The sequence below is a fragment of the Camelus dromedarius genome, chromosome 7 (assembly GCF_036321535.1).
Source record: "Camelus dromedarius isolate mCamDro1 chromosome 7, mCamDro1.pat, whole genome shotgun sequence".
Taxonomy (NCBI): domain Eukaryota; kingdom Metazoa; phylum Chordata; class Mammalia; order Artiodactyla; family Camelidae; genus Camelus; species Camelus dromedarius.
The window spans coordinates 42,909,216-43,197,573 of NC_087442.1; the positions used below are offsets into that span (position 1 = coordinate 42,909,216).

At 39.0% G+C, this 288,358-nt stretch overlaps 1 protein-coding gene, 1 long non-coding RNA gene and 1 other non-coding gene across 3 annotated transcripts; 2 read left to right on the top strand and 1 right to left on the bottom strand.

Moving 5' to 3' along the window:
- Positions 1–621: 621 nt before the first annotated feature.
- On the bottom strand, positions 622–24,409 carry LOC116154028 (uncharacterized). Its single transcript, XR_010381649.1, has 4 exons — positions 24,020–24,409; positions 22,257–22,349; positions 8,099–8,641; positions 622–856 (listed from the first exon to the last, which is right to left on the bottom strand). It is a non-coding gene; the product is annotated as an uncharacterized LOC116154028 (long non-coding RNA).
- Positions 24,410–24,765: 356 nt separating this feature from the next.
- Positions 24,766–120,680, top strand: HIBADH (3-hydroxyisobutyrate dehydrogenase). Its single transcript, XM_031455101.1, has 8 exons — positions 24,766–24,951; positions 32,737–32,897; positions 40,451–40,560; positions 43,003–43,124; positions 106,364–106,497; positions 108,180–108,256; positions 115,091–115,247; positions 119,733–120,680. Exons 1-8 carry the CDS (start codon positions 24,861–24,863, stop codon positions 119,889–119,891), a joined length of 1,011 nt encoding a protein of 336 aa, XP_031310961.1. The 5' UTR covers positions 24,766–24,860; the 3' UTR covers positions 119,892–120,680.
- LOC116154151 (U6 spliceosomal RNA) lies at positions 73,951–74,057 on the top strand. The gene has a single exon (XR_004138036.1). It is a non-coding gene; the product is annotated as a U6 spliceosomal RNA (small nuclear RNA).
- Positions 120,681–288,358: the final 167,678 nt, after the last annotated feature.

A 288,358-nucleotide genomic window follows, 5' to 3' on the forward strand; every position in this document is an offset into this window, starting at 1 on the left:
AATTCAGGGCTTTGAGTAGACAAAGTCTCAGTGGATTCTAGGTGACCTCAGTGTCCTTTTTAGTACAAGATAGTTAAAAGAAGATCCTGTCTTTTCTCAAGTGCATGTGCATGTGCATGTGCTTGGCTGCACTTAAATCTTCATTTAATCTGAGTGGGCGAAGAGTTATTCTATAAACCAATGGTTCTTTTATCATTTTAAAATACATTAAGTGAATAATTTTTTTCTTTTTTGGCGACAAGTTCACCATTGCAATTGTCTATTGATAATGAAGTCACACCTTCTTAATATTGCTTACTTATGGCTTTATCATCATCAACAATTATTCATTGTGCACTGACATGCTTTGCAGTCTCTGCTGATGGGACTAAAAAATGTTTCTCTCACCAAAGGGAACATGTAATTACCCTTTAGGGATTATTTTCTTTAAAAAAAATTTGTGGAGTTTTTATTCCCCAAACTCTTTCTAAAGAAAAATCTTTACAGGATGTAAATGCAAAATACAGATGAAACAGTCATAACGTTGAAAATACTGTGAAGACAAGAAAAAAATAAGAGAAACTATTACTGAGTCCAAGCTCATACTGCTAGCCATACAACAGGCCAGTAAACTGAGGGCCAAGTTGCTGGGGCAAGGAATAGCAACTTCATTCAGAAAGCCCGCAGACTGAGAAGATGGTGGACTAGTGTCTCAAAGAACCATCTTGACTGAGTCAGAATTCATGCTTCTTTTATACTAAAAGGGGAGGGATTAAAGTCAAACATTTCCTGGTTTCGGGTCCGCCTCTGAAGGAAATGTGTGAATTCCATCCTGCCGTCATTCACTGGTGGTCCTGGTCAGGATGTTTCCTGTGATCTAAACAAAGGTATTTTATCTTAATGCCCATTATCTGGGAGGCAGTGTTCCCAGAGATGGGCCGTTATGTATAATTTAAGCTTATAAGCAATGTCCCTTTAGTGATTAACTTGTAGCAAAAGCAATAGAATACAAAGGTTAAAGTAAAAGAAACAGATCCAATATGGAATCAGATTTGTTCTTCCCTATTACAAAACCCCTCAAAATCTATAGCTATAATAATTTTCTGAAAGCTAGATTTTTTTTTTTACCCAAAGATATAGTTGGGCTAATTTGTTATTTTAAGGGCTGTGCTCAAAATGCAGATACAAAATAAAAATTAAACAAAGAAAAATGCAATTAAAATAAACCCTCTGCTCCAAATGCATATCAAGAAATTACTGTTTCTCTCCAAAGCAAGATTATGCCAGGCTAAATGCGGTGATTAAAGAGAGCCTTGTCCTCAAGGACTGGCCTGGCCGGAGGCAAGCTTGTGCAATAGGAAGTTTGTCCCTGGCACGCTCGCTTTCCAAACAGCTCCCTTTGCCCTTAGTGGCCACCTCTTGCTCTCAGGGTCTCTTTGTCCTTGGCTAAATTTTGCTCTCAGTTGGCAGCTAACTAATAGGTAAGAGGGTTTGTGGAGAAAACTGTGTTGCTAAGTATTTGCAACATCTTTATATGTTTCAACATTTTTCAGTTATTAAAAACAGGAAGGAAAATCCTGGTAGTAGAAAAATCAGTTTGGTCTGGGTCAGTAAACTTGTCTGGCAATTTAATAGAATCAAACCTTAGTAATTTTTTTTTTAGTATATATATACATGTACAGTCAGTTTACAATGCTGTGTCAATTTCTGGTATACAGCATAATGCTTCAGTCATACATGAACATACATATATTCATTTTCATATTCTTTTTCACCATAAGCTACTACAAGATATTGAATATAGTTCCTGTGTTATACAGTAGAAATTTGTTGTTTATCTATTTTATATATATTAGTTAGTATCTGCAAATCTTGAACTCCCAATTTATCTCTTCCTACCCTTTCCCCTCTGGTAACCATACGTTTGTTTTCTATGTCTGTGAGGCTGTTTCTGTTTTGTAAATAAGCTTGTTTGTCTTTTTTTTTTTTTTCAGATTCCACATATAAGTGATACCGTGTGGCATTTTTCTTTCTCTTTCTGGCTTATTTCACTTACAATGACAATCTCCAGGTCCATCTATGTTGCTGCAAATGGCATTGTTTTATTATTTTTTATGACTGAGTAGTATTCCATTGTATAAATATACCACAACTTCTTTATCCAGTTGTCTGTTGATGGACATTTAGGTTGTTTCCATGTCATGGCTATTGTAAATAGTGCTGCTATGAACAATGGGGTGTATGTATCTTTTTAAATTAAGGTTCCCTCTAGATATATGCCCAGGAGTGGGATTACTGGATCATACGGTAATTCTATTTTTAGTCTTGAGGAATTTCCATACTATTTTCCATAAGGGCTGTACCAAACTACATTCCAACAGCCACGTGGGAGGGTTCCCTTTTCTCCATAGCCTCTCCAGCATTTATTTTTTGTGGACTTTTTAATGATGGCCATTCTGACTGGTATGAGGTGATACCTCATTGTAGTTTTGATTTGCATTTCTCTGATCATTAGTGATACTGAGCATTTTTTCATGTGCCTATTGGCCATTTGTATGTCTTCACTGGAGAATTGCTTATCAAACCTTAGTAATTAACTTTGCATCATATTGTGTTAAAAGACCCTGAAGATATCTAAGCAGCAAAGGTGGAAGACAGAAGGTAAAAGTCAGTTGTGCTTTTGCAATTTTGTTTGCATAGGGTTGAAACAGTCATGAGATTCACCAGAATCTGGAAAAAAATGGCTTTAGTGGAGGGGGAAAACCACCACCAGGAAGACTGTAATCAGAAAGTTTTGGTCTTGTGGGGCTTCAGATATAAACTTCATAGGCTTAAACAGGGGGAAAATGGAGTTTAAGCACCAGCTACTGCCCACCTAGAGCATAAACAAACAAGCTGAAATATGGTGGGATGGAAAGCTTTAGTGTGTCCTCAGGCCAAATTCTATATTTAGAATTTGGAGAACCCTACATTTGATTAGACTCAAGAGTGAAAACATTAAGTCAGCAAAAGAAAAATGTTAGTTAAGTACGAATTTTTACTAAGATGTTATGTTCTTTTATATCCTTCTTTGAAATTGGATATTTTTCATAGTTAATTATAGCTGCAAGTTATAAATAGAGTTGTGTTTTCCTAATGAAGAGTTTAAATTGCTTGAGGTGGTTTTCTGGCTCTTTAGATGGGGATCTTCAAAATTCTTTGCATATGTAACCCTGAAAGAATTTTGAAAAACATATGGTTCCTTGAACATTTTACATTGACATCTAAAAATGTTTTATCTGAAGGTTGAATCTTTGCAAAGAATGTCCTTCCTGGTGTATTGTAATTTGAATATATACTTTAACTTTGTTTTTATCAAATCCTTGGAGCTATAGGTTTAGATCATTTAGTTTATAGAATAAGTTTCTTGAATGAATAGAAACCTTTTGAAGCCAGTCTTTATTGTCAAACCAATCAGCTAAATCAGACTTCCTGTCTATCATTTTAAAATTAAGCGATTAAGATAACATCCTTCTGAATCCTAATTCAATACAAGAGAGATAGATGAGAGGTAGAGAAGGCATGAAGACTTCCCAAGAGTTTGTTGCCTAGATAGAATAAGGCTTTAGTATTTTTTTACTGAGGCTTTCTTTGCTTTATTTTTGGGTGGGGAAGGGCGGATGGCCCCTCAGGGGCAGTACAAGTTTAATTATCTTCTTTTGAGTTGCCTCTGAGATTTTTATAGCCTGGAGCAATGCACCAAGATGAGATTCAGAGAGGGAGAGCAATGTATCTGTCTTCTGAGAGCTGGGAGAAGGGCGAATGTGAAAAGGGAGGGATTGGCAGGCCTGTGGAGGGGTCTCTCAGGAAAGGGGCCTGTGAAAGTTGAGAACTGGGAATTGATTGCATTAAAAACATCCAATCAACATGTGTTTGGGTAAAGTCTTCAAGTACCCCAGGAGTATGAAGACCCAGTTTGAAGCTGTCTGCTCTAAACCTTTTTGGGAATGGAAGTATATGTGGTCCAAAGATTCAAGATACAAGACGGCCTTCTTGGTGAGATGCTCAGACAGCATCGGGCATTCCAGAAACTCAGTAGAACAAAGGGAACTATTTTGTTAATGCTTCCTGTTATCAGAATAGTTTACATTCCAAGGCCTATTTCTCATACTTTGATATGGAGTTTTTAGAGATGAGAAAACCCCTAAGACACAAAATCATAAAGCTAGAATAGTGGTGAGTAAAAAGCAGTGAGATTGTTTACCCTTTTTTTTGCCTCTGCCTAAGTAGCATAAGGCAGCTTCTGATTTAATATTTCCACTGAAGGTTCAAAATTACATCATATTAAATGAAAATTTAAAGTAATACCACATGTCAGAGGGTCTGAAAGCATGCAAAAATTCCACCCCTCTTTGAGAACACCAATTGTCCAAAAATCTAAGCTTCATAATAGATGAGCTGCTATTTCAAAGGCATGCTTCAAAGGATATCCTTCAGCATTACTTCACGTTAAATATGTTTTCATTTTACAATTTGTTCCCACAGAGCCTGACTTTCCCTATTTTTCTCTAGGAATTGAAAAACATCCAAAAAAGGAAATCTAGCCAGGAGGAAGGGTCAAATCGCTACCAGAAGCGGATGTTTGTTGCTTTTGTTCTTTGGGCATCTGTGTCATTCATCTTCAGGTACAGTTTCCCTGTACAGTTCAGGTCCAGTTTCCTTTGGAGTACTCTTTCCCCCATCATAGAAACCAGCATGGGATATAGGTCTGGTCGGTCATCCATTCTCCTGACTGTACACTGGCCCAGTGGTAGGTACATGACCCAAGCTGGGCCAATTAGAGCCCTTCCCTGGGATATTTATATGAAATTGGGAGTACTACAATGAAGTTGCCCAAACACAAAAATGATGAGTTTTGTTTAATTTCTTATGGAAGATGATAAAGAATGGAGTTTTTCCACTGAGGTCTAATGTGGGTCAAATCTAGCAGGCCACACAGATACAGTGAACAAAGAATGACAGAAAGACACCAAAAAGTAAGGATAGAAAAATTGTAAAAAGGGCTTGAGCTTCTCCAGGCCCTGGACTAGTAGTCAAAGATTTACCTGCATCACAGGTACATCTGAAACGGGGTGGCTCCCAGTAACACATGAATGACAGGGTCTAAAAACCAGAGGTCAACAAGTAGAATTTGCTGGGACAGATGGCAACAAGAAGGTCCTATTATATAACTTTTAGGCACTGATGGAATGTCCTTCATTGAAAGGAACTGTGTATGGAAGGGAAGAGAGATACTAGGCTTTCAGAGGAGATGTAGGCAGGAAAGCTTTGCATAACTGGGACCAAACTGGGGTGGGGGTCATGTGTGGAGGGGTACTGAGGCAGTTGCAACACCTGTGCTTCAATAGTGCCACCATGTGGCTGTGACACCAGCAACAGCCAGGCTCCAGTCTAATATGCCACCAGCTGAATTTCTAATTTTCTCTCCTGTAAAGGACTAAGTAAGGTAACTGCCCAGTCCCTACGCTGTACAGCTTGTGTATGATGGGAGATGGGGAATGGTTAAGGAGAGGAGATTACAGAGAAGAAAGATTTTTCCCATGATATCAGAGAAGCATTGTTTGGACAACAAAAATAAGTGGGTCCTCATTTTGATCACTAGAAGTGGGGTTTATAGGTGTATTGGAGTTTGCTTGTGCCCATTTGCAAGAGCTGATTGTTACATTTTCAGGAATTTGGTTCCTGAGCTGGCTGTTAAGCAAAGCTGTCATGAAAAATTGACTGCATATGTCAAATTTAATGAGAGCAGATTTATTAGGAAAAGAGTTAGCAGATCAGGATGCAACTCCATTTGTCAAATCATAGTTCAATTGAGACCGCATGCTGGCTACAGATACAAAAGTTTGGCAAAAGCATTCTGTAAGAATCCATTGGCTATGTGGAAGTTACAATAAAAGTATTATATATTTTATTATTGTTTATAAATTGTGTGCTACACATCCTTTATGTTATAAAAATTTATAATAAATATATGTACACTTTTCTCCCTGAAGAATTGACAATTAAATATTTACTAGCACACCACTGCTTATAGGTTATGTATTTATAATAAATTGCTAATAATAACAAAATATGAATAATGCATCATTTCATTCCCCTAACACCCACTTAGTTCCAGAACAATACGACTCCATCCTGAGTCATACTCCATCAATGCTACAAAAAGTTCAGGCTGTTACCAACGCTTAATAAGAATACCCATTCAGTTGTTTCCTTAAATACTTCGGTGGTAAAGAGATAAGTGAATTCCTACCACATCTATGGTGATACTTTAAAACCTTCCTAAAGTGCTAAGTGACTAATATTTCTGGAAGGTGACATTTTATTTCCACCTACATAGGTCAAACTTACATAATTATATAAGAGGTTAGATCTCATCAATGGAAAAAGTAGACAGGTGAATTCCTGAAACTCTGAAAATAAGGACTAGGGAGAGGCTTCCTACTCGAATGGCAAACTGTACACATGTGTTTGGTCTGGATGCAATCAAAATGATAGAAAGGAACGAAAATCAAAAAAAGGAAATAAAAATCACATGAATGGAGAGAATAGAAAAAGAATCACCAACAGATGAAAGAGTTTAAAAATTTTATGGAAGTCAGAAAAGAGATGGAACCATGTGATGGATAAAACAAAGGGAAAGAAACCACAACCCAGATATAATCAAAAGGGGCTGCAGTGGGAGCAGGAATGAACGTATCCAGGAGAACTTCAGAGATTTTCTGGGGTTGAAAACTTGGAGTCAAACTGTCAAGTAAGCAATTGAACAAGATAAAGTCATCCCTTGGTTTTCAGGGAATTCATTGCAAGCCCGCCCCGCCTACCTCCACTCCCAGGGGATACCAAAATCCCTGGATGCTCAAGTCCCTTACAGTTGGCCCTCCATAATGGTGGATGCCAAAACCATGGAGAGGGAGGGGCCACTGCTAAGATATTTAAGGATGCAGAAACTCCCTTTCTTAGGAAGTTACCTGATGTATTTGAGAAAAAATGAGAAAGTGAGAAATTAGAAAGAAAATGACCTGGAGTACAGAAAACATGGACCTAACCCAGGGTTTAATGACCAGACATCCCAAATGACTGCTAGCACTTCAGGCCTAGGAATGTCTTTCCAAATTGGAACAAGAAGTCAGTGGGGAACAAAAAGAATGTTTGTAATTAGAAAGGAATAAATTCCATACTATAGATAGAATAATAAGGTGTTGGGAGATATCTGGATATTGTAAAGAAGGCGTGCATTCTTTTTCTCAAGAGAAAAAAAAAAAGGCAATTAGAAAATTCAGAAAAACAACAACAAAAAAACTGAAATAAAGTTGTGGTCCAAAGAGTAAGCAATCTGAAATGCAGTATAATTTTGATCAATTGGTAGAGTATAAGGAAAAACAATCTATTTGGCTATTATGTCAAAAAGTCTATGCATTTTATATTTTAACAGCTATTGCCAAAATCTCTTCTAAAAAGGTTCTATTGATTTTGGCAATAATTGTTAATATATAAAATGTATACAATTTTTGACCCAGCTAGCCTACTCTAGGAATTTATCCTCAGATTTATGCTCATATCTTTGTTCAAATATTTAAATTTAAGGATGTTCATTTCATCATTATTTATAGTGGCAAAAAGTTAGAATTGGTTAAATGAATGTGGTACATCTATAAAATAGAATACCATACAACCTTTACAAAAGATGAGATAGGAGGTGGGTATAGCTCAGTGGTAGAGCACATGCTTATCATATACAAGGTCCTGGGGATTGAACAACGGAAAAAAAAAAGTATGAGATAAATCTATATGTATGACTTGAAATAATCTCCAAGATATAGAAAGTACAAAAAGCAAGATGTTAGAACAATGCGTATGTTGTACTTCTATTTGAGTAGAAACAAGGATACATACATGTACATATGTGAAACTTATCCTGTGGTTGACTCTGGAGAGGTGGATGATGTCTGAAATGAGATGGTCATTTTCTTTGACTGTCCTTCTCTGCTGCTTGAATTTTATCACATACTTGCTTGTAAAAAAATTTTTTTTAACTTTAAAATATTTTGAAAGTGAAATAAGATTAAAATTAACTCACCTTTTTGGTAAGATATGTTTGTCCAAAAGTAATAGATGATCAAACTTCACTTAGTTTTTACTGGCTCATGTAACTGGGAATTCATTGGTCCACACAATGGAAGCCTCGAGAGGGGCAGGCTTTGGGTTCAGCCTAGTGTGGCCTGTCAGGAGTGTTCTTCCTCTGTTTGTTGGATCCATCCTTGCACTGGCTTTTCTCATGGCAAAATGCTGCCTTCACATCTGCCATCCTCAATGCCCAGAGAAAGAGAATTTCTTCCTGTGATTCTCTTGTAAGAACAAGGCAAACTCTTTCTCAGGAGTTTTTTCATGTCTCTTCTCAATTCTTATCAGCTCAAACAGGTTTAATAGGTTCTTCCTGAACAATCCCTGGGGCAAAAGGAATGTCATGTGCAGATCAGCTTAGGTCTGAGTTTCAGCACCAGTAATGTATCAAGGGACATGGTATTATTCCTAATTCAAAACAGCCTTTCTCTGGAGCTGGGTGTGACGGTTTCCCTTGACGTACATGAAAAGAGTCATATTGGTACCTGAATTTAGGATGCTGTTAGGAAGGGGAGAGAGAGAAATGGAAATGAGTGCCTGGCAGGAAAACAACAATGACCAATTACTCCCACACTAATCTTCCTCAGTGCTGTTACAGAAGCCTTTCTACTATTGCCTTCACAAAATTATCCTCATTCATAAAATTATTGTCAAAGAAAATTAATTAATTTGCCTTCTGCAGCAATAAAACCTGGCAATAATGATCATGATAGGTCCTTTGAAAAGATATAATTTATAGGAAGCTGTCCCATTTGATATAGAACAGGTCATTTATTATATTATCCTATTGGAGGAATAGAATGGTATCTTTCAAGAATTTCAAACTTGGAGAGAATATAGAATAATGATGGTCATGATGTATGTACAATAATTATAAACTGCAAAGTGAAATTCATTAGGTTTAACTTTCCCTTACAAATGACTGGCTGAAAATAAACAATGTAAAGGTTACAGAAAGAAACCCACAAAACGCCTGACAAATAAAAGAATATTTCCTTGCTAATAACAGGATCAAGTTAAAATTACTGTGGACATCCTGTCTCTTCCAGATCCAAACCAATTTAGAGTAAATATTGGTATTCTCAAGGGAAGGAACAGACACTTTAAACATTCTGGCTAATCTGTTTTTCATAGTATACCTAGCAAAAGATGAGAGTCCTGAAGGACTGCAAAGTGCAGGTAAAGCTGAAAATTTAATGTGTGCCACCTACGAAACAGTTATTGTTTGGCCATACTTCAGGCTTCAGAGTCCAATCGTGTGGGTCTCAAAAAGCCTGAAGTTTCACCTGAACTGCATGGAAGTTTTCTAGGTAGGTTGCTGGAGTGGTGATTGAAGTTGTTGGAATGGAGAATTACTTGGACTGAAACCCGTAATTGTAGTGGGTATTTTAAATACTGGTTGAGTGGAGTCAGAAAAATTTCATAATGTGAAGGTTGCTCTATTAAGGGGAACTGCTCTATTAACAAGATGGCCTAAATCTGAAATATCTAGTATTTGGTTTGTGGATTCTTGGCCATGAGTTGAGAAGTGATGAGAAGTAGACTTGGACCTGGATGTGAAATGCCTATGGAAGGGTTAGGAGTGTGGTCCCCTGACAGCTGTGTAAGGAAGGAACATACTTGGTGGTCTGTGCTGTTCCACCACTTTGTGCAGGTGCATGATTGTGGGGGCATCTTGCAGGTGCATGGTTGTGTCCAGTGTTACATGAGCAGGCAGAGGTGATATATAAATTATCTTCACCAGTAGCCCTGCCACCCTGAGATGGGCAAAGAGAAAAAGGAAGGTTTATGATTAAATTGCATGACTAGCAGGCTTAGGAGGCGGGAAAAGGAATAATAGCTCCTTGGGGATCACTGACTTATCTTTTGGCCAAGAGTATCCTTTGAGTTTGTCTGGCTAATGAAAGAAGTTATGTTGCATGTGGGACTATTAGAGTCCCTAATGAGTCAAATTAGTCCTCCTGAAAGGGCCCCAGCGGCCCTCTCAGTTTGCATCCTGGCACAGCAGTAAGGCCTGGACCCAAGCTAATGTCTGCTGGGACATGTAACTGGCTACAGTTGCACAGGAGGCCTTCCTTATCCCTAGTTCACTGAGTTCTGCTGAGCATCGACAGATGTAAGAATCTTCTTTTGGTGGCACCCGATGGGGTTTGCCAATCCATTTGAGGTCACAGGACTGCAGAGGTCTTTGAACAGATGATCTGGGATGGGGGAGCTTTCTGACTTCTTGGTTTTAAAGCACATTAAAACCTAAAATTTACCATTGGAAGAGTTAAGCCATGGCCTTAATTTCTTTTCAGTAGGGTGAGGTAGTGAGGTTTATTTATTTATTCTTACAGGAAGTACTGGGGATTGAACCCAGAACCTCACGCATGCTAAGCATGCGCTCTACCACTTGAGTTATACCCTCCCCATTAGCCTTAGCCTTAATTTCTAAGGACCTATAACTGTTCAGTGATTCATTCTGAACTTACCAAGAGTGCTAGGTCTTTTTGACGTATGTCTTTAGGGGTTAAAGGTGGACTGCATGGTGAGGAACTGCTTTTCTGCCCTAGTAATTAAGCTCATCTGGCATTAATCTTTTTGAAACTACTGAGTGTACATCAGGGCACTTGCTCTGCCATTTTCTTGGGACAATGACATTGGAGACATCTGTCTCTACTGCCAACGAATGCCAAGGGGTAGCTGTCCAATATGGTAGCCATGGTAGCTACTGGCCATGTGTGGCTACTGAGCACCTTTCTTCTCTGAGATATCCTTGCCATGCTGTGGGGGCAGCTGGAGAGCATTTGCCAGTCTTGGCTCTATTACTTTAAGCATTTGATCCAGCTGTGCACCAGGAGGGGTACCCAGGATCAATCACCTCTGATCAAAGGCCTCAATGGGCTTTACTTCAGCCAGGTTCCTGGTTGGTTTCCCATTTCTGGTTTCCTTTCTCACTCATTGTCCAGTACAGACCTTTGGACTTGATAATTATATCTGGAAGCTCCAGCCTCAGACTCTTTACTCTCCCTCAGGGACTTTGCCATAAACCTGTTCTACCAGATCTCCTTCATTTGTGTGCCCTCAGTTATTTAAAAAAGTCAATATAGCAGACTGAGTGCTATCCTTTCAAAGGCCCCCTTACAAGCTTGGTCTGTGACTGGTGTCTGGAACTTGAATTTGGGAAAGCTTCCCATCACTCTAACTAATAAGAATGGCTCATTATATCTAAACTGTTCATATCAACAATGTGGTTTATGCTGAACACATGCTTGTGTTAGGCAGGGAACGCCTTTGTGACTGGTCCCCAGCTCCCAATAAAACCTTTGGGCACAGAGACTCGAATGAGCCTCCCTGGCAGATAACATTTCACATGTGTAAAATGCTGGGAAATTAAGCATGTCCTGTGTGACTCCACCAGCTGAGGATTCTAAGGAGCTTGTGCTTGGTTTTCTCTGGACTTGGCCCCATGTGCCTTCTACCTTTGCAGATTGTGCTTTGTATCTTTCTGCTGAAATGAATCACAGCTTGAGTATGGCCGTATGCTGAGTCCTGTCCTTCTAGTCAATCCCTAAACCTAGAGGTGGTCTTGGAGACCCCTGACACATGAGGTAACACAGGACCCACTAGAGGGATACTTCAATGTAAGTGAGTTTTGGTTTGATTTTCTTTCTTAAGGAGTTATGGGTTTCTTTCTTAAGCCCCTCGATACACCTAACATTACAGAATGTGACTGGGCGATCCAAAGCACTAAAGCTGAGACTGACTAATAGTATGTAGAAAATTGGCAGATGACGGAGACCTCTCGAAAGACACCCTCTAGGAAGGGTACACTCAAGAGTGGCCAGTGGAGGAAGGCCAAGGAGGTTTTAGAGGATTCAGCATGGCAGAAAGACACACAAACCAGAGATAAGACCCTCCTTGAACAGAATCCAAGGCCATGTCCCAGAAACGGGAATAGAGAGACAAGGGCTAGTCTTTTCTCAGTCACAATGACAGAGCAGGTTAAAACAAGAAAGAAAACAAAACAAAAGAAAAAAACTAGTATCAGCCCAAGGAAAAACTTCTTTCTAAAGAAATACTGTTCTTGATAAAGCTGCAGTCAGAAGTTACTTTAGGGACAAAATGTTCACAAATAGAAGAGTAAGAAAGGACAGAGGGAGTTACTGAGAAGAATTGTCATTTTTCTGTTCTAGAAAATGCAAGTTGTTTATGTATTTCTATGTTAAAGGTGAATTAGGTTTAGCACTGAATATTTTTAAAGTATCAAAGATTTAAAAATATACTAAACAAAGCCCTACTAGGCCTCCTCTGTTTTACTGTCTTACAGGAAACAGGGTTTAAAGTCCCAGTGAGAAGGCAGCCCCTGATTTTTTGAGAGACGTAATATGAAAATACACTTTGTGATCAGATGCCTGTTCTTAGTTCTGGGTCTAGTCGCTAGCTATATGATCTTGGACGGAAGAATAAACTCTTACTGCCCTAATCATCTCATCTTAAAATGCAAATAATAATGGTAAATACTTCATAGGGTTGCTGTAAGAACTACCTGAATTAATCCACATAAAAAAACTTACAGTGCCTGGCATATAGTACGTGCCCAGGAAATGGTAGATGTTATTATTATTGTCATAAGACATGCTTCTAGTGCTCTTCGAGAGTGAGTTTACAGGATGTTCTAAATACTGGAAGACTATAAAGATATGCTCTGATAACTTGTAAATGAGATAAAATAAAACCTCTAAGAATTTAGCCATAAAAATGAATTAAAAATGAATCACCCAAAGGATAGCTTGAAGGCTCAGTAAATTTCAGTATAACCAGTTTGAGGTCACTACCATATCTTAAGAATGTGTCAATCAAAAAGACAAAACAAAAAACAGTCATTCATCTGTGAGAGGATAGAACAGTAGTCCCAGGCCTTTAGCTTTTATGACTCAGTTAAAAAAAAAACAGGAGGACCTGATAAAGTGCTGCCAACTTTTCAATTTACCAAAGCCTGGCATGAAAAAGACCCACCAGTCTACTGCCACCATCATGACATAAAAGGAAAGATGTTTTACTACCAAAAACTAATAGCATATTCTCAGAACAAAGGGAATTGCTCCCTGAAAGTCCACTAATTCAGGGAGAATTTTTTTTCTTCCAAAACAGGTGAAAATCTCATTAAAAACCAGGAACACTCTTTTGGACCAGCCCTTGGGATAAGAAAAGAGGAAACACAGAGACAAACATTGATAGTGCCTATTCCCAGGGGAAAAGGAAACCTTACTGTCAGTCTTTGATTGATTCCTGGTCCCAGTGGCAACATCACTTCTAATGTGAAATAAACATAGGAGATTTGGCCATTTGATTTTGAGTACTTCCTGTCACTATAGTCACAAAAGTGAAAGGACATTCACTAGACATTTGATTCATCAGTTTCTCCTTGTTTTGACTTCATGCTCACGAAGCAACCCTCTCAGTTCCATGTAGGTCTGCCTCGGGGAGAGGATGAGTTGACTCCATGAACTTAAAAAATTTCTGAAGTCACTGAAATGGTTTCTGATGATTTAGCTTTCTACATAGCTTCATAGCTGGGGAGAGAATGAGTTAATTATACTTACAGGGGTGTTGCTTTTTTTATTTCTCCTAGGAAATTAATACATTTGCACTTAGGTGTCTACTTTGGTCTCTTGTGCATTTGAGACTTGTCCCAGTCTCAGGGCCCAGTCACTCCTGGACACTGAGATAATGAAATTTCTAGGCAATGGAAGCAGCTGGTTTTCATGCAGATAATACTATACTGTTCTATTTTCAGAGTCATGTCTGTCTACTCTACTGATGTTTACAAGGAACAAATAAAGAATGACAATGGCTTTATAAGTCAAGGTACAAACTGAGCTGCTGCAATAAAGAGATTCCAGAATATAATCAGACTCCTGAATATAGTCACTCCAACAGTCTAGGGTAAGCAGTCCAGGGCTGGCCTTGTGGTCCTGCTCCACAAGAGGTCCAGGTTCCATTGAGACCTGAGCATTTTCCATTTTATCATTTCACCATCTCCTTGGCTGTTGTCTTTATGCACAGAGTTGCGACTGGGCCCCTCCATGTCCGGGCAATAGGAGAGAAAATGTCCAGGGCATGGGAATCCAACTCTAAGGAAAGACCTGGATGTGCACCTATCACTTCTGCTTGTATCCTGTTGGCCCAAATAGAGTCATACAGCCATAGCTAGCTGCAAAGGACACTGAAAATGTTCTGCTCAGTTTTATGCCCCATGACCAAAAATATACAAAACACTAACTTCTTTGAATATAATTTGTCAGAACCAGGAGATGATGCTTTGAAATGTGCCCTAACGATTAATTTGTAAAAAAATTTACATCGTCAGGACACACTATGGGCCTGTGGCTTAGTTTAAAAAAATTAGCCCCAAGTTGTTCCTTTTAAAACCTCTTTTAAATTGCAAAATGAGACATATAAAAAAGTATATGATATATTTACAAATATCACAATAATCTTATTACTATTTAAAGAATAATAATGAAATGAACACCAGTATCTATCACAAAGTTTAAGAAACAGAACTTTGCTAATGGTTTTTCAGGTTTCCGTGTGCCTCTTCCCCATCAACCTTGCCTCCCTTTCCTCCCAATCAGAGGTAACCTCTACACTGAAATCTGTGTTAATCATTCACTTGCTTTAGTATAGTTTTACTACATGTGTATGTATTCATAAAAAGAAATACTTTTTGCATTTTTGACTGTTTTGAGCTCTATATAAAATTATTTATTCTTTTGTGATTTGCTCTACTTTGCTTTTAGGGTCATGCATGTTGACAAGAGCAGCTATATTCCATTCATTCTCACTGCTGTAATGATGTTCCCTTTTATACCCAGACCACAATGTATTCACATGTTCCGTTGAATATCTGGGTTGTTTCTAGCTTTTTGCTGCACAGGGCTCCTAATGGACATATAGATGTTTTCCTTAAGCTAAGTATTTAAGAATGGAATGACCAAGTTTGCGCAAATTTCCTAGGTAATGTTGAATAATTTTCCAATGTTGTTGACCCAATTTATACTCCTAGCTGTGTAAGAAAGTTTCTATTGCTTCATCTCTTCATTGTGATTGTAATATGCATTCTGTGATCATTAATGAAGTACTTGTTCATATCTTTTACCTATTTTTTCTATCGGTTGTTTCATATTCATTTGTGGGATTTCTAAAAATAGATTTTGTATATTGTTCCTTTGATGATTTTATGTGTTGCAGATATCTCTTTCCAGTGGCTTGTTTTTTCACTTTCTCTTTGGTATCTTTTGATGAGTAGAAGACCTTAATTATAGTACTGTTGAATATATTAATACTTCTCTTTGTCATTTGTGCACTTGTGACTTGTTGAAAAATCCTTTTTTATCCCAGAGTCATAAAGGTATTCTTCCATATTTTCTTCTAATAACTTTAAAGTTTTGCCTTCCATGTATAGGTCTTTGGTTTGTCTGGAATTGATTTTCATGTATGATGAGGTAGGGAAGGTGAAGAAAAGCAGAGAGAAGAAAAAATATCTATAATCCTATGTTTTTCCCTATGTGTATATATATACACAATACAAAATTATAAAATATTGCAATAACAGTTTTGTGTCCTGATTTTTTTCACTTAACATTATATCATGAGAATTTTCTTATAGTATATTACTAAAAATTCTTAGAAGACAATATTTTAAATGTTTTAATAAACATTCATAGATGTATTCTAATTAGACTTACTAGTTAGAATTAGGTTTGCCTGTGAGTGACCCAGATCCCAAAATAAGTGACTTGAAAAAGACAGAAGTTGCAGCAACATGGATGGACCCAGAGAATATTATGCTTAGTAAAATAAGTCAGACAGAGAAAGACAAATCCTGTATGTTATCACTAACACGTGGAATCTAAAAAATACAACAAACTACTGAATATAACAAAAAAGAAGCAGACTCAGATATAGAGAACAAACTAGTGGTTACCAGTGGGGAGACGGAAGAGGAGAGGGGCAATATAGGGGTAGGGAGAGAAGAGGGACAAACTACTAGATATAAAATAAGATGCAAGGATATACTGTACAACATAGGGAACATAGCCAATATTTTATAATAACTACATGTGGAGTATAACCCTTAAAAATTGTGAATCACTATGCTGTATACCTGAAACATATAATATTGTACAACAACTATACTTCAATAAAAGAAAAAAAAAACATTGGAAACAAACAAATAAAAAACGCCCTTGAATTTACTTCCTGCTAATTTCTCCTTTCCTTCACAGGCCAAGTTTCCTGGAAAAAAAAAAACCAACCATATTCATTGTCTCCATTTGCCCATTTTGCCATATGTCCTCCATCTATCGTGATCTGGCCCCACCATTTCATTGCTACTCTCCTTTATTAAAGGCAACAATAATTCTTAGTTGCAAAAGCCTAGAAATATTTCTCTTTGCTTCTCATGCTTCTCCCTTGATAAGAACTGGAGCTTATGAAATATTCCTTCCTTGAACTGTTCTCCTGCTTTGACTTCTCCGACGTCACTCTGTCCTCATTTCCCTCCTTCTCTGGACTCTCTCTCTTGGTCTTTATATATGCTCTAATTCTTCCACCCACCCCCTGGAGTGTTCTCTGGAGTTTTATCCACTGTAGAAATGTTCTGAGGGATCCCATCTACACCTAAGACTTTCATTATCGTCTGTTAGCCCATGGCTTCCAAATGTATATGTCTAACTTAAACTCTCCATATGGCAAACTGGCCTTGGACATGTCCGCTTTATTTATTTATAGATTTATGTATGTATGTGTTTATTGGGGGGGGGAAATCAAAATTTACTTATTATTATTATTTATTATTTTTACTTAATGGAGGTATTGGGGATGGAACCCAGGACTTCATACATGCTAAGCAAGCCCTTTACCACTGAGCCATACCCTCCCTGCTGAACACGTCCACTTCAAATTCAACACAACCCATTTTTCTATCGTGGGAAATGGCATTTTCATCTACCCAGTCATCCAAGCCAAAAACCTAAGGGTCTACCTGATTATTTCTTCTCTTTCAAGTGTCCTTCAACTTCTGGAAGTAACCGGTACTATCAATTTTGCCTCCCAGGTATCTCTCATACCTTCTTTCACTCTATGTCCACAGTCACATGACTAGTTTCTGAGCATTTCTTATGTCTTAGTTTTACCTTATATGGTACTCGCTCTCAATATTCATTCTGCAGCCAAATTATTTGAGAAAATAAAAAAATACATTCAAATGCTCAATGACTCACCCCAGGAATTACTTTTGAATGAGGCCTGGGCTTTGGTATTTTGGAAAAGTTCTATCATTCATTTGGGATTGTAAACCATGTCTTTACGATTTCACAGATGAATTGGACCATATAGAAATAATCTGACTAGGAAATATCATTGTGACCAAAGGCCACCAAAATTATGTTATGGGCCTCTGGTAATTACATCCTTAAGCAAAACTAAATAAACAAAAGCAAAACCAAAAACCTGTTATTTTTGTTTTAATTGATATATCCCAAGCTGTATCAATTTTAACAAAAATGACAGGGGTTTTGGACAAAGGTGATGCACTGCATCCTCAATAACAAAAGGGCTAATACTAGTTATATAAGCATGACATGAATATAGGGGAATGTGTGACTTGTTCAAAGACAGGCTGATGCCAATTTTTAGAAGCAGTGTTTACATTTTGGGGCCCAGATTTTACTTGGCGTTCCAGTTTAACAGCCTGTCTAGAGTTGTGTTCATGTGCTAATTTGCTCAGTCACTGAGGCTGACAGCCATTGTTATTCTGTAGCCTTTCAGCCCTCTTTGGGTTAAAAAACAGTACCTACCTTTTCCTCATCCACTACTCTCAAGTCATTTGGTTTGAGTGAGAATGAACTGAGCTTCAACTCCAGAAATGGGCCGTAATTCCATTACCTTGGCCATAGTAGTCAGTCCAAAGATAAGCTAGAATCTGATCAGAGGAGGAGTTCTGTGAAGAAGAAAGTTTCCTCTCTCTTCCAGGAGGAAGAAGGTCTTATACAGCCCAGGGATGGTGCCAGATGAGAGGATAAGCAGCTACAGCTATCAGTAACCGTTATGGGAGTAACTGCAGCAAACAGGGTATGATGCTTGAAGGTGCAGCAGCTCTGCAGCGGGCAGAGAGGAGACACAGAGAACAGGTCTGTCTTAAAGCCAGGCCCAACAGGCTCTTTTCCGTAATGGGAACCAATACATTTCTTTGATTTATTTAAGCAAATGAAAATTTTAAATCACTTGTAACCTGAAGTTTGAATTGATAGGCTGTCTTTATTTGAATTAAAATAGTCAATATTGGTACACCTTCCTGTCTAATATTCTTTTTTTGTTGTTGCTGTTGTTCTGTGGGGGGAGGCAATTAGGTTTATTTATTGAATTATTTTTTTAATGGAGGTACTGGGATTGAACCCAGGACCTCATGCATGCTGAGCATGTACTCTACCATTTGACCTGTACCCTCCCCTGCCGTCCAATATTCTTAATTCTTCCTATTACTTTAAATAGCTCCCAAAAATGTAACCATGATTCTGAATTTTTTTTTCCAGAGGTGATGGAAATCCAGGTCCCTGACTGAGAAACAGAATTATTAGGATGAAGTATAATGAGGATTTTGTGGATTTATAGCACCTTTCCACCCCAGACACTATTGAAAGAGATAAGATTCAGTCTAGTTACTATTATGTCATATTAAAAAGTGTGTAGTATGTGCTCCATAGTATTTATGAGCAGTAATATGTTTATATGTTTTATAAAACAGATCAAAGGAATATAATTAATTAATCTGATGAAATGTTTATATTGAATTTACATGTTAAGGACCATAAAGTAAGTAAAATAATTATGAGTATAAATTAGATTGTATAATCATAATTATTGGCAGACTCAACGAATATTTATTTCATGGTAATTAAATTTATTCAATAACATTGTGTAATCCATATTTACAAGGTTTGATAATTGTTGCCCACCACAGTCAAAGGTAGACATGTCACTGGAAAATACAAAACACTAGGTATGTTCATTGCTACTGGAATATCATTGCTTCCAAGCCTTCTCAGATACCAGAGCAAGGAGCCATACGTACGTATACTAACCTGCGCATATATGTACCTGTTGATAAATATTTCTATACATGACAAGCTCTAATCCATTTCAATAAATGTATAGTATGTCCTTAGGAATGCTCGCAATTTGGGACACAATTCAATCATTTTATCAATGTTTTATCAGTGTATCCAAATCCATTGTTCTTCCACACCCACCTATCCCCAGGTTAAAAGACTACATTTCTAATCTTTCTTTGCAGCTAAGAATGGCTAAATGACTAAATTCTGGCCAGCGGGGGAAGGGAAATTGTGTAGTAGGACTTACAGGAAGAATTCTGAAAATGAGGACAATCCACTGATACACCCTTTTCCTTTCCTTTTTCCCTTTCTTTTCTGTTTTCTGGAACCACCAGCAGCCACTCTGGATCATGAAATAATCATGAGGCTACATACCAGCGCCACATAGTAAAACAAAAAGAGGAGCCTGGATCTTTGATAACTCAGAGCTTCCATAATGACCCTGGTTTGCCTACATCTAGACTTCTCTTCTATGAGGATAAACCAGACTGCTATCACTGGCCTTTTTGTTTCATTTCGCCAAACCTGATGCTAACTGGTATAATTATTTTTCTTTTTTGGGGGGGGGGGCAGGTAAATAGGTTTGTTTGTTTATTTAATGGAGGTACTGGGGATCAAACTTCATGCATGCTAAGCACACACTCTACCACTTGAGCTATACCCTCCCTCTAACTGGTGCAATTTTTGAAAGTATCTTTGGATATAGTTTCTTAATCAAACGTGATCATTTTCTTGACTGCTTGCTTATTGTCTGCCTCTCTCCTCCTCCCCCAAAAAAACTTCTTGAGGAAGGTCATTTGTTTATTTTTTTTCCCTTCCAGTTTTATTGAGATATAATTGACACAGCACCATGTAAATTTATGGTATATAGCATAAGGATTTGAATTATATATATCATGAAATGATTACCACAATAAGTTTTGTGAAGATCCATCACTAATACAGATGCAAAATAAAAGAAAAATGAAGAAAATTTTTTTTCTTGTAATGAGAACTCTTAGGATTTACTCTCTTAACTTTCATATATATCATATGGCGTGTAAACTGTATTTATCAAGACATACATTACATCCCTAGTACTTATTTATCTTATATTTGACTACCTTCATCCAGTTCTCCTGTCCCCCACCCCCTGCCTCTCTTAATCACAAATCTGATCTCTTTTTCTATGACTTTGTTTTTGAAGTATAATTGACCTACAATACTGTGTTAGTTCCGGGTGCACAGTATAGTGCTTTTATTGTTCTATACATTTCAAAATGAACACCATGATAAGTCTAGTTACCACCTGTCACCATACAAAGATATTACATAGGTTTTGACTATATTCCCCACAGTGTACATTTCATACTTGTGACTCATTTGTTTTGTAACGGGGAGTTTATAAGAGGAAGGTCATTTAGAATTGAGTCCTAAAGAGTGTGGTAGAGAAGGGATACCAGAACTTGTTGTGGAAAAGAAATTGAGAGACGGAGGGAGAGAGAGAGAGAACCTGGGAGCTCAGTGATCTGACAAGAGACAGTACCATTTTATCATGGAGGTGAGAGATTAACAGTAATAGCTTGGGGACAGATGTAACAATAATTAGATCGCACTGGCTTTGTTGGGAAAGTCTTTTTTCCTCTTTCCTAAATTCTGAGGATATGAATATTAGATCAGTTATGATATGGATCGCTGAAGCCATGTTTTTTTTTTTTTCCAGTCTATTTTCCTCTCTGTTGTTGAGATTGGGTAATTTCTATTGTTCTAGCTTCCTGTTCACTGATTTTTAGCTCCATTCTGCTGTAGAGCTCATTCGTTGAGATTTGTTGTTGTTTTTTAATTTCAGTTATTACATTCTTCAATTCTAAAATTTCCATTTATTTCATTATATCTTCTATTTCTTTGCTGAGACTATTTTTTTCCATTTGTTTTAAGTGTGTTCTAATCATTCACTGAAACATTTTTCTGATGGCTGCTTCAACATGTTTGTCAGATAATTTTAACTTCTCTGTCAGTTTTGTATTGACTTTTTTTCCCCACTAGTTTGCAGTCTTCTTGGTTCTTGGTATGATGAGTGATTTCCAATTGAAACACGGATTTTGGGGTATTATAACACTCTGGATCTTATTTTAATCTCCTATTTTAGCTGGCTTTTTCTGACACTGCTCTGGCAAGGGGATGGAGGAGAGGCACCACTTCTGTTAATGCCAGGTGGGGACAGAAGTCAGGTTCCCCATTTTGCCTCTGTTGACACCAATGCGGTGGGTGGGGGTGGGAATTTCAACTCCCCAATCGGCTCCCACTGGTACTCCCCTAGCTGAGAGGGGTAGGAATGCTCCCCATGTAGCCTCCATGATACTATGGCAGGGAGGGGTGGCCTTCTTACCCCTGGGTAGTGGTGGAAGTCCAACCTCTCCATTAGGCCCCTCTGACTCCACCCTGGCCAAGAAAGAGAGGGGTGCCTCATTACTGTCAGGTAGGGCTGGAAGTCCAGGCTCCCTACGTGGTGTCCAATGACACCTTGGGGATAGGGGTGGGGAGCGTGTGTGTATGTGTGGATGGGTACTCATTACCATCCAGCAGTGGGAAAAGTCTTGTCTCTCTACTTGGCCTTCTCTGACACCACATAATGGGGTGGAGGTGTAGAGGGACTAGGGTGTTCAGACGTTGGGGTGTCTCATTATGGCCTTGAAGTGTGGAAGCCTTGATCCCTCACAAGGCCTTTGCAGGCTAGGGTGGAGGTGGGGCCACAGGTTTGTATTATGCAGTGTTTGTCTACAGTAGTGTGGTTATTTTCTAAAGGTTATCTGTCTTGCTAAGCTGCCTCTTTTTTGGTCTTTTGGCTAAAGAGAGCAGCCTTTTACTGGGACATTATTGTTTGTGCCTCTTGGCAATTTTAGATTTCTGGTTTTTGGTTCTTCAGTACCCGGTATGTGATATAAAAGGCTAAACAAAAACCCAAGAATTTACCTTTGTCTTCCTCTTTGGATCCTAAGGTCCTAGCTGGTATGCCTTCTTTTCTCCACCTTTCAGTCTTACTGTTACGGAGCAAGGGTCATGTGCCTGCAGAGTGGAAAGCCAAACTCTGACAGTGGGTGTTTGCAGCAAAGTAAGGGTTTATTTGCACCATCCCAAGCAAGGAGAACAGGCAGTTCATGCTCAAAAGACCTGGGCTCCCCGATGGCTTTCAGGCAAATATATCTACTGCATCCTCCCAGAAGCAGAAGTCAAGAGCCTATGTTGCACTGAAACACAATTTCAAGAAAAACTATGTGGCAGAGACTTGGGGAGAAGTTGCAGTGCCTTTCCAACAAAGACATCAGTAAGGCAATCAAATAAAGCCAGCTGTGGCAGTAACTGCCTCTGCAATACAATAAGATCTGTGAGCACCTTCAAAGAGTAATAGTTACTTAAAAAAAATCATACTGCTTATGAGAAAACTTTTATGAAAATCTCAGAGCCTTAATTTATGAATCAGTACAGGAATTCTGGGAGGAGACATTAAATTACATGATGTAAGGATATGGAGAAATTGAGACTTATACCCTGGTCCTACTTAAGCAAAAAGAATCAAACTTTCAATGCTGCTCACTCTTTTTTCAAAGCCATCACATCAGTTAAAAAAAAAAGCCAATAAAAAGACCTCATGTGCAGCTGTAGCTCTGCTTGCTCTCTTTTCTGAACTTCTCCTCTCCCCTTCCAGCCCTAGGGAAACACCGTTTGTAGAGGCAGACTTTCGTAAAGCAATACTAATTTTCAAGAAGAGAGCCCCATAAACAACCTAGAGAAACAAAAACAGTAGCTCCCAATAAAAATGACAAAAACCATCTGATTGGATATAAAAACCTCAAGAGGACTGGGATATGCACTTTAGGAGCTGTGAGATCAAATTGATATGTTGGCCTGTGTTGTAAATAGCTCTGCTATGTAGGGTGACAGCTGAAAGGCAGACTGGCATTTCAGTCATTAATTACACAAACCTGCAGGCTACATTTATTGGCTGCAGGACGTCTATTCCAGCTAAATCTTAAATAAACCAGGAAGAGAGGATCAGATAGGAAATGCTCCAGAAACCAGTAAATAGATTTGGGCAGGGACCCAGATCTAGGAGACTGTCCCAATAGCTGAAATAATTTTTTCTTCCCATTCTTCCTCCCTTCCTCCTTTTTGGTTGATGTGGAGTAGAGAGTTGGGGTGGAGAGACAGCCAAAGAAGGGAATTGTTTTTCTACCAGTTACCAATGGGAATCTTGCCCTCTGTACCAGTTTCTGGAAACATTGCTAGCATGCCCAGAACCCTGGGGGAGCCTGCTTGGAAATTATCCAATTCCTTTAGGTACTTTGAAATCCATGAGTGACTGGGCAGAGGTAAAAATGGTCAAAGTTAAATTTGTTGACTCTCCTACTTAGATTAAAAGGTTGGGTAAGAACCACCTAGGCAAATGAATAAATAAAATGAACTTATGGGGGTGGTGTACACCCAGGGGTTCCTATTGCCCTAGTCACTCCTCACTCTTTCCTCCAGTACTACCTTTCTGAAAAGGCCACAAGTCTTTCTTTCGTGTGCTCATGACACCCAATACAAAAGAGGTTAGTGGGGGAGGGGAAGCCCTGCAATTATGGCCAAAGGGCTGAGAGATTCAAATATGTACATCAAGCACAGGCAGAAGAATGAGCAAATCTCCTTCTCTCTGACAGATAAACGTATACACTATTTTCTGCATGTTCACTTACCTTCATTTTTGCTTGTGAAACGGATGCAGAATTTTCAAACATTAGAAAAATATATATTGGGATAAACAGTGCAAGTTCCTAGTAATTCTATCCTTCAAAGAGAACAGTGTTGTTTTTCTACTGTTTTTCAGATCTGTGGAGAAACTGCTGGGGTAAATAAAATCAAATGGATTTGAAACAGTTACTACTGGTATTCATGGTAGATTTCTGTGACTGTTTCTCAATGAACAGACACTAAAAATACAAATGCTAACATTAGGAGACCCACATCATTGAGGTTAAAAATGGATCCCTGTACTGGGAGACCGCGAATTTCTGCTGTTGCCTAAATACTGCTGCAGCTGCCACGAGTCAAAGTTATGTCCTTGCCTGCAACACGCGCAGTTACGACACTCCGAGGGGGCGGCTCTGGGGGGTCAGGTGCTCCAAGGAGGCGGTAGAGACAGCCACCGCCTCCCACACACCCTCTGCCTTTCCGTAAACAAGGAGACTCCAGCCCGCGGTCTGTAAGTGAGGGAGGGGCTTGAGGTGGGGCCAGGGTTCACGACGTGAGCGTCAGAAAAGGCCTCCTATTGGTGGTTCGCGAAGGGCGGTGGAGAGAGGAATTCTGATTGGTCTTCTTCCCTGTCCGTAAGGGGATTGACCGCCCAGGTCCCGCCGGGCCGCGCCTCTCCGCTCCGCGCTCCTCCCCTTGCGGGTAGGTGCCCGCCCCGAGCGGCAGGGCGCGTGCGCGTGCGGCCCCACGCCGCAGTCGGGCCCGCCCGCCGCACCACGCACCCTAGCAGTCAGTGGGTGAGCCAAGTACCGCGGAGGTCACCGTGGGGAGGCGGGGCGGGGCAGCATGGCAGCCTCCTTACGGCTCCGTGGAGCCGCCTCCGGCCTCCGATACTGGAGCCGCCGGCAGCAGCCGGCAGCGGCCAACCTTGCAGCGGGTAAGGACCTCGCACTTTTTCTCCCCATCCCTCCTCCGGCCGCCGGCTTCCCGCGCCCAGACTGCCAGAGAGGTCCTCTCACCAGAGGCACTGCGGTTGGATCGGGGCTTTAACCCAGCATTTTGGCTGGTTCCAAGGCCTGGCCTCTTCTGCTGCTGCGGCTCGCGCTGCTAGTCTTCCCCTCACTCTCCCCACCCCAGATCCAGATGAATGGGGTTCAGCGTCGTTTCGGGACTTAGGAAGCGGTGGGAAGAGCTTGGGGTAAAGGGAGGAGTATTTAGGTTCGAGCCGTGTTTCTTTGGAGTTAGGGTGTTGAGGACAACTGGAGGGCCCAGCCCCGGGGGCGACCCCTGGGCTTGCAGCGCTGGCTGACCTTTCAACGCCCCCAGGGCGCACCCACAGTGAGCGCGCCCTCCAGCCGCTGGGCCTGATTTCTGTTTAACTACCTTAATTGTTTCCGATGTTTTTACACACGTGGCATCCGTATACAACCCGGGTGATCAGTCTTTCCCGCAAAGTTTTAAGTCACCCTTGACCGGCAGGGCGGGCTTCCCCAGCTTCTTCTCTGTAATTGTGCTACCTGATGATGGCACTTCTGTCAAATTATTAACCAGAATGCTTTCAACGTCCTGAAAATTGTGACCTGAACATATTTTGCCCCTCTCCCCGAATCCCCAAACCACTGTAAGTTATGGAGGTTAACCATTGATTTAGGAAAAGGCAATTTTTAGACCCACAGAGATCTAATAGTCTTTCATTTTTCAGATGAAGACCAGAAGCCCCTTGGATGAGTGAGTTAGGATATCACAACAGGATCTAGAAAGTAGTTCTTTATTCTTCCTGATTCTTGCACTTTCGACCACAGCAGGATTCCTCTCTCATTGAAAAATTGGTTGATTTGTGGGTTCACTGCCATTGTTTCCCTGTAAAAAAAATTTAGAGTTTTTACAATGCTGTGTTTTGCACGCTCATGTACTTGGGATTTTTGAAAAAGCCCTGGCATTATTTTTTTTCTGATCTTTACTTGAAAAAAAAAGTAGCGGGCTGGGAGTTGAATTCTTAACAGCCTCCCTTCCTCCCCCTCAGTAAAACCTAAGCAGAAGAGTGAATTTCCTTTCTGGCTTGAAAAGGGAAAGCTCCGTGTGATGCAAGAGAACAGATGTCTGATACAGAATCACAGTAATAAGATACAAACTCAGAGAATTTGCTCAACTTGAGTGTAACCACTGTTTGAGCTACATGTGTCGAACTACAAAAAAATGCCTCTCACATTGGAGATACTTTAAAAAAAAAAAGTCACTTTTCTGCGGTAGTAAATGTAGCACCAGTTTTCACATCAATGCACAGTTCTTTCAGTTTTGATTAGTCAAGGAAGACATATGTGCTATTTAGTGGTTTTACAAGGTGTTCTAATGATATTTTAATGAACCCTTGAAGTACCTTTCAGAGTTATGGAAGTTCTTACAATTCATGGTAGAAGAGTCTGAGGCCTATGACTATAATAATTTCTTCTGTAGACTGGAAAGGCCTCCCTTGAAATGCTGGTAGATTTGTGACAAATTTTGGGTAGCTTTTTGTTTCTGATTTTGGTGATGATTGTTTAAAATACTTCAGTAATTGTTTTTACTCAGTGGAATTGTTTTAAATGTTTTTGTTAATTTTAATTTACAAGAGTGTTAACTTTTTTGATGTTGGAGTCTTAAAAAATTACATGCCAGTTTAGAGTCTACGGACATTAAGAAAAAGAACCATGTTCAAATAGTAACATTATTTAGTGTTCTGATTTCTGTGGAATGTTTCCCTCCATGGTACCTTTAAGATGTTTATATCACGTGGAAGGTAATATTGTAAAGACCCATACAGTTATTTACAGTTTGAAAAAAATGAGATCTAAAAGTTATTGGTTAATAGCATATCTTAATTTTAAAATACTTAAAGCATCAAAAAGGAAATAGAAAAATGAGAAATATTAAACTAGACATATATTACTATTTCATCACCATTTAATAAAAGTAAGTTTTGTGTTTTATCTTAATGTAATTAAATTTAGCTTAAAACTTTTTTGTACGGGCAAAAAAATTACAGATGTTGACCCTCTACAGTCATTGTGATTCACTAACATATGTAAGGAAAAAGAATGTGTATCAGATCATCTTAAAGTGATCACCTGACCAAAAGTGGAGTGGGAAAATTAACCAGCATTATACACAGAAATGGGGATACATTTTTTTTTATTGTTGGCTCTTTTTATGTATATGAAATCTACTTTCAAAATAGCACAACTCATTGCATAAATAAAATGTATAAAAAAATAGCTTTTTTTTTTTTTTTTCACTTTACATTAGCTCTTAGGGTTGCATATGAAGCTCTGAAAAGTTGCACATGGCCCTGGGACCAAAAGTTGACTTTTAACTTGTGAAATTAATTACATAAGGAGAATACAGTTGACCCTTGAACAACATGGGTTTGAACTGCACGGGTTCGCTTATACGTGGGTTTTTTTTTTCGATGAATATGTACTACAGTTGGTTTAATCTGCAGATTTGGAACCATGGATATGGAGGGCCGACTATAAATTATACATGGATTTTGTGTGGAGCATCAGTGCCCCAAACCGACTCATTGTTCAAGGGTCAATTGTATTTACAAAATAACCTGACCCAAATAACAAAGGCCTTTATAGAGTAAGTTACTACCCTTAGTTTAGTAACTCTTAGTCTTGATGCAAAAAGAATGCTTATGACATAGTATGTGATAAAGTTGGATAAAAAGTTGTATATATAGTATAGTCTAATAATACAATGAAAAAATGCATTCAGAAGACTAGAAGGGCTGTACAAAATGCTAATTGATTATTTTTGGGTAATGAGATTAACTTTTCCCTTGTGACTTCATACTTTTTTGTGTTTTCCAGTTTTCTACCATGAATTACTTTGATGAGAGAAAAAAATGTTTGGAAATGTAAGATAACCTATTACCAATTTTTGCATTTTGAAACTTAGGGTAGCCTGATTTTTGGTAGCGCTTCATGCTATCAAGATATGGATAATTTTGCCCATGTCTCATTGGAGAAAGAGGTCATAATCTATAAATATGTATAAATTTAGAAATTAACTGTGCCAAATTTTCTGGCTAGTTTCTTTACCAGTCAGCCATTGTCACCTTTGTGTTGTGTTGACTGATTTTCTTCCAGCTTCGTTTTATCTGTGATCTGACTCTTATTTCCACACACAAATGTGTGTGACTCTTTTATGGGAAGATGTAGTATTTAAGTTTGAAAGTTTGTGGGGTAATAATAATGCCATTATACTCTTGAATTTCTGCCCATTTGGGAACAAATTCTTCTGTATTGTCCAAGCACTCCTGATGTGTCACCTTAACTAAAAACTGTATCCTCAGGTACAGGGCATCCCTCAAAGTATTCTCTATACTTTTTCCAACTCTCTGGCTCTTTTAACCTTGTAGGCAAAAAGGGGCATTTGGCATAGCTTGTATCCCAGTGGTTATTGTTAGTAAAAATAGGAAATCGTACTTACTCTCAATTGCCAGGCTCTGTTTAATACTTCACATGTGTTGTCTCAAGTAGTACTTCCAATAACCTTCTGAACTAGTTACTCTTGTTGATAAAACTTAATGTCTGCAGAAGTTAAGTAACTTGTTAGTTCAAGGGCATACATCTGAGAAGTGACCTCACCTGGGTAGGAACTTAGGCCTTCTAAACTCAGAGAACTTCTTAAATGTTATCACCATCAGTAAATAACCTCTTCTCCTTTGACATCACATCATCTAATTATACTACCCTTTCTCTAACTTTACCACAAGCAAAGATGAAATGAAGAGAACAGCTGAGCCCATCTTAAACGCTTCATTTTCATTTTGACCCATTTGGAATTGGGCCTCATTATTCTTGACCTCAACTTTAACAACTAACAGCAGCACTCTACTTCAGCTCTTCTAGGATCTCATCACTGGGAATTGCTGTACTGCCAGTATTTCAAAAACTGAACTGGCCTTCTGGTTGATATAACCCTCCTCTGATCCTTGTTCTGCTAACCAAATGGCTGTTTACCATCATTGCACCTTTGCATTTGAGCCCTGTCTTCACTCCACCCCCTACCCCCCATTTTATTAAGTTCCTCTCTAGGTTTGTCTGTATCCAGCTTCACAGTTACTTATGATCAGGAATTTTGATGATGCCTTTTTTTTTCCCCCTCAATCTCCTGCTCTTATTCTGGGTAACCTCCATTGTCTATGGTCTGTCTTCTTCCTCCTGGCTGCCACTTACATAGTGACTCACAGGAGTTTGCTCATTAGATATAATCTTTTCTTTAATCTCTAGCTCATTCCCTATTATATATTCAGATTTTTCAGAGCATTTCCAAATCTTTTACTTGGGGCTGCCGGTCCGAGAACTGTCATTTGCAGGGAGATGGCATTACTATAATTGGTTTAGAAAGAATTTGGAACTTGATCCTGGATCTGGGAGGAAAGGATATTGAACAGTCAACCTGCAGTGTTTGTTTAATGGTTGCTGCAATACAAATTACCTTTGATAGATCCGCTTTATCACTATCTTTGGTCTTGCTTCAGTACTGACTTTTATCCCCCAAATGCCCATTTGATGAAACCTCTCTTGTCATTTATTCATATAACATTATTAAATGCTCACTGTGTGCCAATTTATTTATTTCATTTCATTATAACAGTAGTTATAAAAGTTACATGCTCATGGTAAAAACATGGTAAAAAAAGGTTATAAAATAAAAAATAAGAGTCTTTTTTCTAACTCTAATAAATCAGTCCAACTTTCTAGCTGTATATACTGTTTCTTATGTACCTTACAGAAATTTGGAAAAACTTAATGCATATATATTCTTTTTTCTCCTCATACACTGTATGTTATTTTATATAATGCCCTGCATCTTGCTTTTTTTCACTTAATAAAATATCCTGGAGATTTTTTCCTTGTGCTTTTAGATAGATAGGTCACATTCTTCTGCACTTTGTGTAGTATTTCACTGTATTGATTTTCTATGAATTATCAAGTGTCCTGTTAGTGTATATTTAGTTATTATGAATTAAGAGCCCTGTTAAGGTGTTTAGTTATTTACAATTTTTCTGTTGTTACAAACAGTGCTATAATAAAGTATATTTTGTGTTGTTCAGAGTTTATATATAGTAGCTGTTGGCAAACTGTGGCCCAGTAACTGGGCCCCTATTTTTGTAAGCAAAATTGTATTGGAACATAAGCATAGCCATTTGTTTTTATATTGTCTGTGGCTGCTTTAGAACTAGAATAGATGAGTTGAATAGTTGTGCCTGAGGCCTCATGGCCCAAAGCTGAAATTATTTACTACCTCACCCTTTAAGAAGTGTGCTGACCCCTCACCTGTAGTATAAATTCCTAGAAATGAAATTACTGGGTCAAAGGGTATGCATATTTTAAATTTAAACTTTATAGTAAAATTCAAATGTGTATCTTTTTTCAAATTGCCACCCAAACAGTTGACATAGTTATAATTCTACAGTGTATGAGAGTATATGTTTTTATCAGTCCTTCCTTGCCAGTTGTGAGTTTTATCAAAGAAACCCGTTTGTCCAGCTGATAGGTTAAAATGGTATTATGTTGCTTTGTTGTTGTAGAAAGAGTGGAGGGCAGTTAAAAGTGAAGAACCTAGAGTCACATTGGCTGGATTTGAATCTTAGCTTTACAGCTTCGCAGTCTTGGGCATTTTATTTAAACTAACTTAAGTGTCAGGGATCTGAGCCTGAAGTTGGGCTTAACTATGGGATGTGGTGACACTGCTATTCATAAAGTGCTTCGTATAGTGTCCGGCATGTAGTAAAATTGCCACAAGTGTTAACTTTTATTATTCATGTTTTCTTGGTTTCCCTGTTTTTGCATATGCTCATGTGCATGCGCATTCCACTTTTATATGCAGTTCCCTTTGTTCCTACCCATCCTAGAATACTCAGGTCAAATGCTACCTTTATCAGGTTCCCAAACCAGATGAGTTCTCCCTTTGTAGCAGCATTGTTTTTCATGCTTTATCATTTACTTTCTTGTTTTAGTTTTCCTCTTGGATTTTAAGCTGCTTGAGAGGAAGGACTGTGTGTCATTTGTGTCTTCGGTGGCGTCTGCCATGATAGTTGTTCCATGTTTGTTGAATTTGTGAATGAATTATGGCTCTACCTTGCCATACTTACTGTTTGACTTAGAGCAAATTGCCTGTTAAAATTAACTGCATTTAAATAACAATCTTCCTAGTTTCTGATGTTTTTGGTTAAATCATTCCTCTCCAAGCTTAACAGAGTGGTCTGGCACACTAATTATTAGTATTAATTAGAGTTCTTCTACAGAGTATACTTCTCATTCTGTTTAATATCAGAATAAAAAATTAAGTTAGGTCTCATTTCTCCATCATTCAACTCCTTGTGGACCAGAAAGTTAGGGACAGGACTCCTGTCACAGCCAGTGTGTTAAACTCAGCACTGCACAGGAACGACCCCCATCTTTAATGGCCAGGTTAGAGGCAGTCATGGAGTTCATAAGAATTAAACATGCTTCTAACCCAAGAAGCCTTCTATTTCTTAAGCATTAAGGCTTCAAAAAATTTGCTTTTAGGAAATCTCATTACATTCAGGTTAAGTCAAAGGAAGAGCAGGGATCCATCAGTTGAGAGGATCTGAAACTTAAAAGGGTGACTATGACAGTTGGTGAATTGCACAGTTTTAAAACTGCAGTCCTTGAAAGAAAAAGGAAAAATACAGCTGGGAAATGATAGAGGAAAGAGCAAGTGGAGTTATTTCTCTGTCTTCTCTCACTAGACTGTGAGATTTTGAGGACAAGGACCAGATCCTGCATGTGTCTGTCTCTGAGCTCTGTCATGGTACTTCACGCAGTAAATATTTGTTGAGTGGAGTTCTAAATCTGGAAATGGAGAAGTAGTGTCTAATGTTATTTTCATGGTAATGCAAAGCCTGTCTACTCTCTTGCAAAAAGCATTACCTTGAATTGTATTCCCCAGTGTGAGTTAAAAAAGCCTTTTGTGAAAAGGAAGAAAATCAAATAAAACAAAACCTGCATAAAAAGTTTTAAGAAGTTTTCCTTTTCTGTAAATGGAGATTCCTCTTCTCAGAAAGTGCATGGAGTTGTTAGCCCAAGTTCCTGTTACCCTTGCCATGCAAAGCCCATGGATATGTCCCCCTTCTTTCTCCTAGGACCCCATTTATAAACTGTGACTTTAGGCCAAAATGCTTTCTTGCGGGTTTAACATTTTATTAAGATTGTTGTTATATCATTGGAGGGGATGGTTTCTGTAAGTGTAGAGGTGGGAAGGCAAAAAGTTTTCCCATTCTTGGACCTTGTCCAAGATACAGGTTTTATTGAATACTTTCAAAAAAACTTTTTAATACACATTATTAAAGAAGATAATTTAGATAAGAGGAATCTAGGACACGTCACCTAACAGGTAAAGTACATAATAGGCATTTAATAAATGATAACATTATTAACTTTACTGTTAAAAATGGTAAAGGGATGTTACAGAGGTAGAAAATAGAAGAGAGATGGCTTCAAATTTTATGATTGTTTCCTGGAGAACTAAATAATTAGAAGTTAGTCTGCCGGTATGATGTTGATATCTTCAAATGATCGTTAGTTTAAAAGTAACCTTTAAAAATCTTTTTTAATAGAAAAATCCAAATGACAATTATTAATATTGAGTGAATATGTACAATAAAGCATGTTATCTGCTCCTGTTGAAAATAATGTATTGAAATCAGTGTGTTCTAGGTCAATGGCTTCTAAGACTCCTGTTGGATTCATTGGAGTAGGCAACATGGGGAATCCAATGGCAAGAAATCTCATGAAACATGGCTATCCGCTCATTATTTATGATGTGTTCCCTGATGCATGCAAAGAGTTTGTAGATGCAGGTGAACAGGTAAGACCTTTCCTTAAGGTTTTTTTTTAGATTTTGATATTTAAAAATGACTATACATTCAAATAAGTGATAGCTTCTTAGATGTATACATAATTGATTTGTAAAGCTAATTCATTGTTAGTTTTATTTCTGTATGTAATATTATATATGTATATATTCTATATATTATATAAGATGTAAGATAAGTGTACTCACACATACATACACACGCACAGGAGACAGTGTACTAGTCACTGAATTTAGAGTTTTCTTTTTCCAAAAATGAAGGAAATTCTTCTTGTACAAGTTGTAGAGTGGTAACTGAGGACTGAATGTAATCCCAGAACTGGGAGAATACTACAAAATTCCTGAGAAATAAAGAAAAAGTTTAGAGAACAAATAGACAGTCAACTTCTGGATAACAGACTTGAAATAAAGACTGAGAAATACGACGCCTACGTAAAGAGCATCCCGTTTGCAGAGCCGAGTGTCCTCCGCCTCCCTCCCTTTGCTGGTTTGTTTGCCGTATGGGGATGGCAGCAGTGTTGTTTGGGGATGAGTGAGTATCTTCTTGGAACTTTTCCAAGGGTGGTGCTGTGGCTGCTTATGCTCATACAGTCTCTGAATATTAACACTGACACCAGTCCAGCAGGCTTACTCATGACCTTAAATAGCTTAGGGACTTAGTAGACTTGTTGGAGAGATTTGATTCACCCCAGACTGAATAACGTTCCAGAAATTTGTGTGTGTGTGTGTTTATGAAAATTCACATGCGTTTCTCTTTCCCTTCCTACCCCCTTCAAATAATAGGTGGATATTGAATGGAAACTGATATACCCTAGACTGGCAAAGCAGTCTTAACAAAACAGGTGATAGGGCCTTCACTAATGTACTAATTTAATGTTTCTTTAGTACTTTCTATGTGCTAGGCACTGGGAATATAGCCTAGAACAAAATAGTCACAGTTTACCTTTGAGGACCAATAGGAGGTGTTAGATTATCAAATCACACAAATACGTGATTTCAAACTGTGAAAGTTGAAAGAAAAAGACTCTCATCGGTTTTCAGTAAAATATGCATTACGCTGGGTGAGAGGGCAGTTAGGGAAGTTCTCTCTGAGACTAGACATTTAGGCAACACAAGAATAAGGGGCTTTTATCCAAATGAAGAATGAGGACAAAGGAGCAATTTTATTTAAAAATGGAAGCCTCAGTCACCAGGTTTCTAGAGATTTCTACTTGAGGTCAACTGATATAGAATGAGTACCTCCCATATGTCCAGTAGTCCACCTAATCCTGTGGAGAGTAAACCAGGTTGAATTGGATGTGGCAATGTATTAGATGTGTCTCAGGTGGCAAGACTAAATAACATTTTAAGAGAGTTTCTACTAAAATTATATTCTGACTATAATAAAGTGCTGAAGCAGTTTTTGAGGGGAAAAATAATAAGTAACTATTAAGAGTTATTTCATTTCTGATAGAGAACTACATAAATATTGAGTATAATCTTTGCATATCTACAAACAGAACTGCTGTAGTCTTAAATGAAAGTCATGGAGACAAGATCTCTCAGATTGCTGAGTAGAAATCAGAAGGTTCTAGGACACAGACTCTGTTATTAGATTTTTCTTCTTTTCTTCCTTGAGATGTGTAAGTGGGTGTGAGGAAGGAAAGAAGATGGATTCTGGGTAGCTGCCTCTCCCTATCAGTGAAGAGTGAAGACTTGTCTTAGCTTCATGCCTGCAGCTCCCACCCCTGCCCCCAGCACTCGGTGGGAAAAGTTCTGTGGGTGGTTCACACTGAGGCGGCAAGCCTGGAAGGCAGAATGCTCTTTTCCCACGTCCCATCTCTCACATCTCTGGTTCCCTTAAGAGTCTTGACTCTAAGAGGTCCTCTGAGTATTGATTATAACAGCAATGGAGGTCAGGGGAATGTGAAACTTAGATAAATGAAGGGGGAAGGGTAGAGGGTAAAAAAGCTTTGGTCGCAGAGGGAAATACCCTGTCATAATAAAATGAAACATTTGTTGATAAATGATTTATGCTGGCCGCTTAAAAACCATTTTGAACAGTGGCAACGTCATTTGAATAAGTGTGATTTCCTAAAAGCCCTACTTTAAAAGGTAATGTTAATTTGGATGAATGACTTCTGATATATTAAAATGTCAGCATTATTATTTCATAGCTATATTGAGTTTAAATATGTTTGCTAAAAGAAAAGGTGAGTTTCATTCGACTACTAAGAAAAGATAAGATGGGATAAGATGAAAAAATGTCAGTGAAAACCTTGAAACTTCTTGCCGTTGTGTATGGTAGTGCAATGAATGGATTAAGAGTTCAGAAATTCAGAGTATGTTTGAGTTGACTTTTAGATTTTAAGGACAAGTGTCCCTTTCTTCTCCTAATGTGACTATTTCAAGTGAAGCTGATGAAATGGTAGCCAGAGGAAACGAAATCTTTTCCCCCAAAGTTTGCAGGAAAATCTGGTTAGTTGATTTCTTATGTCAGCTGTGCTTTCAGTGGGAAATTTGCAGGGAGAGAAAGTACCAAACTAGACATATCTGGATAGAAAAGCAGTCAACTGGTTCCAAATATCTTTGGACATCTCCTTGAGGAAGTACTCTTTCTTTCCTTCTTTCTTTTTTAAATAAGCAGGAACTAGGGATTTGTTGTTTTGTGTACCTGAAGAGTTGGGGAATGGTCTGAACCCAGGCACAGCTGAATTTTGGGCATAGATGTAATCAGATTCCTTTCTGTCTTGGATTCTTGGCTCTGCTTCCTCAGGCAGGCAGGCTCTTCTCTCCTGCGAGATGGCCACCTGCAGTTTTAGGTGAAGAAGTGTTTAGGATGTTACCAGCCTGGAGGTTTTTCTTCAAGCTGTACCTAATAGTAAAAAATACTACGTGGGTTATGAAGCAAATAAAAACTTTGACATGTGTCACGTGTCTCGTATTTAACAAACTTATTCATGCCCTTACATGTTAACCAGTTCTATTAGGGTATTTATAATTGGTTAAATATGTTATTTGTTGTCATTTCCATAAAAAATTTGAGCCTTCCTCTTTCAGTGTCCCTTAATCAATCTTTATTTCTACTAAAAACTCAGTCTTAAACTACAATGCATCATTTTGACTTCTAGCATCTTGTCTAAGAATGTAACTCATGATAATTATCAAGCCCTTTGGTATTAGAAATCATGAGTCAATAAATTGTGAATGTATTGGTTAGTAAGCATAAACCCTGGAACCGGACTGTGGGGGCTCAAGTCACAGCTCTGTCATGTCCTGGCTGTGTGACTTTAGACAGATTATTTAACCTAAAATTTCTCATCTTATAAAACGAAAATAGTAATAGTACCTTCTTCTTAGTTGTAGAGAAGCTGGCGCATACAAAATACTATCACTGTTGCTACTACTATTACTACTGTTAATGATTGTTGCTTTAGCATCTATACCATATTTCTCCCAAATCTTCATTCCCCAACACCACACATAGAAACACACGACTGTCTTGGCTGAGTCACTGAGTCCAGAGTTATTTGGAAGAGAATTGTAGACATTTTTAAATGAAAGAATGACGATAAAAATTAAAACTAAATTAGGTGACAAGGGGATTTGACTGCATCTCTCCTTAATATATTCTGCACAGTCCCTTGTGTTCACTTTTATTTTACGGAAGATACCAATTTCTCTTTTTAAGCCTTAGTGTCAAGGGCATGTGACTTGTGCTTCATTTCCATTTTCATTTTCTAGGAATTTCCAGGAGGTGCCTCTGATCTGTGCCAAATGTCTTGGGACTTATGTACCATTTCTGTGTGAGTTTTCTGGTTGAACTAGGCTTAATTAGATTCTCTTTTGTTTTCTCTTTAAAAACTTGGACACCATTTTGTTGTTCCTGGGTTGTAACACTGAACATGTTTGGTTTAGTAATTCTCTTGGGATCTAATCTGGCAACCACTTGGGTCTTGTTAAATGAGAACTTTAAAAGCCTCTTGCTGAGTGGGCTTCATCATTGTTGACCAAATGTTTCAAGATGTAGGCACAAACTTTTTTGGTCAGTTTTTCAAATGTAGTGCAATTTTGAAATAACAGTATGCTTTTCTGCTTGGAAAGATTGAAATACACTGAGTAGCAGGTTTAACCAAGGTCATGTTCATCTTGTTACTTTGCAAGTTTCTCTCACCCATTTGGTTTACTTGGAAGTGGTACTGAGCTCGACCTGTGTGCCTATTTTTGTCTAGAAGAGATAGCGAGATTTTCCTCTTTAGGTAATATCACTAAGTTAACTGTTGCCTCCTCATGGATATGTAAACAGGAGGTGCAGTTCCTTCTGATTCTTCTGGGCCCTGATGGGCACCGTAATGCCTCCCTTCCCTGACCCAGCAAAGCAGATTTTGTCTTTAATCTGTCAAGTCTTCTACTCTTTGTCTTGTACACTTGCCGTTAATGCTTGCCAGTGTACAGATGAATCTAAATCCAGAGAAATTGGTTGCAAAAATTCTTAAAAGACTGTAGATACCATGAAGGGAACCAATCTCCTATAGTCAAAATTGAGACAATGGAAAGGTAGAGTCATCTTAATTCATAATGGTGTAAGAATGGGAGGCAGTTGGAATTAGCAAGACATCTTTCTGGGATGGCCTTGACAGTCAGAGCAGAGCCACGGTCCAAAGTCAGCCGGTCAGTGACTGCCTGAGATGTGGAGGTGTGGGTGTCCTGCTAATGCTATACATTTATGCAGAGTCATTCATTGCACATGCTTCCTATCCCATCAGCCCTTTTTCACAGAGGCAGTATCTTCCTAGAACTGAAGGCTGCTAAATATGAAAAATTTCTTTGTGTAAGTTTCCTTTTACTTTGGAGATAGAAACCCTTAAAGATAATCCAAATCACTATTCTTATTTTGTAAATTCATACACGAAAGCCAGAGAGGTTAAGTGATTTGCACAAAAGCACACATGACTTAGTGGCTGAGCTGTAACTAAACCTGAGTCTCTGGCTTTCCAAATAAGAGTTCCTTTCACTGATCCATGATGTCTTTGCTTATCCATTCAATTAGCAAATGTAATTGAACAGACTCTAATTAGTTTGGCTCCTATAGGCTTTTGTGGTTAGTGTCAGACTGGCAACAAGGTTTGTTTTTTTCCTGCTAGCTTTTGAGTCGTGGCCAAATTTTGTTAGTCAATTATTTCAAAGTCTTGAAGTCATTACATGGAAGGCAAGATGATTTGAATAACTGGACACACATGTCTGTCTATCTGTCTAATAAACATGCCTTCTGTAGTGCAAATTAGAGGATGTTATTATAATGCACCAAATGTATATAGTCATTAGATATGGAGCAGTTGTAGCCAGTACGGTGGTGACATTGCAGCTATCACTATCATTGTGTGTTTTTTCCGGACCTGTGAGTTTTGACATTGCTTTCCTATATAATTGAGGGGTTAGCAGTACTCTGGCAACCCAAGCATCCCAAGAAGCAGATGCTAGGGATGCAGGGGGCTGATTGGCCACCCCATGCACTTGGCAGTTGCATGAATTGGCACTGCCAGTTCATGGGCACGAGAAGCTTGGAGGTGTGAAGTATTCCTAGATCTGTAAGCTAATTGTCGGTGCCCCTGAGGGCACCTCTCAAGGAGTTATCTAGATGGAATTGAATTTCCTTCAGTGGAAGAGACTCAGTTCCTAAGAGAAAGTCTGAAGTTGACTCTTCAACCTCATGGCTTACTTGCTGCAGCCCCTGAAAGATCAGGGAGGATGAAGCTGCAATAGGAGGAAAGGCCAGTGAAAGGTATGCCACCGTTTTGCATGTATTTAACACTTCATTTAAGTGGGATGAACAGATAGGGCTCTCTGTGTTACCCATGTTCTTGACACAGTCCAGGAGTAGAGAATTATGACTCCTACAAGTTTTCTTTTCTTATCTCCTCATCTTACTGAGCTGCCCCCCCCCCCTTGAGTAAACTTGAATTGTTTGCCAGGAAATAGTTGCCTCTTTTTGAATCTCAGTATTTATTTGGGTAGGAAAGGTTTTCCTCTCACTTAAGTATTTCTTTGTAATTTGGTGGAAAAAAAATTTTTTCCAGAATTACTTGTGGTAAATCCCTGTTATATACCAAAATATACATGTTGAATGTGCCACGTTGTAGACTCTTAAAATGCTGTATTGCCTTTAGAATGAAACATTGAAAGAATCTGAGATATTTTATATTATCATTTAATGTTAATACACAAAGTGATAGGATACTTGATTGTCTGAAATTTTAAAGTACACGTTATGAAATTACTTTGTGTTAAAGCTGCATTTATCCAGACTTGATTTAGAAGCTGCTAGTCTCATATGGAAAATTGAAATGTAATTACTTGTAGCTTGTAATATTTAGATTACATACTATGTTTGGCTTCTCATTCTTTCACTTTCATCAACTGCACATCAAAGACAAAAAGAAAGTGTTCTGTATACTTCCAGCACGTGAATAGTAGAGGCATTCCCATTCCTAAGATGCTTACTGCCACTTCATGTTTCCTAGTAGAAGATGTGTCAATTTCTAATACATATGTAAATCATCCTACGGAGAAATCTTCGGTTATCCTCATGATAGTCTTTTGTCTTTTTTTTTCAAAGAAAGAAAGGGCTTTGGAAAGGAGCTTTTGTGACAATTGGGGTCATGGATTCTTCCTGTTAAAGGAGAGTTTGAGTCAAGAAGTGAGCTCCTGGTCTCTTCTGGCCTCTCTGGTTGCTAGCCGGCTGGCCAGGTGTATCATGCTATATATATGTGAGAGAGCGGGGTTGGGGAGAATGTGGGTGAGGGTATGTATACCCACCCATGTACACATATGTACAGAGGATGGACAGAGCAGCTTTCCTCTACAGTATATTCGTGATCATCATGAAAGCAGATATCAGGGTTGCAGGGAGAGTGTACCTTGATGCCTCTTGGTGTGTCTTTCTTGCGTATGTGGTTTCCATACGAGTCCTGGCAGCTCTCAGGCTTCATGGTGGTATTTGCAGTCAGTGCAGTAAAGGCTTATGTCCTTGTCCTGAATTTTTCTTGTCTGAATCAGGCTTAATTTTTTTTTTCCCCTTGAAAATAGACACTGGAGGATAGTGGTAATGGGGGCTTGAGAATTTACTAGGGGATTTTGAAATAACTGGTGAATCCTGTAGATTGGCTACCAGGTCTGTTGTGCCAGAATGCTTTTCTTAGTGCATCTACCCAAAAAAAGTATGCTGTTTAAGAATCCATGTTGGAGGAATCCCTGAGAAGTGTGTCTGTTCCCAGGACTGTGAAGTTTTGCCCTTTTCCCCCTCAACTCATTTCACACTTTTTAAAAGTAAACAGTGGATGTGATTGATTCCATAGAAACTCCATCTGTATGTGTGTGAAGAATGGACTCTATTTTAGGCAGTAGGTTTGTTTGTTTGTTTGTTTGTTTGTTTTTTGTCATTTGAAAATGGATTAGTTTTTATTCACTGTCACTATTACAGGGGTGCATAAAAAGTGGATCCTACTTGTGCTCTAGAAGCTGCTTACATTTTAATTGAAATAATGTGCCTTTGCAATTTTTTTTTGAAGGTAGTGTCTTCCCCAGCAGATGTAGCTGAAAAAGCTGACAGAATTATTACAATGTTGCCCACCAGTATCAATGCAATAGAAGCTTATTCTGGAGCAAATGGAATTCTAAAGTATGTATTTCTCAACTGTAGATATTTTTCTGTTAATGATAGTTTATGAATTTCACATTTGTTAGAACTGTTATGAAACTGCAGTTATGTTTGTTAAATCTTCTTGTACTGTTTTCTTATGTCTTAAAAGTCAATGGTGTGGTTTCTCTCTCATTGTAAAGGGTTTATTTTTCCCTGAAGTCAAGTATGTGACTTTTGGGATTGATTTTTTTTTTGTTCTTTTTTTTTGCTTCTGTTTCTTTCCTTTCACTCTTGCATTAAACTTACACTTTCATTGGTAACATGTTTAAGAGACTTTTAAGGTTGCATTTTAAACTGTACAAATGTTACAAGCATAATTTTCTTATGGTTTATGGAAACTCAGGAAAAGGTTTCTATGAAAAATAAAACCAAGCATTGGAAAGAACACCATTATTTAAAATTCATTATATAATAAAAGTTATTGTATGTCCTCTGGGTTAGTACATCTGTAGTAAGAACTTTGAGAAGTTGAAATTAAAGATTAGCAGTAGCTCTTTAAATAATATGTGATTTAGGTTAGAGTTTCCTACCCAGTGCCTGGCTTCCCTGGCTTTGTGAACCTTTTGGTTAATTGCTACCTATTGCCAACCCTTGTGGTTATGTTGGGATGACAGCGGTTGAATTCCCAATTTAGTTTTCTGGTCTTACTAATTCCTGTCCCTAACTTGTTTTGTTGTTGAATTTCAGCAAAAAGCTAGAACAAACTGGTAGGCATTGTAGACACATGAAGGGCTAAAAGAAGAGTTTAACTTCCTGAGTCTGTAATATATGAAATTTGAGGTTTTTGGGAAATTGAATTGCTTTGGAAAATTAACAGACTTAGAAGCAAAAAACACTTGAATACTAGGCAGAAAGCTGATAAGATAAATGTTTAGATTTCAGGGAAAGTTGAAAGACACTTATTTTGGATGGAGCCCTCAGGCTCACAATGTGTGTGGTCCTGAGGTGACCTAGCTGTCTCATTACCTACTCTGTTCCAATTATGACCCTGCTTTACTGCTCAAGGAAAAGTTAACTAAAAATTTTGTAGCGACAAAATCCTACGTTTATTAATATCCTTATTTAAGAAATATGGTGGCCAGCCACCAGGGCAGTTTTGTCTAGGGAGTGCTTTGAAAGAGTAAGGCTGTACATTGAACTGTAATTTGCTTCTCGTGGGTGGTTCTTTATTTTCTTTTGGGTCAGGATCATTTCTCCACACCCAGTGCATGTATAATTTTTGAGACGATCACCCATTTGCTTAAAGATTTAAGATCTTAAAAATATGAATATCACAGAAGACTGGTAAACTTAATTCTTATCTTTTAGGTTATATAAAGTGAAACTCCACACACTGAGGTGATCTATAACAGAGTATGCTATTTCTTTTCTGTGGAATATACCCAATCATTGCATTTTGATCAGAATAATTCATATGTCTAAAATTGTTCTTTAAAGCTTTTGTGTGCTATTTTTTTTCTAAGAAAAACATTTTCTTTTTTTGTAGTTTTTAAGCAATGATTTTCTGTTTTCCCTTCAATATTTATATTTATTCAGTTCTAATTTTTCAGTCATAATTATGATTAAATGTCTTCCAGGTTAGTTTATCTGTAGTGAGAACTTTGAGAAGTTTGATTTAAAGGTTAGCCATACCCCTTTAAGTATAATTTAAGTCAGAGTTTCCAAGCCAGTGAATCCATAGATAATAGACTGTAGGGAACTATATAGGTATATAGTCTGCATTTATAGTATAAACAAAGCTGTTTTACTTTAAGAATATCATTTAAATATTGATATAAAATATGATATATGAAAAGACTCCTCCCCTCTTTCATCAATGTATGTATATGAATTTACCATATAGAATAAAAAGACTGAGATTTCTAGGTCCATTTCTATATTTTTCTTTCTGCCTGTTTGATGTTTTATTTTGTCTTTAAAAAGTTACAGTTATTAAAGAATATGCCATCCTAAAGCTAATGGCTAAATTTTGATTGCTTTTGTTCATTCTACCTAGTGGAAATGAAATGGAGATGTGAAATTTGCAATATGACTTGTTAAAGACAAGTAAATTACTTTTTAAAGAGACCCAGTTACTTTACAAACAAAAATTTAAATCCTACCAAATAACCCTTTTAAAGTTAATAGGTGTTTTAAATTGCTTACATCTTAGCCTGAAAGCAGAATTTATGCTGTGTAGTTTATTAGATTATTTTTGTTTGAAAGAGTTTGAGTTTACTTTGAACTATAATTGATCTGAAAATAAATTTGAGATTTTTGAACCGGTTCTAATAATGTTTTTAATATTAAACCAAAGACCTCCTTGATATCTGGCAGCTTTTACATTCTGAATGTTTATTCAGAGTTGTAAACTATATTTTTCAAACTATGAAACTATGGTGTTTTTAAAAAACTATATTTTTGTTTATTTTGTTTACTTAGGAAAGTGAAGAAAGGCTCATTATTAATAGATTCCAGTACTATCGATCCTATGGTTTCGAAAGAATTGGCCAAAGAAGTTGAGAAAATGGGAGCAGTTTTCATGGATGCCCCTGTTTCTGGTGGTAAGTGGTAGCTAAAATACATGCATCCCTATTCTGTTTGTCAAAGTAACAATTACAATTTTGTGGTCCCCAAGATATATCGAGTTATTTTTAGAGCTGTTACAGATTCTCAATTCCTCATTAAAAATAAAAACAAAGCAAAACTGACTTATATTCCAGTTTTTAAAATTCACATTCTTCTACATTGTGGAAGTATGAAAGTATGTCTTTTAAGTCTCTGGTTTCACAGCACAATGCCTGGAACATAGTTATCTTCAATAAATATTTAAAAACTTGGGTTCAGTTCAGTTGGAAAAACGACCATATGAGATAGACAGAACAAGTAGTGAGGTTCCCACTTTACCAAGGATGGAAGTAGCACCCAGAGGTGTTAGGTAACTATCTCAAGACTATGTTAGTCAGTGGCAGAGTTGCAGATACATCCTCAACTATTAGCTGAAGGCTAGTTTCTAGTTGAAGCCGAGAAAGATGAGGCTGAAGAAACTAGTTATTTGCTCAAGACTAAAGCTAATTTGTTTCATATTCTACTGCATTAGGAAATACTATTTTCTTATAAACTAAGTTCTAGTTTATTCTAAGAGAGAATTAAAGATTGCTAAATGGAAGGCTGTTCTTTAAACTGTAAAATCTTTCTCATTATTTGGCTAAAAGCAGCTAACAGCTAATGTGGTGAACTATTACAGTAATGGCCCTTTATAGATTACAGCTCTCATTCTACACTGTGTATCTACTCCATCCAACTCCGGGCTTAGCCATCCGACTTGCTTTGGCTAGTGGTGTATTAGCAAATGTTACACAAGGATGGACTTCAAAAGCACTTTGTATATTGAGGCTTGCTCTGTCTTGCTGCTGGGAACTCTTCCACTGCTGCATAGAGAAGCCTGGACTAGCTTGCTGGAGAGATGCACTAACTCTCCAGTGTGTAAGTGAGGTCTTGTTGACTGTCTAGCCCGAGTCCAGTTCCCAGATGACTGAGCTGCATTACTGACCTCAGGCCTGACCAATAAATGAACTGCCCAACTAGCATGGTCTAAATTGCTCACCCCCAGAATTATGAGCAAATAAGGCCACTAGGTTTTGGCATGAGTGGTATGTAGCAATAGATAACTGATGGAGCCAATGTAGTTGCTATTTCTGTACTTAGGTAGAAGTGTTTGTTATTTATTGTATCGACTAGTGTGCTACCTGTGCTGACAAAACTCTTTCTGAAGGAGAATTATTATAATGCAGTTAGTATAAAAGCCAATTTCAATGCCAAAGCTTAGTTGCTAAAGTGAAGTTTTATTATTAAGCTATTCCAGAAAAGAGTTAGGTTTGCTATTAACAGGTCCCTGACTTATGCCTCTGTATTTCTGATTAAAAGGAGATTGTTTGACTAAATGTTGCCTAAGTAACTACCTTGTTGAGATATGAGATACACATGTTTAGTAACATCTGGGAAAGTAAGTTGGTAAAACTCAGTGTCATTAGGATGTTCCCGTGGACTGCTAGAGTTAAAGTATGTCTAGCTTTTAAGTGTTTTTTGTACTCTTAGAATTGAGCTTTATTATTAGAAGGGACCTTAGCAACACTTTAATATGACTGTTATTTTGTAGATGGCAAACTGAGATTTAAAAAGGGTAAGTGATTTCCCCATGGTTCTCCAGCTTGATAGCAGATCTAGAACTAGCATCTTACTCTCCCAGCTCACTAAGGTTTCCCCCACACTGCCAGACCCTATTCCTTTCAGTGGCCTTCTCTCTTTTTCTTATCAGTTGCCTACTGTTAACCCCATTTCTAAGAATTTTATCTCCCTCACTGGCTGGTCCTCTGTCTTCTGTCTAGCTGACAGGCACTGCCTGCAGTGAAACCCTTGGGGAGTGAGGGGAAAGAACTGCCTTCTTTTCTAACCCTCAGAGGCTGCCTTCTAATCTGGAAGAGGCCTGACACTTCTGTTCCAGAGTCACTTCAGAAGAAATGGTTGAGAAGCCATTATTCTGGAATCTGAAGAACTCCAGAGAGATTTGGCCAGTCCTATTGTGTTGCCCCCATCCTGGAATGTTATTAACTGCCTATCAAGGAGGCTTTTGTTCTGGAGATGGGTTGGGATAGAACCAAAGTTTTTTGCGTTCTTCCTCTTTGGGATCCATCTGGTTACTGTGCTTAATCAAACCTCCAGAAAAAGAGACATTAAAGCAGTATCTTGGTATGTATCTCTAACATGTTTGAGCTTGACTGGGACAGGATCTGTTCCTAGGTATAAGGACTTGGATTTGAACAGCATTATACCTGAAAGCAGAGGGGAGAGGGGATTGTTTTATATGTAATAGGCTATTTTCCATGCCCTTCTTCTGTGTTCCCATAGTACAGGATCTGTGCTGTTGCGAGGGCCATTGTGTTAAGCTTATGTTTATGCCCGTTTATTCCACTGCTAGACTCTGAGGAGGGCAGATACCATCTTTTTTTAAACTTTCTATCACCAGTGTGTTTCCAGGTGGGCATTTAATAAAGTATGGTTGATAAAATCAAAAATCTTCTTTTTTTTTTGATTCAAGATTAATGTCAAGTACTTTGAGCCTTTCTGCAGTTATTTCTCACTCCCAAGCTGTTCTCTAGGTTATTATCTCCAGATTATTGACCTCTCCCTGAGGTTAAACTATGTAACTGCCTCTATATTCTAACATCAGTCAGATAGTAAGTATTTGACTGTGTTCAAAATCTTGATTATAATAGTAGGTGCCACTGGGAAGTGTGATTGTGATCAAAGTGGTGGAGTTAGGCTAAAAGAAGTAGAATAATATTCAGAACAACTTAAAGAGTAAGTTCTTAGATTAGACATTTAGAATTTACGAAAATATATTAATAAAACAATTTGCAAATAGTTACAAAATGCAAAATAATACAGTACAGCAGTATTCCCAATACTTAGCAACCAGAAAGGGAACTCTTTATTAACAGTCTGATCACAGCGACATGCTAGGCAGTGTAGAAAAACGATGTCTTTGCCCTATCCGAGGTGGTTGTTAATACTTAATTTGACTCGGTTTATATTCACCTCTATGGCTATTTAAAGAGAGAGCGTAGCACCAGATTTGATTTATGTTGCTGATTCCAGGGCAGGAGAAGGATTTTTCATTGTGGAAATGGAAAATTTATGTTAAAGATCAACGAGAAACCTAGTAGATGATTCCCAGTTACATCAGAGGGGAACCAGTGGAATTTACAAGTAGATTTGACAGTTCTTTAGTAAATATTCTTTAAGCAAGGAAGAAAGGAAACTGTTTAGCTCATATAATCCTCTTACCATCTTTAGTTTCATTTTTCATTGTATTTCTGTTAACAAATTAAAAGAAGTTTACTTGGATATTAGGGAGAGCCAGGAACTTAAAAGTAACTCTAAAAATGAAGGTCTTCATTTTTTCTTTAATGAAATGTCTTAAATTATTATATTTACATAACTCTTAGAAGATTATATACTGTTTTCTGATTATACACTCTAATCTTCTCTATTACGCTGACAGCACCTTGATAGCAAGGGACATGCTTCATTCCTCATTTCATGCAGTAAACATTTTTGGGTACTTCCTATGTACAGGTATATTCTAGGTACTAGAGTTAGAACTTTAAAGATATTCAGTGTCTTTTGCATCATGGAGCTTATGATGTAGTAGCAATAGAGAGAATAAACAAATGAACAAGAATAACTTCCATGATAAGTACTATGAAAGAAAAAAGGCAGAGTAAACAGTTAAGGAGACAGAGACTGAGGGGAGGGCCTTTTGACTAGAATGGACAGGATGCCTTTTCTGGGGAAGTGACATTTAAGCAGAGATCTGAATGCACAGGTCCAGGGGAAGAGTGTTTTTGGTGGAGGGAGGTGCTCTGTAAACACACTAGGGCATGAATATGCTTGGTATGTTTGTGGAACCTTTATCTTTGTATCACCAAGACTTAGGAGGTAGTTTCCCTCAGAGTCAGTTAAACTGAATCACCTATACCTTGACTCCTCATATGTCTAATGCCATGCCTTTGTTTAACAGTTTGTGGTTATGAAAGTAAAGCTAACTGGGCCTTATGTCAGTTAGCCCATGGTAAGTATGATGTAAGTATGATGCCCTAATCTGTTTATCTGTCTTGTGTAAATCACATCTTTATAAAAGGCGTAATCCTTCTTTAATGTGAAGTGTTTAGTCACACCATTTTGGGCACATGTTTTTTTTTTTAGTGTGGAGTAGATCTGCTACTACAGAGTTAGTTCCAGTTTGATCACCTCTCTTGTATAATGAATGCTAGACATAAAGCAAATTAAAAACTATTGTTTGTGACTAATGACCAAATACTGTTCAGTCTGCTCCAAGGGCATAATTACAGCATTTAACTGTGCTTGAATAATTGAAGAATAAGCTCACTGATTGCCTAATACATCTGTTGGTTTGCACAGAAACCTTGACTATGTGACTATGAAGTGGCACTTGTAGTTAGTTAGCCCAAGGCTTTCTGTGCTGGCAAGCCTCATTGATTTGCTAAATTGTATTGCTCTGGTTAGGGATTAAAGTCAGAATTAAATAATTGAACTTGCGTGTATATGTTTGTGTAACAGTTCCCTACCAGGAAATCAAATTTTATACTCTCCTTGGCTGGGTTAAGTTTTAGTAATTTGTCTGAGGTATTCTTAGTATATGAATAGCAAGCACAAAACCTATTAAGGAGTTTCTCTTACAGTGCTAGACTTGCTTGCTAAATTCTTCGATGAAAGTCTCATATAGACTCCATTATTGTTTCTAAAATCAAGTGTTCAGTCTTGGCCTTTACTGCTCACTGGACTGGATACCTACTGTTTTTCCACTTGATCTGTATCTAATTTATGGTAAAGGGAGCACAAAAACAAAAACTTCATATTTTGGCACATAACACCACTATAGTTAAGGGTCTGTTGGCATTTCCATTAAAACATTTTCTTAGAGAGGTTTATAACTTGGCAATCTTACTTGGCTTTGGGCTGAAACATTGCTATTTCTGTCCAAAATCAAATTCTTTTTACCAAATTTCATATAACTGAATTTGCTGTGATTTATAATGTGTGGAGGGGGAAGGGCTATGGCAAGCTGTTTGATTACACAGTAGTATTCTGTGCATTGTGTATTCTTACATTTTAGTCTTACCTCAGTAAGATTTTATTTTTTGAGATGTTTTGAAATAAGTTGTTTTAACATGATTAAGATAATTCCTCTTCATGGGTTCTTCCTTTTAAAGAATTGTACTACTATTGTTTAAATGATGAACTTCTATTATTTATTATAAATTTTAAAGGGCTTTGTGGCATTGACTTTTGTGTGAGAGACTTGAATTATTCTGCGTTGAAAACTATCAAAGTAAGCCTCTCCTTGGTCTGATTTGGTGCTATTCAAAGCTTTAGTAGTTGAAATAATTAAAATTTTCTTTAACTTGATTTGATGGACAAATCTATTTCCTTAGAAATAGAATAAGATCATCAGTACCAGTACACCAGAAATGGGTTAATTATGTTAACCATTTACATTTACTCATAATTTTGCTTATTACCCTGTATCCATTCAGTATCTTTTTTGTCTCTGGAGGATACCTTTTGCCTGGGATCTTCTCCAGTTTGCACAAAGTCGTTCAGAAATGTTTGGTAAATAAATTCCAAGGATTTCTTTGAAATTATTCCCAAAGAGGTGCCCATAAAAACCTCTTTTTTCATTCTTTGGCACGCCTGAGACTCCCTTACAACAGTTGTCATGGACAGGAGTCCCTACATAAGGTGTTAATGAGTTCTTAACACATTTAGAGAAGACTGCTGACTCACTGCCCATGGTAACAGTTGAGACAGCTTTAATAACTTGTCTACTAAGAAAATAGTAAAAGAATGGTTAGAGAAGGCAAGGTGATCACTTCCTCCGTGTTTGTATTATTACTATCAGTTATTGTTAGTAATAATCATTACTGTTAACAACAACCTAGTTTATTTCTTAGAACTTACTCTCTTGCAGTTTGCAGTTCCCTCATCTCCAAATCTGTAGGGCAGATTTTAACTGCACTGCAATTTCCAGTCAAGTAACTGTTACCAGGGTTGCTCTTACCAGGCTCTGTCCTGTGGTGGAGGAACACTGTGTTCTCCTCACATGGTTTTGTCGGAAAGTGCATGGATAAGGCAGGGGTCCTGTCTGAAGTAATCCCAGGGTATTTTTAATGTCCTTTAATTGCCAGTCAGGATGTAAGTCAGACCAGACACAATTGGGTCTGGTCACATAGTTCAGGACTGCCTAGCAGTGTTTATATAAAGGTGAAGTAGATTCAGTAAATGAGTCTCCTGAAGCTATTAATTGTGTATAATTTATTTTCCATTAACATCTATTAATTCCTAAGCAGTGTGCAGTTAGTTCCAGTATACTTTATGTATTACATGTCTTTATTTTGTTTTTCTTGTAATCCCTGGATAGCTATTGGGGTGAAGTGGGAGGAGGCAATGGAATTAAGAATTTGATATGGGCCTTGTCATCACAATCAAACTGTTACCAGATTTATTTGCAGTTTTCTAGGTGTCTGATTTTCTTAAAGTTTGATGTTAGCAGATGGAAAGTTTCTTAAGCTGAGTTTAAGTTTTTCTCTATATATATTTGCCATACAATTCTATTTTATTTTACACTGAGGTGTTTATTTTGAAAAATTTAAATTTACATGCGCATTTCATAGTAGCCATCCTCCCAACATGGCCAATGAAGATATATGATAACCAACTAACATCTCTCTTCTGCCTTAAATAAATTCGACCCGAAGGTAGAGGGGTTTTGTTGTTGTTTTGTATTTAGCTCAAGTTACGTCCAGCAATGTGAGAGAGATGGACTCTTTTAGAAGAGTATTTAGAATTTTAAGGTTTGTACCTGACGTCTTTTTTAACTGAGTTATTGACTGTTAGTTGTCATCAGAATGTTTATCCATTGCAGTCTAAGACAGCATTGTTCTTACGGAGTCTTTAAAAAGTGAAACAATATGAGGCCAGGCATACAAATAATTTTATCATTAATTATATATCATTTCCACTAATTCTTATGTATGAGGGTAATACTTGTACTCAAGTGGCCAACATTTTTAATGTGCTATGTACATACATTAAAAGAGTAAAAAAATAGTCTTGGCAGACATTGCAATAGTTAATTGGCTTTTCCAGCCAAGATGGGTTTATAAAACTTTCTAAAAATTAAGAAGTGAGAGAGAAAGAATTTTTCTTTGCATTAATGCCACATTAACCCTTTACCTTAGGCTATAAAAATTTTCTTGCAGCATTTTTCATTGATAAGCAGCTAGAGGAAGGAGTTGATTTATTGTAATTGTCAAATATCTGCAAACACTCAGATAGTTGAAAGAATTATTTTGACATAAAATTCTGAGTAAAGATGAGATTTTTCTCAAAAAGTGATAAATTTTGAGAAAGGAATAAGAGAAAGTATAATTCTGAGTTTGAGATCTGTAATCTTTAGTAGCAAACTTTAAGAAAAAGCATTTAGAAATATTTGATGGTTTGTCATGGGCTTTAATTGGGCTGTACTTTTATATTCTTACTAGTTGTATAAAATCAACAGCTTTTCATGATCGAGCATTTACATCTTAAATCTTGCACACTGCTCTGTTAGGAGATAGACCCAGCAACACTGGGTGTTTTGAAGTTAATAGAAGTAGTCTACATTTGATACAGAAAAGTTGCTTTATATGGTGTTCAAGGGCTAGTGGACAAGGGTAAGAGTTGAGGGGAGGGAGGCAGGGTGGGTGCATGTCAGGGAGTAAGAGGGCGATTACACTATCCTTCTCCATTTTAGCTGGTAGTTTGGATTAAAACTGCAAAATTAAATTTTTCAGAATTGTTAGTACCCCAAGTAGGGATATAAACTATATTGAACAGAATTTATTTAGCCTATTAAAAAGTCAGCCTAAAACTATAGTTAATTAGTTTACATTATTACATCACTTCTCGTAGAGACTCAAACTGGTACTGAGTAAGAGGAGCACTATCAGGTGAGCTGACTGCTACCCAAATGGGGCTTTAAGATAATGATGAGTTTAAATTTCCTCTTAGAGCTAAGTGAGAATAAAACTGGAGGCAATAAATACTCTGGGCCAAAGCCATTAAATGAAAAAGCTGGGAATTCTCCAGCTCTTGACTTAAATTGTTTGTTTATCAGCTGGCGCCTAGTCTGGAGTCAAGAGCTGGAGATTTCTATCTGTGACAGAACTTTGAAACTCTTGCAGGACACTTTCATTTCAACTTAAGGTAACTTGAGTTTATAGCTTTGGCTTTAAAGATTACTAATGATTTACTCATTTCCTTACCATTTAACCAGAGTGGACTTTTTCCCAGGAAGGGATCTGTGTTTATTTAGGGCCTTTGTCTGCGGAGGGATTAAAAGGCAGCCCACCAGCATTGTGAACTTGATGGTAATAAAAGGTCACCAAAACACACCATAAAAACATTCTTACCATGGAATTAATTATACAGTGTAATTTTACAAAGCAGTTCGGTTACTCCATCCCTACATCCCCAATTCTTAAGCATTTCTTTTAAATTAAAGCTTTGGTACAATTCAGGTTTTTGAAAAAAATATTTTGCTTCCGTTTTGATTGTCACATAAGGAAATTGTCACATGCAGTTAATTGCTTAACATTTTAAAGTTTTAAAATAAGAATGATCAGTTATTGTTATACTACGGGATGAATAACTTGTTTAGGAAGAAGGCAGAGTAGTCAAAAGGGGTGGTTGTTGTTTCAGGCAACAGCTCAATTTCTAAAAACGTAAGCCTCCATTAGGAGTTTTTCTGTGCCACCAGGTGGCATTACATCCAAACCTGCTTGTGAAAAAGGGAGGATTTTAAAATAACATTCTTTTTTGTTCAAGAGAGGTCATAATACTTCTGAATTTTTGCTTTTGAAGTTGACTTAAAAATACATCTAATATTTAGGTTGATGAAATGTCTCCAAAGAACTAAAAAGATTTCTGAACTCTGCAAGTGTTTGCTTTTTGGTGGTTAATACTGAAATGAAAGTAAATTAAAATGTTGAAACATTTGCTGAGGATTGCTCCCCCCACCAACTTTTTTTTCAAGTAAAATGAGCATTTAACAGTTGGTTATATATATGTATATAAATATAAATATATATGTCTGTGTATATATATATATTTGGTTTTGGTTTTCTTGTCTAAACACTCCAGAGAGGATTCTGCCTATAAAAACCCTCACAAATATTGCAGAAGCCCCCCAGGGCAGCAAATCTCTGTCCTCCCCCTCTCTACACCAGCCCCAGCCCTTATAAAAAAAAGTGTCAGCAGCTTTCACTATATGGGAATTTTTAAAAAGAGGAAAGACCTCTGAAAGTTGCAGGTTGGTCCTTTTCACAGGCCTGACTAGGTTAGGTTCCTTAGGCAGTCTATGTTCATGTCTTAAAGCTGTTTTGGGGAAAGTCAGTTCTTGTAGTTTCCTGTACTGGTTTTGAAGGAGTCCTGTTACAGTCATTTGAATCAGCTCATTTCAAGAAAGTGGTAAGGTAAAAGCAGAAAAAAAGGCTCATTATAAATTTTATTAAAAAGATTTTTTTCATTAAAATACATAGTAATGTTCTATTTCTATGAACCCATATATAAGTTAATAAACTACAGAAAAATTGTTTAATACAACTATTCAGGTGCTACATGTCAGAATAAATAAGGTTCAGTGTACATCGTATCGATTTTTATCCTTTTAAAAAAATGTGTTCATCATACAGAGAGGTGCTTGATACTTAGCTTTGATTTTTTATCGAAAAGCTTTATGAAATATTACTCGTTTTATATTCTCACCTCTTCCTTTGAGGCTTCTCAGTGTGTACAGCCTGATTAAGAAATGTATATGTTTTCAAAGTAAATGTTTGACCTCCCACCTTGATGTTTCTGCTTTTAAACACAGAGACACCCACACAAAACACAACCCTCCCCTTCCCTATACTTTGAATAACTTGATTGTAATTTGTGTTGTACTAAAGCTAAATACAAAGAACCTTTAGTATTACAAAGAAAACTTTGTTTTAAAAATTATGAAAATTTCACGTTTCAAAGTCTAGACAAAGGGACTCATGACATTTGACACTGAATATTTTACTTTTAAACTTGATACAACAGCCTGCTTCTTAGCTTTGTTGTATGCTGATATTTCTACTTATTTAACATCAAAAAGCTGTAGTGGTTTTTCTTTATAGATTGTGCCTGTGTTCTGGAATTGCCTCCTGCTGTCCATGAATTGCTCCTTGGCTTGTTTTGTAAGAATTTCTCACCAGGGTTTTTGTAAGCTATGTAGCCAACATTAAGGGGGAAAAAAAGAATTTGATACAGTAGGACAGATTAGTAAAAATTATACTTACTATTTATAATTATAATTGAGTCAGCCTACTGGCTCAGCATGTCAGTTTTATGTAATAAACACATACAAATCTCATGTAATAATATGCAGAGGTATTTATAATTGTCTACAATGACTATTTTTCTAGTTCTTTCTAAAATATTAAATGACTTTTTTTGCTCAAGTTCTATAAATCTACTTTTTCATTTAAAAATAATAGAAAAAAATCCTTACTTGTTAGGATGTGTGTAATTTAGTAATGAAGCATTAAGATTTTGGCTTCTCTCATTTCAGTTGGAAATAGTATTGGTGTAAGTGAGTGTTGCCATGGGAACCTCCACATAGATATAAAAGGCAAGACTGTCTAAGTAGAGGAGGAGGGGCAATGTACTCAAATACCACTGGGCTAAATGATTTTTTTTATGTCTGTGTTGGGGTACGTGTAGGAGGGAGCTAGGATGAGAAGGGAAGAGAAAGCAGTGCAGAAAGTGAATATTAAAAGTTAAAACTGCGTACCCAAATTTCTGGAGTCTCATGGGTGGAAGTGTTTTAAAATTTAAATGAATAAAATGTGATTCTTAATTATTTATATCATTTGCATATATTGGGGAGTCTTTGCATTACTTCTTTTTAAACTATGTTGATAGAACGTGTTTAACTTACTTGATTTTTAGATAAAATATGTAATTGAATGAAATTTGTTGGTTGGAAAGTTAGGATTTCAATCTCTGAAGTGGCTTTAATTATAAATTTTATTAAGTAGTTTAACATACTTAAACTATAAACTTTGCTGACTAGGAGACAGTTAAATGTGGTTTTCAAAGAAAAGCTGGCTTTTAGACTTCATAGTATTTTTAATATTAGGTTTTAAAAAATTAAATGATTTTGTACTTTTCCATAAATATTGGTCAAGGAAACAGTGACTTACTGTATCTGCATGTATAATACTGTATGGTTTTCTAAAAAATATAAAGAACGAAAACAGCAAAAGCAAGCATCAAGTCCTTTTCTATCCTTCAGGAGCACATGTGTAGCTGCTGATAACGATGATCCGAGAACAATCAGTTTAACTGTATGTAAAATATTTTTGTTTTTTGTATATTTATATTACCAAAATACAATGAAATTGTGCCAAACGTGAGTTAATATGGTAAAATGCAACATCATCATTGCAGTTTTTACACTATGATTTCTGGTTGTCTGATACATGTGTAAAAATAAAAGACAAGGCATTAACCTGACAAAAACTGTTTAAACTTACGTTTTTAGTCAGTCCAGAGAAAAAGTAAAGCTGCCAAGGTAATAAAACATCTGGAAGTTTTTAAATTAAAAAGAGTAATTTAAATTAAAAAAAGGGAGAGGGGAGAGAGAGGAGAAAGAGGGGAAAAAGACTGCATGCTGCTCCCTAGGCCTGTCCGTATCTGATGTAAATTAACCAGCAGTGGGAGTGTATTGTTTCCAACTCTGCACAAACAATGCTGGCATCTTCTGGGGGCTGGGTGGGTGTTGGGGTAGAGAAGGGTGTTGAGAAGTGAACTGGAATGCAAAGAGTTTAGTCATCAGTGGATTCTGTGGCATAAAAAACAACAGGATTGAGAGTAAAGAAGGCGAAAGTATGTTTGCATATCAGATTAATCAAGTGAATCCTTCAAGTGGTGTGAAATAATTCATAACTGTGAGAGAATGCTTAGTTGTCAGTAATCTTCAGTCTTTTTTTTTTTTTTTTTTTTGAGACTGAATGAGGCCCTTACACCGTAAAATGTTCAGCAACCAAGATACACCATACCTACTTTCAGTGTGTGCTTTTGGCATATGATATCTGCTTAGTTTTAGACTTGACTTCTTAACAAAGAGATGAAGAAAAATTTTATTTCTTGGAAAAATAGACAAGAGGGGTAAAAGTTCAAGTTTATAAAAAAAAATACTGAAGAGAATGAAAGTAAGGGCAACAGCATCCGTGTTGTTTTTCTGTTTCAGTTTTTGTCTGCTGCTCTCCCTACCCCGCTTCCTTGGAAAAAACCTGATAAGCTTAATGGAGTGGAAAGCATTAAAATGCACACAGCTTTATCAATAAGTGGATTCAAAATATTTTTAATCACCTTAAATTTCATAATGCAGAATTTTTTAGAAGAAGGCAACTAATATTTAAGTATTAAATATTTAAGTAATATTAAGTACTTTGGTGTGTCAGGCAATCATGCTAGGTGGTTTGTGTATTTTAAACCATTTAATTCTTGTGGAACTTCATGAAATGCAGATTGTCTTCATTTTTTTAGTGAGGAAGTTGAGGCTCATTTAGGAAGGGACAATATGACAACATGGAATTATAAAGACTTTATAAAGATTTTAGGTTAGAGGATTTTAAAATATTATGAAAGGAACAGTACCTTCAAGTTTGGAAATTCTTTTGGTTGCTACAATAACGAAAAGGCTTTGGTTTGTCACGGAAATACTTTTTCATGCAGTGACACTCTCCCCCTAACCCCTACCCCATCAAAATATAGGATGAATTATTAGTTGACTTTAAAAGGCCACGTAAGGAATTTAAAGCAGTTTTGCTTTTGGTCTTGAATCTAGTTGACTACAAGAATAAAAGGGACAAGAAAATGTGGAACCAGAAGTAAAAACCAGAAGTTTTAAACCTTCAAAAATAACTTCCTTGAAAGATTAAAAACAGCCAAAGTGTATCTTTTTAGCTATATGGTTGACGTATGAGTATATAGGACAGTTTTACATATGTTTACTCTTTTAACTCATTTTAAAATTTTTATTTTCAAAAATAAATTATTTGGTTAAATGTGCTTTTGCAACTTTTTAAATACCAAAAATCGGCCTTTACAGTAATACTGAGTTTCAGTGTGCACGTATACTTTTTTAAAGAATGTTTATAGTATTCAACGTTAAGATTTACGACTAACAGTGTATCAAAGTTTATTGCCCAATAATAATAAAGTACAGCATTTAGTCTAATTTGACATTACAGCTATCATTCATTGTATGTTTTACTGAAAGAATTATAGTGTATTGGGAATTGATGGTTTTTATCCTGTCATATTTTTAACCCCTCTCAATAAACACAATTCTTCAGTCATATTAAGAGAACTCTGTCCCAGCAGCTTTTATAGAAGGCCTTTAAGAGCAGTGTGGGTTACGTGAGTGTGCATCTGTGTCTTTTAATAGTTTCATTCTAAAGATAATTCTGTGAAAGATACTTTCTATACCTAATTCAGATTATGTTAAAAAAAGAAATAAATGAACAAACAAACTCATACTCCTCATAGTTTAAGTATAAAACACAGGTTTCATTGAAAGCCATAAGAAAATCTGATGTTTGTGACATTTTGCTTTATCAAATTTTCTCTGAATTTTGTAAAGATCAGGTATGCTGAAATGCAAAATGCTAGTATATATTTGGAAAAAAAAAGCGAACGTCACCTAACCTTGGTTTTGCACATGCTAAGAGTGAGAATTTCAAGTGTTCAGTGTTAAGTGTCTGGTTTCATACTCATAGATTTCTAGCTCCAAACATGATTGGCAGCCGTTTGGAAAGGAGAGTGAAGGGTAAGTAGGCTCTTCTTCCCCTTCTATTGGTGGGTTCTGCAGGAAAACAACAAACCAGCATTCTGTTACTACAGCTCAGAACACTGAGGAACAGCCTTGTACCAGTTCCCAGGTTATTTTGGAAGTTGTATGTGAAGCTTCTTTCATTTCAGTTTGTTCTTATTCTAAAGATTCCCAGCTTGTTGTCTACCAAACCGTTTCCAGAAATGCTTACTAGATGGATTGCTGTGAAATGAAAGGATAGAAAAGGCAGAGTAGAGAATACTGGCCAGAAATTTAAGGAAGAAAAAAAAATTTTTAAGGAGATTTTGACCCTGATTTTTATTGGGGTAGAGTTCCAAGGGAACAGTGATTATTGCTGGTCAGAAAATTGTCCAACTAGGTAGTGATGAAAATTGCAATTTAGCCAAATCTTATTTTTGTGTGGTTTTGCTCTCTTTTCCTATTGTTGGTTGTATTAGAAGGGACCTTTAGTGGGTCATCTGATTATGGCAAGGTCAAGGTTAGCTTTGCCTGACTTGAGTGATGTTATCTTTTCTAACCGCAGTGGCCTATGATAATGAGATTCTTCATCAGGAAAAAATGAGCAATTCTGGATCTTTATCTGTGCATCAGTTTTAAGTGGTGATGTGTGTTTTGAAGATTGAGGTTGTGACTTTAAAAGGGTGAACTGGTACTTCAGGAAATATGCTAATGTGAACATATGACAGTGCTTTCATGAGGGGGAGGTGGTACAGGAAAACTAGTAATGAGGGCGAAGAATAATAAGGGACTTAAAAGAACAATACCTATTTCTGTTTTGTTGTTGAAGGGCGAGAACTCGGGAGTTTGTATGTATTGTCAATTATATGTAGATGTAAAGTTAACAGTAGTAGAAAAACAGCTCTATAATGATACTTTTGATGTCCGTGCTGAGAACCCCTTGTTAAGTGTATTTGCAGTACAGTTGAACACCGGAATAGACTTCAAATAAATTCCAAAATAAGGGGTTGTTGACTTCTATTTTAATTTGTAGTATGTGTCATGTGGATATGAGGTTGACAACTGGGGAGTGAATTTTGGAAAAAAGTACTGTGAAAATGAGCTGTTTGTGATTTCATGCCCTAACCATTTACTATTTCCCATTTATTTTCCACTGAGAATCATAAACGTGCATCTGTGTGGATGTGCGTCTTTGGCTCTCCTCCCCTACGCTGCCAAAACAAAATCTCAGCATCTAAGAAACAAGAGGTTATTTTTCTCTGTTATATCCTCTACATCTTACAGTTACTTAAACTCTGAATTTTTTTCCATTGGCAATAAAAATAAAGGTGATATACCTACCTATGTCTGAATTTTAAATGTTGAGTTTTTTACATGACAATACCACAGTGTACATAGTTACAAAGAAAGGAACAGCAAGCATCTACTTATGATTTTTTTCTGCAAACCTTTTCTGAGGAAAAACTTTTCTCAAACCTCCCCCTAAAAAAAAACCCCCTGATCTTATGAGTAATTGCTATTTAATTTTATTTGCATTATTATCCTTCCTCCAGCTTAATTTTAATTATAATTTAAAAAACTAATACAAATTATAAATGTAAAGAATTCAAAATAATGAAAAATTTATCTAATTGCATCTGATTTTTTTTCTGTCTTTATTGAAATTCCTTTAAGTTCCTTCCTTTTAACTGTACTTTGAACTGAATCCAAGGATGACATTTAATTAACTTTTTTTCCTCTGAACCCCAAACCACAGCTTTGACTATCACTGTTATTTATAAACTCATATAAGAACACAGATCTTTGATATTGTGTTTGTGTTCTGAAGGTCTACTTAATGATTCCCTCCCAGTAATGATCTAAAATGGGTGGGATCAATCTCATATTCTCTTAAGGTGTTCTGCACGTAACCTTTGTTTGACAGGGGTGATGATGTTCTTGTATGTCCAGTTTGAGTTGTACCTACTTTGTCTTGGTATTGCTTGTAAGTGGGCATACTTTTTGCTTTGCTTTTCAATGTTCACTCTATGTAATTTTTGAAATGAAATGGTGATAAAGCTTGTGTGGGAAAGAAGTTCTTGTTTCCTGTCTTTGTTGGTACTTGTGGGTTCCTAATCTCCTAAGAGCCTTGGGATGTAGATCTGTACATCACAACTAGGGCTGGGTAGTTTTTATGGTGAGGAAGAGGGAAAAAGATAGTATTGAAGCAATTCCTGTCTAGGTCTGCAAAGTGCAGATTGCATTTCTCTTTCAGTGGTGTTAGGTTTATGGCCCTTTTTTTGGAAAGTGCTGTTAAGTGTTTGGAGGCCTTTATCTCTCTCTGTTTTGTTGTAGCAGATGGAGTTGTCCTCTTGTGGTTTTGCTAGGTATGATAAATGTTGTGCTAAAACTGCTTGGTGGAAGTTTGATCTGGAAAGATTACTATTTCTTTCAGTTTCCTGAAGAAAATGGAATCAGAGTATTCAAACTATTGAGCAAACAAGCCCATCAGCAGATCATCCAATAATAATGTGTATTTCTCACTGATGCTTGTAAATTTTCCCCTTCCTTTTAAAAAGGTTTAGGAATAAAAGCTAGAAATGATGGTCCGTTTTGTCTGAAATAATATAAATGGTGAAAATAGTCAAACCTTTCTTCTCCTAGCCTACAGGGAGAGATGGCTGCATAACGAGGATTGTCCCTATTTTATAAAAGAAGAATGAATGCAAAGCAGTTACGCAGTTCTGTGTTCACAGAAAGATTCACGGGACAGTGTTGAAGTCTTATAGCATAGCTATTCTTAGTTTATTGCTAAAAAGACTTCCTTGTGTATATTTCTAATATTCTAAGAGACATTTCCCTCTTTGGCTACAACTTTTTTAGTTTACTTCTGATAAATTTTTTTTGACTAGTAGTATTTTTAGGTAATTGTGTACTTCTAATAACGTTTATGCAAATCTGTGGTTTGTCTACTGGCGTTGAAAGATACTGGCCACCACCTCGCTACTACATTGAGATAAATTTTTGATTGATTGAATCCTCCTTACAAATAAACTTGTTACTAAAAACAGGTAGGAAATTCTAATCAAATTACCTGGCATTTGAAGACAGTTTCTTTCTTTCTTGGGTAATTCTCACTCTAGATTAGCTGTAACACAACTAGGAGTAAAGTTGGAGCCTGAACTGAATCTGTGGGGCAATTCGCAAATTTTTATTATCCTCACATTTCAGTTATTTGCATTAATATTTCCTTCCTTACATTAATATAGAAAGTTGAAAATAGACTGTAGTTTTTGATCTGAAACTCCCTCTTTCAGCCCCTCTGTCTTTAATGTTTTACCTCTTATGTATTCCTAGCTTTAATAGTTAGGAGCAACATAGCGAAGCATAGTAACCGTGTCCACAGTCTTAAGCCTGTCTTTTTACTGGTGTTGGGGGAAAGAATCAGAATGCTAGGCGGTCTCAGTGGTACCTGGAGTGCACACAGGTCTTTGTGGTTACAGCACCCGTGGTATGGGATGAAAAAGAATCCAGTTTGGGGGATTCTGGCCGTACCTCCCATCGTGATGTACCTGTTGGAAGATTATTGACTCGCAGCATCATGTTTTTCATGTTACTGAGGTTGCTGGGAGACTCAGAGCTAAGGTACCCAGTAGTAATCATCTTCCCCCAGCATTCCCTTTTTCCATGTGGTTTCCATTCTCATTTGCAGCTTTAGCTTACCACATATTTATTTAGTCCATACTACTATCTGCTAGGAACTGGGGATACAGTGGTGAACATGAGAGACTTGCTTTTCCTACTCCTAGTGCTTATAGTCCATGTGTTTGTGTTATCAGCTATCTAAAAATCTTTTTTGGAAGTAAGGATATGAATCATAAATACAGACTCATAGGGCCATACAGTTTTTCTTAACATTCGTCTCTCTCTTTTTAAAATCTTCCTCTTCTTCCATGTATTTTTATTCCTGCCTTTCCTTTCTATTTTTTGCTTATTTTTCCTTCAGTTTTTTAAAATAAAATGAAGACTATTTCCCTTTTCTTCTGAAAGCTTCTGTATATTGTAATTGAAGACTGCATCTTAATATTTTTAAAATATTTTACTGCATATATATGCATATGCACACTTGTTAAAAATAAAGGAAATCTCTTTTGCAACTTTAAAAAAATGTAATGTAGTTTAGTATCTTCTAATATGTAATAGATTTACTTAACACTTTTTAATTACTACAAACTGTTCTATTATGTGGACAAACTTCTGCTATTACAAAAAAGCCACTCTGAGTATTCTTGAACATAGGACTTTTCATGTATCTGCAAATGTATCAGAGAAGTTCTAAGAAAGGGAGTTGTCGGGTCAAACAGTACACCCAGCTTTTTCACCAAAGTTTATACTTCCACCAACACTGTAGGAAAGTAATTATTCACACTCTTGCCTAAACTATCTTTACTTTTCTTTTTTAATCTGATAGTTAAAAAAGGTTGTAGTGTGGTTTTGATTTTTTTTTTTTAACTATGAGTTCGTTTGAACGTTTTAAGAATGTTTATTGACCGTTTATTTGTTTTTCTTTTTTCCAGTGATTGCTTCTTCCTGTCCTTTAGGCATGTTTTTATTGGATTCATTCATTCAGCAGCCGTTTGTTGAGTACTTAGAGTGTGCTGGGCACTCTGCTCAGTACTGATCTTTTCTCTTGATATGTATGAGTGTCAAATGCTCATTCATTTATTCAACAAATATTTATTTACTGTCTACCATGTACTAAGTACTAGGCTAGGCCTAGGAAGACGGAACTGAGAAAACACACACACACACACACACACACACACACACACACTCTCACACACTTCTGCTCTTAAGGCGGTTTTGTTTTTAATGAAGGTGAATGTGTAGGGAGAAAAATATTTTGCAAATATTTTCTGCTTGTTTGTTGTTTCATTATTCATTTTGTTTATAGTACTTTTTTCTTTTAACTTTTTTTTGGGGGGCTAGGTAATTAGGTTTGCTTATTTATTTATTTTTAGAGGAAGTACTGGGGATTGAACCCAGGACCTTGTGTATGCTAAGCATGAGCTCTACCACTTGAGCTATACCTTCCCCTCTATAGTACTTTTTGAAATATGAGAGTTTTGAATTTTTTATGTTGTTGAATTTATCAGTCTTACCTTTTATGGCTTCTGAGTTTTGGTCCTATTTTAAAAGGCCTTACCCTCTCCAAATTATAAATTTTTTTTTTAATTTGCACATTTTTCTTTTGGTTATTTTATGATTTAATTTTTAAAAATTTAAATCATTGATTCATTTGGAATTTATAATGATGGAGGGAATGAAGGTAGAGATCCAAATTACTTTTTGTTTTAATTCACTTAGTGAAAAGTCCATCTTTCCCCATTAGTTTCAGTTACCCTTTTAATTTCACACGCTTAATTCCACTATGTATTTGAGTCTCTTCTGAGCTCTCTGTACTCTTCTGTTGATATCTCATTGTTGATTCTTTCCTAAGTAGTACATTTTAACTTTCTATTGCTTTATTTTCCTTTCTAGGAGGATAGTCTTCTTTCATTGGTCTTTTTTCCCTCTTGGAATTCTCCAGACGACTTTTGTTTATTTACTGTTCCTAATAGACATGAGAGGCATTTTATCATGTTCCTCCCAAAACATTCTGTTAATATTTTGATTGGGATTGCACTGAGTTTATGGACCATTGATACAGTTACAAAACTAAGAGTAAGATTTACACATTGTGGATTTCTTCTTTTATGTCTCTTAGGATTTTAAAGTTTTCTTTTTGTACACTGAACATTTCTTGTACAGTTTATTCCAAAGTCTTTTTATCTTTGTTATTGTTGTTGGTGAACATTGGAGCCCATTCTTTTTGTATATTTCTAACTTGTTGTTTACACATATAAGAAGTATCGATTTCTATATATTAATTTGAATTCTACTTCCTTTTTGAACTCTTTTACTGTTTCTTATAGTTTTTTAGTTCATTCTTTTGGGTTTTCCAGGTCTAAAATAATAATTTTGCTTCTTCTTTTCTAAATTTAAGATCTCTTATTTTTTTCTTACCTAATTACACTGGTTAATACTTCCAGAACAGTTTTGAATAACGGTAGTGGTAACAGGTGCCCTTGTCGTGTTTGACATTAATATGAATGTTTTTATGGATTTGATCTCAAATATAATGGTAGCTTTTGGTTTGAGGGTGATTAAAAAATATGTTAGGGAAGTATCCCATTATGTTGATTTTAATGGGCTTTCATTATTCATTTCCTCAGCAAATATTTATTATGTTTCTAGTATGGGTCAGGCACTATGTTGGCACTGAAAGTGAGCAATCAGAATTGGCAGTCCTTACCCTCACGGAATTTGTAATCTAGTTGAGGGTGCGAATCAGATGATCACAAAGAGTTGTACGGTATTTTTCCTACTGAGATGCAGTGGGGATACATTGGTCTACAGGACTATATAAATAAGGAGATTTTCTTGGAGGTCAGGAAAGTCTTGTCAGAGAAAGTAGCCACTGATTTGTGACCTTTGATATGGGAGTTTAACTAGGCACAGGGGAAGAACATTCCGAGCAGAGAGTGGCGCATTTGAAGGGAAGCATGATAACGCTAAAGAGTTAGGCTGGACTCAAGACCCTGTTAGTCATGCTGCTCATTTCTTCTCTATGCTAAGAGCAGTGGGAAGCCATTGAAAGTTTTAAGCAGAGAGGCAGCATGGTCAGATTTGGATTTCTAAAAGATCACAGTGGCTACAGCATGGAAAACATTTTAGAGGCAGGGTGAGGGTAAAAGCTGGGAGACTAATAGGGAGGCTGTTGCAATAGGCCAGGCACATGGGGCTGGTAGTTTGAGCTAGAGTTGTGGTTGCAGAGTTAGAGAAAATGGAAACCTAATTGTTTATTCAGTTGTTTTCCTAAAAGTACTTAGGTTTAGGCACTACAAGAAGTCAGCTTATAAAATGCACCAAGAATAACTCATAGGATGGGGGGAACCAGTGGTAGGTGCAGCTTTTATATAAATAATCCATGCTAGTCCCAGTGGTTTGTTTTAATTGTTTTTTATCCCTGTCCTCTATTTTTCTCATCTTTCCTCTTTTTGTTTGCTGACCTGAAAATCCAGTCTCTTTCTATGAGACTTCTCATCTTTATTCTTCAGCATCCTTTCATTCAGTAAACATTTATTGAGCACCTCCTGTGTGTAGTGTTTCCTGTTGGGTGCTGGGAAAAGAGATGAGTGGACTCTTAAGATCATCATAACATATTAGATGAGGCAGATGATATTCATAAAACAACACATTGTGCTAAATGCAGCATGCAAAACATGCAGAATGAAGTTATTGATCCTTTTGGGGGTGTCTTATGGTTGGCTTTTTGGAATAGGTAAGGTCTAAATTAGATTTTAAAAGATAAATAGAAATTTGCCAAGGGAAGAACAGGCAAAGGGAATGTAGCATGTGCAAGGACACAGAAATGTGAAATAGCACAAGGTGTTTGCTGAAATATGGCTGTTTGATATTTCTGGTTGTAAATGGAAGGGGAAGTAGCAAGAAATAAGATAGGCTGGACTGGCAAGACCCTCACCATGAAGTTTCTTCCAGAATCATTGCATTCAGAAAAGCATTTGTGTTGACTGGGGAGTAGAAGAGGCTAGCATGAGAAATTAACAGAACAATATATTTTGTTTTTGGAAGCCCATGACTATATTTACCTCAGCTAATGAGTTAGTTGTTAGATTAAGTTTCAAGAAGCTAGATTTAGTTGTATTTTGTAGAAAATACCATTTTTGTAAATGCCTTACACTGTATCATCTATAAACACTTGCAGATAATACAAATTAATTAAAGTGCCTGTGTCATTCATGGGAGGCAATCAGAACTTGCAGTGGGCTTGGTGGTATCTGAGTGAGCTGAGAGGGCTCAGGTCCTCACCAAACTTCTAATTTACTTTCAGGGAGAGACTTGAGGTTTGTGATGAATCTTTTAAATGATAAGTTTGATTGTACTCAATCGAATTTATATGTCTCCATTCAGAAAAGATGAAAGCTAAGCTTATAATAAAAAACTTAACCTTAGATGAGACCATTTGATACCAAAATATGATAGTGTTATCATTTAAATCACTTATGAAAAGGAAAACTAAGGTGGTTCTGTTGCAGTATTAGCATTTTTCCTGAACTGTTTTCTCCTCCTGTTAACCATTTCTCTGTTCCTTGAGAGAGGTATTCAAGCACTGATACTAGCAGTGTGCCTCACTCAAAGGCTGGAAATATAATCTTACTTAAGTGTTCCTGGTAGTATATTCTAAATATGATAAGAAAGTACTTTTCCAATTCCAGGTGCTAGTATTATACCCAGACTTTGAAGAAAGTGGTATTACTAGTCTGCAGAATTAAGTGAGATCCTTATCTAGGACTATGAAGGAATTAACAGGTACTTTCAGAATGCTCTGCAGCCGAGGTGTAGATAGAGGTAAAGCTCTAAAGGGATCAGATGGGTGGTAGTTAAGTAATAGCAGATGTTCCTTTTAAAATCTGCAAACCAGAAGTCTGTTGAGAATGGTGCTTTTTTTTTTTTTTTTTGCTGACTTGGTTCTATGAGAAACCTTTACATTTGTGCTTTATGCTTCTGAAAGAATCAAGAAACTATTCAGATGATTGGAGACCAGTATTTTTCCTTTGTAAAATAGACAGATTTGCATAGAAAGGAAATTCTTATTTACTAGTAGGGCAGCAAAATACTTAATTACAGTATGAAAGTGAATTGAGTGTAGTGAAAAGAACACTCACGTTAGGAATCAGATGACAGGCTTGAGTTCTGTTGTTTTCACTACCTGTGGTGTGGCTTTCGGCAAATTACTTGACTTCTCTGAGCCTTGACTTTTCTGGGTGTACATAAAAGTGGTGAAAGTATTAGTACTGAGTATATATATGTTATTTATTTGGGGCTTTAGTGAAATAATGTGTAAGATGAAAACTCTTACTGGTTTGTAAAAATATAACCATTGAATTTCCAGAGTGACCAGATTCCTTCTCTAATGCCATTTTTTCAGGCCTCTGCTTTTTTTGTGAAAATCAAATATATGAGATTTTTGTCTTTCCTTTTTTTTCTCACCAAAACTCCAACTTCAGGGTCAGCTTTACCAGAATGTACTAATATAATCAGAGTGGAAGGATACATATTGCTATTTATTTGGGAATGTTGTATCCCAAATCAGAACTCTGATTCTGACTCACAAAATGAGACTTCTGGAGCTTTGAGGAGCAGCAGCATGGTGTGATGGAAATTTCATGGGATTTGGATTCAGGATTTGAGTTCAGGTTGCTTACTATTTGTGTAGACTTGGGTAAGTTTCCAGAAGTGAACCACAGAATCTCTGCCATAGAGAAAGCTGCTCAGAGAATATAACTCTTTTCAGTTTAATTTATATGCAGAGAAGTATTTCCCCAGATTATATTTTTAGTGATTGTCTTACAAGTGGTAGATTTCTATTTTTCTCTTAGTTTCTACAATAAGCTGGAGGCAATGAAGTTTAGAGTCAGTTTTTCTGCTGCATACTAGCCATGTGACCTTGAAGTCATTTAACATCCCTGTACCTCAGTTTCTTCATCTGTAAAATGGATGTTTTGAATAATATCTACCTCAAAGGGTTGCTTGTGGAGAACACTGTTGTCCCTGATCCATAGTACATTCTCAATAGTGTTACTCTTATTATCATTAAAATCACATTGGAATTATAGCAACTTTCTCAACTAACATCTCTAAGGATCCCGCTAAACCCACTGTAAATTGAAAATATCGTATGTTGAAATGCATTTAATACACCTAACCTACCCAACGTGACTTAGCCTTGCCTACCTTAAATGTCCCCAGAACACTTACATTAGCCTACTGTTGGGCAAAATCATCTAACGCAAAGCTTATTTTATAATAAAGTGTTGAATATGTCATGTAATTTATTGAATACTGAAGGTGAAAAACAGTCATCGTTTGGTACATGAGGGTTGTAAGCGTACCTTGTGATTGAGCGGCTGTCTGGGAGCTGCGGCTCACTGCCCCGCCCAGCATCATGACCAAGTGTCTTACTGCATATTGCTAGCCTGGAGAACGTCAAGATTCAGAATTTGAAGTACGGTTTCTGCTGAATGCATGTTGCTTTCACACAATTGTAAAGTTGAAAAATCTTAAGTCAACCATCGTAAGCCAGGGACTGTCTGTATTAAAGAGAAAAGGGTGAAATTCTCATTTAGTCAAGAATTTGAGCAGAGTAGTTTGAGTGAATACAAGTTACTGACTTTTCTACTTTGTAGATAAAGATTTGGGGGAAATAGTTTTACAGGGGAGGAAAAAATGTCTTTTTTCATCTACCCTCCTAGGTTCTCTGCCTGAGGCCCTGTAAATGAGACTGACAGAAGACAGATTAACGAGAGAAAAGCAGCATAAACATTTCTTTAATATCAGTTTTATGAAACAGGGAACCTTTATAAGAAAATGAAGGCCTGAAGAAATGGTTAAACCTGATTGTTTTTCTACCAAGTTTGACAGAGTGGAAAGTCATAAGAGAAACCTGATAGGACAAAAGGGTGTGGGTTAAGAGTAGTAAACTGGGGTAAACGTAGCAAAGCCTGTTCCTCCCGGTTCATCTGAGTCTCTCTGTCTTTGGAGATAAGGATGCTCCTTTCTCCTGGGTATAGGGAGGGCACCTCTCATATGAGGGTCTTACAACCTCCTTCAGGGGAGACGAGAAGATCAGAGTCCTTCCTACGCCTGCTGTTTTCAAACTCCTCCAGCTTAAAATATAAAATATGTGTCACGGTGCCATATTTTGGGATAGTGTGTTCTGAACCCCATTACCACCATAAAAGTTAAAACAACTAAAGTAAACCTTAGGTTTCTCCTGATCAAATTATAAGCATTTTAATGATTTCTAAATGTAACAAATTACATTACTTGCCGTTTTTAAACTAATTTGAATGTATAAATAGAAATATAGCTGATAAAAACATTTCATTAGATAAAAATAAACATTTCTGATACTACCTTTATTTCCTTATGTTGTCATTACAATGTTTTTTTAAGAATGTCATTACTGTGAGATAGCTACTTGTTCATACAGACGCAAATAGTTTCTAATTTGTATACATAATGTATTTATAGTTTTACATACTTGAGTGAAATAGTTTGTTTTCTATTTCAGTTTTAACTTGTGTAAATTTTTTTTGCAATTTCGATCTCTCAAAAGTTAAAAGATACTTGATTTTTAAAATCATTAAAAATGAAGCATTTGAGAAGCACCTCTTAAGCAATATGACCATAGAGGTTTAAAGCCAAGCATGTAGGCTTAAACTATTCATTTTCCCATTTGATCAAGAACAGAGTAAAGCAGTAAAAATAATCAGAGAATATTTTAAAGTACTGTATATTTTATTGTATTTAAAATACTATATAGGCTGATATAAAAATACTATATAAGTGATATTAAAATACTCTATATATAGTTACCAAAATATCTTGCCTTGTATTTACCTTGGACTATCTTTCCTTATTTCCAGGTTCAGTTAGGCAATGAAGCAAAAAAAAAAAAAGGCCAAAATCCCCACCCCACCCCCAAACCCCAGTAACCCTCCCTCCGTCTACTTGTAGGCTTTAAACCTGAAATGCATTTTAAATTTGGCTTGTGCCTGGCCAGCAGTCTTTTTATTCTTTCTGTTTTGCAATTAAAAATGAATTATTTTCAGAGTAAAGATTCTAAGCATTCCTGTACTAGAAACATTCCTTGGGGACTGAGGTCCAAATATCATTCTGTTTCCTGTTTTAGCTAAATTTTTGTTGGGATTTGTATCATTGCATAATTCATAAACATTTACTTAGACTCTCTCCCTCCTAAATTGGTATATGCAGACCACAAAAACTGCTAGTTTGGAAGTAAAACTGTTTGATACTGACCTATTTCTCTTACCTCCTCGTTTAAAATGCCTAACTTATTAATGACATTACTCGAGTGAGACTCTTGGAAATGCTGCTTTAGCCTGGTGAAATCTTTTCTCAGTTGTTTCTTTGAAGGAGTTAGAAATAGTTAAATGCCTTTGAATACTCACATCCCAAATAATCTTCAAATTATTGTTTAGTTAAAATGAGTTATTAAAAGAGAAAGAAACCTAATTGAAGGGGGAGGTGAAGAGGGTGCATGCAGAGGAGGGAGGGTGAGCATGTTGGAGGATGCCTGGGCTGGGAGGGTGGGGGAGGGGGGAATATAGACAAGGGCAGTGAGCCATCAACATGAACTTCAGCTGTTGAAATTTCTTGTCACTTCTTTCCTTTTTATTTAGAAGTGGATATTAGTAAAAGTACTACTACAGCATTTTTCTCCTAATTCTTTTTTTTTGGGGGGGGTGGCAGTATAACTTGTTATACTAGATTGTCCTTTCAGCCATTAAGATTTAAATTTCATATTTCTGGTAGTAAAATCATCTCTGTCAAATGTAGTAAGGCTGTAGCTTTAACACCACTTCATGTCTGATTAGAAGGTTTTCTTTTGTAATTAATTTCCCTCTGAGCTCTTAGTGGAGAACAGTAGCCCACCACAGAGAGGTTAGAATTCTGTGGACTTTGGCTGTTCAGCTTTAATGATACAAGGGAACAGCAGAGCAAGAATAAATGAGGTACTTTTTGGTGAGCAAAAAATGTGAACTGACTGTCAGTGTGAGCTTGGTTCTAGGAGCAGTTAGGCAGCAGTAATAGGGCACACTTGAGTAATTTAATTTGCATAACAAGGCTTGCCGAGGAGCTCTGACAGGCGCAGAGATTTGTCTAGCTAGCAAGCTCCAGATGGACGTGGCCACACAGCAGCTGGGCGGCACGTTGCTCAGAGTGGACAGCACCGCCCAGACTGGCAGCTGGACCCTGGTGACCGCAGGGCTGTGGCAGGCCAGCTGGTGGCTTCTGACAGCCAGTGGCCCTGTTAGAGAGCCTTTCATAATGGCCTGTCAAGGTACGGGACCTGCAGGGACCGGCAGAAGTATGTCACAAGTCACCAGTGAGGGTTGTTAAGCTGAAAAAATCTGTCCCAGGGAAGTAGAGGTGGTCACCGTTGCAGCCACAAAGCTAACACCTCCCAGAGCGATTCCTCTCCTTTTTGAAGAGGACAGGCTTTTTTTTTTTTTTTTTCTTAAAAACATTTGCTCTAGACTGCAGTCATTCTGGATTATGTTGTATTCTTAAAGCCTTGAAACCAAGTTGGCCACTTTCCTGAGAGCACATGTTGACTGTCAGCTGGGATGGAAGAGAATATTGTTTTTTTAATGTTTTCCCTCTGTCTTTGCATATTGGCAACAAGGGCATATTTATTTGGGGGAGGAAATCAGTGATGATTTAATGATTTATCTTGGATTTATTGCTCACAGGAAAAACAGTATGTTTGAAGAATAAACTGCAGACAAGTGCGTGAACTGGTGTGCAGTTTGTTCAGGCCACTCCCCTCCTATGTCCAGGTGGACTGTGTTTATGTGGAAGAATTCTATAACCACCCATCTTCTCAGATTAGAACAGACATGGAAGAAGGCCAGCTTTGTGCTCGCTATTAATAAAGTTTGTATCTGTGTTCTTAAATGGAGAATTTTGCCATTTTATAACACTTTCACTCTAGAAAATCATGTAACTAGACAATACAACTTTTTTTAAAGGCAGGAAAACTCAGAAGCATTTTTCAGTAAAATGAGAAACTTGCTGTTACAAGCCCCAAGCTCATTTACTTTTACTACAACCAAATTCTAGTGAAACAAAACAATTCATACTGGAGTAATGTGGACTTTATGGCAGTAAAAACGGTCCAGAAGGTTACCATTTTTAATCTTTAAATTGGCAAAGATACAAAAGTCTGTTCTTAGCCAAGGCAAGGAGAATATGTAGCCTCAAAGACTGCTGTTGGGGATGTAAATTATTTCAAGCAATTTAGTGAACAGTTTGGATGCATCAGAAGCTTAACAAATAGGCAAAATAATTTGTCTAGTAATTCTGCTTCTAAGAATGTATCCCCCCAAAGTCAGAATGTACTTTTAGCGTTGTTAAAAACCGATTTGCAGTGTGCCATCCATGGACCCCCAGGGGGCCCATGAGGTCAAAATTATTTTCATAGTGATACTAATATTACTCACACTGAAAAAGGAATGCCTGATAAAAATACTGGCCCTCAGTGTAAATCAGGAGAGTGGCATGTTCTTCACTGCCACATGCGTGCAGTTTCACTTAAGAATGGCTTGATGAGGCGATACAAATGATTACTTCTATTGAATTTTGATCTTTGAACATGTGTTTTTTTATATTCTATGTGATAGAATGGAAAGCGTACAGAAAACACTTCTACTACTATAGATATTGTGGTTGCTGTAAGGAAAAGTACTTTTGTGACTGAGTTGCCAGCTGAACTATCTGCTTTTCCATGTAATATCATTTTTATTTAAAAGAGTGCCTGATAAGACATTTTATAGAAAAAGAACAAAGTGAACGTGTTACTTCAAGTGTTTGTTGCCAATGATAAAATTGGATCTTTCAAGCAAAAATTAGAATTTTAGAAAACTTATATCTGGTTCTATGAGCCTGACAGCTTTTTAATACTAAAGACTTTTGTGATGAGATTTATGGTGCTATTAAAGAATGTGATTTCCTTATATAACATATTGGGAATTTGGAAGATCTGCATAACTCACTGAACCTCTATTTTCCAAAAGACTATTGTATAATGCTACAGAACTATGCCTGGGGTAAAAGAGGCATTCAAAGTATAACATAGACATGTAGATTTTAATATAACAAACTGAAGAAAGTTCATTGGTATGCCACACTGCAACTGGCTTTTAATTTTTTTTTTTTTAACTGAAGTATAGTCAGTTTACAATGTTGTGTTAGTTTCTGGTGTATAGCATACTGATTCAGTTATACATATATATATTCCTTTTCATATTCTTTTCCATTATAGGTTATTACAAGATATTGAATCTAGTTCCCTGTGCTATACAGTAGGACCTTGTTGTTTATCTGTTTTGTATATAGTAGTTTGTATCTGCAAATCCCAAACTCCCAATTTATCCCTCCCCACTCCTTTTCCCCCTGGTAGCCTTAAGCTTTCTATGTCTGAGTCTGTTTTTGTTTTGTAAATAAGTTCATTTGTGTCATTTTATAAGATTCCACTTATAAGTATTAACATAATGGTATTTTTCTTTCTCTTTCTGGCTTTCTTCATTTAGTATGATAATCTCTAGGTCCATCCGTGTTGCTGCAAGTAGCATTATGTTATTCTTTTTTATGGCTGAGTAGTATTCCTGTGGTGTGTGTGTGTGTGTGTGTGTGTGTGTGTGTGTACACACCCAACTTCTTTGTCCAATCATCTGTCAATGGACATTTAATTTGCTTCAATACAACTGGCCTTTAATAAACTACCATTTGTCAGACTGTTGGTTAATGTCACAATTATCTGAAAAGCTTCTTAAAATACTCCTCCCTTTTTCAACTACATATCCATATGAAGCCAGCTTTTCTTTATATACTTACACCAAAACAATATGTATCTACTTCTACATTCAACTTGATGTGAAAATCCAGCTGCTTTCTACTAAGCCAGATTTAAAGAGGTTTGCAAAATTGTGAAACAGTGCAACTCTTCTCACTAAAGTTTTTTTTCTTTAGAAAGTCTTGTTATTTTTTCATAAAAATAGGTTAACATGTAATGGGTTTATCATTGTTATTTTTAGGTGAATTAAGAAATAAATATTTTAAAATTTTTCTCAGTTTTATTTTCTAATATAGTAAATACTGGTAGACATAATCCACATAAGCAAAAACTTTGGGGTCCTCAATAGTATTTAAGAAAGGTTAAAAACCACTGATTTAAAGTAATGATTACTTGGAAATAACCCAGATGTCCAGTTGGAGGGAGCTAATTAAATTATATAATATGAGTCAAAATGTTAAATTTTTGACATGAAAAATATCTACAGTGCTTTTTAGGTAAGAAAAGCAGGTTATAAAACAGTATATACAGTAAGATTCTATTTTTTTAAATTATTATATAATATGTTTATTTCAAATTTATACTCTGACACTAAGGTATTAAGCAGTTTTCTCTGGGAAAAGAGGTAGAAGAAGTTCTAAAAAAGTTGTAGGAATGTTAGGCTGCATCATGAGATAACTGTTTCCCCCTTATTTTAAAAATCAGGACAATAACTACCTCTCGGGCTGACTGAAAGAATGAAGTGAGGAGGTAATACCTGGCATATGATAGTTGTTCCATATATTTACTTCCCTCTATCATTTCTCTGAGCTCTAAAATTCTGTACACTAGCAGTGTATTTGTGACATTCAGTGACTAGTAAATCTTCCCTTGAGGTCAAAAGAAGGATCCTTTGAAAACAAGAAGAGGATTATCAGGTGACTATCATCTTATTTCTGTGAAAGAAAAATTTGTGGACTAATAGCTGTAAAACAGAAAGTAGACAGCATCATGCACATGCCTTTTGGTAAAGATAGGTAAGGGAAACAAGTATTTAATGAGCTGCCATTACATAGTAAGTCCTCAGTCAGAGCTGGGTGCTTTACAGACACTGTCACATCTGATGCTCCCAACCACCCCGTGAGGTAAGGACTGTTGTCACCTCCATTTCACTGATGTAGAAATGGTTGAACAAAGAAGTTATGGAACATGTTCTTAGTCATTTTGGAGGTGGAATAAATTCGACACTAGTCTGGCTGACTGTAAGGTTTCTGCTTTTAACCTTATAATATGTTACCTCTAAGAGAAATGAAAACCTCCAGATGAACGCAAGGAACAGCTAGCCTAGCTCCTTACTCTGCGGGGGAAGAGCCTGGATTGATGTTGATAAACTTCTAGATCTGTGGGTCTTAAAGACTCATTCCCCAGTGTTCAATTAAATTAAAATGACATAGACAAAGTGCTCACTTCTGCAGCACATATACTAAAATTGGAATGAGACAGAGAAGATTAGCATGGCCCCTGCACAAGGATGACATGCAAATTCCTGAAGCGTTCCATATTTTTTGACTATATTTCAATAAAAGTATATATGCAATAAATAAATAAATGAGAGAAAAAATAGGTAAAACACAGTTACTGGTACATCATACTCATTGAGTAAATGGAAATGATTTATTATAATTCTGTGTCCAAGTCAGAAGTTTGGGTTCCTGGTCATAAAACTGGAAAAGAAAAAAAAAATCATTGTGAGTTCATAATCTCTTACTTGAAACTTTCGGAGCCATGTGAGTTTTTTTCTTTTAATAAAAGATAATACTATACACACACACACACACACACACACACACACACACACACACACACACACCCCATATATTATGTAACATCCCTAACAGAGTCGAGGGCCACCCTCTATAATCAAACATATTAATTATTTCTGCAGTGAAATATGTGAATATTCACACCAAGCATAATAAATGAATACTGTAAATATGTAAGTAACCTCACATCAGTTTTGCTGTCAAATGAGTGAAGAAAAACCTTTTGCTCTTAGAGGTTTTTGTAGAACAGAATGGTAGGGAAGGAACTGTGGACTGGTGAAGCATACAGTGATGTTTCAAGGAGAGTAAAAAAGCATAGATTTCCTTACCAACTGAGGAGCAGATAGATAGTCAAGTGACAGTTTGTTCATAAGAGACTCTGCATCCTGGGTCAAAGCAGTAATCTCAAATACTAATGATATCCAATGAGGAAAAATAAAACAAGCACACATCTTTTATTGTCTCCCATGTAAATATGCTTCACTTTAAAGCTGAGGACAAAATCAAGTACAATATTTGTTCTAGAGAATCTGCCTTTGTCAAAGAAACCACACGAAACCAAATCTATTTGGATTGGTCTCTTCTTTCCAGGTTTCTTATAATAGAATCTTTTCTTTTTGGTAAGAATGGAAAAATGATATTCTGTGTCTTGGTCTTTAAATACTGAAAGACCTGCAAGTACTAAATTCTTCTGAACTGTGAAAGAGACTGAGATTATGGGCTGTACTTGGTCATTCCTGAACAGTAGTATTCAAGGAATTTACCTTTTTGTAAAAGAAAAAGAATTGAGTAATTTTTAAAGAAGGGAATTTCAAATGTTGGGAAGATAAGCAGTACAGTTACCAGCCATGCCTGATGGAGGTAGGACGGAAGCAGAATAGTAACACAGCCTGTTCTTTATCCCCGTCCTCCTCCAGTCCTCACTTCTTTTTCTCCTCAGTGTATGTTCCATGGTACATGATTACACGCAATCAGCTGCCTTGCTCCTCTTTTCCCTCTGTTGATACTGACCCAACCCTGGTCAAATCCAACTGTTTTGCCTTTCACTTGCCCTTGAGATGAACATGGTTGGAGTAAATGGATGACATGTTGGCTAGTTATGGTCTTCATCTAATTGATTGCCTTCTTTTGTTAAAATCAGAGGGAGAGTGTTTATTTTTTTCTGTTTCATGAAGAGTCATAGGAAAAACAGCCACATACATTTTACTTTGGTTCTATATCTCTTTTCTCTAAATCCTAATTTATAGAAATGAGGCTATTCAGACTCCTGTGTATTTTGAAAACGTATATGTGTAATGTACATGCATGTGATTTAGCATAGAAGTAAACATTATGGATTTTAATGGGCTGTAACTCAATAGCATGGCAATACGTTACAGAAGTAGTCCCTCAGCCCTGCTTTCTTCCTGATGTGAGTCAAACAGTATTAGGATAAAGATTCTAACCTCTTCTTTTGGTGGTTGAAGTTTTATTTGTAAAACAACCCTAAAATGGATCTCAGCTAAGTAATTTCTATATGCTATGCCCTGGCAGAGAACCTAGAACAAACACCATTAGTGTGGTTAGTCATTTACTTGGGAAGCCAGGGCAGACTCAGAGATATTAGGGACAGAGAGCACATATGGAAACCTGATTGTGGAATTGGAGGTACAGAGTAACTCAGCAATATAATAATGTAAATTAATGAAGAATTACTCCAGTTATAGAAATTTGACTCAGATGCTTTAGCAAAGTATCTTTTGTAAACCAGGATGCAAGTATTTACCTTAATTGGTCTTTAGGTCAGAATTTTCCCTCCTTCACCTCCTGCCTCTTTAAAAATAAAAAATAGAATCCATGAAACATTTCTAAATAATAAGTACATACAGATTCCATTTGTATGTTGATCAATACTCTGCTATTTAACTTTTTTATTTTTAATTTCAATTTGTAGGTTCTGTCCTCCTCCCCCTCATACTTTGTTCTTTTTGGCTGAAGCATTCACTCCCATCTAAAAACTGCTAGCATAAATCTTCTGAGAGCAGGGACATTCTCCTGTATAACTCCAAGACTGCTGTCACACCCAAGAAGTTTGACATTGATTCAGTGTCATCTAATGTATAGCCCATATTCAGAGTTTCTCAGTTACACCCAAATAACTAGATTTTTCCTTTTCTGTGATCCACTGTCTAATAAAGTTTCCTGCATTACGTTGGTTGCCATGTTTCATCAGTCTTTTTAGTCTAGAGCAGTTCTTACAGTCTTCCTTTAAAAAACCCTTTCCATCAGTCATCACACGGAATTTTTCTCATTCTGGATTTGTCTGATTGTTTCCTTATTGGTTTGAGGTTGAGCCTTTCTGGTTACCATACAAAGCCTGATTTATTTATAGAGAATCTTGACTTTTTCTGCCTGTTCTCAGTTGCTTTTTTTAGAGTCTCAGACTCTCAGCTAGGTACAAAAAGGAATAGCAATTGAATTCTATTTTTGTAGATACTAAAAACCTGGTATATTAAAATGAAGAAAGTGTTTTTTTTCTTTTTTTAAAGCAAAAATTAGCTGTCCAATTTGTGATCTAATGAGCCTTTCTGAAACCTGATGGTAGGGTGTGTGCTTTTCTATTACTTCATAGAAAGTTTAAAACAGCAGCATTAAATAAAGTCTTCTGAAATGCAAGGCTTTCAGGTTTACACCCCATCAAAAAATGTTCATTGTGTAAAACACAGGCTGAATTGCAAGTGGATATACTACAATTATACCAAAGAAATGAATATTTCATTTCAACACTCTTATACCTTATGCTCATGGAAGGAAATAGGACAAATCTGTATCCAAATCTGTATTCAAAAATCTGTATTTTTAGGTTTTTCTGAGCCTTTTTCTGGTTAATTTTGAAACTTGTGTATGAGAAGTAAGAGTTTAAAAGTGAACTTCATAACCAGAATGACATCTTACCCCAATCCTGGTTTGTAATGCTGTCTGTTTGAGTAAATAAAGCAATTATTTAAAATAATATATTGAACTTATAAAATCAGGTGTCTCCAAAAAATGTTTCCCATAGTTGTTACAAATGTTTATATTTAAATGTTGTTTTCTGCTGTACCTTTCCAGAACCCTACCACCTTTCACAAAGCAAAATTTGCATACCAAATTTTCTAAAAATATTGTTTTTATTTAAAGATTTGTTTTTTGTATTTTCATACCAAAGAACAGTAAATGTTAATAACAGCGAGGAGTGAGTTTTTTCCGGTTTTTTTTTTTTTTTTTTTTGAGGTCAGCAGTGTTTAGATTAATCAGGTTGACATTTCTTGCTGGTGGGTCATGAACTGTTGATAATAGCATTAAATGGTGATTCAGTTGTTGCAGAAGGTACAACTCATTATCCAGCTACTGTATTAAATCATCATGGAAAACAACCGGTGCCCCACACCCGTGTGTTCTGCAGAAATATTACATGAGGAAGGATATATTTCTTTTGTTTACATCTTAAAGTATTGGAGGCTTAATCACAATCTCTAAGGAAGCTACAGCATTGCCACTACTTGAGAGAACCAGGATCAGTACTTTGATTTGGGGGATGAAGGGATGTAGATTAAAAAAAAATTTTTTTTATTGAAGTGTAGTTGATTTACAGTCTTAGTTTCGGGTGTTCCGCAAAGTGATTCAGTTATACATATATATTTTTTCTTTTCAGATTATTTTCCATCATATGTTATAACAAGAAATTGAATATAATTCCCTGTGCTATACAGTAGGTCCTTGTTGTTTCTCTATTTTTATATATAGTTATATGTGTCTGTTAATAGAATTCTTTTAATAACGTACCCAAAGTCTTCTCCTCATATTGTGAACCTTTCTGAAACCTTGTTTTAATAATGAATGTACTTGGGTAGCAAGTAATAAAAGCTTTAGAGATTTGCAAGTTGGGATATTTTTAAAAGATACATTCATTTTAAGGGAGAGATGATGCTTGGAAAGTTCACTTATGTGCTGTAGAAGTAGGTTTCTTGAGGAGCATCTTTGTTACAAAAACCTCTTCTTTAAGAAAAATTTATGAGCTAGATTTTTCTTTATAGTTGCTAATCAATTGCCTTTTAAGATAAACCTCAGTAGTTCAGCATGCAGTGAATCTGAAGTCACTACTCTCCTTGAATTTTAAATTAAAATGTGTTTTCAGCATCTCAAATGTGTGTATAGGCATTGAAGAGTTAGTAGCATGACTACTGTATTAATGTTGACTTCGTTTCTGGTTGCATAGTATAAAATGAGTAGAGTCAGTTTCCAGGTATTAATGAAATAACCCAAACACCCAGCTCAAGGTATTACAGATATTTTCTCAGTAACGATTTGTTAATGAATTTGTGACACTTGGACCAAAGCAGGAGAGCTTTTTTTTTTTTTTTAGCACTTTGTATTTGTCACACACAATGTATTTTAAGGAGAGAAGATAAAATAAATATTTCTCTTTTAGGGAAAAGGAATATTAACATCTTCAAAGTAACAACCTTATTTAGGACGAATAGGTTCTTGGAATCTATGCTGACTCTTATGAGAAACATTGAGAATTAGAAAATTATGGGCCACTAGAGGTCACTGTTTAGTAATCAACTTTTAATGAACCAGAACATTCAGGAAAGTCAATAAATTGTAGTGTGGATTTTTCTAATTATGAATTCATATTTAATCATTCAATGACAAGTTAACTGTGGCAGTGGTTCTATGTATTTTGCATATGTGGTTATGCTAATATACTGTTATATTTCTCAGATGCTGGTCCTCCATCATTAGAGTTGTATTGCTAACGGCTTTGTTATCTAGCATTAATTACTAATTATGGGGTGTAATTAACTTTGTTACCACTGTCACCCCTTTCATGGGCCAAAAGTTCTTTTGAAAATAAAGTTTCACTGTAAATAGACATTCCATTTATGTGCTCACAGGTGTAATGGTTCTGACCCATTCCACTGTCTTCCCCTTGACTGCGATCTGCCTGCTTCTTTCTTGGTTTCCCTTGATCCCATCCCTGCTCTCTGCCTTGTCTCACCTGGTTTCTTTCTTCCCTCCTTTGGATTCCTTTTCTACTTTAATGTGAATCAACTGCTTTATTTACTAAGTGACTTTTCTTCTCAACCTTCCAGCCTTGATTCGATGAGTAGTAGAGCGTGACTCTTGTTGCATATGTTAAGGAACCCGGGGCGGGTACGTTGGGCCTAGTAGGCCGGCAGAGGGAAGGGTGTCTGCATGTGAGCAAGTGTGCTTTGCTGTTGCTGCTGCTTCCTCTGCTGCCACTGCTGCAAGCAGATGTCTCTCCTCAGCCTGTCCAGCCCAGAATCCATTCAGGAAAAGGCCGATTCCCTTGCTTATGTGATAAAAATTTGTTTTCTTCCTTAAAGACTAGGCTGGTTGCCCAAGAGGAGGCCTCTTAATCATAGGAAAAAACTGAACATGTGCTCATGCATTTCCTTTTCTTGAAAACAGTCCTGTGCATTCTGCTCAGAAAGCAGGTACATCAGCACTTTGCTGCTCAGACTTCTGCTTCATGTTGCCTTTACTTCCCCTGCTGCCTGGCCACTGCTGGGTGCTTACACAGTCATCCCCCAGTATCTGTGGGGGAGTGGTTCCAGGACGCTCCCATGGATACCAAAATCCGCCTGTGTTTTAGTCTCTTATGTAAAAGGCATAGTACAGCCAGCCCACCATATCCGCAGTTCCACATTCACAGATAGGAGGTGCCAGCCCTATCCACTCAGCATTCTCAGGTTTGCTTCTGTCTGCACAAGGCACATACCTGATACGTTGTTTACCCAAGTCAGCCCTGTCTTCTCAGCCTGCCATTCAAGGCCCTCCAGAGTCTGGGTCGAACTAACTTTTCTACTAAGCCCAACAAAGATGCCACCTCCTGTGATACTGTCCTTAGGTAGAACCCACCCTTCTGTGAACCACCATGACATGTAGGGCACTTACCATCCCACCTTGCATTGTAATGGCTTGTGTACCTGTGTTCTCATCTCAGCTACCCTGCAAATCCAGTGAAAGGATTCTTGACAAATAAATTTAAAGTATTAAAATGCAAACAGTTCTTTATTAAATACGAGTATTTATTTAATCTCATAAGGGAGAGGAAAATGTATTTTATACTTGGAAATGGTACTGCTCATATTTGCATAGCTCTGTATTTAAAGAGATTGAGAGTTTAGTTAAAAACTTTTTGCTTATAATAGGTACAAATGTCTTATATTTTTATAAAAATTTTTAAAAGTTGAAGGATATGCTCATTTTGAACTTGAACTGTATTCTCCAGCTCTTTTCAATTGTTATTTACAGTGGCTGCATACATATGTAAATTTCATATTATTACAGGAAGAAGTGTGCATAGCCAATTCTTTTTTCGCTCCTATAGGAGCAGTAACTAAAGAGTTTCACATGCCTACACGTCTGTATGCACTTTATTATGATAGAAACTAACTTGTAGAGTGTGTTTATAAAAAGGCAAAGAGTTGCCTGTTTGAATTTAGAATGTACTTTTCCTTAGAAACATTTTCTAATATATTTAGGTCCCTATTTTCTACCTCAAATGTAGTCAACCCAGAATACTCCTCAATTATGATTAGTATCATGTTTCTGTGAGAAATGATTTCAGAGATCCAGTTTGGGATGCCAGCCTTTCCTACCCTTTGAGAAAATTTACCTACTGGAAGCTGTTGGCTCTAAATTTTCCTGAGAGGATTCACTGCTCTTCCAAAATTTCAAGTATCTCATTTCTGAAGAATTTTCTTAATTCTATTTTTCCATCGCATTTTTTTACTTTCTAGATCTACATTTTTATCTTTTGGGCTCATTAAGTTAAACTTATTTTCTAAGTCAAGCTTATCTTTTCTGTAAAACCAGTCCTTCCTCTTGATTATTTATACTGCACTACAATTTTAAATTTTCAGTAGAAATACAATGGAAGCCATATAGGTAATTTAAAATGTTCTGATAGCCACATTAAAAAAAAAAAGTAATAAGAAACACAAAGGAACATAATTTTAATAATATTTTACTTAACCCAATGTATCTAAAATATCATCATTTTAACATGTAATCAATATAGAAATTATTGAAGTATTTTACATCCTTTTTTCCCCCATACTCAGCCTTCAAAATCTGGTGTTTATTTTATACCTAAAGTACATTAAGAAAACAATCCTGCTTACATTTGCTTTAAAAAGAATAAAATACCTCAGAATAAATTTAATCAAGGAAGTGAGAGACCTGTACATTGAAAACTAAAAGACAATAATGAAAAAAGTTGAAGAAGATACAAATAAATGGAAAGATACTCCATGCACATGGGTTGGGAGAATTAATACTGTTAAAATGTCCACACTACTGAAACCAATCTGTAGATTCAGTTGAGTTCCTATCAAAATTCCAATGGCATTTTCCACAGAAATAGAACAAACAATCCTAAAATTTGTATGGGACCACAAAAGAGCCCCAAATAGCCACAGCAATTTTGAGAAAGAAGAAAAAAGCTGGAGGCACCACACTCTCTGATTTCAAATGATATTACAAAGCCGTAATAGTCAAAACAGTATGGTGTTGGCATAAAAACAGACACATAGATCAGTGAAATAGAATAGAGAGCCCAGATATAAGCCCATGCATATATAGTCAATTTATGACAAGAAGCAAGAATATAGTATGGGGAAAAGGCAATCTCTTCAATAAATGGTGTTAGGAAAACTGGACAGCCACATGCATAAGAATGAAACTAGACTATTTTACACTATACACATAAATTAACTCAGAATGGATTAAAGATGAATGTAAGACCTGAAACCATAGAACTCCTAGAAGAAAACAGGCAGTAAGCTCCGTGACATTGGTCTTGGTAATTTTTTGGATCTGACTCCAAAAGCAAAGGCAATAAAAGTAAAAATAAATAAGTGGGACTACATCAAACTGAAAAGTTTCTTCAGAGCAAAGGAAATCATCAGTAAAATGAGAAGGCAACCTACTGAATGGGAAAAAATATTTAGAAATCATCTGTCTGATAGGCTAAAATTCAAAATATAGAAAGAACTCACATACCTCAGTAGCAAAAAGCCAAACAATCCTATTAAAAAATGGGCAGAGGATCCATTTGAATAGATGTTTTTCCAAATAAGACATGGATGGCCAACAGGCAAATGAAAAGATGCTCAATATCAGTAATCATTAGGGAAATGCGAATCAAAACCACAATAAGCACATCATCTCATGCTTGTTAGTATGGCTGTGATAGAAAGGACAAGAGGGGACAAGTACTGGGGAGGACATGGAGAAAAGGGAACCCTTGTGCACTGTTGGTGGGAATGTGAATTGGTTCAGCCCCTATGGAAAAAAGTATGAAGGTTCTTCAAAAAATTAGAACTACCTTATGATTTAGCACTTCCACTCCTGGGTATTTATTTGGGGAAAATGAAAACTAATTCAAAAAGATATTTGTACCCCTGTGTTCATTTCAACAGTATTTAGAGTAGCCAAGATATGAAAACAACATAAATGTCCATTGATGAATGGATGGCTCAAAGTAGATGTGGATCGATCAGTCAATCTATCATACACACATACATACATAATACATACAGTAGAATACTATTCAGCCAAAGAAAAGAAATAAATCTTGCCATTTGCAACAACATGGATAGACCTTGAGGGCAGTATAAGTGAAATGTCAGACAGGAGGATAAATACTGTGTGATCTCATTTATATGTGGAATCTAAAACACAAACAAAAACCAAGCTCAAAGATATAGAGGACAGATAGGAGGAGGGATGAAATGGGTGAAGAGGGGGTCAAAAGAGACAAACTTACACCCAAAAAATAAATCATCAGGATGTAATGTACAGTATGGTGGCTATAGTTAATAATACCGTATTGCATATTTGAAAGTTGCTGAGAGTCGATCTTAAAAGCCTTTATCATAGAGAACATTTTTAATTTAAAATTTTAAAAAATTCAAATAAAAATTACTGAGGTATTTTACGTCTTTATTTTCATACTAAGTCTTTGAAAAATCTGGTATGTATTTTACACCTGAACAGCATTTCACTTTGAGCTAACTATATTTCAAGTGCTCAACAGTTACATGTGGCTAGTGGCTGCTGTACTGGACAGTGCATAGCCTTAAGAGTCTCCCACTACATTTCTCCCTCCTCAGCCAGTGACATATTGTGATTTTTCCATTGTCTGCCAGAGTTCCTTCAGCACTTGCAAGGAAACTTACAGGTTCTTCCTCCTTCCCTTTCTCCTATCCTTCTCCAATTCCTGTTTTTAGAATTACATAAACACACACACATACACACACACACTCCCCACATGTCAGTTACTATGGTAGAATAACTCATAGACCTTGTTCTCAAGAGCTCACACTCTACCAAGTGTGAAAAAGAAACTATATTACAGTGCAGATTGATAGTTCCCATAACAGAGATATAAAAAAGTTCCATGATAAGTTGAGGATGTAGTTTGGATTATGTGCATTTATCAGATCTGACTTCTAGGCCAGTTGCTTTCCTGAAGAACTGGTAAGTGTTACCATGTATTGTAGAGTTCGGTGAGGACATTTCAAGAAAAAGACAGTTTTGAGATTTGGAATTGGAAAAGGGCATGGCATATAAAGAAAATTAGGGAAGAGTCAATATATCTGGAGTTTTGTTTCAAATTCATCTGCTTACTATCTTCTGAACAGATTCCACACTTTTTTTTTTAGTGGAGGTACTGAGGATTGAACCCAGGACCTTTGTGCATGCTAAGCACTGAGCTATACCCTCCCTCAGATTCCATACTTTTAAGCCTTTGTGTATTTGTTTTCACAGTTCACTTCTAGACCTTCTCTCTCTGCCCCAAATCTTTCCCTGCCAGCATATCATAATCTCAGTCATCTTTTATGGCCTATATTGAACTGATCTTTTTAGTGAAGATTTTCCTACTCCATTTTCCTAGTTTTATTCCAAAAATGAGTGAGATGTTTCCCTCCTTTGAACTGTGAACATTTTAACTTTTTAATGGCAATTGTCTTTGTATTAAGGTTAATTTGATAGTGTAGTTAACTCTTACCTGGATCACAAAACTTAATTTGAGCAAGAATTGAGTCTTAATTACTTTTGTGTACCATGGAGAGCCAAAAGTGGGTTCCTTGTATGTAGAAGATACTCAATAAATACTTGATTTATGTGTGGTAAATATTTTTTATGAGAGGTAAAACAAACAAACAAAAAGCACAAAATAATTAAAGTGATCTAGAGATTCCAAGTACCTACTGTTTTCTTTTAGATTATTTTTCACGAAAAGTACTCATAAACTTGATTGACTGCTATATCTAGTTGGATGAAATTTCTTGATTTCACTTGTAAAAGTAGATGCCATAAAAGCAACATTCTGTTGTAAATTTTTAGTGTAATATAGGTGCTAATGGTTAAGATGAAACCTGTTTTATTATCAAAAAAGAGTTAAAGTTATCTTGGCATAAGAATAAGATGGAAATCAATCTTCCCTTTGACATTTAAGGACCCATTTTGTTTTTTCACATAGCCATCTACTGCTTCTGGCGGTGTAGTGGATTAGGTATGTTAAAATACCCTGCTGCCATAAAACACCCAGGTGCTGGATAAATTACAACAAACATACTTTTAGATGCATTTCAGATTCTTCAAAAAATAAAACATAAAAGAAATCCTCAGTGAACAAATAGTTGAATAGCACAGGCAAAACTCAGAGATATTATGGGTTCGATTCCAGGCCACTGCAATAAAGCAAGTCACATGAATTTTTTGGTTTCCCAGTGCATGTAAAAGTAATGTTTATACTATATTGTAGTCTATTAAGTATGCAATAGCATTATGTCTTTAAAAAAAGTACATACCTTAATTAAAAAATACTTTACTTCTAGAAAATGCTAACCATCATCTGACAATATAAGATTACCATAAACCTTCAATTTGTAAAAAAAAAAAAAAAAAAAAAAAAAAAAGCAGTATCTGAGAAGCACAATAAAGTAAAGTGCAATAAAATAGGGTATGCCTATAACTTGAAATCAGAGTGATAAACCCAGAAGCTATGGCTGCTCCAGGGGCAAATGTTGATTTCAGGAATCAGGGGCTTTAGGGATTAACAGTCATGGGTGAAGAATCAAAGGGTAATGGGAAACTAGGCCTTACATGCTCACACAAAGTGAGAAAGCCAACCCCGTCTCTCATTGCCCTTCCCCCTAAATGCTAAAATACCCAGAGAACATACTCTCAGGATAAAGGGTGGCCTGAGGATAACCCACCTGCTGGTAAAGGGAATTAATTAGGAAATCTGTCTATCTATGCTGGTTATAGTTTGCAAAATAAAATACATTAGTCCTCCCTGAATCTAACAGTAGGTCTGATGTCATGGGTATAAAGTTCAGTTTTAAGCAACTCACCCAATTGGGGAGATACTCAATAAATAAATGTAAGGCCTTCTGAGTTGATAGGGCTGGTAAGGCCTGCCACCCACGGAAAGAATGAAAATTCTCTCTGGAAAAAAATCATCCTCATTCCAGGACTCTTAGAATTCACAAATATTCAGCTTAGTAAATATTAGCTCACACACACACAAAAAAAGTGTATTTCCAGACATATAAGGAGACAAGTCACTAGCCCAAGAGTCAACAGGAACAAACAAATTTAATCCCTAAGAACTACAGATACTGAAATTCCCCAAACAGAACATACAATGACTATATATAAAACATTTAAAGAAATAAAAAATGGAATTGAAAATAAATGAACAAGGAACAAGAGAATATCAGAAAGGACCATTCATATTTGGGGAAAAAATATTGAAATTTAGAAGTCAATAGATGAGTTAAATGGTATATGGGAGTTGAAGAAAGAATTAGTAAATAGGAAGAGATCTCTAAAGAAATAACACAAATGGAATACAGAAAGACTTGGAGATGGAAAATATGAACAAAAAGTTCATGGATAATATGGATATATGACATGGATATATGACTAGAAAGAGAAAGTCAAACATGCATCTGATTGGAGTCCCAGATATAATGGAGGGAAATGGTCAAAGTAATAATGCCTGAGAATTTCCAGAATTTATGTAAGTCTACCTAAACCCCCCATTCCGCTACCCCCTTGGTATCTCCCAGCCTGGATTCAAAGGCAGCATGAATTCTAGAACTGTGCATCGGTACAAACAAAAAGATTTCCAAGAGAAGGGGACTTTCTAGTTCAAGGAGCCAAAAGAAGGGCCCATGAAGCAGAGAGAGTGGAGGAAATGATCTTTTCCTCCCAGTTCTGCTAGAAGGTAAATCTTACTCCTGAAACTGAGATTCTCTGGTGGCAAGAGCCACCATGTAGACCCTTAAAAATCTGAGGGAAGAGAACCCTTCTCTCTGATCAGAGAAACTATGGTTTTAAGAGTGTGGAGGAATCCCTCTTGCCGTATACTTTTCTTTCTCCTGCTCCTTGGCCCCAGAGACAGACCTAGTTGCAGGAATGGCAGGACTTTGTAGCAGGGACGAGAAGGGGAGGATTGGAAGTTGGGGTACCAGAGTGTCAGTGAGTGGGGCTGGGGGCAGTTCACAGATAGTAAGGAACTCAAGAAAGGGATCCCATGTTGTATGAACTGTTCAGTCCACCCCAGAGCCCTGCAGCATGGATCTCACGCTAAACAGCCTAGAAAAGCTTTAAGAATTTAACTGTGGGGTAGACAGCCCCCCAAGTATCAGAATGGCCCCTGGCTGATGCATATGTAGTACAATTCAAATATCACTGCAGGGACTTTGAAAACTGAACTGACGTTGAAACCACAGCCCCAAAAGACAGATAGCAGTTTGCAGCTTGACCCTAACCTGGTCAATTGTCTGGTAAAACAAACAGGCAGACAAAAACCAAAACACAATATTCTTCATAGAATTTGAACAAGGCCCAGAGTCTTATATAATATTCCACATGTCTCTCATACAATGAAAAATTACTTGACTTAGAAAGAACAAGAAAATCTGATAAATTCTTAAGTGAAAAGACAATCAAGATGCTAACTCTGAGATTACCTAGATGTTTCATATCAGACAATGACTTTAAAATAGCTATTATAACCATGTTCCAAGAAGTAAAGAAATAGAAGCTATAAAAAAGAACCAAATTGAAATTTTATAACTGAAAAATACAATAACCAGAAATTTGAAAAAATTCACTGAAGGTATTCAGAAGCACAGTGGATATGACAAAGGAGAGTCAGTGAATTTGAAAATAAAAGTGACATGAATAGAAATTATTCCTTCTGACCAACAGAGAGAAAAAAAGAGTTTTAAAAAAATGAACGGAGCCTCAAGATCCTGTGAGATAATATCAAAAGGTCTAACATTTGTGCCACTGGAGTTCCAAAAGGAGATGAGAAAGAGTGTAATGCAGGAAAAAATATTTGAAGAAAAATGACTGAAAAAATGACTGAAAGCACCCCAAATTTGACAAAAGACAAACTTATACATCCAGTAAACTCAGTGAGGCTGAAACAGGATAAACTCAAAGAAATTCATGCCCAGATATATCATAAACAAATAGCTGAAAACCAGAGAAAAAGAAAAATATCTTGAAAGCAGCCAGAGAAAAATGGTGCATTACAGGGGAACGATGATTTGAGTGACTTCAGAGAAACCATGAAGCCCAGAAGGCAGTGGAACATTTTTAGAATGCAGAAACGAGAATTCTGTTTATGGCAAAATATCCTTCAAGAATGAAGGTGAAATAGAGACATTTTCAGCTAAAGGAAAACTAAGAGAATTTATCTCCAGCAAACCTGTTCTAAAAATATTATGTACTGCACCTAATAAAGTAACCTCAGAAATTTATAAAGCAAAAAAGTATAGAACCACAGGGAAAAATTGATTAATGTCCACTATAATAGTGGGACATTTAAACTAGTACGCTGTCTTAAGCAATCGATGATCAATTTTTAAAAAACAGGTAAGGAGATAGATTTGAGTAACACAATTAACAAGCTTGACCTGGAGGACATATATAGAACCTCATATCCAGCAATTGAAGAAGAAATGTATTTCTCAAGACATATGGGAAAAAACTGACCACACAGTGGTCCATAAAGCAAGCCTTTCAACTCCGAAAAATCTATATCTTGTAGATTGCATTGTCTAATGACAGTGCAGTTTAGTTAGATATCAATAACAAAAATACAACTAAAACCTTTGTACATTTGAAATTTAAAATCCCTTTTCTAAAGAGTTCATATTCTTTACTCAAAGATGTCATATAAGAAAAAAACACAGTAATGAAAAAAATACATATCAAACTGGGATGCAGCCAAAGCAGGCCTTTTAAAAGGAGAAAGCAAATGCAAATTTTGAATAGGTATTGAAGTATATTATAAGGAAGCAAGCTGAATATAAGAAAGAGCTCCAAAATTGTTTTATTTCAAAATAGAAAGTTTGAAAAAATAAAATGAAATCAATAACAGTAACAGAAAACAACCCAATTTAAAAATGGGCAAAGGACTTGAGAACACATTTCTCCAAAGAAGCTATACAAATGACTAATAAGCACATGAAAAGATGCTCAACATCACTAATCATTAGGGAAATGCAAATTAAAATCACAATGAGATACCACTTCACACTCATTAGAATGGTTACTATGGAAAAAACCAAAATGAGGGCAAGTGTTAGGATGTGGAAAAATTGGAACCCTTGTGCATTGCTGGTGGCAATGTAACGTACATCTTCTGTGAAAAACAGTATGGTGGTTTTTCAGAAAATTAAACATAGAATTAGCATTTGATCTAGCAATTTTACTTTTGGATGTATAACCAAAAGAAATAAACTCAGGGACTAGAGAAGATATTTGTACACCACTGTTAATAGCAGCAATATTCACAGCCAAAAAATGGAGACAACTCAAATCTTCATCAATGGATGAATAGATAAAATGTGATGTATACATACAATTTAATGATATTCAGCCTTAAAGTGGAATGAAATTCTAATACATGCTACAATAGGGATGAACCTTGAAGACATTATATGGTGTGAAGTAAGCCAGGCACAAAAGGACAGATATTGTTATGATCCACTTATATGTGATATCTAGAATAGTGAAATTCTATTTTTATGTAAAAAATTATAAATTTACTTAATGTTACTGAACTGTACAATTTAAAATGGTAAATTTTATGTTACATACATTTTACTACAATTTTTAAAAAAGAATCACTAGATAAATAGTAAGTAAAATGGACATTACTAAAACCTGTATTGGTATTCTAGAAGTTCAGCTTATGACAATATTCCAGAATATATAGAGAGTGAAAATTGAGTTAAAAAGATAGCTTTGTCAATTCAGTAAAAGGAAAGAAAAGGAAAAAGTAGAACAAAAAGAAAATTAAAATCCAAGAATGAAACTTAAATTATAATAAAGGTGAATGACTTGAATTTTACTATGAGACAAAGATTCTTGGAATTAAAGGACAAAATTCAACTCTTTGCTATAATACCTATAATAAAATTATATTAAGAGGCTAACACTAAAGGGAAGAACAAAGAAATTTAGAAATGCAACTTTAAAGAAAATATAGATGGCAGCATCATATTACATAAAGCAAAGTTTAAGGCAAAATTTGGCATGAACAAGGGAAACACTATCATACTTTTATGTGTACAGCAGTATTACATCAATGAATCATAAAGCAAAACCTTTAGAAATTTGAGTTTGATTTAAAACCACAGTTATATTGGAAAATCGTAGTATTTCTCTCAAGGCTTGGTAGATTAAAACAACAAAGCATGTAAAAAGTATTTGATTAACACAGTTAACAAGCTTAGTTGAATAGTCATTTATAGAACCCTGCAAATAGAGAACATACTTTCTTCTCACATTTCCATGGAAAAGGACTTGGCCACAAATAAAATCTTTAAAGATTTAGAGATAGAAAGTGTGCCCTGTTCTCTAGTCACAGAATCATAAACAAATAGATTTAAGCTACTGTTATAGGTTGAATTATGTCTCTCTAAAACTTGTATGTTACCTAAACCCCGTACCTCAGAATGTAACCTTATTTGGAGATTGGGTCTTCACAGAAGTAGTTAAGTTAAAGTGAGCCATTAGAGTGGGCCCTAATTTAATATGGCTGCTATCCTTATAAAAAGGGGAAATTTGAACAGACACCTACAGAAGGAGGATGACGTGAAGACACAGGGATAAGACAGCAGCCGTTACAAGCCAAAAAGACCTGAACAGATTTCCCCCTCAAAGCCCCCTGAAGGGACTAACCCTGCCAGTACTGAATCTTGGACTTGTCGCCTCCAGAACTGTGAGACAATAAATTTTGGTTGTTCAAGCCTCCCAATTTGTGGTACTTTGTTGTGACAGCCCTAGCAAACCAATATAGCTACCATTTGGGAATTGAAAACATTCCTCTAAATAGTTTTGAGATCAAAGAAATTTAAAGCTAAAGTTAATGAAAATGAGAAATTTTTATCAAAATATAAATTAAATAAAGCTAAAACTGGGGAAGAGATTTTATAGAGATTGTATGAGAGATTTTAAATAATTTTTAAAATTAAGACTGAAAATAAACTGAGCTTTTTTTTTCTTTTTTATTGAAGTATAGTTAATTTCCAGTATTGTGTCAGTTCCTGGTGTACAGCATGTTTTAGCCATTACATATATGTACATACATTCTTTTTTATTATAGATTACTACAGGATACTGAATATAGTTCCCTGTGCTGTACAGTATAAACTTGTTGTTTATCTATTTTATATATAGTTGTTAGAATCTTCTAATTTCAAGCTCCCTATTTATCACTCCCACTCCTTTTTCCCCCTGGTAACTATTAGTTTGTTTTCTATGTCTGTGAGTCTGTAAACTGAACTTCTGAATTTCAAGAAACTAAAAGAAAACAAGTACAAATGGATATAAAGACAAAATAATAAATGTAGAAATTAACTAATTGAATTAATTAGGAAATTAATTTTAACAGCAAGAAAAATAGAGTTGTTAAATAAAACCAAGAATTGGTCTTTCATAAAAACAAATATTTAAGAAGTCTGACCAAGAAAAATGGAGAAAACATGATGAAGATCAAGAATGAGATAGATTGAACATAGATATGAATAAAATTAAGAGAATTAATTATAAGCTTTAGGGCAGTGAGATAAAAAGTCCAGATGAAATGGGTGGTTTTCTAGGAAAACATAAATGATCAAAATTGAGTCAAGAGGAAGCAAAAATAGACTCCTAATGAATAAACATACCAGAACAGAGCCATTATAAGAGGGTGCCAAACAAAGATGGCTTTAAAAGTCAAAAATTTCATGTATTCATCAATTAATATATAATTCTTAGATATATGCAACTTTATAATATAGCTTAAACAATATTATTCCAGATTCTTAGCTCTAGACTAATGAATTTAGCAACAAATGTTCAAGACCTGTATGAAGAAGATGATAAAACTTTATATAAAGAGGGAATAGGATCTGAAAAATGGAGAAATACCATGTATCTGCTTTGGAAAACATGTAAAGATTTTAGTCCATTCTCTTGAGAGAATATATAACTTTTAATGCAAAGCTACATTCTGTTTCTTTCTTTCTTTCTTTCTTTTTTTAAACTTAAGCTCCTCTGGAAGAGTTAATAAAAATAGCCAAAGATGTTTTATTTTTAAGTAAGATAAGTAGGACTCTGCTAAATATCAGAACATAGTATAAAGCTACAGTGATTAAAGCAGCAAGGTATTTGCTTAAGAATAGACAGTAAACTAGGGAACAGAATCAAGTTTCCAAACAGACCCATGTCCCTGTGGAGATTTAGTAAATAAGTAAGGCATTCAGATCAGTGGGAAAATGGTGAATTATTTAATAAACTGTATTGAGGCAGTTGACTATCCAATAGGTGATTCTTACTTCATAACACACATGAAAATAAATAGTAGTGGATTAAAGAATTGCATGTTTAGAAACAAAAGACCTCCTCCACCTCTCTTTGCTGGAAATTTCTAACTATCAGTTTATTAAACAGCCATTATGTAAAGAGCTCAGAGTCTAGGGGAAGCAAACAGGTAAACAACTAAGAAAGAGAGTGATGTGACTGAGAACAGGAGGATGAATAAAGTGCTTGAGGAGAGTGCACAGACAGGCTTACTGAGTACTTACGGGATGGGGATTGGATAGACCCTTGGGCTGAGCTTTGCAGAGTTAAGTGGAGTTTCGCTAGCTAAGCAGACCCTGCGATGGGTGCTAGAGTAGGGAGCGCATGTGGATGCAGCATACCAGGAAGAGGACACCAGATGAGCGTGGAGGCAAGAAAGATAGATTCATTTTTTGCATGTGGGGAATAGACAAAGTCACTTGGTTCCACTAGCGTGTCAGGCTTGGGTGTCAGGGGCTGAGAAAGTAATCTACAAAGGTGAGCTGACCAGACTTCAAAGGACCTTGTGTACAATGGTGAGAAACCTTGAGGTTAAGTTGAAGAGATTGAAAGACTTCAAGGAGACAAGTAAGATGAATGGTTCTTGTGGCATTGATGAGAGCTGGGTTCAAGCGATTATTTGCAGGCAGAGGAAGACCAGCTAAGTTATTATAGAGTTAAGATATCCTACATGAGAGATGAATAGAGCTACAACCAGACTGGTAGTTGGGAATGGAAAGAAAAGAGAAATTGGAGAAAAGTAAAAGTGTATTTTGTTAAGATGATAGAATAAATTCATGTTTTGATGTACCTAAGTGCATGAAAATAATAGAATAATCAAATATATGAGAAAATCAGTGAGAAATAGTTGTGCTCCAAGATAGGATAGAGGTCTCCATGGACCAAAAATAGAGTGAAAGGATAGTACATTGAGTTAACATTAAAGCCATCAGCTGGCTAAGCTCTGGGTACAAAAGCAAGTTTTGAATCTAGGACATGGGAAGACACAGTTACAATGGTAAAACCAGGCACTGAACCAAGCCACCTGCTGACTGCGTGACTGGATCTGGAATGTACCTAACATCCCCACAGAGCAGGGGCTCCAACCTGACCAGTGTAAGAACTGGTCTTAAAACGGGGGGCTGGGCGGCCAAAAGAGTTAACTATAAAATTATACATAGGGAGGAGTGAACACAGATGGCTGGGCGAGAGGGTGGGGAGTGGGGATTAAACAAAACACTCTCATTCCAGTAAGCCTGCAAACTGGAATTCTATACATGTAAAAAAGAAAAAAGAAAAGAAAAAAAAAAAAACCAACCAAGGTAATCTTACCTAAGAAATTATTAAAAGATATTCTACAGTAAAAAGAAAAAAATTGAATCTTAAGAGGAAAGGCGTAAGATATAAGAAATAACCACGAACCCAGAATGATTTAAAAAATCAAATCACAGACCTTAAGTATCAACTGTTTTAGAAAACTGTTTTTGTGTGTTTAAAAACAGGACAGCAGTAAGATTTGAGGTGTGTGTGTGTGTTTGGTGGGGGAGTAGAGCGGTATCCTCTGGCTTAAAGAAGGCTAAGGTTCACAGTTAACGTTTGAGAGGAGAATAGAAACTGAACAACTTTAGACATTATTAGAAATTTCATAGTTAATGTAATATCTTAAAAATTTTTAAGGACTATCATTAGAAGAACAGAAAAGTGATTCATAGCTTCTAAAGCCCAGGGGGTGGGGGGATCTTAAACTTATCAATCCAAGGAGGAAAAAATATTAAGGAAAAATGAAAATAAATACAGAAAATATGTTAGAAGTAAGTAATCGGAATAAATACAAACAAAGTAAATTCACTTTTCATGAAATTGCAATTTAAAAATCCAGCTGTCTACTCCCTGTGAGAGACATACCTGAACATCTTTAAAAAAAAAAAAAAAAGCAAGCAAGCAAGAAAAGCTACACAAAAAGATTAAACATAAAGGGAGAGAAAACACACAGAAAATATTAACCAAAATAGAAAAGTATGATGGCATGTATAAATGTGGCATATATAACACTGGATTTTTTTCCCCTGCTACCATGTTTGTGGTTAAATTTAAGTACCAGACCACATGGATTTAAAGTCATTTGTTTATTTCTTTAGCCTATGCTTTTAGTTTAACCAATTCTTGATCCTAGGGCTTGTGTTTTGATTAGTCTCTTGCATTTTTCAGCTTAACTCGTAGATGACTTCTCATCAGAATTTGTGCATTTTTCTTTGGGGAAGCAACTTGACCTAGTGGAATGAGCATAATTTAAAAAATTAGAGGATCCTAGCTATACCATTTGGCTCAACTGTACATTTACTTATTGTCTACTAACTTATGTATTTTTTAATGGAGGTTGTAAGACTAGCATGGCTTTCCTTGGTTTTCTCTAGGTAACTACGTTAATGATTTTTAAAATTCATTATATTAAACATTATCATTATATTAAAGTCAACAGCATCTCATTGAAATACTCTGATCCTTTGCTGTGTTTGAGAATCAGAATACCACCAATAAAATATTAATTTTCTTTGGTATTCTGTTTTAAGTAATTAATTTTAATTGTAAAATACATATAAAATGTACTATCTTAACCATGTTTAAATGTACAGTTCAGTAGTATTTGCAACCATCACCATCATCGATCTCCAGAACTCTTCATTCTGCAAAACTGAAACTCTGTATTCATTAAACAGCAACTCCCTCCCTATTCCCTGCCCCCACCCAAAGCCCGTTCCACTTTATGTTTCTGTGAATTTGACTACTGAGTACCTCATATAAGTGGAATCATACAGTATCTGTCTTTTTGTGATCAGCTTATTTCACTTAGCACAGTGTCCTCAACTTTCATCCATGAGTTAGAATATGTTAGAATTTCTTTCCTTCTTAAAGCTGAATAATACTCCATTGTATGTTTGTACCATTTTACACTCCCACCAATAGTGCACAAGGGTTCTAATTTCTCATATTCTCACCATTACTTGTTATATTTGTGTTTTGATTTAGAGTAGCCATCCTAATGGGTATGAGGTTTTCTTCTGAATTCTTACAGAAGAAATTCTGATTCAAGTTTAATGAGCCAGAGTCTAGACTTGAAACTGACAAACTGACTTTGTATGCAGCTTACTGGACAAACTGTAGCTACTGGCTGTGCATGAAGTCAGGAGGTAGGTTGTATTAAGGGACAGGGAGGGAGAAAGCTTTTATCTATGATAGGATGATGTATCTGGCTTATTCTGTACTTTGGGGGAAAAAAGTAAGGTGAGAAATATTCCTTTTTGTTGTGATTCAGTCTCATGAAACCAAATGAAGAGTTCTTGTACTGCTTACATCATCAACATTCAGTAGTTGCCTTTTGCACATATTTGGTCTCACAGCATTCAGTAAGTTTTGTTCTGCAGGTTTAATACTTGAAGTTGACCACAAATATAATAATTACTTCAATAGGACTGTTTTTCTACTCAACAAGGAAAGAGTCAGTGGGATCTAAACCTTGGGTAAACAGCAATGTGTCCTTGATCCTTGTGCAGATCTGGTGATTACCCTTCCTTAATATTATCTTATGAAGTATAGAAATGGTGGCAAAGGGATACTTAATAACTGAGGGGCTGGAAAGAATGTCAGAGTGGACTAGGTCTGGCTTATATTTGGATATGCCGCCTCTTCAACTGTGCCCGCCCAATAATTCCAGAGTCCAGATTCTAAAGGGACTCCCCAGTAGGTTCTGGAGATGATAATTCCCAGTTAGCTGAGTGTATCTTATTAGCAATGCTTTCTGTTAGTCTTAAGTTTCTTGCTACCCTGAGTTTATTCTGATTTGCTACCAGGTTATCACCTGGCATTTTAGTCTTCCTTCATCTCTACCCTCCCTTTTCTGTCAGCCATCACTTCTTTTTACCAACTCCCAAAGTTAAAACAGAACTCATGTGAACAACCACTTCTGTATAAAATAGAAGGCAAGTGATCATTATGTTTGTATTTCTTCTCAAGCAAACTGGAGGCGGGAACCCCAGAGGTTTGTGGAATATAGCAGTGATTGTAGTGTTCAGAATTTGGTTATTAACCTTGTTATACTTTGTGGTTGTTAGTGCTGAATGCAAGGAATGTATTAAAAAATGTGTAGGGAAATACCTGACTCCTATCACAGAAAAATGTTTCAAATCATGCAACTCCAAAAGAAAGAAAAATAGAACATTAAGGCTACAAGCTATTTAATACCAGATTTCTTAATTGGGTTTTTTTAATGATTTTTTTTTAAGCTGAAAGATACATTAACTGCAAGATGGAGTTTTAAAATCACATTCTCCGAAGACATCAAGTTAACTTTCTCCTTAGGCTCCAGATATGTTGCTTCTAGGAGCCTAGTTTCGCAGCAATCCAGCGTTATGCACCATCTTGATCTGGGGTGAACGTCAGAGAATTGATTTTTAAAGTGACTTTCAAAATGAAAGCAAACCATTTCATTCTCTGACTTACCCCACCCTTTAAAAACCCCACTTTGTCTGACGGCTTTTTGCTGCACTGGTCCTTCTCACACCAGCCCAACTCCTTGCGGAACATTCTGTTGCTCTTTCAGCATAAGTAGGTCTATTGTGATATTTATCTGAATTCAAACAAGGCTAATTAAAAGAGCTGCTGACAGTTGTTGTGATCTGACTTTGACTGCAGCTTGATGGTCATTATGGGTAAATAATGAACCAGGTCTGCAAATGTAGCAGCTGCCAACTTGGGCTAGAAGAACAGCTATTGCTTCCAATTTAAGGATCTATCGACCGCTTCTCTTCTCCCTGCAGATCTTCTGCAGAAAACTAATGTTTTCTTCTGCTGTGTATTGTGGTTTCAGCTGTTTCAGATAGAGCCTATAATTTCCTTCTTTAATATTTAACTTAGGGCATTATTAGCTTTCAGAGTTAACAACTTTTCTATTTTGAAGAAGTTCAGCTTTGTCCTTGTGTGTGCTATAACTAGCTAACCAGCTGTGGTTTATTTATGTGCATTTAATTTGTATTATGTGGGAAACAGCTAGTCTGGAAGAGCAAGGTATAGCTTTATGAAGATGTTTCAAAATCCTAGGTAGTTGGGTGCTTTTCTTTTTAAGAGATAGATGCGTGCCCCTTGCTTTTGTGTTCTTTCAGATGGACTCCTCCAGCCAAACCTCAGTTTAATACCAAATCTGGTATTAAATAGCTTTTGTTCACCTCATCAATGACTTATGAAATATTTTGATACAAAGCTCTATTTATCAGTTCAGTGGAACTGCAGTGACTTTCATTAAAATGCAATACTGACTGCACTGTCACTGCATCATGAGCTTTCCCTTGTCCTATTAGCAAGTGGAAACAGGTGCATTAAAGGTAAGAGAAAACACATTGCATTCATAGATTAATATATTTCCTTGCAGATTTCCCACACATAAAATAGAGCTTCTGGATTTAAAAGTCACATTCTAGAATTTAACACCAGCTAGTACTTAACAACACATCCCTAGCATTTGTTCACCTGCCATAGAAAAGGCTATTTGCATTATGTAAAGGCTGAGGACACAGTGGTGCTTTGTGCATAATGCAGCCGAGCTTCAAGATCTTGCTGGGAGGAAATGATCCCAAACATGCCCCTGAAAGACAAGTCTTATTTTGAAAAATAATGATGAAAAATTGCTTATTTCTCCATGTATTTGTGTTTGTGTTCATTTCAGGAAAAACTAACTAAACTTTGTTTATCTGACTCCAGAATAGTGCTGTGAATATTTTTGCGTTTCTGTTTCCAGCTTGGATGATGCCAGAAATAGTGTTAACAAGGGGTTATGTTATGCTGGCTTATGTTAAACCAGATCACCCCCTAACATGTGCAGAGCCATTCATCTGTGTCACCAAAACCCAAGAGAACATCTGACATGGACTCTGCAACAGAAACAGTGATCACTTACAAATCAAACATGGCACGCTCTAAACTGATTGTGCATGGCAATCTTTTCTAGAAAGGACAACTAATTGAACATGATAAAGTGTAAAGTTAATTAACACCCTTAAATTTGTTGATTACTTTCACGGGATTATATTGTTCGTTGAGTAGCAGCTTTCTGTCCCAGCTGTCGCCTTTTTCAGCGAATGTCGCTGGTAAACAATAGAGACACCATAACAAGTCGTAAATGGTCCCTGTGACAGCAGCCCCTTGTGAGGCTGCATCTGTAGAAAATGATTAGAACAATTGCATTTTAAAGACGGCTCACATCGCAGCCCAAGTCCCATTGGCCCTCTTCTTGATCTCTTTTGATGGTAGACTGGTTAAAACATTTAAGTTCTTTTGAGTAAATTAAGTGATTTACTATGTTTTGCTATATATCAATGAGAGTGCTTTGGTGGCAGGCTTTTTACTGTATTAAAGACAGATCTGAGTTGATTGTACTTTTTAGATTTCCTTCTCCTCTCTCTCTGGATTTGAAGACCTCTTTCCAATAGTCAGAGGATTGAAAATGATCTCCTTATTTGTGACTTATAAATGGTTATCCTAATTATCAGCCTTGCATAATTTTTTTTAAAATTAAAATTCTTGTTTCAGCTTATCAGTAAGGCTAAATTCCAAATTTCAGTTCTTTGCTACTGTTAGGCCAAAGACTTTGACATGTTCAAGCTGAGTAGATCACTTTTTGTTATATTTAAATTTTTTAAGTAAAATTTGAGTAATAACTGTGCAAAACATCTTTCCAATGTACTCTTTCATTTGAGCATCAAAGTAAGTATGGCAAGTGTTTTTATATCACGATTTTCCGGTGGAGCAACTGAGATTGAGAGGTGTTATAACTGGTCCAAGTGGTGTGCCCTTTACCTCAGGTCGCTTAACTCAGATCCCATGTTCTTCATTTTTAAGTCTTTGTAATAATGTCTCCAAACATGTGCATTTATGCTCATGTGTGTTTATGCAGAAATAAGTGACCACTACCCTATGTGGAGAATCATGCTACTCCAAAGTTGAGCTTTTTTGATAACATTCTCTTAGTATTCCTGGTCATTTTTATTAATCATGATTTCTTCTCTATCTACTTCCTAAAAAGACAGTGAATATTTATCAGACATGCTGTATGCTGAATGCTGAGATTCAAATAGCTCATGCCCATAAGGGTCTTATCAAGACACACCAGAAAAATCACTGATTAGAGTTAGTGCTTTATTAGAGATATCACTAGGAATGTTATAAGAATAGAAAAAGGGGTCATGGTCATGAACTGCTTCTCAGAGTTGACCCGAGTTGAGTCTTGAAAGATAAGCAGGAGTTAGCCAGGCGAAGAAGGAAGGGAGGGGAATTTCATACCAGGAAACAGCCCAGGAAAGGCATGGATGCATGAAAAGTCATTGCACGTGACAGCCACTGTAAAGTGTTTCCAGTATGTGTAGCATAGTGGTTTCTGTTGCAAGGAGTAGATGAGGAGACCAAGAGAGTTGGTTAAAGCTCACTGAGAAGAAAAATTAAAATTCAAAAATCAGAAACCATTTAAGGAGAAAGAAGAGGAAGTTATTGTATCCGACAACTCAAGAAAAGGGGGAAGATACAGTGAGTTATGTAGTTCTCTTCTTGCCTAAACATAAACATATAAGTACTTCAGAAAAAATAACTTACTTGAGGGAAAAAATCAGAGCTGTGAGACTCTATATAGAAATGGGGAGGGATAGTGAATAACGTCTTCAGCTGCTGGTTGTGTTATTTTGATGCATAATTTGAGACTTAAGCCTGTTTTGGTACTGCCAAAGTTAGCCTAAACATAAATATTAGAATGAGGTGATTAATATTAATACTGACCTATATTACAGGTACAAGGCTAAAATTAGCCAGAAAAGGATATAAAGGAGGAACTGAGTTTTAGCTTAGTTTACCTTGAAAAAGTTATCACTGCTTTTGATGTAAAAATGTGAAGAACATTATCCATTACTTAATTTACTGTCTCCTGCATAAAGTTCCAAATGATAGTTTTTTAAGCATATAACTCAGTTCAAGGAAAAGTTATGTTTTCCTTAAGGCTGCTTTATTCCTCTCCCAAATAGTGTTTGCCAAGATACTGAGCTCCAAATTTGAAATTCATTGTGAAATCTTATGATTTCATTTTGGTATTTGTTCTTAATTCTGATTTTCAGTTTTCTGATTGTTTTGTTCTAGTAAGCAAACTCAATCTGTTGTGAAGAGAGGGTAGAGTATTACATACATTTAGATAACAGGCAGAACTCAATGTGTATATAAAACATACAAAATTATTTACTCAGTACATGTTGTTTGAAACCACTCTGAACACAATTTATGAATAGATTCAGAATACCTATACTCTTACCAAAGTTTTCACAAGCCTACCCACAGTTGACAGCAAGACCATTACTCTCTGAGAACAGTTTCTTGTTTCCCTTTTCACCCTCTCTCTTTCTGACAATCATTATTCTTTTGATGATGGAGGTTGAAAAATGGAAGGAAAAGGGAAGTCAAGGTTTGGTGGTGATTGTCCTCATCCATCTGACACTTGGTATGTGGTGCTACCTTTTGGCACTTACTTCTGAGTTTATGTCTTTCCCCTAATTATATGTTAGACATTTTGAAGGCAAAGACTATTTTATACCTACCATGACCTTACATTTTGGACTTGCTGAAATAGTTGTATTTCAAATATTCTCCTAATACCAGAAAATGGGTATTGATTTTTGATTCAGAAACTATGCTTACTCCTTGAACCTTTCTCCTGGCGCAAAGATCTAGCTAGTTGTTAAAGGCACTGAATAGGTACTGGCTGACATTTTCTTCTTTGAAGCTCCTTAAAACTATATGCATACCTCTCCTGTAGCATGCGTCTAAGTCTTTTATTACTTACATTTGTGTGTTTGCCTTGTCTCTTCTCCCATCTCCATCCACACACAACCATATACACACATACTACCACCACCACAAACACTAGTTTTCAAACTCCTTGAGGGTAAGGACTGTTTCTTCCTCATTCTCAGGGTTGAGAACAACTGAGGAATGGATTTCGAATGGTCATATTCTTGATGTCAACTAGAAGTAGGAGTGGAAGGGAAGAAGGAAGATAGTTTAGATAATGGAGTTTCCTTACAATATCTTTTTTATAAATGAGGGGGAGGTGACTTAGAGACTTGGATTAGATGTAAAGTGCTTCTCCACTACAGTTGATTAAAATCAAACTTTAAAAGCAGGGTAGTCAGCCACCCACTTTGAATGGTTTGGGCATTTGCCTTTTCATTTGTACAAATGAGCTCAATTTTTCTGGTTCTCGGTTCATGGGAGAGAAATAATGGAGAAATCATCACTGGAAGGAGTTAGACAAAGCATTAAAGGCAACCACAAGTATTTAGGCTTGACAGATTTAATTAACTTAGTTCCATGAGAAAAACTATTTTCTAACTCTTCTCTTATTTGGAACTATTTCTATACTATTTGTATAAAATAAAACATGCTTTAGTTTTGATAAATGTGGGATGAATGTGGGAAAGTGGATGTAAGTGAAATTCCGAATCCCAAATTATAGAATTTCAAAAGCTTAAAAGTAACCCAGTGATCATCTTGTCTAATCATCCCACTTCATAGATGAAAAAACTTGCTAGAACGACAAATGCTCTGTCTGAGAGCCTTGGCATCTTGCACGTATCTCTGTGAGAGAAGTCAGTGCACACTACTGCCATCACTCATCTCCTGGCTCTTCCCATCATCACTGCCTCCTTTTTTCTCTTTCGTGGAGCAAATACTGTATTACTGAGCATCTCTTATGTACCAGACACTGGGAACATGGGGTGAATGGGCCAAAGGGTTGCTGCTCTCATGGAGCTAATTTTCATGTGAGGAATATAGACCAAAACCAAATAACTAGAGGTGTTAACATAAACAGGTGGTAATAAATGCTGTGAATAAAATCAGAGCAGGAAAAGGGGATAGAGAGTGGTGGGGTGCCATCTTAGATTGCTCAGTTGAGGGGTCAGGGAAGGCCTATCTAAAGAGGTAAATACTGAGAAGAAACCTGGATGAAGTAAAGGAAGCAAATCATGAATATCTTGGGCAAGAACATTCTAGGCAAAAGGAATAGCAAGTGCGGGGCTTTGAGATGGGAACTCAACTGGACCTGTTTCAGGGACAGCAAGGAGGCCCGGGTAGCTGGGAAGCAGTGAGCGATGAAGAGAATGGTATGCCAACGGCCGCATCACGCGGGGCTTCGTAGGACTTTGGATTTTATACTGAGAGTGATGGGACACTTTGGAGGCTTGAGAGTAGGGAAGAAACACGAACTAGGTTTATACAGTAGACCCTTGAACAACAGTGGTTTGAACTGTGTGGACCCACTTATCCACAGATTTTTTTCTCATTAGTAAATATTACAGAACTACGTGATCCTCGTCTGGTTGAATCTGCAGATGCAGAGGGCTGACCATAAGTTACACTCAGATTTTCAACTTCTCAGAGGATCAGTGCCTCTAACCCCTGCGTTATTCAAGGGTCAACTATATTCTGAAAGGATCCCTCTAGCTGCCATATGGAGAATAGACTTTGGAGGCAAAAGCTGAAGGGAGGTCACGTAGGATGCTATTGTAGTGTCCAAGCGAGAGATGGTAGTGGCTCAGCCAGGTGGTAGTGACGCGAAAGGAGAGAAGTGGCTGGATCACAATTGTGTCACTTCCTAGGAGTGGGGACATATGTTATTCATCTAGAACCCCAGGGCTTAACTCAGGGCTTGATTCTTAGTAGGTTAATTTTGTTGAGTGAATAAAACCAAACAAATGCAGCATTCTTGTCACTTTGGAATACACTATGCTGCTTTTAAACGGTTTTACAAGAGGTCTTTACTGTAATCTTAATATCACTGGCTGTGGACCACTTGAGTACTTCTTAACCTGGGCCAGCCTGCTTCCATTATTTATAGGATTGGCTCAAGCTGGCTAATATTTAGCCAGAGAGGCTAAAATTATCCTAGAGAAGAAAATGGCTTAGATAACCAAATAGGAAAGGACTTCAAGGTACTATATAGGTGAAGATAAAACTCCCACTTTGCAAATTCAGGTTATAAAGTAGTAAGGCCTCACATTTAAATAGCATTTTATATTTTATAGCACATGTTGATATATTCACAGCCACTTTATGAAGAAGTTATTAATGCTTGTCCTGTTTTATACATTGAAACTTGGAGAAGTTAGGTAATCTGTTTCTAATGACACAGCCAGGAAGTGGCACATCCCCAAACCAGATATTTCATCTCTAGGTCCTTTGCTGTCTGTATCATGTTCATAAATTAATTTACTGAACAACTGTCTATTGAACGTATCATGCACCATGGTAGATAATGGAATGCTGACATAAACACAACCCCAGCGCTCACCTTGTCAAGTGCTTTATGGTGTCATGGAGGAATTGGGTAAGAAAGCCAAAGATTTTAATAAGGTGTGTAAATGCTGTAAGCATAAGATGTATTTTGGTTTTGTATATACAATTACTAAAATATAAGGTAAAATAATGATTTCTCCCAATATTCTAGCAGCTGCCTAAGTATATATTCCATACTTTCCTAATTTGGGGAGTGGGCCAGAATTAAAATGGCATGGCAATGTAATAAATGTATTGTTTATTATTCATAGACATCAAAATATATACAGTGTCTTCTGAAATCCATGAGCTGTCTTTCACAGCTTTAGAATTCTAGCTTTCTATATGTTATTTCAAAACTAAAAATGGGTGCACTTGTTTTAGGATAATTTAGGTCTTAATTTTGCCTCTACAATGGGACTAGGCTCGATAGTATCACATGGTTAGGGGAATATGTATGGAAAGGTAGAATTTGGTCCCAAGGAATGCCAAAACTTTAGAATTACCCAGTTCAGTCAGACCCTTACATTAGAAGGCAGATTATGATAAAGTTGGAAATAATTACACCACCACAATTAAAGGAGGAAAGGGTGGAAATACCACCAACCTCTGAATTAAAAGATGAATTATTCCTTCGTTTGTGGTCTTCTCTCACTTAAGTAACTTATTTCTTCGTTTTGAAATATGTGTTTGAACAAGTGAGAAAGTACACCTGTCAAAAGATTAACCAGCTGAGAACTGTTGTCAGCATTAATTCTCCTTTAATAAATGACTCTCTGAAGCTGTTTAGCAGCCTGTAATCTAGATACAAAGCTATTGACCTATGATGGATAGTGCTGGATTTGTTTGTAAGCTTTGACTTAAATCGTCTACTTAATTTCTATAGGTCAGATCAACAGGATTTGAAGTAAGGGTGGTTTATGCGGTTTGAATAAAAATGGCTATAGAAATTGAGCAAAATAATTGTAAAACATTAATGATCCACCGTCTTGTTGAAGTAAATTAGAAACTAACCAAATGACAGTCACTTAAACTTCAACATTATCAGAATGTTCAAATGACACAGATCGGTTAATTAAAAGCATTTGTTATAATTGGGTTTTTGTACATAATCAGCCCCACAGTGTGTCTGAAAATATTGTGAAATAATGTAATTTAACCATATGTGAGCATCTCAGACTTTCATAGCATGTGGGCACTCCCTCTTCCAAGACTGTTTGGCTTACATAATGCTGACTTCTTTTGCTTTTAATAATTAGTTAAAAATAGCATAAACTAAAATAGAAAGGCCACTCGGTTTGGCAGTAGCAGAATATTCACAGTTTCAATGAAATAGGAATCTCTTCATTTGGGCTTTTTATGTATAAAAATTGTGTATTTCATTGAATAAATTAAATTCAAAAGTAGGCCATTACTTGCAGCTGTCTATTCTAATGGCCAGGTTTGATACATAGTGCAGACGATTACAGTTTCTTTATTCCTAGCTGTACTGTAAGTTGTAAAGGCAAAAATTTTACCAATATTGCTCTTACACATACTTTCCTGGTTTCGAACAACAAAACCTAACTTGAAAGTTATGAATGAAGATTTCTCTAATGCTAAAAGCAGCAGTAATAATCTTGGTTTTATTTTATAGTTAATAAAAATTGAGATAAGTGAAGCTCCCCCCCACCCTTCCTTTTTAGGACAAGTCTAGGCCATATTTTCTGTGTTAAAGGAGAAGTTGCTTCTCCAATCATTTCAATTAACGAACATGCATCAGACCTTTGTTTGAGATGCTAAGGAGTGGCCAAACCAGTGTTAAAGTCTATTTCTTCTTCCTGCCGAATAACTAGGAATGGATTGCCCCAAAGGTGTACAGGCATACTTTATTTTCTTGCTCTTCACAGATACTGGGTTTTTTTTTCAATTTGAAGGTTTGTGGCAACCTTGAGGTGTCACATGATGCTTAGCATTCTTTAGCAGTAAGGACTTTTTAAATTGAGGCGTGTACTTTTTTTTTTTTTTAGACATAATGCTACAGTATAGTGTAAACATAACTTTTATATGTACTGGGAAACCTAAAAATTCATGTGACTTTCACCTTACTGCAGTATTCACCTTAATGGGATGGTCTGGACCTGAACCTACAAAATCTTCAAGGTATGCACGCCTTTATGGCACAAGAGAAAAGAAAAATAGTATTACAGAATGTACATCAGAATGATCAGTCTAACTAAGCAACTGTTTTCTTTACCTTAACAAAGAATCCATTTGAAATGCAAACTTGTTTATGGGAGGAAAAAAGAGACAGGTCCCTCTTTGTAGGTCTCATCTGTAGATAGTGTGAGGAGAGCAAGTGAGTGAGCCAGAGACCCCAAGTCCAAACTTGGACAGCAGACCCCTCTAGCTGCTCCTGTGTCAGTCAGGGCACAGGTCACCTTTTCCATTTACTTTTTATTATGAATAGGTTTCTTAAGAGAATAAGAGATGCATGAGAATAATGGAATTCACATTTCAAATCCCCATGGCACTCCATGATCATGCCAAAATATTTGAGATAAATTGAGTTTGACTGAATCTGTATGTCCCTTTGGCTTATGAGTAACCTCCATGGTACTTGACTATTGACATATTCCAGGAGAGATTTACGGTATCTTATACAAGCTTGACATAAATACAACTTAGAGGCAAGATGTTCTCATTTGGTTTGAGGATTTTCTCTAATTTTGCTGTCTACTTAAACACTTTAAGAAATGTATCCTTCTGCTTTTACCTCTTTACCCTCAAATCCTTCAGGTGTGGGAGCTGCTCGGTCTGGGAACCTAACGTTTATGGTGGGAGGAGTCGAAGATGAATTTGCTGCTGCCCAGGAGTTGCTGGGGTGCATGGGCTCCAATGTGGTGTACTGTGGAGCCGTTGGGACTGGGCAGGTAACATTTTCACATTAATGACACTGACTTTATGTAAAATGATGTAAAAAAATGGCTAATCTTCATTTTTCTTTCCTGACCACAATCTGATTCCTCCTTACTCTGTTCAATCTATGAATTTTTTGTTTGCTCAGATTTTCTTAAATTAATTTGGTATAAATTAGTTTTCAATCATTTCTAATGGAAGTAAACAGACATCTGCCAATTAACCTAATTTTAAAAGATATCCAAAAGTTCCATCATTTCAGATTTTGACATATTTATCCCAGTGACCATTGAAATTATCCTTAAAACTGCTTCTGTATGAAGTGCTTATGTCTGACTTGCTGTTATCCTCTCTCTAATTTCGTAATTACTTACCACAGCTCTGTTTGTGGTACTGTCAGGTGGAAGTAACCTATGCACTTTAATCTTTTTCTTAAAAACCAAATAATTTTCATTGAGAAATGTGTTATATCAATCCTCTAATCAGGTAGAGATGAATGACAGCACTAAACTCTGAAATCACACTAGTTGTCCCCCTCCTACCCAGCACACACACTGTCACTCCCTCCTCCTCATGCTTTGTCTTAGCACTGGCTCCCTCTTTATCTTATTCAAGACTTTGGTATGATTTTAAATATATCTATTGTCTCCATTCCCTTGTCTAGTCAGTCCTCCACATTTTATTGATTTTTGCTTCAGTGGCTCTCATTGTTGGCTGTCTTGTTCATTCCACACATTACCTGGTCCAGTTTTCCATTATCTCACTTCTTGTTTACTGCTCACAGGGCCTTAGTGGATCTCTGGATGCCAGATTTGCCACTCTGCCAGCAACATAACCAAAACCAACTCCATCAGGATGCTTGTATCATCATAGACTTCCCAATTCTGACACTTTGAATAGATCCCTATTTCCTGCCATATCAAGTTTTAATACACTAACTTTTGTAGCTCTTGACCCAGCCTTAACGATCAAATTTCTCACCATTCCTTAAACCCTCTGCACAGGAGTCCATTTTCTTATTGTACTCAGGATCATCCCATGCTCTTACATAGTTACCCTTTTCCCTGCTCTCCTCCTTTCCCTCTCTTGCCTATGTAATTCCTACCTGCCTTCTGAGAGATGGTTTCAGGTTCCACTTCCTCTCTGCTCCTGCCCTCAGTGATCTGCTTTCTCTGGACTCATATTGTCTCTGTCTTATACCCACTATCATACAATTTACCACTTAATTTTGTGTGCTTGTTTGTTCATTGCCTTTTCATTCAGTGTGTTACTCCCATTTCTTCAATTAGAATGTCAGCCCCATTCCTGAAAGAGCAGTCGTGGGATACATTGATCCATATTCCCCACTGTGCTGCACCCATAGGAGTAGCTCAGTCACCGCACTGCAGGGTCCTTCCCTAGTGGACGAGATGCCCAGTCTGCTCTGTGATTGCATGTCAGGCTCAGAAGGAGGCATGCAGCACCCAGTTCCTTTCCCCATTGGAAAGAATCAGCAGTGGAATGCTCTGACTTTTACAAGCATGTGGAATTGGGTGGAGAAAAGCATCCTGTGAGTTACAGCTTGAAAATAAAGATATTTAATATATACTCAATTTACTTTCAGGCTGCGAAGATCTGCAACAACTTGCTGTTAGCTATTAGTATGAGTTACAGCTTGAAAATAAAGATATTTAATATATACTCAATTTACTTTCAGGCTGCGAAGATCTGCAACAACTTGCTGTTAGCTATTAGTATGATTGGAACTGCTGAAGCTATGAATCTGGGAATCAGGTTTGTTGAATAGTACATTTTCATATGTTAACAGTTTTTATGAGCTTTCCGTTTTGATTTTCTGATGTTGAAAACAAATGTTCATGAGAGATAAATGAGATGATCCAGGAATATTTTGAAAGTACTTCATTATTGAACTTTAATAGACTTTGCTTATTGGACAACCAATAGGACCCTGGAGAGCATGAATACTCTCTGCTGTAAACCATAAAATGTATCGTGCTGTATATTTGAAGTTACATTATCCTTTTTAAATGGGAGCTCCATTTCGTCTATTATGTTGAAATGCAAGAAACACCTTTACTATAAAATTTAAACAGTCTTTGGCCATGTAGGACAAATTTCTATAAAAAACAGTTTTAATGTATAGTGAATTCATGTTATGCTACCATGTGACTGGTTTTATGTATCTATTTTAAATATAGTCCCCAAAATCTACACTAAAAGGGCTCTTGGTTGTTTATTCTCAGATACACTGGATGGCATTTAAAAAGCTGCCACTTACACGTAACTTTTCATTTTAACTTGCCTGGGGTTTTGTCACTTTACATTAAGGGTATATCTTTTCATGGAAATAAGATGGCATTCATACTTCCTTAAAGTGATTCAGGAATTCTGTTTTTCCTGTAATGATGATCATCCTTTAGAATGCTTAAGGTTAATGTCTTAATTTTAGCCTTTAATCTTTTGGGTTAGGAATGCTACCTATGATTAATCACCTAATTAATTTTTTGGATGTTTTATATTTCATGAATATAATAATTACACATTTCTTGCTGACAATGCTTAATGAGAAAGATGCTCTTATTCATGTATTTTCTTCACACTTCCCAAATTGCTTACCAAATGTATCACAAATCAGAGTAGTGTTTCATATCATAGCTTTTGATAAAAGCAATGAAAAGAGCCAAAGTGCTTGAGATATTTTTTAAAACACAGTAATGGATTCACATTTCCTCTTAATTACCATATCAAGATGCTGTTGTTTTATTGAATTGCCCTTGTCTCAGATGTTAAACTATCTTGACCTATTAAGTTGTCATGTTGTAATTGAGATAAAAGAGGAATTTGCTTTGCATCAGCGCTAATTGGTTTATCAATATCCTGTACCATTTACATTTTAAAATTGAATGTCTGTAAGATGGTAAGTCATATCTGTACAAAGCTTTAATAAAACTGAGAGTATATAGGAAACTTTTCCAAGTGTTATGTCTGTTTTGTAGCCAGTTTTAGGCTATGGGTCACTTATCGTAATTAAAAAACTGGTTACTAGTAACTTGTTTTCATGTCCATTCTCTAGACTAATTTTATGGAAGAGGAAAATGTAAATTTCTGGAACCAAAATTGCATACAAAATTAATTGGTGTTGACAATAGGACTAGAGCGTTAGTATGCATATGCATCTTTAGAACTGTATCTTCGTGTTTCTGGATATAAATGAATATATAATATAGTAAAAGCCTATATTATACTATACTGAAATTTCCCTATATCTTTACCAGTTTATTTTATATTCTGCTTTGTACTCTGAGTATCACTGGATCAGGATGTTCCTTAGGTATCCCGTAGCATTCCTCAGTTAATTTCTCTAGCAAAACTCTTACTAGATGATCATTTCCCGTTCTAAATGAAGTATTTGTACAATAAGTACTTGTGGAAGTCTAACGCCAAAGACCAGCTAATGAAGAATAGTATGAAAATCAGTGGAATCAAATGAGTCGAATAAAATATATACAATGAAATGTATATATACATTGTCTACTAGAGTAGGTTTGTTATCAAAGGGAAAAGAAAAGTGATAAAATTCCAAATAGAAATACTAAAAACAGAAGCAATAAATAGATTTCCCCTCATTGTTGGCCTTGATCCACTATGACGAAAATACTGTTTAGAAATATGCAACTTTCAATGTTTAATTTTTCCAAAACTCTCTATATATTACTTTTACTGACATATATATGTGTAAACAAAATATATACATTTAAATATATATATTATATATATATATATATATATATATATATAATATATATATATAGTATCTGAACACAAAGCAGGAGCTCATTAATTTTACTTAACTGTTAAAATAATTTATAAGTTTGTGGTGCTTCACATTGTACTAATGAATTGCTTATTTTCATAACATTAGGATTTTATCAGTTTATCTTACAGAGACTCCCAGTGCTTTGAAAGTCCTAAAAATGATTGTTTCTGCTATTGTCTTTTCTCCATGGTTTACAGACATGGTTTAAAATGACAGGATTGTTCTCTAATAGAGTATAGAGAGCGGCCACGATTTATTGAGCTTTGCAAGGTGAAAGAGAAAATTGGCATCAGCAAGCATAAATTCCCAAGTAGTAAATTCCCACAAAGTGTAGCATCAAAGTGGTTCAGCCATTTATACTCAGTTCACTCTGAAGGGAAAATTTTTTTAGAGCATTAATGTCAACATTTACAAATTGAGTCACATATTCCTATGAAGTGATCATTTCTGATTAATTTCATTCTCATAAGTCAGTGTTTTTTTCTGAAACACTGACATTTCCCTTTTTTAATAGAAGAATAAAACCTTACAATTTTAAACTCCTATTGACGCTATGATGTTTTACAATGAGTCCTTATGGATGTTAGTGAAATGTTTAAATGCTATAGAAAAGTAAAGCATAAACAGTATTGGCATACAATGTATTTTGAGATTCTTTTTTACTAGACCTTCCTACCTTCTAATTAGGTTCTAATTAGGACTCAGAACATAGTTTTTTGGTACTAAAGCTGCCCTACTTGCATTAGAGAGGTTTTGTTCCTGTGCAGCACTTAAGAATAATGTTGACAATGTGAGCTTTGTTGTTTTGTTTTTATTTTTGTTTCACCGGGAATGGTTTGTTTTCGTTTTTTTCAATATTGGTGATATAACAAGTTACTTGCATTACCAACCAGGGCCTAGCCCCCTCTGGCAACAATCATATTGTCTTCTTCCACCAAAAGAAGCTTAAAATAGTTGAATTTCTGGAAGGCTGTTCAAAATGAGAAGTTTCCCACAAGCATCATTTTAGCTTCTTGGCTAGTGCCCAAAGGTGTTGCCTTTTCATTTGGGTGATGACTGAAGCCTCTTAGTTGTATACCCTAATAGATATAACAGATGGCAAAAGGTTTGTAATAAAAGTTTGACCAGATTTCTTTAAAAAAACTGATAAGAGGCCATCATGATGGTTGATTGTTAAGCTGGCTACCCATATGACCCAGGCAGACTCAGGACGGTGAGAGTCTGGGTGTCTGTTGATGCCCACATCCCAGCTCTGCCACAGACTTAAGCTTTTCTCATCTATAAAATGACAAAAATAGTGGTATTTATCCACAAGGTTGTTGGGGAGATTAAATGAATTAATCCATGTAAAGTTTTTCAAACAGTTCCTAACACATAGTAGGTACTCAGTACATGGTAGTTATTGATGTGATGGTGGTGGTGCTTAGGATTTGAATTGAAAAGTACTTTAATGTTTTTTTTTCTTCATAACACTTCTCACTAGCTAGCATTATGTATTTGTTTGTTTATTGCCTATCTTCCCAACTAGAATGCAAGCAAGCTCTATGAGCTTGGTCTGCTCATTGCTGTACCTTAAGAACATACCTGGCACACTGTAGGCACTCGGTGAGGATCTGTCAGATGAATGAGGTGGAGAGAAGAGGGAGGAGGCTTTTCCCTTGCCTCAGGTAAAAGTTACCGGGTGTGTGTCTTAACTGGCCCACTCCTGGAGGACAGGCACAGCCTATTCTTAGCTTCTGTATTACGATCTCCTTGGCCCCAAGCACAGCACCTGCAAAAGGCAGATCTGCGTAAACATCGGCGAATGACTGAATGATTGCTTTAAATTGACATAGTCTTAGATGTTTCATTTCCAGATCGGTTCCTGTGACACAAACATCTCAGTTTAGGGACATCATTTGCTTTGTTCTTACATAAAACCAGACAGTATAGGTACTTATAGAGACTATAAAGTGAGCAGGCACTTTTGACCCTTAAAAGCCTTGGTTACAGTGAAGGCAAACACTTGGCTTCTCTAATTTTGTTTTTTACAGTTTAGGTATCATTTTTAACTTCTCCCAAAAGTTCATTTAAGATTCTTGTGTTTTAAAGGTGAATAGATTTGACACAGTGACGTTTATTTGAATTGCATTACATATGCGGTCAGAGCAGTGAATTCATTCTCTTTTTATATCAGAGAACATTCCAGCAATTGTAAAGCCACATGTATGCACGCGCGTACTCTCGAACCACATCCAGTGGCAAGTTATTATGGGGACTGACAGACTGTCATCCGTTTGATGGCTTGAGCTGTATATCTCCTGAACAGCAATGGGGCTCTTATGCAGAAAGTATCATATGTTCCCAGCCAATTTACAGGGAAACAGCAATAACATTTTATCATGGTTGAGAGCCCAGTAGCTGCTTCCTATTAAACTTGCCCTTTCAGATACCTGTCTTGGATTAATTTGTTGATTTCAAATGGAAACTCAGTCTTCTCCAGTGAAGCATGACGTTCTAGGATAGACTCTCTGAATGACAATTACTGTGTATTCTAGCTGGTTTCAAACCATTACAAGCTTTGGGCACAGTGGAAGACAGAGGACTTCAGTAACTGATTTTAATATCATGTCTAATTTTAACTGTCAGTTATATATATGCCAGTGAAAGAATCCTCAGAAAGATGAAATGCAAAACACTTCCAACTTGCTCTTTTTAATGATACACTCTGCTGTTGGAGGGGTTGGGGAGGAGCGGAGAGGGAGTAGCCATCTCCTGAAGGGAATCAGAGGGGAAGCATTGGATTTGAAAAGTGAGCACGTAACAACTGCCACCTCGTTTTTTTGAGTGCCCCTCAGGATGCTTCTAAATAGTAGTATGTTCACCAAAAAGGGTTCCATAAATCAGTGCCAGTATGTTCCCTTGAACATTCAAGAAAAATGAAATGTAGGTTTTACAGAGAAAAATAAGCTTTGCTCCCATTTTGGTGAGTATTACAGACAGAGTACGAATTTCTTTAGCAGTAAAGGCTGTTGTGAGGCACTGTTGAGTCTAACCTGATAGGTGATAAGGAGGGGAGGATATCTGCTGCCTTAAATATGATAAGCCATTTTAAAAGAAAATCTTAATTAGGAAGCCTAAATTATATTTCAGATGGAAAGAGAAAGCAATGTCTTGGGGTCTTTAAAAATATCCCTTGTTCATGGAACACATTAGACATATACATTCTTGAATATTTGTGCTTAGATAATATATATATTTGTGGTTACAGCAAATTAACTAATTGTTCATTTGTGATTTTACTTTTCACAATTACTCCCTAAGCACATTGACTTTATCTTTCTCTAAGTCATCTGCTACTACAGCATGCTTAGAGCCTAAGTTTACTTAAAAGGGGGAAAAAAGCAGCAGTAGCAAATTACACATGTTACAAATTTGGATTTTTATAGAAGAATGAATGAAACTGTCAGGTTACTTTCTGGCAGTGTACAATTGAACAGAATGTATGATAGCCGATTTAGGTGGAATCTTTATCTGTTATAATCTTTAGTAAAAACCCCTTATTGTAACATGGGTCACCGTTTGACTTTATATACATGGCATGCTGAATAGTATTCCTTGAACCACAGCTGCTCCTTGAAGGTCTGATTACATAACAGTTATATTATGTGATAAGTCCATACGCATCCTGGCTATTAGCTCTAGACCCCACTGGAGCATTGGAAAAAAGGTCTTACTGGTCATTATCTTCCGATCTGGAAATAAACGGACATATATTTCTAACACACAAGTAATAAGAACTTAAGCATACCAGAATGCACAATTTGTTTAACATTTTTATGTGTCTCTTCTTAGTCTTTTTTTTTTTTTTAATTCTGGAAGGAATTGGTTTTAACAAAAAGGAGAAAGTTTTATTTAAAACTTGATTAAAAGATACTCAGCAAAACTATGCTTCCTAGACTGCACTAAGATACTTGGAATCAAAGTAATAGAGCATTTTAATTCTTTCTTTTTTTTTTTTCCTGGGTCCACATTGAACAGCCGTTTATGCCATCAGCTCAGTGATAGAACAAATGATGTTTCCGCTTGGGCAAGCTTTGTTTTATCAGGATCAGTAACCTTATCAGCAGTTGACCCAGAACTATAATGCATGTCTCTGAATAGATAGCATATGTCACAACTCTGTGCAGACTTGCTTCATAAGCAAGATTGTCTAATGAAGATTCAATAAATAAGGAAAAGTTTAGAGCAAGAAATATCTCCTTTTATAATGATAACTTCTCTTAAGCTCATTTTACTGCTCATGGCTCATCTCTTGCATTTATTCTCATAAAAGCTAAAAGAATAAACATACATATAAATGCATCCACACAGACTCCCATGATACATAGTTTATCTGTCAATGTTTCTTTCTGAAATATATCATTTGTGAGTAAAGACTGTAGAATTTAGATCATCATATTGGCTTAAGGTTCTTATGCGACACATAAATGTAGTAATGTCCAAAAGACTAGAAAGCCCATGTGTGTGATAAACCAGCGACACTTTTAGGCAATTATATGTTATTTCTTAAAAGTAGGAGAATGCAGAAGGTTTTCTCTCAGTGCAGAATATCCTGGCTCAGAAATGTTTAATCACTAGCTTTTAATACCCTGTAATTTAAGATTGGATTCTTCTCTCTCATCAGTCTGCTTTGATTTTTGAAAACATCATAAATGGAGAGAGAAGATGGAGCATCCTCATACTTAAATAAGTGACGCATGACTTGAACATTTTGACATATAACACTTCTTTTCTTTGACCTTTGACAGGTTAGGGCTTGACCCAAAACTATTGGCTAAAATCCTAAATATGAGCTCAGGACGGTGCTGGTCAAGTGACACTTATAATCCTGTACCTGGGGTGATGGATGGAGTTCCCTCAGCTAATAACTATCAGGGAGGATTCGGAACAACACTTATGGCTAAGGTATGGTACATACAGAGTCTACCAGGCTGTGGGGGGAGCATTTTAATGGTCTAATTCTTCTCCTTCCCTCCCTTCTCTTTCTCTCTTTCCCCTCACCCCAACGTACCCCCGCCCATAACAAAACATATGTCTATCCTAGAAGGCAGGGTCACTAAAATAGTGATTCATTTACTCACTGGAAATTAGTTAAAACTTAGCTGGGATAAAAACCATTATCTTGTTCATTTTTAATTCTGGCCTCTCAGATGAGAAGAGTAGGCTGAAATTTTCTTTTGTGTTTGGGTTTGTTTGTAATGTGAGCTGGTAAAATTTTGTTCTTCATCATAAATTGACATCAATTTACCAAGCCCTTAGAATGGAAGCAGTAAGCATTTTCTGATGGTTGATAATACAATGACATTGCAAGTACATATCACAAAAGAAGAGAGGCTCTTTTGCAGGATACTGGATTTCCAAATACATGTTCCTTCTTTAAGAATATATATTTATTTATGTGTAAAGTCATTTGAAAAGCACATTGTTGACCTCCTCTCATTTGTGATCTCAATGTTAGGAAATAATTTTTGGACGAACAGAATTAGATTTTTGCGTAGGGACTACCCTCCTCACCCCACCACACCCCCGCCATTTAATATTTTACAAAAGTAATAATCCATATACTTGATACATTCTCAGCTTACTCTCCTTCATTCCCTGTGATGTTTTGTCCATTCTACTTCTTGAATATGCCTTAAATTCATTCACTGTCCTTCTCTGCCACTGCTGGTCCCTTGGCTGAGCCTCATTTAGATTTTCCCACATCAGCCCTTAACTGGACTCCTTGCCTCTCCTCGTCTTCTCCAGTTCATTTTCTGTGGTAAAGGGCAAGCTTCCTAAAATGTAAAAGCCTGATTATGTCGTTTCTCCTATTGTCTGTCTCATGGTTTCCAGTTGCTTGCAGGTTGAAGCCCCTCTCCACACGTTGTCTTGCAGGCACTTGGTGGTCTGGCCTTTGCTCGCCGCACCAGCCCGTTCTTGCCTCCCCTTCTCTGCTCCATCCTCGCCCAGCTTATCTCTGCCTCTTGCTCTCGCTCTCCCCGGCCCTCCCTGCGCACGTGCTCTTCCCTCTGCGGCCTCATCCCTCCTTGTTCCTCCAGCCCGGCCTGGGGCACAGCACCTGGCACATTGTCGGCTCACTTTGAATATTTATTGGATGAAACCATATTGGAGACTATGTTTCTTATTTTGTAGTTTTATTTCTCCTCGTGTTTCATTTAAGAAAATATTTATTTTTATGCCAGTCTGTACCTTGTGTTTTGGTTTGCATATCCTCCACACAGGCTTTTATAATTGTGCGGTGTTGCTCTTGCTGGAAACAGAAAGTAGATCCTTAAGTGTGTTGTTTTCATCAGAGCTTCAGGGTCATTTATTGGAGCACACAGAAAAGTGAGAGAGTAGCATTTATGCCCAGTTTGCATTATGTATCTGTATGAAGTGGGTTGTGACCTGTTAGCTTATCTGGTTCCTAAAATACTGCTAATAGCTCCACCCAGGGAGACTGCTAACAAGCAGAGTGTGCGCGGTGCTGGCTTTATTTTGGGAATCTCCACTGTAGCTGTCCTCTCCTCCATGTAACACCTTGACTTCCATTGTTTTCTCCAGTGTCCCTACCCAGGAGGAATCTGCTCCTGTTAAGGTCCTTCCTTTAAAATTATTTTCTTGATAATAAAAGATAGTTTTTTTTCAACTAATAGCATAAGACAGTACAATAAAAAATATGGACATTAGTGTTCTCTTTTGCTCTAGTTTTCTCTACAAAATGCAGTTGTCATTTCCCTTATAAAGAATAAGACTTCTGAATTTTGCTTAGAATGAGAGAATTTAGAAAGGAACTTAAAATCAGTCTATCATCATCTCAGAGAGCTGTTAGCAAAAATATACCATAGCTAATTAGATTTGTGTAGAGAAACTAATAGAGATTAAAGAAATCCCCATAATGCTACACTGATTAAAGCAATTGTACCTGCTTGGCCAGATCAAGCCTTTACTTACAGATGTTTTTTGCTCAACTGCTATTGAATCTCATTGTGTTGGGGGAGATGATATTAGTGTGTCATTGAAGTAGAAGCTGTAGGTTTATTTCTAGGTCTTAACACCTTAAAATTCTAATATATTGTGTGTATGTAATCAGAACATAATCAGTACAAAAACTAGATCATTCTTCTGAACTCTCCAACCTAGAAGTCTGTTTCTGATGGCCACGAAGGAACAACTTAAGGAAAATCATGACCACCTTGGTGCTCACCCAGGATACCTGTGTCCTTGTGAAATGTAACAACCTGGTCCTCCATTAATTTGTCAAAACCTTTTACAATTGTATATTTTTTCCTTGAACCACCCACTGAGCTCATGAATTCATAAATATTTTTATTTGATTGGTGAAGGGGAGTATTTGTCTTAAATTATATGTTACAGGCTTCAAAGGATGCCTTTTCTAACATTTCAGGATTGATAAGCCACTTATGCTTTTATAGACTAAATCACCCTTCTCTTTTTAGAATGTCCCTCCTTTAAGGTAGTAACCACCAAAGCTATTTTATGTTTTCCCCTCTTTTCTGGTTTTTATTAGCTTTTATTTGGGGTATTCACTTGTTCCTTTGAAAACCTCTGATAGACTTTTCTTCTCAGTAGTGTTGTCTTCTCCTCAAGGTGTTGTATTTACTCTCGGTTCTTATATTCTAGTTATATTACTAGGTTAAAAATTAAGTGCAGTCTTTCTATGTAGCTTTCCTCCCTGTCCTTTTTAAATAAATGCATCTTGCAGATGTACAGCAGAGTGATGTTGACAAAAGAAGCTTGTCTGGGTATAAGCAATAACGTAGCTGTCCACATTTGTTAAGTGTGTGGGTTATTACTTGCTTAATTAAACTTGCTTTTTAGTGGCAGTTATAGGAGAATTTAAGATTAAGTAGATTTTCCAAATGTATGTGTTTAACATGTAAAAATGACACAAATAGGCACAAAATGCTAACACATACAGCATGATGCATTTTCAGGAGGCTAGAGATTTAGTTCATTCTTTAAACTTTGCTTACTTTCTCTTTGAATCATTTTCTCCTTTGAGTGGATAGTATTCAGTAACTGTTCATTTATCAAGGATGTTCCTCAAAGAATACAAATAGTCCTCATCTTGCTTCTTTTCTTCTTATTCCATTGCTTGGTGGCTTTTCTGTTGATAGGGGAAATGAAGATAGTAATGGTAAGAAGAAAATCTAGTTGGTTTTACCACTTGTTTGCAGCTCTTATATAATAATCACAAATAGAATGAAATCTGGGGAATATTGTTTCAGTTATCCGTGTCTTCATTGCCTTCCATCCACCCCACATACTTCACGGTTGGACAGAGGTAGAGGATATCCTTTCACTGCAGTTTAATAATAAAAGATTTATAACATTAACTTTTGTCTATGTTTAAACAGCCATAAGTTTTATGAAACTCAGAATGAGGCATTAGCTCTCTGAGATCTTAAAGAGTTGTTCTGAAGATGAATGTCCATTACACTTAAAATAAAGTCCAGGCTCCTTACCAAACATAATAAAGCCTCCGTGGTCTACCTCTGCCCATCCCCAGGCTCATTTCCCGCCCCAGCCTCCTTGCTCTGATTCTGCCTCATTGGCTTTCTTACCACTTCTTGAACATCGGAGCCGTGCCCCACTGCGGGGCCGGGCCGTTACCTTGCTGTTCCATCTGCCTGCCTCTTCTCCTAGTTCTCCAAAGAACGCACTGCTCCCTAACACTCAGATCTTAGGATGAGTATCTTCACCTCAGGGATGTTGTCCTGAAACATCCCTTCTCTCAGAACTATCAGAACTCTTTTTCCCACCCCACCCCATGCCATGTATGACTTTCTAACCCCTTACCCTGCTTTATTTTTCTTCATAGCACTTGTCATTGTCTGGAAGTTTAAGATTTGTTTTCTTGTCTCTCTTCCTCACTGGACAGTAAGTTCTGGAGAACAGTGACTTGGTTTTATCATGATTGTATCACCAGCACTGAGAACAGTGCCCAGCACATGGCAGTTGTTAAATATTTGTTGAATAAGAGATTGAGTGGATATTTTGATCATTCATAATTTCATCATTCATAATTTCATAATGGGGTTTGTCTTAGGCTTACAGGCTTCTTCAGATTTGAAAAAGCATTTTCCTGTGTGATCTCACCTGGATAGTAACACCCGACCAAAGTCAAAGCAAAACGAATAGGTTGGGTAGAGGGTGGAAGAGTGGAAAGGATGCTCAGAAATCAAGGTTTCTGTCTGGAGCAGTTTTGCAGCTATATGAAAGCACTTGTAGAAGTATATATAACTTAACATCGTGCCTCTAAGTCTCTTATTTTTTCAGACTTCATTTTCCCTTCTTTGAAACCCAAGCATTGGGAGCCCCAGTTCCAAAGTAAGCCGTAACTACCAGCCTCAATGTATTCCCTCCTGCCCTTGTTTGATTCAGGATCTGGGATTAGCACAAGACTCTGCTACCAGCACGAAGAGCCCAATCCTGCTGGGCAGTCAAGCCCATCAGATCTACAGGATGATGTGTGCGAAGGGCTACTCAAACAAAGACTTCTCATCCGTGTTCCAGTTCCTACGAGAGGAGGAGACGTTCTGAGTCTGCCCTTCGGCTGTGGACACTGTTGGAAACCAAACTCTATCTTGGAGCCACTTATAGCTCACTCCACAAGTACATGGGTTTAATCCAAGGTCACCTGTCTGCTTTTGATTGTCTAGGTCACAGTAAACCCTGGGATTTTTCACCCATTTTTAACTGCTTATTCTTTTTATCTATTTAGTGAACACTTACTACCTGGTTCTTTTCTGCAAGCCACTGATGGTCTCTGCTCACTAGCTGACTGACCTTTCTCAGAAGTTTGATCCCTGAGCATCTGCAGCTAAATCCTCACATACTTCAATCAGGATGTATTTACCCCACCTTACAAATAAAATCAATTTTTTTTCAAGAGGATAAAACCTATCTTTGAGGAAAGAAAAGAATTCAGTGTGAGGAAAGGAGTTAGAGGAAGGGGCAGACTAGTAAATTACTACCTGTGTCCCTTAGAAAGTTTGTCCTGTTAACCAAGTGGAGGTATTCTCGCATTACTGAGGTTACTGGTTTATTTTCCAGACATTGGTAAAGCAAGAGAACTCCTTGCTGCATGTTATATCATTTGGACTCTGTTACATTGTCTTGGCGTGCCCCTCTTGTAATGACTCCCAATACTCAGCAGACTTGTCTTTTATATTTTTGCTTCCTTCTACATTCTTACTACATACATATTTTTTGACTTCAAAAGAATGATATCTTTAGAGCCAATGATGATATGTGCTTTAGATAATTATTACACTATTCTAGATATAACCATATTATTTTGAATTCAAATAAATTTCTATGCTGATAATACTTTCTTGGACTCTTTGTGTCTTCCCAACCATTTGGTGAACAATCAAATGATCTGACAAACTGGTGCTGCAGACTAATGGGGAAAGGATAGGAAGAAAGAGAAGGGAGGGGAGGTCCAAAGGAACTGAGTCTGAACTGGCCAGTGGCAAGCCCTCATCCTACTGCTCTACCTGAATCCTTCAATGAGCGTCTGTTTGAATGTCTTCTAGGTTGTGGCTATTCTCAGCATTCGGCCTGCATTAATGTAAGATGTCCCAGGACACAGTTGCCGCTCTCCCCACCACAGCCCCTAGAAAACATTCCAGTGAACAAGCTCTTTTCAAGCCTCTGCTTGCTTTATGGCTGTACTGTCCCACTGGCCAAAGTAAGCCACCCAGCCCAGCCCAGAGTCAGCGAGGGAGGGGACTACGTAAGAGTGGGCGCACAGAGGGGGGCAGTAGGTGGGCCATTCTGCAAACACCGTAGCACAGCAAGCCCATGGAAGATTTTGTTCAGAGGACTGATGTGCTCTGACCTACTTTTTAGAGGGATCACTTTGGCTGCGGTGTGGAGAATAGACTGTTGGAGTAAGAATGGAAGCAAGGAGACCAGTTATGAGGCAGCTGTAATAATCCAGGTGACAAATGATGGTGGCTGGGACCAGATTCTGGCTCCGATTCTGAACATAAAAGATAGGCCACTAACTGATGGAGAGGGTGAGAGAAGAGGAGGAGGAGAGGACAACTCCAAGGTTGGTGGAGGATAGCAGTGACCATTTACTATGTGAGGAAGACTGTGGAAGAAGATTTTAGGAAGGTTTGGAGGGGTTTAGAAAAAAAAATCAGGAGTTTATTTGAGATGCCTTATAGATCTCTAAGTAGGGAAAAACAGAGGTCCAAGGACCAAGCCCTGTTTCACTCTAGCTTTTGGTGGTTGGGAACATGTGGCAGAACCAGCAGATGAGACTGAGGGGCGGTGACCAGTAAGGGAGGGGAAAAATGAGAGCAACGTCCTAGAAGCCAAATGAAGATGTGCTTTAAGGAAGGAATGACTCTTTGTATCAAAAGCTGCAGATAAGTTGAGTAATATTAGGGCTGAGAATTAGTCATTTGGATTTAACAAAGTAGAAGTCATTGGTGACTCTGCCTGGTGTTTTGGTGGAGTGTCAGAAAGGAGATTAGGAGTGGGAGGAGAAATTGGGAGAAATGAATAGAGAAAACTTTCAAGTTTTGTTGCAAGAGAAAACAGACAAATGGGATAGACACTGGCAGGGAAGATGGGACCAAGGGAAGCTGTACTATATTTCTAGGATGGGAGATACCATGGGGTTATGCTGATGGAAGTGGACTGGTCAGATAAAGATGGGGAAAGTAACGACGCACGGAAGAGAGGACACTTGCTACGTGATATCTTTTGAATAGTTGAGAGGGGAAGGGTAGAAGCTCAGATGGAGCTTTGAAAACTGAAAACCAGTGCAAACAGCGTGTGTCAGACTGCCAGCATCTTATGTGAAGGACAGAATAGTGTTGAAATTGTACAGGTTTTCAACATAGAGTAGTTATAAATATTAGTACTGGAAAGGACTTTACTGACCTCTAAGCATTACCTTTATAAGCCACCCTCTGACCGTTAGTTTTCTTATCTATAAAATTACCATAAACAGTGTAGTCTAATATTAAATGCTCTCTTGGAAACCTGAAACAAAACACGAGTCAAGGACAATCCCAGATGCTGGCGAGCAGATGGAGAAAGTGGAACCCTCACACCTGGCTACCAGCAATGGAAAATGGTGCACTCACTTTACAAAATAGGTTGGCAGTTTCTCGAAAGATGAAAACATGGAGTTACCACATGATGCAGCAATTCTGTTCCTAGCTATGTGCTCATGAAAAATGAAAACATAGATCTGCACAAAAACTTGTACCTGAAGGGATTTATAGCAACACTGTTCACAATAGCCAAAAAGTGGAAACAATCCAAATGTCCCTCAGCTGATGATTGCATAAACAGTGATGCATCCATACCGTGGAAGATTGGCCATAAAAAGGAATGAAGTACTCTTAAATGCCACCACATGGAACTGTGGAAACATGCCAAGTGAAAGAAGCCAGTCATGAAAGGCCACATACTATATGATTCTGGATGAAATGTCAGGAAAAGGCAAACCTACAGACACACAGTAGATGAGTGGTTTCCAAGGACTTGGGGAGAGAGGAAAATGGGGAGTGACTGCTACTCGGTATGAAGTTCCTAAGGTGAGGAAAATGTTCTGGAATTAGACAGTAGTGATGGTTGCACAACTTTGTGAATGTATGGAAAACTACCACTTTTAAATGATGAATTTAATGGTGTGTGAAATATCTCCATGAAAAAGGAAAACTGAGGAAAAATCATGAGTTAAGATCTTTCTCTGTCAATAAGCGGTTCTCAGCTGGGGCAGTTTTGCCCCCAGGGGACATAAGGCAATGTCGAGACATTACAGGTTGTCCTTATTGGGGGAGGAGGATTCTACTGGCATCTAGTGGGTAGAGGCCAGGGATGCAGCTAAGCATTCTACAAGGCACAGGACAGGGTCCCTCCAATGAGAATTATCCTGCCCCAAATGTCAGTAATGGGAATTTGAGAAACCTTGTTCAGGTGTATATTCCACAGGCACCTCAAACTCAGGGTATCAAAGCCTGAGCTCCCCATCCTCTCCCTCAGACCTGCTTCTCCTCCTGGTCCCTGTCCCATCCAGGTTCTGGGAACCATCCCTGACTCCATTCTCTCCTTCACCCACTTTCCACAGCAAATTCTAAATCTCCAGTGCCTACTTCATACCCTCATCGATTCCCGCCCAGAATACTTCCATCTCTGCAATTGCTTCTCTTTTTTCCTAAGAGCTTCATGTAGGTATAATTTACATACAATAAAATTTGCTTATTTTAAATGTACGATTCAGTGACTTTTAGTACACCTGCAGATTTGTACACTCATCACCACAATCCAACTTTAGAATGTTTCCATCACCGCCACTCCCTCCCAGAAAAGTCTCTCATGCTCATTTAGTCACTCACCATTCCATCCCCCCTCCCATCCCAAAGCTCTAGGCAACCACTGATCTTTCCGTCTGTAGATTGGCCGCTGCTTCTTGGCCACCAGTCTGGTCCTTCCCCAGTTCATTCTTTACACCACTGCGGAAGAGGTCGAAGACTGAAATTCCCCTGCATAAAATCCTTTAGCCTTGAATGCAGCCTAAACTCCTCAGCGTGATGTTCAGGCTTTTCATGCTCTGACTCCCATTTCACTTCACTGACACAGTCGCCCTTTGCTTCCTTCATGGGTGCCACTGGTTGTGAATCACAGCACTTGCCATTTCCCAAGCATGCCGTGCTTCTCACACCTCAGTGCCTTTGCACGTGCCACTTCCATTGCCTGAAATGCCCTTCTCCCCTACTCCTGGCCAATGGGCTCAGGTACCATATCACCTAAAATGCCTTCCTCAGCTGAGTCATTTCCCCTCTGTTTCCATAGCTCTTGGTGATACAGCTCGTATTATAGGACTTCTCCTGTTACATTATGTTCGCCGGTTTGCTCCTCTGCCTTCCACAGAGCTGTGGAGCTCTTTGGGGGCACAGAATGTCTCTTATTCAGCTTTGAGGCCCCATGTTGAGGTCAGCACCTGGTATCGAATAAGAGCTCAATAAATGCCCGAGTGAGTGGAAGCAGAGGCATTGCACTTGTGTTAGGTCACTACAAACTACAGGAACCTTTTCCTGACAGATTCTTCCTTCGCAGATCCAGGTTTTTTTGGGTTATAAATGATGCAGTTTATTACACACAGCTGCCCAAGTCTTGTAGCGTGTGGATCTTTTTACAAAGTTTTCTTGTCAAAAGGTTAGCTTATGCTCTTTGACTGAAGAAACTTATGGCATCAAAATATGCATTTTTGGTAACAAGCTTTAGTCTCACATTTTCGATACTTTAAACATCACCTTGCATGTGGATGAAGCACACACATTCCCCCTTATGGAACACGGTGGTTCCATATGTCATCTTTTATACCGTGCTGCCCAGACCTTGAGGCATAAGGTGAATCTCATAATAACACAGGTTTGATTGATGCAAGGGATTCTGTGAGTAGTTAGGTGTTTGAGAGACGCTTTGGCTATGCTCTTGATCTGACACCATGGCGATGGAGCATATGCTGAGCCACAGCTGTGTCTGTATTTAAGTGAACCCCAAATGGTCTGGGTCTACTCTTTGGCCATTCTTCTTATTGCCTGCATTTTGATCTTGACCTGTTTTCTAAGCAATCAGAAATGTGTGTGATCTGGCCGCTTCCTTTGTGGGTGGAGGTAGAGGGTGGAAGAGAAAGGCAAACCAGAGCAGAGAATGGGGCGGCATAAATTCTACCCAGGCTGCTGTCAGAGCCTGCTGCTGCTCAGGGAAACCGCACAGGTAACTGCCCCCTTGAGCATGCACAAGCGGCCAGCCAATGGGGAGTCGTCTGCCCGTGTCGGGTGTTTAGCCATCTTTCAGTTCAATTGAAGAGGGAGCTTAAGGACGTCGTAGGGATTTGTAACATTCCGTGCATGGTGTCAGGCCCATAAACCAGCATGTCCATCGCGCTGGTGCGCACAGGGAATCGTCTCTCATTGGTGGCAGAGAGATTGAAGATGACCTTTTACTATTTAATTGTATTCATCATTTAATATTTCAAGAATGCCTAAAAGGGATGAAGACTTCTTCATTTAGACTAGAATCCCACTCTTTCAGAATGTTAATGGGAAAATACAGTAAAGCAGAAGCTTGGTGGGGTGGTGGGAGATAATTAGGTTTTATTATTTAAAAAAATTTTTTTAATGGAGGTACTAGGGATTGAACCTAGGACCTTGTACATGCTAAGCACACTCTCCCACCCACCTTATAAGCATCTTATAAGCAGCCTGCAGGGTGCTTTTAAAGGTCTCGGTTCCCAGAGCAGCCCACAGCTGGGACACTCCCCCTCAGGTCAGCAATAACCTGTGTGATATTGTGGATCAGTTTCCTTCTCTTTAAAACAGGGGCATTGCACCGAGTTCCAAGGTTTGCTTTAGCTCTAAGATTCTGATTCCTCTTAGTTAAGGGTTTAAGAAAATGTGAGGCATGTGCTTCTGACAGGTTTTGGACTCTCTCTGGTTAGGGATTATTTATTGCTCATATAGCCATCTCATTTATTAGGGTTTTTTTTTTTTTATAGCTGGGAATAGATTCAGAGATCAATACATTTTTATTAATGATAGTCCGTCATGCCTGGTAAAGAGATGGCAGGAGAGCTCATCTAGAATGAGCCACTTGAATAAACCTGACACACAAGCTTAGCTCCGAGCTGCATTTTGGCAGGCCTCTCTGTAAAATAATGACATTGGCAGAGGGAGAGACTATGGAAACCTTCCTCACAGCCAGACTCATAAAATCAAAGGGCAGGTTTGGGGTGTGTTTCTCCACCTTGGCTGTATATGCAAATCCCATGACTTTTTGAGTGTAGCATTTTATCTTCAAAAGGACAAAATCTGGCATTTGCTGTAGTCATTAAAAATGATAAATGCCTAAAATGCTTTAGAGTTGGGATTACTGTAGGTGAGAACAAATAATTGTTTCAGGATCAAAAGGATCCTACAGTAGAAAACTTCTCACTGACACTGTCAAAGCAGAAAATAAAAAATCCTTCATTATTTTCCCTTGAAAGCATATGAAACTGAGCATAATCGTTGCCAGTTCTTCTTACAAAAATGACTGGTATGGGCCTTTTGGAGGTAGATTACTCCTCCTGACTCCATGAAGAGAGAGCCTTCTGCCCTGAAAGGGTTAACTCATCTCCAGATGCAGTTTTTCAGCCCCTCAGAGCAGAGCTCAGATGATACCAAGTTCACTCTTCTTTTACATTTGTTTTGTGCCTGTTGAACTGAATTTTCATTCCATTTATGGATGGAACTTGAAATATTCTATGGTAATTTTAGACACCTTGAGGCCTTCTCCAGAAATTTCACATTAGAGTTCCCATCTCAGAGACCCTAAGAGCAAATGTAGCTTTAATTCCTCTCTCCTCCTTTTAATGACCTTAACCCTGACCCCAAGCCTGCTCTCTATAAGTGCCAAACATGATTCATTCTCTTTGCTTGATTTAGTTTTGTCCCTTTAATGAGCTAAGATGACCAGGGAGACCTGATAGCTTATTTGTGCTAATGTAAGTATGCTCTACTAGTTAACTCCTGACTCATTTATTTGGCTTTTACTTTTACCTAGAAGTGACCCTTTGTCTTAGAGATGAAAAGTCCATATTTTAGACAAAGGAGATGCAAACAGCGTTAACAAGCCGGTCAGGAGACAGACACGACACAGGAATGAAAGATAAAGCAAACTGCTAGCGAAGGAGAGAGCCTTTGTGCTCTGTGTCTCTGCACACAAATATGTGTACCATGTTATAGATGACAGCACAGTCCTCCATTAGGAGCTTACTTTACTATGTGGTTACACCCTGATGTGCTGTTTCTCAAAACCACTTTCCTCTTCTGAGTTGTAGGAGTCATAATGTCTCCAACTTAAAAATGTTTGTGCTGGTGACTTTGTGGTCTGCGTGTCTTACATATACAGCCTCTGTAACATCATTTTGGATCCTGTATGGGTGTGCAGGAATGCTTTTTTGACATGGTGTTTAATACATATTACTTGATTTTTCCCCCCCAATCCTGCAGAGGCAGACCTGGGCCATCAAGGACGCTTAGAAAGTGATAAGCGGGAAGAGACTTTTAAAGAGATTTACGATAGGTTTAGTTTCCCTGTTGTCTGGCTTGTCACTTTCAGCCCGACTCATTTTGGGTTGGCAGGGGTCTGACCATGGGGTTCTGACAAATGTGTTTTTATCCTGGTGAATTTATGCTCACTTCAGTATCCAGAAAAAAAAACACACTATTAAAAACTGATATGACTTTGAACAGTGGCTTGATCCCTGATGATGGCCTTTCCCGACCATCCCATTTAATTTCTGGCTGGTCCAACTAGCGGCATTAAACACTGCCCCTTCCGAGTCTGGGAGTTCCCTGAGTTGCACTGTGCTCATAGCAGTTTAGTCTGGCCCCTTTTATAGGTCAGTGACACCCTCAAGCTTGTATACCTGTGTCACCACAAATCTTAAAAGATGCAATTTTCTCGGCAGCTTCATCCTCCTTAGATGAATTGGAAGGTGGGAGTGAAGGACAGGGTTCTAATCTCTGTGTTAGGATCAGGGAGGGCAGGCGCCTCTGTCCTCCCTCACGTGGGTCCTGGAGACTGCTGTCTGGATGGACTCTCCAAATGAAGGGTTCCGTTTGTGATGTTAGTCACATGCTGGCATTTTTGTTTTCTGAAACAGTCTGCTTGTTCGCTTCTAAAAATACCTGGTTGTGCTTCTTCTAAACAGTACTGATGGCATCCCTCATCCAAGGTACAGCTTGACAGATTTGCTCTTTTCAGAAGAAATAAAATGAAAACTTCAAAGAAAATTCTCCTCAAGGCCGTCAAAGAGTTATCTAATCTCCAGCTCTTTAGAGTTGCGGAACCTTTTCTTATGTTAGCCCTGTTATGCCAAATGGTTTCTTCTTGAAAAAAAAAAAAAAGAAATCATAAATGAATTCTGCATGGTCAGGTATTGTCATCTTTGCAGAGAATTTTCTTTGCCTAATGTCCTATCTGATGGGCCATTCTCCGTATTATATGCCACATAATCTCCACAAATGTATACCGTGTTCCATAAAACTGCCATACTGGTTTCAGAAACCAGTAATTCACAAAGTAAACCTGAGACAGTGCTGTTAATAAACACAAATTGCAAACAAGAAGGTAGTAAGTGGAAATAATGCACTCATTTAAGAGTAATAAAGCCTTTGATCTTACTTTGAAGGAAAGAATCTATGTTTAAACTCCCCACTCAGGGACAGCCAGATGCCTGTAAAGAGCAGTGCTTTGCTTTGATAGAAAATCACTGAGGCCCGTCTAGCAGGTCTGGTTTGTAAACAGATTAGTTAAGGGCTCATCAGGACTGATTTGCATAGGATTCAGCGAGCCTCAGTCACTTTTTCAACCTTAATGAGCAATGCCGTTTCCAGGTTGGAAATTACACCATTTTTTTTTTCTAGCCAGAAATCTTAATTACTTTGTGGGAAAGGGAAAGAATATTCATATAAAGTGAGCCCTTGCTGTCTTCAGTAATGGGCAAATGAGGACCTGAGACTTATTTTGCTTGCTCTAAATTGTGAAGGATATAATGAAGGATGTGGGTTATGAGTTTAAAAGGAAGTTACAAAGAGGTTTTCCCCCCTTTCTATGTTATTTGAGAGATAAAGGAGGATTCATCTGAATTATCACAGAAAAGGTAACATGGGACTGCAGACTCAGACCACAAATATTTATTTACCTACAAATGTTTCTGGAAGACCTCCTTGGAGCCAGGCTGTGTTCTAGGGGCCAGGCCTCCCTCCCTCAGTGCTCAAGGCAGACAGAACCCCTGCCCACAGCACGGAGCCTACCTTCCAGCGCCTACCGCTACAGAGACATGGGAACAGCAGAGGAAAGGAACTGGGTCAGTTGAAGCACATGTTCTAAAATTTCTACGACTTAGCAGCCATTTGCTTGAGAGCTAGCAAGACCAGTATCTCCAGAGAGAAAAGACCCTCTGATCAGTTTAATTTCACTTTTATTTTTTGATTTTCAGAATAATTAGTAAGTGCCTTGCTGTCAGGAATCAAGACTATCTCCTCTCCTTAAATTTGGGAGTGAAGAAAATATCGAAAGAAAACCTTTGCTTCCTCTGATCCCTGAACAGATAACAGTGGGCAGCTCAGTAAAGACAAAGGTATCTGTGAAAGTAAACAGTTTCTAAAGAAAATGAAATGGTATCGGAAGTTTTCAACTCTGACCTCCCAAAAGTGCACTGAATGGCTGGTGGCAGCGGTTTGTTTCTCTGGCCTGCAGCAGCACCCTTCTGCTTATGAGAGATGCTTTTAAGTGTTGTAAACATTGGTGGCACTGACTTGCTCAGTTGGGAACTTGGGTTTAAATAACCACCTTCAGCCTTCGTGTTCGGCCTTGTCAAGGCCATGGACCTTAGCCTTACCCTGCTGCCTCGAAGCAAGATCAAATCAGCACACTCCTATAAATGTCACCTTGGAGACATTCCACTCTGAAAAAAAATGGTCCAGCTCTGGTCAGTGTTAGAAGAGAGGCTGGGGACAGTTTCATACTGAGTTGGCCAGGACTCCAGGTCCTGTCCAGGTAATTCAGATGGATAGGGGGTGTAAAGGGAGGCCATGCCCTCTGTTTCTCCAGATGGGTTTGATTAGACTGAGGAGGAAGAGGGGGGTCTGGGTGGGTTGCCTGCTGGGGAGGGGGTTCCAGTGAAATCCATTTGAGACCAAGTAAGACACCTGTACTCCTTAGGAAAGCTGGGCCAGGTGAATTCTGTCTCTCTGAAGGGAACATGTATGAGGTCTTGGGGGGCCTTGGGGGGCCCTTTCCTGGCAGCCCCCTAACCACCTGTCCCTGCCACAGACACACACACACACTATTCCCTAACAGGGAGACTACCTCCAGCTCGCCCTTTCCACAGCTCCCTCAGCTCCCACGTGGGAACATACCTGACAGCCTCTTCCAGGCAGGCGCACTTGGTAGGAAGGAGCCCTCTAGCTGGGTACTGACAAGAAGGCTCCAACCTTCCTCCCAGCAATCCTCAACACATGGCAACACCTGCCTCCTAGACACACAGCAGTGGGAATCCAGGCTGTTCCACCGCCTCCCCTCTTTCTTTATCTCTCTCTGTTCGCTCCTTCCCAGCTCAGGCTAGCATGAGGCAGATCAGCAAGACCAGTGCCCGAGCACACGTCCAGATGGATCTCCATGTGGGCGAGGGCCATTGTGGTCACCAACGTATCCTAGGCCCCCGGTGCGGTGCCTGGCACGTCATATAGATTCACTGAATACTGCATTTGTTGGGAGAACCAAGGAATCGATGTGATGACAGTTTTCTGTTGTAAGCATCCTGATTTTTGCTAGTGATACTCTGACCCTCTCCTGCTCTGGCTTCCCAGGAACAGAGTCAAAGCCCAAGCTCCCATGGGCTCTGCTGCCATGGGCTCCGGAGTAGGAGGGACGGGGGAGTTGGTGGCCTCGGCAGGAAGGAGACTGGCTGTGGTGAGGCGGGTCTGCCGGTTCTCAGGAAGCCTGAGGTTCGGCTGCATGTATGCTGCCCAGCCCCAAGATTTGGAAGCTCTCCCTAGTCAGAAACAACACTTAGCCCCAATAAGGGCCCCAAGGCTTATTCCAAGACATCAGGAAAAGTCCCTCTAGACAGCCAGTTACACATGTAAAGAAAGCCACGAGCCCAGGTGCTGAGCGAGAGTAGACACTCAGTAAATGTCCCTGTCCCAGTGTGGCCATATCTGTGTGAATGCTGGCAGATAAAACCTTTGACTCAAGTCACAAGCCCATTATACTGAAATGCTGCCGGTGCTAATAACCAGGCTTAAGGGACACGGAAAGCCAGAAGCAGAAAGCCAGAAGCTTTGTTCAGTCTCATTTCCCTGGGTTAATATATATGAGTGAGATAGGTTTAAAAACCTATCTTTGTTTTACAAACTTGTAATCAAACTTTTGAAAATAATGATCCTTCATTCCCCGACTCACCTCCTGCCTCTTTTAACAGACAACATTGAGGCAGAATAGTTGGGTTGTAAAGAGGTCAGGCCTGAGTTGGAATCCTGGCGTTACCATTTCCTACTGTGTGACCTTGGGCAGGTGACAGCCTCTCTCAGCCTCAGTTTCCTCATCTTAATGTAGGGGTGATAACAGTACCTCCCTCCTGGAGAGTACATGTGCAGCGCACGGCACAGTGTCTGCCACAGAGTGAGACCTCTGGCCCAGTCGTTTCACTCCTAGGAATGTGTCTTAAAGAAGTAATAAAACATTTGTAATTCGACACAGAGAGGTATATTTACAAGTGTCCTCCTTCATCTTAGCTTCTTTTATTGGATTGACAAGTGGTTCGGAGCCTTTTCTGTGCTTTGGTCTCCTTCTCAGGATCTTTCCAGCCAAGCTTTGTCAGACCCAGAGACCGCTGGTGAAGAGGTTTGGCTTTAGAGGGGAGAAAAAAGTGTGAAGAGCTACCACAGAACTACAGGAACCCAGAATGTTCCCGCCATCTGCCAAACTGTCAATGGAGGCATGGCATGGCCAGTGAAAATTATCCATCCATCCTTGCTTTGAGCTACCTAGGGCCCTCCTAGTTAGTTATTGGAGGGGAGGTACAAATGATTGTATATAGGCAGACAGATATGATCCAAGAATAAGTAATGGAGCCATATAAACTAAAATAGAGCTACTGTGGGCAGCCAGGAGGAGCCGGGGTCAGGACTGGGAGAGGAGAGGGAAGTGAAGAGAGAGCTACCATCATTTTGGCTTCAATCTAGAGACGCAGGGAAAGAAGTGTGGTAGACTCATGTTTCAATACCAGCGTTGCCAATAATTAGCACACTAACATTTCTAAAATTTAGTTTTCTTATCTTTGAAATGGAAAAGCAGTTCATAGAGCTACTGTGGGAAATAAAGAATGAAAGTAATATAAATTGTCTGACCGATGGAAGACAATAAAACTCAGTCCCATTTGCAAAGATTCTGTCCTACTGTCTCCTCAAGAAACCTATGTCCTCTACAAGGTGTGTTGATTTTGAATTCAGAGGGCATGATCAATGTAATGTCTTTAAAATTATTTTATGTCCCAGAGGGGAGTGGTTTGGTTTATCTAGTTTGTATACTTTTCATTATCTGAGTGAGGTTTTAAACATTTACCCTGGTCCTAACCTTTTCAATTAAAGACCATGTTGTTGATTGATTCAAGAAGAAGTTGGTTGAATGGTAAAGAAGTAGATTAGTAAGGCCAAGAGAAGCATTTTAAAAATCTGATCACATGAAATGGGGCAATACCTGCCTGTGTTTATCATCATGGTGAGTTGTGTTCACATCTATTGCACGACTGACAGAAGGCTTTGAAGTTTACTCAGAATCCAACTAAAAAGGCTGCTCAGATTAGGGGTGGGGGATGGTATAAAGCCTGCTTTTACCCAAATGTCCCATGCAGATAAGCCCCAGGGTAGAGGCAGAAGAAGAAACAGTCTTCTAAGCTTGCATCTCCTGTTTTACTTCCTTCTGTCCAGAGTCATTGCTAAAGTAATTTACAGTTTGGAAAGCTGTGATCACTCTACCTGAAGCACTAAAAGTTCACGGGGAGGCTCCCAGCTTATCACAGGCAGTAAATGCTCACAAACTGTAATGGACTAAAAGAGCCATTGCCTGAGATTTTCACCCAGATGATAATGCCACTGAGGCAAAGCCCCTTTTTACCCCTTACGATGAGTAAGTGTATAGTCTACTGGATATTTTTAGAGCTCACATTTTTATATTATGCTTTTGGATTTCGTTAAACCAGCTGCAAGGTTGGCTTTTTTATTTGCAGTAACATACTGCTTGTCTGCCCTTTATTTCCCATCTCACTATTACCTCTATCCCAGTGGGGCTTTTCTGGTGTTTGAAGAAGCTGTGCAGTTTGACACATTTTGCAGTTATAACAGGAAAATACGTGCACCGCCTGGAGTTGGTTACAGACTCCGTAAGTGGGGATGATTCGGTTTGTGGGGCACCTCTCTGCTGCTCGGGCCCCTCTTCCTTCCCACTCTCTTCCTCCTGGCTCAGCCTGGACTGTGGCAGCAGCAAGACTGACCCTGCTTCCTGTGCTCTGTCCCCTCGGGCTGGTCCCACCCAGGGCTGCCGCTGCGGCCTTCCTGGATGGGGCACAGTCCCGACTCGGACCTGACTTGCGAAGCCTTCAGAGGTTGCCAGGCAGCAGCAGATGTTCCCACTGCCCCAGGGCCAGCTGTGGTCCCATCACCCCTCACCTCTCTGCAGGGTTCCAGCCCCCACACCTCCTGTCCTCCCTGCTTAGAATCTCCTCTGATCTCCCTCTCCCCAAATGACACCCCTATTCCGGACAGGTCCCTTCAAGCCTTCTTCCCCTCAGCAACGGCGACCCTCACACGCCACTTACCTTTCGGTTTTTGCGAGGTTTTTAAAATTTTAACTCAAAGGTGTCATTGCCATTCCTTTCCTGTTGGGTCAGAAGTCCCTTGAGACTGGGGACCTTAAACCTCACACGGGAGAGAGGAGGGGAAAGCCATGGGAAGACAGGCAGAGGTTGGGGTGAGCAGCGCGAGTCAAGGACAGCCGACAGCCGACAGCCACCAGAAACCGGAGGAGGCAAGGAACGGAATCTCTCCTAGACCCTGCGAAGGGAGCAGAGCCCTGCCAACACCTCGATTTCAGACTTCTGGCCACTAGGCCTGTGACAGAATAAATTTCTATTGTTTTCAGGGCTCCCCACCCAAAAGAAAAACCTCACAAGGATCGGGGCATGGTAGGAAACCCGCGGCGTTGAGTAAGGCGTGTAGCATCTGGACCCCGATTCCCGTCAGAATCCACACTCTGGTGGACTTACCAGCCGTGGTCTGCGTGGTGTTGAGCAAGTCGCTGGCCTCTCCCTGCCTCAGCTTCCAGACCTGTAAATAAAGACAAGAATTGTACGCACCTCACCGGCCTGTCAGGGGCTCGCCCCGCTCGGCGCCTCCTGAAGCCCCCAGCGGACTCCCGGGCGCCCCCCGCACCGCCGGCTGCGGCTCTGGTGAGCACAGTAGGTGCTCAGTAAATGCTGGGCCCCCGCGCAGCTGCCGGGCCGGGGTGCCCGAGGCTCCCGTTCTAAGCCAACTGAATCCACCTGCTCGCTTTTTATAAGAGCTGCTAACAGGCAGGAGAACTGCTGGGTTTGAGTTTCACCTCCTCCGCAACCCACGCACCCTCTGGAAGAGGTGCTAATGAGCAGTGAAATGACCACGAGGTAGGCTGTCCGCGAGGCGGGGGAGGAGGCCGCCGAGGAGCTTGGACAGCCCTCCGCCAGATAATCAGCTCTGGAATCGGCTAGGCCTAACAGGTGTCCTGGAGCGCAGCCGCTGGGCACCGAGAGAAGAACTGTGCAGGGTCCAGAGCAGCGGTTCTGTAAAGAAGCCCGCCCCGGGCTTCTCTCTGGCCACGTGAGTAAGCGCCCAGCCCCCCGCCCCCACCGCGGGCATCCCGGTATTTGGATAGCTGCTCTTTCTCTCAAGCAGGTACTATTTTTATTGACCACCTTCTTGACAGAAATATTAAGCCACAGAATGTTCCTGGCAAGTGGCAGCCTCAGAGTGCCATTTGCGGGGCAGGGACTCGAGTCTTCTGTTCCAGGGCCATGGCCAGAGCAGGCAGGCCTGGACTGGCAGCTTCCCAGATACCCAGGAAGCCAGCGCCCTGGCTCTGTGTGTGGGGAAGAGCGGAACAGGCCCGGCTCCCAGCGCCTTTCCCTGCCCTCTGTAGGCTGGGGGTGCCTGGGCCCTTGAAGGAACAGGCTGACTGGCCCCAGTGGTCACTAGCCATGTTTGCCAAAAGCCCTCCCCAGGGGCAGAGTTCAGTGGCTCTCCATGAGGCTATACATGAGAACCACCTGGGGAGGTCTTTTAACAGTACAGAGACCCAGACTCCACCCCTAGGGTTTCTTATTGAATTGATCTGGGGTGGGGCCTGCACAGCCATTTAAAAAGAAAAAATTCCCCCAGGTGATCTTAGTTCAGCCTAACTAGAAACCCACTAGCAGAAATGAACAGCAAGGGCAGGGCATGATATAGAGAGCACAGGCCTCAGGGTCCAGCAGACAGGGTGGGGTCCCCGTGTGCCACTGAGTAGCTGCAAGTCCTCCGGCAGTGGCCCAACCTGCGAGCCCTTGATTTCTTCACTCAGCAAAGGGGAGGTGAAGATGCTGCTGTGGCCCTTAGTAAAGTATTCCTGTTCTCTGTATTTGTAGCCCTACACCTTACAAATAACAGTGCATTACCTTAACATAAGTAATAAAAATTGAACACAATTTGAAGTGACACTCTACAGTACTTGGTCTACACTCTTTACCCTCTTGTGGTTCCACTGACATTAAATCAGAGATTGTCAGTGCGGGGAGGAAGGAAACATGTTCCCGCATGAAGGCACATCAGAAAGAGGGTAAGGAAGGAGACATAGTATGCTTTGGAAAAATCATGAAACAAGCTTGATGCCAGGAGAGACCGAGATGGCCTCTACCTCTCAAGCTACCCATGTGGCAGGCTTTTACAATGGATTAAATGGGTCTTGAGGTTATTATATTAAAGACTAGTGTTTCTTTGGAAAATGCAGTGTCTTAGTCATATCCTATCCATATCCTTAGCCCCAAGAATTCAACAAAGGTGATTTGAATTGAATTCAGTTTCTAAAGTTTGCTCCCCAACAGCCCTTACTTTAGACCCTCTGTGTTTGGATAGGAAGAGCTACTAAGAACTTGACTGAGGGAGACGGGGTAGGAGTGTTGTTAAAGTCTTGCATGAGCCATGGGGGAGCTGGTGTTCACGTGAGCACTTAGAGTCTGGCAGCTCTTCCTCTCATAGAAAGATGGAGGGGACTCCAGGGATCTAGGACTAGAGTGGATCCCTTCCTGCTAGGCTTAGAAACCCCCAGTTCTCCAAAAGCTCTAAGGCACTCATCAGTCAATCAGGTGTCCAAAGGGCACTAACTCACCTAGGCTTTACAAGGCACAGAAAACACGTTGTTTCTGATGCTACCCTACAAAGCCAGAGCCCAGGAGGCTCCATGCCCTGAAGTCCTTGACCCACTCATCTCCTCCCTGGACCCACTTCTGTTCATCAGGAGCCCCGGAGAGGGAAGCACTGTTATAGAATGCCACCTCATGCTCTCTCCTTCCAAAGGCTAGTTAAAATTAGCTCAAACCGGAAATTAATAACTCTGATAGACTTGACCTTTGAAAAAGAAACATTAGATCCTCTTTCTGGTAGCTGGAAAATTCAGCACCAGGAACAAAATTGTGTGAGTCACCGATGGAAAAGGGGCTAGCAGCTGCAGCCTCCACCAATACAGCTGAGGGAGGCAAAAGGCAAATTAGAATAGTATCTTGTGGATGTGTCAGCTTGGTTTCCCACGTATTTAGAGTGTGGAGTTACAGACTGTGTTCTCCTCCTTCTCCACAGCCCCATGCATTAGAACTGGGACGGTAGACCTGACTCACTATAGGCTTTCATCCCGTGGCCAGAAGTAGACCTCGTGGAGAAAGAGACAATGTGGCCTATGCTCAGGGAGACATCAGGATTCAATCTCACCTTGAGCCTTGGTTTGCCAGGCAATATCATGGTTCCAGTAGAGTGGGGGAAAGTAGATGAATCACAAAGAACCTTGGAATGGCTCTCTACCCCTAAAGGTGTCCCAGGTAGAAGTGATTTTCTGCAGTTTTCATTGGTAGTTCTTTTGATATTCAAAGGAACAAAGAACAAGCAATTCAATAATGAGGATAAGAAACAGACAGTAGTCAACTGTCCAATAACAAAGGTAAAATATAGTTATAGGAGCCCTTTAAAAACTGAATTTCAAAATGGGTGACAGCCTTCTGCTTTCAGTTGTGGCAGACAAGAAAATGTGGATCAACTTACTGGTTAAGGACAATTAGAAAAGCTTGGTGAAATCATTTAAAAAAAAATCTGCTTGAAGGCATTAGAGAGAGAATAAGGCAGGAAAGAATTACTAGGCTAAGATTTGGGAGGAGATGGATGCCCAGAGCAATGGAAACCCAATGGCCTGTAGGGTCACATCTGCCAATTATAGCAGAGGTGGTTGGGAGGTTGAGAAGCTAAGTAGGGCTCTGGTAGCCTTGCAGGACATGGGAAGACATGAATTGGAGTCTAAGGCTTCCCAAGGTGAGGGAGCCTAGTCAGCATTCCATAATTTGGGTGATACCCCTAAATATATATTTTCTGGAAGTAAAGGTGAACAAAAGTAAACTAACTCTCAAAGGGTCTGAACCCCAGCTTCAAATCCTCTCATCCCTGAATTTGGATTGAGGGTCCCAGATTGCTCATGTCCCTAGTTATCATCCAGAAGCAAAGATAAATCCTTTCTGAAGGAATAACATCACTCTAAACTTCAGATTTTTTTCTACTGTTTTTCTTATCCAATTTCAGACATGCAATAAAAAATAACCAGGCACACAAGGAAAAAAATACATAAATAAAAATCAAGAGAAACAACAGACCCACAGAGAATCCAGACAATGGAGGTATTAACAAAGACTTAAGATAACCGTGCTTGATATGTTCAAAGATATAAAAGATAAAATTGAGATTTTTGGCAGAGAAAAGTAAATTAGAAACTGTAGTACTGAAAATTTCAGTAACTAAAATGAAGAACTCATTGGATGGGCTTAACAGAAGATTAGACATAGCTGAATGGAAAATTAATGAACTGAAAGGTCACTAAAAAATATTTGGAATGATATTTTGAACTATGAGGACAAAAAACAGAAGCGAGAACAAGAGACATGGAGATTCTGTGAGAAGGTCTAACATAATGTGTAATTAGAATCCCAAAAGTGGAGGAGAGAAATTGAGCAGAAGCAATTGAAGAGAGAGTACCTGGGAATTTGAAAAAAATTGGTGAAAGACATCAAGCCATAGATTCAATAGTTACTACAAATTCCAAGCAAGACTAATACAAGAAAAGCCAGACCTAGCATATCATAGTAAAATTGTTCAGCCTATCTTCAAAGAATTAACAGAAAATCACTGCCAACTTAGAATCCTATATGCATGAAAATATCCTTCAAGAATGAAGGTGAAATAAAAACTTTTTCAGCCAAAAATGGATGACTTGTCACCAGCAGAGGTGTACTAAAGGAATACTAAAGAGTGTCCTTCACAGAAGGAAAATGATCACATATGGAAATAAGAGGTGTAGAAAGGAATAAAGGGGAGTGGTAAGTGTAAATATGTAGGGAACAGAAATAAATATTGATTATGATGATGCTATGTGGAATTTACTATATATATATATATATATATATATATATATATATATATATATATATATAAAAAATTAAAATGCATGGCAACAATATCACATGAGTTCAGAAGAGGAAGAGGGGTAAAGTAGTGTCCTAAGTTTCTTGTATTATCAGGAGAGGGTAAAAACATAAAAAAACATTAGACTTTTATAAATCAAAGGTGTATATTGTAGTCTCTAGGGTAATGAGTATGAGAATAGTGAAAGAGTGTACACACGTGACACGTGCAATCACCCCCATGCACACATGCGCGCACACACAGAAAAAAGATAGAAAGGGTCTATCAAAATGTTAGTTGTGGCTATGTATGGGTGGAAGCCATCTGGTTAATTTTTTCTTTCCTTTCCTTATCCGTATTTAAAACTTTTTTCATCTAACATGTGGGGAAGAGAGTATCATGAGAGCTCTGTCTTGTAATTTTATGACTTGTCTATTTCCTTTTTTAGCTCTTCTGAGCTAAAGCTAGATGATTAAAAGTAAAATTTGCCATTAATTTAAAGCCTGTTATTTTTCTACTTAATATAACCTGAATAACTTTCTCTGTCATTAAATATTATTATGTAATATTTTTAATTGCTGTAGAATAATCCGTTGTATAGAGCTGCTCTATAATTTATTTAGCCAATTCCTATTGTTGGACACTTGGATTATTTCCAGTTTTAGAAGTAATAAATATTTCTGGTGAGCATTCCTTCATACATGATTTTCTCTGAAGATATATTCCTGGAGGTATAATTGGTGGGTCAAAGTGCTGATGAAATATTAAGTTTTTTTTAAAATTCATATTACCAAGTTGCCTTCCATTAAGGCTGTATCTAGTTGCTTTTTAATTGACCAGAATAAGAGTACTGGGGATATATAAGTAATAGTTTTTTAACAGTGTCTGTGTCTGTGAGAGTTTGAAGCTTGCTTTCCATGCTGATGTGGTCACACCTGGAGAATTATGCCCAACAGTGCAGGATTATGTGGAATTCACAGAAAAGGAGTAGTCTGATAAGTTTGTGTTAGTCTGGGGAAGCTTCATGGAGGAGGTAAGGCTTGAAGGAGGCCTTGAAAGCAGGTAATTGACTGGTCCAGAGGCCAAGAAAACAGCTGATTTGAAGCAGAGGCCTGCTTGTCCCCAGCAGGGAGGTGTCTCAGAGTGGCTGGAGAGAAGAAGGAGCTTTGTGCTCCAAGAGGAGCAGGACCAGGCTGGCTTTAATGGCTGGAGATGGGGCAGCCAGCCCGTGCCCAACTGGACAAAATGAGTACCAGGATCGGGGCTCTGTAGTGAGGCAAAGGCTTAATGCAAGGGACATGTCTGTATCCTCTTTTGACCCCTACACTTGATGATTCCTCAGAAATGGAAAGAAATTGGAGCTTTTCTCTTTTTCATTATATTAGGGGGAAAAAAATCAACCCTTGCCAATTTGCTAGATATTCTTGGAAGGATAATAAAAATAAAACTTTCTTCCTTTTTCAGCAGAATGGAATTAGACTCACCTTGTTACAGATTGTGGTGCTACCAATTAAAAAGAGAGGAAAGAAACTCTGCTGAAACATCCTCCACTTTGCAGCTGCTTTTATTTAATATCCATGTCATTTAAAATTCCCTGAGGACCTTCAACTAAATCGACCACCAAATATTGAAAAAGAAAAACAAACTGTTAATTAGAGGGATTGCAAAGAATGCCTTTCGTTTGGTTTAGAAAAGCGGGGGAAGTAGAGAGGGTGTTGGATGAGAACCCCTTTAAAGGTGAGGAAGAAAGACGTCTAGGGCACCTTTCTTTCTCTCCAGGGATTTCAGAGCAAAGATTTGGAAAGACTCCAGGAATAGCCGGGACAGCATGGCTCTTGTTAAAGCAGGTAGGGACCTCATTAGAGAGAGATGAAAACAGGCGGTCTCCCCACTGGGAGAAGGTGCACCGAAGCCTGAGGGGATATCGGCTCAGGACCCGCTCCGGAGAAGACACGCTGCCCCCGAGCTCTGGTACCAGGATAGGGAGGAGCGGGCCATCTGAGCCCCAGGGGACGCCAGGTGAAGGCTGCCAGGGCAGACCCCACCTCCAGGAGCGGGCCATGTCAGCTCCCCTGGTTACCTAAACACAGCCCAGGTCTGCCCGGAAGAAGTCAGTTCTCACTGGGGCATATCCCCTGGGAACCCATATGGTCTGGTAGAGGAAGAGATGCCACCCCTGGGACAGTCGTGGGCCGCGGTGCCCTCTCCCTGCCTACGCCGGGGGACTGCGCATGGCTGGTGGATTTTGACCCCGATTTCCACCCTGTGCAGCGTGGACTTCAGGGCCAGCTCCCTGAATTCAAAAACAGAACTTTGAGGGGGTGTAGGGGTTAAGAAATGGAATCTTGGCTTTTTAACTTTTGAGTTTTTGTTGTTGTTTGTTAAACTATTACAAGAATATGAGGTATAGGAGTGATAGTCACCCTGCCCAGGTGGCTTTAGGTGACTTGCTTTTCCTCTTTGAACCTGTCTCCTCTCTGTAAAATGAGGCTAAAAATAAAACACACCTCAGAAGACATTGTGAGGGTAGGTGAGGTGATGCTCTTGACCACCTCACACTCGTGAGTCCAGAGGAAGTGCTACCTGGGTTGGAACCTCCACTGCAATACAGGGGTCAAGTAAAAATTTTACAAGCTTCTCATTAAAAGGAAAAAATAATAATTCTTAAAATTTTTTTTTTTTAGTTCCTTCCAGGCAACTATGCTATATCTGAGGCCAAGTATGAAGTGGGATTCAGAGGTGAGACAGGCATGCAGTCGTCTGTAGGCCTCCCATGTCAGACAAGTATCCACCAGAGGAAACCAGGCCCTAGAGGGGTTAGAGGAGCTGGATTTTATAGCTACTTAGTTCTCTGCTCCTCAGGTTCAGGCCTTCCTTTTCCTGATTTTCTTTGCATCAAATATATGTACTTCTGTGGTAATTCTGGCCTATTTGGGAATCCTGTGAACAGTTATATAGGCACCGAAATGGAATATATTTATTTGTTCACAGGATTTCAGTTGAGGGAACTCTCCAGACTTCGTCAAGCTCTGCACACCAGGATTTAGAGGCCTTTTCCTTAACTTTGCCTGACTCAAGTTCTAATCACTGTCCTCTCGGTGACCAGCCTCCAGTGTGGGTGCTGCCCCTGTGTCACAAGGGTGCTGACTCTGTCCTTCAGAGCAGTGGAAGTGGAAGGGGGTCCAGGGCCGTGACTTCTTCAAGGGAGTCACCAAGAGACCTGGTCATTTGCAGATGGGCCATCACTAAAGATGCAGTGTGGTCTTGGAGGCCACCAAGCCTCATGGGAAGGCTGGCCACCTTAGGCTGACCTCTAGGGACAGGCTAAGCCTAAATTGCTCTGGGCAGCACACCAACAATAGAGCTCACAGACTGCCCTGTGGTGCAGGCGTGGCTTCTGTGTATGCAGCCTTTCCCTACAGAAACAGGAGGAGTTTAATGTGGGGGGAGTGCAAATCATGCTTTTGAGGGTCACTCAGAGACCTCTACTGCTCTCCAGGCAAGACCTTCACTTCTCAAGCATTTGCCAGGTGTCCTTACTCTGTCTGCACCCTTAATTAGTCCTATTTTGCTGCAAGTATATTAGCAACAGACATCTAAAATAAGAATGAATGGGGCAAGTCATAGTTTGATGCTTTACTTCTCTAAATTCACATCCAGTTTGCCAGGTGGCAGGAGTGAGAATGATCTTTGATGTGGACGTTTGGCAAAGCCACTCAGTGAGAGACCCTTCTTCATCGTCAGAGACCTCACCAAGGAGCCATGTCTCCCAGCCAAGGGACCCGAGGTAACGTCCCCTCTTCATGTGGTTTCTCCCTTCCTATTTCCTCCACATCCCCAGAAATCTTAGCTATATGATCATTAGAAATGTGATACCTAAATATTAAATTTGTAACAATGGGCTTGTATTATTCCTTCAGCCCCCAAACACGTCACTGAATTGTATAGAGCAGTATCCTTTGCCATGTATTTATTGTACTGGGTTTTTTATTTAATTAATTTTACTAAGTAATACATGCATATAGTTAGAAACTAAAAATGTCCCCAAGAATGTAGTAGAATAAGCGCCCTTCCTCTGGCCCTGCCCCTCAGCCCTGAACCTTTGTTTCTCCTGCACAAGGAGCAACCATAGTTTCTGTTTTCCCGTGTCTTCCCAGAGCAAGCCTGCATATATACCAGTGTGTGTGAGTGTGTGCGTGTGAATGTGTGTACACCTTATCCTTCTTTTTGAACCACAAGAGGTGGTACACTGAAAACATTGTTTTTGCATCTTGATTTTTTCACTCAATCATGTATCTTGGAGTTTGTTTCCCATCAGAATGATCTGCCTTATTCTGTGCCATGATCTAACTAGTCCCCTGCTAATGAACAATTGTGTTGCTCCTAATCTTTTGAAATATCAACAAACTATAGAGAGTATTCTTGTGCATAGTTCTTTGGGTACAACAGACAGATCTGTGATTATATCTGTGGGTTGAAATCCTAGTATTAAATTGCTGGCTCAAAAGGCATATGTATTCTAAATTGTGACTGGTAATGTTTTTTTTGTTTGTTTGTTTGTTTTTTGTCTATCTGACAGTGTATGGGAGAAAGGGTTAAAGTATGACTAAAAGGCATGTTATTAAAATAGCATTAAAAAAGGATATTTTAAGCAACTTTACACTGCATTGGAGAAGTATCGAGCTTTCCACATGTAAACTACCCTCAGGAAGCTGCTGTTGCAGGAAAGCAATAGCATTTATCAAATCCTTAAACTACATCTCAGGCATTGTGCTTTATACACATGATTTCATTTTATCCTTAGACTACCCTATGCAGTGGAATCCTCATCCCCCCTTTCAGGAGGATGGGACTGAAGCACAGAGAAGTTAAGTAACTCACCTAACACACCAATATGTGGCAGAGCAAGTATCTGAACCCAGACTGTGTGATTCCAGAGCGTGGATCTCATCGCACTTGCTGCCCTGCCTCATAATTAACGTGGGAGGACAGTCATTCCTGCGTGTGTTCACATTACGGTATTTTTCAGAAGCTCCTGCAGCATTAGCATACACAGACAGAATTCAGCCTCAGTGACACAAAATGGGGACACACTTACCCCAGTTTTGCTCATCCCGGGTGGCAGAGCCGTGGATGTAATGGTTAGGTTGGGAGTGCAGATTGGACCTGCTGGTCCAAGTATCTGCAGAGTCTGGGTTGCAGACTCTGAACATGTTCTTTCATTTAGGGCTTGGGCTCCAGACGCACCTCCATCCTTCACGCCGCTCTGTGCCTCGAGAAGCTGACCTCCAGGGGCTCCTGGTCCAGGCTTCCGGCCCTCTGGCTTCTGGTCTGGTTTGGCCAATGGGAGACACTGGCAGGAGATCAAAGGGCAGGAGTTGAGAAAGGTCAGGGTATTTATTCCACTGGCTCCTTCTTTCCAGGCTGCAGTCTAAGACGTCTTAAATCTTGACATCTGCTTCTTGCCTCAGGTCACTAAATCTCAGATATTGCTTCTGCAATTCCAAGAACAGTCTTTTCAAATCGAGCCTTTGATTTCTTTGGAAGACTCTATTTCCCTCTAAAAGGCTCTGTAAAATTCTGGCTCTGCCAGCAGAAGGCCTCTGTCTCTCTAAACTGAGCGTGCCTGTTTCCGTCCTCTCTGGAAGAACCAGCATTGTTCTGCACACTATGGTGAGAGAAGTGTTGTTTTCGGAAAATTCCTTTTGGTGCAGGCACTTCTCTCTTGTAACAGGGGCAGCTCGCCCTTCCCTTCACTCTGCACGGAGAAAACTATCCAGGCAAAGCAATTACCTGGACTCCCGTGAAACTTTCTCTGGGTGTTACTCTCTAATCACATCGTGGCAGATTGTATTTTAAAAAAATGGATGCGGGAACATCTCCCATCCCCATGCTCTTTTGCAATGTGACCTTGACATTCTTTCCATCAAGAGGTGGGATTTTTGTCCTTCTCTCTCTTGTTTGGATCTGGGTAAGCTTGTGATTGCTTCCACCAATGGAGTGTGGCAGAAAGCGTTCACTGTGACTTCTGAAACAGGGTCAGAAAAGGTCAGACGGCTTTGACCTGGTCTTCTGGAATGCTCACTTTCCAAAGGCTTCCTCTTGGGACCCTCCCTCTCTGAACCCAGCTCTGGGAAAAGCCCAACCCATGGAGGATGGTCCAGTCCACAGTCCCAGCTAAGCCAGCCTTCCACCTCTCCCTGCTCAGGCAGCAGATAAGGGAGTGAGCGGCGCATCTGGGAAGTGGATCCTCCAATTTCAGCTATTCTAGCCCCTTGTAGTCCAGATCTTCCCACTGGAGGCCCCACACGTTCTAGAGCAGAGAAGAACCATCCCCATGGTGGCCTTTCCAATACTTGATCCCTGGGATCCATGTGCAAACTACATGGTTTTACACCACAAAGTTTGGGGTGGTTTGTTATGCAGTCATGGTAACTGGGCCATGAACATACTTCATGTCCACCTCTGTGTGGTTATCTTGGGACTGGGGCAGCTGATTTGTTCAGAAATGCACAACCCTTAAGAACCAAACTTTAAACAACAGCCCCTCTCCACTTCTGTTTTAGAAGGAAGGGAGATAAGGAAAGTTGGGATTTTTTGCCAAACACCAATTCAATGATTTGAGAACAAGTATGGCTATTTAAAATCAAAGGATGCTATAAACATTAAATATCCTGCTTAAATTCCAATGCTACTTGTATAATGTGGGGTTGCAAGTTTCCCTGCCTTTGCTGCAATTGCCTCTAATCTTGTAGCCATCTGTCCCTGCTCTGATTAAAATAGAACCCCCCATGCCTTCTCTGCCTGGTCCCTGCTCAGATTACATGCTTATATTAGGTTGAACTGTATGAAATTGCCATTTTGTAGGCCATAAATGGTTAAATCTCAGTAATTTCATGTGATTCAACCTAATGCTAACCTCCGACTCCTCGAATACATATACCATTGAATTGTATTCTGAGGTCTCCACCTAGATGGGACTTGCTCCCTGCTTTCTGTCCCTGCCCGACTCCACCTAAATTGTATTATTCTGTATCACAGCATCTTGTCCTTTCCTCCAGACCACTTATCACAATTTGTACTTATATATGTGTTTATTATTTAATGTCTAAACCCCAACTAGACTTGTATAAACACCATGAGGGCTGCATATCCCTGTACCCCAGCCCCTGGCAGGGGCCTGGCACATCATAGACACTCAATAAATGTCAGCTCAATTCATGTATATACAATATGGCTCTCCTTTGATGCAGACAATGTTTTTATTCCATTGCCAGAGTGTCCTGAACACATTGTGGTCCTCATCATTGTATCTAGATCTGAGTGTAAGCTTCTAGAGCAGTGAGTGATTTCTAATCCTGATGGTCCATTAGAAACACCCGGAAAGATTAGAAAATACTGAAGGGTCTGTCCTCAAATTAATCAAGTCAGTCTCCAAGGAATGGAGCTAGCCCAGGCATGGTTGAGAAACATGGATCTGGAAGGCAGATATCCCATCTACAGAGATCTCTATGCCTGGTGCTATGAAATCAGGATGCTTTCTTGCTGTGGCCCCAGTGGTAGAGCTTCAAACTCAATTAGGTAATTTTGTTCTCAGTCTCAGTTGCCTTCTTTGGGCATATCAGATAGTGCCACCAACCTGTAAGCTTTTGAAAACCAATCGAACTTATTTTGCCGGGATGTTTTTTAGTGGCTGTACCAAGGGGTGGCTTGAGCCTTTCCATCGCCTCAAACAGTGCCCTCAGATCCACTCCAAATAAGCATGAAATCTAAATTATAAGAGTGTGTGCTTCAAAGCAGGCTCTCCAACCTCTCCTTCCAACACTATTCCCATGCTTAGGCCCTTCCTGTAAAGAAATTCTCATGCCATCACATAATTTCCCTTCCCATCTCTCCAACTCTAGGGATTTTACATAACTCACAACTTAAGCGGAATCCACCCACCCATCCGTTTAACCTTCTTTCTATTCATCCACTTATCCACTTGAATACTGAACACCCACATGTAGCCTTTCTACACGCTCAGGACCATGTCTTACCCATTAGAGGGCACACCAACCTGAATAAGGCTTAGTCCCGTCCCCAGTGAGCTCATGTAATGAGAAATTAAAACAAGGTGGTAAGTGCTATTTTAACAACTTGTAAAAAGTGTCATTGGGACACAGTGAGGAAAGTGATTAATTATTGATAGGAGGAAGAAAGGAAGGCTTCACAGAGGTGGTGCTATCTGGACATTGATAAGTAGGAGTCCGCTGGGTTGGAGGCAAAATAGGCAAGTGACAGATGTCTGGGCAAATGCAAAACCTAAAAAATTAGAATAAACCCAACAGTCCTGGATATAATCAAAATAAATCAAGCAGTAGATAGGAATTTATCAACCCTTTATTCTGAATGTGGCTCAGACCTCAGAGGGCCCTCTCCTCATTCCTAAGAACAGGTCAAGTGCATTTGTTACCCACAGTCACACACAACTGATCCCATTTTCATAAACTTTATTGATTCTACTGTGCTGTTTACAGCTACTGATTTTATACACTCTTCTCATCAAACTGCAAGTTGATTATTTTGCTTCATACATACTGTAGTAATTAAATTGCTTACTTTAATGTTACGATAGTTTTTGTACACTTTGCCAGTGGCGCTGCTGACATAGCACAGCTCATCTCACTCTACTGCACTGTTCTTATTAATTCTTCCACAGCCAACTAAGCTGTTTCTCTTGGGAATTGCCTGGGAGGCAGGAAGTCTTATTTCTGTCCCACTTTGGTATTCTCAGGGCTGAGCAGAATTTTGAAGTGGTCTCAATTTCCATAACAAACTGCACCAAAACTTAGTGGCTTAAAATAGCAACAACCACTTATTGTTTTCACAATTCTGAGGGTTGACAGGGCTCAGCTGGATGGTTCTTCTGCTCCATGTGGTGTTGGATGGGGCTGCAGTCATCTGGGAGCTTCTCTAGGGTGGAACATCTAAGCTGCCTCACTAACATGGCTGGCAGTTGGCACCGGCTGTTGGCTGGAGGCTCATCTGGGACAGTTGATCACTTTAGTTTCCCTCCATTTGGCTTTTGTACATGGCTTAAGCTTTTGATAGCATAGACTGCATTCCAAGAGAGAGCATTTCTAGCACACAAGAGCTGAAACTGCAGGCCTCTCCAGGCTCAGCCTTGGAAGATACACATTGTCACTTCTGCTACTTTCTATTGGCTGGAGAAAGTCAGAGGGCCAGCCAAGACTCAAGGTGAAAGGATATAGACTCCACCTCCTGACGAGAAGGGTGGCAAAGAACATGCAGCCATCTTTAATCCACTACACATGTTTTCTCCTGTAGAGATCAATTTCCTTGCTGAGAACGCAGCACACTATAAAATGTATCTCTGACATCACCCAATTGTTTCACATATGTACAGGTCTACTGCATTTCTTAGAAAGTCAACTCAAAGGCCAGTACTGCCGTCTCCTTTTTAAAACACATCTTACCACTATGGAGAGTAATCAGGCTCAGGAACTATGCTTCTGTTTGCTTTTCCAGCTCACTGATATTGATGACTGTTGTTAAATATAAGCATGCTTGCATTTCATTTTATCATTTATATTTTGTCATTGTTGCACTTTTGTTTGAATAATACTTCTATATCCTTTACGAACTCTAATCAAAAAGGAGCTTGAATCAAAGCAGGTTTAAATAGGTTTTCTTGAGAACAAAGGTATAAACAAAAGCACAATTCGCCAGTTGTTCTAATCTGATGTTGAGATTAACTCTGAGCCATAACATTTGTCCAAGGCAATTCTTTTTTCTAAATATTGCCAGATCTGGTCTAGCATTTTGTGCAAATTCATTTATTCATTAATTCGCCCATCATTCACTCATACATTACCTTTTGGACACATCCACTTGGATAACCCCCTTTGGCACTGTGGATATAAAGATGAATGAGGCAGAGCCCCTGCAAGCAGAGACCCCACCATTTGAGAAGCTGGAATGCACACAACATGCTAGATGAGAATGAGGACGTTGATGGTGGAAAGCAAAGGGGGAGAGAACACATGACTGTACTTTCTTCTCAGGCTACCAGTCCATCTTGGCTCTTTGTGCCCCTGCACTGTAGCGCTTCCCAAGTGTGCCCTGTCAGAGATGTCCCCTCTACTGTGCTGCCCCAGTGCACATCCATCTCCTGGTGAGTCCCAGATCCCTTGTCTTGTTGGGTAGACAGGTCACAGAGCCCCTGGCTGCTGTAACTCTCAGCTTCCAAGGGAAAAAAACCCCAAACAATCCAGAGTTATGATCTCAAAGCCCTTTATAATCGCTAAAGTTGTGTGCAAACAGGATTACTGCCAGCATCATGAGTTCCAGAATTCTGCAGATCCTTGGTGGTCAGGAGCCTGTGTGTTTTTAATTTCCTCTAAGGCACTTGGCATGGTCCTTTGGTGGTATGTATGTCCTCAATAAGTAGTGATGTGTAACAAACAGTAATAATGTGTAGTTTAGTCAATATCTGTGTTTACCCTTTCCAAGCATTGGGGTAATTTTTCTTCAAAGCATTGGGGTCTGTGGATAATTTTAAAAGGTACACTGAAGTTGAAGAATACTTTATTGATTCTTTCCTTTCCATTTTGGAATTTTAATAAAATAGCCACTTTCCATTAAACCCCCATATCATGAGACTATAGGAACAAAATTAAAGAAGAGAAACGATTGAGACAATGAAATATACTTCACACCCATTAGGTGGGCTATAGTAAGACAACTATAGACAGATAAAAATAAGTGTTGATGAGGATGTGGAAAAATTAGAAACTTCATACACTGATGATGGAAATGTAAAATGGTGCTTTTGAAAACAGTTTGTCAGTTCCTCAAAATGTTTAGCAAAGAGTTAGCATATGACCCAGACATTCTCCAAGAGAATTGAAAATATATATTCACACTAAAATTGATACATAAATGTTCATTAAAGTATGTGATAATAGCCAAAAATGGAAACAATCCAAATGTCCATCAACTGATGAATGGATAAGTAAAATGTGGTACATCCATACAATGGAATATTATTCTGCCATAAAAAGGAATGAAGTACTGATACACACTTCCACATGGATAAACCTGGAAAGAATTATGCTACATGAAAGAAGCCAGTCACAGAAGACCATATATTGTATGATTTTGTTTATATGAGATGTTCAGAAAAACCAAATGCATAGAGACAGAAGGCAGACTAGTAGTTGCCTAGGACTGCATATCAGGTGGGGAGGGAGAAGGGATAGTGACTGCTAAGGGGGATGGATTTTACTGGGATGTGATGAAAATGTTCCAAAATTGATTGATGGTTGCATAACTCTGTAAATATTTTTTTAACCTTTTTTGTTAAATTTTGGGGGGGAGGGAGGTAATTAGGCTTGTTTGTTTGTTTGTTTACTTACTTAAATGGAAGTACTGGGGATTGAACCCAGGACCTTGTGCATGCTAAGCACGCACTCTTCCACTGAGTTATACTCTCCCCTACCCTTGTAAATATATTAAAAACCATTGACATTTATACTTTAAGTGAATGAACTGTATGGCATGTAAATTATATCTCAATAAAGCTCTTTCTAAAAAGTAATTACTGTGACGAGAGCTGTCTAAGCATTTCAGCCCTTGTTACTGTTCATCTATCTTCTTGTTCTGACTGTCCTTCCATGATGAGCAACTCAACTCCCAAGAGTGAAGTTGTGACTCCTGCTACAATTCTCCCCCTGTCGCTGCACAGGGCAGCAGTGTTGTCTGCATCTGACTCTTTGCCTTCCCTCCTTTCTGAGTCCTCAGTGGGCCCTCCCTTCTTCTGCAGCATTAGCTCTGGTCCCTCAGGCTCCATCAATCACACACTCCATTCTGCTCTCTCACTTTAAAGGGATCTGAGATACTTTGTATAAAGGATGAGGCAGCACATTAAAATAACTAGTATTGTACTGATTTTTCTCATCTGGTGGTTTGGGGGAAACATTTGTAAAATTCTAGCAAATGTAAGAAGCCACAGAAAATTGTCTCTCATCCAAATGAGGAGATGCTAGGTTTTTAATTTTGTTTTATTGATCAGTGAGATGGATCAAATGACATTTTACTTCATAGTTTTCCTGCAGGGGCGACATCCACCCATCCTGCTGCAACTGCCGGGTTCACTAAATGAGCCGGCTGTCCTGTGCATGCCGGAGGCAGCCGTAGAAAAGGCAGGCTCCTGGATTCTGGGGCCGGCCAGCTATACTTCCCCCAAGTGCAAATGCAACTTGAAGTATATGACTTGCTAAGGGAGCACTTTGTTACAGACAAGTTGGAAGAGTCTGTTTGACAGTTGAAGTCAGACCATTTTGAGTTTTACATAAAGATAGTTAAACATTGCTTTGACAGGTTTATTCTAATTTGGTAACGGCAATAATTTTATGGGATGGTAACTGTTTTCCTTGCAGTCCTGATTCCTGCTGTTACTCTTGCATTTTCTCCTAATTGGCAGATTGATGGGCTCACAAGAATTTGCTCAAAAACCATTTGCAGAAGAAGGAAGACAAATCAGAAGGGCTTGCCTTCTATCCTGAAAGATGGCTTCTAATATTGTGGGTGAGGGTCTATTTTTATGCATGATTTGCAAATTATTTCTGGCATATTAATGGACTTTTTACCTATTTAAATTTAATTTGTATGAATGTAATAAATGTGCTTAGTGTAAAAGTCAAATACTACTACAAGACTTATAAAGAAAAACAGCAACCCTTTCCCCACCAACCCCCTCCCCCAATTCCTTCTTCTATGAGATTCTAGGAAATTCCTTTCATGTCTTTAGCTGTTCCTCCTTTTTTTTAACCTTCATATTTCTAAATAACTGTATTATACTGCTCTTTCTTTATTTTTCAGTTGTAGCTATTAGCCACTCACTTCCTGCCACAGAAGATCAAAATTCAGCTCTCATAGTCCTCCACCTTATCAGCCTTGGAATTCCTCTTCTCTTCTCACCGTTGTATCCTCTGATTTTTGTTTACTTGTTGTTACTGCTGTTGTTAATCTCACATCTGGCTCTTTTCTTAACTACCTTGTTTGATGGAATATATCCTCTAGGAACTTTTTGAAAAGTGACACATGGAAGATACATTATGAGATATTGTCTTTCTTTCCCATCATGTTTGACTGAAAGCTTAGCTGGGTATGAGATTCTAATTTGGAAATTATTTTCCTTTAGGACCTCAAAGGCATTATTCCACTGCTTTCTAACTTCCGGTATTGCTATTAAAGAGTCTGATACCACTCCGGTTCTGCATGTGACGTGTGTGTGTGTGTGTGTGTGTGTGTGTGTGTGTGTGTGTGTGTCAGAGCTTTTATTCTGTATCCCCAGAACTCTACAATATCATTGTTATGGGTCATTTTCATTCATCATATTATGCCTTTGTGGAGCCCATTCAATCTGAAAACACATCTTTCAGGAAAGTTTTCTTACATATTTTCTTGGATAATCCCCTGGTCTGTTTTATCTGTTCTGTCTTTCAGAAATGAGACTTCCTGAATTAATTCTCCAACTTTCTCTTCTCCATACTTTTGCCTATTTATACTATTTCCTGGAAGAGTTAGTCAGTTATCTTCCAATTCTATTTACAATTCCTGTTATCATGTATTTCATTTCTAAGAACTTTGTATTGTACACTGGATAGTCCTCTTTTCTAGCATCTTGCTATTTTTCTCCCTGTCTAAGCACATCACTCATTATGCCCTGACATTTTGCCCTGCTCCTTGCATTGCCTCTGTGTCCTTTACTGTGGTTGCATCATGGGACAGGTAGCTCAGTGTGCAGTCTAGCATGGCTTGAGCAGAATTAACAGAAGGAAATGACTTGAAATTTTCTTCTTTTTGTTTCTGGAGATACTGCACCATGCTGAGTCTCCTTCTAATACATCTGACCTCTCCTCTGTCCCTCTAATGCCTCCTCTTCTCTCCTTCTTTAACCACGGGGCCATCATTTGCTGGATCTGCTCCCCTTCTATTTCTGAATTTAAAAAGAAAAAAATACAACTCTGAGCTTTCCTTATTCTCACAGGTTCAGCTAGTACCTCTGTGTGACTTTACAGTGCTTCGATCTCTATTTCCAAACTGCCTCATACATAAGACCTGGTTCTAGATCAACTACTGCCTATCAGACATTCCCCCTTGAAGATTCTGACACAGTTCAAATGCAACATGTTTGCACCAAACTAATGTCAAACCAATTTTCCACAAAATTAGCACCTGCCCCCAGTAGTGCCTCCTTCTCTAAGTCTCTGACTTGAAACTCGAGAATCACCTGTTCATCAGTCTTGCCTTTAATTCCAATAGCCATAAATGCTCAACTGATGCTTATTCAGAATTCCTCATAGTCATGTATCCTTCTCCATTCATAATAATCCTTTCATCAGGGTTCATATTTGAGAATGTTCTACGTCCCCAGACTGTAGTGGGGTCAGTGCTATGAGAGGTAAAGACATGGTCTCTGTTCAAGAAGCTACAGTTTGCAGCCTGGAAGTGGGCAAGGCTCAGTTAGAGGTGTATCTCTGCATCTTCTAGATCCCTACTGTGCAGGTTGGTGTCTCTGGGAAGCAGACTCCAAGGTGGAGATTAATGCACAGCAAGTTTATGGGGGGTGCTTTTGGGGTCAGCAAGTGAAGAAAGGAGGAGAAGGAAGCAGGATTGGGCAAAGGGTAAAGTTGACGTGGTCTTTGTGGCGGCCTCAGCTAGGGGAGATCACTGTGGGGAGTTCAGAAGCTGGGATGGTGGCTCTTCAGAGTGGACCTTCATGGACCAGTCATTGGCTACAAGCCACCCTAGGAAAGGGGCTGACCTTGGACAAAGCAGCTCTCTCTACAAGAGGCAGTCCCCAGGGGCTTTCTGTCAGCAGCTGGGAGAGTTATGCCTTCGTCCCTGAAGGGACATGTGGCTTATGGTGCTGCTTCCTGGTGTCCACCAGATCTGTGTCAAGCATAGTCTGGTCACCTCAGCAGTAGATGACAAATAGTCAGGGGTTGGTTGGCTGAGTAAAGAATTCAGGAAGAACAATGTGATTCACTGTATTCCATGCTAACCAGCCAGACTGCAGTAAGTATTCAAGATAAAATGATAAAATTCACAGGCTCTGCCTTAAATAAGCTTGCAGTCTGCTAGGGGCGACCAAAAAGTAAGCCAATACTGCAATACAGTCAGAATTATAAAAACAGAGGATTATAGGCTAAAAATGCATTTTCAAAGAAGTTTTAGGAAATGATAAAATGCCAAATAAACGAAGAGAATGCAAACGTTTGAAACAGATTTGTTTAAGCACTCATTTTCCAGCACATATTTTTATTAAACCAGTACTAAAAAAAATCCCTTGCAATCTGATTTTTAAACTTTCTATTTATTAAAATTACCATTCACCTAGAAATAGTACATGCACTGAACTGTTTTCAGCCAATAGTCTGTCTCCTTGTCTTTTTCTGTAGCATTTGATTTTTTCTCCTTCTTTGAGTATGTAAAAATGTATAAATATGTACATAGAAAAAACTCCGGAAAGTAATTCATCAAAATATTAGCAATACTTATGAACCCAAGTTGTTGGCTTTTATCTAATATTTTTTTCTCCGTGAAGAATTTTTTCTTTTGATCTTATCCAAATTTTTGACTCTGAGTCTGAGTGCCTTTTATAATGAAGGGAAAAACACTTTGAAATACAGTGTGAAAGTGTGACAAAGCCATGTGAACACAGAAGAAGTAAACTCAGAGCAGGGGGTGAGGGAGAGCTTCCTGGAAGAAGTGTCAGCTACGTGGAGCATGAAAGGTGAGTAGGAACTGAGGTAAGAAGGGAGGAGGTGCACGTTGCTGGTGCTTAAAGGATCTTTCAAGCAGAAAGAATGAAATATGCCCCTGCCCCTGGGTGTGAAGCAGCGTGTTGGGTAAACTGCAAGTTCAGAAAGGCTGAGAAATATGGAGCTTGGGAGTGGTGAGAGATGAGGCTGGAAGGGCAAGAAGCAGGCAGAGACAAGGCTGGAGGAACAGGAATGTGGACTTCACCTGGGAGCCCAAGGCAGATGCTTCTGTGTCACCTTACACAGCTGAAAAGGACCCATGGTCAAATGAAATGCTGATTAATGGATGCTGTTTGGTGGAACTAATTTAGAAGCAAAAAGTGATTTAAAATGAAAAGCTTCAAGCTTTGCATGATGTTTCCTGGCCACAGCAAGGTGACCTGACTCAGGCAACAAATCAGTCTGCTGAGTGTGGAGAGAAGACGATTCAGACCATGAACGAATGAACGAACGAACACACACACACACACACCCTTAAGACTCCAGCACCTACATTTTTAAAAGAAGAAGGAAAGAGCCAGCCCAGGCTCACTTTGCAGACCCTACAAGTAAGCACCATGCTTCGCAGGCAGCGCTTATCCACTGACCTGCACTCACCCCAGGTCACTATCACTGTTAACTGTTAGCAGTCTGGGACTCCATTACAAACACATGTTCACTCCTTCCCAGTCTAAAGCTGCAGGAATGCGTTTTGCTGAGCACTTATCTTGCCTTTGCAGAGCTCAGCACCTCTCTGTCGTGTGTGCCAGCTGGGCTGGGCTGGCTGGGGAAGCCTGTAGGTCTGCCCTTTTACAGGCCACCTTGGATAGCACCCATCCTATTTTCCTGTCCCTTCCTCCATTCTCAGGGTGTGTGGGGAGAACTACTGGGAGCTGTGGGCACTGCTTTTGCTCCTGCGCCAGCCCCTCCTCCTGCAGCGTCCCCAGCACTGCCTGGTGGACTCTCACCCCCTCTCACTCACTGGTTGCAATATGCTTCTAACTGCAGCCCTGCTCCCCTCCGCCTGTTCTCCACTGTTCTCCACCCTACCACCTGGACATCTCTGCAGCAGAGTTGGGAGGGAGTCACTTAACATGCTCAAAACTTGAATGACTCCGATGATGTCTGGCAGAGCCCAAAACTGCCATTTTTCCTACGCACACCACATACTCTAGGCCCTCCACAATCTGGCCCCTGCCCACCTCTGTGGACCCCTCTCCCAGCCTCTCCACATGCTTCTTGTGTCTGCAGCTCCCTTGCAGCACCTGCCATCAGAGGCACGGACATCACGAGCTCACCCCTCACAGCCCTGCTTAATTTGTAATGGTTTAGCCTTTTTCTCTGCCAGGGCATGGTGGGAAGAATGGGCTTTGGAATCAGACCAGCCTGGGCCCTATTCCTGTAATAGCGTTTGTGAGTACGTGATTTCGGATAAGAGATTTAATCTCCCTACAGTTCCTCATTTGTAATTCAAGAATATTACTCTCTCCCTCTGGGTGCTGTTGTGAGGACCAAGTCAGATAATGTTTGTGCAGCATAATGTGGGAGGGGGCTTATCCTGCTGTCTCAGCTTCCAAATGACTCTCCCAGGTGGACATTAGGTGCTAAGGAACCCCACGTGAAAGGGCAGAACAAGGCCTGTCCTTAGGGATTTATTAAGAGGGGCCTAGGAGATCCAGCAATCATGGCTCCAGTAGACAGTGGGACAGGATGCTAGAGATGCAGTGAACTTCATGGGGTTTACATAGTAAATTTGCCCAGTAACCCCATCTCACTGGAGGTGAGAAGCCAGAACCTCTCTCATGATAGAGGGTGAGACTCTGCCAAAATACCCTCCTCAAAAAAATCCCCCTTCCCCTCTCTTGGTGCCTGGTTGAAACTTCAGCCTCAACATCCCTTTCCAGAAACAAAGGTGTTCATTAAAAAATCATGACACCACAACGCACGCGCTGTCCAAGGGAGAGGAGGCAGCCAATTACTCCCAGAGAAACTGGGTGGTGGCCAATGTGGTTGCAGCAGCCAACGTGTCTTGTTTCTCCAAAGCTCTGCTGAGAATTTATTGCCCATCTTCTTTGAGTCAGGGAAGGTTGGTTGTAAGGCTGCCAGCTTGCTCAAATAAAGAGAGAAGGATATTGCACAATTGCAGAAACAGCTCATGAAGTCAGGCACAGCTGGTCTTCATGGAGACTGCAGATGGGAACTGGGAAGCCAGGAGGGAGCCAGGCTGATTTCAACCTGACCTGAGTCTGAGGAGCGCTTTCAGTCTGGTCTGGACTTTGTTATACCTGAAATCGGGACTGTTTTCATCACTGCAAGTGACCAGGAGAGAGAGGTATCTGATACTGTCCACCTTCTGACAGATTGTGTTTGAAGGAGATAAAGAAAGATGTTTCTAGATTGAATCCTGGTTCCTTGGGCCCATTCAGTAAATAAGTCTATCCAGTGTGTCAAAACATCCAGCACAGTGTTTGGCACATAATACATGCTCAGTAATTACTAGCAACCTAATCATGGTTATTATTTCTAGTATTTTCACCCAGTGCCCGGCGCAGAGAGCACTGTTGGGAGAGTTAGTCCTGTGCCTCTCTCTCCCTCCACTAGACTGACACAACCTCTGTTGATAACTGTAGCAGGTAAGTGAAGAACCGCCTGCACCCAACAAGGAAGAGCATGATGCACGCAGAGAACAGCGGGCATCCGGAGAGCCAGAGGCTCAACCAGAGAGTGTGGTGTTCATTGGCTCCGACCGACTACTGCCCAGACATGCTGAAATTCTGGATTCTCTTCAGATATGACTTCTGACCAGAAGCAGGGGCAACAAGATACAAGTGAACAAGGGAGAGAAGAACAAGGGAAGAAAAAGGACATTTCTAGGTGGTCTACCACATGCCAGGGACTGTGGTCCTTTACATTCGTTATCTCATTCATGGAGATGAAATAATGAACAAATGCAAATTGTGGCTTGCATTACCTCAGTAGAACACCAATATATTTTTAAATGGTGAAATGCTGGCCCCGAGAGCTCTGAGCCTTTTTTCCTCCATTATAATTTTTGTATAAACATGAAACGACAAGAGTTTAAAGATGGAGCCTCCCTGGACACAAGCATAAGAGTTCCTAATATAATCAAAATCCTCTTATTTATTTTCTTGCCTAAGTGGCTTCCCCCAGGAGGACAGTGGTTGCATTTCCTTCATTCTGTGCGGCAGTGGTTGCAAATTAGTGTCCTCTGCCATCAAAACAGCTCTACACACCTCTGCCAAGTGTAGTTATCTCATCCGATAATAGGTACAGCCTGGAGGCGGTGGAGTTTTAAACTCCAGATCTTAGAAAGTCTGGGCAATTAGCCACTCACTTGCAGAAAAGAGCGAGGAAGGGCAAGACTGTAGTAAAATAAAACTTTGTGTGACAGCTGTTGTTCCAAATAATATCTCCTTTATGCTTCTAGACTGCTCCCCAAATCTATAGGCTAGAGTGAGTGAATTGAGGTGAGAAATAAGAGGAAAGCGAAGGCAAAGAATGGGCAGGTAATGAATAATCAGCAAGTTCTCAGTTTAGCATTGGTTCAAAGCAATGGGAATTAGCTGGAAAATGCCTTTGCTTTCAAACAGGGATCAGATGTTTGCTTAAGAAAAAGCCGTAGAAACTATGTCACTTTAGAGAGAATTTTAGAATCAAGATATATATGAAGCACATTAAATGAATGATATACTACAAGATTAAAATCATATCTATACACAAACCTGTAGAATTAAGTTATACCAGTATAAAACTCTGTTGAATTAAATAGGTTTTTTTTTTTCCCTATCCAATGTTTTTTAGCCAGGGTATATTTTTCAGTTTAGAAATTGCTTGTGTGAAAAACTACTGGTTCCAGAATAAGCATTTCTTGACATGGACCTTAGCATGGTTGAATCTGGGAAGAATTGCTTCCAGAGACCTGGCTTTAAAAAGGCTGCTGGAGACAGGAGGTGAATTCAGTCATAAATATGTCAACATGGTTTGGTTCAGTAAAAACTCCATGTGTCCCATTAAAAGAATTTGACTTTATCTTTCACTACTTGTGTTGAACAATTCTAAAACATAACAGTCTTGCTCATCTGGTTTTAGGATTATACGGAAAAGTGGGCTTAATAAGTCTACTTAGCTCAAAGCTTGTGGGATGGGGGTTAGAGGTCCTCCGTGAGTGTCCCAGATTTGCCCCAACTGGCTCTGTGAGTAACATCTCCCCACAGACACAGTTAGCTACCTACTGGGTAGTCACTCTCTTCCTGCTCCTCACTTGAGAAACACGATTTTGCCCAGAGCAGCAATATGTCCAACTCAAATATTCACTGCTCAGGACTCCTTGCAGCCAAGGCTGAGACTATTTTCTAACTTGTTGATTATATTCTCTTATTACAACTGAGGCATCTCCTCAATCACATGCATGGTTCTAGATTTTATTAACAGAATATTGTGTAAAAAAGGAAATAGTGGTTTAACCATGACTCTAAGAAACGAACCAGGCTAAACCACCTCTTGCCCATATCTCCCTGTCCACTTATCTGAAAAGGAGTCACTCTAGAACTAAGTTCCAGTTGATGTAAGGCATCAGGGAGCCTTGATGCTTTTAGGGCCAGATTTCTATCAAAAGAGTGAGTCAGGGTTTAAATTAGGAAACAGTCAATTCAGAAAATGTTTAAGGTTTTACAAGATTTCAAATAATGTTCACTGTTGACTATCTTTTAAAAATTGAAGACCTCAGGATTGAAGAATCATAGGTACCTTTTAGTTTTCTTTATATTTTTCTGAGTTTTCCAAATACTCTACAGTAAAGATCTATCGCTCTGTAACCAGAAAAGAAAGATATTTTGGAGTACAATAAAAGGGTTCGGAGGAAAAAAAGAAAGGCCTGATAAATATAATTTCCCTATGGAATAACATTACATAAAATAATATTAGTAAGAATAAATATCAGCATTAACATTTTCATCAGATATGCTTTTGAGTATCAGCTGAAATTTGCTTCTATTCTGTGTTCTTTCCAACTAACTGAAATATTTAATGTTCAAGGATTTAGTAATGTGCTCTGTAAAATTCCCACTGATCTAATGATTTTTCTCCTTATGGACAGGCAAGAGAAGCCCATTATCTTCAATGCAGGATTCTGCTTACATAAATAGCCTACATCTTGGGGCTGGAAACAAGAACTGGGCAAGTCCAAATAACTCCCAGCTAACACTAGTATGACATTTGGTTGGGGAAGATGTCCCAAGAGAAATATAAACTATTTGAAAACATCCTGTTACTAAAACTTGGACAGAAAAAGAATGACAAATGGACTGGACTTGGCAACTTAATTCTAAGCACGCATGAGTTTGGCTCCCATGAATACATTTTTAGCACATACTATTTTTCATGTTCTCTTCTATGGATATTGGCCCGACCATATGAAGAAAGATCAATTGACATTTACTACTTGCCCAAGAACAGGTTGAAAGCAATCAGCACCCTCACTTCTGGCCCTGGGGTCGAGCTGAGTGAGTCACAGAATCCTTATTCCTTGCTGATTCTCCTGTTCAACTTCCCTCCAAGGCTCACCCTGGGGACTGATTACAACCATCTGCTTAAGAACTGTTACTCTAACTAAAAAAAAAATAATAATAAAAGCTACAAATTGTTAAACAGAAGGAATACAAGAACAACAGGTCAAAATGACCAGCTCTTAAACCATGCTTGGAATTCATTATCTCCAAACAGCTCCACATGCATCCAGCTGAGATCTCTGAAGGCGTGGGTCAAGCGGTAAGGGAGTGACAGGCTGAGGCTTCATTTCCACGGGACTTGGACCAGTTGATCGATCGGTCCAGGAGCTCAGAGACAGTGTGTGGATGTTATTGCTACATTTTCTCTGCTTAAGTCCAGCTCCATTTGGGAGAATTTGTGGAAAGGCTTTTGGGTCTGGGTAGTTTCTTTACTGGCAGATTTACTCTTTCAAGATATTTTTAAGGCAAAGGATGTGTAATAGGAAACCGGCAGCATACTAAGAGTTAGCTACTCTCTTGGAAAAAGTGGAATGATTAAGTGAACACTTTGAAGCATGCAATGTGTGATCAATATGTGGAGAGAGAGGATCAAGATGAGGAAATCTTAACTAGAAAGAGACAAGAGAAGAGGATTTCAGTGTTAACACCAATTAAAAGCCACGTGTTCCTCTGATAATGAACTGTAGCTACAAACCACAAGGGATAACTGCCTATTGCTTTATTAAAAAATAAAAAGAAAAGGGTGTCTAGACAAGAAAAATATTAGAGACCATGTCTTAAATGTTCTTGTACTGGAAAATAGAAAACCATATACCATTCTTTCTCACTTTTCTGCTTTTTTTTTTAACAGCCCAAGCCCAAGAGGTGAAGAAATTATGGAAGAAATTGAGACAAGGGCCATTCCCACATAAAAGACAAGCAGGTGCCTCAACATGACTGAACATTTCCTTTTCATCAAAGGAGATAAGACAGTAGATGCCATGAGGGTAGGGTCGGTATCTGAACTTTTTAACATCCCTTCCCCACAAACACTGTCTTAAACACCGAGTAGCCTCTCAATACATGCTAGGTGAATTGAGTGGAATTAAACTGAATTGTAATAACATGGATTTTTATTGATCTTGTTCTTTAAATCATAATTTATGTTAGCTGCTGTTTAGATTTGAGTCTTAGTATGAATTGTACACAAGGCTTAGGAAAGATTAAAGAAAGACGGAGAGCAAGGACCAAAGAGTTTGGGATAAAGAGAATGAAATATGGTCTTGACTGTGCCCATATGTTAAATGAAAAAGATGGACGAGGATGACCTCTAAGTTCTTTCCAGCTTTAACACATTATGAGCTTCTCTGCATCCTCCCAGCTCGTTGATATTTTCACTTTTAGCACCTCCCAGTTCAACCCCCCTCTAACACACTGCATTTTCTATTCATTCCACCACTATTAATCTAAAATATTGGAATGTCTAACAAAGAGGGACTTTAAAAATAAAGTATTTATTAAATAAAATATGAGACATCTCTATAACAGAATACAATTGATGATGTGACCGGTAACATAATGTTAATGACAGTAGAAGACTATTTATTAATGTGGAAAGTTGTTCACAAATAAAGAAATAGTTAAAAACCATGATATCATAGTAAAGGAAACTCTGAAATAGCTGGAAAGATATACACCAACAATGATTATCTCCCAAAGGTAAGATTATGAGTGACTTTTATTTTTCTTTTGGGGTTAATATTTTTTTCTAATATTTTAAAAGAATGAATGTAGGTTAGTTATGTAATAAAAATAGGCAAGAAGTAAAAGACTGCACCTCAAATCATCCTAAAAAAGATTGCTCAGGGGGTGAAGAAGGATAAATCAGGATTTGCAGATACTAACTACTACATATAAAATAGATAAACAACAAGGTCTTACTATATAGCATAGGGAACTATATTAAATACTTTGTAATGGCCTAGAATGAAAAAGAATATGAAAAGGAATAAATATGTATGTACAACTGAATCACTGTGTTGTACACCAGAAATTAACACAACATTGTAAATTGACTATATACTTCAGTTAAAAAAAAAGATTGCTTGTACTATTCTTAAATTTTCTATGGAAAGTGATTCCTTGACCTCCATTTATCCATTCAAGACTTCTTGTTGACTTCACAGCAAGGTTGCAGATTTCCACCTGACCCAGAAGTGGTCCTCTGGTTTGCATTAGCTTTACCTTTGCTCAGGCTCTTTCTAAATGTTGCCTCTCCTCATTTCTTCTGAACTAGATCCAGTTCACTTCTTCTAGGTTCTTCTTGTGTCATGGAGCTAAAAATAGGCTAAAAGCTCTATTCCCAGCCTCTCTGAGATTGTGGTTCTGGATTCCGCCAGGTGGTTAGGTTTTACCGTGAGATGTTTTTGCATGAAGGTAAGAAGACGGGAAGAGGCAGAGGCTGTCTCTCTGCAGTGGTGCTGCTTGACAAGTACATGCTGACAGTGTGGCTGCGGCAGCCCAGCTCTACCAGCTTGTGCTCCACGCATGTTTGGTAGCTCTGGAGTGGCCAGAATGGTGACGGTATAGTTCCTGGCAGTTTCCTGTCCCCTGAATCACAGCTACAGTAGTGTGACCTTGAAGCTAAACATCCAGCCTGAAGACCCCCTGATATTTCTCCAGCCCTTCCAATGATGTTGTAGGCACTTAATTCCCTGTTCATCCCTTGCTGCTTGACATGCCTGGAGTGGTTTATTTTTCCTGCATTGAACGCTGAGAGACACATCATCCAGGCAGTCTCCCGGCCAGGTCCCGTCTTCTTCATGAAAACTTCACTGAAGATTGTGAAGATCTAACTAATAATGACCTTACCTTGTGGATTCCACTAGACTGAAATAGTGAAAACAGATTGCTGAGGGCCCCCTTGGTGGGCTTCAATTGTTTTCTACTTGGGATTTCATATTAAGATTTCCTTGAACAAAATGTTCCTTATCAAAAAGAGCCCTAACCCCCTGGCCTACCCTTAAAAGTCTTCTTGCATAAAATGTGCTATTTCTTATAAAATATCTGGGATGTTGCAACCAAAAGGAATAGAGACAAGAAAGGCATTCATTCTAGGCTTTCCTCAAGGTGTGGGACTTGCACATTTCACTGCGCTCCTTTCAGAGACATGAAGCCCCACCCTGCCCATTTCACTTAAGCCCAGCTCTGTCTTCAGTGAGACACGGAACATCTGCTCACTATCCTTTCTTTAGCATCCTCTCCAGTCTGTGCGATCTCTCCTCCCCACCATTTTCAAATTTGTGCCTATCCAAAGTGAAATTTGAAGCTTTCTACAAAAGGATTGATGATTTACATCGTTTTGTGCAGAAGGCTGGGGCTGCAAGAAAATTGGCTTCTAGCGAGAGCCTTACTGTGCTCTGTCCCATCACGATGAGGCTCAAAAACTAGAGGTTGAAACAGAAAATGCCTTTTTCACCCATAAAGTTAAGTAGTTCATCTGACATACATGCAAAACTAATAGTTGTAGATATAGTACATTTCTCTGTGAATGTGAACTTGAAGAAACACAAAAAAATTTTGTTTGGACTAAAGTTTCTATTGAAGTGGGCATCACTGCTTAGTCCCCAAAGGTGTTACAAAGAAAGAACAATATGATGATAATAATTCATATTAACATACCTTTCATCAAAAGCATTCTAGATAACTTTTTAGACTCCATGTAGGTTTAACATTGGGGATTTCTGCTCATCACTGTCTCTGGGGTGAGGTACAGCACTTGTTTAATGATGTAATGCCCAGTGGTCATAATGTTGGGAAGCCCTGGAGAACTTAGTCTCCAAAAGAAATGCTGAGAAACATAAAAGTAACTCTGGGTAGTGTTGCACATTTTCTAGGGTCCAGGAGTATTGTTTCAGGTATCATGGACTCTTTAAAAGCATCAGGTCGATCTCTTACATATGAGAGGGACTTCCTTTGCCCCCATCCCTCCTAACTTGCTGGACCTTTTGTTTGGTATTAACTCAGAGGAAGACTGTTTCCTTCCAAAGAGCATCTCATGTGAGTCTGCATTTAAGAGTTGGGATTTAGGTGGCAGATACACACCAAATAACTAAGTCATTGAGTGCCAAGAGAATTAGAAGAACGGAGAAGAATGTAGCATTATTACTATTATTTTAATTAAGTATAATTGCCTTATTAATCCTCATTTGCATAATACTTGGTAAAGCACTTAGCTAATACATGGCTATATTAGCAACTTTATTCACCCAGAATATTTCTATTCAGCATTTATATAGCACCTATTGGTTTATGATGCTAATATAGTAGATTCATGTTTCTGTTAAGGCTTAAATGAAAGAAGTTGAAAGCCAAGTCCATTATATTACCTTCTTTATATAGAACCTTTCATCATGAAGGATTCCAAATTGCTTTACAAAGTACAGTAAAACCCTTTTACAGTGAATTCCTAAGGGGGCAGCTACAGTGGTGTTAGCTGCGGCATTTCATTGTATGAGCATTGTATTCAGCATTATGGGATTGATGGGGAAGGGGCAGATTTTACAATCTTATAGCCCTTGGGAACTCAGATTGTGTTATTTGCCAAGGTGTCTACAGTCCAGAGTGAAGGAAAAATTAAACTCTGCTATTGACCTATTGTTAGATGAAATTTTAGTCTTACAGTATAAAGAAAGTATGCACAATGAAAATATTTAAGGCAAAGGAAAAAAACACACCTTAATACAAGTGAGAAATACATCACATGCAGAGGACCTGCTAGTAAATACCAAGTATTTGATAATTACCACATTTTCTCAAGAATACAAGTTTCCTTCTTTTTAATTGTTTGTTCAAGTATTCAGAAAAAAATGCATAAACCATAAAGTGACAGCTCAGTGGGTTTTCACAAAGTGAGCTCACCTGGGTGACCAGGGGCCTGTTGAAGAAACAGAATGTTACCAGGACCCCAGAAGTCCCCATACGCAACCTCTCAGTTATTACCCAACATCCTAAAGAGAACTATTCTCCTGACTTGTAACAGTTGGTTTTGCCAGTTTTTGACCTTTATGCAGGTAGAAGTACATAGTATGCAGTCTTTTGTAATGCCTCCTTTTGCTCATTGTTCAGTCTGTGAGTTTATCCCCATAACTGTATTTAGCAATAGTTCATTCACTTTGATTGCTGTATAGTAGTCCATTGTGTCTATGTGCTATAGGGGAGGGAAATATCTTTTGCCTCTACCCCTTGACATTCTTGACTAGGGCCCTGTAACAAAAGACAGATTAACAAGAGAAAAGCATACAGATTTATTTACTTTTAAGTTTTATGTGACACAGGAGCCTTCATAAGGAAATGGAGACCTGAAGAAATGGTTAAATCTGAGTGTTTTTATGCGAGGTCTGATGAAGGGTGGAAAGTTGTGGAAAGATATGATCAGGGCATGAAGTAAGTGCAGTAAATGGGGGGAAACTTACAAGGCTTGTTCATTCAGACTCCTCTCTGTGTCCCTTCATCTTTGAAGATGAAGATGCTCCTTTCATCTGAACGTACTGAGGGCATCTCTCACATGAGGACTTCAGGGTTTTGTGACCTGCTTCAAGGGGAGGTCACAGAAAGTTCCTCCTGCACATACCTCTCAAATTCCCACGGCTTGAAATAGTCACTATGCCAAGGTGCCATATTTTGGGGTACTGAACCCCATCAGTACTATAATTTATTTGACAAAGGATACATATGAAGAATATATAAAGAACGCAAATCAAAAAAAAAAAAAAAAGGCAGGCATTTCAATAGGAATGGGGACAAAAATTTGAGCAGTCACTCTGATGGAAGTGAAAAGGTAATCAATCTCATTGATTATCAGGGGAGTGCAAACTAAAGCCAGAAACCACCACTATACTTCTAGCAGAAGGACCAAAGGGAGAAAGACTGACAATGCTGAATGTTGGGAGGGTGTGGTGATTCTGGTTGGCATGAAAAATGGTAAAACTATTTTGGAAAATTGATAGTTTCCCATAAAGTTAAACAGGTATCTACCTCACTCCTAATCATTCCCTACATATTTACCCAAGAGAAATGAAAATATATATTTATATAAATACATGTAAAAATGTTCATGCAACTTTATACATCATAGCTTCAATCTGGAGATAATCTGAATGGCTATCAGTAGTATATTGGATAAATAATTTTTCTTTTCAATAACTCAAAAAATAGCTTTGTCAGCAAGCAGAAGAAAGGCAATAAAAAGGGTCAGAACAGAAAGCAATGAAATAGAGACTAGAAAACAATAGACAAAAGCAGTGAAGCCAGAAGTTGATCCTTCAAAAAGATGAATAACATTGGCAAACTTTTAGCTAAACTGAATAAGAAAAGAGAGAAAATTCAAACTGCTAAAATCAGAAATGAAAGACATTATTACTGAGCTTTCAAAAATAAAAAGCATTATAAAGAAATATGATGAACAACATTTCATAAATGTATGCCAACATTTATGTCAATTGATTTTTTCACAAGGGTGCCAAAACAATTTAATGGGGGAAAAGAATAGTCTCTTCAACAAATGATACTTGGATAGTTAGACATCCACATGCGAAAGAATGAAGTTAGACCGCTACCTCACGTCATATACAAAAATTAACTCAAAATGGATCAAACCTAAAGGTAACAGCTAAAACTACAAAGCTCTTAGAAGAATACATGGGAGTAAGTCTTTGTGACCTTCTAATTAGGCAATGGTTTTTTATATATTGCACTCAAGTACATGCAACAAAAGAAAATAGGTAAATTGGACATTACCAAAATTAAAAACTTTTGTGATTCAAAAGACATCATTAAGAGAATGAAAGGACAACTTACTGAATGGGAGAAAAATTTGGCACATCATATATCTGATAAGGGACATGTATCTAAAATATATAAAGATCTATTACAATTCCATTAAAAAAAGACAATGGAAAAAATAGGCAAAGGATATACTAGATATTTCTCCTAAGAAGATATACAACTGGCCAACAGTTGTATATGAAAAAATGCTCAACACCAATAGCTATTCATGAAATGCAAAACAAAGCCATGAGATACCACCTTATATCCAGTATAAGGATGACTAGAATAAAAAAGACATAACAATACGTGTTAGCAAGGAAATGGAGAAGTTAGAACCCTATACACTGCTGGTGTGCATGTGAAAAGGGGCACCCACTTCGGAAAAGTCTGGTGCTTCATCAAGTGGTTACAGTTACCACATAATCCAAGCACTTCCACTCCTAGGTTTGTAACCGAAAGAAAGAAAAACATATCACAGAAATGTTCATAGCCACATTATTCATAACAGCCAAAAAGTAAAAACAACTCAGACGTCCCTCAACTGACGAATGGATAAATAAAATGTGATATATCCATACAATGGAGTATTATTCAGCAATAAAAAGAAAAGAAGTACTGATACATTCTATAATACATATGAACCTTAAAAACATTATGCTATATGAAAGAAGCCAGTCACCAAGACCACATATTATATGATTCCATTTATATGAAATGTCCAGGATAGGCAAACTATAGAGATAGAAAACAGAGGCTGAAGGAGGGGGTGGGTTGAGAAAGTGACAGGTAACGGGTATGGAGTTTCTTTCTTGGGGTAATAATAATGTTCTAAAGTTGACTGGGTGACAGATGCCCAACTGTGTGACTATACTAAAGCCACTGAATTTTATACTTTAAACAGGTGAATTGTATGGTATGTGAATTATATCTCAATAAAGCTGTTTAAAAATAGCTTTGTTTCCAAATTACAAAATCAATACACATTCTTTGTGGAAAACCTATAAAAGATTGAAACTACAAAGGGCTAAAATGAATGTCAAGCATAATTCTGTAGATAACAAGAGTTAACATTCTAGTGAATATCAAGGACGCTCTAGCTCTTCTGAGGAAAGGAGCAAATTCCCTAAAAGCACAAATTATGAAGAGCATTACTGGCTTTACCAGTTCCCAAACCATGCCTTGGCATATGACCCTGTTTTGACAAAGCCATCATACTGCAGAAATGTGTTCATTCTCTGAGATGACTAAAATGTTTGGCCATTTTTACATTAGCAAGTGAGTTTGAAAGTGAGATCTTTTGGGGGCCTTGGTGGAATGGGACACACAAAGATAAGTTTGTATGGAAGGTAGAGGAGCCTGGGCACCCAGGAAGCATTAGGGAACAATGAGCCTTTGGGAGAGAAGGAAGCAAAAATAGAAGGCTGAAGTAGAAGGCTGGGGCAGGCACACATCTTCGAAGACAAACCTTACCTATAGCTCTGATTTTGCATAGGGCTAGTCCAGAATCTGACAAAAGAGGCACATTATCTACCATATCTTATGGACCTTCTTAGCGTTAATGTCACTACTCACTATAACCTCTCCTCCCTTGTCTGGGATGGCAGAATGTATTTTCCAGAGATGGCCACATCTACACATTTATCCCATCCCACATGCTCTTTGTACAATGTGCCCAACACTTCTCCACCAAGAGAATATTCCTTCCCCTAGAATCTTGGTTTGACTGCCCACCAATGGAGCGTGGTGGAAGTGATGCTATATAACTTCTGAGGCTAGGTCATAAAAAGGATATAACTTCCACCTGGCTCATTCTCCCAGGACATTTGCACTTGGACCTCACCTACCATGTTTTCAGGAAGCCTAGACCATATGGAGAAGCCATGTGAGTATGTTCTGACCCTCAGCTCCAGCTAGACTTTCAGCCAACAGCCAGCATCAACCACCAGACATATGAGAGCAGCATTCAGGCTTCCAGAATTCCAGCTGCCACCGACATTGAGGAACAGAAAAAGACATCCCTGCTATACCTGTCTTGATTCCCTGAAAGGACCCATAAAGGTAAAAAAGTGAGCAAATGCCGAGGAAGTTAGATTATTTTCTTTCTCCTTGTTGAATTTGGTGCCATTTATACTCCCGTTTTCAATACCCAATAATGTTAATGATGAATCAGTTTTAGAACTATAAAACTACCTGAAGAATGCCACCAACTTAAAAAATCTGAATCAAATGAGATCTACCATCTCATGTCAAGACATCTCAAGTTGTATCTTAGAAATTCTAAATTTCTATAGATCATGGTGGTATAGGCTTTTGAATTTCACAGGATTTCCTAATGAATGTTTGCATTTGCTGGTTAACTACTCAAGATACATTCCTTCCTTCTGGAATATTTTGCCTGCTGTCATGTTAGGGTATCCATGTTAGGTAGCCTATGTTAAGTGAGCAAGGGTCTTGGTTATAAAATGATGAGGTGCATGCCTTGATTTGAGATCCAGTTGAGAACCATGCCTCTAATAGTCAGTAGTTTGCATCTACTTTTTGAAAGAAAAGTAATGTTATTTGTTAAATCAGCTTTCAGATCCTTGACAGACCATCTTTGATCATAAATATGGCTCAATAGAACATTTCTAGCAAGCTATGCAAGCAGCATATCTTCCTTTGAGAGAAAAGAAATTTACTTTTCACTTTTTAACCTTTTTCACCGTGTGAATTTTTCTATTATAAACATTACTGCTTATATAACAATAGTAAAAGCAAAACAAAACCAAAAAAAGTTAATTTTTAAAAAGGACCTTGCTTCTGCAAGATGTTCATTCACCTTCACCTGAATCTAATTTCTTAATTTCCCTGTCTTTACATCTGTATTGCAGGCATAACAAAGAAAAGTTCACAGTCCTTGGCATTTGCCATGGAAAAGGAAGAAAGTTCTCTTCCAAAATCCCCACTCACATTCCCCAGGCAATTGTGGGTGCCATAACTACTTGGAGAAAGCCTGTTAGCTTTCAAAGACTACCATACTTTGATCTAAGGCCTTAAAATTCCTTAGGTGGTTCAAGGTGGAGACTTATATTCACTCTTGGGAGTTTGAGCTCACTTAGGACAAAGCACTTCAATAGGCATTTAGTTATTTAAAGATAAAATACAAATCAAATTCTGAATTAGAGGTTTCATGATAAATAGTTCTGAACAGTAAGATAAGAGGAATCTATACATTATGGACTGACACTTTGTTCAATCTGTTGAAAAGAGGGAGGAAACTAGTCCTGGGAACTCCATCTGGGAGACATAAGAGGACCTGGAATGTAGGGATTGGGTGGGGGGAGGGGAAGACATGAGGAAAGAGATTCAGGGGGTGGCCTCCCTCAAGGCCATGGCCAATGGACCCTTAGAGTAGTTCTATCTGAGATCCAGTTTTAAGCTTTTCTTCTATGATTTACAATCTTAGATTTCTTGAACACCAAGAAAAGGTCTAGCTGAAAGATATTAATCTATAGAGGATTGTTTGATGGCCATGTGGTTCACCAAATGTGCTAGATTATGTACGTTTTCTCTTCTTCAAGCCAACTTCAAAAGTATCATCTTATACCACATTGTTTCGCCAGACTTGAGGATTATTTGCACTGTGTTTGTTTTGGTACAATACCCTCTGCTTACGTTGACAGACACTCAATAAACAGCCATGTGATAGTCATTATTGCAATATCCCTTAGGATACTGTTAAGTGCAGTGTTTCTGAAATGATTCAATGCCCTCTACATAAGATCCCATGTGTAAAATGCACTTCAGACAAAACCCCAGAAAAATCTTTTATTCCCCTGGGAAATTGATACTTTCCTCTGTGGATAATGTGTATCACATTATAGATTACGTTTCCCTTCTTGCTTTGACTGCCAGGAAGCTCTGAACCAGATTTACCACTCAATCTTAATAATTATTGGATCAAATGGCAGCCTATCTATGTTACAACTTTAACATTGGTTTTGTTCTTCTATTCTAGATGTTTTTGTGACCCTTGTTTTTAAACCTACTTATGTTTCTCTATTTTATACTGCTTATTCTCATAAGCTTCCTCGGAGCTTTGGTAAAATAGCCCAAGTATGTGTAAATAAACAAATAAAATAATGGAACAACCTAAGGTAACCAGTTTTATCTGGAGCTACCTGGGACTTAAAAGATTGATCTAATCCAATTCCTTTATTTTACAAATGAGTAAAAGGAGACTCGGCATGGTTAAGGAGAGTGAACAACCATCCTAATTTGCCTGGGACTGAGGAGTTTCAGGGCTAAAATCAGGTTAAGTGGTTTTCCTAAAGGCACATGGCAGTGAACAGCAGAAATGGCACCATGGCCCACACCTCTGGCTCAGTAATGCAGCACTTTCCCCCTCATTAAATGTCATCTTAGCATGTGATTTTATGAAGGCAAGGGTTGAAAACAGGCTTCTAGAACAATTTGGTGTCCATTTCTCAGTTCTTATGTTTAAATTTTTTTTTTCTTTCTCTTTTAGGTTTTAAACCTAAACCTTTCAGTTTTTCATAGGGAGTTACACCTGACTCTTCTCTCCTGCGTACAATCGTGTCCACAGCTGGAAAGTTCTAAGCATTCTCTGAAGATAAAAGCCTCACCCTCATATCTTCCTTTGCAGATGAGGCTGAAGATGAGCTTCTGGGGAGTGAAAATGGAAATTTCCCTGTGTTTCACTTCTCCAAACCCACCTCCACCTCCCACCCCCAGTGTTTCCTGGGGCAGAAGCTGAAAGCCCAAGAACCTCCACTCACAGTGGAGCTGTACAAACTCCTGAGATCGCCTGTGTCCTTTTTTTCCAATATAATACTGACCATTTTGAGGAAAGAAAACTAAAAATATCTCCTTCCCCGACTCTTTTCATTTCCTCAGCAGGATCTAAGGAACTGAAAATTACCTCTAGAGGTTCTCTGAGCAAAACAGTGGCTTTTACAACTTACTGTGGAAGCCGATTCTGGAAAAGTTTTACAATTTCAGCTTATACCTGAAACTATTCTTTTTTTGGTCCAATATCCAATCATTTAAATGTGTAAAACTTTGCACATTTAAAAATGGAAATCTAAATAATTTTCCTGCCAGTTTGGGGGGAAAATGAAAAGGGCAAGATTTCTGGGAAAGCCAAGATTGTTCTAAGCCCTTTTTGGTACAGGGTTCCTATGGGGGCAAAACAGAGTGATATGGTGTCAGAACTGATGGCGGTCATTCCACAGGAAATGCCCAGTGATGGCACTTCTGGTCTCGATCAGGAGGCCTGGCAGTGTCCTAGTCCTAATGTGGCTGGTTGCCTCAGCTATTTCTCAAATGGAGATTTAATAGGATATACAGACAATATCATGTAGTCCTCAAAAGACTCTCGCTTTAATTTTTAATTTTGACTTTATCTTAGGAGAATCTATGCAGAAAGAGGCAATAACTTAGTACTCAGCCCCGTTGCTCAGTAGCCAAAGCATTCACCCTGCCAGCAATTTCCTCCCTCCTCCCTCTCAGCCTCCCTCTTTCCTTTCCTCTGCTTCTTCCTCTCTCCCTCCCTTCCTCCCTTCCTTCCTTTTTTGAGATGGTGTTATAAATGTGAAGACAAGCTATTTTTAGATTTTATTGGTTCTCAGTCCTTAATTCTATTAGTGCTTCCCCCTTTTGGAGTATATTTCCTGATGGCTAGAAATGCTCACTCCTAATGGTATCTTTCCATTTCAAAAACAATTGAAGTGAATGGGTGGCAATACTATTAGTTATGCTTGTTGTAGAGTGTCTCTAGCAAGGAGAGTGCAGCCACTGCAAGAATCGTGGTGTGGGTTTGTGACCACCCTCACCACTTCAGTTCCACTTGCCACACACATTTATTTAATATCTGCACTGTACCAGGTACCATGCTTGGCATCACAAAAGGTCTGCCTGCAAGGAACTTACAATATGGTGGAGAGAAACAAAAATAGCAGCAGGTTAGAGTGAAAAAAGTTCTAAACAGAGGTATAAGCACCATGCTTTTTACATTATGGTGATGGTGGTGGTGGTTGGGGGGGAGGTTTGTGTGTGTGTGTGCTGCATTAGAGAAAGCTCCCCTGTGGGAAACAGCATTTAAAATGGAAGTCATTTCCCCACCGATCTTGGGCTAGCATTCTCTCTGGGTTAGAATACGTGGCTACCAACATGCTATGGCCTAAGTTATTCTAGAAGCTTCATTACCCAGAAATGTCTTCTCCCAGGAGCCTGGCACAATGCCTGAAAGTGGCTTTCCCATTACTGGGCTTATTGTTTAACTCAAGATGCTGCAACTCCAGAGGACATCAGTTAAAACATAATCATGGTCCCTATGGGAGAAGTAACACAGTTCACTGTTGGGTACACATGGTATCACTAGGTTTATCAGGTCAGCTAGCTATCTCCTGGGAAAGTGAAACAGAGGGGAGGTACATAGTACTAGGTTCTCCCAAGAAAACATTTGGATCTTGTAGCTTGCAGTACACATGGTAGGGTCAAGGAAGGAGGTCCACAATATCGAAGAGGGAGACTGGAAAACACACTTCACTCATGAAACACGAATGCCCCATCTCTATTTTACCTCCTTTATGGAGTGGATTATGAGTGTGTGTGTGTTTAAGGGGCAGGGAAGGACACTGTCAGAACCCTTTATGGGTGTGACATTGCAAACACAGAGTAGAAGCTCCGAGGTATCGAGGGACCCAAGACTGGCAAAGAATGCAGAGCTCACACTCTTCACCTACTCTCATAACCAAAGGCTTTGTTGACTAGCTACCTAGTATCCATTTCTCCATGCCCCTCCTACAGTACTCAATTTTTAAAACCTGTTGGCTATTTGTTGTCCATGAATCCTTTATGCTTCAGGAGAACCTCCTCCTTCGCCTGACTCCAGAGAGGGGGACTGATGGGCTTAAATAAATTTCCTATGTCTCCTTCCCACCAGTCACCAGCTCATGGGTGGGCATGTGACCTGAGCTAATCCTCCGGGGTGAATTTTCAGAGCTTTGCTTAGCAATCTCTCACTTACTGTATGAGAATGAAGAGGCAAGCAGCCCAGATTATGACTGGAAGCCATTATATGAGCACTAGATGAAGCATCCTTTGACTTTGGCCAAAGCTGTAGCTGGCAGTGCAGAGAAATGGAAAGAAACTCGATTCTTGAGGACAAGGTAGAGCCTCTAGATAAGGAATCCTGAAGCCTGCCCCAACACTTGTCTTGCCAAGGACATGGCCTGTTAAATACCCTAACAAGTACAGTGTGAGAACCAGCAGCATCAGCGTTACCTGAGAACTTGCAAGAAATGCAGAATCTCAGGCCCCATCCTAGACTACCGGGTCAGAATCTGCATTTTAATAAGATGCCCAGGTAATTATGTGCACTTGAAAGTCTAAGAAGTACTGCCCAACAGAGTTTAATCCTGCTGAGTTAGGCTTGCTGCTAGTCTCAGTTGAACAAGTCCTGTCCCAGGCTCCCTCACCTGGTGACTCTAGGCTTCTTTGGTTCTGCGGTCTTGATTAGTCCTTTTCTGTTTCACCACAACAAACTCCTCCGACCCCCACCCACCACTCCTTTCTTCTTACCATTGTGCATTTAGACAACTATCTGGAGATGTCTCATTTTCCCCGCTGACCTCTTAATCTGTTTCTTAAACATCCAACAGATATGTAAGCTGGACCAATTCCAAATGGTTTTTAGAGTAGAGAGAGGGAGTTTTGTACTGACTAGCAAAAGACAACTTTACTATTTGTTTATTGCAAGGGTCAGAAGGTTAGCTCTTAGCACATCAACCCAACTCTCTGCAAGTGGTTTCTTGCTCAGGCCACCAGAGGTATAGAGTTTCTGAAATACTTGGGAGACAAAGATTCATTGGTTCATTCCATTGTTGTGTCTGCACTTCAGAGGAAAAAACTTTTTAGGCAGAAGGGTATGGAAGGATCCCACTTTCCTCATTTATTTGAGGGGAGGCAATGGGAACCCATCAGAAAGCATACTGATCAGGGCAGCACCTGACAGACGGTACACGCTTAGTAAATGTCATGTCACTGGTGCCCTCTTTAACAGAGACATGGCAATGATGCCTGTCTCAAGAGAGAATGGCTTGACCATTTGACCACCAGCTAAAGCTGTTTCTGAGATACAAGCAATAAATGCTGTGCAACACACTGTGTGTCATATTTGAGGGGTGAGTTGTGATTTTTTACATTGGATTCTGCACAGCACTTAAGGCTTTCCTGGAGAGGCCCCCCCTTGGCCTGGAATTGGGAGACTGGTCCTGCAGCAAACTGACATGTGGCCTGGGGCAGTCACCCTACTTCCCAGTCTCTTCTACTGTCAAAGGGAGGACTAGACAGCCCGGCTGCTCAAGTCCCTTCCAACATACTGGGAACCTCTGACTCAGCTCTGGTCTGTTTGTACATAACATTTTTCTCAGTAGTCCTTCTTAGAAGTGATTCCCTTTTAGAAAACTCTATTAAGTGGAAAGTGGAGCACAGAAGAGTGAAGGGACTTCCCTGAGGTCTGACCATGAGAAATTAACAGCAGATTCTAGGGAAGTTCTGTTTGCCCTGGTGCCAACTTGAGGTCGGAGCTTGCCGTGTGATTACGTTTGTCTCGGGGGAGTCTCTGAAACTAGAGACAAGTCTATATAAGGGTTTGACTGATGGCAATAAGTTTATGCTAGTTCATGACATCTAATTTTTAAGTAAAAATTCTAGATTAGAATGTGGTTTCCTTGGTCTAAAAGGATTTTGTTGACTTTAAAGACAGTTTATATCATTCACCTAGAGGTTTGAATGAGGACAGACAGCCACCTCCCTAGGTTTTAAGCTGCTGCCCCAGTTGAATGGTGTTTTTTCAATCGTGCATTTGCAAAATGAAACCAGTTAGCAGAGCAGCCAGTGCGTTTGCTCTGGGGGGGGGGGGGGGCGATTCATCAAGGTTCTAATGGAAGGAAGAGCACCTGGTAACATCGCCAAAGCAGACTTCATTTCCCTTTGTAATTACAACTGTAAAATAACTTCCAAAAACCCAAATTGCTATTAAGAACTGGATAAGGCAGTTCTCACGCCTCCACCTCAGTGAGTGACAGTCTCATTTCTGCTTAATTGAGCAACAGTCAATTGCTTTTTGTAGCCGAGGTGGTAGCGCTGGCTTGTTTGTCACTCGGGTGAGCTGGTTATGATGGTGGGAGCGGCAGTGGCCTCACTCGCCTGCTGGTGCTCGTGTGGCAAAGAGTTGCTCCCAACGAGCACTATTGTAACTTGTAATTTCCGCAGGAAAGCAGAAAATAATCATCCAGAGTAACTGCATTACAGTGTTTGCCCTAGCAGCAGTCAATCACCACCAGCAAGAACTCCATAAACAGTCCCTTATCGGCTGATAATGAATAGATTTGAATTTTTCCATTTGCTGAAAAAAAATCTCAGCATCAAATTTAATCAATATTAGCATATGACATGGCTAGATTAGACAATTGTTGGCTTTCACACAGACTATAAAATGCTGTCAATTACCCTCCCACATTCTCTTTCTCATTAAAAAAAAAAAGGCTGTTACTACAGGAATAAGTGATTGTAGGCTAAGAGGCAGCAGCTGTTTAATTTCTGCCTTAATTTTAAAATTCTGGTCAGACTGCCATTTAAAAACTCAAACCCCTTTAAAACCTTAACCCAAGTTAACCATATGTAGAGAACTGTTTAAGTTAGAACAAACATCCATATTTATTTTTCTTAAATAGAAAAACAACGGCTGTTACTAAACATTTGTCAGTAATCCCCCTGAATCCCAGCTATAGCCGGTCCCAGCTGTGGTACTGGACAAGCCCCTTTGCCTCTCTGTATCTCAGTTTCTCCATTTGTAAAGTGGCAACAATAGCTTTGACCTCACAGGGTGGGTGTGAGAATGAGGTAAGAGCTACGCGTTCGGAAAGTGCACAGTACAGTGCCTGGTTTTACCACAGTAAGCACCCTAGTATGTGTTTGCAATTATTTTTATAGCACAGTTTCCAAGCATTAAAAACTCTTAATTGCAATAATTAAGAAAAAATGGTCATGTGATACCATGTGAAATGTCAAGTTTCAAGACTTCCTAATTCGGTTTAGTACATGGGTGGAAACACTGGCTGCAGAGGAACTTGGCTGGAGGCACAGGGAGGAAGCGGAGGACAGGGTAACAAGGTAGCATAGGGATGGCCACCTTCACCAGGGTGGCCACCTTCACCACGGGAGGCCTTAGCGAGAGCAGGCACGTGTCATCCACTAAGCCCGAAAGGAAGGAGAAAAGGACTAGAGGAAGGGAAAAGTGTGGGAGTGAGCGGAAGTCTGCTGACAGGGCTCGTGTGGCATAGCCTCCGTCTGGCTGGGAGAGATTCTCAACCCCAGGTGCACTCGGAATAACCTGGGCTGCTCTTCAAGATATTCCATCCAAATTGTTGGGGGCGGGACCCAGGCTTGGTCTTTCTCAGGCTCCCCAGGTGACTCCAATGTGCAGCCAGCGTGGAGGACCGTGGGACTGGATAGCAGGGGCGAGGAAGAAGCAGAGGGTTGGGTGAGTCCTGAGTGGAGAGAATTTCCGACTATTGCTGTGTGGGGAGGACTCCAGGGAGTCAAAAGAAGAGTTGAATAAATAAGTGCTGTAGTGATGGACCATCTGAGATTAAACAGCATGACTCTGAAGAAGAGCTCATTATAATTGTTTCTTGGCAGCTTCAGTTGAGGTTCCTTTGATTTGCGAAAGACAGAAACACAGTCCAGTCAGCACATGAGAGAAAGGGAATTTCTTGGAAAGACTTAGGGGGTATCTCAACAGAAGCCAAGAGATGTGAGGGAGCCAGGGCAGTGCTAGGGGCCTCCCATCAAGAGGTCAGGAACCCTCACTCTAAAGTTCTGCCACCAAAGGCCCAAATCAAGGGCTTCACTCCAATTTCAACTTTCCTGGGAGAGAAAATGGTGGGCCCAGCATGGGCCGGTGGTTTTTCATAGACCAACCAGCTACAGCGAAGGGGCAATGGCTCACAACGGCTGGCAGACCACTCTGTGTATTGGAGACAGTTCCCGAGAAGGAGGCTCATAGTGAGCCTGACAGACACACCAGAAGTGGGCTGCGACTCCATCTTCTCTAATGACACTTGACATCTTAGCGGTGGGAATGGAGAAGACCAACTCCAGGGGTCTCCAGAGCTGCACAGTGTGAAGGCGGCATGGTAGACCGACTGCCATCGGTCAGGAGACAAAGGAAGCTGTGTAGCTGGAGATGAACTAGGAGAATAAAGACCAGTGATTATAATGAGGGCCAACACCTACGTTGTGCTTAGGAGCCTGCTACTGATCTACGTGCTTTACGTGTGTTACTAAATTCACTGAATCCTCATGATAACCTTATGAAATAGTACAATTATTACCCTCATTTTCAGGTGAGCAAACAGAGGCACACTGTAATTAGGTGACTGACCCAAGGTCACAGAAACCCAGAAAGTCAGGTTCCAGAGGATATGTTCCACACTCATCTGAAAAGATGAAGTCCTGGTGATGCTAAATGAGGGTGTGGTGTTGGAAAAGCGGATGATGCAATATGCTGGGGAACTGAATCTGAATGTAAAACCCTTGGAAAGAGAAGATCCAAGGGATAAAGAACCCATGCTGTCAGGTGGCTGATGTGTCAGGAAACATGAAACATGAAACATGAAAACCTGTGTTTAAAATGACTCCATCAAGTCACCCTTCTTATAACTAATCTGTAATTATCCTATCATTATCTGGAAGGTGCTCCTGACACATCACGGGTGAATCTATTTTGTTGTTGACCTTTTGTTCTTCCTAAGACTGTAGGCTCCTCCAGGCCAGGGATCACCCCAGTTGGTGCTCTAGAGAGGTTCTTTTGGTGGATCTAAATTGAGAGTTTATTTCCCTCCACCTCCATTTGCTGAAGTGGAGTACTTAGCCTGATGTAAGAGAAATTTACTAACCAACAACTTCTCCCTCTTCATACTCCATGTTCTATTAGTGCTGTCTGTTCCTGCAATGAACCGCTGCCACTGAGACTGTGATTTAATTATTCAAAGCGTGACAGATCATTTGAAAACTGTTAGTTGCTGAGAAAGCACATTTGTGATATGGAGGGGGGAAAGCCTTTTCATTTTGCTAAGTTTCATATCCTCTATGAAGACTTTTTAGTAGGAAAGAACTTAAATTCTAAATGATTACCCTGCAGATTTATGAAATATCTCAACTAGACGTGACAATGAAAATGTGCTTAACTGTCTCCACCAATGGAAAAGAAAATGATATACTCCAAGACCCTGACTCTATTACCAGTTTAATGTATATAAATGCCTTATCTCCCATCAGCAATGGGACTGCATCCACCACCACGTCTGTAAGAATCCCAACTGCCCTCAGGTCACTTGTGCTGGGAGGCAGGCACTCTGGGATTCAAACACAGCCAGGGACAGTAAGACCAGGGTTAAGTCTACACATGGGAAGGGAATCAGGCTATGACTCAGTTCGTTGGCAGAGCCATCTAACTAGTTGCCGTGACACAACGGGATGAACCAGAATGCTTGGTTCCTTAAAGGGCTGCAGACCAACAGCATCAGTGTCACCTAGAAGTGTGTTAGAAATACAGCATCTCAGGCCCTGCTCCAGACCTACTGACAAGAAATCTGAGTTTTAATAAGATCCTGGAGGATTCATATGCACATTATGGTCTGAGAAGCACCGGCATAATACACCACTCAGTTGAGTTCTTTAAGGGCAGATTCTGTGCCATCTGTGTCCATTTATCTCCCACGCCCAGTACAGTTAGTGGGAGCTTAGTTGTTTGCTGTATTGAACGGAGTGGTTTATATGCAAAGGCACACATTTATGAAAGTACTGGGGCTTCTGAAGAAGCCAGAGAGGCTGCAGTGTAGAAGGAAAGCAAGGAAGTCTCTTTTGTTCACTTCTTCAATGGATATTTATTGAGTAGCTACCATGTGTCAAATTTTGTTCTAGGCACTTGGGGTGCAGTGATGAATAAGACACACCAGTGCCTGCCCTCAAAGAGTTTACCTTCCCAGGGAAACAATAAAGTATGAGCAGTAAGAATTTCTCTTCATACCAAACTGAATAGGGTCTTTTGGTTATTGGATACTGGAAACTTAACTGCTCTTTGCTAAAAATTGAGATAGCAACACTATTCTTCATCTGTTCTTCCTCATTTTTAATAATCATTGGCAACAAATACCATCACTTGTTTTTCTTTAAGTGACAGTCTCACTTTGTTCAGTTTCAAGAGAAAGTCTGAGAAATTCCCAAGCCTGGCTAATCATAGCTTATTTGTTGGTTGTCCTTTCAAGTCAAAAATGATATTCCCTGAAAAAAGCAGCTAGTTTAACTTCCAACTTAATTGCACACGTACTTTTCCTCAAGACCACTGTCATACTTTGTTATGCAAAATTGCTTCATGTGAACTTTCCATTTCATCTCACAGAATATTAAAAGGATGTATATTCAGAAGTTGAGATTTAATACAACTAATAATTTTTACTGCATTATCAAGGACATTCTTAAGCAAAACTGGCTTTTTTTCCTCCTGCACATGTGTGGTGGTTTTAAAAAAATACTACTGTTCACATAATTTTGTGTTGCTACCAGGATACCTATTATTGCATTTGTCCCGTTAGTGCAAATGTCAACACAGTGCAAAAGGCAAAAAGGGCTTAAAATTATTATGAATATAATTTTGACCTTGCAGACTCCTTGAAAGAGTCTTGGGGACACCCAGGAGGTACAAACCACACTTTGAAAACTGCTGATTTACATAAAATGCTTAGTGCAAAGTTGTGAGGTTGTAAGGGCTTAACAAATAATAACTATTATTAGTTTACAAATGGAGGATGAACATGAGAAAATCAACACCTAAGGAGAATGTCCCTCTCTCTACCCCTATATCTAAATCGTTAGTGTTATAGACAGGATTGTGTCTCCCAAAAATTCATACGTTGAAGCCCTAATCCTCAATGTGACTATATTTGGAGCTGGGGCCTTTGAAAAGGTAACTAAGGTTAAATGAGGTCATAAGGATGGGCCCTCATCCTGTAGGACTGGTGTCCTTATAAGAAGAGTAGATACCAGGCCATGTGAGGACACGATGAGAAAGCAGCTGTCTGCAAGCCAGGAAGAAAGTTCTCAAGAGAAACCAGCCCTGCCAGCACCTTGAGCTTGGACTTGCCAGCCTCCAGAACTTTGTGTAAACGAATTTCTCTTGTTTAAGCCACTCAGTCTGTGGTATTCTGTGGCAGCCCTGGCTAAGACAGCTGGGTTACCTGCCATTGTATCACTTAGGATTCCTTTAGTCCTAAGTGTCAGAGAAGAGTGTCTTTTCTCAGAAAGAACCCAAGGGTTCCCCCATCTTTCCACTATGCTCCTCATCATGTCAGTCATTACCCGTGATGGTGCAGAGTGGGTGTAGAAGTCCCAGACATCAGAAGCAGATCCTATGATGTCCAGAAAAAAAAAAAAAAAAAAGAGGGATGTTCTTTTTTAAGGATCTTTTTCATGAGCAAGAAAAATCTTTTCCACATTCTCTGCACCCACAATTCTAACTTTTCCTCAGGTTTCAAAGGCCACGACTGGGACTCATGTCCATGTCTACACCAATCACTGGCAAGAGGACTGAAGCCACAAAACATGACTCCCCTCCCAGGGTCTAGGGCAGGTCCAGCCTCTTCTGATAGATGATCCCAGGGGAAAATAAAGGGCTGTTTTGTGCCATCTCCTGGATCCTCTTGTATATTTGTAATCATCCTAGAATAAGCTTGTAATCATGTCATAGTTAAGGCTGCCGTGACTACAGTGTTACTCAAGGCATACTGCCAACAGTGAGTCCAAATGACCTTGCCCTTTTCATAGCTGCTGGAGGAAGGAGGCAGTCTCCTGGTCAGAGTCTGCTACTCTGTCTGTCCCTGAAGCATCTTGCAACTTGAACCCTTGGGCAAGAAAGTGCAGACGTTATGATCTGAACTGGAGCAGCTGCTCTCCCTGTCCATCCATGTCCCTCTGACCCCACTGAGTCAGTGTGCTCCCGAAAAGGAGGACGACTTCCTGCTGCCAGTACCCGCATCTCCAAACCCAAGGGCTCTTTCTGGAACTACGCAAAGCTTTCTGCCAGGAATTAACAACCCTCTCCCAACAGCCTTCAACCAGTGACCACCTGAAGTTGGTGTCTAGCCTGGCTAATTGTGAGGCATGTATCTTACACCATTTCCCAGATTCAGCTCCCATCACTCACTCTAACATTCCCTTCTCCTCTGCCAAATAAATACTTGCATTTAAATCCTTGTCTTTGTGTCTACTTGTGGGGAAACTCAAACTAGGATACAAAGCATTCTCTATTATATAAATCAAGCTGGACTTAAAGTCTAGGGAATGCCTAGGGTAAGTTTCAACTCCATCCTAAACCATGAAAAATAAGAGGAATTTGAACCAAACTGGGCATATGGCCTGACCACACCTCATAGGTGCTGGAGTCAGAATCAGTTGTGAGTCTGCTGTTCTAAATTTATAAGATCTCTTAGGAGAGTTTTCTTGCCCAAGTGTCTTCATTAAGCAAGCTCCCCAGAAAGTCAGGAACCTATATTATATTTTGGGATGAAGATGGAAGGATCCCCAAAGACAAGTAAAGTAATTTCATACTTACAAGGGCAAATAAATATAGTGCAAGCTGAGTATGTACAAAAATAAAAAAAAAAACAGAGAAGTAATCAAAGATGGGAGTCCTGAGGAATATGGACTCTGGCTAGTGTCCAACCTATAAAAGGATTTCAGAGAGTGTTCACCTGCCTTTTGACTAATTAAGTGCAAGATAAAAAATCTAAAGTCAATAATGGTGTGTTGTAAATGCAGAAGGAAGAAAATCTTTAAAACTTCTTTATATGATTTTTGTCCAATTTTCCATTTCTACCCATTGTTTTCTGTGTCTCACTAAGCCAGGCATACTCATTGTTAGGCATTTTTTTATAGCAGGTCCTCATTCTCTGAAGTGTGTTGCCATATTTTTTATGTTTTTCCTCACAACAGTGGTAGGTTAGGTCAATATCATTTTCCCTGTTTGAGAAAATAGAAAAGCAAGGCAAACCACAGGGAAAATGTCATAAGCTCAGGTCGAACAAGAAGCTACCAAGGAACCTGTGACCCAGCAGCCTACGGGTAAAGCACCTCTAGGCCCCATCTATGTAAACAAGTTCAAACAAGGCCAGTTACTCCCTTCAGGCAATTAAAAATTATAAAGTTGGAAAACAGAAAGTCTTTTCAAAAACTACACTAATGACATGGCTATTACTCAGACATTTATGTACCATAAATTGTGATGCCAAATTAATTTTCTCCTTTAAGTTCCCTGTCTTCATCTCTTTGTCTATCTAATTTCTCTCCAGATCAAACACCACCTCTTTCAGGAAGCTCTCCAAGACTCTCAGCCTTCAAGAACTGACCTCTCTCCTCTGCATTTGACAACACATTGTCATCATATCCCAAGTGTTTCGCTGTTCAGTGCTGTCTTCCTAGTCCCTTGCATGATCCGTGGCATAAAAGAAGTTCAATAGTATTATTAAATGAATGAATGAAAAGTCTGTAACAAACACGGTGTGTGTGTGTGTGTGTATGTGTTTGGTAGAAGTTGGAGAGGCAAGGAGGATCCAACCCCAACTCTACACTTAACTAAACAGCAAAGGCAGGCAAATTCTCAGAGATACTGAAGGTATTCCTTGAAGAAAGACGGCCATAGTCACAAAGTGTCTTATGAGGACCAGAAAACCATATCACTTCCTGAACATTCCTGAAAAAATTAGTTCTATCTTTGAAATTCTGATTTGTCTCACTGTCAAAGCTCTCAAAAATATTACAATGGGAGGTTCATGAATGAGTCGGTCCACTCCGTTGACCATTCAACAGAAAGCTCTATTACACCAGGTGCTATGGGAGATAAAAGCAAGCAGAAGGTACACTAGAGGCCACCTGTCTTGGGCATGCTAGCACATACATGCATGCAGAGCCCAGTCATGTTGACTACTTTACGGATTAACTCTAATAACGGATTAGAACTCCTTTATTTCCCTGTCTCTTGGGTTCCCATTTGACCACTAATAATTTGTCCATTCACAAATGCTTATTGAACAGCTATCACGTGCCAGGCACTAAACCAGGGACTGGATGTACAGAGCACCCATAGTCCCATACCATCGATGTTTCAGGGCTCCTTCAAATTTCTGGTCTACTGATAGTGGCTTATCTTTCTAGGGCTGTTATATCGTCTTCATTGCTATTAGAAAGCTATTACTATTATAGATGGTAATGAATACATGTAGACAGGTGCTCTGTTTGAACTCGATCTTACCCTCTGCATTATTGGTGGACATGCCCTATTACCTAGTGGAGGAAATGCAGCAGCAAAAGTCACGTCCCCGTTTTGGCCCTCAGTTTCCTCATCTGCAACACGACAGCATCCAGGACAATCAGGAAAGCCATGCCTGTCAGCAGTAGCATGCTAAAGTCAGTCCCCATGCAACAGTTTCTTAGCTGGTCTTCTTCCCGTCTCCACCACCTACACTTTCCTCAGGCATCTCCCTCTAATCCACACTCACATCGAGTAAAATAAAGAAATCACTGTGCTTGGTGCTCCTCCCCACTGAATGCTTCATTATAACCCAACAGGAAAGAAGCTTAAACTAAACAAATGCTCACTTTCCTTTTCAGCCCCCACCCATCAGTCTCTGTCTGCTTGATGGAGAAAATATGGCTGTTAATAGCCTACAGTGGAGCAAACATTTGCATAACTGTTACCTCAGAGCCCATAATTCTGAGCTAATTGGCTGATGGTGATTAAAATGATTAAGTGATTGTAATTTATATGATTAACCAATTAAACCATTCTCCAGTGATTGGCTCACGGTAGGCCTCGAGATGTGCGCTTGTTGCCCAGCGTGAAGGCCGAGCTGAACAGTGTTAAATGTTCTTTCAGATGCTGAGTTGTGGCTCTGACCGGCAGTGAAAATGTCTTACACTGGGTAGTTGATTGTTATCACATTAAATGAGTGGTACCGGAAAGCTCAGGGCTTGGCATAAAAGAAGTGGAGGCAGGGCACAGAAGCTTTAATGTGCAGGGACAAGGTGGATGTGCTGTTCCCCAGAACCATGATTGTTATTTGCAAGTAGCCCACATTCCCCTAAAAAACCTGGTTAAGACCTCAAACTCAGGAGCCATGTCGGTTGGTTCTAGCCCTGGCTCCGCCCTTTGCCAGCTGTGCTGTGCGATCAATGTGTTTAATCTTTTTAAGGCTGTGGATTCTTCCTCTATAATTAATACTCTTACCTACCTCTTAAGGTTATGATAAAGATCAAATTAGATTTTGTATATTATACTCCTAATACATTTTAGCTGCCATTGTTACTGCTACTTTTGTTATGATTTTATTATCATTTCACCGGAATGTAAGCTCCAAAGACATCCTCACTTTTGTATTCCTGGTGTTCATACTGGTGCCTGGCACATAACAGGTACTAAAACTATGTGTTGATGACTGAAAGTATAACAGAGCTCTAAACTCGTGTCAGGCACTTTTCTAAATGTTTCGCATTCATTAATAAGGGTGATCCTTGCAGCCACTTCAGGAGGTAGTTCCTATTATTATCTTCTGCATTTTAGAGGCGAGGAAACTCAGGCAGAGAGGTCAATTAACCTGCTCAAATTCTCACTGCTAGTGAGAGGTGGATTTGAGAGTAAGGCCCACATTAGGGCACCTCTGTAACTAATAAGTAGGAGGATGTTTGGATATTGCCCCATCTAGAGTGAAATGTCGTTGCCAGATAGAACTAAGAAGATAACATAGTTCCTTCCATTTGCTGGAAAAAATCGAACTGGTTAATTTGCCTGGTGACCCATTTCATGGACTCGACAAATTTGGCCAATGCGATAAGCAGAAAATAACTTGAGTTCTCAGAACCAACCAGCAGGTAGGCACAAAGCAGAAATTAACATAGTCTTTGTTAATCTGTTAGGTAATCTCAAATTCATTGTGATTCATCATGGTGGCCTCATCCCAACCGCCCGCCCCAACAAGCTGGGTCTGCCTTCTACCAGCAACTGCTTTAATCTCTCTGTGCCCTGGGCTAAACACCAAGACTTCCCAAGCTTTTAGCCACTGGGAGGTCTGAGAATCTCAGCTGGTGGCTAGACTGCTGGCTGTTGGTTTTCGGGCTATTACAATTTGTTAGAAAATGGAAAGGCAGGTAATCGGCAACCCTATTTTGGGAGCAGTGGCCAACATTCCAGAAGAAGCTACCTGTGGTTGTCTTTCTCCCAGGACTCTTCTGGTTATTAAATGTCAGTATAACAAAGGCAGCAAGTGTTTTACTTCCACTTAAGGAGGAGCATTCAGTGGTGCCATAGTTACTACCAGGGATGAGTGGTATTGTACCACTGCTCCTGCTCTTACCACAGTAAACATGGGTTCCTTGCTATGGAAGTTGGAATTTTTATTGTTAACTGGATACTGAAATTAATTCCACTTTCTTGATGTTATGTTGGTGTGACTTTATCTAAGTTCTTGTTTTTAAAAACCTTTATTTTTTCCTTATAAAATTAATACATTTTTATATTAGAAATTTTATGGAGTACAGAAAAGGTAAAGAAGATGGAGTACAGAAAAGGTAAAGAAGAAAATAAAAATCACTTTGGCATATCTCCTAATGTTTCTCTTTCCTTTAAATCCTCCTCTACTAGAAAAAAAAGTGAAAAAATTGTTTTTAAATCTGAAAGACTGCTCCATGTGTATGTATGTGCATAAGAGGAGGGTTTGGAACTAAAAATAGAGTTACCCTATGATCCAACAATCCCACCACATATCCAGAGAAAACTCCTATTCAAAAGGATACATGTACCCCAATGTTCATAGCAGCATGGTTTACAATAGCCAAGACATGAAAGCAACCTAAATAACCATCAACAGATGACTGAACAGACAAGTTGTGGTATGTATGTGTGTGTGTGTGTATACACACACACACACACATACACACACACACAATACTACTCAGCCATAAAAAAGAATGAAATAATGCCATTTGCAGCAATGTGGATGGACCTAGGGATTTCCAATTTAAGTGAAGTAAGTCAGATAAAGACAAGTATCACATGATATCACTTCTATGTGGAATCTAAAGAAATAAGACAAATGAACTCATTTACAAAACAGAAACAGACTCACAGGGATAGAAAACAAACTTCTGGTTACCAAAGGGGAAAGGAGAGGAAGGGATAAATTAGGAGTTTGGGATTAGCAGATACAAACTATTACATGTAAAATAGGACAACAAGGTCCTACTGTATAGCACAGGGAACTATATTCAATAACTTGTAATAACCTATAATGAAAAAGAATATATTTATGTGTAAGGCTGACTCACTATTATGTACACCAGAAACTAACATAACATTGTAAATCAACTATACTTCAATAAGAAAAAAAAGAGAGGGGTTTTGGAGAAAGCACTCTGTGATTCATTGGGCTTGAAGAAATAGATCAAGATATTTGACGAGTTCAAATTATGGCTGGGTCCTTACAGCACTAACCTCTGGATCTCTGATCCTTCCCAGGGTTGGGGAAGCCAGTCTGTGGCTCTTGCATGGGAGAGAGAGAAATTCAAGCTCTGGACTTGGCAGGTGAAAGCTATTCATTTCATCTCTAAATCTTTACAAATTCAAGAATTTCCCTGAAGTCATCATTCACTCTGAACTTGTCCGTTGCTTTTTGTAAAGGAGAGGAAAGAAACTCACTTTGGTTAAACATCAGCTCCTATGAAACCAAGCATTGAAAGGGGGCAGAGTCCATAATTGATTTTCTGACAGGTTATAAAATATTAAAAGATGGGAAAGTTTTAAAACTGATTTTTAGGTATCCGTCTGAAGCCATGTCCAGTTGGCCTGCAGGATCAATGAAACAACATTACATAGAAATGCTGAACTCATACTCTCCTGGCTAATCTATATTTCAAAGATGAGATTGAGCTCTTAAATGACCTACACCCAGAGTGAGCTGATGTCCAGTTTAAACCTCCCATTTGGAACCTGGGTTGCAAAGATTAACTATTTCAAGGAAATGAGAAAGACACCTGAAGTCTTGGCCAACGGGAAGGTGGGACAGAATTCAGACAAGCCAGGAAAACAGGGCAAGTAAAACTCACAGGATCTTTTTGTCATTTTCATCTTGACTTCTTGGAATGACTTTTTGCCTTTTTATTTTACGTATTCTGGTTTGGAGGGAGTGGTGTGCATGAGCCTTTGTAATCCCTGGATATTCTCTCCAAGTTGGCATTATGGAAATTTGCCTCCCTTTATGTGGAAATGAGGTCTATCCTAGGAAGGATGGGGATGTTTTTCAGTTCCTTTAGCACAATCGCCAATAGGAAGTCCCACCTGAGGAACACAGGAATTCAGCAAGTTTCAGGGTTTCCGGAACAGCATGTGAATCAGGGGCGTGGTCTCAGGGTTTCCAGTCCTGTCTTCACTACTATTTATCAGGTGACCTTGAAGCAAAGTGAAAAATTCTGGCCCAAGGTAAATTTGGATAAGGATGCCATCTAACCATTTCTAGAAACTGTCTTTTCTTCTTATCTCTGAGGCTAGGCCTCCCTGAGATGCATTCCACCCTGTAAATGCCCTGACCCTCTCAGAAGGTTCTTCTGAAACTTAGATCAGAAATTTCAAAGTTGCAACCTTCTCCAAGGCTTCAGGTGTGCCTCTGACCTCTCTGTGACCTTGGAGACTCCACACGCTTGGACCTAGTATTTAAGTGCTCTTTCCTCCTTCCCCCTCGAACTTCCCACTGCTATTCTCCAACCTCTGACTACTCTCTCTATTCTACCCACCCCCGCCCATGATCATGAGCTCTTTGAAAGCAGAGCCTGGACCTAGCTTATTCCTAGTTCCAGAACCTAGTGCAGCCTCTGGCAACATGACTGTATGATGTATATTTTGTTATTTTATTTCCTAGCTCCCTATCTAGAATGTGAGCTCAGCAAAGGCAGAGCTTTTTGTTAGATTTGTTTACATCTCGATCCCCAGGGTCTAGGAGAGCGCCTGGCACATGGCAGGTGCTCAATAAACATTTGCTGGATGAATGGATGGATAGATGGATGGACAGATGGGTGAGCTGAGATATAATGCAGTGGTAGAAGTGTGATCAAGGTGCTATGGGAAAGTAGTTCCAGGGCCATTTGATTTGAAAGGGTTGAGATGGATGTTAGGAAAGACCTGGCTGAAGAGATGAAATTGGAGATGCGGCTCAGAGGATCAGGGAGTCTTTGCTGTTTGAAAATGAGGAACTGGAACTAAGGTAGAGAGGACAGCGTGGTCAGGGCGAGAGGGCAAAGTTTGGAGACATCTTTGATTGTTGCTACTGCCGGGGGTACTGCTGACATCCACTGAGCAGAGACCAGGGATGGTGCTACATCCTACAGTGCAAGGAAGCCCCCACAACAAAGACTTACCCAGACTAAGATGTTAATACTGCCAAGGATAATACAATCAATAGAAAAATTAACAGACTAGAGGAAGTGGGTCCCAAAATGTGTGTTTTTGCTCTTCTGCAAGCAAGACCTTAATCCAAGAGTGACTCCTTTAAGTCATTTAGGTGCCAAGAGAACTTCAGAATTAGGATGACAGACACCCTGAGGCACTGGTGTAAGTACATTTGGCCTTGATTGCATAACTGTTCGCAGTTAGAGGAGTACCGACAGAGGGCACTATTAAATTAAAGAGATAATACAGGTAAAGAGGCCAACATTGTGCCTGTCACAGGGTGGCATTCCGTAAAGGCCCATCCTGTCCCTTCTTTTAATAACTTGTCCTGATAGTTCTTCCTGATTCCAGTCCTAGTTTTTCCAAGAAGTACTTCTTCAGGCATCTACTCAAGTGTCCCCTTCTCGGTGTGGTCTTTTCTTGCTGTCTATCTAAGATTGAAACCCACCCCCAAGTAATTCCTATCTTCCCCTACATTGTTTCCCCGTTTGACATACTCAGATTTTGCTTATGTGTTTATTGTGCATCGTTCTGTACTGGAATATAAGCTCTATTCAGGCAAGGATCTTTGTCTTGTTACCACCGTGTCCTCAGAACCCAGAACACAGCCTGGCGTATAGCAGATGCTCAATAAATATTTCTTGAGTGAATGAATGAAACAAATCCCAGTTCCCAGTAGCCAGAGAAAGTTGCTATGAAACGCTATATGAGTTTGCATTTTTCCTATTTTTCCATGATTGGTATACAATGAATGTTTCGTGAGCAAGCAGAAGGGAAAAAAAAATTCTATGAACTACTGAGGCCAAATTTTTTCTTATAAGGAGACAAGCTGTAGTGGCCCATATGGCTCCAAATTCTTCTTCATGTGCAGGAAAGATGCTCAGGGCTGCTTTTGCTCACTCTGTCTGCTCTCTCACCCGATCCCTCCGCAGGGAGGCCGACCATCAGACCCGATCAGTGCTGCTGGCCTCATAATCAGATTTTAATGACTGTCTGCTTCCCTTCCTACATGTTTATAGTCCTCAGCACTCTGATTAGGTTTTTGGTCCCACAAGATAGTTAAAAGGCCACAATTTGTGCTGGGTGTTTTATTTTTTTTCTAAGTTAAGTGAGTGGGTAAATGTCCCTTTGATCTTCCCGCTGTGGATGAGAGCTGTTTGTGTTTTTAAGGCCCTCACCAATTATGTGAAATGGACACAGGACTAGGTTTGAGGTTGGCCTTCTGGGTGGTTCAAAAGTCCCTCAAAGATTTTTTATTCTTTCTCCTCCTGTCTCTGCCACATCCCAGGTGCTGGAAGAACTGAGGAAAAGAAAGCAGCAAAAAGCTCTGGGAAGAAAAAGGAACTGATGGTAAGGGCTGGCTGAGTGTCAGCTTTCAGAGCTGTTGTTCCAGGAGGTCAGAAGCGTTTCTCTCTGTAGGATTTCCCTCACCTTTGATTGCACAGGTTGCTGGTGCTGGGGACAGCACAGAGCTTAACTTGTCATCCCCACAGAGTTTGGACGAGTAACCAGCAGAGCTCTTGTCATTGTACTTGCTCCAGCAATTATGTGTGCAAGAAGGATGATGAACTGGGGGCCTCAGAGAGAAGGGAGGGGCCCACGGGAATCACACACAATGTCTCCAGGGCTCCCCAGTAGTACTGGGATTGAAATATGAACACCATGCTGGCTGGTGACTTCCTGTGGCATGTATACATTACCCAACCCGTGCCACAACTAAATCGCATGCAATAGCACTTCATTATTTTAATTAAGCTTATTGCAAGAGTAATCATCACTGCCATCAGTATCAATCATTGGTAATTTTTCCGATTATGGCTGTAAGTGGTGACAGTCCGTGTTGACAGTAAATGATAACGCCTCTGGCTTGAATTGACACTTCATTGGACTTTGCAAGGTTGCTCTGAGCACTCCTGGGCTGGCTATGTAAAGAACTATTTATCTATGACAAAAGCTGGGTCTATCCGATATTTGTTTTTGCTTCCCAAATGGATAAGTTCATAATATTTGCAAAATTCATCCTTTAGCAGATGACAGCCACGGAGTCCAAAATACATTTAGAAGGAAGTTATATGCTCTGCAGCTCAGGGCTGCAGCATCACAGCCATTCCCCAACCTGTCCTAAATGTGTATTAGCTGAGTTATAGCTCTTTCTCCCAAATGGACATGGGAAATGAAGTTGTTTCGATTGCAAAATGGCTCTTGGCTGTTTCCTATTTCTAAGTGGAAGCAGGGGGAAAGGAATCTGAGGGAAAACAGCTCCACTTCCCTTTATAACTGGCTCTTTCTGGCGTCCGACATGATTGAAATTCTTCAACATTTAAATAAGGTTTCTCCTAAACAACAATAACCTAGTTGCTTATTATTCTTGTTACTGCATTTCCATGGTTTAAAGCACTCCCTGGTCTCAACCATCTGGGCTACAAATAATTTTAATTGAGCCGAGAAACCCTTGACATTTTAGAAATTACCTTCTATTTTTAAGACTTTAAGAAGGAACCTTCCTGGCAGTCCTGACCTCTGTGTGATTTCGCCTTTTTTTCCCCTCCTCCTTTGAGTTTAGTTTTTTTATTTGCATTGAACCAAATTACTTTCATTCCTAATTTAATTTTTGCAGTAGTGAATAAAAAACCAATTTGATATGTTCATAAAGTCCCACACAGGCTATGAAATACCAAGGCTGCTTCAACTCACACGTATCAGGGAACTGTTCACCTCAAGTCTGTTCTGCTAAAGTGGATGAAATGGATTCTGGGAAGATTCTTAATGATGTGGGTTTAAAAATGGAGGCTCTATCAGATTCTAAAATATCCTTTGGGATTCATGGAAGTTTTCTATATAGTGAACATTTTAATTTTTATTATTTATTTTCCCCATCACAAATCCATCTGGCACAGGCCTTGATAAGGCAAATTTCACTTTGAGGCACAGAATAAAATACGATGCCATTGTGTCTTCAAAGGAACCCATTCATTCATTCAATAAATATTTATAGACCCCTTACTATTTTCCAGGCACTATTCTAGGCACTCTGGATACTGTAGTGAGCTAAACCACTCCTAGAACTTACATATTTTAGGGGGAGACAAATTTTAGGATAAAATAAAATTAAACAAAAGTGTATTTGGTGTTAAATGTTGAATGCTGCTAGCTGTAACTAAGCAGGGAGGGGGAACAGGGAGTAGCAGGGTAGGAAGTCCTCACTTGTAAGATAATATCTGAGCAGAGACCTGGAGGAAGCAAGGGCAAGAGCAACCTTCCAGGTAGAGAGAAGAGCAAGTACAAAGGCCCTGAGGCCCGAACTGAAAGGAGACCATTGGGTATAGAATGAAATGAGCAAAGGGGCTGGTGATAAGAAATATCAGAGTGGAAGCAAGAATCCCATCCTGCAGGACCTTGAAGGCCAGTGTAAAGATTTGGCTTTTCCCCTGACTGAGATGGGAGCTCTGGAGGGCTTTGAGCAGAGGAATGACATAGTCTGACTTATGCTTGAAAGAACCAGTCCTATGGCAGCATAAAAATAGGTTGGGGAGAGGGCAAAGGTGGAAGAAGGGAGATGGGTTAGGAGACCACTGCATTGATCAAGGAAAAGATGACAGTCACTCAAACCAGAATATTAGCTAGGGACATGCTGAGGTGAAACCAGTTCCTGGATACTGACGTGAATTAAGGAAAATGTAACTTAGCCCCATTTTAAAGTGAAAAAACCCAGTCTCAGAGTAACTGACTTTTCAAGAATTTAGATCAAGTGTATGACAAAGCTGGGCTTGAAACCAGACCTGTGGGTGGGAGTCCCTCAGTCCACCCAGTGTGGACCACCTGCCACTGAATACAGTCCAAATATCCATCTTAGAGTTTCTGCCTCAGAGCCGTGGTCATGTTCTCATTAACATAATAAATAAGGGATCAGGAAGGGCCGGAGCACTCCAGTCCCCGGGATACCTGTACAACTAATGCTACCTGACAAGTAGCAGGTTGGAGCCTAATGCATGGGAGGAGGAGGAGCAGGAGCATTTGCTTCTGGGGGAGAAGAGGTGCTCATTAGTGGGCCAGTTGCTTAGATGGTCCAGGCTCTTGTTTCAAGCAGACCCCTGTACTGACAGCCATCTTTCTGCAAACAAAGAACACTACCATTGCTTTGGGGCCCCATGGCTTCAAAAAAAAAAAAACTGAGATGAGATTTATATAATATAAAATTAACCCTTTTAATTTTTAAGTGAACCATTCAGTGGCATTCAGTATATTCCACCTCCATCTAGTTCCTAAACATCTTCATCACTCCAAAAGGAAACTCCATAAGCTCTTACTTCCCATTCTCCTCTTGCTCCAGGTCCTGGTAACCACCAATCTGCTTTCTGTCTCTGAATTTACCCAGTCTAGATATTTCCTATAAATGGAATCATATGATATGTGACTTTTGTGTGTGTGGCCTTTTCATTCTGTATTATGTTTTTTGAGGTCCATACATGTTACAGCATGTATCAGTACTTCATTCCTTTTTTCAGCTGACTAATATTCTATTCTATGTCTACACCACCATGTGTTTATCCATTCATTCCTTGATGGATATTTGAATTGTTTCCCCCTCTTGGTTATTGTGAATACTGTTGCTATAAACACGTGTGTATCTGTGTTTGTTGGCGTATCGGTTTTCAGTTCTTTGGGGGATAGATGCCTAGGAATGGGATTAGTGGGTCACATGGTAATTCTATGTTTAACTTTTTGAGGAAAGCCAAACTGTTTCACACAGAGGCCGAATCATTTTCCTTCCCATTATCAGTGTACAAGGATTCCAGTTTCTCCACAGCCTAACCAACATTTGCTATTTTCCTTTTTTAAATTGTAGCCATTATAGCGGGTGTGAAATGGCATTTCACTGTGGTTTTGATTTGCAGTTCCCTAATAACTAATGATGTTGAGTATTTTTTCATGTGTTTGAAACAAATATCTGTTTAAGTTCTTTGCCCACTTTTTAACTAGGTTGTTTATGTTGTTGTTGTTGGGTTGTAAGAATTCTTCATATATTCTGGATACTAGACTCTTATCAGCTGAATGACTTGTAATATTTTCTCCCTTTCTACAGGCTGTCTTTTCACTTTCTTGAGAATGTCTTTTGATGCACAAAAGGCTTTTTTTTTTTTTTTTGCTTTACCATTTTTTTAATTGAAGTATAGTTGATTTACAATGTTTTGTTAGTTTTGGGTGTACAGTAAAGTGATTCAATTATACAGTATCTAGTCTTACATTTAGGTCTTTAATCCATTTTGAGTTTATTTTTGTATATGGTGTTAGAGATTGTTCTAATTTCATTTTTACATGTCCGGTTTCCCCAGCACCACTTATTGAAGAAGCTACCTTTTCTCCATTGTATATTCTTACTTCCTTTGTTGTAGATTAATTAACCATAGGATGCACAAAAGTTTCCAATTTTGATGAATCCCAACTTACCTACTTTGTTGTTGTTCATGCTCATTATACCTGGTTTATTTAAATCAAGGTTAATGGCAACAACAACAACTTTAATAATAACAGTGAACACTAACAGAGAAGGAGGAAGTCATAGGAGAGTATCTGTGTTTCCTATGTTAGACCAGGATCTGAAGCAGACATGGAATTTCCCAAACTGAAAAAGTATAAAGCTGTAGACCTCAAAGTATTCCTCTTTATAACCTCTGTTATGATATATGTCAGGCTATCATCACAGGACACCTAGAAACATAATAGCTTAAATCAGAAAGAGATTCATTTCTCTGTCTCGTAGCAAAGGTAGGATGGCTCAGCAGGGTCGGGACCCCAGGCTACTTCTAATGTCTTGTTTGCCATCCTTAGCACATGGTTTCCATTTCATGGTCTGAGATGGCTGTTCCAAGTTACCATCACATCAGCATTCCAACCAGCAGGAAGGGGAAACGGAAACAGGTTATGTTCCTTTCCTTTAAGGGTATGTTCTAGAATTTGCACACATCACTTCTGCTCACTGTCATTGTCAGAACTTGGTCACATGCCCCCCAAGGGAGGCTGAGAAATGTGATCTTTAATTCAGCAGCCATATGCCCAGATAAAAGCTCTGTGATTATAGAAGAAGAGAAAATATATAATGGGGGACAAAAAAACAATCCCAGACATAGAGCCCCAACTTTATTAACTCTCAGAGTAGCAGTCTGACCTGTGTTGCTAAAATTAAATGGGTCTCTCTTAAGGTCTCTTCAGACAACTTGGGAAGGAAGACTCAAGCTTGGTACTAAGGTAAGTCATTAGGGAAAGGACTCAAGTAGCTATAGGGAAAAGGGAGAAGAAAAGAACTCACTGGTGAGCTGTCTAACGGGCACACAGATGATGAAATGGTGGAGAGGAGACGTGTGTTTGCATTGGTGTTCCTTTACTGTGGAAGATTTTATGGGCAGAGATTTCTATCTGGAAGACAAACCACCACCAACAAAACCCAGACAGATGTTCCTTTAGTGCTTTAGCATTATTAAATGCTTTCTTATTTTCTTCATGGGGTCATTATAAAAACCTTATATACCAGAAATGGCAGATAAGGCTCCTCTATCTCACCTCCATGATCAAAGGGAATCTCCAAGGTTAGGAAGCTTCTAGGTCTTCAGTGGCAGAGGTGGAATCAAAATTCAGCTTCCTCTGACTCTACCTGCATTTATTCACTGCAGGCTTTCCCATGGTGCTTTGTTCCAACCACGGGCAAAAATGGAGTTAATGCACCAGACCATCTGACATACTTTCCAGAAGGTCCTAGAGGGCCTACCTGTAGGCCTTCCATCTTTCCAGACCTGCTATTAAACTCGATAAAGTCTTGGAAGTCTCCTGGAGTGTCAGTCCCACTCGTCTGCCTTTCTGGCCTGCTGCAGGATATGTGGACAATGAGACAGCAGGCTGGGGGAAGAGCGATGCTGGGGTGAGTGGTGTTGGCCAACATGCTATGGGGAACTCTGGTGCCCTCTTGGCCAAAAGGGGAGTTTGTGGCCCTGGATTCATGTGGAACACACTGGTCAGGGCAGTGGAGAATCAGAGGTGGCCACATGCACATGCTGACTATTCTCCCTCAAGCAAGTGCATTCCCCATCTCAGCAGACACCTCGCCAACACACTGGACACTTTGCATTGGCTGAGTGAAAAGAATACAATGAAATAAAACACTTCTAATTTTTTCCCTACAAGTTGTTGGCCGTTTTGATGACCACAGGAGGTTACAACCTGAAGTTTCTTATCTATGGACCAACATTGCTCTGAGGAAAAGGCAAGAGATTTGAAGGCAGAAGACCTGCTGCTAACAGACCATGTGATCTTCAGCAAGTCATTTAAGTGCCCTGAGCCTCCGTTTTCTCATCTGAGTAATGGGAGCTAATAGTCACTACAAGACAATAATAGCATACATCTCTTACGAAGTTCAAAAAGCAAATAAGAAAATAGGTGGGGAATTGCCCTGTAAACTGTTAAGTGATTACAAATATTATTATTATGGTATAAACCTAGCCTTTAAAGGTCAAGCCAACACAAAATTAGGAGGGAATATTAGTGAGAGAGAAGTTAGAGGACAGCCGAAAGATCACTGACTGGGCTTCAGTCCTGGTTTGCTGACTTTCTTCTCCTGGGGTCTGATGTCAATCCTGGGTGAAAATTATTGGGGTGATAGATAGTGACTGATAACCTCACCTCCTTATATTTCTACAAACACAAAGTTTTTCAAAGTACTTTATTCAACTTTTCACAAAAAATATCATTCCTGTAAGCATTGGGGAAAGTCGTTTTTTCTTTTTCTTTTTTTTGCAGTGACAGAGACTTATTTGTCATTCTCAGGCAAATAGACTTGGGGCTCCTGCAGGGCTATGAAATTTCAAGATATGAAAAAATTTGAAGGGACAAAAATATAGAGCATGGGAAAATCAGCTATTGTACAAATCACAGCCATTTAAAAAATGATTTTTCCCATCTAAGGATTTCTGTTACATGGTCCTCATTCACATTATTTTTAGTATATGGTTTTAAACTGTTTTTCTCAGCAATTTTGGATCAGATCAAGGTCTAGGTTTATACTTATTTTAAGCAGCTCTGAAAATGAGGCGTCTAATAAGGTATTTGAAGAGGGGGAGAATATAGACCGAAATCTTTTAACAGTGGCTACCTCTGAGGGGGGAGAAGCAGATCTTAGGAGGCAGGGGGAATCTATCACTTCTTGACTCTGTTATAATGAGCATGTAATGTAGTAAAACTATAAATAATGTATATTTATAAAAATAATAAAAACAGGAATGAGTTGTTTCAGAAAAGAAATTTATCTAGATGATTCCTTATATTATCTGGCAAAAAAATATCATCAACATAGAACCCAATTTTATTTCCCTAACCCTACTCCATGCCTTCACTCTTCTGCCCCACAACACAGTGACTTGACAAATCATTTAGAATTAGTTGAAATTCTGAAAAGAAAGGCGAATTCAATTTTGGCATAAGTGGTTATATTGATGCATCTGAAACCGAAGTCCACTTGACTACAAACTCCTGAAGACAAGAGGCTTTTATGTTTCATTCTTAAAGTCATTCATTCTTTAAATCATTGATTCATTCCATCCAATAAATGTTTACTGAATGCCAGGTACTGTTCTATGCACACAGATACAGCAGCTAACAAAATGGGTACAAATCTCTGTCTATAATTAGCTGAGTTTCTAGAACTGGTACATATAGTCTTAACAAAGGTCTGTTGAATAAGTGGATCAGTTAATAAGAAATTATTGAACACTTACTATGACCCAGGAATTATTTTGAGCATTGAACCTGGCAAAGCTTACATTCTATGTGAGGGGAGGACAGACATAAAGCAGCTAAGTCAATACGTCAATGTCAGATGGAAAGCTGTATACAGATTGGCCATTGGTGCTGACACCACTTCCTGTGTGTAGGACTGTAGCTTCAAAAATGGGAAAATTTGCAGACCTTGCTAGTTGCCTACTGGTTTAGGTCTTTGAACTTATGACAAATGGAACAAAAATTCCATTGACACCATGTGTGACATCGAATCAAACCCCTCATTCTTTTGCCCAGTCCTCCCACAAAGGTGGCCTGTGATGGAGACTGGGGGGGCCATATCTCAGTTTACCATTGTTGCCATAACAAATTACCACATAAGTAGGGGGCTTAGGCAATACAAATTTATTATCTTAACAGTTCTAGAGGTCAGGAGTACGAAATGGGTCTCCCTGGGCTAAAATCAAGGTGTCTGTAGGCTCATGTTGCTTCTGGAGGCTCTGGGGTAGAATCGATTCCCTTGCCTTTTCTAGCTGCTGGAGGCTGCTCCCACTCCTTGCCTTGTGCCCTTCCTGCCATCTTCAAAGCTGCAACATTGGGCTGAGTCCTTCTCGAGCCGCCATCTCTCTGCTTCTCCCTCCCCTGTCTTCCTCTTCCATTTTTAAGGACACTGGTAATTTCACTGGGCCTGCCTGGATCACCCAGGATAATCTCCCCATCCTCAGGTCAGCTGATTAGCAACCATAATTCCATCTGCAATCTTAATTCTCTTTGCCTTGTGGTCTAACATATTCACAGGTTCCAGGGACTAGAACATCTTTGGAGGCCATTATTCTATCTATCAGAGGCAGGCTAGAAAGGAAGGAGCTGTTTTTCTCCTTTAGCCTCAATCCCCAATTTCTAGCACAGTGTTGAATGTCTAGGTAACACTGGTTTATATATGATGCTGGTAAATAGAACAGAAAGTGCTACCCTCTCTAGAACTCAGAAAATGTGGAGCCTGTGCTTATTTGCTGAGCCACATCACCTCTCCTGGCCAGCTGTTGTATGGGGCAGCACGCGCAATAACTCCCACAAGCAAACTTCAAAACTTCCTGCAAAAATGTCTTTAATCATCTGCTCTGTGTTTTCTCAGAACGGCTTAAGTATAGGGAAGATTCCTTTTACCAACAATCTCATATCTCTTATCTTAATATTCTTCCCTTTTGCATAGTACTTTACAGTTTATAGAGCACTTTCACATACTCTGACTTGACCCTCATGAGAACTCGGTTGAAGGGAAGAGCAGGGAGTACAGCTATTCCCATGTTAGCAGTTAGGAAACTGATCTTCAGATGGGAGGCATTACTTATTCAAGATTATGAAGGCAGGACCTGGAATGGGTCTTCTGACACTAAAGCCTGCACCCTCTCCATGACATGTTATCCTCAGGAGTCATTTCTCTTGTGTCAGGACTGGCATCCCAGGACCAAGTTCCATCTTCACTACACAGTCATCATTGCCATCACCACCATCATCCTCATCGTCCTTATCACCATCACATCCTTCCCCTCGTCATATCTCTGCCGTCATCATCATATGAATTTCCTCAAAGTAATTCATCAGAAGAAATCTCCTCCAAGTGTCTGTAACCTCCTTTACTCTGTTCACAAGGGGGAAACCATGCCTGAGCTTATTGCCTCACTTTCTGATCTGAGCTACCAGCATGTCAGGAAATCAGTCATTCTGATCTCTGTCCTTGTGAGTAATCCTTTCAGCAGTTCCCTCTAAGTGACACCCAGACTCAGTCCTAGATGGCTGAAAAAAATTGAAGTGATCCCTGATCAATTTCACCAATACTACCAGCATCAATATGCATCTCTGACATGCCTATTCCAATTATCTATGACTGCAAAACAAGCCAGCTCAAAACTTAGTGGTTTAAAACAACCATTTTATTTGCTCCTGATTCTGCAATCTGAACAGTGTTCAGCTGGGAGGTTTTTCCTTCAGCCCTGTTGGTGGTCACTCATGTGTGAATGAGAATGAAATAGACAAATAGTACCTGAATATTATTATGAAAATAGTTTTGACCTTACATACCACCTGGAAGGGTTTCAGGGACCACCCCCACAAAGAGTCCCTGGAACCCACTTTGAAAAACACTATCCTACCTATTTTTGGTTCTTCATTTTCAGACTGGACTATGGCTTGTCTGGGATGAGGAATACCAGTTAGTTCTGGGAAAACTCTCTGAAGTCCCAAGGGTGCTGGGGAACTTTTCTAATTGTCAAACAGTGAGTAGGAGTGATCAGTGCTCAGTCTGCTTGACATCACTGAATTCAGTTTCCAGTCTCCAGAGTGACAGCCTCCTCACAGGGCAGACTCCAGCTAAGAGACGGCATTCAGGGCAGAATTCCTATCATTTTCTTATAGGGTCTGTGGAATTTGTTTGGGGTAAATTTTTTTCTCATCAGAATTTAACATTTCCACTACCCAGCCTGAGCCTTGCTCCATGTTCTATTTCCATGACATTTCGCCATATTTTCAAAATGTCTCTCTGTAACATCACCCTTACGTTTATTAAAAGGAGGAGGGGTTGAGCATGCAGCTCTTATTAAAACCCATGGCAGTCACACTGCTTTGAAAATTTAGTGGTTAGCTAATATAAAAGTCATAAAAGGTTTGGGGTTCTGAGGACTTCCATAAACTTACAATTTTAGGTGCCCTGAGATGCAATTTCTGAGCAATTTCTTTGATCTCTGGCTGCCCTGGTAAATCATTTATTAGGGCAGGCTTTTTAAACAGAATACTCTCAACCTCTCCCACAAGATATATAAAATTACATACTCTGCAAACAGTCATCAACCCCCTGCACTTACTGTATTCACTGATTACAAACTGATGGAGATGTTAGTTTTTTCAGCCAATTCTTTTTATTCTCAGAAATTTGCAGAAGAGACAGTGATGCTGTGCTACATGATGCCAGTGTAGCTGCCTGAAATTTCTAGAATGGGACATGCCATACCAAGAATATTTCAGTGGTATTTTTTTTAAAGACTATAATGTTTAAAACTAAGAGTTCCAAGCCCTACTGGGTCAGTCTCCAAGTCAGCCTGCTCATATCCGTTCCTTGTAGCAGCTTTTTATTTTCTTCCCTCTCTTTCTGTAATCTGCTTAATCATTCTATCTGCCAGGATTTTTAGGGACTCCAAGCAGAGAGGGGAGTAGTCATCATATCTCCATAAACACCCTGCCCCCACTCCTCTCTCCTCTCTCTCTCCCCCAACTGCCAGCCTCTTCCATCTCCCCCTTGTGCGTGTGTGTTCACACACATAACACATACACACACACACACACACACACACACACACACACACGCACACACACACACAGGTGCACTTGCCTTCCTGCCTTCCCTGCTTACTAAGTGTCTAATACAACACGAGAAGAGAGCTTTTTGGGGAGAAGCCCAGGTGAAGGTTTAGAAACAACAAAGTTTCCAGTTTCTTCCACCCTTGTATTAAAGGTAAAAAAATTCCTGGGGTTGTAGATTAAGAAAAACATTGGTTAAGTCATCCTAAAAAGAATTATTCTTGTGACCTATTTAAGTAACAATTTATGCCTCAAAATTGGGGAGAAAAAGCTATCCCAAATTTGGAAAACTTGAAGAAGGAAAGACCTTTCTAAACAAGACAAGAAATCATGAAGAAAAAGACTGACGATCTGATTATATAAAAATGTAGAATTTCTGCACAAAAAGCCATATAAACTAAATCAGAAGACAAATGGCTAGTTCAGAAAAATATTTGCAGTATAGACAACAAAGAGTTAATTTACCTAAACGTAAAAATTTCTTATTAATCAGTAGGATAGGGAAATGGATAAGGAAGATAATCAAGAGGTTAGTGAAAAAATACATATAAATGGCAAATAAACATGTAAAAGATTCACAAATAAAAACAATGAAGTATTGTTATGGACTGAATGTATCCCTCCCAAATTCATATATTGAAGCTCTAACTCCTAGTGTCGTGGCATTTGGAGATGGGGCCTTTGGGAGATAATTAGTTTTAGATGAGGTCATAAGAGTGGGGACTTCGTGAGAGGATGACTACTCTTACACAAAGAGGTACCAAAAAGCCCCCTTCCTCTCCCACCCCTCCCACCCTCCACCCCCACCCATGCCACGTGAGGATGGAGGGAGAAGGCAGCTGCCTGCAAATCAGAGAGCCCTCACTAGAATCCAACTATGCTGGTACCCTGATCTAGGACTTTCAGCCTCCCAAACTGTGAGAAATAAATTTCTGTTGCTTAAGCCATCCAGTCTGTGATGCTTGGGTACGGTGGCCCATGGAGATTAAGAGAGATACCATTTTCATCTGCAAGGCTGTAAACCATTTTAAATGTTTGATGATACCCAATGTTGACAAATGTGAAGTGAAATAAATACTCCCCTACTCTCTTACTGTCACCATTTTGGTAAGCCACATGGCCAGACAGTTGACCCTTGAATAACACGCGGTAAGCGGTTAGGGGTGCCGACTGCTGCACAGTCAAAAATCTGAGTACGACTTTATTGTTGGCCCAGCATAGCCACAGTTCTGCATCTGTGGCTCAGGTAGTACTACAATACATATGTTTGGAAAATATCTGTGTGTAAGCAGACTTGTACAGTTCAAACCCATGTTATTAAAGGGTCCACTGTATATATCAACTTCTGGAATCCATATATTTTTTGACTTATCAGTTCCCATCTCCAAGAATTTATACTACAGATCTGTTTGTATACACAAAGATGATCCCTGATTGCTGTGTGACAACAAAAACTGAAAAAAAGCATAAATGTGCATCAGTAAGGAATAAGTTAGCTTGTCCTTAGATGGGCTGCTCTACAGCCTTTTAAAAATAATGTGGTAATTGTAGAATTGAGAAGGTGAATACACAGATGTTCACTGCATGAGTCTTTAAATGTTTCTGTTTATTAGAAAACTTTCATGAGAGGAAGTTGGGCGGGAAGGAGAGAATACAGTAGACTGACAGATGATGTTATGAAAATGAAGATAGATTAAGTGAAAAAAATAAGTTGCAGAACAATGTGTACAGTATTATTCAGGGCTTCCCAATCTTTGATCCATCATTTATGGATTTACCTAAAGTTAATCCCTTAACTTTTGTTTTATTCTAAATAATTCCATAATGAACATCTTTGTTCATAATCTTTTTACACTTCTTGCATGCTACTACTTCATGCTTAGATGGGGCCTTATGACCATTGTTAAAGCTATAGATTCATATATTTTTTAAAATGCCTCTGGAAATGTTCTTCCAATTTATTCTGTACCAGAAATTCCACAGTTTAATAAACACCTATTCTATGTCCACATTATTAAAGATACTAGGGAGGAAACCTTATCAAAATTCCTGAGGAGTTCCAAACACTTCTCTTAAGCCGCTAATACAATAATTAGTACTCACTGAGCACTACTACATGTCAGGTCCTGTGTTGGGTGTTTTACAGATAATGTCCATTGTCAAATTCTGATTTGCTGCTGAAGGTTGTATCTGAGTAATTTCTTTGGGGAATTGATTTTTAAAAGAGAAGCTCATTCCACCCCCTCCTCGCCTCCCAACTCTCTGCTCTCACCTTAATTTAAAAAAGAAAAGAAAAAGATACGTTCATTCTTTTGCATATATGCAACCCTCTTCTTTGAAACGGGGATGTTTTTTCCCTGTGGTTAACATTTCAGCACCAAGGTAAACAGATAAATGCCCTCTGAGGCTTTCTGCTGGAGGAGCAGCCGAGCTCTTCCACCTAATTTGTAGGAAAGTCAGTGACGGCTCTGCGGAATTGCTGAGCCTAACTCAGAATGGATTAGTAAACTAAGAATGAGCCCAGTTGCAAAATGCCACTGATGGCCAGAAAAGAGAATGTAGATCCTTTCAGGACAATGTAATTGGAGCACCTTATAAAGCAAAATTCAGCTGTTCTTTCCCCCGAGTTTGATGAAAGACCATTTTCTAGTATTTCACTTAGTGATTCCTATACCATCAGAGCTTGCATGAGACATGTATTTAGACTTTAACTCCAGGATAATTTTCATCTTTCTAGGGAATTGGTAGCCTTTCTTTCTGAATGAAAGAACTAAGGAAGCTCAGAGCCAAAACTGAGATTTAATCTCGACAACTCTATTCATAGATGTGCTTACAAGTTTGCATATAAACATACATGCATACATCGTAGGGCTAGATGCTTTTTAAGATATTTTGCTTCAAATCATTTTTAGAAGGAAGCCTAAGATATAAATAAGGTATTCTTGGCTAATGTGTTGACTTTGCTAATGTGCAGTTCTTTGGCATTGTGCTGCTCTTGGCTAAAGTCCATGCACTTACAGCATGTGGAATACCTTGCATGCCTCCCCTTCATCCACTCATTCAACAGAGATTTACAAACACAGGGGAGCAATGTGGGGCAGCGGGAGAGGACACAGGTCCCAGAAACAAACAGGCTCCACCACTTTTAACCTGTAATTTACAGCAGGTCACCTAATTTCTGTGTGTCTCAGTTTTCTCATCTGGAAATGGAACTGATAAGAGTGACATTCTTAATTCTTAATCTTAAGAGTGAAGATGAATATAATATAGGAAAAGTACTTAAAACAATATCCAGTACATTATGTCTCAGTCTCAATGATATTAGCTTTCATGATCATCACTATTATTTTTTATTAGATGCTTTTAAGGACTGAACTGTGTCCCTCCCCAAAATTCATATGCTAAAGTCCTAACCCCCCAATACCTCAGAATGTGACTACATTTGGAGAAAGGGCCTTTAAAGAGGGCCTTTTAAGTTAAAATGACGTCATTTGGGTGGCCCACAATTAAATATGATTGGTGTCCTTATAAGAGGAAGAAATTTGGACACAGACATGGACAGAGGGAAGACCATGTGAAGACACAGGGAGAAGGCGGCTGTCTACAGGCCAAGCAGAAAGACCTCAGAAGAAACCAATCCTGTCAAAACCCTGATCTTGAGCCTCCAGACTCCTGAGAAGATAAATTTCTGTTGTTTAAGTCACCAGGTCTGTGGTACTCTGCCTCAGGACACTAGTACAGATGCCTACTGTGTGCCTGGTTATTTCCAGGCACTGGACCTACAGAGGTGAAGATGACAGACAGGGGCCCTGCTTTTATGGAGGTTATATTCTAGTGGAGATAGTAATGAACATGGAAGCAAATCTATGAACAACGTAATTTCAAGAACTGGTAGCTGCTAGGAAGAAAACAGTAACGATGATATGAAGGTTGTGATGTGGGTGGTGGTGCATCTATTTAGCCAGGGAGGACCTGCTCATGGAATGACAAGAGGGAGCCAGCATAGGAACACCAGCTTCAGAGAATCCCAGGCCGGAGGAATGTGCTTCATCTGTCAGAGGATCAAAGAGGTGGACACTGTGGTTAGAGGACAATGAGGGAGGGGAGATGGGCAGGAGAGGAGGTCAGGGAAGAACACAGCCTGGCCACATGGGGTCTGCAGGCCAAGGAAAGATGTTTGGATTTGTATTTTAAAAGCTTTTTCTGCTGGGAGGAGAATGAATGAGGGGGCTGGAGGGGAAGCTGGGAAAGCAGTCAGAAAGATGGTGCACTTGGATGACGGGGAGTGGTGGAGACAGAAAAAGAAGATGGATGGATGGATTCCAGACATATTTTGAAGAAAAAGTTTATAGGACTTGTTTGTGGATCAGATACTAGGTGGAGTGTGGGTGAATATCAGAGAGGGATTAAAAAGGCACTAGGTTCTTAAATTAAACGACTGCAAGGGAAGGGGTACCACTTGCTGATTTGGGGAACACAGCAGGGAGCAGGGCAGTGGGAAGCAGTTTAGGGGTGGAATACAGAGCTACACTGTGGACAGACCATGACTGACATGTCTTTTATACATCCAAGTAGCAATGTCATGGAGCCTGTTCATATCAGAGTTAGGGCTGCGGGGATGGAGGACCAGAGATACACATTTGTGTGTCGGCCCTGAGACTGGATGGGCTCACCTAAGAAAAGGTAAGAGCAGAAAGCCTGGGACAGGGACAGAGCCCTCGTGTGCTCCAAGTGAAGAACACAAGAGGAGGAGACTGGGAAAGAGCCGTCAGTGAGGTAGGAAGAAAAGCAGAGAAGTGCATGTCACAGGAGTGGAGAGGAAACAAGAGGCAATAACTACACACACTGACACCCCATTCACAGGGACCCATGACTTGCATGTATGTTCCCAGAGGACTCACACGCACGCGTGCACCATCACAAGGGCTGTCGGTTGGTGTATATAGTTACAGAATCCAATGCTTCTAGGGTTTGAAGCTGTTTTTAAAATTACATTTTACACACCAGTAAACTTGTAATGCAGGAACTGCTTTCTTAGGGTTATTTATATCCCTGGGTTGCAGAAGGATTTGTCAGGAAATAATATGAATGTTATTTATCTGACTGTTCAGCTTTATTGACTGCTACATTTCACATCCTTCAGTTCTTTTTGGCAGAGGAGTAAATAACACTGCTATTAACCTCTAACACCGGTATAAAAATAGGCAGTTATTAAGGGGTAAATATTACTTTGACGATTATTGCCCCAGTCTGCTTTCTCTGGGAGAGGTAATAAATAAGGCCTCTCGTGGGGTCCACAAAGTTCCCAATTTTGTGGAGGAAGCTGGCAGCTCTCCTGGCCATGGGCAGTGATTTGAAACCATGTGGAGCCAATAGAAGACACTCCATGAGCTATTGCTTGTTCCTAGAGGAAATCAAGGCAGCGTTAATGCCCCACTGTAGCTGTATATGCAGGAGCTGAAAGTATCAGGTTAAGGTTTCTACTGAGAGAGAATTAAAGAGGGCTGAGACCTCGGCTAAGGGCCCAGGGAGCGGGACTTGGGAGCAGGTGAGTCTGTAGAGGCCTGAGGTTTGTTATGTCACCCAGCTGATGAACCCAAGCTATGGCTGTAGAAGCTTAGGGCCCAGAGTTTTCCACGGTCAGTATTAACAGGTTAACTGGCAGGTTAACTATAGAGAGTACTCCATTTTGGAGTTGAAGAGGTGGAGAGTTATGGTAACAGGCAGAGAGAGTCTTGGGCTAGAAGCCAAGAGCACTAACCTGCAGTCTTAACTCCAGCCTTCAGGTGTGTTAGGATTCTGGGCCAGTTCTTTGCCTTTCCATCCATAATAAATGAGGGGACTGAACTACGTGGTTTTCCCTAAGACTCCTCCAGTTTAGAAATCCCCAGTCAATCACCTAGTGAGGCCTGTTTGGACAAGTCTACCAGGTCTGTAGAAAGTCCTAGTGAGTGGTGAGCAGATACCTGGTGATGTCTGCCCACACAGTGAACTTGATTGTGGGCCACCGCCAGCAACCCCCTTGTCATCCTTCAGGAAGCCCCAGCAAGAGTGGGACCCGCGTGCTCAAGCAGCCCCTGGATGTAGCCTGAACCAAGAGCCTGCTGGCTTCACAGCTCCGCCAGGGGTGCTGGAACATTGGTGATCATTGTATGCTTCTGTTTGCTCTCCAGGACTAAATTTTCTTGCCTTCAAAGGTGATTTTTGATCTTGTTCTAACCTCTGATTACAAATGTGAAAACATGTGGGGTTTTTTTTTCTCCTTGAAAAGCACTGAAATCCAGACTGCACAATTAAAAATTAGTTGAAATGTTTCATGCAGAAAAGGCATGCATGCTTCATATTGTGTGTGAGATTCACTTCTGAAAAGCTGCCTTGCTGTGAATGCATTCTAGAAACCCACAATTTAAGATAAATTTCATAAAATGAAGGGTCCAGGATTAATTTAGTTCGTATGTTTGGAAAGCTTAGGTTTTCACACTTCAGCAGTGGTGGAGGTAGTGATTTGCAGTAAGGCACATTTCTGCTTTCTTACCTCTAAACTGTACTAAAATAATTGAACATAGAGTCACTCAAGCTACTTGCCTTGGTAACACGAAACTTTAGGGGATGTGACCATCTTGGCACCTCCATTCCACTTAGAAAGCAGATGATGTTATTCAAGAGAGTTTTATTAAAAAAAACAATAGAAGTATGCACAAAAGAGTAGGGCATATAATGTCATAGACCCACTTGGTATAAATGTCAGCAGAATGGCTTGGAAATCTGGGCCTCATTGAATTTTCCTAGGATTTACTATTTTATACTGCAATGTTAATAGACACTGCGCCAGTATTTCCTGAAGGTTGTAAATTGTTGCTAGGGGACATTTAAAATCATCACGAGGGTCACTTTGACTGGCTAGTCACCCCTAAGATAACCAAAAGAAACGTGCACTTTGGTAAAGGAAAAGAGAATTATGTGTTTAACAGTAGCACATACGTGTAAACACATACGTTATACACATCCAAGATGGTAATAGGGCACATGGAGATAAAAAATAGAACGTGGAAAAATGGTGACAAGGGGTCACAGAGAAGTTGTTTAATCACAGACGGAGGGAGAGGTGCTTCCCTAACCACAGAACTCTTCACTGATGAGGAACCCCACCCGCCCACTGCCCAGTCACGTAAGGCCAACTCTAGGATGAGCCAGACAGTCTGTGGAAAGTCGTTAAGTCCCTGTACTGACACCACCAGGGAGTCCAGCCCTCCTGACACAGCATAGCGCATTGGGCGGCGATCACAGGAAGTGTTCCTGTTGCTATGGAGATTGTGCCTACAGTGCTCCTTGGCATTAACTCCTCCCAAGAACTCTTTCCCTCCCATCTCCACACTCTTTTTGTTTTTTTTAATTGGACCTGTTCTTTATAGCAAGAAAACAGAATTGGTTTGTCCCTGGTTCCTACTTGAAAATGAGCAGGAATTCAGACAGGACAATGGCAGTAGGCAATGGGGAGAGAAGTCATTTTAAAGGGAGGACTCTGACCCGTGGAGCTGTCCAGAGTAGTTAAAGACAAGTGAGTCTAAAGACAGAGTGGTGTCTTTAACCTAGAATTGTCTGCTGGCTGGAACCCCCATTGGAATCACTGTGGTTGGGGCAGGAGATAGCGTCCCAGTAAAAACAAAGAAAAGGGGTGAGAAGAGAAGGGGTGAGATAATTGTGAACCCATGTGAGATCCCCTGAAGACTCTTCCAAGAATTATCACAGGACTATTGGACATAGTTATGGGGGGTTCTTTCCATGGGAGGGGGCAGAGGTGCTGTACACCTGTGAGAACTAGTTTAAACAAGAGCTAGTGGAATTTGGGTTGTTGTTATGTAATTCCATTTGTACTCCAGGATAAGGAGACTTGGAGAAATCAAGTCCCTGCTGTCAAATCAGATGCTCCCCTAGATGCACTGGTGCCCAAGATTTAAATCTAATGTCATTGCCACTGTGTGGTCCTTGGGCTGGCAGCATCACCACCACCTGGGAGCTTGTTAGAAGTACAGAACCTCAGGCCCCATTCTAGACCTACTGAATCAGCACCTGCATTTAATAAGATCCCAGGCACATTAAAATTTGAGAAGCATCTCCCCAAAGCAATGGTTCTCAGTTTTTGCCACACACCAGAATTATCAAGGGAGCTTTAAAAACTACTGATGCTTGGGTCTTATTCCTAAGAGATTCTGATGGTGTGTCCTGGGCTGTGGGATTTTTAAAAAGCATCCTATGTAATTTTAATATGCAGCCAGGAGAAAGAACTAAAAGAAGAAAATTTTCAGAATCCATGCCAATGGCCTTTTGCCAAGTAACCTACAGTGGGAGCCTCTTGGCAAATGGATGCAGGCTTGACTACCTACCATCCTACCTATTTTCAGTTGGTTGGATATATTCTAATGAGCATGACTATGTTTATAAATTATTAGTTGTAATTTGTGATCACAACTACAGGTATATTTGGTTTTTGCAACAGAAATATTATAAAAAGTCATGTGCAATGACACATTTGTAGCTTGAACCATATTTTTACACAGACTTATTAACATTTCTAGTCTTTTATCTAAGTCAATGCCCTCTATTAGTTAATATTATACTAACATAAGACACATTTGTTACTTAAGTAATTTTTTTTGTAAAGTAAAGCACCTATTTATAATGTAATAGTCCTACCTAAGTTTTCTAAGATTAAATTTTCATACATTAGGCTTTTTTGATATGAAGACGTATCAGATACTTCATGTGTATGTTACAGTCTCATATTTCATGACCTTGTCTCATGGCTAAGCATGGCATTCCCATGTTTAAACCTCAAACTCAACCAGAATGACATCTTCCTTTGTCTGTGCACCCCTGTCAATGTCCCTCAGTTAGAGCACTTTCTTTTTTTTTAAATTGAAGTATAGTCAGTTTACAATGTTGTATCAATTTCTGGTGTACAGCATAACATTTCATATACATATACATACATATATTCATTTTCAAATTCTTTTTCATTATAGGTTACTATAAGATACTGAATATAGTTCCCTGTGCTATACAGTAAACATATTTTTTATTTTATATATAGTAGTTAGTATGTGCAAATCTTGAACTCCCACCTTATTCCTTCCCACTGCCTTCCCACTGGTAACCATAGGATTGTTTTCTATGTCTGTAAGTCTGTTTCTGTTTTGTATATAAGTTCATTTGTGTCTTTTTTTTTTTTTTTTTTTTAGATTCCACATCTAGTGATATCATATGGTATTATTCTTTCTCTTTCTGGCTTACTTCACTTAGAATGATGACCTCCAGGTCCATCCATGTTGCAGCAAATGTTATTATTTTATTCTTTTTTATAGCTGAGTAGTATTCCATTCTTTATCCAGTCATCTGTTGATGGACATTTAGGTTGTTCCCACGTTAGAGCACTTTCTTTAGCCACTCTATTTCCCTCCTACCAGACTTTACGCTCCTTGAGGAATGAAAAGATATGTGATCATCTCCAGGGCATATGCATATGAGGTGCTCAATAAATGTCTGCTGAGCCCAGGACAAGTGAACAGACATGCAAATGAACAGAGCCCGAGGAAACTGTGTGATGTCTCAGCACCTCCACTGGCTGGTCAGGGAGGCAGCATTGTCCTTGTCCAGCACAATGGAGGGTGGGAGAAGCCCATGCCCCCAAGCTTCCTGATCCTCCCAACTTCGCTCCCTGACAAATCTCCCCTGTCACTTGGCTGCGAATACCTGCTTCACTCTCTGCAGCGCTTGCTGGCTCTCACTCAGGTGCCTATGTTTTCCCTGAGTTCTGCTGTGTACAGCTGTATTGTCACCTTCTTTCCCCCTCTTTTTACGGAAAAGAATAGACTCTCCCCCACCACTGAAACATTCAGCCTTTTCTCTCACACCTCCAAAGGTACAAGTGTAGGGAAGGCCCAGGTGAACCAAAATAAACATGCTAGACAGGATTTGTAGTTTCAGAATCTACATGGCCAGGCAGTGTTGGGCCATTTCAGGACAATGCTGGGATTATTGTCAAAACTGTTCATTTCACCCAAATTTGACCTTGAAGTGAAGTCAATGCTTTAAATGTCAAAAACAATACTTATTGATGGAAGGAGGGGAAAAGAATGAAAAGGAAGAGAAGGAGGAAAGGATACGAGGGAGGGACAGAGGGAGGGAGAAAAGGAGGAAGGAATTTGCTCCTATACTCAGAAAGCATGTTTGCCTGGTGAAAACAAGTGCTGAATTACACGGAAAACATTAGAAAATACTCTGCTGAAAATGAAATGATGAGTAAAATACCTTATTTTTCTAAAATCAAAATAAAATAGAAAATAAAATATGGCCAAATAGTGCTGCTTCCCACAGTGAGTATGTTTTCATCGGGCTGTGCAGAGGAAGGTAGGAGGGGAGGGTCATTTTAAACTTTTGGGTGGACTGATGGAATTTTGAAACCAAAGAAAATACAGCTCTCTAGTTATGCAGATGGAAATTTTGGTATTTGTGTTGTTCTTTAATGTCTAATCTGTCATTGGTCTTTTTCTAGTCAATAATTTTGACAATGTAGCGAATGACTAGAGTTTTCCATTCAAAATTGCATACGTTTCCCTGCTTCAAGGGTATCTTCCTTCTGTGGATGATGCGATGACCTTCACACAAAACAAGGGCGAGCTCCCAGTTCTTTGCTACTTTGGTGTTTTATGTTCCACTCACAAAGTGTGTTGGAGGGTCAGAGGAGGAAAGCAGAGGCAAGCTTAAAACGATTGTTGATTGGGCATTGAGAAATGAGGGCAATGCCCAAAGAAAAATCCAGAAAGTCTCCTAAGAGCTGTATGCCTATTAGGTGACAACATCTAGTCAGGGCATCTGTGCTTCTCAAGGAGGGTGTGAGCCACTCTGCACCCTAACTCCCCCACCCCTATGAGCAACAGAACAGCAGGACCATGGGAAGCCCCAGGATAAACCCAGTGAATCCTGGAGCACTAATTTATCTAAGACACGGAAGGGAACTGGAGTAAATATCCCCCTTCCACATTCACGCCCCTCCAGTCCACTTGGTACAACATCAATCTTGCCAAAGTGCAAATCTGACCCCTTCACTCTTCGTTTAAGCTCCCCCTTGCCCTGCGGGTACCAGCCTACGTGATCTACAACTTCCACCAGCTCCTGCCTCATCCCTGGACCCTCTCCTTGCCTGTGTGCCTCACCATCCTTCCCTCAGTTTCTCAAACATATGCCTACCCCCACTGCTGTCACCCCTGTCCCAGGGCCTTTGCCCCTCAGGCTTCTTCTACGAACAACATTCTACTCTTCCCCTGGCTGGCTCCTACTTATCCTTCAGCTCTTTATTTAAATGTCATTTCTGCAAGGAAACATTTCCTAACCTCCTAAATTAGGTCAAATACCCCAGTCATATGCACACATAGCACCCTGTACTTCTTTCTCCTGGCACTCATTTTACTTGGAATTCATAATTCACTGATTAGTTCATTTCAATTGTATGTTTACTGCATAGTTTGTTCACCAGGCTATAAGCCCATTCTGTCTTGTTCAGAATTATAAACCTAGCTCAGTACTTGCTACATAGTAGGCACTCAGTATTTGTTTTCGTTGTTAAATAAATAAGGGAATAAAGTGGCATTTTAACCCTGATGCTAATCTCCCACAGAACTCTAACCCACTTGGGGCAGTCGGTCCCAACTCTCGGGACATATATATGAGGCTCTGACCATGTGCTCAGGAGGGAAAAGGCAACTCTGACAGTAAAAGAAAATCAGGACCGTCGGGATAAACAGGAGCCTTTGTACACAGCACGAAGGACACCAATAGCTTTTAGAATCATGGAAAAAAAATGGCTTTCTAAAAAAATATATAAAGATGAGAAGGAAGAGAAGAGAAACGCCATGTGTAGAAGTGGTGAGGAACACGGCACCCCTGGGGGGGTGGAAGTAGCTGAGCTTCAAAGTAGCCCCTGGTAGGGGCTGCAGGATGAGGGATGGGACAAAGGACTCTGAGGGAGGCAGAGGGACAGCTGTGAGCCTCTGACATTGGTATAACAAATCCATCCAGCAGAGTCAGCTCAGGGGAAGCCCAGAACCACATCTATCTGATAGAGAAAAGGGGGACTTTTCTTATGCTAGGAATAAAGACCTGCTAGCAGGAGATGAGATGAGGAAGAAAGAAATTGAATTGCAGCAATACCTGACTTTTAAAATGGAGTATCATAGATGAAACTGATTTATTTGACTAAAAGGCCAGCCGTGGCATAAATGTTAAAAGGCCATTTGTTTTTCCATATCACAAAATGCGAATCACTAAATTTGCAATATGAATGCTTTATTGTACTTTAAAGATCCTGAATTCTTTAAGCTGTTCTTTTTCTGTTCCAAAAAAGCTATTTTAAAAGCTCACATTAGAATATTTTATAACTCTTTTATCCCTCCTGAACATCTGTGAACTGGAAAGAATATAGTATATTACAGAAACAATCCATTTAAAGAAAAACAATTAAAATGAAAACTACTTCCATTTCTGTGGCATAAAACTCTAATTCTCTCCCCTTTGCAATTTTATTACCACCCTGACATGATATAGTCACAGCTTCACTTACACACAATGTTAATTTCACTCATACTCTACTTAATCTTCAAAACATTGCCGAATAACATTTTTCTTTAGTAATTTATCATTTGCTATGATAAGGCAATGTGTTTAGAGGATGTTAGGGTTCTTTTTTTCAAGTTTGCATTTATCTCAATGCTGAAATGTGCTCTGAATGCTATTAAAATATATCATTTATACACTTTCACATTTAACTATATTAACTCTACCTTAACTAGACATTTATTAAGAGCAGCATATTTATTTCCCATTCAGGACTTTTTAAATCTGCAAAGTCAGCTCTATGGAAATGAGCAATTTTTGCCAGCCTTACACTGTGTAATAGGTTAAACTGAGCAGAAACCCCGGGGCTCCATTGTAATGGGGTACATGAGTACACGTCTTTTCTGGGCTCCCTTAAATTGTTTTCCAGTGCAGGGCCTCTCATCATTCTACCTGCTGTCAGTGATATGTTCTAGACTTTAAATAAGCTCATGACAGCTCTCATTCATTCATGCGTTCATTCACTCATCATTTAACAAATATCTTCTATATCTTCAGTGCAGGGGTATTTCAAGATGAACATGTCTTACTTTGGGATTTTTCCCTTAAGATTAATAAGAAAGGGTAAATTCCCCTTGTTAACTTAATTTTATTTATACAGAATATAATATGCATATTGTTTAGAAAGTCAAGGCTTACAGGGCTTCTAACAAAAACCTACAGTGCCTGTCTCACTTCTCACTTACCCTTAAGCCTGCTTTCCAGAGGTCATTTTCCATTTTTAGCCTTTTTTTTTTTGTTTTTAATCTCCATCTTTCTAAATAATATGTTTCTACTTTTTTTTTTTTAAGTTTTAGATAATATCTACTGACTCCCAACTATGGAAGAGACTGAGTATTTTCTTCTTACACTATCACCTCCCCACACACATCATGCACTTCCCCACCTCTCCAGCCTCTCAGTTGTAGTATTGTGATAAATAAATATATATTATTCACAGCTGAGCCATAGTAGTAGACTACAATTCCATTTCTTTTTATTTTTTTTTTTTGGTACAGCTTTTTTTTCCCTTCCCTGGAGTTAATCATTGCTTTTCTCATCTGTTTCATTTTTAATGTCAAATGAATATAACAAATTGAATCTTACTTAAATCCTCCAATAGAACTGTAAAGTCTCCTTTTGGTGTGTTCAAATACACCAGGTTGTCTATCAATTTCTTCTCTTTTTTAAAGACATCAACCTTGGAGAGTTTTGTCTTCCTGCTACAGCCTGGACTGGTTGTTCCCCAGGCCTGCTGAGCATCTGTCAGGTTGGGACCTCCCTTCATTCTCATCCTGCAAATTTCCTTCACCTCTCTCCTGTGTTAGATCCCTCCTTCCTCAATCTCAGGTTTTTCTTAATCAGTTTCTCCCTTGTTTTTGTGGAGTACATCCTCTAGTAGCTTCTTGAGAAAGGTGCATGGCAGGTACAAGATGCCTCCAAACCCTGAAACTGTCTAAGGACCTATGGCACAAACAGCTTCTTTCTCATTGGTTTCTCCCCTGCAGGCTTATGTTTCCAGTTTTCCCAGCCTGGCAAAATAGTTAAAACTATCAGCCAGGAAAATTTTGTTGAAATTTCTATTCTGCTACTGTCCTCTCTTATTCTCTTAGTTCTTGTGAGTTTATGCCATTTATGTTCTTTTAGAGCAGTTTCTGGAGGGAACAGAGACAAACACATATGTTCCATTTACCATACTTAGCCTGAAGTATAATAATTTCCTTCTACAATACCAGGGACTTAGTTCTGCAAATATGACTATTCATTTATTCTTTTGTTTATTTAACAAATATAGATAATGCCTACCATGTTGCCAGGCCTTATTCTTAGAAAGGCCCTGAGGACACAGCACCCAACAAAGCTGACAAAATTCACTACCCTCACGGAGCTGACATTTTAAGGGGGGGAAAGCTGGACAATAAACAAAATAATTAATAACATATATATCATTATATAATGATGTTTTATGGGGGGGAAAAAGCCAGGTGGGAACAAGGTGCTCACGTTTAAATAGGATGGCCACAATAGCCACGACATGGAAGCAACCTAAATGTCCACTGGAAGATGATTAGATAAAGAAGATATGGTATATGTATACAATGAAATACTACTCAGCCTTAAAAAAGAATGAAATAATGCCATTTGCAGCAACATGGGTGGACTTAGAGATGATCATACTAAATGAAGTAAGTCAGACAGAGAAAGAAAATACCATATGATATCATTTATATGTGGAATCTAAAACAATGACACAAATGAACTTATTTATAAAACAGAAACAGACTCACAGACATAGAAAATAAATTTATGGTTACCAGGGAAAAGGGAGGGGGACAGATAAATTGGGAGTTTGGGATTTGTAGGTACTAACTACTATATGTAAAATAGATAAACAACAAGGTCCTACTGTATAGCACAGGGAACTATATTCAATATCTTATAGTAACCTATAATGAAAAAAGAATATGAAAAGGAATATATATATATATACACACATATATATATATCACACATATATATATAAAACTGAATCATAATGCTGTACACCAGAAATTAACACAACATTGTAAATCAACTATACTTCAAATAAACAAATAAACAAATAAATAAATAGAATGGTCATAGAAGGCCTCGGTGAAAAGGGGATATTTGACCAAAGACCCAAAGGAATGAGAGAGCAAGATTTATGACTCTGGGGGAAAAGCATTTCTGATAGAGGAAGAGCATGTCTGATGGCCCTGAGGTGGTCTGGAATGTTCAGGGACAAGCAAGGACGTTAGGGTGGCGGAGTAGAGAAAGCAGGGAGGAAAGGAGATCAGAGGGCACAGGTAGGGGTCAGGCCCAAAGCTCCTCTGGCTTTGGAAACTGTCTCTGTGAGGACTTACATTCCCTCAGCTAGAGTCCAGTTTATCGAACTGTCTCCTGATAGGTCACTTCTCTCCTCATCTTCTTAAAGCCCTTTCAGAAAATATGCCTCTGGGGTGTGAGTTCATTTTCCCTTTAAAGACCATTAATATTTCCACCTCAGAACCCTCTGTTCAAATATCTGTACTGTTAGCTCCTTCTCATCATTCAGCCTCCTCTCAGTGCCACCTACTCAGACATTAGTTTCCGAAAGGGCTCCCCAAGCTTTCTCCACCCTCTTCCCCTCCACCATTTTTCACGGAACTTACCACATTTTGAAATTATGATGTTCTTTTGTTAATTTGTTTTTTTTATTTGGTCTTCACCATTAGAAGAAAAGCTCCATAGAAGGGACAACATCTAATGTGTTTGCTGTCTGCTGCACAGCCCCACCCCTCCAGTGCCTGGCTGGTGAAGGGACAGATGGACAGATGGATGGAGATGACTTTGGGCAAGACTGGGAATGTCTGACAATTACATTAAATTGGGTTTTTTAGAATAGCCTCCTCCTTTTATCCTATTCTTTAGTTTCATTTAGCTTGTGTTTTTATTTTATTTTATTTTTGATGGTCAAGGAAATTTTTTTAAACATTTTTTTGAGTTATAGTCATTTTACAATGTTGTGTCAAATTCCAGCGTAGAGCACAATTTTTCAGTTATACATGAACATACATATATTCATTGTCACATTTTTTTTCGCTGTGAGCTACCACAAGATCTTGTATATATTTCCCTGTGCTACACAGTACAATCTTGTTTATCTATTCTACATTTTGAAATCCCAGTCTGTCCCTTCCCAAACCCTGCCCCCTTGGCAACCACAAGTTTGTATTCTATGTCTATGAGTCTGTTTCTGTTTTGTATTTATGTTCTTTTTTTTTTTTTTAGCTTGTGCTTTTAATTACAAAGAGGCTAATGAGAGAAACTTTAAATGTCTTGAATTAACACTTCTGTCATATTCTCAAGTTGTATTTTCCTCTTCAGTGTGTTTTATAATCCTTATTTCATCTACAGTTTATAACAATATAAACCATAGGCAGCGAGCCTAGCTCACACACAACTTAATTGAACGTAATATTCTCCAAAGAAAGGCTCAAAACCATTATGACTTGAAACCTCACTTCTTTAATAAGCAAAATCCCAGTTTTCCTAGCATAAGAGTGTCTACTGAATTATCGCTCTGTTCATTTTTGAAAGCTGAGATTTTGAGGGGAGAAAGCTGGGAGAGGATAGGGGAGACCTCTAAGGGCTAATATCACCCATAAAGAACTAAAGCCAGATGAGGAAGGAAGAGGAAAGAGCAGCAAGAGTTACAGGAATTTTGTCCAGAGATTGATGGAAGCCGCTGAGCCCCCACTAAAACAGTGATATGCTAACGGCCACGTGAGAATTTGATGAATGATGTGCGGGGTCAAATAAAAGTGAATTAACACAGGCAGTAAACAATAAGGAAGAAACAGCCAGCGGCAAGAGGAGGAAAAAAATCTACATGGAAAACTTTGAAGGTGCAAAAAGAAAAAAAAGAAAAAAAAAAAAGGAAAGACAGCTGAGACCCTTGGGACTCTTCCACCATAACCTAAAACTGGCTTCTTGGATGAAGCCATCATTATTAGCTCAGTCTAATCTTTTTAGAAAGGAAATTTAGGATATTGTAAAAACATTTAAAATGTTTTTGTTTCTTGTTATATCCCTCTATCCTGTAGGGTTTGTTTTTTGTTTGTTTTGTTTTAAGGAACTTAGGGTAAAGCTTCCTATAAATATGAATCAGAGAAGTAAAACCATCTTGGGGACTCACCAAGTCCAGGCCTCCTTTTATTTAGAAACTGAGGTCCAGGTGAACTTGGCCAAGGTTAACACCACACAGTCTTTTCTAGTTCTTTGCAGCTCTACGCTTGAACAGTTTGGGTCCCTTTCATCTATGTGTCCCTCACACCTAGCACTCACAATGTCTAGCACACCGTGTAAATGCGCCACATTAGTTGAGTGAGTAAGAAATGTTAATTATTTCTATTTGGGGTTATTCCTCCTGGGCCTGCCTTCTGAAAGGCCATGCTGGTATCTCTAACTAGCATACAGAGTAATAATGGCTATGGCTCAGGGGGTGCATGTCTGCAGTGTGGCATGAGGCAGTCTTGGGAAATGTGTCATGTCCGCCAGAAACAGGGAGCTCACCAGAGCACCAAGGCGCCAGGGATCTGTGGTACCCTCTCCACACTCACAGTGGGAGCCCCCAAGGCATCACATTACCCCAGCACAGAGCTGCTCATCCACAGAGCTGACCGTGACTCATGTGGATTGACATTTATTGCCTTCCTTCTTGCTGACCCCACTTGTCCTTTTGTTGAATGGAAATCCATTTTTCCAAGTCCTAAGGGATAACCATGTATATGCTTAATATAGTTTTGAGAGCTGACAGAGGCACTGATATGTTTCTAACTGAGCACAAATAACAATACAGCATTAGTCAACTCCATTTTCCATTTGGTCCACATCTCCACACTCATCTTTGACAACTAGAAAGGTATTGTGGTCAAGTGAAATACGTACCAAGTGGCAGATTCCTTCATATAATCCTACTGAAGTATCACATCAACCTTCTAAAGTAGTGTTATTCCACTCTGTCCACATCTAGAGAAATCAAGGCTTGGCAAAGTTAAGTGCCTTCCTTGGGGCCATGGAGAAGCCCGGGTTCAAACCAAGGACTATCTGACTACATACAGCACCCTTGCTATACGCCATTCGTTTCCACTAGTGAGATTTCAGGCAGAAAGGAAAAATACTCAGGGCCAAGCAGGTGGCTTTAGGGTCAGGAGAAAGATTTACCTACCCGTTGTAAAGGCTGATCTTTAGAACTGGCAAGCTCTGTACTGAGCTTTTCTTGGATGTCTCTTTGACTGAATATATCACTATGTAATCTATACAGTGGTGTTTCAATGGACAGAGCTCTTACCTGTAATAATTTTCTTTGAACTCATATGCTCTAAGAAATGCCAATAAACTAAGCTGAAGTAATTTCTCACACATAGTACACGTATTTACGCAGAAGGACCTTGGATCTCCTGCACAAGAGAAGAACACCCTGTAAAGTCTGCTCAGAGCAGCCATTATATGCAAAATGGACGTTTGAAAAAGAAAACATTTGACCCTTCCATTGATTGAACTTTCTTTCAAAGTGCCCTTCAGGGAGTACTGAGCTGGTTGCCAGGAAACAAAGATTCTTTTCTGGAATCAATTCTTGCCATTCTAAGTGTCTTCGAGTGTGCCACTTATTAGAATCTTGATTCCCAACTTACAATGAGGTTAGTCTCCTTCTCCAGTTTCCTCAATGAAGACATGTCTGGAGATCAGAATATATCTGTAGAGTTATGAGGTTATTGTGGCCACATGAAATGGCAACCCTTTTAAATTGTTCATTACAGTGAGGCCATTTCCAAATATGTTATTTAGAAGGCACTGAATGATAGTAGTTGCAATAATGAAAAAGTAGTTTCCACATTGGTTCCATGTTAAGTATGAACCTTCCCTTGGTGTTAGGATGTAAACTTTGTGTGATGCATTTCACAGTAGCCTGGAGTTTTGGAACAAGCTTGGGTGAGCAGATCTAAGTTCTAGACCAGCTCCTGTCACACATTAGCTCTATGATGTAGGGTGAGTGTCTCCACCCTCTGGGGCTTGGTTTCTTCACTTGTAAAGTGAGAGGGTTGGGTGAGGTGATCCCAAAGGGCACTTATAATACTGGCTCTTATTCTGTAATTATGTCACCTCTTCTGGATCACACAAAAATATAAAAAGCCATTGGCCTCAAGCATTTTATAGTCCACTGGGGGAGTTGTAGAACAAACAATTAAATAAATAGGGTAATTACACATCGTGATAAGTGCCAAGAACTAACTAATGGTAGTGATGGTGCATAATGGAGGAAGGGAGCTAATAATACTCAAGGGCAGGAAGGTACGGAGGGCAGGAGGAAGTCTTGCTAACTTTTACAGCAGGCTGTCAAGATATTGTTTGAAGTTGACAAATAAAAAAGAGTTTTCAATATATTATTAAAAGTTACTGGGGTATCATTAGAATATCAAAAATCAGAATGTCAGTCTTCAAAATTACTAGAAGGCAAGTACATTCACTCAGAATAAAGCATAAAGTAAGAAAACCTAGGCCACCTAGGAAAAGATAAAAAAGGAAGAGTAAAATAATAAATCATAAAATAAGATGATAGAACCAAGATTAAAAAGAGTTCATCAGTAAATGAGAAAACTCTTCTATTTAAAAGAAAAAGACTCTCAAGTTGGATAAAAAATGATAACTCAGCCATATAACACATTCAAAAAATACATCTGTAATAAAATTACTTGGCAGGGTTGAAAGTAAAAGGATAAGTAAGAGGTGGAAATTCAGTGCAAGCAAAAAGCAGCAAGAATCATGATAATACCAGCCAAAGTTAAATTCAAGACAACACTTTAAAAAACAATAGACATTTTGTGAGGATAAACATACAATTTAGTGAATTTTCATGCAGCATATCACATTGCTTCAAAATGCATAAAAGAAAAACTGCAGTAAATAAAAAGAGAAATATACAAAAAGGCAATTGCAGTGGGAAAATTTAAATCACTTTCCTCAGTCAATGCCAGATCAAATAGACAGAAAGGTGAGTAAGGCTTCTGAAAGTCTGAACAGAGTGTGTGTGTGTGTGTGTGTGTGCATCTATATCCACATCTGTTAACTGTATATACTGCTAAACCCTGAATACAAAGAATATGCCTATTATTTAATTAATAAAAATAGTCACATTTCTAAAAGCTGAGCCACAGAGAAAAATCTGAATATACTTTAAAAAATAGAAATATTACATATCACAACTTCTGATCTCAGTGCAACTGAGTTGGAAATTAATTTCTAAAACAAAGACAAAAAACCCTTAACCACCTGAAAATTGAGAAACCCTTTCTTAACTCTTGGTCTAAAGAGGAAATAAAAAATATAGTATCTAGAAAATATTGATAATACAAGAACTATGACCAGAACCTTTCAGATACCTCCTCTCATAGCATAGTTCTACTTACAGTATTGCTAACCTGGAAAGAATGAAAATAAACAATACAAGGAGTCAATCAGGCAGGCAAAGTTAAAAAAATAATAAAATATACCTAAATAAGGCAGAATAAACTAATTTGAAGAATAGTGGAACCAATAAATAGATTCAATAGGTGGTTCTTGGGAGAAATAAAAATAAAGCAAAGAAAACAATAAAATAGAAAACAAATCATTAGCCAACTTAGTCAGGTAGAAAAGTGGAACAAAATTACACAAAATTAGACGTAATCACAGATAAAGAGGGGACAGTTTTAATATAACAGAGAACCAACAAATAAATCTAAGACATAATTCTCCGAAAACAAAACAAAACAATAAATCTATTGCTTAATACAATTAAGGAAAAAAGTGAATAAACAATACAAAATGAAAACAGTAAGTGGGGAACTAATAGACATACACAAAATTTTTAAAATTCTGAGATAGTCCTTTGCTCAGATCTACTGAAATAAAGCTGAATATCTGGATGAAATGGATGGTTTTCAGAAACATATAAATGACTAAAACCAACCATAGGAGTTGTAAGAAATCTAAGTGACTAATTATCATTAAAAAATTAAAACAAATTATCAAAAATCCATCCCTCCCCCAGAACCAGAATCAGACACCTTCACAGATGTGAAGAATGTTTTCTACCAAATCTTTACAGGAAAGATAATTCCAGGACTACTTAAATTGTTTCAGGCTACAGCAAAAGAAGAAAAACCTCCAAATCAGCTTTTGAAGCTAGCTAGATATCAGTTTCAAAACCTGACAAAGATAAAATGCCCATAAAAAAGAGAAACTATAGTTCAAACTAATCTACTAATATAAAGGCAAAAAAACTGAATAAAATTTTAGCAGGCAGATTCCAGCAGTACATTAAGAGAATGCTACCTCCTGGACAGAAATTCTAAGATGGCTCATAAGAATAGCTGGCGAGAACATAGATCCAGGAGCCAAACTGCCTATGTTCAGTTCCCAGCTCTGTTAATCATCAGGTATAGGATTTTGGACACATTATTATTTAACTTTTCTATGCCTCAGTTTTCTCATTAACAGTAGTGTATTGAGAGGATTCAATGAATTAACATATGTTAAGGGCTTAGAACAGTACCTGGCACATAGTAAATACTGAATAAACACTAGCTATTATTCAACAGTGGAAGAAGCTATTCCTATAATTCACCATATTAATAGATCAAAAGAGAAATATCATAACAGATGCTGAAATTCATGGAATTACCTTACATCCATTTTTTTGTCTTTATACAACTTTAACAAAATATTATTGATGGGTGGGTCCCTAATGTCTTAACTCAGTAAAATAGCAAGATCATTAATCAAAGCCTGAATTATATTGAATGGGGAAATCCTAGAAGCCTTCCTATTCAAATCAGAAGACCAGAATATCCAGTAACCCCACTGAAATCTGACAGCATTCTAGATGTACACAAAAGAACAGGAGAAATAAAAAGTGAAAATATAGGGAAAGAGTAAGTAAAATCATTATTTGCAGATTATACAAAAGATAATTGAAAAATGATTATAGACTAAAAGAAGTCAGAAAATTGATGGATATGAAAATAAGATACAAAAGTATACATGACTTAGAAAACAAAATGGAAAATAATATTCAATTACAATAAAGAACCAAAAAATATCTAGAAGTGAACTTAACAAAAAAATGTTCAAGTTATATATGAATAAAAGTTTCAGGGACACAAAAGAAAACTTGAACAATGTAAATGCAAACTCTTTTATTGGATGGGAAGACTTAAAATCTCCCTAAATTAATCTGTAAATTTAATACAGTCTCAATAGAAATACCAACAAGATAATATTCCATTTCAGATAGACAAATTTTTAAGTTTCTTTGAAAAAGTGAGTATGTAAGTATAGCTAGAAAATTCTGAAAAAGAAGAGTAATGGGGGATACTAGTCCTACCAGATATTAAAATGCATTATAAAGTCTCACTATTTCTTATAATGAGATTGTGGCAAATGAGTATCTTGACCAATGGAATAAATATAGATTGAACAAATAAGATTCTCAGGTTCAAATGGGGATTTAGGTTATTATCACAGTGACATTGCATATCAGTAAAGAAAAAATGGATTATTCAGTAAGTAGTGTTGGAACAAGTGGGAGCTATCGGGAAGCAAAATAAAGTTGGTTCCATACTTCTCTCCTTATACCAAAATAAATATTAAAAAGAAGCCACAATACCATAAACCATGAAATTATGAGAAAAAAACAAGGAAGAAATAAGAAAAATAATCATCTTGGATTGGGGAAGCTCTTCCTTTTTTAAGCATCTCATAAAACCCAGAAGTCACTAGTAAAAAACATGACTACATTTAACTCCATGAAAATAAGAAATTGCTCCATAGCATAAAACACCTTAAACTAAATAAAAATGTAATCAAAAGAGAAATGATAAATTGGGGGAAAAATACTTAAAATTTTGTATGACAGAATTTACAATATGTATGACAAACAAAGTCCAATTCCTGATATATAAAGATAGCCTACAAAACTATAGGAAAAATTCCAACCACCAGTAGAAAAATAGGTTAAAAAATATAAACAAACTTCAAAGAAAAAAATACAAATGGCTCTTACACATATGAAAAGGTGTTCACTGACACTCATAATGAGAGAGATGTGAACTATAGGTCTGAAATAGCCTTCTTTTTGCTTATCAGGCAAAAATTTTTAAGTTTGTTAACACACTGTCTAGTATATAGCAAAACACTGGTACTTTTGAACATTGTTGAAGGCAATAAAAATTGGTGTAACCTTTACCAAATCTGCCAAAATTAAAAATACACAAAACTTTTGACCCAGCAACTCTGCTTTAGAAAATCTTATATTTACATAAGATTAATAAAAAATGCATCTACAACATTGTCTGGAAGTTCAAAACTGGAAACAGCCAAAGATCATAAATAGAGAACTGGTTAAATAATTTATAGTATATTCTTACAACGAAGTGTATGTGATAATGTGAAGAAATTCCAAGATGTGTCATTAAGGTAAAAAAAAATGTGTGTGAGTGTGGGTGTGTTCACAAATAATATGTTTGGGAAACTTCTGATAGGTACACTTTAAAGTGGTGTTGAGGTTAATTCTAGGGAATAAGCCCAGGGGCCAGAGATGGAAAGGAAACTCACTTTTCATTGTATATCATTTTGTGCAATATAAATTTTTTTTCTACCATGTGCAAGTGAATTTTGAGTGAAAATGAATGCTAACATTTTCAGTGTTGAAACAAAATGATTTTATTAGGGATTTTACTGTTCTACCATGGACAGTGGCTAGCCAGTCTCAATTTCCATAGAAGAGCTCTTCTCCAACAAGAGGAAATGGCAAAGTTAAAATGAACATATATTTTGGATTGGAGAAAATGAATAATTTCCTGATGGAGCTGGAGCAGAGTTGTAAAACCCTCTGAAGGGCTTTGGAAGGAGGGTTTGAGTCTGGGGTATGAGTGACTGGGGGAGGGGAGGACCCTGGTGGCCTGGGGAGGCTTCTTTCCACCCCAGGATGCTGTGACCTCTTCCCAGGAGCAACACCTCTCTGCTGGCTGACAGTTTAATGAGCATTTTACCCAAGGCATTCACACCGGTAGGAAATCCTATTAGATTTACAAGTGCCCATTAGTTAAAAGTTCTCCAGAGCCACTGTGTAGGGTTTCTGTTTGGGACTTCCTTGTGCTTTCCAGGGATGAATATCAGCGCAGAGAGAGCAGCACCTCTGGGAACTTAGTTCTTTTCTTGTACATTATAAACAGCCATTGGAGGCAAAATCTTGAGCTCCTCAGAGCTGACAAACTACAAACCTTACCAGTCTCCCACAAGGAGCTCCAGCCTGTAGAGTAAAAATGGGGTTCCTTCTGTGAATGAATGACCTAGGACACTTTAATACATGAGGGAACCTACTGAGAATAAATAAACAAAGCCAGAGTAGGGAGGATGCCAACTGAGTCTGGACAGCTGGTGTTTTCCCTTGCTGCAAATCATAGTCCATTGTTCATCCTCCAGGTCAGTGGTTCGCAAAGTATGGTTCTTGGGCCAAGAGCATCAGCATCATCCAGAAACTTGTTCCAGGTGCAAATTTCCCAGACTTCCTGGGTCAGAAATTCCTGAGGTGTGGCCCAGTAATCTGTGGCCAGAAGACCACCCACCTACAGGAGTGAGCACTGGCTTGCTCTGCATCCTTTCCTCCAAGAGACCCCAACGTGACACAACCTGACATCTCTGGACAAGTTTTCAAATTCCAGCCTCAAGGTGCCTCTTCAGCTCTGGGTGTGAACTGAGCACATGAGCACTTGTCTCCCCTAAGATGAGCAGCATTTGGTGACACTGGTTATCCCACGGAAGGCACAGCCATTCCAGCTCCTGTGCTGTGGTGTGGGTATACTGCAGAATGCCAAGGGAAGCCAGGCTGGCCCTAGGTTCTCACGCAAGCTGTGATAGCAGGTAACGGAAGTCCACCTCTCGAATATATGCCAGGGACTATAGGACACTAAATCTCATCATTAAAGACTGGTCAAAATCTCCTATTAGGATGGATGTTCCCCTAAATGAAATCATCTAAAGCCTGGCAGGATTAACTTTTTAACTGTCCTTATATTAACTTAATGTTTTCAGGCTCCATGTATGTAGTCATCCCTTTTCTCCTTTTTCTTTTGGACCTCAGACAATCCAGAGAAGCGCATGTAGCAGATGATGTCAGATGCTACCCCGGCCTCCTTTCTCCCCTCCCCTTTCTAATGGGAGTTGAGATATTATTGCGGCACCTCCCCTTCCCCTTGGAGCCCCTCTGCCCTCGGGAAAACTGACCTCCCCAGCTCCAGGAGAGAGCATCGTTGGTCTAAGGGTGACTTCACTCCCCTGCAGCTCATTTCAAGCTACTGAGATTCAAGAACAGGTTTTCCAGGCTGCTGGGCAAATTTTTTGTCAACCTTACTCTTCCAGAAAGCTTGTCTTTCTCCTCTGGGTGCTTCAGGCTGGGGATTGCAGCCCCCATTTTCCAGTTAGCGAAGGATATGGCTGATGCAGGAAGGAGGGCAGGAGATGCTGAGAAAGGAAGCCAGAACCACTAGGTTAACCCCTCCCTACCCCTGGACATCCTGCCTGAGAGTCAGTAAACATTCTGAATGCTGAAGATAATTTGACTTGGATTTTCTATTATTTGTTGATGAAAACACCCTATTGATAGAGTGAGGACTATTGTCACCTTATGTGTATGGAGAGACTGAGACACAGAGTGGTTATTAGAGACAGTGCTGTAAAGGACAGAAGTCAGAGTGGAGGCTGGTGGTTCACCCCAGCTGTGCTCTGCAGCCTCCTGGAGAGCAAGTCACTGAGGGTGTTTCCTGGGCACTGGGGGTGGGGGGCAGGGGGGCGAAGGGCAGCGCAAACAGGGTCCCGGAGCTGCCATGGGTAAGCTGCGCCTGCACCACAACTTTGTCTCAGGATGCCCACACGGAGAACTGGAGGTAGAAATACAAGAAAGAGGAAATGATGGAGAAGGGCGATGATAAGTTATTATAGAAACAAAAAGATGACAAAGAATAATGTGTTTTTAGCACTAGGAAAAAACCATCCTCTATGAAAAAGTTAGTAAGTCTCTCTTGTGCTTCTTTAAAGGCATTTCTTTGAGTTTACCATGGATACGTCCAGAGAGAACTGGCCTGTATTCTACCCAGGAGCGCTGAAGGCCACTCTGTCCAGCTTCCTCATCCAATGATTCAACACTCCTGCCAGAGTCCCAAAAGCATTACCACCACTCTGCAGAACAGACCCATCTGTCTGCATCAGAAATGTGCTGCCTAAGGTGCACTGGGGTAAGTCACCCAGTTGGGAACTGGGACCACTGCCCACAACATCCTTACCTTGAGAAGCATCTAGCAAAGCCCCACTGAGAGATGCCCTCTCTCTGGGCCCTGAAATGGGGAAGGCAGGGTTGTTCTGTGGCTGCAGATCCCTCCTCCCCCATCCCATCTAGTCCAGCTGCAAATCAGTATTGCTTGGTGGATAGCAAATCAAGTTTCAAGGTTACAGGCAACAGAGAAAGGAAGGCAGTACATGAGAAATCATTTATCAAGACCATATTTAAAAGGAAAAAAAAAGCTCAAGTCAAAGATAAAACACAACTGGGAGGAGGGTATAGCTGTGTGGTAGAATGTGTGCTTTGCATGCACGAGGTCCTGGGTTCAATCCCAGTACCTTCATTAAAAAATAAACAAATAAACCTAATTACCTCCCTGCAAAAAAAAAAAAAAAAAAAAAAAAAGATAAAACACAGTCTCTTAGCTATATTCCTCACTGGTGTTGGCTGAATTTCAGGGTGCTGTGAGATTTAAATGTTGTTTTCAGTGGGTTTTTGCAGTTTGGAGTCAGATGCATTATAAATGTTCTAGATCACACAGTTTAATGCATTATTCTCTCTGCTGTAAAGGATAAATGTTTTTTTTTCCCAATATGAAGACACTAACCACTTTGGAGGCTGCTAGGGAGAACCTAGCTCCCTAATCCACAGTTTGATTTTTTCAGTTGATCATCTTTAAATTAATCAGTTTAATGAGTTATTCAGTGCTTGGAGGAGTTAGTCCTATCTGGGAAGAAATGCAAGAATAAGGAATCACTCTATGAGGTTGCAGGTTGGGGGCAGGGGTAAAGGGAGGGGAGAGTCATCACAGGAAGCAAGCTGAGGCTCAGAGAAGCTAAGCAAACAGCCCAGATCAAACAGCTTGTTCCTGATTCCTATGTGACTAAATGTAGAAAAAGCCAAGGTAGTATCATAAACAAAAGGGACATGTGAGAAGGACCTTCTCTTCATCTCCCACTACTTTGGTCACTGATAAACCCTGACCTGGCCATGAGCTTGCTGATACTGGTGCAGGGCTGACAGGGCCACGTTCATCCTGACCCAGGCGTCAAGTGCATAGCGGGGGCAGCTGGACACCAAATCTCATAACCCATGTCTCCATACTCCAAAATGGAGGACCCGCATATGCATCTCCGGCCAGCCCACTGACCGGCTCCTGCACGAACAGTCCACCAGCAACACTCAGAGACGTGGCTTTCTAATGTAACACAGAGAAGTCTGTGGTGTTTTGGCTTTGAAGGACCTACCCTACTTCTCCCCACCCCTCACACCTCATCCCCCACAGCCTAGACAGATTCCCTGCTTCATAGTAAAACTTTCCCACTTAGCACTCAGTCTTTGACTTCACAGATTTTATTTTCTCTTTTCTTCTGCCAATTCAACAACACCCTTAACCCACTGTTGCCCACATGACCCAGAGGAAGGTGGCAGAAGGAGAACATCTACCTGGGGCCTTAACTGAATGGAAGTACCTCCCACCTTCCACAGTCTCTCCCCTTTCCAAATCAAGTCTCTTTCAACCTAAGGGAGCGAACTCTTCCAGTAGAAATCTCAAGTGCCTTGTGCAGAGGTGTAAAATGTGCTCAGTAGGGCTATTTTAGTCCTATTTAGGGCCATTTTTCCACTAGAGATATAAGCACGCTGCCATTAAAACACACTGCCATTAAAAACAGCAACAGATCTTTGATAACCTCTGCAATCATGACTGGAGCTATTATATTACATATTATTGCAGGAGATTTCATCCCTGCACTTGAATATTGGCTTTCAATTTTGGAATCAGAAAATATTTCCCCAGCCGTACGTTCAAGCCTTCATTTGAGCTGCAGGACTGACGATGACGTACAGAGAAGACCGCTGCAACTTCAGCTTTGGTTATTTACCTTCTTCATCTGAGTTTCTTTTCATCAAGTATCTGGTATTTTCTCACTTACCCTTGTGCTAGTTGAGGAAATTGTACATCTCATGCTTATCTGGTAAGATAGGCTGTGTGCATGTGACTTCTACCATTTCCAACACTGAATGAGTAATTGTATCCTGCACAAAGATCTGCAAACAGACTTTTTCCTTATTTAACAAATGTCCACGGTTCAGGAAAGAAAAAAGCAACATGACCACTCCCCACAGGTGGATACCGCAGAATGTTGAGGAAGGTTGACACAGTGCCCTTGATTCTGTGCTGTCTAGACGCTGACAGACTAAGATGGGGGCTTTCACACACTCTCCTCTGCCTCCTCCAGGATGAGCCTGCTCTGATGGAAAGAAGTCAAAACAGCCTATGGTCTTTCTACAGGTTACCTGTCTTTCCTTAAACTATATTATTCCTCGGTCTAGTTCTCTCACATCTCTAGCCAAAGAGAAGCTCACAGAAGAATTCAAAGCTGTAAAACTGAGATGCAAGTAAAAATGCCTACAAGACCATTAACCTCTTTGTACTTGCAGCCAGAGTTTTTGGATCCGAAGAACTAATTTAAAATCCATTTGTCCCTCATGCTTGGACTATGAGCCTCCAGGGGCTTAATCAGAACGAAAAAGAATCAAATACCCCATCAACTGCAAGGCGTCTGATACCCAGTTCTTGCCTGTCGACCAGCAGGAGATTTTGATTTCCACAGATTCCCTAAAATCACTTCAGAAGTAGAAAAGAAAAAATATCACAAAATTCGGCCGCAGCTATTTAATGAGAGGAAGGCTGTAGCAAGCGGGTGAACAAAGACCAAAATGGAGACAACACTGTTTGGTGGCCTGAGTCAGGGTCTCTGAGCTAGTGACTAGGGGTGGGCGTTGTGAAGGTGCTACCCAGCACATTAAGTGAAAACAAGACACGCAAGATACCCGGGTGCAGGAAACCGTGAGGGCAGTGAGAGCGAAAGTCAGGGGTTCCCAGCAGAGGGTCTACCTGCCCAAACCAAGCGTACTGGGATGCAGTGCTGCTTTTTTATGGGCTGCGTGAAACAAAAGACATCAAAACCGTTGCTTTATTCCTCGTCTAGCCCAGAGCCACAGTCACATTCTTATCATAAGGAAGCCAAGGTGGAGACATTTCTAACTGCTTGTGGAATGTGTGGCCCCAGCCCTCTCAATTTAAGGGAAGCCTCGAGCTACTGAACGTGCAGCCGTTAATCTGCATGATTACTGAAGAACAGTAAAACCATCAGCCCCTCACCCTCAACCTGGGGCCAGCCTAGCAGGGGGCAGGAAGCAGACCCAGGCTGGATCACCAGGAAACTGCAGGAGAGAAAGGCCTGGCTGGGAGCCAGGGTTCAAAGAGCAGCTGGTCCTCTCTCTTCCACATTCTTCCAGGCCCAGGCTCTGGAAACATCCATGAGGGAAGGGAACACCGCGAAAGTGCTCTCTAGACTCCTTGGGAGCTGCTAATAATGGGACGGATGTTCTGAACCAGTTTATTAAAAAAAAATTTTATTATTGTTTTATTTTGAAATAATTATAGATCTATAGTAAGTTTAAAAATAAGTACAAAGAGGCCCTGTGTACACTTCACCCAATTTCCCCCAAAGGTGGTAATGTCTTAACGATAATAAAACCAGGAAATTGACGTTGGTACAATCTACAAACCTTACTCTGATTTTTACCAGTGTTATATGCACTTGTATGTGTCTAAAGTTCTATGCAATTTTATCATATGTGGATTTATATATCAACTCTGTAATCAAGATGCAGACCTGCTCCATCACCACAAGCATCCCCATTGCTACTCTCTTACAGTCACATCCATCTCCTCTCTCCAACCCTTCCCATCTAGTTCCTAACCCCTGCAACCACTAATCTCGAACGAGTTCATTTTTAATAGTATTTTGTGATTTTTCATGATCTACGTAATTGAAGGAGAGAAGTCAGGGGGTAAAAACCCACTCTAATTATGTTCACCAACCTAGGAAAGTCGGGTTGCCTTTTTATAGAAATGAAAAAGTAAGCACAAAACAGTGTCTCCAATGAATAGAGTCTCACTCATTCATTTACTCAGTATTTATTAAGCGTGTATGAATGAGTCTTTTTACTAGGTAGGACTAGGATCTAATGAAGGGCAAGACCAGGTCACTGCCCGCAAGGACCTGCAATCTGGACGAGGGTGGAGGCCATGCTGTTAGGCAGAGTGGGCAGCTATGAGATAGTGGAAGAGGCACAAAGGGACACCTAATCTGAATTTGGGGGCATCAGGGAAGACTCACCAGAGAGGAGGAAATGTCTAAGTGGAAACAGACAATGATGATACCTAGGGACAGTTCAAAACAAATTAGGAAAAAGTTTCATTCTAAGGAAACAATTGTCCGTTGGATGGGGGCAATCCCTGTGTGTCTGTTTCCCAGTCTCATGCCCAGAACCGCTCTGGAGTTTTAGAAATAATGATGAAAGCACTTTTTCTTAGACTTACAGTCTGATGGGCTTAATCCCATTCCTTGCAGCCTCTTTGAATTCCAAGTTTTTTGAAATAGGTTCAGTTGACAGTTTTAACTTTAGTTTGATGTTATTTATTTTGATTTGACCATGTCAATTAACTTGAAAATTATTCAAAATAATGGAATATCTTTTCTACTCATTATACTAGGAAATTTTATAGCAGCTTCAAGAATAATGATTGGCAGACTCTTTATCTAATGTGAACTTCTGAGTAGAAGTATGTTGCCTGGAGGGAATAGGAGCAGAGTATAGGAGGGACGTGCCTACTAGTCTTGAAGAGGTAGAAGCTGGAAAGACTTCTTGAGGGAGGTCTACACCCAAATTAGGTATAACAGTTCCACCACAGTGCAAGAAATGACTCAGGAGTTCAACAGTGTAGAAATAGGCTCCTGATTGTGTTTATTGCTGAAGTCTGGCTAACAGGGGGAAAAGAGATGAGCTGGATGGTAAGACCTGGGAAAAACTACAAAAGCAGCTGGATTTATTTGGAGAGATAGAATAAAGGAAGTATACCAAGTGCAAAAAAAACCAAAAACAAACAAAACAAAACAAAACAAAAAAACCAAAAACCAAAGTAGGCTATCAGGGAGCTATTTATTTAAAGTCAACATGGTATTGGAGTTGGGCCCATTGATTCTAGAGTTTTATCCCCTGGGCTTAAAATCCCTGTTTAACCACATATTAGTCATTTTATCTTAGGACAGTTACTTAATACCTTGTGCCTCAATTTTCCTTATCCAAAAATTGAGGCTAAAAGAATAGTTATCTCATGGAGTTGGGGTGAGCATTAAATGACAACAGACATGTAACATGCCTGGGATGTAGCAATGCTCAATAAATTTAGCTATTATTAATTCTCACTTTTTATTTACCAGGAAAGAACAAGAAAAAAAATGGGCTTAATTACAAAGAAAGGATGTTAGTCTAAATAAAAAAGAATTTTCTAAAAGAACAAGTCTGGAGGTATCACCCTCCTAGACTTCATACTATACTACAAAGTGACAGTAATCAAAACAGCAAGGTGCTGGTACAAAAACAGACACATGGATCACTGGAACAAAATAGCCCAGAAATAAACCCACACACCTATGGTCAATTAATCTTCAACAAAGGAAGCAAGAATAAACAATGGGGGAAAGACAGTCTCTTCAATACATGGTGCTGGGAAAACTGGACAACTACATATAAAAGAATGAAATTAGAACATTCTCTAACACCACATACAAAAAATAAATTCAAAATGGATTAAAGACCTAAATGTAACACTTGAAACCATAAAACTCCTAGAAGAGAACATAGGCAGAACACCTTTTGACATAAATTGTAGCAATATTTTTTAGATCTGTCTCCTAAGGCAAAAGAAATAAAAGCAAAAATAAACAAATTGGACCTAATTAAACTTAAAAAACTTTTTGCACAGGAAAGGATACCTTCAATCTTTGCATATACCATACAATTCTGTTGTTTGCAGCTGAGATGCCCTAGTTTCTAGGCTAGGTACGGATGTCTGCTCTAACATCACATGTGCACATCACTTTGTCATCACTTTGAAAGAGACTTGCTATGAAAAAGTTCAAATGAATTTGAAACCCAATTACATTAATAAAAGAAATTGTAATGTTATATTCATCAGTGAAAGAAAAGGAAGACCTATTAAATTTTTAATAGATTTGCAACTGTAGAAATTTCTAAGTAGTTGTAAAAAATGGTTTAAAAAATCTTTAACACCTACTTTGAGAATAAAGTTTTACTCTGGTGACTATAAGGAGTTTGAAGAGATCATTAAAAGTTTTGATGAGGAGTTCAATGTAACCATTTCAAATATGAAACCTGATGTAGAAAAAAATGTGTCTAGAGAAGGAAGCTCCAGTTTCTCATCTTAAAACTTGAAAAGGTTTTATTTGGAAGTGTTACACAAATTTGGTGTTTAATATCTTTCTTAGTACTTTTAATTTTTTTCTTATAGTAATTATACAACATAAAATAGTAATTATTTTCACCAAGCCCAATAGAAGCTCCCCAACCCCCTCCAATTTATTTGTGTACCATGCAAGTATTATAACTTTCTATATGTGCTATGTGTGAAAATCACTGGAAAGTACTGCCTTAGCAAAGGTGGCAGAACCTATTAATGCATAGACAGTAAGAATTCACCAAATTCTTCCTTGTTAATTGACCTTACATCTGATTCAGATATTGAGAGGGTCTGCGCTTAAGAGGAAGCCGAGTCTCTCCCCAGCTCCAAGCCGTTTGTGTAATTTCATTCTCCTTGACAATGATAGGGTTCAGAATAGGCATGTGATATGACTCTAGCCAGTGAAACATGTGAGGGAAAATTTCAGAGTGGGGCAGACAGAAGAGCTGGAAATTTTCTTCCTCTTAAGTAGAGTCATAAGAAAGGAACATTCTTTCTTCCAGCTTTTATACATTGTTAAATGAGTCTGTGATGCTTGGCGCTGTTGCAGCCATCCTGCAACCTTGAGGACTTAATTATGAGGACAATCCTATCATGTTGGGGATGGCAGAGCAGAAAGGTAGATAGGACATGGGACACTGATGACCATGAGTGACTCAATTAACTAGCCCTGGAATTCTCTCTCCTCTGTGTGTGAAATAATGAATTTCCTTCTTATTTAAGTCATTTTTGTCTAGGTTTCCTATTATTTGCATTGAAAGTATCTTCACTGATACACAGTGGGTTTGATACCCTTCAGATGATAGTCTCAATTTACACTTCACTAGTGGAATATGAGAATGCCTGTTTCTTCTTACTAGTACTAGAGTCATTGCCATTCTTTGCCAATTTGACAGGCAGCATTTAGTTTAAGACTGATAGGTCCTGCCCACGTACTTGGGAGAAAGAACTGTTTTAAGGACTCTTCCTGGCTGCAATTCTGGGCTTCTGTCTTAATCACTGAGTCCATCTGTTGGTTCAAAAAGGCCCAACAGGACCGCTGCCTTCTAGTGCTTAATTCCAGTCATAAAATATGCTTAAAAGTAATATATTTGCATTTAAAGGGAACACATTCTTTAATTTAAACTTGTCATTGATTGTCTCCAATCATCATCCAATTAGTTATCTTAATCATATTTGTGGTTACAACCAGGTGTTGAAAAATGAAGATCGGCTGAAAGTAATAAACTAATGTATTCTATCCACCATGCACAACTTGTTGGGATGAAAGAGTGTGTGGTGTGTGAGAGAGACGAGACAGAGAGGGTGAGCCAGGGAGAGGACTGGAGAAAGAGAGAGATGCCTGTCCACAGGTCCTCAGCCACATCAGACCTCTTCTGCGAGAACGGTGGTCTGCCGTTCCCGCTCTTCCACAAGACCCAGTTAGGCAGGGGGATGTGATCACAGTGAACTTTGTCACTTGAAATCACTCACTAGAGTGAAGGCATAAGAAGCATAAAATAAGATCTCTGCAGACTTGACTTACAGTGCTGTTGCTGAATCCAATTTATTCATCCAAGTAAGCTTGGCACCACTTGTACTATCACATCTGCTTCTCATAACAGCCTTATTAGGAAGATATTAATGTCCCCATTTTAAAGACATTAATGTCCAGGGCCATACAACCAATATGAGGCCATGTGGATTTGACCTCATATCTACTGACACCAAAGCCTGTTGGGGAAATACACCCTTCCATGGGAGTGCTTTGCTGGCAGGCAACTCTAAGACCTGATTACACAAAGACGAAAAAGGTAACAGGCTTAAATACCTCATTCGTAATTTGTCAAATTATTAATTGACATGAAATTTTAGTTCTCCTAAATTATATAGAGCAAAAATATTATAGACTTATTCTAATTATCACTATGTCTTTGGTTTTGTTTCATTGTCTACTTTTATAAAAGATAACAAAAATTCGTATGTGTTCAGGTTAGAAATTTTTGGAAAAAATAAGGTACAAAATAAATAAGCACCTCTTGTTCCATCACACAGAGAGAAATTATCATTAACATTTTAATGATAACCCCTTGGCTTCTCAAAATCATGTAAAATATGGAAGAACTGCTCTCTATTTGGGTTGCTGTGATTCTTTTGAAAGACAAGTTTCATCTAACATGACCACGATGGTGGAAGGAGCTGTCTGTAGCTGCATTTGTCAATTCCTTACCATCTTATCATTACTATTCCATACTCTGCTCTGGTCTTATATGTTTTTAGAAGTAAAAATACATTCCTAAGGAAACTACCTGGTGTATGAAATGCATTATTTGAGGAAGATGCAAGAATTTGGCATACATTATTAAAAATAATATAGGGCACAGATCAAACTCCCCAGTAGAAAAACTGACAGCCATGAACTTAAAATTCACAAAAAGTAAGACAAATACTCAAAGATGAAAACACATCCAATCTCACTATTGATCAAAGCAAACAAATTACTATAAACATAACAATAAATTTTTTGTCTATAAAATGGTAAAATGTTTGCATATGTAATACTTGATGCTGGCAAGAGTTTCAGGAGATAGAACCCCCTCCCCGCATCCACACCCAATGAAGAGAAACTGGCATAATCTTTTTGGAAGTACGTATCAAGAGGCTTAAATTAGTTCCCATTTCTTATGCTTCTCTAAGAGAGAATACTTCTTTAAGGAGGTATATCAGAGAGGTGGTCGGGTATATGCACACGGTCATTTATAGCAGCATAATGTATAATACTGAAAAACTGGAAACAACTTAAAAGTTCAAGAGATAGGAAAAATAAATTACGGAACACTTCCCCATTATAGAATTAAACTGTCATAAAAAAATTTTGAAGACCACTTAATAACATGAGATGATGTTCACGGTGAGTCAGGGGGTGAAGAACAGAATAGAAAGCTATAATACATTAGGATTTAATTTATATAAATACATGTAATAACAAATTTTGAGGAAACTGTATTAAATACAGCTGTTATCTCTGAATGATCAATCCATGAGTAAATGTCATTAAAATTTTTTTTTCTGAAACTTTCTACAATGAAGGAGCATACCATTAGAAAAAAATTAACAAAAATTTTCTGGTGGTAACTAGGCTCAGGAAAGGCAACACAGCTTGAGCCTGCTAACCCTCAGACATCTTTGCAGGATTCTCAGTCCTCAACCATCCCTTCTCTCTGGAACTGGGAATCATTATTCCAGCAACTGCAAATATTTATTGAGCAATTACTCTAAGCCAGGCATTATGCTAAGCGCTTTACTTTCAATATTACATTTAATCCCTACAGCAGCCCAATAAGGTAGGTACTAGAATTCTTCTGAGTTTACAGAAAATGAGACTAAGACACTTAGACCTAGGCAATTTACATAAGACCATTCAGGGATTAAAGCAGACTCCAGCCAGGTTTGACTCTAGCAAACCAAGACTCACTCCAGAACAAAAACAACGGTTTTATTGATGCCATCTCCGCTTCTCTTAAATCTCCCTCTCAGCTCTGCCCCTTCAATTATAACAATTCTTTATATCCAAGCAATTTAGTTTTCTGTGTTCTGAGCTTTTTGGAAGAAAATTACTATTTAAATCTAAGAAGTACATACAGTAAATGGTAACAGAAAAATCTGTTCTATCACTTGAAAGAGTTTAGTCCCCACGGCTGGCCATTTGGCCTGAAACCTGTGTGGGCACACAGGGGCCACACTTAAAAGGGGTCTATGCTTGACTTAATGCTCTCCTGTCACTGTCTGACAATTCGTAATAATTTTTCAACAAGGAGCCCACATTTTCACTTTGCACAGGGCCCTGCAAATTATGTCACCAGTCCTGCTAGTCACATGTGAGTAACTAAGCCTCGAGCCTAATATAAAAGTCATAGTGCTCGGGGTTTAGAGTTATGTTCTTTGCTTTTTATTACTTACTTGGGTCTGATGCCTATAGAAAAAGTACTTTCCCTTGTTTCAGTGACTCCTCCAGGGGTAAACACGCAACGTTATCAATGTCTACCTGGCCTTCTCATCCTCAGCATCTCCAATAAGCACCATTGGAAACATTGCTCTCTGAGTGTGTTTTCTCTGTACTGTGGAGTCTGGTTCCTGGGGCCCCCATGGGTGTAACCCAGCCTGGTCTTACAGCTAATCAGTATTTCCAACCTTCAGGGAGAGAGGCAGGTGCCCACTGTAAGGAAGGCTTTGCATATTTAGAACACTGGGAATTCTTCCATATTCTTCCAAGTAAAAGCTCCATTGTATGTACTGTTAGATAAGGTCATTTTCAGGTAGGCTAGATAGGATTATGCTCACTGTCTGGCCATACTGTCTTGAATGTAGGAGCTGGAACAATGGTTTGGTATAAGAAAAACACATCACTGGTAAACTAACTTTCAGCACATTTGGGAATATTTTGGACTGCTGTGCAGCACTCAGAAAAAAACAACAAACTCTCATCTGCCTTCCCTCTTGGAATTGCATAGGATTCCATATGAATAACTTCCTTGTGTGTTTTCTCTTTTTAAATGGGGTCTAGTATAGAATTAAGTTTGGCCTCTGGGGGAGTGGATGCTTCTGCCAAACCAGTGAGTTTCCTAAGAGTGGTGCACAATCATTGTGCCTGTGAGAAGTCCAAGATCTTGACATGGACAAGCAGAAACCATGGGGGATATCAGGGATGTTGCTGGGGAAATAAAATAAAGGAAAATATAAGAGACAGTGAAACAACAGAATTAAGCTTTTGGCCAGTACCTCTGATCAAACAGAAAAATCTCTTTGCTACCTTGGTCCGTGACAAACACACAGATATTCTCAAATCCGTTGGCTTCCAGAGTCACTTAAGTAAGTGTGAAGAATTCTGTGGCTGTCTACTCAGCATCCTTTCCCTCTTCTTCCTTCCTGCAAGAACCCTGATTTGTTTGGGTACATTCCCCTGAATATTCCATGTGGCTCAGGATTGCTTTGATTAGACTAAGCCAATCATAGTCATCCCATGGCCCTTTTTCCATCATTGATGGAGAATTGTCACGTGCTCCAGTTCTGGAGAAGGAAAAAGGTTTCTGGAAGTTTCTAGGAAAGTCCTACCTTGCTTTTAAGAAATAATACTTTTAAGAAAGAAATCAGACCCTGTTGTGTGCTAGGAGTGAACCAGGCAGCAGGCTGCCCCAAGTCATACTGATCACCATTGTGCAGCCATGAGGAAAGCCAGCCAGAAGTCGAAGTCAGCATCCAGAAGAGCACCAAGGAGAAAGGACTACAGAGAAATAGAGTCAAAACCTGGATGGAACCATTATATGAGCTAATGTAACTCTGTATCATTTAAGTTTGTTTGAGTTAGTCTTTCTATTGCTTGAAGCTGAAAGTACAAAATGACCCTTCAAACAAGAGCCAGTCTGGGATTTGGAAGAATTGGGCACTAGGCTCCAGCCTAATAATTTACTGTACAAATTATTTTGTGCAAGTCCCAATGCCCCCAAACCTTAGTTTTCCCATCTAGTAAAATTGGACGTCAAAATACATATCCTGTTTACTTTGGGGAAATATCACCAGGGTTGAAGAGATCAAAGAATCAAAAGCCCTTTGAAACATGTCATTATTACATACATAAGAGATGCTGTTGCTCTTAGGGTTAGTAAGTTTATAATGTGTCCAAGTAATCCACTTGTTGTTCTGGAGACACATATACAAATAACAGTGCCTTAGTTTCAGTTTCCCTATTTCTTTCTCTTTTCCTTTCCTAATTGTACATATCATCTCACAGATGTGTGGAAGGCAGTGACAGAGATTTCCAACATCCTTTTTCCTCCCTATTCAGCATTTTCCCAAAATACCAAACAAAAGAATACAGTAAACTCTTTAAAGCATCTCCTTGAAACCACTCCTGTTCTGTGCACCAAGCAGAAATCTGAGGGGCAGCACTTTTTGGGGGGCCAGAAAGAAATTTGTCTAATCCCAGAACAGAGTGTGTAGTACATTTATCCTTCTAAAAGGTAAATGAAATTGTCAAAGGCATGTAATAGATTGGCAGGATTTTAAATGGAAATTGTGTGTGTTTTCAGAAATGCACTAACTTGTGATCATTCACAGCAGAGGGAAATTAAACTGAAGTGAGGAAAAGAAAAATCTAGCCTGTGAAAAATACACAAATGCAAAACAAGGAGACATTGAGAATCCGGGAGACCAACTGGTCAATTAAGTACCATGTAAAGATTTCCAATTTTCTTGTAGTAAATTATTTATTTAGCTCTTACATACCATCAATATATTTTACAAGTTTAATACCCAAATTATAGCTGGCCCACCCATTTATGGCCCCATAAATGAGTCCTGACTTACCAATGTGAATTCTTGTTCCTGGCAGTGTCAGATTTAGATTGGATTTGGATCTATTGCTTTTATCCTTATCAGACATTTCGAGGCTGATATTTTATTGCTATATTTAAAATGGAAAGTGCTTTAAAATAGACTTGGGAGGGAGCACAACTGATTCCTGCCCTGATATGTCATTTCCTGACTTAACATCCTACTATAATCTAGGTTGAAGGGTTGGAAGTCCACATAGAATCCTTCTCCACTGAAGATTTCCCCCCACACAGAATTTTCCTGGAGGAAAATGAGTGATTATAAAAAGAATGACTTTAATCTTAAGTAAGAGTAGCTGGAGCTTTCAGTAGTAAAACTGACAGGCAATTTCCATGCCTATATACTTTGTGAGTCAAATGAATAATAAAGAATATAAATGAAACACATCTAGCCATTTCTTAAGTGTTAAAGTGTATATGGAACTAACTTGCCAAGGCTTGTTTTTCAAGGGCTGAATTTTGTAAAATACGTAAAACCAACCAATAAATTAACAGCAAAAGAGAAGACTAACACATCAAACCTAGGGAACGGCTTCCACTTACAGTCATAAAAAGTATTATAGCTCTGAGATGAGAAGGTCCCACAGTTACAAATATGAAAACAAATGCAAGCTATGATTAATGATGCTCCAAATTATAATAATATTTGATTGTGGTTTTAGGCCTTTGAGAAAAAAGTCACCCAAATGTCTTTTTTTTAACCTCTTTACATTACCTTTTTTAAAGGAATTTTACACTATTATTGTTCTTTTAAAAATTTTTATAAAAAGTTTTTAAATGGCCCATAAAATAAACTTGAACATGAAGTTCATAGGAACCAGCCCAGCTCTGGGGAAAGAACAGAGGGACCTGAGTGCTCAGCCCTGACGGCAGCCCTAGGAGACATCAAGTACAAGCCACTCCTCAGAGTTTATGTTCTCATTTGAAAAATGGGCGCATCTTGTAGAAATAGAGCAGGGCAAAGTGCTTTGGAGGAGAAACACAGTATTTAGTATTAAGAGAAATTATTAGGAAGAAAAGAAGGAATTGTCAAAGAACTCAAAATCATTTTTAAAAATATAACTAGATGAGCTTCACAGTTTCGGCTGTATCCCTTGGCCCCAGCACTGCACCTGCCCACCTTCCTTTAAGCCAACTACACAAATAAAAGTGTGGCCCTCCTTGTTCAAAAATCAGGAGGAGCTACAGGTACTAAATTATAGCGCTTTTCCCTGCTTTTCTCAGTCTTTTCACTGGTCGTGGTGTGTTCTTATTTGCCACATGCTGTACTAAATAAAGAAAAATTAAAAATTTAAATTATTGGCATGAATTTTATTGTTCATCTTTATATAGTGCAATGCCAGTTTTAAATGAAAATATAAGAGCGTTGAACTTATACGTGGAATCACCAAAATGACACAATTCCTATTTCATACTTCATGCATATGTATTTTGTTCTTACCATAACAGCGAAAACGCTGCACAAAATGAATTCAACTGGCCTTTTTTTCCTTTCTTGATAAGTGCATGTTCTACCAATGCTCCACTTTTGGCTCTGGCTGACTGAAGAGGAGGGTAGGACTGAATGGAAAAGGAACTATGGTTTGCCCTGTCTTTCCCTTTCCTTTTACATTATCACTTTCAGGGTAAGTGGTGACTCTGACAAGGAAGTGACAGCGGTAAGAAAGGATACGATAGGGTCCCTTGGTCATTTGTGTTTCCTAGAACTCCACTTCCTTTTGCGTTCAATGCCAATGTTGGAAAGCAAGTTTTAAAAGCCTGTCCTCTTGGGGCTTTCAGGTCCCCCTACTCAGTGGCAGGCATAACACGCTCACCTCAGTACTTGATCTGAGTCTGGTTGAACTTGCACGCATCGTGGGTCCACCAGAACCTTGTGCTCATGAAGCATCACGAGTCCTCTATGCAAATGGGGTGTAAGGAAGAACGAATGGAGAATTTTGAGGGGATGCTCACGTGCATACTCATGTCCCATCAGATTAATACACAAGACACAAGTTCAAAAATAAAATCATTAAGAATTCAAGATGTTGACAGGAGAGCCTTAAACCAAGTGCGGGCCTCTGAGCCCCAGCTTTGTGCCACTGCACAAGCCACATACCCACGACGATGATGCCAGCCATGCCTTCCCCCAAACCCCTACCTGGGAGGGATTCCCAGGCTGTGGGTGGGGAAGTAGTCACAAACCTCCCATAAGCCCCTCCCTATTCAGATACTCACTGCCTGCCCTGCTTAGGGAAATTGCTGTGGACAGCCTTCACCCTCCTCCTCCTTCTCCTCCTCCTCATCTTCTTGCCCTGCACACTCCCATTCCAACCTGTCCCTCTTACTTCTAGATTTTGAGGAAATGCAATATAGCTCTTTCCATTCAAAAGTAGGAAAACAAACTACATTCCCATTTCCTTGCACCTCTTCTCTTAAAACAGTGTTTGTGCCCCATGCAGTACAAAAATTTCAGTGAATGTTCACTGTTGCCAAATTTTAAAAGCTAGGTGGCAGAAAGTAAGCATTTTCATTTATTGTATTACCTGGGCAGAACTTTTGGGAGGAAGGAAAGTTACTTTTGAAAAATCATGGGCTGGAAATTTTGAAATTTTTATGTACAATGCTACTTTATGTGAGGAACGAAAGGGCTCACCTAAGAAAAATCACAGGTTTTGGATGAAACCCATGCATTTCCATATCCAGTGCAATTTGGTACTTAACTCTAGAGGGGAAAAAGTGACTAGGCCGTGGAATAATAAGGAAATGGGAGTGAGTTTATTAAGACTTCTTAAATATTCCTGGAACACAGGCAGGTATTTGGAAACTTTTTTCACTCACTGAAGAATGATGCCTGAGGGAAAAAAAGACCTTTTTCCATTTTTTTGTTATTTTCCTCATTTCCCTTTCTCTTCCCAGCCTAGCATTCCTAGAGTTCCCTAGGTTTATAAAATACTTAATGAAAAAACAAGACCACAGAGCTACTCTTGTTGGTCCATGAATTTTTTTTTTTTCTTATTTTGCACCTGTATAGAACTATTTTCAGTTCAGCTGTAGGAATTGGTAACTGTCTGAGTTAGGAGGGGGAAAAGGTAGATGACCTCTTGGTTTGCTTTCTGAAGCCTCAGAATGACTTCTTGCAGAGCCTGCTCACCAAACCACTTCCCTCTGAGATTTAAGTTCAGAAGAGTGAACGTCCAGGTTCCCGAGGATTTAAGCACCAACCTCTCAGTGAGTGAATAAAAGACTACACATCCCTCTCCGAGAGTCCAGTTTTCTTCAGCACTTAACAGATTCAATATGTTGGATGGAGCACAAGGGCGTCCTTCTCCAGAGTTTATGAAACTCACAGGCTGTACTTTACCACATTGATAACTTGGTGGCAGCCGGGAGCACATTCCTCACTTTGTTCACAATCCTCATTAATTAGCCCTTGAATGTGGCCAAATTCCAACTAAAATCATTTTATTCAGCTCTATTTCTGCCTTTCCTGGAACTCTAAATGGACATCATTCTTCCCTCTGGCTGGTGGGCAGCCTGTTGTGCTCTGAAGGTGGTTGCACTTCAGGGGGAGGGAGGCTGGAGGCCCTGACAGGTAAAACAGTTAAAAATCACAGGAACCCTCTTTTTTTTTTCCAGATCCACACGTTCTTCCTCCCTATCTTTTGGAGCTGAGTATCTTGGAATAAAAGTAGCTCCTCAAGACCTAAAATACATTCAGAAGACGCAAATCCACAAAGTCAGAAAGCAGATTAGTGGTTGCCAGGGGTGGGGGAAGAGGAAAAGCGGAGTTATTACTTAATGGGTGTGGGGTGTTCTTTTGGGGATGAATGAAAACGTTTTGAAAACTAGAGAGAGGTGGTGATTGTACAACATCATGAATGCACTGAGTGCCACTGGATTGTACGCCTTAGAATGGTTAGTGGCATGTTATGTGAATTGCACCTCAATTTCTTCAAAAAGTAAAACACTGTTCTCACAGATATTGTTCATTTTTCATTTGATAGCCAATTTTCTTAGGAGACAGAATTTCAGGGACATCATCAAATGAATCGATAGGAAGAGAGTTTAACAATTAGCCAATGAGTCTGTTCAATAGGTCTCATCTAAGACAGAAGAGTGGTTCTTCTGAATTACTCGAAAAGACATCATCTCACCTTCCCTAGGTAAAGACTGTGAATATGTCTCTCCCCAGATGAGGTTTTCTCACAAGCAAGAACCACAGAAATTAGGATGGAGATGCCAGATGTAGGAGTGCTGTGGTGTGCTGAGTTTCCTTGCTCAAAGCTCATATGTGAATAACTTTGGCTGTTGAGGGAACACCTCTGTTAGCTGGAATGACAGGGCCCAGTATGATGCCCAGTGGTCCATCCTCCAAAGACTGACCCACTTACTTTGTCCAACTTCAAAGGATCAGGCAAAAGACATGGGTGATACCCTTCATCCCTTTGGTGTAAGATAGGCTCACTAGACCCACAGTGCTTGACTTGTAATGCAGGTGCTGCATGAGGCCGTAAAGAAATGTAGACGTCACACATGCCAGACTATTACACAATCCAGCCCTGATGAGGCCTTAAATATACCTATTTATGAATGGTCCACCCTGTCAAATGCACGCAAAGCAGCACTGCTAAGGTATGAGCTAATTGATTTGATCAATGTTTCTCGTTCTCTCCAAAACTTTTTAAAAAATAGCTAGAGCTTGTCTATGTTTTAAAAGTGTATATTCAGTTTGACTCTTTCGTCCCACCAATTGTGACAGATGCAGAACCCCAACTGGCTTGGTGCCCTGGTTGCATGAGCTTCTGAGGCTCCATAAACCCCTATTTACCAACTCATGACTGCCCAGCTGCTGAGTCCATTCTAAGGTTTAGATTTGCCTGGTATATAATTAAGGCTGAATTGTTGGTTTGTTTCCCAGTAAAAACATATAACATACAATAAAATTTAGAAAACCTGTCAGCACTTTTTGTAATATCATAGAAGCATAGAACCAAAGAGACTGTAGAGAATTTATATGCCAAATGTGCTCACTTTAGAAATGAAGCACAGAGAGATTAAGCGACTTCCCTGAAGTCCTAGTGGGCTAGTGATGGCGGCAGACTAGAAGTGAGGTCCCTGATCTCACTTTGTTGGTTGTGATCCACCACTTTGCCCTTCTTCACTTAAGAAGCTCTGAAGCCAAGGGATGATGCAATTCCAGAAATATACCATGATATCATATTTTAAATTATTTTTCCACACAGAGTATAATGGAAAAAAAGAAAAAAACCACAACAGTACCTTAGAAATCTGCTTCACGTCTCACACATGTCTCTCCCCTGGCATTAGGCAACCCAGCAGGCCAGGGCCTTGTTGAAACCTTAAAACAAACCAGGCCAATTCTGAGGTCTAGACAGGCCCCAGACAGGGTTTCCCGAAGCTTTGAAATGTGATTTTAGAACTGGGTAATTTAGAGGCAGTTTAACCCAGAGACCAAACTGACATTCAGAACATTTATTTTGAAAACATTTTTAAAGCATCTACTCACCCCTTTAAAACATGACTTTGTGTTTTACTTGGGGCAGACCAACTGGAATTGCAATGATTAAGGTTCAGTTCACTAACTCTTAGTAAGTTCTAAACACAGAAAATGCAGCCTCCTTCCTAATGCACTTACCTGAGATCCAGGAGAAACTTGCTTTGTGGAAAAAGATTCCAAAAATCATGTTCAATTTTTACACTGCTTTTGCAGCAGTAGAGGGTTATAGTTTTAGGTTACAGTTACATATTCAAGAGTCCTAGGAAGAATTTTGACTGTAACGTTTGTTCAGGACAGCAGAATACTTCATCTGTACAAAAGCATCACTGCTGCAGAACTCGGTCTTGCAATCAGTGGGTACTTACAGTTTTTCTTTTCAGTGAAAAAGTGAGTGTTCTCCAGATTCCTCTGTTCTGGGGTGCACAGACTGGGCCATAGTCTTCTTTCCTATAAAGCAACCAGGAGCCACCATTAAGAAGATACCGGAAATCCCATCACACTCTAAGTGCTGCCTATTAAGTGGAGTTCTCAGTATGTGAAAAAGCAGTCGTTTCTATTTCAGATTCATTTTCCTTTGAGGAACCTGCTCAACATCAGGATAATTTTATTTTTCAAATAAACGACAGTGTTGGATAAGAAAGACTGGCCAAAGGTATCTGAGAGAGACAGGACATGCTATGTCACAAATAAGAGTAAATACATGGTTCTTAAAGTTTAGATCTTGAGAAGCCTTCAGTTACTCTCTGAAAAGTGTGTGATTATTGTTAACTACCTTAAAATCTAACTGTAGGAAACAGCATCAGGCTATGATGGTTCTGCAGTCTCTAGGTCCCTTCTTTTAATTCTTATTACTCGTTTTAAATTCAGCTTTTTAAAAGTCTTAGTCCAGTTGCCCTTCGGGAACAATAAAGTGGCAATTAGGTATGACAACGGCGTGGAATAGACACAATTACTTATTGCCATAGTAAAAGAAAAAAGATGGGTCTATGAACCTATCAAGAAAACCTGCAAAATGGAATGGGCTGCTGGACCTTATGAAAAATGTATCCAAATATTTGCAGAATGTATTTTTGGCTACCTCCCTACAGAGATATTAAACCATTTTCTTTTATCGGAGAATTTACTACCATTACATTTTATATTAATTTAACGACTTTGATCAGGCAATCATCATTTATTTGCTTAAATTACCAGTCCCTTAGTACTTCATCGGCAAAGGGAAATATTTCATAGAAGATGAGGCAAAGCCCCTAATTACTATTAGAGCATAATTTAAAGTAACTTCAACAAGTATTGTAATTTTGACCAAATGGGTTACTAATTTGGAGAATCAATTACCTCCCAGGCCCCTTTAGTGTTTAACTGGCAGTGGCTGTCCAATTACACATTTGGCATAGTCACATTTGCATCTGCAAATGGTCAGCCAATCAGCCAACTAAGCCTCATTATCAGGTAACAGTTGTATAGATTGGAAGACTTTGAAATGTTTGCGTATCAAATTATTTTTACTGTTTGTATCAAATTACACACAAATTTTTTCCTTCCTCCACCATTCATCTTAAAATTAAAAATTTTAAAGCAATTTTATTGACATTATTCACCAGGTTTCCCTCCTTTCTCTGACTTCAATTTTAAAAGACAATCAATCTCAAAAAAAAAAAAAAAAAATCAAAGGGAACAACCTGCCAGTGGCAAAATCAGAGAATTAAATATCACCTGATGCTATATGGTGAAACTAGTGCAATCCTGTACTACCAATCACAACGTAAACTATGCAAAACTTTGAAAAAGCAACAGGGCCATTGGAGTCATGAAATGTCCACGCACTTTGAACCTGTAAAACCATGTCTAGAATTTTATCCTGAGGAAATAATGGCATAGAGAGAAGAAATCTACGTTCCAAAGATGTTCTTTCCAACGCTGACTTTAACAATAACAAATGTCAACAACAATAAAAACACAAACAAAAACCGAAACAAAAAACATCTACATGTAGAGAAATATTTAAATAACTCACGTCAAAAAGTAAAACATGTAGCCATTCAACAGGAAATTATCAACTATGCAGAACTATGGGAAACGTCTATGGTATTCAGCAAACTAAGTAAACTATGAAATGAGATGACTGCAACAAGCTGTGGATAAGGGCCCATATTCCTTACATAAATCAAAGGAAGTAGAGTAAGTGCTAATAATCTCTAATCTCTAGCAAAACCAAAGTATTTTGGGAACTAAAGAGAAGGCGCTATAACACCCATTTGGGAGACTGTGACAATGGCTTGTGAAACTTGCTTTCAGGGGTTTCAGGAAGTCAGGAAGAGGTTACTGTGGAGGGGAAAGTTGAGTGCCAAGGAATGGAAGTGCCATATTTGGGCACCGACAGATTCAATGTGGCTGCGTTGTGGAGCATTTGCCTGGCAGGAGAGGCCAGCAACTCGCTATGGAGGGCTAAAGGTGAAGGTTTCCTTCTGGAAGTAGTGAGGGAAGCTGAAAAGAGGGAGGCCACATGCCATGGGCAGACTGAGAACTGGGGGAACTAGGTTTGAATCTTGCCTCTGTCATGTGGTAACTTTGTGGCATTGGGCAAGTTACTCAAGCATTTTGAGTCCTGATTTCTTGATCTCTGCAGTGGGAGCATACCTATTTCTTAGGGTGACCGCGGAAATCTGAGACAATAGATACAAAGTACCTGGTATCTAACTGGTACTGTGTGAATTGTACTTGTCATTATGAGTAAGAGTCATCTGATATGAGGAGGCAGCATGGAGGAGAGCAAGGAGAAGGTGCAGAGAGAACCACTTTAGGCCCTTACTCTGCTAGACTACACACAAAAACAAATGGTGTCTGAAGAAAGGTGATGTCTATGGCAAACGGAAAGACGGTGCAGAATCAAGAAACACCATGGAGAGAGAATTCATAGGGCTGGGCCAGGGCGAATCCGGGTTTGGTGGGTATGAAGCTCATACAACTGAGAAGCTTACATGATTCCTTTATAAAGAAAAATTATAAAATATTAAGAATAAAAGTGAATATTCATTTAAAATAACAAACAAGATCATTACAAATTAGAAAATTGAGAAACCCGACAAATACAACTAGCATCACAAAAAAAGCATATTTGTTAAAAATAAGCTGCCTGACAAACCTCTATAATAATTATTTTTGTACAATTTTGGCTATATACTCCTTGACTACTTCTTCATTTGACCAATATCTTATAATACCATTTTCCATAGAGAGAATAGGAAGATAACACAGTCTCTCCTCTAGATGGTTGATCAAAATTTATTTTCTATTATTGACAGTTGAGAAAAGTTCCTTTTGGCTCACAACTCATTATTGGTGAAGTCATGTAAATTTTTAGGATTGTTCAAAGTTGAAAAACATTTCATTTTCTTTTATGCGTGAGTTGTTAGAGACATAATTACTATTTATAGTCCTGCTACAGGTTTGTGCCAAACACAGGCTGATAAATTCTATTTTTCATTATTCCCATTACAAAAGAAAAAAAGTGGATGGTGGATGCATAATTGTAAACACTGCATTTTAGAGTATATTCTTGATAGGAGAGAACTATTATGTTGACCAGGTGTCGAGGAGGAGTGAATTCTCTGCTTACAATTGTACATGCCTGGGAACTGAGAGAACTTTTCAGAGACCAGCTTCTGGCTCCACACATTCCATTCACTTTGTGTTTCTTCCCCACACCTGCACAGCATGATGAGCTCCTGGTCTTACTTTTCATGACCTTATGTGGCCAGGTGATCCAGCACCGGGGGCAGCAGGCATACACTGGAAGGCGGCCCCTACACTGAGACAACTAGCACTAACTAAATATAAACAGAAGTGCCTCCAAAACACATAAAGGCATCCCATTAAATCCAGATAAATGTCTCCTTTAACTCAGTTCAACGTCTCTTTCGCCCAGTTTCCAAACTGGCACCTGACAAGAGGGAAAGTGTGGCTGAGGAGAAGGCAGAAAGGAAAGAGACATTAGCCGAAATATCTTATTTTTCCAAATTCTACAAAAACATGTGGCCTTTACCAAAACACATTGCTGGGCTGCTGCCAGAGCCCTGGAAGAGACCTGTGCACAAGAGCAGCCCTGAACTTAAGCTTCATCTGCTTCTTGGTAAACGTCTCTTTCAGCAATGACTGAATATTGTTAAGTGGGTAGAGAAACAGGAAGTAAGGTTATGAGCAGCAGTAGTGGAAAAATTATGGTGCCATTAAGCCGAGAAAGAAAATCAAGACAAAAGGGACAGAGTTAGTTTTGTTGTGTTGTAGAATGGTTAGAGAAAAACATAATAGTAAGTCTCATCTTAAATATGGTGAATTTAAGATGCTGTGGCACTTTCAAGTAGAGATGTTAAGCAGACAAAAATGACTTAAAGAGGGTCTAAAATCAGAGATTCTCTGAGTAACTGAAAATATTTCTCTGAGTTCTCAACCTGCACCTGCAATATTTGTTTCCATTGTTGACTCTTCCATTAATTCCCGACTTGGCCATTCTACCTTTTACTGAAAGCAAACGTTCTTGTACTGATAGTTTTTGAACAGCAAAAAACCCATAGCCTGAGATTACAGTGGTTGGAGTGTGAGTAAGGAACTTGACATAAAGCTTCGGGAAAATTGCAAAGTCCTACTTTCTGTTCTCTGTCTTAAATAATTCACAGCACCTTGCATGTTTTTAAAAGAACAGAACTGGCAGGAATCTCCATTTACTATTCTCTTTCTGCCAATTCTCCTTGCCTGGAATAAAAATAAAAGAGATGACAGATAGTTCACTTATTATCTTGGTCTTCATTTAGACCATTTTGTCTACAGTGCAAACAGAGTAATCAGAGGATGAATCAACAGTGAGAGCCATTGTGGCTACTGTACACGACTGTAAATTCAGGCTCATTGAGGCCGACGTTGCTTGACAGACTATTTTTCATGTATATTACCTTTGCTATCTATTTAGGTCCTCATCTATTGATGGTTAATGGATCTTCTGTTATTGTCCCATGTAGCAATTGTGGTTATCCGGTAACAATACAATGATATAAGAAATTAAATATTAATAGGCAATTTATAAAAGAGCTGAAATTTTACATTCCAATAGATAAAATTGAAAAATGGAACACGTAAAAGGCAGTAAGAATCAGAAGGCTGTTTCTCACTGACTGTGTAAATCAGAAGCTCTCTGAATCCTTTTAGTGTTGTCTAAGGATTAACAGAAGTAAAAACCTTAATGTCTCCACACTGGGGAGCACCAGCTGGCATGAAAAGAAAAGCGTATGGCAATCTTTGTTTTGCCCTTGTGGGAGAAAAACTCAAGTAACTGGGCTGATTTCAACTGATAAGATAACAAAAAGAGTAAATTGGGGAGAAAAAATGATCTGAACCAACTCTAAACAAATCATTCTTATAGGACTTAATGCTCATTTTCAAAAATCTTTTTTTTTCTCTTCCCTTTCCTTGTTCATTTCTGATGGAGGCAAGTATCTTGTCTTAGCTCTTAGATTGATCTGGATCATACATAGATCTATAGTTTTATAATGTAAAGGGAGAAATCTATTGTCTCAAAATTTTGGCCTAACTAGATTTAAGATCCTAATTTTGCTCACAAAGCCTATTCTCATGGAGTTGGCTTTCCTTCAGCCCAAAATCCTCTGTGCCAATCACTGAGCCAGGTAAGGCGATGAGGGCCTGATTCAGGGTGGCAGTCGTGGGAAGGGAGAGGGAGATGATGGTAAGTGTTCCATGTTCCAGTTACTATTGCTGTGTTACAGTTTACCCCCGAATTTTGTGACTAAACATAACAACAATGATTTTTACCATCTCTCATGTTTTCTGTGGGTCAGAATTTGGGAAGGGCTTGCCAGGCACTCTATCTAGGCAGGGGCTTATCATAGTTGTAGTTAAATGGTGGTTGGAGCCCCAAAAGCAGAGGAGCAGAGGAGGTGGGAGCTGGCCAAGCTTCCCCATCTCTTCCTGTAGTCTCGGGGCCTCTCCATGAGGTCTTCCACATGTGCTAGTTTGGGCTTCCCCGCAACATGCAGGCTTTTTGCTGATGAGTTCTGACGAGCGAGATGGAAGCTGTGTCACTTCTATGGATTAGCCTCATAAGTCACATTGTGTCACTTTCTCCACTCTATCGGTCAGAACAGTCACAGAAGTCTAGTTTCAAGGGGAAGAGACATAGACTCACCTGTCAATGGGAGAAATGTCAAAGAATTTGGGAATCTATTTTAAAACCACCACAGTAAGGAATTTGAATTGACGGGGCTTAGTGACTGATTGTGCGGAGTGATGAATAAGGAGTGTAGGATGACTCCAAAATCAATCACCTGGTGTCTTAGTCTGTTTGGGCTGCTATAACAAAAATACCATAGAGTGGGTGGCTGAAACAACAAAAATTTATTTCTCACAGTTCTAGAGGCTGAGAAGTCCAAGACAAAGATGCTGGAAGATTTGGTGTCTGGTAAGAGCCCACTTCTCATTGTGTCCTCACATGGCAGAAGCAACAAAAGAGCTCTCTGGGGTCTCATTTATAAGGGCCCTAATCCCATTCATGAGGGCTCCATCCTCATGACCTAATCACCTCCCAAAGGCCCTACCTCCTAACACAATCACATTGGGGGTTAGGATTTCAACATATAAATTGGGGGTGGGGGGACACAAAAACATTCAATCTATAACCTCTGGGTCAGTGGGAATGTTACCAACCAAGTTATGGAATTCAGGAGGAAGAACAGGTTTGATGAAAAAAAGGTAGATTTAAGATGGACATGCCTAAAAATAGATGGCCAGCAAGACAGAAAGTTATGTCTGAATCCCAGAAGAAAGTTGGGGCTAGAGACAGAAATTTGGGAGTGACTGGTGTATCAGGAGGCCATGGGCTTGAAAGGAAGTTCCCAGGGAGAGTACATAGATCAAGAATAGAAGTCTACAGACAAAGAGAATTCTGAGGCCATTTGAAGGTACCCAACCACTAAGTAGACTCTATCTACCCCTAGCAGAAGTAAACATGACCCACCCCACATAAGTCCCTTGGCAGGCGAGTGGATATTGAGTAGAGCTGATGGCTGGAGGTGGGTGCAGTGGGCATCATTATGGTGGTGGAGAAGGATTGGACTAGGGTTGTCTGATTCCAAGGCCCATGCTCTTTCTCACAGTAGACCAACTCCCTCCTTTCTGTGTGTTCCCTTTTCACTGGAACATTCAATAGTCTTCACCCTCTTGCTGCTTGTCAACTGTTCTCCTATGCAAGCCTTGGCTCCTTTCTCTTTTGGTAAGGTCTAGACTGGGGCTGATTCTCAGCTCTACCCATCTGACAGATGAAGACTACTCATACATACTTGTGCTTCCTAAGCCGTTCCTACTAGCTTATACTGTCCTTTTTAATTCACATATCCACCTCTCTCCTCTCTTCAGAAAAGGAAAGAGAAGCTCTTCTAGATTCCTCTTGACTTTAATTTTTTTTTTAATAAGTAGGGCTAAACCACTTATATCAGATTGAATCTGACTTCTTCAGATTTCATCAAATCGCTTGATATTTTCTACCTAATGCTGAACCCTGTATAAAAGCGAGGTCATCTGGCCCCTTGATCTTAATGGAGCTCTAAAGATGAACTTGAAAAACGTAGTATTTCTTAAGCACAAGTGTGGGCTTATTTGATTCTCTTAATCATCTTGTGAAGAAGAAAAGCAAAGTAAGTATTATTCTTACTTCTATTTCTACTGACAAAGAAATGGAGATTAGGACAGTTCAAGGCACCTGCTCCCCAAACCCCACTACTAAAGGAGGTAGCCCAAATGCACACCAGGTCTCCTACTATGACACTGTGATGCATTGTTTCTCCTAGGCCTATTATATATGACTTCCATTATAGTGAAACATTTGGAATAATTGCTGTGTGACAGAATTGTTCGTAATGGAAATAGACATTCTGAAGAATCAATACTAAATCAAGAGGATATCAGCTGGATGATATTATGATCCTGGTCCCATTGAAGGTACTCATTTGTAGGGTTCTTTTTGTTTCTTTTTTAAGGAATAGCACTGACACTTTTGTTACAATAATTTTCTTAGGATGACAGTGTCCTGGGGCATTTCTCTGGAACAGCACCTTATTAATCACTAGTAGAGTCCTGGCTTTCATTTTAATCATGTGTCCACACATTAAGGGAAAAACTGAGAATTTAACCTTCAAGATTCTTGTGGCCAACTTTATAGTCTGTTATCAAAATAACTCCTTTCTGGGGAGGCACCATAAGGCAGAATGGGGACTCTCCTGGCTGCAGAGAGGGGTGCCGGGACTTATGCTCCTTTTGTCCGAGGACTTTCCAGGCCCTACCTTATTTAAACACACACGCTCACTCAGAACCTCCCTTGATTTACACTGCTACAGCTCAACTGTTTTGAAAAGCTGATGTTGTGGAATCCTTAAGTCATCTGTGACCTAGGTCACTAAAGACAGGAGCAATTTAGTAAAAGTATTAATTGAAACTCTCCTGACAAGCCCTACTCCTCCAGATAAAGTTACACATCAAACCCACACAGGCTGCTGGGCTATTCTGAGCAGCCTGAGATTTTCAATATCTCATAAACAGTCCCCTCAATCACTACAATCTAATAAGGCTATAATCATCATTGACACTGTAATGATTAAAATGAATAAAACCCATTAAGAAAAGTCATGTTGAGTTATTAAAAGTTTCGCTCTGTGTGATATGTAATCTTTTATCCATTTTTTATGATGAAATCTGTAACCATCTATCCACAAAAGACCATTAATTTACTGCTCTGTGGATGTTACCATGCTCTTTAGTTTAACAGCTTATCATTGATTTCTTGAGGGAGATATTATATTTGGAGAAATACACATGGAACAAAAGCCCGAATGTTGCTGTAAATTTCCCACTGACAGGATGATCAAAGTATTTTGGCCTGGTCTGCAGCCTGGGGCTGGCAAACAAGTTTTCTAGAGCGGAGAGAGCCCTCCGGCTACTAGGCAGCAGATACGTGTTTTCGGGCATTGCAAATGCTTCTAAGGAAAGGTCATGTGCAAGGCAGGGGGAGAAACAATAAAATATCCATTAACTGGAGCCTAGTTAACTGGCTTATTGGCATCTATTAGAAACAAATTGCAAACAAAACTTATCCTATTATAAACTTCTCCTCATCCTCTCCATCCAGGGCAGTCCTGATTGGCTCAGAAGAGGCCCAACAAATACAGTGCTGGCAGACGACTCCTTTATTTGCAAAGAGAAGATTGGGTTGCGGCCAGCGGTGGCCTACAGCCCTGAGCAGCAGAGCTGCAAAGTTGGGAGGGGCACGTGGCCCTGCGCAACAGACAGAGCACTGGAGAGGCAGCTAATGTACTCATGCCTACATTCTTTCACAGGGGACTTTTTTTCCCCAAGCAAACAGCAATAAAAAAAAATCTGAATGGAAGAATGTGTACAGAGTGCTAAACTAAGTGGTGGGGAGTCTGATTCTTAATGTGTACTTTTTCTCATAATAAACTCTGCTCCAATATCTTTACTGCCCATCTCTTATTTAATCTTATTAACAGTAAAACTTTAAAAGATTCTGTGAAGCCAAGGAGAGGGTGTTGTCTCTGAAGGCATTCTTCATCTTTCCTGAAATGATTAATAAATCCGTTTGCCAGCCTCTGTCTGAACAGACTTGCCAGAGTTCCCTAGCAAGTAACGACAAGGTCCTACAAAACAACATAAAAATGGTTGCCTTATATTTTATCAGATTTCCTTATTTTCCAGATTTGCTTCCCTCAGTGAGGTCTTGCAGGGTTTTTTTTCTTTCCACTTTATCTAAATAACATTAGGTTATAAATGTCATTCCATAATATACCATCTTTTTTACAAAGAGAAGAGTGTCTTTACCAAAATAATCAAATATTCTTTATGATCCTCCCCTTTAAAAGAAAACAGCAAATTTCATTTATAAGGTTGAAGTATAGTTCAAAGTGTGGCGAACAGACATCAATTTTTATCAGTCTTTGGAGAGTTCATTTAAATCTACACCATTCCATCATGGAAGACAAAAATGGTTGCTAAATGAAATTAAAAAGCAAATTCACCAAGAGTATAAAAAGGAAATCGTTCTTTATATAATACATCATTAACCTGTGGAAAAAACTGCTTCAGGATATGATTTAAGTGACTAGCTTAGTAAAAAATTTTAAATGATGTAAAACTTCTGCAGATCAGAATGGTAATAGCAACTGCTAACTTTATCAACACTTGCATTTCTGTATATACACTCATACCACAGTTGAAGTCAGGAAGACATTTCACATGCCCTCAGCATACTAACAATAAGTTGGTGAGAAATAAATATAGTGGTATCTGTTGTGCAATTAACTTTTTCTGCTGTTCTCATACCTTCCTCTCACCTGAGCTATATTCATATCAATTGTGGTTCAAAGTGAAAATGGGATTGAGAGAACTATTTGTCCATTTCTATGTGGCACTCTTTATTCCCACTCCCTCTTGAGGGGATCAAGATGTAATGCAATGTTAATGGTCATCAAAGGACCTTAAGAGAAATATGAAATCACTTAGACATTTCAATATAAAGGGACTTGACATTTAGAAGAAAATTGCATGTGTGTATGTGTGTGTGTGTCTGTGTATAACTTAAAATAAATAAGCCAGAGGGGGAGAGTATAGCTCAAGAGGCAGAGTATGCTTAGCATGTCTGAGGTCCTGTGTTCAATTCCCAGTACTTCCTCTAAAAATAAACAAATCTAATCATTGCTGCCTACCCCCACCAAAATAAAATAATTAAATAATACAATAATTAATAAATAAAATATTTTTCTAAATATGAAAAAATTAAATTAATTAAATTAAAAGCCAGAGTGAGAGAGAAGGAAATAAGACATAACTTCAGTACATCATTACTTCAGTACATCAAAGACATCTTTTAGTATATCTTCAGAGAAAGTGAAATTGACTGTTAAAATACCTATAAAGTTTTAAAAGACATTCATGAATTTTAATTTATCATCATGGTATTAGAAATACAGCTCTTTCTAACCACGGAGGCACTAAGAATTTTGAGATGAAAGTTTTCCTGATGTTAATTTGAAACTTTAATTCATTATAACCTTTTAGAAGGGGGTTGTTGAATTACAAAAAAAAAGTTACACAGAAATGATGAAAAAACAAGACTCACTGCAGATTTTGGTGAAGCTGCATATCTGTAAGTAGTGGTTCTAGAATGATGAGTCAGCACTTCTGTGATTACAGGTGGAGAGAGCAATAAAATCTTGCTGAGTTTAGTTATTGAAATTGTACGGTTTCATAAATAGTATAATGTTGTTCTCAGCGGGTAAATGTTATATTTTAATGACATTCGTATTACAACATATACAAATTCTCAAGCTCAAGGTCAACAGGGCCTCCTTTAATACGAGCAGCTAGAGTTCAGGTCCAAGGCTGGAGATAAAAGATTCAGGCTCTGAAGGGATGAGAGTGCAGGGAGAGAAACTGAGATCACTGTAACTTCTTAGTAAGGAAAAAAATATTTTTCTGGTAGGTCATTTGGAAATGTGCACAGCTTTGATCTAGCTAGAACTTAAATAGGTGACCAAGCTTTCTCATGAGGTAACAGAACCTTGTGTGAACTTGGTCATAATGAAGAGAACTTGCGTGCTGCAATGGTCGAAAACCTTTGGTTCCCAGCCTAAACCTATGTTAAAATACAAGTCAACATGCTCCTTAATTAGTCTTAGGCCCATATACCCCTTCTTAAGCCCAGAAGTTGGAAGGACAGGTGGCACATTTGTACATCTGAACTCCCTCCTCAATGTATTAACTTAAAAAAAAAAAAGTTTGAAGAGACTAGCTTTGTTGGGATTGTTAATAAATCAGCTTTGTTTCATTGAAAACTGACTTAGACACTGTAATTCTTCCAGGTGTTTTCCCTTAGAGACTCCTCGAGCATGGATATTTTCACTTACATAAATGGCAACTTACTATTCATCTTTTAAAACATCTCTCATGTATAGATCTTACTTGCTTACAGAACACCCTCCCATGCATCAAATTTTATTTAATCCTCACAGCAAGCTTTAAGGTACATAGTAAGGTAGATAATATCTCCATTGTACAGATGATGAAATTAAGGCTCAGAAAAGCTGATTCATTACCTAACATCAGACTGGTAACTGCTGATATCATGAAACAAATTTAGGTCTTCCAGCTCTACATTTATTCCTCTCCTGAATGCCACAGGATGCTCAGGAGTCATCTTTAAGTCACAACATGATAGTTCATCACTGCTAATCTTTTTATGGGTTATGTTTCTCTACCCACAAAACATCACAGAAGAAAGTGCTTTAAGAACTGCTGCTCATTTATTCTGATCATCCCAAGACAAAAAGTGGAGGGGACTGCAGACCTGACGGAGTGTCCAACCAACAGTTATCTCCACTGCCTTTCCTTGCTGAGGGAACCCTGGTTTTGTCTGGGGAATCACCCTTCTATGCAATTCACAGGTAAAGCCTGAACAGACCAGGCCATCTCCTTTCAGTGTCTGGTTTAAGAAAAGGAAAGTGACACAATTCTGGCCAATGACACTCAAAGGGAAGTCTACCAGGAGCCTTTCCTGGACAGTTTCCTTGATTTTAAAAAGAGAAGCTCAGCAAGAAATGCTCCCCTTCTTTCAAGGAATAGCCTGTCACATGACCATTAGGGGAGCCTGCCAAAGGAAGAAACCAACCTACTGAGAATGACAGAGAAATGGAAGGAGGGTGGGTCCTTGACAGTGAGTTGATGGCCTCACCAACCCTGAGCCACTATGCCTCAAGGCTTCTAATTATGTAAGAAAATAAAATGCCTTTATTATTAACAAGAATTGACTTGGAATTTTTCCATTACTTGCAGCCAGTCCTCTCCTGACAAAATTTGTATGAGTGAACAGGTTAGATACATTTCTCAATTCAAAGGCATTTAAAGTTTTACTGTAACCAGTTGAATGGAACTTAAATTATCTAACTGGTATAGGATATTATATTTGTAAGGCACTCCAGCTTCCTTAAAAATAGACTTTATTTTCCCAAATGAGAATCCTCTTCTATCTAGATCTGAAAGCACCTGAAGGACCCAATATAAAATCATCTCAGTATTTCAATAATAACATGTGATTAAAAAGTTGGAGATAAGAGTAATGAAATGATTAGAAATCTATTAGTTAAAAACTTTGGATAATAAAGGTAGTCTTGGAAAACCATTATGATTCTAAATCTTACAATGTTGAAAATTCTTATACTGACAGACCAAACTGTATCTCTGTCTTGCCAACATCACAGATATTTTTGTGGTAACTCATAGAGTCCCCAGAATGACACCCAAAATGATTTGGGCTTAAAAACACAACCAGGATTTATAGTCATGCTAAGAAATATGCTCAACTATGGCTTCCTTAGTAGTGAAATGTAGAAGATAGAAATGTAAATTGTGTTTCAGTGAGAGAGTAAGAAAGAGGTAAAATAAAAATGGAATGGTTGCACATCTAAGATCCAAGGATCCTCATACATGTCAAATTACTTCCAATGAATAACACCTTGAATCAAAAATACTTCAGCTATTCATTTTGCTATCAACAAATCTCAGGAAAATAGAGGTCATTTCCCTGGCTTCTATGTACCTTAGATCAATATTTCTCAGGGCCTATTAGATATTCATTGATGTGAAGGAGGGTCTTGGTTTGTTTGGGTTTCTACCAGAAATAGAGCCTGAGTCAAGAATTAAAGTACAAATAGTTTACTTAGGAGGTGATCCCAGGAACCACCAATAGGGGGCGGGGAAATGAGGCAGGAAAAGGAAAGGGGCCATTATGGGGTGCTTTATCAAGTCAGTTACCACTCTCAGCTACTGGATCTCAATCTTCCTGGGGAACCCTGGGAGTACTGTGGATCACAGCTCAGTTTCCTAACAGGAGCAACTCAGGAGTGTATCTGCCAAATTTCCATCCATCTTTGGTTGAGCACTGCTCTGGGGGGCATTAATTCTCTTATTCCTTCAGCTTGCCTGTTAATAGATTGAGTGTACTTCCACAGACTTCCTCCATAAAAAAAAAAAAAAGCCTGCAGGCAAAGAATTATAGGCCCTACCCACATTTTCATTCCAAGCCCTGTCATAAGTCATTGATTAGCCAGTGAATTGTCTTCTCTGAAGCAGGTGCCTACTCTTTTGATCTGGTTGTGCTTGGAGGTTGGGGGAGATGCACATCGCTCACATGAAAGATGACCTGGGCCAGTTCCTTGGGAATTTTCTTTGGGAAACATGGAGAAATGTAGGCAACTAGAAGAAGGAATGTAAACTTAAAGAATGAATAAAAAGAAGCCATGAAGTATAGTGTAGGGGTTATAAGAGGCAAGTAGAGTAGAGGCCGTGAGGGATGTTGGCAAGCTGAAGTTATGAATAAGCCAAAATGATGAGAAAGCAAAAACCACAAATTTTTTAAAGAATAAAGTAGCTGAAAAGAATAAGAGCTTTGGAGCTACCTGTAATCAGAGACAAAGAGAAACAGATGCCTAGATTGTCAATCGAATCACATCACTGATGGAACACCAGAGTAAGGATCTTAGACTCCCAGTCCTTGGGTCATAAGGGCCACCTTGGATCCAGAAGTATACTAGAGTTCTGGACTTTGTGGGGCCTGGCCCTGTTTTAGCTGTACTCATAGATTCCATGAAGATTTATGTTAATCCTTACATAAACTGCCTCTTTCTTGAACTTGGGAGGATCACTGTTGCTTGCAAGGGAGCATGTTTTGTCAATCTTAGTCCATGAGGGCCTGACAGCAGGTCCAACTAAAGCAATATCTGTGACCAGGGGAGGGTTTTTGACAGATGGATTAGCATAAAATAGAGGTGAGAAAGGCACACCACGTGATTTCTCCTGTTGAAAACTCATTCGTTACATTTCCTTGTGTAGTTAACATTAAGCGCATAAAGCTACCTAGACTCATAGAATCCTTAGAAGCTAGAGTCTAAGGGACTTCGGGTATCATCCCTCACTCCTCATCATTCAGATGAAGAATCTGGGGCTGAGAGAGGTTATGTGACAGGCCCAGGTCACACTGCCAGTTACAGCAGAGTCAAGAGGACTCTCTGGGTTTCCAGATTTTCCATCCAGGGCCCAGTGGTGTTCTTCACCTTAGATCAAGTTATCAATTTTCTGTTGTTTTCCTTTCTGGTTTTCTTGATAGTAAATATAAAAATGCTCTTCCCTGTAGACTCACAGGTGTGAACACTTGGACACGGCAAGCTCTCCCTGTTCCTTGAAGTGCCCTCCTCCTCTCCTGTCTTCCTAGCCTCCTTCAAGTTTGGGTTAAGGGTCCCTTGGTAACTTCCCCTATTATAACACTCTTCACACAGTGTTGTGAAGTTTGTCATCTCCTCCTGACCCTGCACACCCTGAAGGCAGGGCCTAGATCTGGTTCATCCAGTACAGTTTGGTTGGATGAATTTTTGAATGCATGTTTGTGGACAGTGACAGAGAAACGTGTTGGAATAGGTTAGAATAACCTCAAATGTTGAAGTAAATGAGATGACCTTCAGATGTCTGTCATTTCTTTCTAGAGGATATGTAAATTCGAGGTCAGTACACTGACAACCTCTGGAGAACAATGGTCCAGTCTAGCCAGATCTGTCATTTCCCCATTCTTCGTGTTAGCTTCCCCATTGTGAAGGTGTGCGGGGGGCGGGGGTGGGCACTTACTTTAGATTATTTCTAAGGTCATTTTTAGTTCTAAAATAGTAAGATTCTATAGTCTAAGAACATTTCATTAAATATAACCCTACTAAAGGCTATGAAATGTCATTGTTGCTCTCAGATGAGATCTCAAAGAAATTACCTAGATTCACCCATAAGGTGCATCTTAACAGACTCTACTCCTAGTATGAGTGTGTTCAGTTTGTAAAAGTACATCAAGCTGTATACTTGTGATATGTGCACTTGTCCCTCAGCTGGATCAGAAGCAGGTGCAGAGATGGAGAGGATGCAAAAGATTTATTAGAGAGTAACACTGGTGAGGGAACAGGGGAGAAGTAGGACTGGCAGGAAGAAATCTCCAACCATCAGGCAGAGTGGGCAAAGAATCTGCCAGCTTGTGGGGAACTCCACAGCAAAATTTGCTCATTGGAGAAATTCCACAGTAGGTAGAAATGACTAAGGCTTTGTAAAAAGTCTTGCTCGGTCATTGGCTGGGGCCACCTTGAGAAGCAACCTCAGCTCAAAAAAGGGAAGAGCTGAAGGAATTAACAACAAGAAGCTGTCAGCTGACCATACACCTTGCAACTGGGCAACGAGTTCTTTCTTAAAGGGGGTTTGAGCAATACCTGGGTCCACACAGTGCAAGGGGTAAACTATGGGTATATATTAACTATTAATAAAATGATATGTAAATATATTATATTGCCATTTAAAGGTCATTTTTAAGAGAAAGGAACACACCATTCTCTCTGTGTTCTTGATGTCTGCTCATAGAACTCCAGTATTTTATAAATTAAATCAAAGTATTCCACTAATGAAAAGTGAAAAGATCATGATTTTTTCCATTTTTCACAGAACAAAAACCTAGATAATGCATAAGTTTTTCTTATTTTTTGAGTTTTAATCTCAAATTCCTCTTAAATCTTTGATACATATCACGACATGTCTGTACAAGAATCCAAATAAGGGGGATATCTGATTTAGCACAAAATTACATATTTTGTCATATCAGAAGTTTATGAGATTTCATAAAGAGCACCATGACATCCACATATTCCACCACAGGCACAAATTTAAGGACCAACTAAGCTACTTAGAAATGACAGATGCTAAAACTGTTAGGAACCCACAGAGCATCAGTGCTCTAACCACCAGCCATTGGGGAACAAATAGCCCAACCTCAAATGTCACAAGCAAGTAAGGTGCTATGTATGCCTCCCCATGTGTCCTGATATGTGCTATGTTCCCTCATCTTACAGAACTTAGAGAGTGAGTTCTCTGCTTATTCCTTTAAGCTCAGTTGGGACTGTAGCTGTATGCCTAGTCTCTGTTTCTGCCCATGCGTGCTTCGTGAGTCTGCCTATCTGGGTACCACAGACACCCCAGGCCTAGATCTTAATCATCCTCTCTGGATTCCAACACCACACACACACACACACACACACACACACACACACACCCCTTTCCAACTATTCTTTCTGAACCTTCCCACTCCTAACCTCTTACCCTCACATCATGCTCTCTGCCTGACCCAACCTGGCCTGGTTCCCAGATCAGAGGCCTCTAGGCTTGCCCTATCTTGTAGACATCCTGCTGCCAAAATATGTTAGGTGTAAGGGCAGTTTTAGAAGTTCAGAATAGAAGCCAAGTGTATGTAGCAGGGCACAGATGTCTAAATTCTCCTGATAGTAAGATGAAACATTAATCATCTGAGAACTGTATCATTAGAAATGCTTTAGAACACAATGAAAAGTAATCAACAGTCATTTACCTGCAAGTTCACAGTTTCATAAGCCAATAAGATTTCAGTACTGAAAAAAAATCCAATAAATCTCTTCACAAATGACGAATGGCAGGACACATTTATTGGTTTGGCTGCACAGAATCCATCTCCTTTGTTTGGATAGAGCATCCCTGCTTCCTTTTGGCACCTTACCTTCCCATAGTAAGGGGAAGTAATAAGCAGCTTCAATAGGACTGTCAACCAAGAGAACAGCATGTGGTCCAAGCTGGACCCATCAGGCCCTTGGGATTTTTCATCTTTATTAGAGGGGCACAAGAACAGGAAAATAAAATGGTTTTAGGTCATCTGTTACAGCAAGGTATCCTGACAAAAAGGTCAAATAGTTCCAACTTCCTTGCCCTTAGGAACTACTGTTCTTTCCTGTTCTAGCTTTTCAAGGCACAGAACAATTCTCAGCAAAAATGTTTTGGGTTTTTTTTTATTGTTGTTGTTTTTATTTGCCTTTTACATTTATTTATGGCAGAACCAGGCACTTGCTGTTCTTTTTTTAAAATACATTTTTATTGAAGTATAGTCAGTTTATAATGTTGTGTCAATTTCTGGTGTACAGCACAATGCTTCAGTCATATAGGAACATACATATATTTGTTTTCATATCCTTTATAACCATAAGTTACTACAAGATATTGAACATAGTTCCCTGTGCGATGCTTCAGCAAAAATGTTTTAATGAACATCAACCACAGGACAGGATACAGGGTTCATTCATTCATGCAACAAATATTTATTAAATTTACTGAGATTTGTGCTCTGGCCAAGATACAATTTGGTAATAAACAAACAAGAATGCCTGAAACAAACAAACAAAAATGCAAAATATCGTTTTCAAGACATTGGATATAAGACAATGAAGAACAATGATCCCTGTAAGATGGTTAACCCTGCATGAGGTGAACCCTGCAATCACCTCAGTCTACAGTACTACCTGATGAGGTTCCAGGCTCTGGCATAGGGAAGGGAAACCCAGGAAAAGCCCCAAGCTCTCCCTGCTTTGGGGAGAACTGGGAATACAGGGAGGCCAAGGCAGCCGGAGTACACAGGTTAGAGAGCCAGAGAAGAAAACCGCACAGGGAACATCACAGATTTGCAGAGGGATTTTCCTTGCACAAGTACTCACACTAAGTACTTAAGCAGGGCCTGCAGGTGAGGAAACCACCTGAGGCTGGGAAAAGAAACACCTGGATCAGAGGAAATAATCTTCCTCCAGAAATCATTCAGGGTCAAGAATTGTTCCTCTTCCTGCCAGCCAGAGTGGAGAACCGCACAATTCACGGGGCATTCGGTAGAGTACTCAGAAGTGTTTTGCCTCAGTAGTGGGCAAAATTAGCCCTAGGCTGAAGCTCTGGTCTTGTCTAAAAAAGCTTAAAAACAAGACCTGGAAGGATCAAAGGGATCTCATTCCAGGGGACTTAACTGCCTTTGAACTTGCCTGTATTTCAAAATCAGTTTTTTAAAAAATGACAGCATAAAACATCATGTGCCAAGAAGATCTAAATCAAGCTTCTAGAGATGAAAACTACCATGTCTGAGACGTAAAGTACACTGGATGGGATTAAGAGCAGATTAGATATTGCAGAAGAAAGAATTAATGGACTTAAAGGCAGAGCAATAGGAACTATTTAAAATGAAACACTGAGAGAGGGGGAAAAAGGGCATCTGTGAACTGTGTGATAATTTCAGGAGGCCTCATAAGCATGTGACTGGAGTTCCTGAAGGAGAGAGTGGGGCAGAAAAAATATGTACAGGAACGAGGATGAAATTTTTCCGAGTTTCTTTATCCACAGATCCAAGAAGCTCAATAAAACCTAAGCATAAGAAACTCAAAGAAAACGGCAAGGCATGTCATAATGAAAAACAGAGATAAAGAGAAAAATCTTCAAATCATTCAGATAATGTGGTAAATATAAAAAACTTTTACTGGGAACCTACTATGTACCAATGCTTAAGGGATTATTCATTTTGTTACTTTTCCTCCTTCGTCCTCCCTTTCTTCTTCTCTCTCCCTCTCTCTCTGTCTTTCTTTTAAGAATATAAGGTCTCTTGGTTCTTTGGATTCCAAGGATATACGATAGAGAAATATTTTTTTCACAAATCAGATACTCTCTTTGCCTTGGAGGAATTTGTTACGGTTTACAAACTAGTGTAAAATACTCAATATTCATGCTTTCAGACTTCTACTCTACTTTTCTTGAGGATGCCTATTGCCAAATACCCCTAAATATATAACAAGGTGAGTGTTTAAAATCACTTATAGATAAAATTTCACAAGTGAAAAATTAATTTTTTGTCATTGTCAATGTGTTTTCAAGGGAAATGAGTTCTGAAGCTGATTATAATTGGTGATTGTACTCACAGAAGGAGAAGGGAGATCTGAAAGGAAAGGGAAGAAAGATTTCCAACCTCAAGGCCTCTAATATATTTAAAAGTATAGAGAGGTGGAAAGTCATAAACATTGTGAGTGTATGTGTGTGTGCAATGGGACAGGCACTGAACCTGTCCCAAAATACACCCAAATATTTCTTTAGGCCAAATACACTTTTTTGTTTAGGAACAACACTGGAAGATGTTAGAAGTGTTCCACTTGGACATTCAGCATGGAATATGCTGTGTGTTGTAGAGAATTTTTAGCACGCTTCTTGTTATTTATTTGGATGTAAGCACAAAAGCCTAGTCTCACATTCTTTTCCCTTAATCGCTCTGCCTCCCTTTTCTCTTCATCTGTTCCTTTCCTTTGCAATTAATGTGTCCATCACTTCAAAAAGAAAGAACAAAAAGCTTGAACTAAGAGGATTTTCTGTCCACTTTGGTTGTGCTACAACTCATTATCCCTCAATTGACCACTGGAGACTGCTGCCATATATTTAAATCACCCTAGGCATTAGCTGGGGATGGATTTATCATGAAACTTTTAAATAGAGAGGCCCGTAAGGAACAGAGTGCTTTTAAATGTCTCCTCTTCTGCAGGCAGGTGATAACTTCACTCTTTGGTAAGTCCCTGCTGCTTTACTATTACATTCAGATGTTTTTATTCTAAGAGGAAAATATTATGGATGAACATAAAGTTTTAGTATTGGGGATGGTTGGATTGCACACCAGGTACTTGGATCTTTTTTTTTTTCCTATCTTTTACGTATTTTAAGATCAGTTATATTTAATGTTTCTGATTCCAGCTGGTTCCCAAGGTAAATGAAAAAAAAGACTTGTAGGAAACCTAGATAGTCAGAGTTTCAGGGAAATGTTTTACCCAAACTTTCATCCAGAGTATAAATTCCCTCTAATACATTCTTAATAGCATCAACCTTCTAAGTGAATGGGAACAGTATTTGGGGTTTATGTGAAAGGCTAGTCTAGGATCTGGACAAAACATTGAGAATCAAGGGCTCTTCTATGTAACAAATGGGCAGAACCACAACAAAGAGACTGGCAGGGGCAAGGCCACTGCAAGGAGTTGTGCACTTGTGTGGTGCACAGACAGTACAACTTACAAACTACAATGAGTGGTGTCCCCTACAATGCATGGTATTCAACCTAAACAAACTGCAATGCAGCCCTAAGCAAGAGTGAAACAGTAATGTAAACACAGCGACGAGACTGAGTGTAAGATGAGAGCTCAAGTGAAGAGCCTGGGCAAAAAAGTCAAAGCCAAGAATTAATTCTGGATTTTGGATGATGGGTATAGGCATCCACAGTAAGAACATAATCTTTGCCTCACCCTGTCTGTCATGACTTTACCTGTATTTACTTTGGCATAGTTCCCACAATCCTTGTTCCCAAACCAGACTTGTGGTCTCCAGAACTATGCTATTTTCCTCCTGTTCTCTCTCAGGTCCCCACTTTCAAGTTCCCACTTCCGTGACTCTACCAACAGAACCTTATACTTTGGATTTCCAATACAAATACAAAACCTTAAAAACAGGCATGCAAAAAAATTATCAAGCAATTCTGCTTCTAGGAATTTGCTCAAAGGAAACAATCATTAGTATTAATAATGGTGGTAATACGAAACAACATAAATATCCAAGAACAGTGAATTGTTTAAATAAGCTATATTATAGCTGTACAGTGGAATACTAGGCAGTCATTTAAACTGATTTTGTAGACAAAAATATTAACAATGTAGAAAGGTGCTTAAGATCTTTTAAGTAAGTTTAAAAATAAGGTTTCAATACAGAATGACTGTAACCATTTTTTAAAAACTCTTTCTAGACACAGGAAAGAAGACTTAAATGATATACACCAAAATATTGGCAGTACTTTTTTCTGAGTGGTGGAATTAATTTTAATAACATTTATTGTGAAATTGTTTTGTCTCAATCACAGAAATGACATAGTTATCATTGTATAAAAATAGGAAAAAAAAGAAAAGAAAAAATAGGAAGAAAAAAGCTCAAACAAGAAATTTTAAATTACCCACAATTCTACCATCCAGAAAAAAAAAAACTATTAACATTTTGGAGTATAGCTTTCTGAATTCTAATTAAAAACAACTTTTTTCTTAGTGTAAAAATAATACATATTCAATGCTTAAAAATTGAAAATATAGATGAGCAAAAATTTATTGAATGATTTTTATTTTCTTTCCCTTGCTTATTTTTATATTACAAATTTTCAACTATGAATATACATTGATTCATAATGAAAAATTTTGTTAAGTATTGATCACGCCTCTCATATTTCCTCAGCTTCACCTGAACTGCAAGACTTCAGAAAAGAAAATCACTTGGTGTTAATGGTTGATAATGGCTTAATGTATAAACTTCTCCCATTTCAGCTGAGGCTTTCAGTAACTTCTGTTCTATCCTAGGATGGGCAACAGCATGAAGCCTATAGGGACACACAAACCATGGAAAAGAAAGAGGAATCCGAGATCAAGCAGAAACCACACTGCAGCAGACTAGTCTGGGAGGAGAGCTCACAGGGGTGAATTCAGATGGGAATTGAACACTCAGGGGCCAGGGAGGGTGCTAGTCATGCTTGTCAAAGATCTGACACTATACCACAGAATTAAACTGGGCAAACTTTCAGTATGGCTGCCTGGTCCAGGTGGGAGTGTCAGTCCAACCTCTGACTAGGGGACAGGGTGAGCCCCAATCCCAGGGGATCTGGGGTGCTATACAAGGTGACCAAGCAAGCTAGAGCTCAATGTCTTGGAACTCCATTGCATGGACTGGGAAGGCATGGAAGGGTTGTATAGATATGGACCAGAGCTTGCCCTGGACCACCAGATACAGGACTCGACTGGCTATGAAGACATTTCACCAATCTTTCATTCACTCATCAAGTATTTATCGAGTTTCTAGCAAGCATCAGGCACTGTGCTCGGTGCCAGAGACATACAGTGAGAATGCACAGATGTAACAGAGGAAGACCGATCTTAAGCCAGTGTGGGAATCACACAAATAAATGCAGCAATGGATGTAGCAAGTGAATCAGGATGCTCTAGGTTACACCAAGGGTACAAAATTTAGATTGCAAAGAGGTTGTCAAGGAAGACTTTCTAAGGAAGTGATATTTAAGCTATCTCAAAGGCTGAGCAGGAGTTAAGCAGATAAAGATCAGGAGGGAAAGCATTCCAGACAGAGGAAATAGTTTGGGCTAGAAGTCTCAGGGCATACCTGGTAAGCAGGGACACACAGAAGAGCCCGCAAACCAACTGAGACTGGTTATAACTGGCTACGCAACCCTGGCTCACAGAAACCAAACTAAACCCCAAATCCCACTGGAGAGTGGGGACTATGGCCTCGAGTGCAGGCTTCAACCTGGACGCTTCAGTGGCCCCAGCCAGGGGGAGGTCAGCACGACATTATGACTTTTGTGGATCCCAGGCACTTTTGCATTCATGGGCTGTTTCTTCCATTTTATATATTTATTTATATATATGTATAAATAAAATATTACATATACTAAAAATTATATTTTATGCCTGAGTTAGCATAAAGATGAATATAATCCAAGCTAGATTTTATTCCATTTTTTTCTTCTGATTTTAAAGAAATTAAAACATTTTTGTAGGCCTCTAAAAGTACCATGGAACCTAAGCACTGTGCCAATTGTGCCTAACAGATAAATTGATCCTGGCCAAGGAAGGTGAGGGTAGAAGAAGCAAGGTGGGCCAGACCCACCAACCCAAAGAAGTAAGGATAAAGACATTTCTAGAAGCCCTGAAGGGATGTCAGGAGATCCTTGGGCCTTTTTAGGAGTCTCTGTTGACCTCCAAACAAATAACAAATAACCACACCACATATTAATAATAACCACTGATACTACTATAGTGCTTTTTGCATTTATAAATCATATCAACACAACCTTTCATTTGAGCAAGTAGAGAATGGATTTTTCAACTACTTACTTGTCTACACAAGGTTAAAGCAAGTGTTCAGTTACCTAGTTCTCCTTGGAAGCCAAAATGGTATCTGGCAAGGTTATGGGCTTTAAAGTCAAGTTCAACCTAGATTCAGTATCCTTCATCCACCAAATCATAGTTGTGTGAACTTTGGCAAGTTGCTTAACTTTACTGAGCCTCAATTTCCTCCTCTATAAAAGAATTACTATATTCTCAAAATATCATTGTAAGGAATAAATGAACTTATAGCTCTAAGGTATCACTACAACTCAAAAATAATTTAGGAATGTTTTATGCTTCTTTAAAGCTTCATGAGGGCAGCTAGAGCTTAGGACACTATCAAAACTGGAATATCCCCTGCTTCCAGGGGCAGCTGGATAGGATATGTGAATATGTATGTGTGCAGGGATAGGTGTGAGGCGGTTAGAGGAAAGACAGGTAAAAGAGAGGAATAAAGCTGGGATAGAAAATCTGTGCCAGCCAATGTCCCTGTGAAAACTGATATAGACAGTTGGGTGCTGGTTGTGTAGGCTAGCACTCTCAGATGCTGGCCAGGTAGGAAACGGATTTAGGTCTCGTACGACCTTTGGATGCTTTCAACAGTTACAAATGAAAATGAATTCTGAACCCCTATGAGTAGATTTCATGAAGTATAGCTGGCAAATTACCAATAAAACTTAACTGAGTTCATCTCATGTCAGGAGACCCTTAAAGCCGCTATCATAAAACTCTAGTGATGAAAGAGTTTCTTATTGATTGCAATCATTATTGGCTCAGCCTGCCCAGCAAAAAGCAAATACACATTATACCCCTTGAGAAAACACATTTCAGAGCCACACCAATTTTATGAGACAGGCCTGAGAGATGAAAGCATTTATTCAAAGTCCCATTGTGATTTTTCAGGAGGCCCGTTTCAATCAGGAAGGTCTCTACAATCCAGAAAATTCCAGAGCAGTGGCCTACTGTGATTCATGCAACCTGGCCATAGCCATGTGGTCTGATAAGAAAGATGCTCCCAAACTCAAGCAGCCTAATGTGCCATTTTATACTATATCAACATTTCACATCTATTAACTCAAAACCCCAGCTGTTGATCTGAAAATGAAATTAGTTTTGCTTTCACATAACAAAGAAGAACTGGAGTTTATAATTGAAAAAAAATGCTCATACTCAATCGCATAATAGAAATCATTATGTTTCCTTATTACAAAGGTACTTAGTTAGCAAAGATTTTCATTTCCCCATGAAGTCAGGGGGCACCAATCACTATTCTAGGCACATAGTTGTCCCTTAGGTGCATCAAAATTTGCATCTTGCATATTCCTTTTGAGACAATGCCTTAGAATGAAACAGAATATAGATTTGGCATAAGGTTTTGAAAAGGAGTGGATAGAGAGATCTATTAAGTAGCAATTGTGTTCCTCAGGATATAACCAGGGAACTCTTTAGTCTCCTTGCATCTTCTCCACAATTTTTCACTCTATGTAAAAATATTCTTTAGAATTCTCAGCATAATTATTTTGTATTTTCCTCTATTGCTCTGAGGTTCTCAAAGAACATTAAAAATTTAAGATATATTAAATATAATCCCAGAAGTTATGGTATAATTAAATTTGTAAATAAAATAATTTTAAATTATGTGAAAACATCCAACACTGGTAAAGGTGTGGCAAAGCTGGCACTCTCATGCACTGCTTGTTGCATGGTAAGTTTGTACCATTTGGAAAAGAATACAGTAATATGTATCATTAACTGTATATATGTTTAATACTCTTTGACTCAATGATCCTTCTCCTGGAAATCTATTATATTACATTAGCCCAAAACAGAGTAAATGGCTATAGGTGAAGATGATCTCTGAGCTACCATTTATGGAAGTAAAAACTGCAAACAGCCTAAGTGTCAAGTAATTAGGTCATTTTCTACTGACAGGCAAAAAATTCAGATGTTTACTTGGCTACATTTGAGTGGTATCAGAAAGACTCCTTACTTCCTCTGCTAAGATAGTCTAAAATATTACCAAATAAGGGTAAAAGCTTTGTATCCATGAGTTTCCTATTCAAATACAGTTCTTTATGAAAACAAACAGAAAACAAATAGGAAGATGGGATATGTAAATCCAGCTATATTAATAATTACATTAAGTGTTAATGAGCTAAACACTCCAATTAAAAGATAGAGACTATCATACTTGATTTTTTTAAACAATGACTCAACTATATGCTATTTATAGGAGGCACATATTAAATATAAGGACTCAAAGAAGTTGAAAATAAAAGGATAGAAAAAAATATTATCGTGTAAATGCCAACCAAAATAAAGTGGTGTGGCTTTATTATCAGACAAAGTAGACTTCATGGAATATTGTCAGGGATAAAGAGAAATATTTTATAATGATAAAAGAGTCAATTCATATGAAAGATGTAACAATCCTAAATTTGTATGTGCCTCTTAACATAAATTTCAAAATAAACAAAGCAAAATTGATAGAACTAAAAGGAGAAATAAATAAATCCACAATAATAGATGAATAACTTGTTAGTCTTTGAATCATGATACATCACTGATAGTTTAGCTCAGAATCATCTCTGAGAAGGCTTGTAACCTAGCCCTGAAAGAACAGACACAGGAAAAGCTTCCTTTGATTCTGGTGGAGGGTCAAAGACAGGTCTTAGATTGATATGGCAGTGGAAAAGGTCAGTGGGGAGTTGAGGCAACAGAGTAGTTCTAGGGCCATATGGGAGAGAAAGTTAAAAAAAAAAAAAGAGAGAGAGAGAGAGAGAACAGATAACAAGGAAGGGGTGGTGGGAAGATTTGAATGGAACCAGGAAGAGTGCGACCTCAGTTTGAACACCCACTTCAACACTTATTGTATAATCCTGGGCAAGTCCATAAACCTCTTTAATATTCTGACACCTATAAAAATGGAGAAAGTAGCATCTGTCTTATGGTTTGATATGGAAATTAAACATACATGTGATAGGTGCTGGCAACACAGTATCTCCCGTTTTTCACATTTGTTTCCTGATAGTGGCCCATGTACTCAAAGTTTCTGCAAAGAACCAGAAATGAACTGGGTAAGGATCCCACAACCCAAATCACTGTGGAAGAAAGAAAAATAACTTACCTAGTCCCAAGAAGGTACAGAGAATCTCAAAACAACCCATCCTCTAGGAGTGTCTCCTGGTTACCATTTCCTTTGGTAAAGTGAAAATAACTCCATGTTCGTCCTTAATCTCCCTCATGAGAGTCTGTGCTAGTGTTCTCCTTTCTTATCTAAATGCATGTGCCGTCTCAAGGAATTTAAACTAGCTCAAGAAATTTACTAGAATTTTAATTACCCAGACCCTTTGGCAGTCATTAGTTCACTGACTGACTTCTAGGCAGGACAGGACATCATTAAAAAAAAACTTCCCTGAAATATGAATGTCTTTTTAAAATTTAGCCAGAGAAAGCTCAATTCTCCAGTCCCCAAGTACTTTGCTTGGAAGTACATCTCAGAGTCTCTTTTCTTATACTCAGAGTCTTACCTCAACATCTATTAAACAAGGCAGAGTCCTATAAAGTTGAAACAGAGTTACAATGTGCTATAGGGACTCGGGGAGAGAGAGCTTTTGAGCGTTTTAGGAAATCAGGGAAAACGTCTCAGATGAGTGGCATTTATTCCTGGCCTTAGAGAATGGTCAGTTTTGACCCATGTGGGGAGGCGATTGCAAATCCTGCTGAAAAGGAAGAGATGATGGTCAGGGCAATGGGGCAACAGAAGGGAGAAGACAGAGACGAGAATGTGTCACCATATCACAGAGAGCCCCACACACTAAAAAGGAGACTGTTGGCCTTATCTGGTTGGTAAGGAGGAGCAATAAGGGGTTTTGCTGATATACGTAGTCAGAGCTCAATTTTAGGAAGATTAATTTGGCAGAGAGATTTGAGGAGTGGGAGGAAGAGTAGGGATGAGAGTCAAAAGATCAGTTAGGAAGTCCTTTCAACCATTTGGGTAAGAATTCGCAAGAGCCCGAATGTCAGGGAAAGCATTCTAATTCATCTTTATGTTCAGGACCTGGCCCTCAATAACTATTTTTGAATTAGAGGTGCTGTTCAAATGCAAGATTTCACCATAGAGTCAAGGAAGAAAGAGGAACCCGAAGAGCTGATATAAAGAGAGAGAGAGAATGTAACAGATAGTAATTAGATATAAAGGACTCTATTTCAACAAAGTCCCTGACTCAAGGCTCTTATAATCACTGCTTGCTAAATAAACACATGTTTAACTGATAATGGATCGCCCTGCTGTATCTGAGGGACATCACATTTGCCTAATCCTGTTATCCCAAGAGAAATGCCACAAAGACCAAATAAAAGGAAATGTAAGGAAGTATATTTACGCTTATGTCCTCATAGTTAATGTTGTCCAGGATCTATTATGTACCAGGCACCAGGTTAAGCATTTTATGTGAATGATCTTATTTAACTTTCTCAACTACCCTATAAAGTAGATGCTACCCTTCTTTTTTAACAGATAAGGAAACTGAGGTTTAGTTAAGACACAAAGCCAGGACTTTAACACTGGCAGTTTGACGCCAGAGTCGAACTTCCCAGTACACTGTGCTGCCTGAAACACAGGTGGGTGCTTAGTGAGAGATGTTCTACTCTAAGAAGGTATAAACGTGACCTTTCCTTCTAAAGGAGGGTTTGGTGGGTGAGAGCATGTACTGCCACACCAAGAGCCTCATGGTAGCTGTGTATCAGTTTGTGTTTTTGTTAAAAGCAACAGAAGTGAATTGACAAAGTTAACAGAAGATAAGAGAATTTAAAGGACAAATCTAGAAAAACCTGAAAGTCTAGGACTAGAGCAGCTCCAGGCTCTGAGGATAGTTTCCTCAGGGTGCATCTGTCTGGAGGAATCATTAACTGCCATTATATCAGTAACAGTCTTATAGGCTCCATTCAAGATTCAGATTCCCGAGAAAGCATCTGATTGGCCAGGCTTGGGTCATGTGACTGTCACCTAATCAGGGAATGGCAGGGCAGTCCCTCCAAAATGGAACACAATACAGGAGAGAGGAATTCCCAAAAGAGAATCTGGTTGCTAGAAAAGATGGAAATGGATGCTGGGCAGACAAAAACAGTAGGTGCCCATTACACTCCCAGAAGCAAGAGCTTCCTGAGCTGCAGACATGACCTGGTGTACACAGAGGAGTCACCCAAGCCATGCAGTACCATACAGAGAGTTGAAAAAGAGATCCAGATTGAGTTATAATCATATGTTACAGTATCATTAGGCAAGCAGCACATGAAATCAACTAGAAACATTTCATTTTAAACTTTGCTAATTTTTCAGATTCGCTTTGCATTCTTGGTAACGATTTCTTGCTCTGTTTTTATGCCTCCTCAAATAAACTGCCATCATACATGATGTTAGCTCCATTAGACATGAAGTAAGCATTATTTATGATTATGATCAGGGTTATGAAGCATTAAAATAGGAAAGAAAATTATTTCCACAGCCCTTTTCAAAGCCTTGGAAGTTGGGGTTTAATTTGTCAGACTTTTGCTTTCTTCATACCATGGGGTGGTGTGGAGTATTGATACAAAGCAGGTCAATGTCTCAGGAGTCTTTTGCTCAGAGTATTACAAGAAAGTGCTTGGATATTTCCTAGATTCCACCTCAGAAAGATGGGACCCTGGGTGAATTCAGCCTTCTTTGAGAAGTTGAGTAGGACTGAAGCAACTCATACCTGGATTTTTAAACTCATGGGGAGGTTTGATGGGTTCACTGTGTTAAACTGGAATTCAAGGGTAACTCAGGGTACAGACCAGATAGCAGATGACTAAGAAAAGATTCAACTAGATTAGTGCAATACTGCACCTTATCAGCATGTGAAATATATGCTAATGCTTATATAAAACTACTGTTGGGGGAAGAGTGTTTTCTTTTTTCTTTCTTCCCCTTCCTCTTCTTTGTCTTCTTCCCCTTCTCTTTCTTCTTCATCTCCTTATTTTTGGCAAATTGGCCAAACCTTCCTCTATATTGACAAATATGGCATAACACCTTAGAGGAAGTTGCATTGAAATGGAGATAGGAACACAAGAGAAAAGTAAAATAGAAGGGAAAAAAATAAAGCAAATTTTAGATTCCTAAATAATGAAGTCACTTTAAGGTTTGCATTAACAATGAGATAAAGCCAAATGAAATAAAAAAAAACTTTAAAGGCTCAAATAATGAGTGTTTGATTGACTTCATTTTGCCTCATATTTTTCAACTTAATAATCATCAAAAGTTATATTTAATTGATTACAGTATTCACTGAGCACTGTTTTAAAAGTCTGGAAATAAGACTTTTCTCTGTCCTTGGGCAGATCACACTGGTCATCATGAAGACTGATACTTTGGATGCTGCTACCATTGACAAATATGGTTCCTGAGAGAGCCTTGTTGACTGAAGGGCAAGCAGCAAGGGGTAGTAGGAGCACAGATGGAGAAACAGCCATGTCTTAAGTGTCCCTACTTTCCACCCGTGACATTTGTCTGATGCTGACAACTGGAGAGCATGTCCCCAAGTTTTACAGATATTTCTCTTGACCAACTTATCCAATAGGTCTTCCTGCAGGACTGTAGGGTCTCCTTGTTTTAGAATACTTGGTACAAACCAATCTTCCTTTGTCCTTGATCTGCAGCTAGAAATCATAGCTAATTATGGTTAGTTAACATCTATGAGTTAAGAAGTAGTATCATTATCATCTCTAATTAGGAAACATGGGCTCAGAGAAATTAAATAACTTTAATGAAGTCACATAACTGCTAATTGATAGTCAGAACTTGTACTCAGGCAGCATGACCCTAGAACACATTCTAATGTTCTGCTTCCTCTAGCTAACCAAATTTCCTCTAATTAGGAAGTGTAGCTAGGTCACTCACTCTCAAGAAACCAGAAACTCCAAGCGTTTCTGAGAGTAGGAGCCAAATTGTATACTATCTTTTCCATAAAGAATCCCAAGCCAAAAAGTAACATAAAACAGGTTCAGACTATGGAAAACAGTGTGGAGATTCCTCAAAAGACTAGGAATAGACTTACTGTATGACCCAGGAATCCCACTCCTGGGCTTGTATCCAGAAGGAAATCTACTTCAGGATGACACCTGCACCCCAATGTTCATAGCAGCACTATTTACAATAGCCAAAACATGGAAACAGCCTAAATGTCCGTCAACAGGTGACTGGATAAAGAAGATGTGGTATATTTATACAGTGGAATACTACTCAGCCATAAAAACCGACAACATAATGCCATTTGCAGCAACATGGATGCTCCTGGAGAATGTCATTCTAAGTGAAGTAAGCCAGAAAGAGAAAGAAAAATACCATATGAGATCGCTCATATGTGGAATCTAAAAAACAAAAACAAGCAACAAACAAACAAAAACAAAGCGTAAATAAAGGACAGAAATAGACTCACAGACAGAGAATACAGACTTGTGGTTACCAGGGGGGTGGAGGGTGAGAAGGGATAGACTGGGATTTCAAAATTGTAGAATAGACTACACTTATAGCACAGGGAAATATACACAAAATGTTATGATAACTCACAGAGAAAAAAATGTGACAATGAGTGTGTATATGTCCATGAATAACTGAAAAATTGTGCTGAACACTGGAATTTGACACAACATTGTAAAATGATTATAAATCAACAAAAAAATGTTAAAAACAAAAAACAAACAAACAAACAAAAAACAGGTTCAGAATTGGTGAACTCTATAAGGGCTTAAGCCAAAAGCTACAAAACAACTCTAAAGCATGCATTTGACTCCCATGGAAAAAGACATTCAAAGAAGCTAGCCCATACCTAAGAAATAGGAGAGTTCATACCCAACAAATTACAGATAGTAGAGCGATTTTAATCTGAAAATGAATCTGAAGGACCATCAAAATAAATGTTTAAAATGTTCGACAGGATGAAGGAATATAGTTCATAAAACAACAATATGAGAACAGGATCATTTAGGGAAAAAAGCAAGAGGACAACAAGCAGGTATCACAGAAAAAATATTATCACTGAAATAAAAAAACTCAACAGAAATATGAAACATAGCTAAAAAGAGAATTGTATAATTAAAACGTAAATCTAGTGAATCACTCAGAACATAAGACAAAGAGCTAATGATATGGAATACATGAAAGAGAAGTTAAGAGATCTGGAAAATAGACTGAAAATTTCCAGAAGGACCAGAGAATGGCAGAGAGTCAATATTCAAAGATATCCTGATTCAGAGTTCCAGGTTATTTTTTAAAAGTTTCCTCAGATAGAAAGAGGACAATGATTTCTGATCCAGATAAATAAAAACAAATCTATAAAAAGGTCAGTGCAAGTAAAACTGTAGACCATCAAGAACAAGAGGAAAAATCTTAAATGATGCCAGAGAGAGAAGATAGATTATCAACAACAGCAAAAAAAATCAGACTGATCATGGATTTCGTATTGACAACAAAAGATGCCAAATGAAAGGGGGCAGGGGGTGGGAAGGGACAGATTGGGATTTCAAAATTTGTAGATACTGACAGGCATATATAGAATAGATAAACAAGATTATACTGTATAGCACAGGGAAATATATACAAGATCTTGCAGTAGCTCACAGCAAAAAAAAAATGTGACAATGAATATATGTATGTTCATGTATAACTGAAAAATTGTGCTCTACACTGGAATTTGACACAACACTGTAAAATGACTATAACTCAATAAAAAAAAAAGATGCCAAAAGAAAATGGAATAAAATCTTTAAAGTGCTAAGGAAAAATAACTGGTAACCAAGAATTCTATGTCCTGATGTGGCAGAGACTGTACCATGGATTCATTAAACCTTCATTTCCTCCTGGACACATAGGATGGCTACATTTCCCACTTCCCTTGGGGCCTAGCAATTGGATTTCTGACCAACATGATGTAATAAAGGTGATGTGCACCACTTCTAGGTTTGTCTAGAAAAATAAAAAACAAATAACCATGCTCAATAGCCCAAGCTCTCCCTGGCAAAGACTCAAGTATGCCAGAACCATAAAACAGAAGGAGCAAGGATCCCTGAGTCACTGGTTAGAGGAAACTACTCAGGAGATAGACCTGACCCATATTAGACATTAGGCATGAGTGAGAATTTCATTTTAATTGGGTTAAGCCACAGAGATTTAATAACGAAGGTAGTGAAAAGGAAAAGGCAGAGATATTGGGCACAGCTGACCACTGTGCAGACTAATCTGAAACTTGAGACAGCAACTAGAGAGTGTGATGTATTCTGCCTAATAGACCAAATAAGCAGTTATTCAGGAATAGAAGTAAAACATGGCCAGATCCTGTCAGAAAGAATTACTAATGAGTACATTTCAGAAAAAAAGGCAGTGAATCCAGAAGAAAGGAATGGGAAGCCAGGAGCAATAATGAGTAAAGATACCAGTTGTATATGTTAGAAAATCTACATAAATATTGACTTAAAATATAATAACAAGGGAGAAATAAAATACTCGATTAATACATAGAAAATTGAAGCAAGGAGGAGTGTAGAAGGAAATTTAAGCATGCCTAGTTACTTGTATTGTTCAGAAGGTGTATAAAGATAGTGCTAGTTTTTGGACTTTGTTAGCAAAACAAAGTTGAGTGTATGTTTAAAATGTAAATTTTACTATATGATCCAGCAATCCCACTCCTGGGCATATATCTGGAGGGAACTCTAATTTGAAAAGACACATACACTCCAATGTTCATAGTAGCACTATTTACAATAGTTAAGACATGGAAACAACCTAAACGTCCACTGACGGATGAGAAGTTGTACATTTATACAATGGAATACTACTCAGCCATAAAAAAGAATAAAATAATGCCATTTGCAGCAACATGGATGGACTTGGAGATTGTCACTCTAAGTGAAGTAAGCCAGAAAGAGAAAGAAAAATACCATATGATATCACTTATCTCTGGAATCTTAAAAAAACAAAAGACACAAATGAACTTATTTACAAAATAGAAACAGACTCACAGACATAGAAAACAAACTTACAGTCACCAGAGAGGAAAAGGGGTAGGAAGGGATAAATTGGGAGTTTGAGATTTGCAGATACTAACTACTATATATAAAATAGATAAACAACAAGTTTCCATTGTATAGCACAAGGAACTATATTCAATATCTCATAGTAACCTGTAATGAAAAAGAATGTGAAAAGGAATATATGTATGTATATGTATGACTGAAACACTATGCTGTACACCAGAAATTGATACATGGTAAACTGACTACACATCAATAAAAATAAACTAATTAATTAATTAAAATGCAGGTTTTATCACCACGATAATATAGATGAGGCATAGGCCAACATGGCCCACTGTGCATTTCTGTGTTCCATGGTGCCTTATAACTGTTTATTTGGTTTTACTTTTATTGTAATGCTTCAGTACTGGTAACCTGGCTCAATAAACACTGATGAGAAAATAAAACAATTGGGAATGGGGGTGAAGAGGGAGGGAGGAAGAAAGGGAAAGGAAGAAACTCTTAGATTGCAAGAGAACATTTTCCAATTGCCTGAGAAGCAATTTGCATTTGCAAATACAGATATGACCTATTTCAAAGATGTGCTCTTTACCCAAATACTGACAGACCCCTGGCTACAGAAATATCACTCTGGGAAGAAGCAGAGACCAGTAAAGTTGCCATATAATCAGCAATTCCACTCACAGGTATATACTCAAAAGAAATGGAAACACATATCCACATAAAAACTTGTACATGAATGATCATTGCAACATTATTCACAATAGTCAAAAGTGGAAACAACCCAAGTACCCATCAACTGATGAATGGATGAATAACATGTGGTATATCTATGCAATGGAATATTACTTAGTAATAAAAAGTAATGGACTAGTGACACATGCTACAACATGAATGGACCAAGTGAAAGAAGCTGGTCACAAAAGACCATATATATGAAATGGCCGGAATTGGCAAATCTACAGAGACAGAAAGTAGACTGGTTGCCAGTCACAGGGGTGGGTGAGGGAAATGGGGGGTAACTGCTAATGAGCATGGTATTTCTTTTTGGAGTAATGAACCTGTTCTAAAGTTACATTTTGGTGGTGGTTGCACAACTCTGTGAATATACTAAAACCCACTGAATTGTATACTTTAAATGAATCAACTATATGATTTATGAAATATATCTCAATAATGCTGTTTTTTTTAATGGAGTACCTTGACTCCTCCCCCCAAATACACTGCAAGTCAAAAAGCTGAGATCAGGGGGGAGGGTATAGCTCAGTGGTAGAGCACATGCTCAGCATGCACAAGATCCTGGGTTCAAACCCCGTACCTCCATCAAAAATAAATAAATAATCCTAATTACCTCTCCCCACAAAAAGATCAAAAAAAAAAAAAAGAAAAAGAAAAAGAAAGAAAGAAAAGAAAAGACGGAGGAGGAGAAGGAGGAGGAGAAGAAGGAGGAGAAGAAGGAGGGGAACAGGAAGAAGGGGAAGAGGAAGAAGGAGAAGGAAAGGAGGAGGAGGAAAAGGAGGAAGAAGTAGAAGAGGAAGAGGAGGAAGAAGAAGAAGAAGAAGCTGAGATCAAATTGCAAAAAAGGAGTAGAATATTGTTTTCAAGCTTGAAATAAACTATATTAGAATGTATATTAAAAACAAAATAGTGAAAGAAGACCTAAACTATTGGATATCTCCCTTGCCAGCAAACCATAACTAACTGTGGTTATCAGAGACCTGACTCTGACTTTGTTGTGGGAGTCAGTGACAGTGAAGGTGGAGGGTAGGAGATGGCAGGGCATTGGCTATAACTGGCCACTGTGCAGTCAGGAACTACTCTGGAGGCTTAGTGCAAGGTGTTCCTATCTGTAGACAAGAAAGGCAATTGTCTGCAGCTCTAGAGGGCCCATGGTCCACCGCTTAGCTTGTGAAACCCAGTGAGACCCAGCCCAGGCCTGGCAGCAAGTGCTATTATATGCACCACCTATTTTAACTATGAGAGCCCAAGTCAAGTCATAAACTTACATTTCCATAGATCCCAGACAAAAATAAACACAGACTATTATTTCTAATCCTTCCCCTCTGCTTCTCTCGGAGTGCTGATTAGATTGCATATTCTGTGAAAGGATGGATGAGTTCAGTCTTTGCTAAAGTATTTCCTCGCGGGTTCATCCATGATTAAGGGCACAAGTTTTTCCCATTTGAAAGATGCATGATCCAGCTGTTCTTTTTGCTGCTGCAACTTTTTGCTAACCTTCCTAGACTAAGGAGAGAAAAACCACTGTTTCATTATCGTGACCTGAGCCTGTCCCTCCTAAATGAGAAGAGAATCTTTTGTATGTACATCCAAGATAATAGTTTCTTTTAACCAGTAGTGATCTGTCATTCTAATTCTTTGTTTACAGTTTCAAAAGTTGGTATGTATTTTATCTTTCAGGTCTTTAAAAAATACAGCCGTTTTGGCTAACATAAAATGTCATACATCAAGGCCTGATAAGTTGAGAGCTAAATGTTTTAAGATCTCGAATGTAATAATCGCTAAGTGCTTAATTTCAAAACACACACTATTCATTTGCTTCCACGGGATGAAGTGCCCATCACAGAGTCACACCACTGGCACCAGGCCAGATTTTTCTTCCTGGGCCTTTTGAACATTTAGACCAAGGCAATTTAGGAGTCTCTCTGGGCCTCCCAGTTTCTGCCTTTCAGGGTTGCTGGAGGCCCATCATATGTATAAATGGGGCAAAGGGAGCCATTCTCCCTCTGCATTGAAATCTAGCAGAGCCAGTTCTAAATGAATGTCTAGGTCACCTCCAGTTCAGTAGAAGCTGCACAAGGTACTCCTCATGCCCAGGTCCCCTCCTGCAGCCACTGCTGGGAACGCTGCCTAGGACGCCCTGGGGGATTCTTGCCCAAAGGTCCAGATCAACACTGTCTGCATCCCCACTCACAGGCTGGCTGAGTTCCAAGAAGGACCAATGCTTGGCACTGTCCTAGAGGGAACCAATTTAATTTATACTTAAAAAAAGCTTGTCACGTAATCCAAAATAATCAAATGACATATGGACTTGAGTCAATGAGTAGCTCTCATGCAGGGAATAAGGCAGACAGACCTCTGACTGGTTGAGACCTGGCTGGGGTCTGGTTGAAATCTGAATTCAAGTTAAAAGGGCAAATCAAATTTTTCCATGTTAAAAGATGGGGAAGACAGGCCAGTATTTACTGGACTGTGGAGCTCCAAATTTTAAGCACCAAGAGGAAAAGTTCAAACAGGAAAGAAAAATCTTCTTAGACAAAAATACTATTTTCAAAAATACTAATTCAAAATACTATATGGTTAAATACATGTATGTTCATGTATAACTGAAAAATTGTGCTGTACACTGGAATTTGACACAACATTGTAAAATGACTATAACTCAATAAAAAATGTTTAGAAAAAATAAAAATAAATAAACCCACATGTACCCTGAAATAAATAAATAAATAAATAAATAAATAAATAAATAAATAAATAAATAAATAAAGTAAGTAAGTAAGTAAGTAAGTAAGTAAGTAAGTAAGTAAGTAAGTAAGTCATCGTACCTCCAAAAAAAAATACTATATGGTTAAATGAAAAAGAGAAGGTGCTGAACAGGGTCATATGCATGCCTACTTTTGGTAAAAATAAAACAAAATAAAAGCCTAGGTAAGAAATATATATCCCTACTTGCTTGATTTTGCATAAAGAAACTCAAGAAGGATATCCTAGTAACTAGAAAAAAAATAGTTACTTGGTTTGTGGGTAGAGGACTAGGAGCACAGAGGACAGAAGTGAGAGCAAGACTTTCCACTGTAGATCTTTGTATATGCATTTTTTAAATCATATATAAGGAATTGCTTTAGGTGCTTGGAAGTAACAGGGAACAAAACTGCTTCCTCAAGAAGCTTACATTCTAATGAGAGAGAACAAATATAAACACATAAAAATAAGTACATTAGACAGTCATGAAAATTAAAAAGCAGAGGAGGGTAAGGGATACAAGGCAGTTAGGAGACGGACAGTTTGCATTATTAAATAAGGTGGTCAGAGTAGCCTCAAAGGGATACCATCTGCACTGAGATTTGAGAGGGGTGAGGGGATAGGAATATGGCCCTTTGGGAGAAGAGTGTGCCAGGCAGAGGGAATAGCTACAGCAGTGGTTCTCAACTGAGAGCAATTTTGCCCCCTCTCTAGGGCCATTTAGCAATGGCTGGAGACATGTTTGATTGTTGTGACTTGGGAGTGGGGGATGCTACTGGCATCCAGTGGGTATAGCCTAGGGATGGTGCCAAATATCTTATAAAGAAGAGGAGAGTGCCCAACAATCAAGAATTATCCAGCCCAGGGGAGGGTGTGGAGAAAAAGGAAACCTCCTACACTGTTGGTGGGAATGTAAATTGGTGCAGCCACTATGGAGGACAGCATGGAGGTTCCTTAATAAACTATAAATAAACTTACCATATGATCCAGCAATCCTATTCCTGGACATATATCTGGAGGAAAATATAGTTCAAAAAGATTCATGCACCCCAATGTTCAGAGCAGCACTATTTACAACATGGAAGCAACCCAGATGTCCATCAACAGATAAATAGATAAAGAAGATGTGGTGTGTGTATACACACACACACACACACACACACACACACACACACACACACACACACACATATACATATAATAGAATACTACTCAGCCATAAAAAATAATGAAATAATGCCATTTGCAGCAACATGGATGGACTTGGAGATTGTCATTCTAAGTGAAGTAAGCCAGGAGAAAGAAAAATACCATATGATATCACTTACATCTAGAATCTAAAAAAAAAAAAAAGGGATGCAAAGGAATTTATCTACAAAACAGAAACATACTCATAGACATAGAGAACAAACTATGATTCCCAGGGGGTAAAGGTGGTGGGAAGAGATAAATTGGGAAATCGAAATTTGCACTCCTTGGGGAGTGATGGAAATGTTAGCTATCTTGATTGTGGTGGTGGTTTCATTGGTGTATACATCTATGAAAATTCATCAAATTGTACAACTGAAATATGTGTAGTTTACTGTGCAGGAATCGTACCAAAATAAAGGTGTTAAATATATATATTTCAGCAAGTTCCAGCTGAATCACATGCTCACACAGCTCCTCACAGCACAGATTAACTCTCAGTCACAGTGCCTGCCAAATCCTTAAGAATAAAGAGCACTTTTTCCCCCAATAGTCTCATACTCACAAGGTTACCTCTTGACAACAGTGTTCATGCTTTGTATTATCCTACAGAGCTGCATTAGCTCTTTCCTTCATCTCCCCACTTCCCCATCACCAGCCCCACTGCAAAACACACAAAGAGTGCACGAAGCTTCACAAAGAGTGCAGAAGCGACAACTTCTTAGGGCTCTAGTCTGTTCTTAGATGAGGATGGAGAAAAATTCAAAATGAGAATACTACCTTGGGTTAAGGAGGTTGAAGAGAAATGGGGAAGATGGAAGCAAATAAAAACAATGGAGAAGTAAGTGGTTTTCTTCCTCTTTCAGAGAGAAAGAGATGCTGGGGTGTCCTGCAGAGGGTACAGTGAAGAGGGGAGCCCTTCCAGCCAACACACAGACTCAGCCATGGAACAGAGACTAGACACACAGCCACGTCCTGGAATTTCCTATCACTTCCAGTCTCCTTGTTACTGTTCTCTCTTTAGTTGCTACCTAGTAGTTACTCTTTATAGGTTTGTTGAACTGAACTGTTGCAAAACAGAACAGGCTGTCATAACGACTTCTCTCAGCATTCCTAGAGCCAAAGCATATAATCCTACAGGAAAGCATATTTAGGTAAGAACGACTGGTTCAATTTAACTAGAACATCAGTCAGGTTTAGGGGAGCAGTGAATAACAAAATTGGAAGCTAGAGTGGTATTAAAATATTTAATGGACACGAAAATATATCCTCTTGTAATCATTAAATACACTAAATCATATTCGTGTATGTGGAGGCATTATGGTGGTTGTTAGAAAACAGGCTTTGGTGTCACGTAAACCTGGGTTTGAATCCTATCTCTACTCATTTTTACTAGCTTTGAGACCATAGACCAGTTATTGAAATGCCATAAGCCCCAATTTCAATAGCTATAAAATAGGGGTGATGATAATATTAATCTCATAGAAATGCTGAGAGGATATAATTTATGTAAAATGTGAGATCTGGTGATTTTAAGAACCCAATAACAGCAAATATTAACATCAAAATAATTCTTTGGCATTCTTTGTGTGCCAAGAAAACAATAAACTTCTCAGATATTTCCTCTCTCATTGGCATTACCAATATTTGTTTTTATAACAATTACCTGGGTAAGAACTTTCTCTCTAAATTATCTGGATAACTGTCTGGCTTTGGCTAGAAGGGCCTGGCTAGAAACGTAGGTCAGAAGCATCTTACTGTGGAGTATTTCAAAGTAGGAGTATTAAAAATAAGTGTCTAGGTTAAGCATAAGGCTGGATAACGGAAGTGTTCTGTTTTCATACAAAGACATAAATACATGGAAAATAGATTTTTTTAATCTGCTATTTTTAAAATGAAGCTAATGTTAATAATACTGAATTGAAACAATCTCCAAGATCTTCTGTTAAGCAGAAAAACCAATGTACAGAGAGCACAGACAGGACAATTATGTGTATGTTTACAATATTTGCATATATACGTATGTATGTGTGTACACACATACAAACACCATGCATCTGTGTTTGTAAATGTGTGGACTACTCTGGAAGGATACACAAGAAATAGTTTCCTTCCCCTCTGGAAGGAAAACTGAGAGATGGAGTTAGAAATGGGAGTGGACTTATTTTTCATTGTATATGCTTTTCTGCTCTGAATGTTTGTATCATATACACATACAGTACTATTTTTATAAAAATAATTTTTTAAATTATAAACTAAAAAAATGGCTGTAAATCGGATGAAGAGAAAAGCTCTATATATAACAGTCGAACACAAAGTTTTAAAGTCTGAGACTACCAACTATTGGCAAGGATTGGAGGAAATACAAGTTCTTATTCTTTTCTCCTGGAAGTAAAAACTGGCACACTCATTTTGAAGAGCAATTAGGCAATATTAAGTAGGGTTAGTAAGTCCAGAACTTATAAAGGAATTCTCACCTATGTATCCAAGGAGATGTGAACAAATGGTCATAGCAGTATTGTTTACCATTAAGAGAAATGAAAAAATAACCCATAGTATAATTATATATTGAAATACTGTGTAGCAGTTAAATGAATGAACTAGATTTACATATATCAATGTGAATAAAATTCAGAAATGTAACGTTAATTTTTTTAAAGTTGTAAAATAACATATTGAGTATAATACCACTTAGGTATCATAAAACAAAGACCCAAAATAATTGTATGTGTTACGTATAGGTACATATACTTGTTGTTAAAGCACAGAAACACTGGAGAAAAATATATCCCAGCCTTCCCATGACAGTAGCTACCTAAGGTGAGGGGGGCAGTGAGGAAATAGATTGTAGGGAGGTAGGAGTTGAGGGTTAACTGTGTCTCTAAAGTTGTCTACAATCCAGTCTCAACCAGGATCTGTGAGGTTTGGCAGGAAGGAACGTTAACACATTTGAACCTTGTTTTGGATGAACACCCAGTTGATTTGCCCGGCAGCAGATGAGACTATGAATGGGACAGTGCACAGAAGGCACGTGCTCTGGGAGTCAGATCCTGGCTTGGACACTTGGGAAGGTACTATGTCACTTTTGGAAAGTTATTTAACTCCTGGTGCCTCAATTTCTCCATCTGCAAAATGCAACTGGTAAAAGTATCTAATTCATAGGATTGCTATGTAGATTTGAGGAGAAAATGTAAAGACCTTAAAGCAAAGACTGCCACATAATATGTGGTCAAGAAACGTTGGCTATTGTTAGTCAGCTATGGGCTAAACCACCAGTGCCTTCCTGTCCACCGCTTTGCTGGAGGAGAGGGCCACAGCACACTTTCTAAGACAGGACTCCAGAGGGCAGGTGTGTTGGCGGGTAATCTTCCCCAAGAGGAAGCTCAGACTCCCCCAGAGACCTGATTTAGTGCCACCATCTTCAAGGGGGGCTGTTTGAGGACATTCCAGGCAGCAAATTCAGCAAATGAGAAGATAATACTTACAGATAACGGGCCCAGGTTGTTCAAACATCTCTCACAATCATCAAGTGAGAAATAAACTCCTCCT

Bases quoted from the DNA above. Each gene is read 5' to 3' on its own strand.
- HIBADH (XM_031455101.1), top strand. From the start codon at position 24,861: ATGGCAGCCTCCTTACGGCTCCGTGGAGCCGCCTCCGGCCTCCGATAC. The intron at 43,125-106,363 runs GTAAGTGGTAGC...CAAATCCTTCAG, and splicing joins GGATGCCCCTGTTTCTGGTG to GTGTGGGAGCTGCTCGGTCT. The intron at 115,248-119,732 runs GTATGGTACATA...TGTTTGATTCAG, and splicing joins GAACAACACTTATGGCTAAG to GATCTGGGATTAGCACAAGA.